Source organism: Loxodonta africana, chromosome 22, assembly GCF_030014295.1.
Source record: "Loxodonta africana isolate mLoxAfr1 chromosome 22, mLoxAfr1.hap2, whole genome shotgun sequence".
In the NCBI taxonomy this organism is placed as follows: Eukaryota; Metazoa; Chordata; class Mammalia; order Proboscidea; family Elephantidae; genus Loxodonta; species Loxodonta africana.
Genome location: NC_087363.1, coordinates 28542425 through 28830782, shown reverse-complemented (window position 1 = coordinate 28830782; position 288358 = coordinate 28542425). Strand labels below are relative to the sequence as shown.

The 288358-nt window shown below is 44.6% G+C and overlaps 2 long non-coding RNA genes and 1 pseudogene across 7 annotated transcripts; 1 reads left to right on the top strand and 2 right to left on the bottom strand.

Annotated features, from left to right (window-relative positions):
- The first annotated feature begins 85465 nt into the window (after positions 1-85465).
- Positions 85466-226366, top strand: LOC111750595 (uncharacterized). 3 transcript variants are annotated; one of them, XR_002785701.2, is made up of 6 exons: positions 85466-85617; positions 89716-89777; positions 211767-211828; positions 221929-221977; positions 225020-225172; positions 226314-226365. It is a non-coding gene; the product is annotated as an uncharacterized LOC111750595 (long non-coding RNA). The 3 variants fall into 3 exon arrangements; XR_002785702.2 differs by lacking the exon at positions 225020-225172 and having other exon boundaries at positions 226314-226366; XR_010319020.1 differs by lacking the exon at positions 226314-226365 and having other exon boundaries at positions 225020-226307.
- On the bottom strand, positions 132144-154624 carry LOC111750594 (uncharacterized). Of its 4 annotated transcripts, none has more exons than XR_010319022.1 (6): positions 152943-154624; positions 139985-140140; positions 138069-138183; positions 137439-137749; positions 136715-137060; positions 132144-134839 (listed from the first exon to the last, which is right to left on the bottom strand). It is a non-coding gene; the product is annotated as an uncharacterized LOC111750594 (long non-coding RNA). The 4 variants fall into 4 exon arrangements; XR_010319023.1 differs by having other exon boundaries at positions 136715-137507; positions 137630-137749; XR_010319021.1 differs by having other exon boundaries at positions 136715-137749.
- Positions 226367-266306: 39940 nt separating the features above from the next.
- On the bottom strand, positions 266307-267850 carry LOC100663884 (E3 ubiquitin-protein ligase SIAH1A-like; annotated as a pseudogene).
- Positions 267851-288358: the final 20508 nt, after the last annotated feature.

The following is a 288358-nucleotide window of genomic DNA, read 5'->3' as shown; positions in this document are numbered from 1 at the left end:
TTTTTTACAAAAAACCACACCAAACTACAGCAGCAGGTCCCCAGGTATAGCCATTTTAGTCCAGGTGTAGCACTTTGTTTTGGTAAGGGGACCTGGTGCCACAACAGTCAAGTGCTTGACTGCTAACCAAAAACTTGGTGGTTTGAACCCACCAGCTGCTCCACGGGAGAAAAACCTGGCGACCTGATTCCCTAAAGATTACAGTCTAGGAAACCCTATGAAGCAGCTCTATTCTGTCACATGAGGTCGCTATGAGTCGGAATCTACTCGATGGCATACATCAAGAAAAAGAACAGCGCTCGGGAAGGAAATGTGAAGGGCTGGCAGGTACGTAAGGTCATCTAATTCTGAAAAATACCCTTAGAGCTAGCAAGGATAGAAATAGGGTAACTGGTGTCCAGAAAAGCCCTCTTAAAGTAAATCCACTTCTGATGGGGACCAAAATGTCATTTCAAGTAGTGAGAAATAATTTGAATAGGGTCTTTTTAAGTTTGAAAAAAACGAAACTGAAAATTATGGACATAGGTTTTGTCTCGTATTTTGCACAATGATATTTTCACTGCAACCCTGATCACTGCTGTATTTGTAGTGTGCACAGCCAGTCACTGTGAGATGGTTATTTCTTGAATGAATAGATGAATGAATGAATGATGACCAGCTCTTAGAAAGAACAAAGATTGAATCATGTGTTAATTTTCCCTCATAACTGTCTACTATTTTTTTTTTTTAAACTGGTTTAACTCTGCTGAATTTTTCTTTAGTTTTTGCTGACTTTGCATCTGACTTTAGCAATTTCCCAACTTATCGAAGTCCTGCGTCTTGGCAGATTGTTGTGATTTCTCTTTGCAATTTATTTGCGTGGTGTTTGCATTGCAGGCAAAGACAGGGACGTGGAAACGGGAGCCAGTTTTGTAAGAGATCGTTCGGAGGTGAGTGCGTGATTCTTGTGTTCACTTTGGCTTTCCATGCAATCCTGATCCTCTGAAGACTCAGACACAGAATACCCAGACCAGAAAGATACTCTGTACTACCCCCACTTCGAAGACAGGAAAACTGAGAGGGTAAGTGGCTTGTCCAAAGTCACATGGCTTCAAAGTGGCAAACCACAGAAAGCACACTGAGAAGGAGACCAAAAGAGACCGGTCATATCTAATGAACTGCAAATGATATACAAGAATGGAGGTGAAGGTGGCAGGTGGAGTGTTGGCTCTTTGCTCACCATTATTAATAATAACAGTTTGTAATTATAGCTCTGAGAGGAGCCGTACTGGTTCAACAGTTAGCACTCGACACTAACTGGAAGGTTGACAGTTCAAACCCACCCAGGGGCTCCACGGTAAAAAGACCTGGCAATCTGCTTCTGTAAAGATTAACCAAAAACCAAAACCAAACCCATTGCTGTTGAGTGGATCCAGACTCATAGCAGCCCTCCAGGACAGAGTAGAACTGCCACCATGGGGTTTCCAAGGCTGTAATCTTTACAGAAGCAGACTGCCTCATCTTTCTCCCGTGGAGTGGCTGGTGGGTTCGAACTGCCAACCTTTCAGTTAGCAGCCACGTGCTTTAACCATCACCAGGGCTCCTCTCCATAAAGATTATGCCTGGAAAAACCTATGGGGGCAGTTCTACTCTGTCACATGGGGTCACCATGAGTCGGGATCAACTTGGCGGCTCCCAACAACAACAACACAATAATAGTTTTGGCCTTGTGCCCTAGTCAGAGTTCCCTAGAGAAAGAGAACCAGTAAGATGAGGAAATAAACAGACTTAATTTAAGGAATTGGCTCATATGGTTGTGTGGGCTGGTAAGTCCGAAACCTGTAGGTCAGGCGATAGGCTAGAGATTCCATTAGTCCTTTGTCCCAGAATCTGTAGGTCAGGCAGCAGCAGCTGACCCCAAAACCATTAAACAAATCTGGGTCTTGCCCTATGGAAGCTTGATAGCAGTCATCATAAATTGCCATTATTTTTGAGCTCCTCAATGGGCCCAGGTAAAAGGATGCTCATGAAAAGGAAAGGTGGCAAATTAAAGGCAACCGACATAATTTCTCAAGTCATGATGAGAACAGACATACGCTGAGGACATATTGGTCACTGTACAAAATCCTGCACAGTTTTGTAAGTGACAATCGGAGCCTGACAGCTGACTTCTGGTCCACTGCCCTCAGCCTTGCACGTCTGACACCTGCAGGGATGCTGTCAGATCCCGGAAGGCATCAACATTCCACTCGCCACTGTCTAAGTGCAGCACAGAAAACGCCTAGTCACCAGGGAGGGACTGCTTCCAGGTCTTTTTCTCCCAAGTTGCTGAGAGGAGCCATAATCAGAGGAAGCAAAAATGCGACTCTCCACATTGCCAAGGTAACGCTGCCAGAAGACGCAAAGTGGCTCCAGGGGGAAGATTATACTGAGCTGAGACTTGAACACAGAGGAAGGGGTAAGAACAGCATCACTGAACTCAGAAGAGGCCACCTGGGCCTTGACATTCCCAGGGTGCTCTATAGAGTTTTTGTTTGTTTTTTAAGCACTCTTTCAAGTTATTCAGCAGCTTATTTAAATAGGAGATGAAAAACCCGAAGAGAAGAAAACAGCAGATTAGAAATTCCAACAGGGAGTATAGGAATTTGCTCTTATTCTCCTGACAAAGAACAAATGACGAGGAATGATCATAACAGCAATGAAGAAGATAATCCCAGGAAATAGAGTGGAAAAGTTGACTGCACCAAGAAGGTATTGAAGGCGCTTTAGAAGAACTAATATATATTCAGGGCACTTAGTCACTTGAGTGTGGGCCAGCGGCCCCTCCCTATGAATACTGATGAAGTCAGGAGGTCTGTGAATCCAAAGACGCTCCAAATTATATCTGGGGAAGGAGTCACTTAGTAAGACAAAAAAAGTGAATAATTGCAGAGGGGCAGGCAAAACACCCAGTGGCATCATGGATTCTGTTCATTTGGCAGAAAATCAAGTAGCATGGAATTTCAACCACTTCTTCCGAAAGGAAATTAAACTAACAGTTTCCAGGAGAAGGACTTTTTGCCGACCTCTGAGTACCTGACTTGGCAAAGGTATGACTCAAAATTTCTCACAGCACAGTTAGTGAGGGTGGAAGCTTCTGGCAAAGTAGGCATTAAGTCTAATAAAGTCAGGTAAACCAAAAACCAGACCTGTTGCTGTTAAGTCAATTCTGACTCATAGTGACCCTATAGGACAGAGTAGAACTGACTCATGGGATTTCCAAGGAGAGGGGCTGGTGGATTGCAACTGCTCACCTTTTGGTGGGCAGCCAAGCTCTTAACAACTGTACCACCAGGGCCCCCAGCACTAAAGTAAAGCGTCATTAAGAATTACCAGATCATCCAGGAAGAAAAAGGCAAAATCATGTGGTTCCCACGTCACTGCCAATGAGCTGCAGCCTATTCTCCAACTTACCTAAATGGGAGAGGCTTTGATTGGATCAGTCAGCAATAGCCTCACTACCTGATCCTCCTTAATTGAAGGAAATTGACCTGCTCTAAATTCCCATTGGAACCTCTGTTGGCATAGTGGTGAAGTGCTACAGCTGCTGACCAAAAAGTCGGCAGTTCAAATCCACCAGACGCTCCTTGGAAACTCAATGGGGTGGTTCTACTCTGTCCTACAGGGTCACTATGAGTTGGAATTGACTCAACGGCAACAGGTTTGGTTTGGTTTTTGTTTTTTGGTTAAATTCCCATTAATAACCAGTTGCTGTTGAGTCCGTTTCAACTCATGGTGCCCTCTTGTGTGTCAGAGTAAAACTGTGCTCCATAGGGTTTTCAGTGGTTGATTTTTTGGAAGTAGATCACCAGCCCTTTCTTCTGAAGTGCCTCTAGGTAGACTCAAACTTCCAACCTTTCAATTGGCAGTCGAGGATGTTAATCATTAGCACCACCTAGGGTCTCCAAGAAAACCCTGGTGACTTAGTGGTTAAGTGCTACAGCTGCTAACCAAGAGGTCGGCAGTTCAAATCCAACAGGCGCTCCTTGGAACCTCTATGGGGGCAGTGCTACTTTGTCCTATAGGGTTGCTATGAGTTGGAATCGACTCAATGGCAGTGGGTTTAGGGTCTCCAAATTCCCACTCTCTTGTGACTGTGCTGTGCTTGGTGCATAGCATGTCCTTAGGACCTATTGGCCAAATGAGTAAAGGGAAGTGGAAGTTGTTAATGGGAACACTCAACCTTCATCATTCTCCCTCTTCCTTCTCATCTTTCCTCATCCTACTTCCTACCCACAAAGGAGGCAGGGAGCTTGTTTCTCAAGATTATATTGGCTTCTATTGAGATTTGGTTCTGGCTTGGATTTTCCAAATAATCATAGCCAAGAGATCTCCAAACTAAAAGGTTCGCAGGAAGAAAAGATTAGAAGTCAATGGCACTGATACTCCAACAGAAGCAATCCTAAGCAATTAGAGTAAAAATTCAGGAGGCAAGGCCGGGGGTTGGGGGGGTATGGAACAGAGGAGACTCACTAATACCGGTTTTCTAAAATTTAATAAAACATGTAATTGACCCTCATTAGATTTATTCACATTACAAAAAGAAAGCTGTTTGCTAATGAGAAAAGCTTTATTCCCCAAATTTCAGATCACGAATTCATTTTCCCTCTTCCTTGCTAGTTTGGCACATTTTTAAATGGCTTGGTTAAAACAACTATTAATCCTAAATTAAATATCCATGACAATTAATCTCCCAGGAGCCAAGGAACGTTGCTACTGCCCCTTACCTCATTTTCTCGATGATCAAATTGCTATTTCCTCTCTCTAATGAGGAATACTACCTATGAGCTAAAGCAGAAGAATGAGTTAAAGGGAAGAAAGGCAACAAAAATAAAATAAGAGACAATGGAAACAATTCTGCATTGGGACACAGACTGGCATTTTTAGCTTTGTTACTCTGGACTTCTCATTAAGGGTTACATTTTAAAATTGAAAGTTGAACATAGAATTAACGTGTTGTTATTGTTGTCAGGTGCTGTCAAGTTGATTTCTACTCATAGCCACACCATGTGACAGAGTGGAACTGCCCCACAAGGCTTTCTAAGCTGTAATCTTTATGGGAGCACATCGCCAGGGAGTAAATTGCCAGACCTTTCTCCAGTGAAGCCACTGAAGGGGGACTTGAACCATCACCCTTTCTGTTAGCAGCTGAGCACTTAACAAATGCACCAATGACCCAGCAATTCCTCTCCTAGGTATATACTCAAAAGACTTAACAGCAGGGACTCAAACAGGTACATGTTCACCAACATTCATTACAGCATTCTTCACAATTGCCAAAAGGTGAAAACAACCCAAATGTCCATCAACATATGAATGGATAACCAAAATGTGTTATATACACACAGTGGAATAGCATTCAGCCATAAAGAGAGATTAAGTTCCGATACATGCTACAACATAGATGAATCTTGAAGACATTATACTAAGTAAAATAAATCAGACACAAAAGGATAAGTATTGTATGATTCCACTTATATGAAATATCTAGAATAGGCAAAAGTGCATAGAGACCAAAGTTCATTAGTGGTTACAGGGGTGGCTGGAGGGGAAAACTGGAAACTGATGGTGGTGATGGTGATACGACACGATGAGAATAATTAATGTCACTGAATTGTATGTGTAAAAAATGTTGAAATGGCAAAAGTTTTATTACATTTTTTTTTTTCAAATCTCTAATTGCTTGCCAAGGACTAAAACAATAAAAAAAAAAAATTAATGTACTTTAGATGAGGGTTTACAGAACAAACTAGTTCCTCATGAAACAGTCAGTACACATATTGTTTTATGACATTGGTTAACAACCCCATGACATGTCAACACTCTCCCTTCTCCACTTTGGGTTCCCAATCACCAGCTTTCCTGTCCCCTCCCGCATTCTAGTCCTTGCCCCTGGGCTGGTGCGCCCTTTAGTCTTGTTTTGTTTTATGGGCCTGTCTAATCTTTGGCTGAAGGGTGAACCTCGTGAGTGAGTGACTTCATTACCGAGGTAAAAGGGTGTTTGGGGCCATACTCTTACAGTTTCTTCAGTCTCTGTCAGACCAATAAGTCTGGTCTTTTGTGTGTGTGTGAGAGAGATAGAATTTTGTTCTACAGTTTCCTCCAGCTCTGTCTGGGGCCCTCTGTTTCGATCCCTGTCAGCGTAGTTCATGGTGGTATCCGGGCACCATCTAGTTTTACTGGATTCAGGCCGTGGTAGATGTGGTCTAATCTTTCCCTTGCATCTTTAGTTTTCTTCATTCTCCCTTGCTTCTGAAGGGGTGAAACCAGTGTTGTATCTTATATGGCGGCTCACAGACTTTTAAAACCCCAGATGCTACTCACCAAAGTACAATGTAGAACTTTTTCTTTATAAACTATGTAAAACAATAAAACTAAAAAAAAAAAGAAAGAGCAAGACTCTTTCATTACTAGCTGTGTGCCTCATCTGTAAAATATGAATAAAAACATGAATAATAATTATGCGATTTACTATATAAATTAAGGAGCTGTGGTGGCACAGTGGTTAAGAGCTCGGCTGCTAACCAAAAGATCAGTCGGTTGGAACCCACCAGCTACTCCGGTGTACAGGAGAAAGGTATGGCAATCTGCTTCCATAAAGATTACAGCCTTGGAAAGTCTGTTGGGGCAGTTCTACTGGGTCCTATAGGGTTGCTATGAGTTCGAATCCATTTGAGAGCAACCGCAAAAAACGGTGTAAATTGTTGTGAAACTTACACGCATTAACCTAAGCAAAGTGCTCAGAACAGTGCGGAGCACCGTGGGAAGGCTGGGACCCAGTCAGCTGTTGACATTCTTCTTTCCAGTGAGTTCTCATGCGGCACTTAGGCTGCTGCCAGATGATATTTTTAAAAAATATCTGTTCAACATTTAATTTGTAGGGGATCTGAGGAACTAATTTCCTGTTAATAAATGTATAATTTTTTTCTATGCTTGATATGAAAGTAATTATATGCACTGGTTACATGCAATTTTCTGGACCAGAGAAACTGGGCAGCATTTTAAATGGTTTAAGTATTCAAATAATAAACCACTTTTTCCATTATATGTTTTTCTGTTGCAAAATTTCAGCAACAGTAGCTGCTAAATTCAGCGATGGCCAGCTGGCTAGATTTGCAGCCAATGGTCTTGCTGGTAATGTGTTCACTTCTCATAAGTAAGTGGCAAAAAAATACACAACAGACCATGGCTGGTCTTGACAATGTATTTCCGATTAGCAGGAATGAGGCCAATGTATGTTTTGTCAATTATAACTAAACCTTAACAAAGATACACTGGAGAGAGAGAGGGTATTTTCTTTCCATTGGTGGACAGTGTTTATTTATTTAATTTTCAGAAGTAAGCCTAATTTAATTTAATGGGCCTGAATGGAGCAACAGTTAAGCACTTGGCTGCTAACTGAAAGGTTGGCAGTTTGAACCTACCCAGCAGCTCCACAGGAGAAAGACCTGGCAATCTGCTCCCATAAAGATCACAGGCTAGAAAACCTATGGGACAGTTCTACTCTGTCATAGGGGGTCACTATGAGTCAAAATCGAATCAACAACAAGCTTAATTTACGTTTTACCAGCCACACAGAATCATGTCTGGAAACCTGAGTTAAAAGGTGGCACATTTTCCAGGGGGTGTTGTTTAAGCATTCCTTACTGAATGCACCTCTAATCAGGTGCCTGCTGGGTGGCCCCCAAGTCAACCCCTATCTCATTAGCACATTTTTTCAAGTAGCAGCCCAGTGCTGGCACAGCTGCTTGAGGAATCATCAGGAACCCAGGATCCTGTTAACACCATCCCTGAGCATGTGGCTCCCATCCTCCTGGCCGCAAGATGGCTGCCCCTTCTCTAAGAACAGCATTTGTGCCACTGGCAAGACGAAAGGGAAGGGCAGAGAGTAAAAGGCATGTGCCAGCTTAGCCTGTCCCTATTTATGAGAAAAGTGATAGCTTTCCTAGAAGCTACCCCAGTAGGCCTCTGGTCACATCTCATTGGCAGGGACTGGCCATAGGCTCACCCCTGAATGCAAGGGAGTCTAGGAAGGGGAGCACTATAACTGGAATCATTGACACCCCAGACAAGACCAGGCTTCCACTGGTAGGAACCAATGGGAGAGTAGATGTAGAGAGGGACAGAGCAGTGTCTGCGATGATACCCTCATTCCTGTTTTACTGATGAGGAAATGGATTTGGAGAGGTTTTGAGGTCAGTGACAGAACGAGAATTCACATCCAGGACCCCTATCCACACAAACAACATAATCAGCATCTCTCTGGGATGAGACACAGCCTAGATATAAATACAAATGGCAGGAATCATTTTCTTTTGTGTTCCTGGGCCACCTCTTTTATTTATTTGCCAATGACGTGGATGTAATGTATGCTTTCACCTATTTTACCTGTGCAATAAAAGTTCAAGCAATTTAATCCTCAATCCAACTATTACTTAGTCAGTGGTGGCATGGGGAACAGTGACAGACTTCTGATGAGTTGAAGAGGAATGAGCAATCCACCCTGCGGGAGACACAACTCTACTCCATGACCAAAATCTTAGAAAAACCCAAGAAGTTGAAAGCCTCTGGGTTAAATAAATAAGTGGATGGATGGATGGATGGATGTACGGATGGATGGTTGGACGGACGGACAGACGGATGGATGGATCGGTGAGTGGATAGATGGTTGGATGGGTGAGTGGATGGATGGATGGATATGATAGACAGATAGATAGACAGACAGACAGATAGACAGGTATGTAGGTAGGTAGATAAAGTAGTATAAGGTGACAGGAAGACTTTGCAATGAGCTAGGTAAACTGGTAAGTGTAGATGGCCAAACTGGGCAATAAAGTAGAGTTAGTGATGATCAGGCTAAGCAGATTAAAAGAGTAAAAAACTTGAAAGCTCAGGCGTGAGGCTTGTTCTTCTTTAAATGAAGTTGACCCAAGAATTAAAAATTATTTCCAAGGGCTGCTGGGCTTGAGCCTGTAACCCTTTGGGTGGAGGGGAGGTTGTCCTGGCAGAATGGACTGGAATGTGGTTTGGTTTTTTCCTCAGGGGTTTGGTGTACAACATACTGGTTGAAAGGAGAATATTGCAATTATCTGTCTAATTTCACAAACACGTGGGCTGCATAGTGACTAAATCAGCCCCAGTATAAGCCTCAGGCCTGGGTTTTCTGGTTTTTTCTCTCTTCTAATCTACCTACCCTGATCATCACTATCTCTCCTTCACTTCATCGCCCTGTTTAGCCTTCTACATTCACCAGTTTACCCAGCTTATTGCAAAGTCTGTCTGTCTGTCTGTCTATCATCTATCTATCCATCCATCCATCCATCCATCCATCCATCCATCCATCCATCCATCCATCCATCCATCCATCTATCTATCTATCATCTATCTACCTATCTTCTATCTACCTATCTTCTATCTACCTATCTATCTCCTAGTAGCCTTGGACCCTAGTTCAGGCCAGAAGGATCATAAAATCTAAACGCAAGTCTACAGTGGTCATTGGCACATAAAGGTAGATTCAGGACACAAAATACTACTCTCCTCTGACTTAGCTACTTCCCACTCCATGCCTTCAGTGACTTGAGTGTAGGAGCCACCTCTAGGCTCTTGCCTGTGTGAGTCCCTCTGCTGGATCTGACATTTCTTCTCACCACGACTTCCACCAGATTAACCCCTGCCATCCTTCCAGTCTCAGCTTAGCTATCCCAGGTTTTCTAGAACAGGGTTAGGATTCCCTCCAAAGAGATCCCCACAGTGCTCAGTTGTGTCCAGAGTCAGAATAAGCCATGCTGTATTGTTAGTGGATTTCTAGGGTGGTCCACACCAGAACACTTGCAGATGAAAGGTAGAGTTATTAATAATTACAAAAGGACAATAAGTGTAAACCAGGACATAGGCTCACCCCGCTGATATCAGAGATGCTAAAATATGAAGAAAAAAAAAAAAGGTGCATCTTAGAATTGGTGAAATATGACATTTCACTTCTCAGATTATTTGGAAAACCGAAAAATATACATTTACACGCCTTTGTGAGTATTTTGTTTTTTGTTTGTTTTGTTTTTTCTTAAGTCCGGTAACCTAGAGTGGGCAAGAGCTGGGGAAACATCCAATTTGGTGTACTGCCTAAAAGAGTGGAAATGGGTTCAACGTCTCTGGACAATCTTTTCTTGTGTGGGTGTGGTAAATATGTAACAAAACATTTGCCATCTCAACATTTTTCACACGTATAATTTAGAGACATTAATTGCATTTGTCATGTTGTGCGACTATCACCATTATCCATTTCCAACTTTTTCCATCACACTTAACAGAAGCTCAGTGTATCTGGATGATCTTTGACACTCCATCAAAGGCCTTAAAATCATTCCTTTCCTTTAACTCTGCCATTCTATCTCTGGGAATTTATCCTATCGAAATAACCAAAGTTGTGCAAAAAGATTTGTGTAAAAGAGCTTCCAGTCAATACGATGCCTTAGATACATGCACTGTAATGACCCCCTGACAACAAAGACTACAGAAACTGGGTTAAATAGATACAAAAAATGACCTTGGACCCCGGAGCATCAAACAGAGTTGAAGATACAGATTGAGCACCGACTGGAAGGAGAGACAGAATGAGCCCAGCAGGAAAACAGATTTGCAGATCAACCATATCCTGCTTGCTGGGGCAAAGAAAGCAGCATGATCATTTTGGGATAGCATCAAACAACGGCCTGGAGTGAGGAACCCAGAAAAACAACCACAAAGAGAGCACAGCCAGTGGCAGAGAGCCTGTGTGAACAACCCTGGAAAGTAATGACAAGGTGGGCAGGAAGTGGGAAGGGATGGGGCACCCCCGGGGGGAGGCATGGGAGTGGTATAGCTCTGAAACTAAGGAACCATGGGGAAGTGTCTCTAGAGCAAAGGAAACAGACTGAGTCATTGAAGCCTTAGAGAAGGAGAAAGTGTAGACAGGGAGTGTATGGTTTTGGAGGAGTGAAGGGGAGAAACATAGGGGTAGGGAAGAGCTCCAGCCCCTCTGGTGAGTGCGAAAAGGGAGGGAGCCAGATATTAGCACAGGAATTGCTTGCTGGTGGAGAAATCCAGCCATTTATAAGGCAGCCACCCAGTGAAGAGTCAACTCACAGAGTAACAACTAATGCCCCACACCCCACAAACCAGCCCTGTGCAAGCAGTAACTCCACCTGCCATCTGCATTAGCATGTGCCCTGAGACACAGGTAGACAGAACCAAGGTGCACAAGCCTGGCACCACCCACCACCCGCTTCAGGAGGCATAGGGAGGCCTGCATTGATGTGCAAGCCTGGCCACCCCCGCCACCCCCTCCTGGAGGCACAGGCTGCTCACACTCACACAGTCCCGGGCGTGTTCCCCAACCTTCCCTAAGACACAGAAGGCCCTAGCTGATGTGTGCAACCCCAGTCATGCATATCACTTCTCCCTGAGGTGCAGGAGGCCCACGCTGAAGTGTACAAGCCCAGCCACACCCACCACCCCCTCCCTAAGGTGCAGATAGCTTGCACTTGCACACTCAAGTGTGGCCACATCCACCATCCTCTCCCACTCACTATCCCCTCCCTGAGGTGCAAGCAACTTTCACTTTCATGTGCAAGCCTGGCCCACTCACCCATTAACTGGTGAAACATGCACCCTCATCTTGACCACCTATCAACCGGCAGGCATGCACACAGCTTCCAATCCAGTGATCAGTGAGAATGTGCCCTGCACTCATGCCCCAGTGACCAGCCAGACAGACACATTACCTCACCAGCGACACCAGTCACATCCTGACAGACACCCTTTGCACCTCTGCCAGTGATGAACAGGGGATCCTAGTGCCTACATCCAACATCCATCTGGCTGCACCATCACACATCCCACATCCAAACAGTTCCTGCAGGCCATCTGCATTCACAAAGGAACCCCTTGATATCCTACCACCTACAGAGATGCCAATCCATGCACGAATAGTAGGCCTACCCCATCTATTTGGGTAGCATACCCTCACAACAGATACAAAGATGTCCTGACCTGACTTCCAGAGAACACACTAACTGCTAGCACCAACATGGAAGGACCCCACAGTCCAACAAGGGTTGTGGAGGGACCCTGACCACCCAACACCTATCACTCGATATCAAGGAACAAACCTGCTCTCCCGCCTCCATTCAATCTAGTAAGGAAAGGCATACAAGCCTAACCACAGAGGACTCACATGTAGATGATACCCACAGTACTCACTAGGAGGGGAAATCACACCCAGCCAACAGATGTCACCAAAGTCACACCTAGACCAGGACCACAAAACAACAATTAAAATAATGTAAAGGAAGAAAGGTATTCGAAAGAGAAGGAGAATAAAAAATCTCCAGATACATAACCTAATAATAATAATGTTTTTAAAGCACAAAAAACATACATACAATTAATAAAGAAACATATAAATAAATTAACACCTTAATGTCTTGGAGAAGGTAGACAATAACAAATCATATGAACAAACAAGGTGCTTCAAACAAGTGAGCAAAATAAAGGGTCAGAAAATCTCCCTGAAGAAGAAATGGTAATAGAACTACCTGATAAGGAATTCAAAATACTTATACATAGGATCCTCAAAGAGATCAAGGAAAATGCAGACAAAACCTTAGAAGAATTCAGGAAAACAATACAAGAACAAATAACAATAGAAGAACAAAAATAGTCAGAAACCATACAAAAACATCAACTAGAAATCCAGAAGATTAACAATAAAATATTGGAAATAGGTAACTCAATGGAAGGACATAGAAGTAGAGTTGCAGCAATGGAGGAAAGACTCATTGAGATAGAGGACAAATCGCTTGATACTATCTGTTTGAGGAACAATCAGAAAACGAAATGAAGAAAGCCTAAGAATTATAGGGGACACTATCAAGAGGAAGAATTTACACACAATTGGAATTCCAGAAAAAGAAGAGACAGGAAAAAAACACAGGTAGATTTTTGGAAGATTTTTTGAAGATTTATTGACAGAAAACTTCCCTAATATCATGAAAGATGAGAAAGTTGCCATCCAAAAAGCTTAGTGAACCCCATATAGGATAGACCCCCAAAGAAACTCACCAAGACATGTCATAATCAAACATTCCAAAATCAAAGACAAATAAACAATTCTGAGCACAGCTCAGGAAAAACGAAATATCACTTACGAAGGGGAACCAATAAGACTAAACTCTGACTTCTCTGCAGAAACCATGCAGGTAAGAAGGCAGTGGAATGACATATATAAAACCCCAAAGAAAAGAGTTGCCAAGAATCATATATTCAACAAAATTGTCTGTCAAATACCATAGTGAAACTAGGGCTTTCTCAGAAAAGCAGAAATTAAGGGAATTTGTAAAATCCAGACCAACGTTACAAGAAATATTAAAAAGAGTCCTTCAGATAGAGAATCAACATCAGAAAACAACCTGAGATTAAGACACATGACAACATCACCCAGATACCAATCCAGACAGAAACCAAAAAACCCGTTGCCATCAAGTTGATTCCAACTCATAGTGACTCTACAGGACAGGGTAGAACTGCCCCATAGAGTTTCCAAGGAGCATCTGGTGGATTTGAACTGCCAACCTTCTGGTTAGTAGCCATAGCTCTTAACCACTACGCCATTAGGATTTCCAGTCCAGACAAAGAACCCTCAAACATAAAATAAAATAAAACTGAAAACAAGGAACCAGAGATGTCAATCTGTAAATTACAACTACTTAAAAACAAAAGGAGAGAATAAATGGTATAGTTATAGAATTTCCGTATGGAGATGAAGTCAAGGTGATAGCAAGATATAAAAGACTGTTTTAAACTTAGGAAGAGAAAGGAAATTTTCAGAGTAAAAATGAAAAAAATTAATAAATCTACAAAATAAAGAAAATAAAAAAGACTCAGCAAACATAAAATCAACAAAAGCAAAGGAAACACAAAGACAATCCATGAACAAAAAGAACTCGGCACAGAAAATTAAGTGGAACGAAGAAACTGTAAATACCACAATAAAAAGCATAACAAATTAGCAGCAGTAAATTCATACCTATCGATAATCATAATGAATACAAATGGTTTAAATGTACCAGTCAAGACACAGAGAGTGGCAGAATGGATTAAAAAACATGAACCATCGATGTGTTGCCTACAGGAGACACATCTTCTTCACAAAGACATGAATAAGCTAAAAATCAAAGGGTGGGAAAAAATATATATCATGTGAGCAGTAACTAAAAGAGAGCAAGAGTGGCAATAATAATCGATGATAAAAGACTTTAGGTCAAAATCCATTATTAGAGACAAGGAAGGGCATTATATAATGATTAAAGGACAACCCACAAAGCAGACATAACTATAATAAATAATCATGCACCCATTGACAGAGCTCCAAAATACATAAAATGAATTAACAGAATTGAAAAAAGAAATAGACAATGCTACAATAATAGTAGGAGACTTTCACACTCCATTTTTAAAGATGAACAGAACAACTAGAAATAAACTCAGCAAAGATACAGAAGATCTAAATAACACAATCAACCAACTTGACCTCACAAACGTATAGAGAACATGCCACCCAACAGCGGCACAGTACACATTCTTCTCCAGTGCACATGGACAATATATTAGGAATAGACCATATATTAGGACACAAAGCAAGCCTCAATAAATTCAAAAACATTGAAATAATATGAAGCATCTTCTCTGATCATAACACTATAAAACTAGAAATCAATAACAGAAAGAACAAGGAAAAAATACTTGGAAATGGAATAACACCTTACTTAAAAACTATTGTATAATAGAAGAAATTAAAAATAAAATAAAAAAATTCTTAGAATCAAATGAGAATGAGTACAACATATCAAAACCTTTGGGACATAGCAAAAGCAGTGCTCAGAGGAGAATTTAGAGCAATAAATGCACATATCAAAAAAGAAAAAAGGGCCAAAATCAATAGCTTATCCCTACAACAAGAACAAATAGAAAATGAGCAGCTAAAGGAATCCACGGTCGCCAGAAAAAAGGAAATAATAAAAATCAGAGCAGAAATAAATGAAATAGAAAACAGAAATACAATAGACAGAATCAACAAAACTAGAAGTTGGTTCTTTGATAGGATCAATAAAATTGGCAAACCACCGGCCAAATTGACAAAGGAAAACAATGAGAAGGTGCCAATAACCAAAATAAGAAATGAGATGAGTGACATTACAACAGAACCAGCTGAGATAAAAAGGATCCTAACGGAATATTATGAAAAATTGTACTCCAACAAACTTGAAAGCCTAGAGGAAATGGACAGATGTCTAGAAACACACTGCCTACCTAAACTAACACAAATTAAAGAGTTGGAAAATTTGAACAGATTCATAACGATAGAAGTTGGAGATGCCATTAAAAAAAAAAAACTCCCAACCAAAAAAAAAGCCCCGGCCCAGGCTGCTTCACTGGGAAATTCTACCAAACAGAGAAGAGTTGACACCAATCCTACTCGAAGTGTTTCAGAACGTAGAAAAGGTAGGAATACTCCCTAATTCATAATATGAAACCATCATAACCCTGATACCAAAGCCAGGCAAAGACACCACTAAAAAAAGAAAATTACAAACCAATATCCTCATGAATACAGACACAAAATTTCTCAGCAAAATTCTAGCCAGTGGAATTCAACAGCGTATCAAATAATAATAATAATAATAATACATCATGACCACGTGGGATTCATACCAGGGATGCAAGGGTGGTTCAAACTAGAAAATCAATCAGCGTAATTCGCCACATAAATAAAACAAAAGAAAACAATCACACTATCATCTCAATCAAAGCAGAAAAGGCGTTTGATAAAACCCAACACCCTTTCCTGATAAAAACTCTCAGCAAAACAGGAATAGAGGTGAAATTCCTCAACATAATTAAGGAGATATACGCAAAACCAACAGGCAACATTATTCTCAACAGAGAAAGATTGACAGCATTTCCGGTAAGAACAGGAACAACCCAAGGATGCCCTTAATTACCATTCTGGAAGTTCTAACTACAGCAATAAGGCAAGAAAGGGAAATAAAGGGGAAAAAATGTAGAATAAAATTCATATTCCTAAAAAAGGCTAGAACCTACTGGTTTGATAGAGACTAGAGGAACCCCCAAAACTCTCGCCCTAATATAGCCTTTGAACTTGGAACTGAAGCCACTCCCAAGGTTCACCTTTCAGCTTAATAATAGATTGGCTTATAAAATAAATAATATCACCTGCGAGTAATGTGCTCCCTTAAGCAATCAACTAAAAACCCATTGCTTTCTAGTCGATTCTGACTCATAGCAACCCTATAGGACAGAGTAGAACTGCCCTGTATGGTTTCCAAGGAGTGACTGGGGGGTTCGAACTGCTGACCTTTTGGTTAGCAACCTTAGCTCTTAACCACTATGCCACCAGGGTTTCGAAGCAATCAACTATATGAGACTAAATGGTCAACATTTACCCTTAAACAAATATGAGAAGCTAAGGAGGGGCAGGGAAGGTAGCTTAATGGAAATAGATTAAAAAGAATGAAAATAATGAGAATGTTAACACACTGAAAATTTTAACAGATGTCAAGGAACAAGTTGTATAAAAATTGTTAAATGGGAGCCTAATTTGCTATGCAAACTTTCATCTAAAACACGCACAAAAAAAATTAAAAAAAAAAAAGATTTGCGTATGTGGACAGTCATCACACCATTAGTGAAAAGCTGGAAATAATTTAAGTACATATTCAACAGAGAATCACTCCACCTTACAGCCACAACAGTAGGATGTGTCGGTACAACCCTTTGATAGGATACTAAGAGCTATTCAAAAATTATGTTGTAAAAGTTGATTTAACAGTATGTTGTTAAACAGAAAAAAAAAAAATTTTACAAAATGGTTCAAACATAATATCTTGGTTATTTGTAAAATGTTTGTAAAAAGAGGAATGTAGATATGTTTTCTATATGATTGAAAAGACTTGAAGGATATATACATACCCACAGTGTTTACGATCATTGGTTTTCTCCTTTTTGCTTTTCAGTATTTTCCAATGGTGAACGTAAGTAACTTCTAAAATTATAAAAAACAAATTCAGTAAGTACTTTTTACGTCTTATATTGTGCTTCTTTGTGTCTGTATCTCATCTGACTCAGAAGACAAGTATTTTCAAAACACATTTCCCTCTAGGCTAGGGATATGGGGTAAAAAAGTCTACTGTTTTGTGTTGCCAAACATGTTTCTTTTTTGCTTGCAAAGATTCAATTTTTTTATACTGTTTCTCTAAATTTTTTTTCTTAAAGGAAAGAATAAGCTTTTCTATGTGTCTTTTTTATGGAACTGTACTAAATTGTCTTTAGAGCCACATTTAATAAATGTACAGAACACATATGTATGCCTTCCAGTAGAAAATCTGAGTTCCTCCAAGCCTTAAGGAAACCCTGGTGGCGTAGTGGTTAAGAGCTACGGCTGCGAACCAAAGGGTTGGCAGTTCGAATCCGCTAGGCGCTCCTTGGAAACGCTATAGGGCGGTTCTACTCTGTCCTATAGGGTAGCTATGAGTCGGAATCGCCTCAACGGCACTGGGTTTGGTTTTACTGGATTTCCAGGCCTTAAAGCCCAAGATTCCAAATGCTCTATAGGATGCTGCTGTCACACCGCAGGCAGTGGCTGCAACGAGGTCAATTTTCCAACGTAGGTCCCAATGTCTTAGGCACCAAGCTTCCCGAACACTAGAGAATCTTTTCTGAACAGCACAGATCAAAATTTAGGGTGCCTGTTTCTACGTGCTGGTTACTTCCTGTTTTCTTTCAGCCCTACCTTTCCATATACTGCTCTGTAAGTCCAGGGCTGGAAGACTTCAAACTATATTCCCAGGCTCTCTTGCTGGCAGGCTCTTTGTTAGGTTCAGCCAATGGAGGCACTGGCTAGAGATCAGAAAGGAGGAGGAAGAAAGAAGCTATTTGCTTTCAACTCCTGTATCGTGTGTTGTAGAAGAAGAATGGGATTATTCTGGATTCAGCAGTAGAACCAAGGCAGCCCATTTTTACAGTTCCAGCCCTGGTTCAGGGCACAAATTTTCTGCAACAGCATCTTCCCAGTTCAGCAGCAGGTGCAGGGTCATGGGTTCCAGCCTAAAAAGGGTATGACTAGTTTCTCACATCTGGGTATTACTCCTTCTTCTCCCCATTGCTCTTCCAGCCCTTTCAACACCTTAGTAATCAATTTCCTGTGTTAAATTCTCTCTGTTTGAAATACCTAGAGTGTTTTCTGTTTTCTTGATTGGACCCTAACTGATATTCCATAATAGTTTAGATGACCAAATTCAGGACTTTTATATTTTAACATTCTAGAAAATGTCACTTTAACTCCAACATCCTTCCAAGAAGTTGGAAAGCCAAATTGGAGACTTTCTCACCTCCCCCATACTTTGAATGCTCTTTACCTTTGAGAAGGGAGTAAAACCATGTTGTGGCAACTGCTGACCACATAAGGACCTGTGGGCCTTAAGGGGTCTGAGTAGCTGTGTCTAGGCTGCAGCCATCCACACGAAGGTCCCCTACCTCCTCATCCCTAAGACCCAGAAAAAGCCTGGACAGAACCAACACCATTGATACAGAACTGAAATGTGCCTGACTATAGCTGGTGGCTGCCACTGGGACTTCGTATTGGATGAGGAGGGGTGGCATGCCCTGGGGGAGAGGTGAGGGAAATGGCTTAAAGAGAAAAACATAGAAGTTGAGGAGGTTTGAGCAGTGAGAATGTGAGAACGAGGGAGTATCAGGTGGGACACTATCAAGGCCCGAGCTCTGAGCTCTGGTCCCCCTAACAAGGAAGGTTAGCTAAACTAATCCTGAGCCTGTATGATTTGGGGGAAGGGGGCTGTCATGGATTGAATTATTTCCCCCCAAAAATGTGGTTATCAAGTTGGTTAGGCCATGGTTCTCAGTATCCTGTCGTTGTCCTCCATTTTGTGATTGTAATTTTACATTCAGAGGATTAGGGTGGGATTGTAACACCACCCTTACTCAGGTCACCTCCCTGATCCAAGATAAAGGGAGCTTCCCTGGGGTGTGGCCTGCACCACCTTTTATCTCTCAAGACAGAAAAGAAAAGAGAAGCAGGCAGAGTTGGGAAGCTCATACCACCAAGAAAGCAGTGCTGGGAGCAGAGCACATCCTTCAGACCTGAGTGGAGGTTCCTGCGCTGAGATGCTCCCAGACCAAGGGAAGGCTGATGACAAGGACTTTCCTCCAGAGCTGACAGGAAGAAAAGCCTTCCCCTGGAGCTGATGTCTTGAATTTGGACTTTTAGCCTACTAGATTGTGAAAAAATAAATTTCTCTTTGTTAAAGCCATCCACTTGTGGTATTTCTGTCACAGCAGCACTAGAGGACTAAGACAGGGGCTCAGGGGCATTGTTTAAAAATGCCATCAGGGGTCGCTTTATATTTTGGATGCAGAAAACCAGCAGAAGGGATAACTGCTCCCTACTCTGCCAAACACACCCACACACATACTCCAGCCCTCTGGTGAATTCTATCCCATTGCTTTCAGACTAACAAAAGAAACTCCAAGCTGGAGAGACTGACCAGTTCCCTCCATTTTTCCCTTCCGTCCAAAAGGTAGCATGGCTGTCCTCCCTTCCTGTGGGGCTGAAAGGAGGGGTCTGGGACAAGAGTTATAATCAAAACCATGAGTTAACCAAAGGCCAGTCCCAGGTCTCATTCATTTCAGTATACTCGGAGAACAGCATATGATCGGCGCTCAATACACGTTTATTAAATTGAATTCAGTCTGCAATTCCGTGCGTGCCATCCCCTCTGCGTTTTCTCTGCAAACCCACCCACTGGAAAGCACTTTCAAATTCTGTTTCCAGGCCAATATACACACCATAATTTTTTTTTAGAAACCTTCTGGGAGTTGGAACTAGCTTTTAGAAACCCACTAGCATTAGGGAGCCCTATGAAAGGGTGTGAGGGTAAAGAAAAGACAGTCAGTGGTGATCAATACATTTCTGCTGACTGGTATGCAGCTCAGATGTTAACCAGTACCAAGTGAGCGAGCAGGTCTCATCTGTCTTGTAATAGCAATGAAGGGGCTCCCTTCTTGTGCAAGGCTAACTTGAAATCTCTAGAGAGAAAAGAGGGTATGAGACGACCTTCCCCTTCCGAGAAGTAAATTGGCAGGGCTGGCTGACTAATGCAAGTTAAGAGCAAATGTCTGAGTCACACTTCCTGGCGTTTTGGCTTCTCCTTCTGGTCTCCCACTTCTTTCTGAAACATGTGCTGCTCCACTGGAAAACACGGCAGATAACACATTTGACGCACATGTAGACACTAATGATTCTAAGTTTCTCCAACCAAATCTGAGGATTTGTCTGTGATACAAATAAATATGTGCTTTGGGCCGTGATTTTTTTTTTTTTTTCAGTTAAGCTATTTGCAGTTTCACACACTTGTTTTCTCCTTTTTTCTTCTTAAAGCACGAAGGTTTTCACAAATGATGAGTGAGTATGTTGGGGGAGGGGATGATGAGGGGTTTAGGGAACTCCAGGTTGACAGAATTCCATGGGACTACGAACGTCACTGCCACTTTTCTTGCAGGTAAATGCAGTGAAAACTCAATTCTTGGTTTCACAGCACCTGCTCAAAAGAAGCCTCCTCATCCTTTTGTAATTGGTTTTCAAAACTTTTAAATGAAATAATACTGTAAGTCTGACAATAAAAAGTACAGGCTTCTTCCCCTATCCGTTGCCACCCCAGGTCCACTCTCACTTACTCTCTTTCAGTTCTCTAGCAGGGCAAACCGTCCTATTTCTAAATAACATGCCCAGGCTGTAGTTTCTTGATGGATTAATGTTATGAATTGAATTGTGTCCCCCAAAAAGTTATGTTGAAGTCTTAGCCTTTGTACCTATAAATATGACCCTGGTGGGAAATAGGTTTTTTGTTATGTTAATGAGGTCATACTGAGTAACATAAGTCCTAAACCTAATCCCTTCTGAGTGAAAAAAACAAAATCAAAGTCTATTTCGACTCATAGCAACACTATAGGACAGAGTAGAACTGCCCCATAGGGTTTCCAAGGGCACCTGGTGGATTCGAACTGCCAACCTTTTGGTTAGCAGCCATAGCTCTTAACCACTACACCACCAGGGTTTCTCCCTTCTGAGTGATATCTTATAAAAAGAGCAGAACATAGACATGCCCGGGAGGAAGAGATCACATGAGGAACCCACTGAAAAACCAAAATCAAACCCATCATGGAGTCAATTCCAACTCACAGTGACTCCACAGGACAGAATAGAACTGTCCCATAGGGCTTCCAAGGAGCAGCTGGTGGATTCAAACTGCTAACTTTCTGTTTAGCGGCCAAACGCTTAACCGCTGCACCACCAGAGCTCCAAGGAACCAGAAACCATCCACAGTCAGGAACGTCAAGGAATGCCTTGGGCTGTACTGACAAGGAAGGCCCCTCCGCTAGAGCTGATGCCCTGCTTTGGACTTCTAGCCTCCAAAACTGAGATGATAAATTTCCGATCTTTAAAGCCACCCACTTTGTGGTATTTTGTTATAGAATTAGACAGTGGTAAAGGCTGCGCAATATCGTGAATATACTAAAAACCATTGGATTTTCCAGTTAAAAATGGTTAAAACAGTGACTATCCCCCTTCTCACAAGCCTGCATTGTAAATATTCGCTCCACTTCACAGATGAAGAAAGTGAGGCTCAAACAAGTGCCAGCAAATGCCAGAGACGAGATGGACACATGTGTAATTCCCAGGCTAGCAGCTGCCTATGGACACAGAAATTACTTAGGGAACCTGTTACGCTGGAGTCCACATTTTGACAAACTTCCTCTGGAAATGGGTCATTAGGAAGTGTCCTTTCAAAGGCATTTGCCTGCGAATCAGCATAAAGTGTTGCATACTCTCCTATTGGTAGATGAAGTATAGAGGTAAGTGGTTTCCGGGCTGAGTAACCCATCAGCTCAACCAAGGCTTTGGGTTAGCTCCTCCATGCTAGATTCCCTTGGCCTTCTCTCATAGTTGCAAAGTGGCTGCCACAGCTCCAAACATCACATTCTCACCCAATCTGGTCCAAACAGGGAACAGGTGTGCCTCCAGCTCTGGGGAGTCAAAGTCCATACACTTTGTCCCATCTGACCAACACTTGACTGACCTTTCATAAGACCTCAGTATTGATGCTAGAAGGAAGATTCTGGAAACTCAGCAATGTCTCCAGTCATGAGATTGTGAACTCAGCCACCTGCCTGACCTAGAGCCAAAAAACTCCAACCAGCCCATCCTACTCTATAAAGAAGTAATATGTTTCAGGGACTCGACAACGGGCTGGGAAGATATCTTAAGGCCCCGTTCCAAAGGCTCCATTCTTGGTAAACTGTGGCTCCTTTCCTTGACCTCCTAATAATTGTGAAGTAAGTAGAGCCATTATTACAACTTTTCAGGTGAGTAAACTGAGGCTCCCAGAAGTTTCAGCCTGTCCAGAATATCAATGTGAGAATTTGGCTGAGTTCCACTGACCCCAAAATGGAACTGTCCTTGATGGTATGGAAGACGGAACTTGCCTGGTGTATAGTTTTGACATTTGGAAATCTCCCCCCACCACCGCTGCCTCTAACCAAGCCTGGAGATATAAAACCATCCATACTATCACGGATGTCAGTGTCCCAGCCCCTAGGACCCTCCTTGTGTGGTCCCTGAAACTGACCTGTTTGAGGGACGCCTCAGAGAGCCAGAGCAAATCCAGAATCACAGCAGACTTTCCACCTTATTCTTGTTATTCTCGCCTCTCGTGGGAGTCCTTCTAGAGGGAGGCTTCAAGAAAAAGCTCAATCTTATTCTCCCTACCCTGGAACTCTTCCTTGAAGATCACAGAAAAGCATCTTTCTGTTTATCTGCTTATATGTCCTCCAGGGCTGCTTCCTCTTCCTTGGAGTTTTTCTGATTTTTCCCTCAGGGGGAAAAAGAGAATCTAAACTCTGACTATTTTTTTCATCTATCCACCTACTCAGTTATACCTTCATTCATTCGAAAGGTGTCTATTCACATGGTGAACATAATTAATTTCACTGAATTTTACACATAAAAATGATTGAATTGGCAAATGTTTCATGATAATATTGTACCACAATAAAAATTAAAAAAAAAAAAAAGCAACTAACCTGAAGCAGTATCTCTTAGGACACATGGTAACAAGAATTAGAAACTGTCCACAAGGAACAATTAAAAATAAACAAAAATGTTTAAAAGGTGTTTATTGAGCACCTACTATTTGTCGGGCACTGGGATTTAGTTGGAGTCTCTGGGTGGTACAAACAGTTAATGTGCTCAGCTGCTATCCAGAAGGTTGGAGGTTTGAGCCCACCCAGGGACACCTCTGAATGAAGGCCTGATGATCTACTTCCAAAATATTAGCCATTGAAAATCCTATGACTCAGACACACATGGGGTCACCATACGTCCAAATCTACTCCAAGGTAACTGGTTGGTTGGTTTTTAGATACTACTGGGAATTCAGTTGGGAGCAAAAACAGACCTGGTTCCTGTCAAGACGGGGAGACAGGCACTAACCAAGTAGGTGCACACATATACAATTATAGCTGCGCTAAGTGCTGAAGACAAAATCACCATGTTTTGACAGAAAAGTCTCATAAGAGGGCCTGACTGCGCTTTGTGGGGCCTGGAAAGGCTTTCCCGAGAAAGGGAGCTTCAAACTGAGATGTGAAGTTTGAGTAGGAGTTTGAGGAGGTGATGAGGGAATGGACTGGAGGAGAGAATTCTCAAGTCTGAAGACTGGGAGGAAGGAGTTCACATGGTGTGTTTGAGGAACTCAGGCGGGCCACGGGGGGTGGCTCCTTGAGAGCAAAGCTTAGAGGGCATAAGCTGAGGCTGAAGGGGTAAACCAGGGCCAGAAAGGTCCTTGAGGCCACAGCCGTGATTTGGCCTTTATCTGGAAGGTAATAGCAGGTCATGGAATGGTTTTAAGCAAGGAGAGGTAGATTCCAAATTTCTTGTTTTGTTTATTTAGAAAACTACCTTGGGCTTCAGAATGAAGAAGAGGTTGGCAGGGACCAAGCTTCAAGATGAGGTAACTATTAGAGTGGTCCATGTGAGAAAAACCAGTGGGTGAACCAAAGGTCAAAGTAGAGATGGAGAGAAGTGATATCTAGGTTGTAAGTGGTAATAGGATTTGGCAGTGGATTGGATGCAAGGGGTGAGGAGAAGGGAGGTGTCCAGGGTTAAGTGTTGGCCCCATTTGCTACAATGGGGAAGTCTGGAAGAAGGTTTGTCGGGGAGGGCAGGGGAACTTGAGCTTGGTCCTTGACATGTTGCGTTTGCAGTGTTATTAAACTGTAGAGCAGAGATACCCAAGGCCAAGGGGCAGTTGGCTATAGGGCCAGAATTTGAGATGAGGCCTGGACTGGGGGTATACATTTGGAAGTCAGGTGTGGCCACCATTAGCATTTGATTCTTGTGCCACTGTCAAACAGCTTAATAAAAGCAAGGTAGCAATGGCCTAAGTGAGGGCCAAGAGGGCAGGCAGAGATGTCAGCTTGAATCTACTTTCCTCAGATGAAATCAGCAAGCATGCTGACAGCTCACTGTGGGCAAGGCTCCGTCCTGGAGGCTGAGAGGGAATCAGGGAGTGCAGGAATTGGTCCCTGGCCCCACAGAGCTGACGCCTAGCTAGAAAAAACAGATAAGAGAAACAAGAGGAAACAAGAATATGAAAGCTAAAGAACAGAGCAGCACCAGATGCCTTAAGTCAGCACACTGCAATGGCCAAGCAAGGAGTAGAGAGCTCAAGTCACCTGCTTGTTCTGACTGGCTATGGAAATCATCACACCCCAGTGTCCACCCTCCTGCCTCTTGGGGAGCTCCACCATCATGTTTCTATTACCTCATCCTCTTGACTGCACACAACAGCAAACGCCGTTATCTCTCTTCTGTCCTGGTGCCCCCGCAACCCACTATCCCTTCTTCCTTTCATGCCCCTTTCCTTCCTCCCTTCTTCCCCCTTTCTCTCTCTTTCTTAGATGTCATCAGACATCTAGAAGCAGAGTCTTCATTCACTTTCTGTGTCCAGTAGGGAGTATGAACTCATAAAACCAAAAACCCAAACCCATTGCTGTCAAGTCAATTCCTACTCATAGCAACCCTACAGGACGGGGTAGAACTGCCCCACAGGGTTTTCAAGCCTATAAATCTTTATGGACGCAGATTGCCACATCTTTCTCCTGTGGAGCAGCTAACTGACGGGTTTGAACTATCAACTTTTTTGGTTAGCAGCCAAGCACTCCATCACTGCGCCACCAGGGCTCCTCATGGAGTCGTAGAATGTGAAAATCAAAACACACACTGCAGAGAATCTAATCCAGCTTCTTCATTAAAGTGGGGGAAGGGGAGCCTTAGGGTGGGTACACTAAGCCTTCTGCTCAACGCACACATTCATACCTCCCGGTCCTCTGGCATCCACACACCTCCTGGTCCTCTGGCATCCACACGCTGGCTTTCTACAACTCCTCTCTAGAGTCAGCAATGTCCTCGTAGCCTCCTCACGGTTCCTCCTGGGTTCCATGACAGTGGGTTCCTCTGATTACCCTCCTACCTCCTTGACTACTCCTCTGTTGCATTTAGGATAACTCATATATCTTTCAAGCCAATATACAAGATGCTGGCCTTGGTCCTGTCTCTGTTCCCACATGGGCCTTCCCTGGGCAACATGCTGGAGGGGTAGAGCATGGCTGTTCCAGCCCACTGAGCCTCTCCTCAGGCAAAGTCTCTGTTTCCTTATCTGAGCTCATGAGCTTGGATTTAGGTTTAAATGCGATCAGCTGTGTTAAGGCAACGTGATAATGAATTTAACATCTCTTAAATTAATTATCTTTCCTCCCTCTCCAGATACTACTGGAAACAACAAATTACAGTAGTTTTAGATTTCATCTGCCTTGGGGATGTCTCTCAAAGATACACATTAGGGAAGTTTTCAGAATATCAGAACCAATCCCATTGCCTTCAAGTCAGTCCTGACTCATCCTAATTTATAGGGGGGCTTATTAAATTTATAGGGGGGCTTATCAGATACTACTAATTTTTTCCTTGCATAACAATATCAGAGGTGGATCAGAGGTGGGTGTTGTAGTAGTTGATTCAGCTGTTCAGTAAGACCATTGTGGACCCAGGTTCTGTCTTTCTGCTCTGCCATCCTTACTGTGTTGAACTTTTCCCCTCAGATTATTGCCTCCTGGGCACCTCATGGCTGCCACAGCTCCAGGCATCATATCTGTATACAAGGCAAGGTAGAAGAAGAAAGGGGCAGTGCAAGCAGCATCTGTCCTTTCATCAAAGAAATCAAAACTTTTCCTAATAGCCCCTAAGAAGCTCCTGCTTGTATATCATTGGCCAGGATTTTGTCATATGACATTCTACAGGCATGACGGAGGCTGTTATTTAAATTCTACCACCTGTGTACTGAAGACTAGCATGGAAGAAGATGATGGGGATTGGTATTAGGTTATCCAAACAGGAGCGTCTCTTACTTCCCTTCTTTCTATATCTCTATAATACAAATACAAAGTCAGGAAGTCATACTTATAAATAGATGACAGACTGATTGGGAGATAAATATATATATCATGTATACACAAATCTATATCCTATATACGTATTTATGTAAAATCTCTAAACTCAAAAACAAAGTGCAAGGTGTGATCCTGAATGGGATCCTGAACTGGGGGGAATAAGCATTGCTATAAATGATAGTATTGAAGCAACTAGCAAAGTCTGAATGTGGACTCTATATTAGATAATAATATTGTGGCTACACTAAATTTTCTGGATTTTTATCCTTAAATTGTAGTTACATAAGACAATATCTTTGTTCTTGGGAGATAAATGTGAAGTGTTTAGGAGTTTAGGGTCTTGGTCTCTGCAACTTACTCTCACCTGTCTGTGAGTTTGTCATACTGTGGTGGCTTGCCTGTTGCTATGATGCTAGATGCTACGCAAATACCAGCAGAGTCTCCATGGCAGAGAGGTTTCAGCAGAACTTCCAGACTAAGACAGACTAGGAAGAAAGGCCCAGTGATCTACTTCTGAAAATTGATCAAGGAAAATCCTCTGGATGGCAACAGAATATTACTCAATATAATGCTGGAAGATGAGCCCCCTAGGTTGGAAGGCACTCACAATAGAGTTGCCAAAATAATGGACTCAGGCCCACTAACAATCGTGAAGATGATGCAGGACCAGGCAACATTTTATTCTGTTGTACATAAGGTCACCACAAATCAGAGCCAACTCACTGCAACTAACAACAACATATTTCATATGGGTCAATCTTACATATTGAAAGAGAGAGACAGAGAAGTAAAGCAAACATAGCACAACGTTAACAATGGGTGACTCTAACTAAAAGATATGCTGGAGTCCACTGAAATATCCTTACAACTTTTCAGCAGGTCTGAGATGTTTTCAAAGTAAAAGGTTCAATTTTAAAAAGGTTCTAAGGTGGAATGAGCATGTTGGTCTGATGAAGTAGGCATTCTGGAATATGCAGCAGAAGGAGGATGAAGTGGTAGCAATTTTAAAGCTCTGCATAGTGTTGCTTCCCCTTTCCAGCAAAGCAGGTCGCCAAACAGATAACTTGGATCCTGCCCAGATAACTTCACAACCACCCACAAAGTTCTCCAAGGCTGCAGGTCTCAGAAGTATTGCTAATGGGTTCATCCCATAGAAGCTACGTTGACATTTGACTTAAGAGTTTCTCTCTTTCTTAGTTGCCTTTGAAAGATTCTAAGTGGTTTTCCAAGCTTGGCAGAGGCCAACCGACCTTTCAAGGCAGAGTCTGTAACGTAGAGTTCACGGTTTTGCACTTTGCATCTGAAAGTTCTATTATGTTTTCCCAAGCTTCATCCTTAGGAGTTGCCCCACCTACTACTACCATTAATAGTAAATAGCTTGGCAAAGGACCTCAGAGTAAGTGCTTCTAGAAACTGGCATATTTGAGTGGATCTTCCCTCAGGCCTTCCTGTGCCTGCTGAACCCACTCAGGAGGGGTTCAATGAAAGCTCTAAGACCCATCAGCCCACCTGGAGAGAAGCCAGAAGCAAGGCTGAAGCCTAATTCCCATCTTGGTACAGGGGCAAATGCCTGCCCACTAGGCTGAGACATAAATGGAAGATGGTTGTCTTTTAAAATATTTCAGGGAAACTTGGGCTAACAAAGGGTCATGCTGAATGAAAACGTTTACCTAAGGCTAGAAAAGTCATTTCCTTCTGCCATGTCATCCACACTGATCTACACAGAAAAAAAAGCCCAAGGGTTTACAAGGAGAGTGAGCAGCCCACTCCGACTCCAGTAGTTATTCTCCGTTTGTCCCCCACCCTGACCAGTTCTCAGTCCTTGCTGAGCCTGGATGCTGACCTCTATGGACCCCATCATCCAGGTCCCTTGGTTTCAGCCAAATGGGAGGCCCTGGCAGGAGATCAGAGTGAGACAAACAGGGTTAACTGTGCAGGCGGAACAAAAGAGCTGTTAAAAGATTACCATCTAGAATTTGGATAAACAGGAACCACATCCTGTCAACATGAGATAAGGTTGAAACAACCTGTGAATTACTATCTCCTTCTTAGTGTTTTTCTAGTCCCTTCCCCCTTTACAGGCTCCCACATGCACAGAAGAACAAAGTGTGACCACTGTTTAACCTTCCGTAGCCCTCTGAAAATGGAGATGTAGTACCAAAGATCAGTGCACTTGCACTATATCCCATAATAAGCGATGCCAAGGGCTGCAGAAAGGATTCCATGTTGAATATCAACAGGTTCCATCCTGGATTTCAGATGCTCATGCAACCTAATTAGCATGCATCACCATTCTGAGAAGTACCCGCCCCTTGAAAGAAGCCCGCTAAATATTCATTACTTTTTTGTCTCCACCGAACCCATATAAGCCCTAGCCTTGCTTCCCTTTTGGAGTCAGGCTTCTGAAAAGGCTTAGTCCCCCGCTGACTCCTTTTACTTGACTCAAGCAAAATAAAGCTTGCTGAAGATAAAGTTTGTCTTTCATGTATATTCTTACTCAGGAAAAAACAAGGACCCTTTGTGTCTGTTTGTGATTGGTAACAAGAGGGCAAGAGGAGAGAGAGAATGGGATATTTATCCCCCATCCCACCCCAACTGAGGTGGTTCTGACAGCAGCTGCAACTCTCTAGACTACAGCCTCTGTGGTGGACATTCCCCACTGTTTCCATTCTCAGTGGGCTTCAGTCATACCACTCCTCCTTTGCCCCTTCAGCCCTTGAGGGTAGCAGTTGTTTCCTGCTGTTGCTAGTCCCTGGGTGCCTCACTGTCTTAGTTTCCTAGTGCTGCCATAACAAAATGGCAACTTTGAAGAACAGAAATTTATTGTCTCAAAGTGCTGGAGGCTAGAAGCCCAAATCAGAGTATCAGTTGTGTCAGTTCCTCCTAGGGCTCTGAGAAGAAACTGCTCCATGTCACTCCCCTAGCTTCTAGTGGCTGCCAGCAATCCTTGGTGCTCCTTTGCTGCTTGTAGATGTATCTTCACATGGCGCCTCCTCCCTGTGTGTGACTCTCTCCCTGTCTCTTCTCTCCTATTATAAGACACCATTCAGAAGGGATTAGGACCCACCCAACTGCAGTATGACCTTGCTAACTTAACTGATAACATCTTCAAAGAAAGACTCTGTGTCCAAACGAGGTCACACTCACTGCTACGGAGGTTAAGACTTCAACATACCTTTTGGAGGAACACAATTCAATCTATAATACTCGCTGTCTTTTCTTGGTTTCCTCATCCCCACCCACACCTCTGTAAATAATTCCTTCTTTAAAATCTCTTCAAATCCCACTTAAGGATGCCTCTGTTTCCTGCCAGGATTCCAAACTCACCCAGTGGGTCTGGCCAGGCACCGGGTTTCTGACATGCTTGTATTGTTCCACTTTCTGATGCCTAAAGATAGACACACGCGTGGGCCTTGCAGGGCAAGGATCCAGTAACCAGTTGCTGTTGAGTTGACCTTGACTCATGGCGACCCCATGTGTGTCAAGAGTAGAACTGTGCCCCATAGGGTTTTCAGTGACTGATTTGTTGGAGGTAGATCACCAGCTTGTCTTCTAGGTGCGCTTGAACTTCCAACCTTTAGGTTAGCAGCCGAGAGCGTTAACTGTTTGTGCCACCCAGGGACATTGGAAGGGGTGTGGATTTTATTCTGAGTGCAAAGGGAAACCACTAAAAGGCCATTCATTCATTTAAAAAAATCATGTATTGCCTGCCTACTCCTGCTCCACACAATATAAGCAGGGAGGAAGGAGCAATTCCAACTTTTCCAAAATGGCAGCCTGCACTTAGAACAAACAGGCAAGTCAGGCCATAGCGGGCAGCAGTGATTTTAAGAGAAAAGAATGCCAAAAGCAGCAGCTCTTCCCTCCCCCAAACAAGGTGGAGGGTAGAAAAGGCTAGTAATATCCTTGAAGAAAGTACACAAATGTTCTAATTTGTGCCAGCTAGGAAACTTCTCTTAAAATCAGGCACCCTTCTCCTTCATCCTTATACACTTGGCAGCTCCTGGCACGTGTAACTGTGATGCTTTGTTTAATTGAATTTTCTGACATTGGGAACCCCAAGATATACTTTGGGCCCCTGTGTTAGTTTCCTAGGACTGCCATGACAAATCACTACGAACTGGGTGGCTTAAAAGAACAGAAATTTGTTGTCTCACAGTTCTGAGGCTGGAAGTCTGAAATCAATGTGCTGGCTGGACTCTAGGGGAGAGTCTTTCCCTGCCTCTTCCAGCTCCTGGTGGTTGCCGGCAATCTTGGGGCGTTCCTTAGCTTGTAGACACATCACTCCAACCTCTGTCTGCATCATCACATGGTGTCTCCCTGTGTCTGTGTCTCTGTCTCTGTTTTCTCCTCTTATATGGACACCAGTCATGGGGTTTACGGCTCACTCTAAAGCAATGTGACCTTATATGAGCTAACTATACTCACAAAGGCCCACTTCCAAATAAGGTCATATTTTGATGTTCTGGGTGGACACAAATTTGTGTGTGTGGGGGGCAATATTCAACCCAGGACAATGCCAGTGTCACCCTCAAATTGATGAAGAATAGGATTCATGCTATTCTCTGTGGCTACGATTTCAAAATAAAGGAACTCTAACCTTAGCCCAGGAGCCCTAGTGGCTCAGTGGTTAAGGGCTCGGCTGCTAATCAAAAGGTCAGCAGTACAAATCTACCAGCTGCTCCTTGAAACCCTATGGGGCAGTTCTACTCTGTCCTATAGGGTCACAATGAGTTGGAATCGATTCAACAGCACCTAACAACAACAACAATCTTAGTCCATGCTGGGAAAACATACAGACGATAAAGAAAAACAAATTACCCTCTCCAGGTTCAAAAATATTTTTAATGGCTATCTCACAACTGGTGGAAGATCACAAGACTTTTTATTTATTTATTTTTTGTTGTTTTCATTGAGAATATACACAGCCGAACGTACACCAATTCAACAATTTCTCCCTGTATAATTCAGTGACATTAATTACACTCTTCAAGTTGTGCAACCATTCTCACCCTATTTTTCCAAATTGTTCCTCCCACATTAACATAAACTCTAAAGACGCACACCCATTGCCATCAAGTCAATATCAACTCACAGCAACTCTGCAGGACAGGGTAGAACTGCCCCAAGGAGTTTCCAAGGCTATGATTTTTACACAAGTAGATTGCCACATCTTTCTGCCTCAGAGCAGCTGATGGGTTCGAGCTGCCAACTTTTCAATTGGCAGTCAAGCACCTAACCACTGTGCCATCAGGGCTCTAACCTAACTCACTGCCCCACTAAATTTCCTGTCTGATCTTTCTAGTTGCAGTTGTCAATTTGATCCAATGTTTAAAAGTGTTAATTTTTACGTACGATGTTGCAAAAACAGAGACTTGGTGAAATCTACCTCTGCATGAAGATATAACTGAAAAGACCAGTCAGAGATGGCTGAAGTTTCCCATGGGGCACACTTAAAGGGGACCTGATGTCATGTAATCCCCTCAATCTCCAATTGCAGAGCCCAAAGAGGTTCCTTCTCCTTGTCTCGAGTTAGGCTAACACCCGTACTTTAAAGAAGCTCTGTCCCACCCAGCTCCAAATGGGGGCTCTTGCACCTGTAATCCTGTGTCCTCCTGGAGATGTGCCCCCTGCATCCACAAGAAGCCACACTTTCTGAGGCTGAACTTCAGAGCATCCTCACAGCTTTTCTTGGGGCCTCCCTGCTTGTAGCACCGTCACATCAGCTGACTGAGGCAGAGTGGTAGGGGTCCTGCTGGCCCTTATTCCCTGCCCAGCCCAGGGAGGGGGTGCTGTGATGGGCATTACAGCAGAGCTTGCTGGCAGTCAGCCTGAATGCTTATGACGGTTGTTATTAGTTGCCATCGAGTTGATTCTGATTCAAATGACCCCATATGACAGAGCACAACCTCCGCATAAGGCTGCCCAGGCTGTAATCTTTATGGGTACAGATCTTGATAGTCTTTCTCCTGTTGGGCTGCTGAGTGTGTTTGAACTGCCAACTTTTCAGTTAGCAGCCAACACTTAACCATTTGCACCACAGGGGGCTCCTTCAGGTGACTGTTGCCCCTTTGGAAATCTGGTTAAAACTGGCCCCAACCCCAATCCCACAACTTTATGAGGTCTGGTTCCTGCCAATTCATGTCAACTTCCTTCTCCTGGCTTCTCTTCCACATTCCACCCATCAGTTAGGAGCATGGGCTTAGCTACTTCGAGAAACTCAGAAATAAACCTCCTATTTTCTGTAAGGCACTGCATTTTGTCTTGCATAAAAGTATAAGCTAGGAGGTGGTCAAAAGATTTTTTTCCATGCAGTCATCCATGGGTGTGGATTCCTTCTATCCTGTGGTTCCTACCCGCTGGGTTCTTGTCCTAACCTATGTGGTCAAAGCAGGCTCACCAGAACCATGACTCCACATCCTCACCAACATTGTTATTGTCCATCTTGTTGTTTTTTTTTTTTCTTTCGTTTATTGTGGTCATAGTATACACAAGACATTTACCGATTCAACAATTTCTACATGTATAATTCAGTGACACTGATTTCATTCTTCATGTTGTGCAATCATTCTCACCTTCCTTTTCCAAATTACTCCAACATGATTAATAGAAGTTTCACTGCCCCCTAAGGAAAAACTTCCTCTTTCCCTCCCCTCCTACTCCTGATAACTGCTTCTATATATTTGCTTATTTCATATAAGTGAGATCATACAGTATTCGTCCTTTCACAACCAACTTATTTCACTCAGCGTGTTCTCAAGCTTCATCCTTGTTGTAGCACATATCAGGCCTTCATTTCTCTTTGTGGCTAAGTAGTATTCCACTGTGTGTATATACCACATTTTGTTTATTCCTTCAGCGGTCGATGGACATTCCAATTGTTTCCATATTTTAGCTATTGTGAGAAGTGCTGCAATGAACATGGGTGTAGAGGCTTCTGTTTGTGTTCCCGCTTTCTTTTCTTCTGGGTACATTATCTAGGATTGGGATTGCTGGGTCATATAGTAATTCTATCTTCAACTTTTTGAAGAACTGCTAAATTGTGTTCCACAGTTGGCTGTCCCATTTTATATACCCATCAGCAATGGATGAATTTTCCAGTTTCTTCACAAACTTGCCAAGACCTGTTGTTTTCCATTTTATTTATTTATTTATTACAATTGCCATTCAAATGGGGGTGAGGTGGTACCTCATTATAGTTTTGACCTCTCTAATGGCTAATGCTGATGTCAGATAGACCTTGGCTGGAAGCGGAGAATACCAGAAAAATGTTTACCTGTGTTGTATTGACTATGCAAAGGCATTCAGTTTTGTGGATCATAACAAATTATGGATAACATCATGAAGAATGGGAATGCCAGAACGCTTAACTGTGCCCATGAGGGATCTGTACATAGACCAAGAAGCAGTCGTTTGAACAGATCAAGGGGATGCTGCATGGTTTAAAGTCAGGAAGGTATGTGTCAGGGTTGTATCCTTTCACCATACCTATTCAATCTGTATGCTGAGCAAATAATCCAAGAAACTGGACTATATGAAGAAGAATGTCGCATCAGAATGGAGGAAGCCTCATTAACAACCTGTGATATGCAGGTGACACAACCTTTGATGAAGATCAAACACTACAGCCTTCAATATGGATGCACCTCAACATAAAGAAAACAAAAATCCTCACAACTTGAACAATAAGCAACATTAGGATAAATGAAGAAAATATTGAAGTGGTCAAGGATTTCATTTTACTTGAATCCACAGTAATACCCATGGAAACAGCAGTCAAGAAATCAAATGACACACTGCATTGTCCAAATCTGCTGCAAAGGACTGCTTTCAAGTGTTAAAAAGCAAAGATATCATTTTGAGGACTAAGGTGCACCGGACCCAAGCCATGGTAATTTCAATCACCTTATACGTATGTAAAAGCTGGACAACGAATAAGGAAGAGGAATTGATGCCTTTGAATTATGGTGTTGGAGAAGAATATTGCATATACCATGGAGTGCCAGGAGAATAAACAAATCTGTCTTGGAAGAGTGCTCCTTGGAAGCGAGGATGGCAAGATTTCATCTCATGTACTTTGGACATGTTATCAGGAGGGACCCATCTCTGGAGAAGGACATCATGCTTGGTAAGGTAGAGGGTCATCAAAAAAGAAGAAGACCTTCAACGAAATGAACTGACACAGTGACTGCAACAACGGGTTCAAACATAGCAACAATTGTGAGGCTGGCACAGGATTGGGCACTGTTTCATTTTTTTGTACAGTCACTATGAGTCTGAACCAACTTGATAGCACTTAACAACAACAACAAGAGTTAATGACCTTGAACATCTTTTCACATGCTTCTTGGCCATTTGAATATCCTCTTTGGTGAAATGTCTGTTCAAGTCCTTTGCCCTTTTTTTGACTGGGTTATTTGTCTTCGTGTTGTGAAGTTGTAGTTTTTTTTAATATATATTTTGAATATTAGACCCTTATCAGATATATGGTGCCCAAAATTTTCTTCAAATCTGTAGGTTGTCTTTTCACTTTATCAATAAAGTCCTTTGATGAACAAAAGTACTTAATTTTTATGAAGCCTCATTTATCTATTTTTCTTTTGCTGCTCCTGCTTTTGTTGTCATATGTGGTAACCTATTGTTAAAAACTAGGTCCCATAGCCACACCTGTATGTCTTCTTCTAAAAAGTTTATGGTTTTAGTTTTCACTTTTAGGTCCTTGATCCATTTTGAACTGTTTTTTTATAGCCCTCGGATGATAGTAGTTTTTTTTTTTTAACTTATCAAAATGGCTTACAAATAATAACAGCATTATTTCTCATCTCAGATATATTCTGTAAGGACAGTGAGGGGAGTGGGGAGGTGCTGATTTAACTCAACATCATGGTGACTACCAAAAACTACCAGAAACCCACCCACAACATTCTCATGGAAACTCTAGCACTCAGTAGCAAAGTAATTACTACAGATCGTCAGTAAAAATCTGGGCATTTCCAGCCTCTGCTAGATTATAAATAAATGAACACCACAAGATTTTCAATGCAGAAAACAATGCCAGAATATAAATAAATGCACCAAGAAACCCAAGAGCAATTAAAGAGGAAGAATCCAATACACCCTACAGGAATCCTCTAACCCCGAATTCTCGTGGCAGAAAGATTCCCGAACGATCAACATTGGAGAGAATTTAAACCTCCATCCTGTAATTTTAAATGCAAAAACTCAGGCCGTCCTGGCTTTCATCATGTACTAGGCTCAGTGAACTTGGCATTTTTCAACGTTTGTATTTTGTTTCACCATTAAATACACACACCGGAAGCAACCCCACCACCCTCTTTCATTTTCTTCCTGCTCCCTCCCTTCTTTCCCTTTCCCTCTCCCGCTCTCAGACAGTGATGGGTTGGGTGGATCTGGCTCTCATCCAAGTTTCACTGAACATCTGGAACAATTTTCCTATTGTTCTTGATCTGAGTTTGAAAAACCACTAATAACTTTGCCAAGCACCATTTCCCTTTGGTTTTTCAACCTACCTAGATTGCGGATGTATTTATTTCTCATGGTTCGGACTCATGTATACCTCACTCCTCAAAGTGCTTCTCTCTCTCTCTCTGCAGTTTTTTTTTTTTTTTTTTTTTTCTTATGAGCCATTTGCTACCCAGGATGCTTGGGCAATCTTTGCAGTTGTCGTCAGCATCTTTCAATCTTTTTCCAGGAAGGCAGATCATTGACAGAATAACGGAATGGCACCAGGAATTCACAGCTTCCGCTCCCCACCACCCAAGGAAAGCTGATTATCAGCTCAAACTCCTGAAACCACATGGTGCATGGATGTTCCCACTTGGCAAAGTGCCTCTCCTAGCCACACAACAGGGGATCCCTAATGCTCTGCAGTAATGTATGCAGAGAAACTAGAGTGATTAAGTACAAGAATTTCTACAAATACAGTGAAAATATACATTGAAAGCACTCTCACTGAATGTTCCTTTTAACTGTCTAGATCATTAATTCCAAGGCAACCCACCCAACAAGAATATAAGGGGACAATCTTTTTGATCAGAAGAAAGGACAGGGCCAAGGTGATTACTGCATCTCCCTGTTAAGCAGGACGTCCATTATTAAAGAAATAGCCCTATACATGAAAACAGGATTTGATGCTTCGAAAAGCTGCAAAGAAACTAAGGAACACATTAAACTCTCAGCAAATATGAATTTACAGGTACCCACAACCTTCTTTCTACTATAGTCGGCTGTCAGGCATTCATTGTAAAATACAGATGTGTTCTAGCTAGATTGCCTTGTATTTTTATTCTATTTGTATATCTGGTAATCATATCAAAGTCAAGGGTGGCACAAATGGTTGGCAATGGACTACTAACCTAAAGATTGGCAGTTGCCATGGAAGGAAGGCCTGGCAATCTACAAGATTACAGCCAAGACAACCCTATAGAACAGTTCTGACATGGTCTCTGATGGGGACTCTCCTCTAGGGAACCAGCTGACACGTGGAAGGAGTGTAACAAATTTCCTGGTCAAGCTTCACTGGGGTTTGCTGAGCACAGGCCCACACAAAGGCTAGGCTTTACGAAGGCATCTCAGTGTCTGGCCCCCTGGGTCCCTGCATCATCACCACTGATACTGTCTTGAACTTTCACCTCCAGTCAGCCAGGCCCAGGAACAAACTCTTGTCTGATTGAGAGTGTGTAGGAAGTATCCTGTGTCAGAGAGAGCCCGCGGGAGGGTCCCAGCAGAATCAAATGGTGTGTGAATCAGGGACAAGCTCAGTCACCACCCCTGATATCAGAGTGTCTCTGATTCACATAACACCCAACTGTGCTGGGACCCTCCCCGGGCCTGTCAACAATATGATCGATTAGCCTACTCGGGAATGTTGAGTCCTAGTTTGATTAGTTTTTTTTCAGGGGGAGGGGGTAGGTTTGTAACCATAGACAGATGAGCCTTACAGGCTACAACCGGGGCCAGGGTGGTCCATTTCAAAGGAATGTAGGGTGGGGGGTGGCAAGAAAACAAAGAGGCAGTTTCCTACAGCCACATCACAGAAATGTCGGGCAGGTTGCCTCTAAACGATAGCAAAGGGCTTGGAAAACTGCAGGCCACAGGCAAACCACAGTCACAAGTAATTACATTCCCACAGGCTGGGGTGGGGGTGGGGTTTCCTACCACACAGTGTTCTCAGGGTCTCAGACAAGAGATCCCAGCTCAGCGTGTGGTCCTCAGAAAGCGGAGGGGAGTGAGAAACTAGACTGAACCCTGGGAGATGGGGGACAGTCTAGTCAGAGATTAAATACCATCAGAAGTATCTGAAGATGCTGGGAACCAGGCAACGGGCAGAGACACCGGGGAGACGCGGTCAGGGCTATGTGTGGTACATCGGGAAAAGCATCATTTTAGGGCCAGCCAGATGTAAGTTCAAATTTCAGCTCTGCTACTGTCTTGTTTTGGGATCCCCCAGACACAGACTATGAGACAAGAATGTGGGGGCAGGCAGTTGATTTGGGAGACAATCCCAAGAAGCATCAGTCGTGGGTGGGTGGGGGTGAAGTGAGAATGGGTTATCAAGCAGTAGCACTGTGAGAAATGAGGTGCAAAGTTGTTCTCAGCCAGAGGTGAGGGGGTGGGGGTAGGTGCTTCCATTGTCAGCGGAGGGCATTAGCTCTCTGGCATTTCAGCTTAAAACCATGAGGCAGGAAGCTCAGGGGCACCATAAGCAGTTTTCCGTGTGGACAGGTGAATGTTGAGGGGATATAGGTGGGCCCTGATAGCACCTGCTACACGTCCATACTAAGGCTTGTGACCTTGGGCAACTCACAGCACATCTCTAAGCCCTGATCCCCTAATGTGTAAAGTGTAGATAAAAACCTCCTTCTTCTAAGGAAAATGGGTCCTGTTCGGTGGAGAGTCCTTGCTCTGCCAATGATGCTTTTATCTGAGTTCAATGTTTGGCTCCACAGGTCTGGAGAAGGCAGCAGTGTCCAGAGATGAACTGCCCTGCAGGGTAGAGGGAGGAGAATTGAGGGCTCCTAGAAACCATCCGGAGTCCCTGCAAACAGTTAACACACTCGTCTGCTAACAGAAATGTTGGAGGTTCAAGTCCACCCAGAGATGTCTGGGAAGGAAGGCCTGACGATCTACTTCTGAAAAATCAGCCACTGAAAACCTTACAGAGCACAGTTCTGCTCTGACCACATGAGGTCTCCATGAGTCAGAGCTGACTTGTCAGCAACTGATTTTGTTTTGAGGGGCCATCTGGAAGGGAGAGGGTCTGAGGAGTGAAGATAATAGGAAGAGAAAGAGGAAGCCAGAGAAAGGACAAAGGCCCATGATCCTATAACGCAGAAGTCTTCAGTCAAGCACAAACCCAAGAAGAGCTTGGTGGGAGTGGGTCTCTTTGGAAACCCATGAGGGCTGTGTTCTGCGAGCAAACAGGGACAGCAAGTCTGGACGATTGAGCCGAGGACAGAGGAAACCTGGTTGCTCCTGGGAATTCGTGGTGACTGTGGGGAGGGCCTTCTACCTCTCTTGGCTGTGGAGTTGATGGAAGTCCAATTCCCCCAAAAGCAGCCTCTGAGGCAAAGACTTAGATGCAGGTGGTTTAAGTCTCTCTGCCTGGGACTTTTCCCCTGCACCACAGGCTCGTACTCTGCCACAAGCAGACACAGCTAACTAAAGGTTAGGTGAGTTAGTATCTCTGGGGCAACCCTCAAAGAAGGGGGCTGAGAGTGAATGGATGCAAGCCCCAGCTCCCAGCCTCCAGTGGGACAACTCTGAGGGGCGCACAGTGTGGTGTCTCAGAGAAGCCCCAGCAGGACTGAACCTCAGTTGCCCATGGCTATCACACCCTGTTATGGGTTGAATTGTGTCCCCCAAAAATGTGTGTCAACTTGGCTAGGCCATGACTCCCAGTATTCTGTGACTGTCCACCATTTTGTGATCTGATGTGATTTTCCTGTGTGTTGTAAATCCTACCACTATGATGTTAATGAGGCAGGATTAGAGGCAGTTATGTTAATGACGTAGGATTCGATCAACAAGATTAGGTTATATCTTAAATCAATCTATTTTGAGATATAAAAGAGAGAAGTAAGCAGAGAGACAGGGTACCTCATGCTACCAAGAATGAAGAACGAGGAGAGGAGCATGTCCTCCGGATCTAGGGTCCCTGCTCCAAGAAACTCCTAGACCGGGGAAAACTGATGTCAAGGACCTTCCCCCCAGAGCTGACACAGAAGGAGAGCCTTACCCAGGAGCTGGCACCCCTGAATTCAGACTTCTAGCCCCGTAGACTGTGAAAGAATAAAATTCCCTTTGTTAAAGCCGTCCACTTGTGGTGTTTCTGTTTTAGCAGCACTAGATGACTAAGACACACCCATTACTGTATTTTCTCCATCCCCCTCAAGCTCCCTACTCCATTACCCAGATAAACTTCCTGCACCCAGTTCTTTAACTAAGACACCCTTGGATGCCTTCCCTATGACCGCTCATTGTTAGTAGCTAAATCAGAATTCAAACTCAGATCTCTAGACTTTCATACCAAACGTTCTTCCTGCTGTGCCCAAACAAGAAGAACACAGGAGCATTTTTAAAGCCCAGCACTTTGCCAACAAATTAAGTCCTGAAATTGTTGACCTGATTTCTGAATCAAATCCTGGCCCCCCAAAGAGTGAAGAGAGTATATTAAAATGCAATAAAGCGGAGTCCACATATTAAAGAGACTAGCCAGGACTGGCTTTGTTAATTGATGGAGCCTGCAGCTCCTCCTGCCCCAGCAATGCTGGGAATGGTTATTTGGTTTGGTTTATTGGGTTTTTTTTCTTTCCTGTATTAGGATGCTGTGCACAAGTGGCAGAAGCCGCTATGCTGAGAGGGCAAAAGCTCCACCCTGGTAAGTGTAAGAGACTACACACACTAACAAGACCAAGACAGAGAGAGACACTGTAAGGGATGGCTAAAGGTCACCTACGACTTCAAGGTCATCAGTTAACCCTGTGGTACAGGGGGTGGAGCACAGCCAGCCTCCCACAGCTGAATGCCATACATAAGGAGCCCTGGTGACACAGTGGTTAAATGCTCAGCTGCTAACCAAAAGGTCGGCTGTTCAAACCCACCAGTGGCTCCACAGGAGAAAGATGTGGCAGTCTGATTCCATGGGGATTACAGCCTTGGAAGCCCTATGGAGTAGTTCTACTCTGTCCCGTAGGGTTGCTGGGAATCAAAATCAACTCCACAGCAATGCGGAGTCTTTGTCAAAAACATGTGCAGCTACAACTTGACCAAGCAAAATCATATAAGCTTCATAGCTGAGGGCTGGGGACCACGGTCTTGGAGGACATCTAGCTCAACTGGCATAACATACTTCCTTCATAAAGTATTCTATATCCTACTTTGGTGAGTAGCGTCTAGGGTCTTAAAAGCTTGTGAATGGCCATCTAAGATACTTCACTGGTCCCACCCAGTTTGGAGCAAGGGAGAATGAAGAAAACCAAAGATACAAGGGAAAGATTAGTCCAAAGAACTAATGGAACACAACTAGCACAGCCTCCACCAGGCTGAGTCCAGCACAACTAGATGGTGCCCAGCTACCACTGATTGCTCTGACAGGAATCACCATAGAATGTTCCAGACAGAGCTGGAGAAAATGTAGAACAAAATTCAAACTCACAAAAAAAGACCAAACTTACTGGTCTGACAGACTGGAGAAACCTGAGGGTATGTCTCCCAGACACCGTTTTAACTCAATACTAAAATCACTTCTGAGGTTCACCCTTCAGCCAAAGATTAGACAGGTCCGTAAAACAAACAATACTACAAGTAGCTCAACAATGTATACGAGACCAAATGGGCACACCAGCCCAGGGGTAAGGACTAGAAGGCAGGAGGGGACAGGAAAGCTGGACAAATGGAAATGGGGAACCCAAGGTGAAGAATGGGATAGTGTTGACATGTCGCAGGACTGGCAGCCAGTGTCACAAAACCCTACGTGTATTGGTTAATGAGAAACTAATTTGCTCTATAAACCTTCACCTAAAGCACGATGATAATACTAACAAAACACGCTAGCTAAACTGAGGCAGATGACCGGCCAGGAATCTGGAGGTGGGGCCCCCCACATGGGAAAGAGCCCAAAGCGATGACAGAATGAGGCTGGGTCAGATGGAGAGCCTGGTAAACCATGTCCGTGAGCCCCTGCCCCTGCGTTGGGGCAATGTGTGGCCAGGGAACCAAAGCTGTGAGGCAGAAAATTCAGGGGTGCCATGAGCAGTTTTCAGTGTGGACAGGTGAATATCAAGGGGATATAGGTGGGCCCTGATAGCATCTGCTACACCCCCTTACTAAGCCTTGTGACCTTGGGCAGTTCATATCACATCCCATGAAGGCAGCCATTCATGCTCCTCAAATGGGAAAGGTGGGCTTGGCACCTGAGCAGGTATCCCTGTTCTAGCTCAGGAGCACGCTCGGCAGTACGGCTGCACCCTGCCTACAGCTTTCTTTCAGAGTATGTTCCAGAAATAAGCCACCTCAGTGGAATAAAGGCTGATGAGGGAGAAGAAAGAACAAAAGTGGGGGAGGAAGTATTAAAAAATGATATGGGATTCATTTCTTTGAGACAGCAGACTCCTTAAATTTTTATACATGGCCATGTGGTGATTAAGTGCTGCTGGTGCCAGAGGCTTACGGGAATGAGACAGCATTGGGAGCAGGAAGGTGGTGGTCTGACTGAATATGAGGGATGGAGGCTGCACCCGGTGAGTGGCCTCTCATGAGCCCAAGACTGGCTTCCACCCGGTCTAAACTCCAAGGACGTCTCGGAGCTCCTTTGGGCTACCTCTTGAATTCCAAATCACCAGTCATAAATCTTCTGGCTCCTGCCAACCTTCTATTTAAAGTGTGCTTGTGGTGGGGGGAAGGCGGAAGTGTGCCGTAACTTGGCTGTTTCTTAAAAAAATGGGTGGGTTGGTGAGTGTTCCCAAATAGGAAGGAGCAGGGCAGTGACTGGAGCCAAGGTTTTCCTAATGCTGTTAACAGGCCAGCGGATGGACGGCTGTCGGCTGGCAGCGTCCAGGATATGGACACAGTAGTTAATGAGCCTGTGATTGGTGGGAGTGACGCACTGGCAGCTAGATTGCAGCCCCAACAGGGCCAGTGGGTACAAGATGGGCCTTTGCTATAAGAGCAACAGGTACAATCCTCCCAGACCACAGTCTAGAACATGAAAGAACATGCAATAGTCCAGCTTTCTTTGTTTCTTTGTAACAGAACCAAGCTTGTCTCTCAACAGAGATGACATTCAGCTTTTGTGCGGCAGCAACAAGAAGCCGGGCATCCCCAGGCAGTGCAAACGGTTATAGGTGCTCAGCTGCTAACCGAAAGATTGGGGTTCAAGTTCCCCCAGAGGTGCCTCAGAAGAAAGGTCTGGCAATCTACTTCAGAAAAATCAGCCATTGAAAACCTTATGGGGCGCAGTTCTACTGTGATATACACGGGGTCACCATGAGTCAGAACCAACTGGATGGCAACTGGCTTGATTTGGTGTTTTGGTTTCACCGGAAGCGAAGCCCCCATGCACAAGCACTTTTAACATCCTCGCTTGTGGCACTTTTGCTAATGTCCCATTGATGAAAGCAAGTCACACAGCCAAGTCCATATTCCAGAGGTGGAGAAATGTCACCTCTTTCTTGATGGAAGGAGAAGTTCTACTGTGATATACACGGGGTCACCATGAGTCAGAACCAACTGGATGGCAACTGGCTTGATTTGGTGTTTTGGTTTCACCGGAAGCGAAGCCCCCATGCACAAGCACTTTTAACATCCTCGCTTGTGGCACTTTTGCTAATGTCCCATTGATGAAAGCAAGTCACACAGCCAAGTCCATATTCCAGAGGTGGAGAAATGTCACCTCTTTCTTGATGGAAGGAGAAGCAAAGTTATATTGCAAAGGCGCATGGTACAGGGATGTGTAAAATTATTTTGGACATCATTGCAAACAATCTACAACATACCAGCATTGCCTTCTAGATTCCATAGGCCTTCCAGGTTATTTTCACCTCACTCCACTCCCAAGCACATTCCAGCATCAGACACAGCGTTTTCATGGCAGAATGGCCAACAATGATTTATTTATTGGGTATCTGAGGAGCCTTACTCAGCTCACGGCATGGTTAGAGTGGAAGTCAACGCCCCACCCCACCTCTAGGAATCAGTGCGTATCTCACTCTGACCCAATTGGCTAAGCCACCAATGGTTTTCTGGTGGACTTCCATGCTCCTGTATTATTACAGGATTCTTCTTTTTTTTTTCTCTACAGAGCATATCGAGATTGTGGTCACGATGGTCTTGAGGTCTTTCCCATCCAAAAAGAGAATGGAGTGCCCAACAGGGACTCATGCTATAAGCATCACGAAACAAATGCCAAAAACATGAACTCCGAGAAGGAAGAGCCATTTTGTTGCAACAAAGCTGTCTGGTTTTGCTGATTTTTCTCCTAGATTCAATGGTTTTCCCAGCTGTGTGGAACAGTATGAAGGGGAGAGAAAGAGCAATTTTGGGGTGGGGGAGGGAGAATGGGCACTCTAAGAGCTGATAATAGAATTGCTGGGTTGAGGCATTTTCTATTGTTTTGTTTTTCTTTTGCATTTTAGGATACAAGAGAAGGGGGTAGGAAGTGTTACTTGCAAAGGAATTCTTTTTAGCTCAGAAAGAAATCCATTGTCTCATTGACTTTGCATTGTTCTTGCTAGTAACTGGAAAACCCTACTCACTTGGAGGCCTGTACACAGAGAAGATCTGCCCATGTTGGGCTCACAGTCACCAATCCCAGGGAACAGGGTCAGTCTGCTAAACCAAAACACTTCTCAGGTCACTGGAACATAATATTAAGATATCAGACAGGACTTCTGCAGAGCACACCTGAACTTGGTAAGACTGCCTTCAGAAGGCAGTTGACATCCTTAGCTAAAAAAAAAAAGTACTCAGAATGAAACAAAGCCTGAAGCAGGGATTCTTGCTCAGGAGTGCTGTCAGGGAAAGAGGGAAGCAGGATGGGGTAGGGGAAGGAGCTGAGCAAGGATGTGGTCTTGGCTGGAGTCTCGCTTCCTGGAACTCATGAACACGAACTATATCCCAGAGTTGGTCCTTCCTTGAGGCAAAGGGATCAGGCTTGTAACCCTATGCCAGCCAGTCACTGGCTTGTGGAGGTTAGGGTGACTTATAACCCCCAAGAAGGAGGCAGCTCCTATTCCTTAGGGGGGTAGTGCTGGGGAGGGGGCAGCTATGGGCTGTGTGTAAGCAGCCAACACCCACAGCAGCTGGAGTGGGCGCACTTGCCCTACAGAGGGATCTGAGTGGGGGACCCACAGCGTCCACCACAGAAGAAATAGCAGACTTCAGATTGTCCTCAACCACATTAGTATCCTCAACCAAAATACACGTCTAAAATCACAGCAAAGGAAGATTTATTGTGTGATCCTTGGCGTTAACACTACTGACTCCCAGCTTGTTGTGAAAGACAGACTCCTAAAGTGCCTTATCTCAGTTCCATGTGGGGAGAGAAAAGCTTGTTTATGTACTTCCCCGTCTATCAGATTCTGAAATTTTAATCTTTCCAATCAGTAATGAGACTATTCGGCTCCATTGAGCTTTGCTATTTGAAATGTGTGTTTCTGAGCTAGTGCTTATGGGCGTGTGGGTCTTAAACTTAATCCAATTGACAGCCAAACCCAGAAAAAAAAAAAAAAAGACTAGTTTGCTAAATCCAAATGGAACCCGATCCAAATTCTTTTAACTAAAATGTGAATCAGAAATTTAAGTTACAAACAAACGTATATGTTTTCTGGAATTACTGAAACAAAGAAAAGCCTGAATGTCAAAACAGTCTCAGAACTGAAACTGATTTCTGGTGCAATTTTGTTTGGTTTGAGTCACTTGTAGACATCTGTCCCCAACGAGCAGATGACTCAGTTCTGCCATAAGTTCTCAACTCAGTTCTATTCATTCAGTAGTCATTCAAACTCTCATTTACCTTTGCGAGCTGCCCCTTAAGGTCAGGGAAGAAGAAAAGTGAGGGCAGCTAAGGCTAGAATCTGAGTCCCTAGGTAACTCAAACAGCTAAGCACTCAACTACTAACTGAAAAGTCAACGTTTGAATCCACTCAGAGGCCCCTCGGAAGAAAGGCCTGGCAATCTGCTTCTGAAAGGTCGTAGCCATTGAAAGCCCTATGGAGCAGTTCTACCCTGCACACTTGGGGTTGCCATGAGTCGCCTAGGCAGCAATGGGTTTGGTTTTGGCTTTTAACACGTGAACAGGAAAGGAATTGACCAGAAGAAATAACTCTTGTTTACTTGCAAACTTTCCTAGTTGTTTTTCCTGTGTATTAAAGCACAAAATTAACTCCTCAGTTTTATGGTTCCCCTTCCTGTCTCTCTCATGATCATTCCTGGAAGTAATATCCTTGAGTTTAAAAAAAAAAAAAAAATCACCCTGAAGTGCAGTTTGGGCTTGCCATAAAAACCCTCAGTTGCAGACATCATCCTAGAAGGCTGCAGTGGAATCTCGCACGTCTTTTTCAGCTTGGACCCAGGGCGGCCTCTGGGTCTAACTGATCATTTCCAAGCAAGTGAGAAGGGACTCAAGACTGGCTTAATTTTCCTGCAACTTCCAGGCTGCACTGCAGCTGAAACTGGCAATAATTAGTGTCTGCCTGGGCTACAAAGGGACACGGGGCCTGCTGCTCATTTGGGGATCTGGCAGGATTGCATTGATTATTTTATAATGCTGTTTAAAGACGCGCTTCCCCCTCTTTTCTTTGAAATATTTGCTTACATACACTTTCTCACTTTTCTCTCTGTCTTCCCACCCATCCCACATATGCACACAGAAATAGCTCCCTTCTCTGGAGTGGGAGGCGGGGGCTCCGAGCTCTCTGGGTGGAGCTGCAACAAGCCTGTGGTCTCTTCCCCAAGCTGGCAAGCAGCCGGCTAGGCAGAGGGGGCTCTGGCCGAGGACCAAGGACGTAATTATCGACATGCTTAGCATCCATCGACTCTTCCCCTGCCAGGGCTCCACTAATTAGATAATCCACCACACAGGTCTTTTGCTGTGTTCATTTTGCAAAGAGAGAGAGCGAATGGGGCCAAGGAGTCAACGTCACAGGAATGGACTTGGACTTGGATAGCCCTTGGGAAGGTTGCTGACAAGAGCAAACCACGTGTAAGCCCCTTGACCCAGCATGAAGTTGGTAAGGAGCAAGTTGATTTCTGAAGCCAGCCTTAGGTGCACACACTCACAGAACAGATTTATGTCCAAAAATCTCCCATACAAAGAAAGATAGAATACTTGACTCTGAAATTATAACAAATTCGGCCATAAAGAGAAAAGAAGTCCTGATGCATGCCACTACATGGGTGAATGCTGAGAACATGCAGAGCAAAATAAGTGGTTCGTAGAAGGACAAATATTGTACGACCTCACTTATGTGAAATAAGAAAATACATAGAAGCCAAAGATTATTTGTGGTTACCAGGGGTGAGAGGAAGGAGGAAAGGGGAGTTTTTGTTTAGAGGGTACTGAGCTTATGTTAATATTTAGGGGGCACTGAGTTTATGTTAAGGGTGGCAGAATGATTTGGAAAAGGCTAGCAAGAATGGTTGCACAGCTTGAAGGATGTCGTCAGTGTCACTGAATGGTACATGTACAAATTGCCGAGATGATGCGTATTTTGTTTATATATATTTCCACACACATACACACACACAAAAATTAAGCAAACTCAGCTCTGAAGCCCTGGCCAAAGACCCAGGCTCAGAGTTGAGGGGTGCTGAATAACACCCGAGACCCAAAAACACCCTGGAAAACTTTGGGGGTGCCAGGTGTGTCATTGGCATGTCCCCAGTGCATATGCACAGGGCTCAGGCATGTGGTAATGTGAGTGATATCATACAGGCTGGGTGGGAACTAGAGAGAATGAAGAACCCGGGCCAGCTACAATTGGCACCTGCTATGCCACTCCAGGTGACTTTAGCTGCATGTGGCAAGGGGCTGCCAAAAGCTGGCACTTTTTACAAGAAAAGCCAGAAATCCAAAATTTCCTATGAAAGCTCTGATTTTGAAATAACTGTGTGGAAGTATTTTTAAACACCATACAGGCCATGTAACACACCAGCTATGAGCTGTATCTGGCTTGAAGCCTTTGGGGGCAATTTTCTACAAGTGAATAAAAGCTTCGTAGAGAAATTTCTGATGTTCACGAACCTTGCAAGCCTTCACCATTATTGTCCATACCACCCTGAGAGGGGCTAGGGAATAGATTTACATCATCCGCATTGAAATTCTCCAAAGGCGCTGCCTTGCTCACAGGAAAGAAAAAAATAAAGACCTGTTACAGGAGGCTGTGTTTCTCCATTGTTGTTGTTGGGTGCCATTGAGTCAATTTTGACTCACAGTGACCCCATGTGACAAACTAAAATTGCCCCATGGGGTTTTCTAGGCTAGCTGCTATCTAGTCAGAATCGACTAGATGGCAACAGGTTTGGTTTTGGAAACCATGGTGGTGTAGTGTTTAAGTGCTACGGCTGCTAACCAAAGGGTCGGAAGTTTGAATCTGCCAGGCTCTCCTTGGAAACTCTATGGGGCAGTTCTACTCTGTCCTATCGGGTCGCTATGAGTCAGAATCAACTCGACAGCACTGGGTTTGGTTTTGGTTTGGGTAATCTTTATAGCAATAGATGGCCAGGTCTCTCTCCCAAAGGGCACTGGGTAGGTTCAAACCGCCAACCTTTTGGTTAGCAGCCGAGTGCTTAATCATTGTGCCACCAGGGTTCCTTATCCCCAAGGCCATTTCATGGACATTTGACATGTGCTCTCCCCGAGGACCCCACACTTAAAAAGGCCCTACACTTGGCTTCATGCTCTGCTGTTGCCATCTTGAAACTCTTACTGCTTTTTGAATAAGGGGCTCCACATGTTCGTTTGCATCGAGCCCCCAAAATTGTGTAGCCAGCCCCGGGTAAACTTCTTTAAACAACACAATACACAAAAAGGAACTCTGTCCACTGCCACACATCTCTCCAGGCCTCAGGGTCTTAACTCATAAAACGGTAATATCAATCTCGAAGAGATAGTTGCAAGGATCGCTGATATCACAAGTAGGAGAGGGGTTGGCACAGGCCCAGGCCCAGAGTAGGAGGGCATAGCCACTAATTCCCTGTACCCTGAGGGCATGGCAGAAAGGAGTTCTGATGGAGAAGACAATGTGGGTGCAGGGACCACATGCAACTGATCTACTGCACAGAGGGAGGGCTCTGAGCTGCAGAACTTTGGAAGAGGTTCCCTATTAATAAAAATGCAATTTATTGAAAATGTATCAGGTATTAGGCACTTTTCATTCATGATAGTTCACCCTTACAGCATCCTGAAAAATATGCATCATGCAATATTCCCATTTTACAGAGGGGAAACTGAGTGGCAGAGGGTTTACGCAACTTGGCCCGGGCCGGGAAGCTGAGTGGCAGAACAAGACTTTGAATCCTGTTCTCTCTATCAACCCCCTGCTCTTTCTGCTCCATCCTGCATCTGGAGTGAAAGTGCAGGCCCTTGTTCTCTCCAAGCCTAGGAAACCACGCTACTAACCTTGGTATGAATAAGCTCAGAGCCTTGGCTCCACGCTGCTAACCCTGGTATGAATAAGCTCAGAGCCTTGGCCCAGCAGGTCCACAGCAAATATTTGATCAAAGAATGACAAGAGGAATCAGAAGAGGAGACGAAGCATGGTGTATTGGTTTCCTGGGGCTACCATAACAAAAAACCACAAACTGAGTGGCTTATGAGAATGGAAACTTATTCTTTCACAATTTTGGATGCTAGAAGTCCAAACTGAAGGTGTCAGCAGGGCCATGTTCTTTCTGAAGGCCCTAGGGAAAGATCTTGTCTTGTCTCTCCCCGGCTTATAGGAGCCCCAGAGTTCCTTGGCTTGCTGATGCAGCATAACTACTTTTACAGCCTTCCTCTGTGTGTCTCTCTGTGCCTCTTCTCTTGGTGCTATAAGGACACCACTCTGATGGGATTAGTATATTCTCATGTAACTTAACTGATAACATCTTCAAAGACCCTATTTCCAAATAAAGTCATGTTCACCGGTACCAAAGGTGTCTTAGGCTGGGTTCTCTAGAGAAGCAAAACTAGTGAAGTATAGAGAGATAGATATATATAAAGAGATTCATCTCAAGGAACTGGCTTACACGGTCATGGAGGCTGGCAAGTCCCAAGGTCTGTGGGTCATGTGTCGGCTGGAGCCTTTTTCCGACTCACGTGGTTGTAGGGGCAGGCGAACCCAGAATCGGCAGGTCAGACGGTAGGCCCACAGGGCTGCAGAGCTGACAAATCCCAAAGTCGGCAGGTCAGACAACAAGCTGCTGGCTCAATTCCCAAAACCAGAGGTCAGATAATGACAACCTGGACACAGGATCCAGAGCAAGCAAGCAAGCTTTTCCAGACCATCCATATATACATTGGGTGCAGGACACACCCATGGGGAAACTCCCCTTACAACTGATTGGCTGATCACACCAAATCACATCATGGAGGTGATTACATTGTATCACAAAGTGGAGGATAATTACATCAGATCACGAAATGGAGGATAATTACATAATACCAAGAATCATGGCCTAGCCAAGGTGACACATAATATTAACTATCACAAGGGGTTAGAACATCAACATAACTTTTTGGGGGGTGCACAAATCTATTTATAACATAGGGTGACTATATAATGAAGCATCTAAACCAGGATGCTTCTGAAATTGGACATGAGGAGTCAACAAGGACTGTCCCAGGTACACCAGGGCATGTGGTCGCTCTAGGGAGAAATGAGCCAACTGTCATTTTCATCGTTCCCCATAGATTCATTTCTGCGTTGCTGAAAGATCCTAAGAAGACGTTCAATATGCCATTTTGTTGAAAACACTTTTTTGAAATCCTTCCCTGGGCTAGCCTCTTCTCTGGTCAATTCCTGCATTCTGCGCCTGCCACTCACTGCAGAGGGTTTTCTCCCACTGGGACAGTTCTGTGTCTACCTGGCCCTCACCCAGCCCACGCACAGAGCATCCTATGACAAACAAGACAGGCCATGCTGGGCTCTGTGGCTTGCTGTTGGAACATTTTGGTGTTGGATGGTGCTCCTGGCACCTTCTACACTAAGCCTTATACAAGCTGGTGTGTTGCTACAGTATAAAACACTCCGTCCATCCTCCTTCGTAGAAGCCAAGTAATTTATTTGTCTTGTATTCTCCACCACCCTGGAGAAGAGGTGAGTGAGACTGGTAGCCTGGTCAGAATTCAGGGATCCAAAGGCCCATCGCAGGCAGGCAAGAGGCCATAGGGGCAATCCACTGCCCTGGGCCAGTTGTCCTGCTGATGGCTGTCCCTCAGGCATCCTCAGAGACAGTGGTACTCAGATAAGTCCCCAGTTTCTTTTTTTGTTTTGTTTTTCTTCCCACAAATATTGTTTTTTTTTTTAATTTCAAATATTGAGAAAAGCTACAAGACTAGGACAATGAACACTATGTACTCTATTCAGATTCACCAATTGTTAACATTTAGAAAATTTTGTCACTTTAGTCTTCTTTCTTTCTCTCTGACTTCGTGTGTGTGCGTGTGCCTGTGTGTATGTCTATGTGTGTATGGAGATAGATTTAGGAGTGCAAGAGGTTTATGGGGAGGTAATAGCTGAGAACAGGAGCTCTGGCTGGCACAAATGATTAATGCTCTTGGTGGCTAACTGAAAGGTTGGAGGTTCGAGCCACCCAGAGGTGCTCTGGAAGAAAGGCATGGCAATCTACTGCTGAAAGATCAGCCCAGGGCTTCCAGCCAGTTCGTTTTGGTTAAAACCCCTGCGGAGAATTTGCATTTCCACTGGATATACTGAATTAGAATCTGAACTTTAACAAGATCCACAAGTGATTCCTAGGTATAATAAATTTTGAGAAACACTGCCCTACTAACGGTTCTCAGAACCGGCTTCTAACCAGCAGCATTAGCATCAGCTGGGACCTTTAGAAATGCAAATTCTCAGCAGGGGTTCAAACTGGACCGAACTGGTTCAGTTTCAGATCAGCCACTGAAAACCCTTTGGAGCACAGTTCTACTCTGATACATATGAGTTGGAGTGGACTCCACAGCCAGTGGTACTGGTAACACCTGAGAACAATAAAAGAAGGAGGAAGCAGGATCCGGCAGGGAGAACCTCGGCTCGGGGTGGGAGTGTCGCACAGGTGTGGCCAACCCAAGGAGGGGCACCAAAGCAAAGATCATCCTTTAGAAGAGTTCTATGTTAGTCAAAAATGGCCAGGTTAGGTCACAGGCTGGGGGCCACCTGAGAAGCACGAGGCCTTGACTTTAAGCTGAGGCCCATCCTAGGGCACTAACCACTGGAGGTCTTCAGCTCACTGCACTCCTCGAAGCTGCATGATAAGCCCTTTCTTGAAGGGAGAGCCAAGCAGCTCACCTCCGTGGCTGCCACAAAGGGTACATTTTCCCCTTTGTAATTAAAAGCGTTCAGTTTCTTGAGGACAGTTGTGAACAGGGGAAGAAGAGAGGGATGCAGTCCTCCCACTGCCATGGCTGCCACGTGGGTGGGGCAGAGACAAAGACAGCACGTGCTTTTCTTCTCTTGCACAGTCTCAGCATAGAAGGAATGGGACTGGGCTCCGCTAGAATGCCTCCATGCTGGGGCTCAATGGGAATCAGGAGGTGATTCCCTCCTTCACGCTGGTCCTCACAGAACCACCCTGGCAACGCCTACAGTATGTCCTATTTTACTGCAGCCCAAATGTGATGGGTGCCCCATCCAGACCACATGGGGCTCACCATTGTGAGCCAGGTTGCTCACCCAACTCTTGCAACTCTGCCTGAGGGCATTTTTCTGTGCTGGGGAGCATGCTCTGTGCATGCACAGGGAAAGCTAGAAATGTTAGAGAGTCCAAATCCTTGGAAGCAGTCCTCAACTAATGACAGAGGGGAAGTTGGTGGATAACTATCACAGCTTCCTTATCAGTTAGGGTGGGACAGCTATGAGGTCCCAGAGGGATTGAGCCCCAGTGGCCCTCAGAGATGACCTGCCCAAAAGAACACCCCATATTGACTTCCTTCCCTTCCCTGAGGCACTTCCCCACTTTCCTAGAGATGCTCTCTGGGGTCTCCTCCCAAAAAACCCACTTGCACTTGAATTCTTGTCTCAGGGTCTGTGGGAACCCAGCTTAAACCAACATGTATGCATTTGCCATTTTGCTGCCGGACAAACATGAATTGTCACACAGAGGTTAACCATCTGGTCACCTCATCTCACTGAGGCTTTATCATTCTTATTTAAGAGTTTGGAGGACTCACTTACATTTGCCAATTTTACTCTATTGCATCCTATTGTTGTTGTTATTAGGTATCATCGAGTCAATTTTTAATTTGTAACGATCCCATGTGAAAGAGTAGAACTGCCTCATGGGATCTTCTTTTTTTTTTTTAATCTTTACAGGAGCAGATCGGCAGGTCTTTCTCCTGAGGAGTGGCTGGGTGGGTTCAAACACCAGCCTTTCGGTTAGCAACTGAGCACTTAATCCAGTTATTTGCCACAGTGGGATATGCACATTTGATGGTTCTCAACAGTCATGTCTCTAGAGTCATATGTCTCTAGAATGTCAGCTCTTCTGTGAGCCACCATCATTTTCCTCCACGTTGTTATTTCAGCAAAACCATTCATGGGGCGCCTCCTGGTGCCAGACTCTGCCCTATGAACTGCAGACGTAACAGTGAGTGAGATCCAGTCCCTGTTCTGATGGAGCTTCCAAGTCCAGGTCGACCTGCACCCCTGCTCGTAAACAATGTTAATAGTTCTTTTCTTTCTTTCGAAGTCGAGGGTTCAGTGATTAGGATTTTAGACTGAAGCTGTAGGGTAGGAGACACTTTCTGACTTGACTTGTGCATCGCTTCATGCAGCCAGATTGGCAAAACTTGCTTTGGCCCCATGAATCCATGAAATCTGAGAGCTGGATCTTCATGCCAGGCTTGATCCAGGAGACAAGACCACAAGAAGATGATGGCACGGCTCTTCAGACAGTGCCACGGCTGGGGGATGACTATAGTGTCATCTCCAGGTACACCTGGTCTTACTCAATGTAGACCTGAAGGATTCAGCAGGCAGGGACCCAGTTGCTTGGGGGTGGCAAGTGTCTTTGTCTCAGTTGGGAACCCCTTCTATGTGGGCTAGGAACTCTGTCGGACAGAAGGAGGCCCCCAGGTCCTTGACCATATACTTCTCCATCAATTTCATATCACCTATTTTTTTTTTTTTTTATCTGTATACTGTAGATATGACATGGTTTGCACGCATAGTCTCTTTAAAACTGCCTGTATGCTTTGGGGAAATGGATCTGTGGGCAGCAGAACTGTATAGCTGTTGAGAGCATGGGCTCTGGAGCTAGGTGACCCCAAATCAAATTCTTGTTACTTACCAGTGAGGTGACCTCCGACAAGTTACTTAACATCTCTGCGTCTCAGTGTCCTCAGCTCTAAAGGAGTAATAACCTCTGTCATGTCATCATCATACTGTTGTCACAGAGGAGGATTAAATGACATAATGCCCTGAAGGTAGAACCAATAGGATTTGCTGACAGATTGAATGGAGTGTGAGAGGAAAGGAGGACAAGAAGATTATAACAAGGATGATACAAGCTGACACCTACTGGTGTGCCTGGCATTGTTACATGCATTACCATGTTGTGGGCAGTACCTCATTGGATCCTCACAACATCCTTAGGACGTAAACACCCAGATTACTCCTGTGGTAGGCTCTGTCCAAGAAGGCCACGTGCAGACTGTCCCTAGACATGCAGACCGATAGGTCAACGAGCTGGGGTATTTACCCCCACACTCTCTCATAGGGTCCCCAGTGGAAGTTAACCCCAGTTGCCCTCAGCTTTGGCCCTCCCAGGGTCTGTTTTGGCTTCTTTCTCTTCCCTGTTTTACTCTTCCAGCTCATGTTTCCTGGGATCACCTCCTAAATAAACTGTGGTTGTTGTTGTTGGGTGCCATCAAATCGATTCCGACTCAAAGCACGCCATGTGACACAGTAAAACTGCCCTATAGGGGTGGCACAGTGGTTAAGAGCTTGGCTGCTAACCAAAATGTAGGCAGTTCAAATCTACCAGCTGCTCCTTAGAAACTCCATGGGGCAGTTCCACTCCTATAGGGCCACTATGAGTTGGGATTGACTCGAAGGCAACAGGTTTGAGTTTTGTTTTTTCATCTTTATGAGAGTAGGCTGTCACATCTTTCTCCTGTAGAGCCACTGTGTGGGTTCAAATTGCCAACCTTTCAGATAGCAACTGTGTGCTTAACCATTGCACCACCAGCACTCCTTCAAAATAAACTATTTTTGCCCATATCTTTGTCTCAGTGTCTGCTTTGGGAGGGGAGACCCAAAGGAAAGCCTCCCCATTTTTCAGATGAGGAAACTGAGGCACGGAGGCATTGAGAAACCTACTCAAGGTCAAACAGCTGGGATTAGAGCCCAGGCAGTCTGGCTCCAGAGCCTGAGCTCCTAATCTCCAATACAAGGGTTCTCAAACCTTATTGTGGTCTAGAACCACCCGGAGGATGCGTTAAAACCCAGATTGCTAGGATCACCCCCTCTCCCCAGAATATCTGATTCAGCAGGTCTGGGTAGAACCCAAGAATCTGCATTTCCAACAAGTTCCTAGTGATGCTCCTGGTGCTGATCCAGGGACCCCACTTTGAGAACCACTCTTCTAGCACTTAGTCAGAGCTCAGTAACTGCAGCCCAATCATCATGCTATTGAGATGCTTGTTAGAACAGATTCAGCTTATCAGAACGGTAGGGTCTGTCCCTGTGCAGTCTCATGCCCCACGGAGCTGACTTGGTGTGCCTGCTACTCAATGTACTCCAGCCTGTATTTTCTGAGGGTCCACCATGTCAGGTTTTGGGCAAGATACACATGGACCAAATGTCTACCCTTGAAGAATGTGGGTCCAGGCTAGGAGAATTCAAGATCAGGGCCAAGCCACAATACCAGGCGGCTAATTTTAAAAACATTGGAGGGTTTAATAGCTAAAATAGTAGCTCAGGATGGAGAGGCCACAGCCCAGAAACTCGGCCACCAAATCAGTCATTGGAGGAAGTGGGAAGTCGAGCCTTGGCATGGCGGCTTCAAGGGCAGAACTGGGCTGTGGACACTACTTTTGAGTGTTTGACTCCGGCTTTATCTGCAGTCAGTTAATGCAGCTCGTGGGGCTGCATCGGAATGAGACTCCCATCAGAAAGCCTGAGTCGACTGCAGTTTTGATCCCTGGCAATGGAACTTGTTACTCTGCAGTCTTTATTGTGCTGGCAAAAAGGAGATTAATTCATGTGATGAAAAAACCATATTAATGGAGGGGACAATATAAATTTGTATTCACTGAGGCAAATCAGCAGTGCTCTACGACTCCAGGAATGGGAGGCAAAGAATGGCATGTTAAATGACTCCTGTCTTGGGCTGTCAATTTCCAACACCTTTGGTGCATTCTTTTCTTTGACCAAATACATGTGCATTTCACGCACGGTGTGAAGACACCCCGCGCTAACCTGCAGCGTGAGCCCTCCCCCTCCTCCCCCAGATATAAGGGTTCAATAGCAAAAGGCTTGTAAGTTTAACTGGAGAAATCGCCTTTTTGGAAACATTTTTGGAGGGTAAATACAAGGTAGCTATTATTGTGAGTGTGTCTGTGTGTGTACGTGACTTAGTTGTGGTTTAGAAAATAAAGACTGCAGTGGTTTGAATCATAATGATTTGCAACTAAAAATCCATGAGCCCTGTCTATGGATGATGCTAAATATACCGAATGTCAGGATGTGGTGGACGGGAAGGACAGCCTTAAAATAGAACCTTTGAAAATAGCCCCTCCGGATGGCTTTTCTCCACAGATCTATCTCCTTGACATGTATTCCTGGTGAAATACAGTGAATGAGCAGGGCGCAGGGCAGATTCTGGGGAGGGAGAGACACACTTGATGGTTTCACAGTGTAAAACTTCAGGTATCCCAGGTCACAGATCCTGAGGTCATAGGTCCCCACACCCTGTTCGGAATTGTTCTCCAGCCCCTGGTCATAGGACACTTGGAGTGTGTCTACCCTCGCCCTGGGGAGCGGCAGCTGGCCTCTCTGTCAGGTGTGTACTTGGAGCAACCCTTGCCTGAAGCAGTTAATCAAACCAAAAACCAAACCCAGTGCAGTTAATACGTAGCTTTCTAACTCGAGGATCAGGGAAAGGAAGAATAAGCAGGCTTCGGACGCTGATCTGAGGGCTGTCCTCTGAGGAGTTGTTCACAATGGTTGGAGGCTGTGGCCTGATGTCCAACTGCCAGGTGCTTGCACTGCTGCTAGGGTCTACCTTTGCTGCCCCTGTGGCAGTGCCAGGGAAGTCACTCACCCTCGTAGCAACCACAAAACCCTATGAATCGTAACAGTTCAATCCTGCTGTGCATGGGGTTGCCATGAGTCGGGCGCTGACCTGACCACAACCAGCAACAACAAAGAGCAATGCCAGGAGACCCTGCGTGGTTCAAATGGTGAACACACCCGACTACTAACCAAAAAGTTAGAGATTCGTGTCTACCCGGAGGCACACTGAAAGAAAGCCATAACATCTGCTTCGGAAAAATCAGCCACCGAAAACCCTACAAAGCCCAGTTCCACTCTGACGTACATGGGGCTGCCATGAGTCAGAATAGACTCAACAGCAACTGCTCAGGTGCAACCCTTACCTAAAGAGTTGTTACATACATACAGCAGCTCCTTCACCCTCAGGTGGGAGAGATCTGAGCTGAATATTTTACACTTATTCCTGGAATTGCTCAAAGGGATTAAGTTCCAAGTGGACACAGCAGTAATGTGCTTTATTACACGTCCTTTACTGGCTGCCTTCCCTTTCCTGTCTCACCTCACCACGCTTCTCCTGGTACTTCCTGGGATCACCTCCCAGATAGACTATTTGCACTTAATTCCTTATCTCAGGGTCTGCTCGTGGGGAAACCCAAAGACAAATGCATGACTTCTCTTACAGCTATTCAGAGTCCTTATTTACATACTTTTCCAGAATAAAGAGGAAAACCAAAAAGGGAGAATGCCAAATATTTGAATTTTTGGTATGCTGTGTATTACTAGTACCATGGCCTAATGGTGGAAGCAGGAACTAGACTGATGGAGAGGAAAGAGATTTAGTGGGTGCAAGAGAGCCATAGCATATACCTGCTTTCCTTCAGTTACACGGGTTTCCTTGGAGCTCACCTGGTATCTAGGGAACTTTAGTAAGTCAAACCAGGCCACCAGGAAGACTTTTGCATAAGGATTTTTTGCCAGGGGTAAAAGAAAATGAAAAAGACTCTGGGTCTGTTGGTCAAGCCCTTGGACTCTGACATTAAGACTTTTGTTGTTGTTGAGAACACATACAATAGAACATACACCAATTCAACTATTTCTACATTTACAATTCAGTAACGTTGATTACGCCCTTCACATTGTGCAACCATTCTGGCCCTTCTTTACTGAATTGTTCCTCCCCCATTAACATAAGCTCACTGCCCACTATATTTCCTATCTAATTTTTCTAGTTGCCCTTGTCAATCTGATGCACATAGATAGTTCTTAAAAGAGCACAATGCTCAAGGCAGACATTCTTTACTAGTTAAACTATGGTTTAAAGAAGGCTCCAAGGAATATTTTTGATTTAAAGTTTAAAAATTATCTCAGGGCAATATTTTCAGGGTTTCATCCAGCCTCCATGGCTCCAGAATGTCTGGAGCCCATGAGAATTGAAATTCTGATCTACATTTTTTCCCCTTTTGATCAGAATTCTTCTATAGAGTCTTTGATCAAAACATTCAGTAATGGTAACTAGGCATATGGGATTAAGAATTTAGAGCCAAAAAAAGATAAATTAAAAAAGCAAAAATTTTAGAGCCAAGAAAGATGAAAGGGGTCCCAAGAAGCACAAAACTGGGCTGAGGTATGGACCGTGGAAGAATGCCATGTGTTGGAACTGAGGGTTGCTTTTTAAGACTAAGAGTATGGTGTCCAGGCAAATGAGCCTTCATTCCCCAAGGGTTGGGACCTGACACTGAAAATAATGCCCCTGAAGACCCACAAAATTTAAGCCCCCAACCTATTTACCCATGGTGAGTAAAACCTGGGAGCTCTTTCCTTCAAGGATCCTGGGATGCAAGCAGCAGAAACTGACCCTGCTGACCCAAGAGGAAAAAGTGTTAGTGGGAAGGAAGGATAATGAATTCAGCTTGGGAAGGACAGAGGTTGCCCTACTCACCCTCCCTGTTGTTCTGGCCCAGTCCTGGAGGCAGGACTCAGGCTTCGCTTTCCTTGTCTAGAAACTCAGGACCCAATGGAACTAAAATTCTTCTTCAGAACCCAAGCACATATGACTGGCGCCCATTTGCCAGCTCCCAACACTTTCCCACTCAGTGTGGTCCAGGGTCTAGCAACATCAGCATCACCCAGTGACTGCTTCTTAGAAATGTGGATTGTCCAGCTCCACCCATAGACCTGCTAACCATGATTTTCACTTTGACAGGTCCCCAGGTGATTCATGATTCTTATGCACATTAAAATTTGAGAAGCACTGGCCCAGCCCATTCCCCTGGCATTTAAAAGTGGTTCCTTCTGAGAAAAGGAGCCCAGGTGGCTCAATAGTTAAACACTCAGCTGCTAACCAAAAGGTGGGCTGTTCAAACCCACCTAATGGCTCTGTGGGAGAAAGACCTGGCAATCTGCTTCCCAAAGATTATAGACAAAAAAAACCCTATGGTGCAGTTCTACTCTACCACGTGGTATTGCCGTGAGCTGGAATCCACTCAACAGTACCCGACAACAATAGCCTCTGGGAAAGGGATTCACAGGGGAATGGAAAGGATGGATTATTGCTTTAAATTGTGTGGACTTATGACTTTGATAAAAATGTAAAAGCCACTATAAATGAAGAAAATAGAAGCTTTCGAATATTATTTAAAGCTATAACATATAGAAACAGAAGAATTAAAAATTAGCAAAAAAAACTTTAAACACAGAATTTGTGAAAAGGCAAAATGAGGGCAGACGGGTAGAAGACATTAGCTAAATGCCCTATCTTTCAGACAGGAAAGCCAAAGGATACAAGTCAAGAAACAGAGGTATAAACATATTATTTAGAAAAATGTAGATAACTCCAGAAAAAGTAGAAGGAAAATCAGTTTAAGGCTATTGGCCCCAGGAAACAGTGCTAGTGAAGAGGGGGTGGGGAGGGAGAATGCTTTTCTTTTTTATTTCAGACTTTCTGTACCGTTTGAATTTTATTGGCGTGCACATGCATTAATTATTTGTTACAAAATAAGGGACAGTCACGCGTTGCTTAACATCCACGATACATTCTGTGAAATAGGATGTTATATGGTTTGGACATTGTGCAAACATGATATTACACACTTAGCAAACACACATGCCTGAATCGCAAGCCATAGCATTAACTGATTTTCCACCTACTTGTTGTTTGATAACCATTTGTTTCACTCCAAATTGATACTTCTCCTTGGCCTCTTGCTGCTGCTAAAAACTAGCGCTGGTTTTGCTGAGTTTGGAAGCCATGATGAGCTTCACGGTAATATTTTTTGAAAGAAAATTAAACAGATAACGCTACTATGCTCAAGACCAAGATACATGAGATTGGATGCTGCTGCCTACGAGTTGAAGCATACACTGTTATATGGTAAACTTCTTATTTGTAAGTAGGGACAGTTCACGTTAAAATAAGGAAAGTATAGTACGTACATAAGCCAGTAATATAGGCATTTATTATGACTATCAAGACGTATGTATTATAGGCCCTAAATGTACTGCACCATTATACACCTGGCAGGGCAATTGCTTTGTATACAAGAGACATGAGATACACATGTGATGTGTGGGAAACTGTTGTGTTCAGTAAGTCCAGTTCTCTAACCAGGATTTCTGAACTCTATTATAACTTTACAAGACCCTGGTGGTGAAGTGGTTAAGCTTTTGGTTGCTAACCAAAAGGTCGGCAGTTCAAATCCACCAGCTACTTCTTAGAAACCCTAGAGGGCAGTTCTACTCTGTCCTATGTGGTCACTATGAGTCAGAATCAACTTGATGACGGTTTTTTTTTTTTTTTAAATTACTATAACCTTAGGGGACCATGGACGTATATGTGGTTGGATGTCGCCAGAACGAGTGCTAGGCTGCTCACGGCTGCATCAAAAAAGAAATGTTAGATTAAAGCTAAACAAAGCTACAAGGGCAAGAGATGATTTTTTTTTTTTTTTATAATACAAAAGACTTAGACATATTTATAGGCAGAAGATAAAGGAAAAATATTGTTGTTAGCTGCCATCAAGTCAGCTCAAATTTTGTCTTATTTATTTAGTGCTGCTATAACAGAAATATCATAAGTGTATGGTTTCAAAAACAGAAATTTATTCTCTCACAGTCTAGAAGAATAGAAGCCCGAATTCAGGGCGTCAGCTCCAGGGGAAGGTTTTCTCTCTCTGTTGGCTCTGGGGGAAGGTCCTTGTCATCAATCTTCTGCTGGTCTAGAAGCTTCTCATCACAGGGACCCTGGGTTCAAAGGATGAGCTCTGCTCCTGGTGCTTCTTTCTTGGTGACATGAGGTCCTTATCCCTCTGCTCACTTCCTTCTCCTTTTTATCTCTTGTAAGATAAAAGATGATGCAAGCCATACCCCAGGGAATCACCCCTTACATCAGATCAGGGCTGTGACCTGAGTAAGGGTGTTACATCCCACCATAATTCTCTTTAACATAACCTAATCTTGCCTCTTTAATCACAGGCAGAGCTTAGGATTTACAACACATAGGAAAATTACATCAGATCACAAAATGGAGGACAATCACACAATACTGGAAATCATGGCCTAGCCAAGTTGACACATATTTTGAGGGGACACAATTCAATCCATGACATTCCACCCTTTGGCCTCCCCGAATTCATGTCCTTGCCACATGTAAAACACTTTCACTCTATGTCCTCCCATAAAGATTACAGTCTAGAAAACCCTATGGGGCAGTCCTACTGTCACATGGGGGCACTATGAGTCTAAATTGACTCTACTGCACACAACAACAACAACATGGCTGTTTTCACACTGCAATGGCAGAGCTGAATAGTTGCAACAGAAGCCATATGCCTTGCAAAGCCTAAAATATCTACTATCTGGCCCTTTGTAGAAAAATTTGCCAACTTCTGTTCTAAACCCTTTTATAAGCATTTACATACATGTATATTTATATAGGGAGCCCTGGTGGCGCAGTGATTAAACACTTAGTTACTAACTGAAAGTTCTGTGGTTCTCCCACGGAAGAAAGATGTGGCAGTCTGCTGCCGTAAAGGTTACAGCCTTGGAAACCCTACAGAGAAGTTCTACTCTGTCCTATAGGGTTGCTATGAGTTGGAACCAACTCGACAGCAATGGGTTTGGTTATATTCATATAGAAAAAGACCCGGTGGCACAAATGGTTAAGTGTTTGGCTGCTAAACTGAAAGGTCAGTGGTTCAAACCCACCCAGCCACTCTGCTGGAGAAGGACCTAGCAATATACTGCTGTAAAGATTACCACTCGGAAAACCCTGTGGGGCAGTTCTCCTCTGTCACATGGGATCACTATGAGTTGGAACCGACTTGATGGTTCCCAACAGCATATATATATATATATATCATGTTAACTGTTGATTTAATTTTTTTTTTACATAAAGAGGAATGCATTATACATATTATTCTATAATTTGCTTTTTCTACTTTAAAATATACGCTGGAGAGCTCTCTCTTGGAGAGCTTTCTACGTGAGTACATATAGATCCACCCCATTCTTTTTTAACTTTTGCATAAGTTTTCCATTGAATGGATACACCACCGTACATTTAACCATAAGAATTCATGTGACTCCCCTCCCCCACTTTTATTTTGTGTTTTCTGCTATTACAACCAATGCTAGCCTTATACGTACCTCCTGGTGCACACACGAGTATATATATATATCTCTAGGGTAAATAACTACACACTACTATATATGAAAACACACTGCCATCGAGTCGATTCTGACTCATAGCGACCCTATAGGACAGGGTAGAACTGCCCCACAGAGTTTCCAAGGAGCGGCTGGTGGATTCAAACTGCCGACCTCTTGGTTAGCAGCCATAGCACTTAACCGCTACACCACCATTGATACATTATTCTTTTAATATAATGTTAGACCTAATTTGCTAATATTTTACTGGAATTTTTTTTTCTTTTTATTGTGCTTTAGGTGAAAGTTTACAGCTCAAGTTAATTTCTCATACAAAAATTTATACACATATTGTTATGTGACACTAGTTGCAATCCCTATGATGTGATAGCACACTCCCCCTTCCCACCCAGGTTTTCTGTCCAGTCAAACAGCTCCTAACCCTTTCTACCTTCTCATCCCGCCTCTGGACAGGAGTTGCCCATTTAGCCTCGTGCATCTACCTGAACTACAAAGCACACTCTTCTTGAGTATTATTTTATGTTTATAGTCCAATCTAATCTTTGTCTGAAGAATTGGCATAAGGAATGGTTTTAGTTCTGGGTTAACAGAGAGTCCAGGGGTCATATCTTCCAGGGTTCCTCTAGTTTCAGTCAGATTATTAAGTCTCGTCTTTTTATGTGAAGTTGCGTTCTACACCACACTTTTCTCCTGCTCTGTCAGGAACACTCTGTTGTGTTCCTTGTCAAGGTGGTCATTGGTGGTAGCCAGGCACCATCTAGTTCTGATCTCAGGCTGATGGAAACTCTGGTTTATGTGGTCCTTTTGCCTCTTGGGCTAATATTTTCCTTGCATCTTTGGTATTCTTCATTCTCCTTTGCTCCAGGTGGGTTGGGGCCAATTAATACATCTTAGATAGCCACTTACAACCTTTTAAGACCCCAGATGCCACTCACCAAAGTGGGATGCAGAACATTTTCTTAATAAAGTTTGTTATGCCAAATGACCTTGATGTCCCCTGAAACTATGGTCCCCAGACCCTCACCCCTGCTACTCTGTCCCTCGAAGTGTTTGGTATGTTCAGGAAACTTCTTAGCTTTTGGTTTAGTCCAGTTGTGCTGACCTCCCATGTATTGTGTATTGTCCTTCCCTTCACTTAAGATAATCCTTGTCTACTATCTAGTTGGTGAATTCCCCACTCCCTCCCTACCTTGCAACCATGAACAAATGTTTTCTTCTGTATATAAACCTTTTCTTGAGTTCTTGTAATAGTGGTCTCATACAATATTTGTCCTTTCGTGACTAATTTCACTCAGCATAATGCCTTTCAGATTCATGTTGTGAGATGTTCCATGGATTCATCATTGTTCTTTCTTTGTTGTGGAGTATTCCATTGTGTGTATATACCATAATTTGTTTATCCATTCATCTGTTGATGGGCGCCTAGGACGTTTCCATCCTTTTTATATTGTGAACAGTGCTGCAATGAACATGGGTGTGCATATATCTATTCAAGTGACACCTCTTATTTCTCTAGGGTCTATTTCAAGGAGTAGGATTGCTGAATCCTATGGTATTTCTATTTCTAGCTTTTTAAGAAAGCACCAAAATCAATTTCCAAAGTAGTTGTACCATGTTACATTCTCACCAGCAGTGTATAAGTGTTCCAGCCTCTCCACAACCTCTCCAACATTTATTATTTTGTGTTTTTTAGATTAATGCTAGGTTTGTTGGGGTGAGATGGTATCTCATTGTAGTTTTGATTTGAATTTCTCTAATGGCTAATGATCGTGAGCATTTCCTCATGTATCTGTTAGCCGCCTAAATGTCTCCTTTGGTGAAGTGCCAGTTCATATCCTTTGCCCATTTTTTAATTGGGTTATTTGTCTTTTCATTGTGGAGGCTTTGCAGTATCTTGTAGATTTTAGAGATTAGAACCTGATCAAATATGTCATAGTCAAAAATTTTTTTCCCAGTCCGTAGGCTGTCTTTTTACTCTTTTGGTGAAATGTTTGATTTTTAGGAGCTCCCAGTTATCTAGCTTCTCTTCTGGTGTTTGTGCATTGTTAGTAATGTTTTGTATTCTTTTTATGCCATGTATTAGGGCTCCTAGCCTTGTCCCTATTTTTTCTTCCATCATCTTTATCATTTTAGATTTTATATTTAAGTCTTTGACCCATTTTGAGTTAGTTTTTGTACATGGTGTGAGGTATGGGTCTTGTTTCATTTTTTTGCAGATGGATATCCAGTTATGCCAGAACCATTTGTTAAAGAGACTGTCTTTTCCCCATTTAACTGACTTTGGGCCTTTGTCAAATATCAGCTGCTTACAGGTGGATGAATTTACATCTGGATTCTCAATTCTGTTCCATTGGTCTATGTATCTGTTGTTGTACCAGTACCAGGCTGTTTTGACTACTGTGGAAGGATAATAGGTTCTAAAATCAGGTAGTGTGAGGCCTCCCGCTTTGTTCTTCTTCAGTAATGCTTTACTTATCCGGGGCCTCTTCCCTTTCCATAATGAAGTTGGTGAATTTTTTCTCCACTTCGTTAAAAAATGTCAGAGGCATTTAGATTGGGATTGCATTGTATCTGTAGAGGGCTCCAGGTAAAATTGACATTTTCACAATGTTGCGTCTTCCTATCTATGAGCGAGGTATGTTTTTTCCACTTATGTAGGTCTCTTTTGGTTTCTTGCAGTAGTGTCTTGTAGTTTTCTTTGTATAGGTCTTTTATGTATCTGGCTAGATTTACTCTTAAGTATTTTATCTTCTTGGGGACTATTGTAAATGGTATTGATTTGGTGATTTCCTCTTCAACATTCTCTTTGTTGGTGTAGAGGAATCCAACTGATTTTTGTATGTTTATCTTATATCCTGATACTTTGCTGAAATCTATTAGTTCCAGTAGTTTTCTTGTGGATTCTTTGGGGTTTTCGGTGTATAAGATCATATCATCTGCAAATAAGGATGCTTTTACTTCTTCCTTACCAATTTGGATGTGCTCTATTTCTTTTTCTTATCTTATTGTTCTGGCTAGGACCTCCAGCACAATGTTGAATTCTTGAAAGAGTTTGTGTAAGATTGGTGCTATTTTTTACTTAAACGTTTGATGGAACTCACCAGTGAAAACATCATGGCCTAGGATTTTATGTGTGGGAAGTTTTTCTTTTTTGTTTTTTCATGATGAATTCAATTTCTTTATCAATTTTCAATTTCATCTTACATGCATTTTGGAAAATTATATTATTCAAGGAATTTGAAGTAATCTGTCTATTCCATCTAATTTAACACATATGTTGCCATAAAATTATTCATAATACTCTTTTTTATCCTTGTAATATTCCTAGGATATGTAAAAATAATCCCTTCTTTCATGCCTGACATTAGTAACTTGTGTTCTCTCTCTCTAGAGCTCTCTCTTTTTTTCCCCCTTGATCTGTCTATTTGGTTGATCTCTTCAAATAACCAATTTTTAGCATTGTTAATTTACTCTACTGTTTGTCAGCTTCTACTTTACTGATTTCTGCTCTTTTAACTTTTAAAACATCACCTAATAAGACCAGACTTAATAGTCTAACTGAGACTGAAGGGACCCCAGAGGACATGGCCCCCAGACTCTCTGTTAGCCCAGAACTAAAACCATTCCTTGACCATTCCTGAAGCCAACTCTTCAGACAAAGATTAGACTGGACTATAAGACATAAAAGGATACTGGTGAGGAGCGTGCTTCTTAGCTTAAGTAGACATGTGAGACTATGTGGCCAGCTCCCGTCTGGAGGCAAGATAAGAAGGCAGGGGGGAACAGGAGCTGGTTGAATGGACAACGGAAATACAGGGTGGAGAGGAGGAGTGTGCTGTCACATTGTAGGGAGAGCAGCTAGGGTGGCATGGCAATGTGTGTATAAGTTTTTGTATGAGAAACTGAATTCTAAACCTTCACTTAGAGCACAATTAAAAAAAAAAAAAGCTACCAATATACATTCCTAACAACAGTGTAGAAGAGTGCACAACTCCCCAGTACCTTTTTCATTCAGGATGCTGGTCAACATACAACATTTTAAATAATCAAGTGGGTTAAAATGATACTTCATTGTTCTAGTTTTCATTTTCCTAATTATTTTTGAGATCAAGCATTATTTCACATGTTTATTGGCCACTTGTCTTTCCTTTTCTGTGAATTGTGTATTCATATTTTTCCCTTTTTTTATTGAGCTGTGTTGATTGTTCTTTTTATTGGATTTGTAAATTTGTATATATTTTTTACATCAATTCTTTGTTATATATGTCACAAATATTTTTTCAGGTCAATAGCATGCAGTACAATTTTCTTTATAGCATCTTTTATCATGCTTTTTTTTTAATGTGGACAATTTCTCAACAGTTTGCATTTTGTGTCTTACTTAGTAATGCTAAATTTACTCCAAAGCTATAAACATTCTAATTCATAGCTCCTTGTTTATCTAATACCAAAAAAAAAAAAAAAAAAAAACCTGTTGCCATCCAGTCGATTCTGACTCATAGCGACCCTACGGGACAAAGTAGAACTGCCCCACAGAGTTTTCAAGGAGCACCTGGTGGATTCAAACTACCGACCTTTTGGTTAGCAGCCATAGCACTTAACCACTACACCACCAGGGTTTCCTGTGTATCTAATACTTACTTCTTAATCCATTTGGAATATTTTGGCTGTGACAAAAGATAAAACCTAAGTTTATTTCTTTCCAAATGAAGAGCAAATTATCTTAACCATGTTCACTGAGTAGTCCATGCCTTCTTCAGTGAATTAAATATGCTGCCTTTCTCTTACACAAAATTCATATAACTCCCTTTTCTGTTCCATTAATTTATTCCTGGACCAATACCACACTTTTAATTATTATTAAAGCATTACAGTATCTTTGGTATTCTCAATGCTTCGTTGACTTTTTTTTTTTCAAAGATATGTCTGGGCTGGGTTTTATTCCTTGAATATTGTCATTCATCTTACATTCCAGATGAAATTTAGAAACGGCTTGTCAACTTTCAAGGCAAATCCTGTAGGGATTTTGTTTGGGCTTATATGCAATTTACAAACTAATTCATGAAAAACAAACATGTCTTTTATATACTAAGGCTCCCTCTCCAGAAACACAGCATGTCTCTTTATTAATTCATATCTTTTAAAAATATTTCAGTAAAGTTTTATGATCTTCTGCATATACATTTTATACATCTCTTGTTGGATTTATTTTGAGTATTTGATTGTTTATTTTGCTATTGTAACTGGGATAGATCTTTTTCTGGCTCATTTTTAATTTGTTATTCCTGGTACAGTGGAAAACGATTGCTTATGTTTGCTGTTATTCTCTTTGGCAAATTTGCTGGACTGGCTTATTGATTCAAATAAGTTTTGGAAGAAGACAGTTGTTAGTTAAATGACTGAAAAATGAACTTTTAGTATACATAAATATAATCTTAGTTGTTTGTGGTAAAAATAGCAAAGTAATCAGTAATTTTATTTCAATTCCTTGGTATCTCTATCAGTGTTCACTAGATTACAGCACAAAGATATACACATTTAGCATCCATATCTGTGGGTTCAACTTTTCTGATCTCATTTATGAATTAAATTTAGGATTAGGAGACTTCAGTTATCAAATCATTTTTGTTCTAACAATGACTCTCTTCTGAATTAACTGAATGATGATGGTGAAATTCCTGAAGATGGAGGGACCAGGTTCTCTTTGGACCTGACTTACTGGTCACTCTGACACACCAGTCTGGAGTGCCTGTGTGCTTCAAGACAGTTCTCTCTTAATTTATTCCAGAGGTGGCCCAGGCATGGCCTCAGTTATCTGCTCAAAGGGGATATTGGTTGATGCATTTTGGGTAGAAGGCTACAGAAAGTAAACCAGTGCTCACAAAAGAATGCAGGCCTCAGTAGGTTCATCCCTGTCTTGGTGGTGTCTGTAATTCAAACACCCCTCCTCCCTTCTCTTTTTCCTTCTAAAAACCGGTTGTTGTGAAGTCATTTCCAATCCAGGGTGACCCATGTGTGTCAGAGTAAAACTGTGCTCCACAGGGTTTTCAAAGTCTGGTTTTTCAGAAGTATAATATTGTCAGGCTTTTCTTCTGCAGTGCCTCTGGGTGGACTCAACCAACTTCTGGTTAGCAGCCAAGTATATTAACCATTTGCTTCACTCAGGGACCCCTTTTTCATTCTGCTGTTGTTTTTAGGTGCTATCGAGTCAGTTTTCAATCATAGCTACCCTATGTAAAACAGAACAAAACTGCCCAGTCTTGCACCATCCTCACAATCCTTGCTATGTTTGAACCCATTGTTGCAGCCGCTGTGTCGATCCATCTCGTTGAGGGTCTTCCTCTTTTTTGCAGACCCTCTCTACCTTACTAAGCATGATGACCTTCTCCAGGGACTGAACCCTCCTGATAACACGTCCAAAATGCGTGAGGCAAAGTCTCACCATCCTTGCTTCCAAGGAGTACTTTGGCTGTACTTCTGCACAGATTTGTTCTTTCTTCTGGCAATCCATGGTATATTCAATATTGTTCTACAACATCATAATTCAAAGGTATCAATTCTTCTTCAGTCCTCCTTTTTCATTGCCCAGCTTTCACACGCATATGAGGTGACTGAAAACATCATGGCTCAGGTCAGGCACACCTCAGTCCTCATAGTGTCGTCTTTGCTTTTTTTAACACTTCAATGAGGTCTTTTGCAAAGATTTGCCCAATGCAATATGTCGTTTGATATCCTAACTGCTGATTCCACGGGCAATGATGGTGAATTCAAACAAAACGAAATCCTTAACCACTTCAATCTTTTCTCCATTTATCATAATGTTGCTTATTGGTCCAGTTGTAAGGATTTTTGTTTTCTTTATGTTGTGGTATTATCCTTATCGAAGGGTATAGTCTTCGATCGTCATCAGTAAGTGCTTCAAGTCCTCTTCACTTTCAGCAAGCAAGATTCTGTCATCTGCATATCATAGGTTGTTAACGAATCTTCCTCCAATCCTGATGCCCCATTCTTATTCGTATAGTCCAGCTTCTTGGATTATTTGCTCAGCATACCGATTGAATAGGTATGGTGAAAGGATACAACCCTGATGCACACTTTTCCTGATTTTAAACCACGTAGTATCCCCTCGTTCTGTTCAAACAACTGCCTCTTGATCTATGTACAGGTTCCTCATGAGCACAATTAAGTGTTCTGGAATTCTCAATCTTCACAACGTTATCTATAATTTATTGTGATCCACACAGTCGAATGTCTTTGCATAGTCAATAAAACACAGGTAAAATCTTTCTGATATTGACTGCTCTCAGTTGAGATACATCTGACATCAGCAATGACTTCCCTCATTTCATGTCCTCTTCTGAATCCAGCCTTCGCTTCTGGAAGTTCCCTGTTGATGTACTTACTGTTACAACCATTTTTGAATTGTCTTCAGCAAAATTTTACTTGCTTGTGATATTAATGATATTATTTGATAACTTCTACATTCTGTTGGATCACCTTTCTTCGGAATGGGTACAAATATGGATTTCTACCAGTTGGTTGGCTAGGTAGCTGTCTTCCAAATTTCTTGGCATAGACAAATGAGCATCTCCAGAGCTACATCCATTTGTTGAAATATCTCAGTTAGCATTCTGCCAATTTTCCTGGAGCCTTGTTTTTCACCAATGCCTTCAGTGCAGCTTGGGCTTCTTCCTTCAATACCATCAGTTCTTGATCATATGTTGCCTCCTGAAATGGTTGAACGTTGACCGGTTATTTTTGGTATAGCGACTCTGTGTATTCCTTCCATCTTCTTTTGATGCTTCCTGTGTAATTCAGTGTTTTCCCCATAGAATCCTTCGCTATCGCAACTCAAGTCTTGAATTTTTTCTTCAGTTCTTTCATGTTGTTCCTCTTTCGGTTTTCTAACTCCAGGTCTTTGCACATTTCATTATAATACTTTACTTTGTCTTCTCGAGCCACCATTTAGAATTTCCTGTTCAGCACTTTTACTTCATTTCTTCTGTTCGCTTTAGCTACTCTACATTCAAGAGCAAGTTTTAGTCTCTTCTGACATTGTTCTGGTCTTTTCTTTCTTCCTGTCTTAAACATGACCTTTTTTCTTTCTTCATGTATGATGTCCTTGATGTCACCCCACAACGCATCTGAACTTCAGTCATTAATGTTCAATACACCAAATCTATTCTTGAGATGATCTCCATGTTCAGGTGAGACATACTCAAAATCGTATTTTGGCCCTTGTGGATTTGTTTTAGTTTTCTTCAGCTTCAACTTGAACTTGCATATGAGCAGTTGATGGTTTGTTCCACAGTCTGCTCCTGGCTGTGTTCTGACCAATGATATCGAGCTTTTCCATTGTCTCTTTCCACAGATGTAGTCAATTTGATTCCTGTGTATTCCATCCGGTGAGGTCCATCTGCATAGTCACCATTTATATTGTTGAAAAAAGGTATATGCTATGAAGAAGTCAGGGCGGTCTCACAAAATTTTATAATGTGATCTCCAGCATGGTTTCTATCACCGAGGTCATATTTTCCAACTACCAATTCATCTTCATTTCCAACTTTTGCATTGCAATGACCAGTAATTATCAGTGCATCTTGATTGTACGTCTGATCAATTTCAGACTACAAAAGTTAGTAAAAATCTTCAATTTCTTCATCTTTGGCATTAGTGGTTGGTATACAAATTTGAAATAATAGTCGTATTAACTGGTCTTCCTTATAGGTGTATGAATATTATCCTATCACTGACAGGATAGACTTTGAAGTGTTCTTTTTGATGATGAATGTGATGCCATTCCTCTTCAATTTGTTACTCCGGGCACAGTAGACCATGCGATCATCTGATTCAAAATGGCCAATTCCAGTCCATTTCAGTTCACTAAAGCCTAGGATATTGAGCTTTATGCATTCCGTTTCATTTTTGACCACTTTCAATTTTCCTAGATTCATATTTTGTGCTTTCCATTTTCTGATTATTAATGGATATTTGCAGACATTTCTTCTCATTTTGAGTCGTGCCACATCAGCAAATGAAGGTCTCAAAAGCTCGACTCCATCCACGTCATCAAGGTGGACTCTACTTTGAAGAGGCAGCTCTTCCCCAGTCATATATTGAGTGTCTTCCAACCTGATGGGCGGATCTTCCAGCACTATATCAGACAACTTCCCATTGCTGTTCATTAGGTTTTCACTGGCCAATTTTTTAGAAGTAGACCTCCAGGTCCTTCTTCCTAGCCTGTCTTAGTCTGGAAGCTCCTCTGAAACCTGTCCACCATCAGTGACTCCACTACTATTTGAAATACCAGTGGTATAGCTTGCAGCATCACAGCAACACACACACCAACACAGTACCACAAACTGCCAGACAAGGGGAGGTTTTTCATTCTAAGATTCCATTATTCCAAACAGAAGAATCTCACAGGTAACCTAATGTATTTGTTTTCTATTGCTCAACACCAAATTACCACCAACTTTGTGGCATGAATCAACACAAACTTATCATCTCAGTTTCCGTGGATCTGGAGTCCAGGCCTAGCTTTACTGGGTCCTCTGCTCAGGGCTGTGGTTCCATCTGAGGCTTGCTATTATCTCCCAGGTTTGTTCAGGTTGTTGGCAGAACTCAGTTCCCTGCCGCTGAAGAACTCTAGGCAGCTTCCATCTTCTTTGAGACTACCAGGAAAACATCTGCTGTAGCTTTGAATCTCTGTCTTCTTCCTTCTCTGAATTCTAGACCCAGATTTAAAGGGCTCAATAGAATCTCCCTTTTGATTAACCAAAGTCGACTGATTAGGGACCTTAACTGCACATTTCTTTTACAATGGAACCAACGAACAGAAGTGAGATGATTTTCGTAAGACCTGCTCTCATTCAAGGGGAGAGAAATCATACAACCAGGGGACAAGAATCATATTCACAGTCTCTATTCTTTCTCCTCATTCACTCAGTCTGATTCCCACTCCCTTCCCTTCCAAAGCTTCTCCGCCACAGGAAGGCATCAAGTCAATTCTGACTCATGGTGACATCATGTGACAAAGTAGAACTTCCCCACAGGGTTTTCTTGGCTGATCATCAGGTCTTTCTCCCAAGGAGCCACTGGGAGTGTTTGAACTGCCAACCTTTGGGTTAGTAGCCCAGTGCTTAGCCATTGTGCCCCCAGGACTCCTTAGCATCCGTTTATTGGGAGAGAAATACGGCTTTTGTCTCTGATCTGGGTTGTTGTTGTTTTCCTTGTGTTAGCTTTTTTTTTTTTGCCTTGAATTTCACTTTTTTTCTGTTTCTTTTTTGTAAGCTTTGTATTTTGAATCTTTACCGTCAACTTTCCCACATTGTTTTGTTTTAGGTGTGTCTCTTACAAACAATATGTATCTGTTGTTGATTTTTTTTAACCAATTAATCTTTAAATAGCTGAATTTAAGCCATTCAAAATTGTTTTGATTACTGATGTGTTTGGATTCATTTTATCTTATTTTGTTTTGTCTTTACTATACTTTTTTTTAATGTTTCCCACTTCTTTTTTTGGCTTGATTGTATTTTCTTTGTTCTGTCTTTTCTAATAGTCTTAAAAATATACTTTGTTTTTCTAGTTATTACTCTTAAATTGTAACACACACATTTAAACTTGTCTTAAATTTTCTCACACCCTTAAACTTGTATTTGTCTAATGATTTTTAGAGAGATCCACTTCCTACATCCTCACCCCAAGAAGCCAAAAATTTTGGCATATTTTCACTTTTTGACCTTCTTCCTCATCTCCTGGTTTACCTCGTCTATTGTTATCACCCAGCGGTCTACCTCCAGATAATTATTATTATTATTTACAGTCAATAGTTATTTAGACCTAATAATAAATTTTACTAAGGGTTTTAACTCATCATTGCTTTTTGTATCCTACTTGTTTCTTTTAGGTTCATTTTCTTCTCATGTAAGATTACAGTTTTCAGAACTTCTTTTAGAGAGTGCTTGAGGCTGGTAAACTGAGTCCTTGAATCTCTGAAAATTTCAGTTGCACACTTGTTTGAGAGTTTGGCATTCTATGTTTAGAACTTCAAAGATGTTGCTCCACTGTCTTCTTGTGACCCCAGTGGCCAGTGAGAAGTCTGATGTCAATATGATTTTTGTTCCTTTGTAAATAAGACTTCTGGAAGCGTTAGGGTTTTATTTTTCTCTTTAGTGTTCTGAAATTTCATTATAACATGTCTAGGTTTGTGTAACTGTCTGTATTTGTGTGTATATTTCATTAATCCTGCTTCACACTTGATGGGCCCTTTTATTATATAGGAAGACTCATGTCTTTTTGCAGTTTTGGGCAATTTTTTTTCTTTTATTTCGTTTTCTCTTTTTAGAAATTCTATTGAATGAATGTTGAAATTTTTGGATTTACCTTCCCTATCTTATCTGTCCTTTCATACTTTCAATTTCTTAGCTTTGTGTTGTGCTCAGGGAGAATTCCTTGATTTCACCTTTCAACTTAATTTCTGGACTATGTCTATTCTGTTGCTCAGTCTAATACTGTTCATTTTTTAATTTCAACAGTTGATGTATTTTTGTTTCCAACATTCTACTTGTTTCTGCTTTATGGATGTAATAACCATTACAGACTTATTCTGTTTATTAATTCTGTTTGTTTGAGCATAAGTTGTTTGATTGGTTAACTTTTAGGCACCATTTCTTCTTTGATCCTTCTTCACTTGCCTTTTACATTTCGGGGACTCCTTACAGTTTCTGATTCATCAAGAATGCTCCTTCTTATTATCCAGTGCAGTTATGGATTTAATTTTCCCATCAATTTTCTTTCATATATAATTATTCAGGGCAGTAAGAAGAGGATACAATAGGAATTCAGTCCACAGGTCATGCTAAGATGTTAGCATTTTATGCTTCATAAAACCCAGTCCCAGCCTTCCTTCCTATCTCCTATCTTACCTCATCATTTGGTCTCTCTGCACTGGAGCCATGCCAAATTGTTGGAGATTCTCATTTCTTGTATATATTTTCAGGTCTTCATGCCTTTGCACTTCTAGGTCCTCTGCCTTAAAACTCCTCTTTTTCCCTCCGCACACCCCAATTTTCTACTCACCTCTTGAGACCTAGCACAAAGCCTACCTCCTCGGGAAAGCACTCACAGTCTCCCCATCAGGGTAGTTACCCTTTTACCCTCAGACTCCCTATTTTACACCTGTGTCATGACACCTAGTACATTGCATTGCAGGGTAAACATTTAAAATGTAAATATATTAATGTGCTTTTCTTCTTTGCTTGCTAATCTTTGACATAGGGCAGGGGTTGGTAAACTTTTTCTGCAAAGGGCCCAACCTCCCATTGCCGTCAAGTCGATTCCGACTACAATGACCCTATAGGACAGAGTAGAACTGCCCCATAGAGTTTCCAAGGGGTGCCTGGTGGACTTGAGCTGCCGACCTTTTGGTTAGCAGCTGTAGCTCTTAATCACTACGCCACCAGGGTTTCCCTGCAAAAGGGCCAGATAGCAAATATTTTAGGCTTTACTAACCATACAGTCTCTGTTGCAACTACTCAACGCTAGCATTGTAGTGTGAAAGGAGTCACAAATAACACATAAATGGGTGTGCTGTGTTCCTATAAAACTTTATTTATAACAATAGGCAGTGAGCTGGATTTGGTTCCTGGGTCTTGGTTTGCTGACCCCTGTCCCAGGGGGTCAAAGACATCCACATGACCAGAGAAGAGATTAGAAATGTATAGCAGATGCTCTTAGCGTCTCATTCATATCCCCATACCCTTTTCCTTTCAGTACCTGCCACCCAACTTCTAATGGCCAACGTGGACATTCCTTGGCTGTGGGCTTTCTCTGACCTAGAGCCTATTTTGCCACCCATGCAGCAGACCAGTAAAAAAACAAAACCAACCAGTTGCCTTCCAGTTAATTCTGACTCATGGCCATCCCATGTGTATAGGTCTAGAACTGCACTTCATAGGGTTTTCATTTCTGTGACCTTTTGGAAACAAATCACCAGGCCTTTCTTCTGAGGTGCTTCTGGGTGGGTTCAAATCACCAACCTTTTGGTTGGTAGTAGAGCACTTGACTCTATCACCTAGGGACTCTTATTGTTTCATTAAACACACACATAGACCAGTGAACAGAAAAAGTCATTACCATCAATCAGTTCTGAATCATAGCAACCCCATAGGACAGGGTGGAACTGGTAGATTCGAACTGCCAACGTTTGGTTAGCGGCCAAGCACTTAACTACTGCACTACCAGGGCTCCACACAGAACAGTAGTGCCAGGAGTTAATGACCCTTAGAAGAGGGCCAATGTATAAATCCCGCAACTCACTTTCTCCTTAATGGGACAATTCTGAGGTGTGAGCTCTACACTGGCTCTCACCGTTCCCAGAGGGTTAAGCTCCAATTGCCCACAGTAGTCTCTTCTTGGTCACTGTTGCTGGGTGTCATCGAGTTGATTCCAACTCATAGTGACCCCATGTGACAAAGTAGACCTGCCCCACAGGGTTTTCTAGGCTGTAATTTTTACAGGAGGAGACTGCCACATCTTTCTCCCATGGATCCACTGGTGGGTTTGAACCACCAACCTTTCAGTTAGCAGCTGAGTGCTTAACCACTGCACCACCAAGGTTCCTTGCTTAACCATTACATCCCTTTATTGCCTGCCTTCCTCTCCCCAACACATACTTATGCCCCATTCCTGTGCTGGTGCTTCCTGGGATCACCCCCCAAATAAACTACATACAATTGAGTCCTTATCCCTCAGTCTGTTTCTGAAGGAACCACAGTTCAATACTTGAACTTTGTGTGTTTCGTTTTGTTCTAAGGCTATGGCCTTGAGAGAGTATTTGCCAAATTCCTTTAGTTCCCATTTATGTAATCGTTGTCCCAGGCCTGAGGGTCAATGTTCATAGAGTTCTCTACTATTGTAACAAGATACTTCTGTCAGCCATTAAGGCTTAGGTGGAGCCATAAAGAAGAGGAAGGTGTGAGGGAGGTCCTCCCAGAAAAAGAAAAGGAAAAGCCCAACCCTCTGAGATCACAGGAGACTGTGGGAAGAAGTCTATGAGCCAAGCAGGAAAACGACACAAGAAGGTACCTATCTCTCTCTGTCTCTCTCACACACACACTGGCCACACTTTAACATTATAAGGGAAGGTAGCATCAAGAACAGAGGACCAGCTCTAACAACCTCCTAATCTCTCAGCTCCCTGTTTAGGCCTGTTGGAAGGAATTTTGTTTTAGGCTTGTAGGTCAGTGGTTCCCAAATCTGACTGGGGATTGAAACCCAGATCACTTAGGATGGAAATCACACTGACTTATCAGTTGCTTCTGATGGCAGGGTCTAAGAATCTGTTTTTCTTCCCAGACTGTTCCAGTTTGAAAGCCACCAGCTAGATGTCCTGTGAACCCCCACACAACCGCACCTCACCCACCCACCCCCCGAATAAAACCTAAACAGTTTCTGTCCAGTCGATTCTGACTCACAGTGACCCTATGTGTGCAGAAGAGAAGTGTGCTCATAGGGTTGTCAATGGCTGTGATTCTTCCAAGGTGTAGAATCAAACTGCCAACCTTTTGGTTAGAAGCAGAGTATAACAGCTTGTGCCCACCCAGGGGCTCCTCACCTCACCCCCAAGCCAAACCAAACCAGACCAAACCCACTGCCGTCAAGTTGATTTCGACTCACAGTGACCCTATAGTACAGAGTAGAGTTGCCCCATTGGGTCTTCAAGGCTTGTAGATCATTATGGAAGAAGACTGCCACATCTTTCTCCCACGGAGTGGCTGGTGGTTTCAAACAGCCAGCCTTTCAGTTAGCAACCAAGCACTTTAACCACTGTGCCACCAGGGCTTGTTCACCTTGCCCCAGCTGACTAAAATTCTGCAAGTTTAAAGTTATTGTTACTTTTCGGAAAAGCGTTCACAGTGCCACAGCAGTGTTGATCCCATCAAAGGCTCTGAGTCCTATTGTCTTTCTTTGCTTAGGGAAAAACTTTTCATTCAGGTAGGAGTCATGACCGTTCACAAAGAATACTGACATCCTCCCACCCTTCCTACCTTCCACCTGTACTTTCTCAGGGCTGAAAAGGAAGAGAAGGAGCCATTGTGCAGTCTGTGGGCTCCTATTCATACAGTCACAAAACTCTATGTGCTCAAGCACCAAGTTTTCACATCAGGCAAATTAGAAGTAATTTTTTTTTTTATAAAAATTATTTTTTGTTGTACAAAAGGATTCAGTGCAAGTTTCTTTTTAACATCCAAATTCTTTAGTGCATGCAAATTATGAGTCAGTTTCCAACAACTCAGTTGACTTTTCTTTTTTAAGGAATATATCAATTGTGTAAAACCAAGTACACTGGAAAGTTCCTCATTACTGGTTGTTATGCCTTTGAAGATTCTGGATAAAATTCTGTATCAGGGTACCTGGTTATGGTTTCTGGACACGGAATCGCCCGCTGAGTTGTTCAGACATTTAGACATTGTCATTGGAATTTTGCAAAACAATAACTGGTATTTTAACTTGAACTTCTGGAGCCATTTTACTTTCTAAAGGTTTTCAAGTGAGCAATACGATTGTTCCCATCTAACAATCCAGGGCACTGAGGGACTGGAGACTTTAATTGAACTGCCCACGGTGACAGATCTACAAAAACCTACAGCTAACATCTTAATGCTGAAAGACTAAATGTTTTCTCCCTAAGATCGGGAACAAGGCAAGGATGTCTGCTCTCACCACTCTTATTCAACATAGTACTAGAATTTCTAGCCACTGACAAGAAAAATAAACAAAAGGCATACAAATTAAAAAAGAAAAAATAAATAAAATGGTCCCTATTTGCAGATGACATGATTGTCTAGATTAAAAATACCAACGAAGCTACAAAAAACTCCTAGCACTAATAAGTGAGTTCAGCAGGGCCACAGGATTTAAGATCAACAACAAAAAAAAATTAATTGCATTTCTATATATTAATGATCATGTGCAGACAGAAATTAAAAATACAGTATCATTTACAATTACTCCAAAGAAAATGAAATGCTTAGGTATAACTCTAACAAACATGTAGAGAATATGCATGCTGAAAATTGTAACATGCAAATAAAAAAAAAATCAATGAAGACCTAAATAAATGGAGAGACATACTATGTTCATGGATTTGAACGACTCAATGCAGTAAAGACGGCAACTTTCCCCAAATTGATTTATAGGTTTAATGCAATCAAATCCCAGCAAAGTTTTTTGTAGGCTTATACAAACTTATTCTAACATTCACATGTGACGGTATAAGCCGTAGCATAGCTAAAACAATCTTGAAAAAGAGAATAAACTGACACGAATCACTCTGCCTAAGGCTTACTACAGAGCTACAATAATCAAGACAGTGTGACACTGGTGAAGGAATAGACAAAAGGTCAGTGTAACAGAATAGAGAACACAGAAACAGACTCACACAAATATGACAACTGATTTTTAATGGAGATACAAAAGCAAGTCAATGGAGTAAAGACAGACTTTTCAACAAATGGCTCTGAAACAACTGGACATCCGTAGTCAAAAAAAAATGAACCTCAATGTAAACCTCACACTTTTTATAAAAAGTAACTCAAAATGGATCACAGACTTAATGTAAGAGTATAACACTTTCAGAAAAAATAGGAGAAAATCATCAGAATCTAAGGCTAGGCAAAATTCTCAAACTTGACACCAAAAGCAAGATCCAACAAAAGAAAAGATGAATTAGACCTCATCAAAATTAAAAACCTTTCCTCTGCAAAAGACCCTGTTAAGAAAATGAAAAGAAAAGTTACAGGCTGGGACAAATATTTGCAAACCACATATCTGACAAAGAAGTAGTGTCTAGAATATATACAGAATTCTCAAAACTCAACAGAAAAAAAAATCCAATTAGAAAACAAGTAAAAGACATGAACAGACATTTCACGAAACAGGGCAGACAACAAATAAGTACATGAAAAAATATTCCACATCATTAACCATCAGGGAAATGCAAACTAGAACTATGAGATACTACCATAACTACCAAAATGGCTAAAATAAAAAATAGTGACAACACCAAATGCTGACAAGGATGACGAGAAACTGGATCACCCATACACTGCTGGAGGGAATGTAAAATCATACAGCCGCTCTGGAAAACAGTTTTGACAGTTCCTTATAAACTAAACATGCAATTACCATAGGACCCAGCAACTGGACTCCTGGGCATTTATCCCAGAGATGTGCAAACTTATGTTCACACAAAAACCTGTACACAAATGTTCGTATCAGCTTTATCTGTAATAGCCCCAAACTGGAAACAACCCAGATGTCCTTTAATGAGTGAACAGTTAAACAAACTGTGGTACATACACACCATGGAATACAACTCATACAACTCAATAATGAACTACTGATAGGCACAACGACTTGGATGAATCTCAAGGGAATGACGCTGAGTGAATAAAGCCAATCCAAAAAGACTACATTACAGTACAATTCCATCTATATAACATTCTTGAAATGATCAAATCATAGAAATGAAAGATTAGTGTTGTCAGGGGTTTGTTTAGGTGTGGGAAGGAGGTGGGCATGGTTGTAACAAGGCAACATGAGGGATTCTTGTGATGTGGTGATGGAACTGCTCTGTATCTTGACCGTGGTGGTGGATATGTGGACCTACACGTGATAAAATTGCATAGAACTAAATACACACACACGGAAATGAATACAAGTAGATCTTGGGAAATCTGAGTAAGATCAGTGGATTGTATCAATGCCAACATCCTCGTCGTCATATTGTACTACAGCTTTGGGAATTGTGAACATTGAAGAAATTGGGTAAAGGGTACAATGGCTCTATTATTTCCTACAACTGCATTTGAATGAATATACAATTAACTCAAAATAAATACTTTATTATTATTTTTTTAATGTCTGAATGCTCTTTGGCTATATTAAAAAAAAAAAAGTGCAATCCTCTTAACACAATGACCAACGGCAGAAGGCTATTTCTCCAATTTTAAGAAACCACCTAACGCATAAGTGCCACCCCTCATCTTGCTGTCAAGAGACTTGTGCGCTGCACAGTGCTGGAATTAGGAATTCAAGGGGGAGACACTGGCCCTGGCCTCGCAGTGTTCAGGGTGTGTGTGTGTGTGTGTGTGTGTGTGTGTGTGTGTGTGTGTGTGTGTGTGTGTGTGTGTGTGTGTGTGTGTGTAGGCAGGCGGGCGCTGATGTGAGCGAGAAAGCAGAGGGAGCGAGAACTATACCCTAACCTTCTGTCAAGGAAGGTGGCGACCTGGTAAAGGTGCTGTGCTGAAAGCCGGGAAGGGTCTGAGGGAAAGGAGGGTGCTGGCGCCTCGGGCACTTCCTCCCGCTGCACCCTCCAGGAGGCCGCGGGCTGTGGCTGAGCAGCCCCGGTGCTGCGAGTGAACCTCACTGTCCACAAGAAAAGGTGAGCGCGGGACGAGGACGGGGGTACAGCCTCAGGCAGCGAGCCGCGTGCTCGGCAGCCTGGCTCACAGAACGGTCTCCGGGCTTGATGCTGCAGCAAAGACGCCAAGGAGACTCCAAATGCTGGGAGCTAGGCGCAGTGGCCGGGGAGGGTGGGTCCGCCCGGAAATCCCGGTGGCGCCAGCCGGGTAGCATCTGCAGGCCGGGGGCGCGCACACTAGGGGCACGTGGTTGTGGAGGAACCGGCGCCCCGGGGCCTCCTCCCTGCAGCGCCGCGGCGGCCGGTGCCTGCGCTCGGCCGACCCAGCCCGAGCTGGAAGGACAGCAGGCGGGGTGCCTGCCCCGCTAGCCAGTACGCCCAGCCCCAGCCTGGCACCCAGCTGGCGGGGGCGGGGACAGTGGCGAGGCCCGGCGCCTGGAGGCGCTCTCCGCTTGCGTCTCCTCCCGGGTTCCGGGGCCTCCTTCCCACTCCGGTGTGGGAAGCCAGAGGGCTTTGTCAGGGGTGGCTGGGGATGCATGCGGGGGACGAAGAGGCTCCCCGACTGGCCGAACGCTGGCACAAGGAAAAGACTGGAATGGACAAAGATCACTGGGTACGCCGTGGCGCCTCGAGGGAGTTACGCCCGCAGCCAAGCCCCGGACGCCGGCGCTGGGGACCCGGTGGGGACGGCGGGTTCCACGTAGGTGGGCCCCGAGCTCGGTGCAGCAGTAGGGTCGCGGGTAGCTGGCGTGTGCACTCCCTCGTGCCAGCACTCGGACTCGACTTCCACCCGCCCGGGGAGGAGTAGGCGGCGGGAGCGCGCCGGAAAGAACAGGCGGCCAAGTGTGGGGAGGGGCGGGACAGGGGGTGCTGAAGGTGTGGCCGCAGGAGAGAGGAGAAGGGGGGCGGGGGGGGTGCCCGCCAGTCGCACTGCAGTCCCTGCTGGCGTTAACCTGTTATCGGAATGAAAGTAAGAGGGGCCAAGTAAAGGGGCGAGAGCAAGCAAAGACTTCTGCGCGTTCCAACCGGCGCGGAGGGATTTGGCCGCGGGGGCGTGGGAATCGCTGCGCAAGGCTTAGTGTCTTAATGCCGACAGGTGACCGCGAGCGCAGCGGCGCCCCCACTGGAATAGAGTTCCCGAGGGCGCAGAGATTCCTTAAATTGGGCATTTCCAGTAGGTGCTCTAAGCCCAGCTTCAGTTCCATCTCCTTCCTCCCCGACCCCCCCGCTCCACATTCCTCCAAGTTCATAGCAAAGATTCAGCGTTGATTACTACCAGCTTCATTGTATGTAAAAAACAGTACAAATTCCTCACTTTGTTAACCATCCCGACTTCCAGTCACCGCGGGGGCAGCTTTTCACAGTCCTAAGGCGTGGTCACTCCAAACCCACAGCGAGTTGCTGGTGCCTTCTGCTCCTGCTCCGCAAACCCCGGATGGTGCCACGGCCAGACGCTGAAGGCAAGGGCTCGGTAGCCGCGCCGCGCCGGGAAGCGGTGGGTGGCCTGTCGGCTGCTGGGCTGCAGCGCGAGCGGTCCCGGCCCAGCCGAATGTGTCCGCGTCTCGCTCCCCCTCCCTTGGAGGGCGGATGGCCCGGTGCCGACGCTTGGTCAGCGTCTCTCTCCTCCCGGATATAGCGCCTTTTCTTAACAGAGCGTGAACCAGTAGAGAGATGAACTCGGAGTCCGAAGAACCTTCCCGCCCTCCTGTCGCCCCTGTCTCCTGACCCCTCTGCCCTTCACCAGGACCAGAGATATGGGTGCCTCTGCCCGCACTGGAACCTCTGCCCTCAGCTCCTCACTCTCAGAGCAGCTGCGGGAGGGCATTTCCGATTTACCTGTCTCACAACAGCAGCCACACCGCTCTGCTTCCCAAGGACAGAGTCCATAAAAGTCTGAAACCCTGCCCGCCCCACCCCGTGTAGGGCGACCCCCTGTGTGCGTGTGTGTGCGCGCTCGGCACGCATTTAACTGCAATGAGCAATTCCCAGACGAGCAAGACAAAGCGTTTCATGCAAAGATGGTTCAGAGCTCTAGTAAAAAGAACACTTTCTCTAGGCACAGAGTAGGTGCTCGCTGTCTGCCGGCTTCTAGGGCGCCCGCTTCTCGGAAAGGGATCTTAACTTCGGATTCCCGCCAGATCGGCTAGGAGATTACCTCCCCTAACAGTCCCGCAACGAGTGGCCCCCCCGCCCCCGCGGGGGCGCAGGGCGAATCTGCAGTCTCCCGCCCTCCCCGCCCCCCAATTCCTGCCTAGGTAGCCGTATGTGGTGTGGGGCGGGGGGGGGGGCTTTATTTTTAAGCGTGAAAATTCTGTCTGCGTCCTGTGCGCGAAGATTCTCTTGTCACAATAAACCCCCAATTTTTATCTGGTGGTCATCATCAAGATTAACACTTGTAAATGAAAAGGTACCCTACCTTGCCTATTAACGAGGTTTTTTTTTTTTTTTTTTTAAACTGAGCTTTGGCATTCTCCCTGCCCCGCCTCCCCCCATGGACTTCCATGTTATTGATGCGATTTCCCCAACCTCTGTGGTTTGGAGAAAAGGAGCGGGCGGGGGGGAGGGGACGGTATCGAGGCGTCCACCTGGAGAAAAAAAAAATGCTCCTTATTAATTTAATTGATTTAGATATGTTACTTCTCCCAGCTCTCCTCCCCTCAATTTACAATTGTTAGTCTCAGCTTCCTGAAGAGTTCCCTGTGTAGCGTTTGTACCAGCTTTCCAAATCTTTCCCTGTAAAACTGGCCGTCGCTTGTCGCACGCCCAGCGACGCCCAGGTACGAATGGGTCAATGTTCCGGTTTCAAGACCAAGGATCATATTCTGGTTGGAAGGGCCCTCAGGGGCGGAAACGTGTTGCCCTGCTGGCCGAGGTGGAGAGTGGAAGCTAGAGCACTCGAAGACCAAGGGTCTTTCTCCCACCCTTCCCGAAGTGCCCGAGACTCAGCTGAGGGCGGTGGCGGCCTCGACTGGAAACCACGTCCCCACCCAAAGGGAGTACAAAACTCCCTTGGACTGAAGTTTGAAAGAATCCAGTGTAAAGACAGACTTCTTCCTCCAATCTGGTTAGAATAAATAATCATATAAACATAACCACCCAAGTGAAGAGCCGACGCCCAGATTCGCCGTCCCCACGTGTTGCTGGAGTTGGCGTGGACGCGTCCGCAGGCACAGCGGCTGACGTGACACCGCATTTTTTCCGGATTCCTGCCTCCTAGGGTGGTGCAGCCTGGAGAGTGGGGTACAGGGAGGTGGGGGAGGCGGCTGCGGAATCCACCGGCTCTGAAGGAGCACTGGGGCTTAGAATAGCACCCTACTCTGGGGGGCCCTCGCAGAAGCCCGTTACCCCCGATAAGAAAAGCAGTGTTCGTTATGGATGTTTAATAGCGGCCTTCCCGCAACCAAGCGGCGCGTTCCTGCAGGCACTACTAGCTTGGTTGTTTTAATCTGACCTTTTTTAGCAACCTGCTCCCAGAAGCTGCGAACTGGATTCGCACTCCGAAGAGCCCCCCCCGCCCCGCGTCCTGGGGAGGACTGGAGACTGCCGCTCCCGCGGCGCCCTCTCCCCCTCCCCCCCGAGGGAGCAAACCGCCGTCCCTCTGCGTCCTGACCCGGGAGCCGTCAGGCATTCCGGGGCGTGGTCGGGGGTCTCCTGGCCCGCGGATCCGGGCGATGTCTGCAATGCACCGCTGTGGGGTTCCTCTCTGGTAAAACGTGCCGGTGTGCAGGCAGTTTTTTTTTTTTTTTTTTCTAAGTAGCGCTGGCATCTACGGAGCGGCGGTGGTCTGCACGGACAGTGCCTGTATCTAGAGGTGTGGGGGGAGGGTACTGCGGCCAGAGGACAGGAGGACAGTGCAGGCCGGCTGGCCTGTGGGAACCGGTTCTCCCCGGATTCAGCGGCCAGGAGCACCCCGGGCTGAGGCTAAAGGGGCTGGTAGGCTCTTCTGCACCCCCGTGTGTTCCCCCATCTCCCTTGTGTCCCCCGGCTTTTCCAGCAGGAATATGGGGTGCCCAGCGGGGGTGGGGCGCTCCGGGCGGCGGGGCCGGACGGTCACGTGTCCCCCTCCCTCGCCTCTGCGGCGGGAGTTCCAATCAGAGCGCGCCAGGGGGCTCCTCCTGGGCAGGAACCACCCGGCTCGGCGGCGGAGGGTGGGCCGCCGTCACCTGACCGCCCGCCCCCGCCCCCCGCAAGTAGGGGCGGTGGTAGCGTCTGCTCGGTTACAAATGGCCCCTCCCGCCCCGCTCTCTCCGGCTCGGCGCGGACCCGCCCGGGCGCGCTCCTCCGGCCGGCTACCGGCGTCCAGCCGCCTTGCCTGTACCGGCCGGTTGTGCCCGCCACCCGTGAGAGCGCTCCCGGCACAGAGCGCGGAGGCTCGCTGGTGGAGGTAGCGACCGGAGGCTGGACAGCCGAGTCGCGTGGGTCGCTTACCGGCAGGTGAGTGTGCAGATCCGGCTTGGGATGCCGCGGAGACAGTGCGGGGTTGGGGCGCAGGTTAAGTTTGCAAAGCGAGCCGGAGGTCTCTCGTCTCCTCCGCCTCCTGCTTGCAGCGTCCGCGGATCGGGGGCTCGGGCAAAAGCCTCGATTTGGGGGGAGGGTTTCGGCAAATTCTGAAAGACACATCGGGTGCGAACGTGTAGCTATAGCTGATGGGGGTTAGACAGGTGCACACGAGTGTGGCTGCGTGTGTGTGGCTCCCGGGTGAGGCTCAGCCCAAGATGGGGCGAAGCCCCTACTGCCGGTCATTCTGTCCCCAAAAGCCACTTAGATGCCAGAGAGAGAAATTGCGCTGCTCTGAGGTGGTCACGGGATGTACCGCAGTAAATCAGCGACCCCAGTATTTCTGATAAGCCCCTGTGGAAGCAGGAGTGCAGTGGCTCAAGAAAGTGTGTGGTATTTTAAGGTATCCAGAAAGTATTCCTTTTACCTTTTAACTTCTTGGTCGAAATTAGTATAAAAAGTGCTGAATCATGCAAAAAAAGACCTGGAAAATAAGGTACTTCATTTTTGGTAAAGTTTTTCAAAGCTAATAATACCTCCATTTTTGGATGAATGCTTGAAATTTAAGGTGTAGACCTTAGTTGTATTTTATTACTGTGCCTTGGCTTTATGACTACGGGTTGCTTTTCTTCTTTCTTAATGGTGAATTGTAGCCATTCATTATCTCTTACCCTCACCGTCCTCTTGCCCCCTCCCCCAAAAAAACCCAAAAATACCAAGAATTTGTGTGTGTGTGTGTGTGTGTGTCCACGATTGTAAAAGGAGCGGAGGAAACAGTCCTTGGAAATAGAAAACATCCTCCTTTGATGAGTGCAATGATGGCCAATTTGATTTGTCACATGCCACTGAAAGGAATGTCAAGCTGATAACATGCAGACTGGAGAGAAAAAAAAAAAAAAACAGGAGTTGTCCATTGAAGAAGAAATAAGCCCTAATCCAATTGCACTCAGTAAGACAGCCAAAAGGTACTGCTTCCACATTGGGGGCCTGAGTCCTCTTTGGTGAAGATGGAGGGGTGCAATTTTTTATGCAAGTTTTGAGGTCAGACACCAAGTAGCAAAAATGATTAAAAAAAAAAAAAAAAAGAATCAAAGAGTCAGAATTAGTGAAATGGGTGTGTCCAAAGACAGCTCCTGCTCGTTTTACCCTGGGTTGCACCGTCTGAACTGTTCAGCGGCCTGCTGACTCATAAAGGAACCAGCATGTAAGCTAAGCAGGGTTGAATTTTACTCGTAGACTCTAAAGAATATTTACCTGTAAAAAAGAGAAAGAAACTTCATCAGAAGCATCCTTAGACAGAGAAGCCTGTCTCCTCCTCACATCTCTTCTTCAGGGGGTGTTTCCCGGTTCCTTGACTTGTCACCTTCATTTCAGTACCTGTCATCCATGCTTGCGCACAGTACATTTGATCGGATGCAAAGATTTTAATCTAAACCTTAACCTTAGAAGCAGCGGCACTCTTAACCACATGGTTATTTCAAAGGTATTTGGGGAGGAAAATGAAAAACTGGAATGTAAACGATTAATCGAGCTTTCTTTGCAGCACAGATTCGCTTAACATTGCTTGCCAGGCCAGGGAGCCCCACCCTGTTTGTGTGCATCTGCATGAAAGACCAGGAAAGGAATTGGACAGTTGCAGTGGTGCAAAGCCAGGCAGTCCCAATGCTTGGGTGTTAGGTTTATTTAAATAATGACTAATCCTAGGTAAGTCTGGAAAAGCACAGTTTCACTTGTCAGTTTGTTATAATGCCTGTTTAACTTGGGGAGATTTATTTTGCTGGAAAAAGGATACCAAGTTGGAGTTGCTTCCAAGTTTTAAGATGCTGGGGCTGAAATACACGATTGGATGGACAAATACCAAAGCATCTATAGTGAAGCCAAAAAGAATTCTTTTTGCTCTGTAATCCTTAAGAAAATTTCCTTACATTAAGTAAGTTTTTTTTTTTTTTTTTGGTGAGGGGGGGCTCATTTTCAGGCGAGGCATGGAATAAACCAGCTTGTGGGATAGACAGGCACCTGGCCTGTGAGTCAGAACAGAGATGCATAATTGCAGCAGGAAATAGATGAATGAGCTTACCTTTCACTGTCTGGCCCTTCAAACAGAACCCAGCCGTGTCACATCAGATCCCAGGAAGGCCGTTTCTGTAACATGGCGAGGAGCTGTCTAATCTTATTTCGAATCAATGAGAAAGAAAATGTTTTCAGCTGCTCCGAAGAAAAGGGCATTATAGATTCACACTAATTCTTAGTATCATGGCCATGCTTACCTGCATTGTCTGCTGCAAATTGCGGGTCTGACCCTGAGGAAGAGTGATATGAAGGCTTTTGTCTTTCCTTTTTTTTTTTTTAGTTAGAAAAAAGGAGGCCCATTGGATATTACCGTTCCTTTTTTAAAGCAAATAAATCATTTAAAGAAGAAAAAAATGACACTCTTCCTCTGACGGCTAGAGTGAATTAGTGCGTTTCTAAGCCCAGATGTGGTGACCGCTTAGCAGCATCTGAACATTTATTCCATTCGAAAGTGATGCTCCAGGTGAAAATTGTGTGTTCGGTTCTGAGCTAATGTGAGTTCAAAGCTGTTGAAACCACCTCTTCTTTTGTCCTTCTTCCTTGTATTTCCCCCCTCTTTTAAATCCGCAAACCACACTTACAAATTCTAGAGCACCTAGAAGTCTTTGAGATTTCACCAGGAACACACCATCAGGGAAATTGCCTATGATTGCAGGTCTTTCTAAAATCAAAATAGATTTCAGAATTGGCTTTAAGAATCAAAGTGGTAGGGTGTCGCTGGTGCTTCGCGCAGTCACGGGCGCTCTGGCAGCTTGGTTTCAAAGAGGGTCTTTTTCCAAGATTTAGAGTGATTATTTTGTGGAACTTATCTCTGCCTGTTTGCACAGTAATTGCAGTGGGAGAAGGTTCCAGAACGGCACCTCCTTAAGTTCAATTGGTAAATACGCACACAACATTGTGTGAAGAACATTCCAGAACACCCACCTCCCGTGAAGTGAATGTGCTGGCAGAATAACACCTAGGCTTCTTTAACCCACCAGCAAATCTCATTTTTCACCACAGGAGATGATGCTAATGTACACTGAGCTTTTGGGGGGACACTGGAAAGCCTTGGAGGATGGAGAGGGGCATCTGATGTCTGACCTGTTAGAACTGGGTTGCAAGAATCTTGTCTTTTTCATCTGAGTATGTCAGGTTATGCATGTTTTGCAGAGAAATTGAAGAAGGCACATTTTGCTAAACCATTTAATATAGGGATTTGTAGGGTTAGTAATGGAGCCCTGTTAGTAATGGCGTGATGGTTAAGAACGAGGCCGCTAACCAAAAGGTTGGCATTTCGAATCCACCAGCTGCTCCTTGGAAATGCTCTGGGGCAATTCTACTCTGGCCTGAAACGGTCACTATGAGTTGGAGTTGACAGCAACGGATTTTTTTTTTTTTTGGTAGGGTTAGTAATACCCGGTTTCATTGGCTCTGGGTATTTAAAAATTAATACATTCATAGGTTTTTTGGGTGTATGAGCGTTGGGTTGGGGTAGTGGGGAGTGGCCTTTAAAATAACCGTTTGGAAGTTGCTGATTGTTTGAAGTTATATGACATTGAACTCTTGCACATACATCTCTGCAAAATCAAAGAATGCGCTTTGGTGTGCACATATTGCCACAGACACGTGTATTTTACACAGATTAGAGCTGTAGTTCAAGATTATTCAACTCTTTATTTTAAGGAGGGTTTTTATTTGTTTCTATTGTGGTAGATATTGAACTCTGGTTCTGCTATGCTTGGGTATCTTGTGCAGCGACAAAAAATTATTATGATTAAGTACATTTATTTTTGCAGCATGTCTTCATTTGGATTGCTGGGGTAAAAGTAGTTGAGCTCTAGGTTTTAGAACCAGAAATACCATGAGAAATAGCTTCTGTCCAGAGGTAGCTCACGACGCATCTCCTTTGGTTAAATTACTGTAAATCATGGAATTTGGAAACTCTCCAGACTGCTAACAATCAAAATATTTTTGGTCTTACAGGTGCTGTTCCTTTGACACAGTGGATGGTGATTGTGTGCTCCTGCCTGAGAATGGTCCAAAACGTAAGTTCAGCAAAACAAGTAATTAAATATCAATAATGCTGGAGCTGTATGCAGAACAGTAATTCCCATTTTCCTTCCTTCTGCCCAAGATTCTAGCCTCATAAATACAGGTCTAGAGGGAGATGAAGGAGTCCTGGTGGCGCAGTGGTTAAGCACTCAGCTGCTAACTGAAAGTTTGGCAGTTCGAACCCACCAGCTGCTTTACAGGAGAAAGATGTGGCAGTCTGTTTCCGTAAAGATTATGAAAAGCCTTGGAAACCCTATGGGATACTTTTACCCTGTCCGTAGGGTTGCTATGAGTCAGAACCCACTCCATAGCAACTGATTTGGTTTTAGAAGGGGGCAATGCCATCTTTTGTGGGGAGAAAGTGCCTTAGACCAACGTTTTTTCATAACACAGCAGTGCAACTTCCAGTGACCACCATCACAGCCATTGATTGGTGTTCTTGTCTATACCACCTCCCCAACGTTACTTATCATCGGGGTAGACTGTATACCTTTGGTGTCTGGGTAATGTTGACTTGACACTTTCCCAAAAGTCATGTCTTTCTGGGTGGCCCTGCCTGTCCTAATCTCCTGGTTCAAGCAGACAGATTCCAGCACGTAGACATATGCAGCCTCAGGAGCAGAAATCCTCTGGCTACTCTAGAGCTACCTTTTCGCCCATGTCCGTTGACTGAAATGCCCCTTTAGGCCAGCTGATGAAGGGCAAGCTCTGTTAGGATCGGGTAACTTTCAGTTATAAAACATAAAGTGTCAACAGTATGCAGGAGGGCCGTTGCTGTGTCAACACAAAGACGTTCGATGGGGCGGGGTTTTACAGATTTTCACAGGAAGAGCCCCCGTCTCCATTTTGTGAATATCAAGAACTTCCGGGATGGCTCTTTAAGGAAAGAACTGTCTGTTCTCTGAAAGGGACCCAGTGCTTCTTTCAACCAGTTGCCGTCGAGTCGATTCAGACTCACAGGAACCCCATGTGTGTCAGTGTAAAACTGTGCTCCATAGGGTTTTCAATGGCTGATTTTTGGGAAGCAGATTGCCAGGACTCTCTTCCGAGGTGCCTCTGGGTGGACTTGAACTTCTAACCCTTCAGTTAGCAGCTAAGCTCTTTAACTATCTGCACCACCCAGGGCCTCCCCCTGTTTCGTTAGAGATCTCAAGAGGTAATTTAAGACATTTTTTGAAAAATTCCTGGCATTTAATACATTTTATCATTGGACAGACTCTAGAAAGCTGATTTTTATTAAGAAAACCATCTCACACCCCTCGCTTTTTTTCCCCTTCTGTCCACCTACCCGCATCCCCTAAAACATGGATTTCCATGTAATTCCGTTCGCTGACTATCACTCCATTTTTGTTTCTCTGCAGAGTTTATTCCTAGAACTGCTAATAGACCTTCAGCACAAATAGTATATTGATCACTTGAAATCTCGTTTGAGCATGACTGAATATACATAATGGGGTGTCAGTCGGGGAGAAACCTCATAATAAATTGCAGATGGCTTATATTCCTGAGAAAAAATGTCTGGGGCAGCACACAGAATATCATGTTTACTGTAGCATGACCGGCTGATTTCGCTGGTCTCCATCACGTTCATCGGGGTGAAAGTTTAATAGCAAAGGCAAGGGTAGAATACCAAGATCCTGGAGTCTTTCTTTGTTTATATGGAGAAGCACGTTCTATACAGCAGAAACACCTTGTAGAACCACTGCCAGGGAGAAAGATCTTTTCTACCTGAGGAATTCAAAAACTGCAAACAAATCTGTTTAAGTTGGTGCCTATTTAAAACCAGCTGATTTATGTACTGATTTATGCAGTCCATGTTTTTTAAGTTTTTACCATGTGTGTATCAGCGCATACACTCGGTGTATGCAAATATCATTTGCTGTGTGTATATGGGAAAGTACGGTATATTTAGAGAAAAGCCTTGTACGGTATATTTAGAGAAAAGTCTGCTTTACATAATTTATTTTTAAGAACAACCGAGCAGAGGAGTAGCCATGCGTTAGGAAAGCAAAATCTTTTTTTTTTTTTCTGTTTTAAATTTTCCATTGAATGATAAGTGAAGGAATCTCACTTTTAAAATTTTACATGGAATTCTTTAAAATCAATTTTCTTGATAGAGCTGTGACTCTGATGGCAGTTATCCCTGGAGAAGTGATTTTTTGGTTTATTGACGTGATCGCTTTCCTGTGTTCCTGGTTGTCTGTGTGGAATTAGGCCACAGAGGGAATGTGGGGTATCATGTAAACTGTAATTCTGCTTCACCCCAGGACGATGTGGGGTCCATTATGCTTTTCCCAGTCCTCTGACTGGGGTATGACCAACTTCCATCTTGAATTCTTTGTCTCTTGTACGTGAATTAAGTCAATGGACTCTTTGCTAATCGGCTTTTAATTTGCCTTTTTATGGCCTCTCCTAGCCCTCCCCCCCCCCAAAAAAAAAACCACACCATGGGCAAACGTCTCCTCCAGTTCCTGTGCCGTATTCAAGATTTTTTTAAAAAATGCATTATGACAGAATTTTCCTTTTTTAGCCTCAAGTCGTATTCGATAACCAGAAGAGTCTTCTTACCACAAAGACTGTGTGAAACAAGCAAGGCTATTATGATACAGAGGACATGACATCAGGCTGTTATCATGGCTATGGCTTTTCCATAGGGTTTCGGGAACTTTTATCTGTTTCCATCTTCGGCACTGAAATGCTTCTGATTCCTTCTGTAAGATTTCTGATTAGCAGTAAGAGTGAATGCAGTTTGCTAAGGATATGAGGTTATCTGAGAACTAGCCAGTTGCAGAGGTTTCACAATGTATGATTATAGTAGAGCTACATACAAAACCCAAGCCAAACCCATTGCTGTCGATTCGGCTTGCAGATTCGAGCTACCAGCCTCTTTGGTTAGCAACCGAGCTCTTAACCACTACGCCACCAGGGCTCCAGAGCTACATAGTAAGATATTTTATAAGCAGAATCTATGAGATGTTTTGTTTGCATAGTCCCTTTCAGACACATATAGTTTTGTAGCAGCTGGAAAACCAATTAGTTATTTTGCACAAAAGAAAAGCACCCACATTAGGGATTGGGGAATTGTGCTGTTGAGAATTATGAATTATGCTGTTGAGATTTTAGCAAAAACTAGCTTATACTACAACTTTAAACTCGGGAATCAGTTGTTTGAGTGAGTTATCTTAACCTGCAGAGAAGCGGATGTCTGCAAATGTTAAAAGTGGGATTTATTGGATGTAACTAATAAAAGGGAAAAATTAAATCCCGGGACAAAGAAAATTGGAAAGAAAAAAATCTCCAGAAGAAAATTGAGCCTGAAACCTGCGTTTATAGGCTTTGTTGTCATATTAAATTTTCAATATTTTTAATTATTTATTTTAATAAAGGTAGAAAGACTAATACAAACTAAGTAGACGTTACGCAAATTGCTGATTCAAAGATATTCAAGATAATATTTTGATCAGGCGTATACTACGAATTTGGTAATATAAAGACCCAGTTTTTATAGATTGTTTTCTTACCAGTCTTTAACTAAAATATTACAGCAAGAATACTTAAAGATGGATAGAACAGGTTTGACTACATATCTTTCTAGATCTTGTCAGTGTTACTAAAAACAGTGTTATTAGCACCAGGTTCTTGGTACAGCTTTTAAATTGTTTTTTAAAAATCTTTATTGTACACAGATTTTGAAAACTGGAGTTGAATTAGCACCTGTTTCACAGAAATGGACATTATGAATTTCTCAGGTTTGATTTTTATACATGCAAATTGAGACTAGGAGAAAACTGAAACTGTGGTATTTTTGTATTCTTCCAATTGCTGCATTTTCAGAAACCAGAGTCAGAGGTCTCTCTCGTTAAATGGAAGCGTATTTAAAGTTACATCCATTTCATAGAAGAATAGACGTGGGACAGCTTTTTCCTTCAACAGTGATTTAAATAATAACTACAGGGTCACTATGAGTTGGAAGCGACTTGACAGCAATGGGTTTCGTTTTTTTTTTTTTTTTTAGTTTGATGAAATGGGTTAAAGATAATATGCTTTAAAAAAAATTGTATGTGTTTTTCACTTTAATAAAAAACACATTCAGGCAAAGTAAAGAAAAATTACCTTGTGCTAATTCCATTATCAGCGAAGTAGTAGTTTGGTGTATATTACTTTTAATAAATCTAGCTTTACATTTAATAAAAGGTTTTATTTTCATGTTTAATTGCTCGCACTAAGGGAAAAATCAACAGATAATTTGCTTACAGCATGTAACTCCAAGCGTTCTGTAAGTTTCATAAAGAGAAATACTGTAATGCAGAAGAAATCTTCAGCGCACCCTCTTGTTCTGTGAAGAATCTATATCCTCCATATAAAAAAAAATGTAAGAGGGGAATAATTTGGGGTCACTATCAGGTGGGTGACTGACTGTCTGCATCTGTCCTGCTGGTGACTTTATTAATAGTTAAAGGTACACACCTTTTAAAATGAGCTTCCACCATTCCAGTTTCATTGGAAACCTAACACTAAGAAATTGTGGTTAGGTGCCGTCAAGTCAGCTTCGACTCATAGCAACCCCACGTAACAGAATAACACTGCCCCCATAGGGTTTTCTAAGCTGGGATCTTTATAGGAGCAGATTGCCAGGTGTTTCTCCCACGGAGCCACTGGGTGGGTTCAAACCGCCAACCTTTCAGTTAGCAGCTGAGCGCTTAACCGTTGCATTGCCAGGGCTCCTGTGTGACCAAACGTCCCAGAACATTGAAGAAAATAATCTTGACTATTTCCCCTGCCTAGTTTTTATTAGAGGTACGCGTGACTCCAAAAATGATTTTCCTATTATGTAAGAATTTGGGGAAAAGGGAATGCATGGTATTTTGGGGATGTTTTGTTTTTGTTTTTTGCTTTTTTTGGGGGGTTAGCTTTACATAAAGGAGTGAGGGTCTCATAAGAAAAACTCAGGTTAAAACAGTTGATAACCACCTTCAGATTGACTGTCTTTCTCATCTTGCTGTAACCTCATCCCCTTCAGACTGTGCTTTGAGTACACTGACAGGCGTGGTTGTAAACACCCAACTCCGATTGACTTGGTTTTGTCGCAGCCATGCAGAGGGGTTGCCCAGCCTATGAATTCGATCCCCAGGGATTTGAAAATTCAGCATCATCGCCAATGTTACTGCCTCCGCAAGGGGGCCACACCCTCTTCTTAATCAATGTTTTCTATTTCTGCAAACCCTTGTACCTTTTCACAAGTTCTTGAAAATCACCTTTCTCCCTTATTGTTAAAAATAAAAGCCTACAGAGTTCAACATAAGACTTAAAATTTTGAAAAACCTGCTAAGGACCCACATTATCAAGCTCTTCTCTTCTAATATCATCCCTGAATATAATTTTGGGGGCCTGGACATTAAGCATGGAGGAAGCTCTAGCTACAGGCCTTCCTGAATGTCTTCAGGAGACACAAGTTAGCCCAGTATTTGTGGAGCTGGGTTGCTGGGTTAAAGCAGACAGATCAACAATCACCCTCTAAAGGCAAGGATTAAAATTTACAGTTGGAAAAAAAAAACAGCACAAGGTGAACATTTATAGAGATGACAACTGCTGCTGTTTCTTTGGAGATGTTAGTAAGTACAAGAAAATCAGCCAAATAGCAGGGTGTCTCTCTTGGTAATAGCTCAGGAGTGCTGCTGCTGGTGGCCATGATGACTAAACATTCTTAATTTTTTTTTTAGATCTAAAAGTGAAGCTAACTGGCTTTATCTTAGAGCCTGTTCTTTAGAGCAATGCTGTCCAGTGGAACTTTCTGCAGTGATGGAAATTTCTGGATTTGTTCTAATACAGAGCCGCCAGCCACATGTACCTGCTGAGCACTTGACATATGGCTAATACAACTGGAGAAAACAAGATTTTTTAATTTATTTAATCAAAATTTAAATTTAAAAAGTCACATGTGGCTGGTGGCTACACATTGAACAGCACGTTGTTGTTGTTAGGTGCTGCTGAGCCCTTTCTGACTCCTAGCGACCCAGGTACAATAGAATGAAACACTGCTCAGTCCTACACCATCCTCACAGTCATTGTTATGTTTGAGCTGATTGTTGTAGCCACTGTGTCAGTCCATCTCATTGAGCGTTGTCGTCTTTTTCGCTGGCTCTCTACCTTACCAAGCATAGTGCCCTTCTCCAGGGACTGGTCCCTCCTGATAATATGTCCAAAGTGCGTGAGACGAAGTCTCGCCATCCTTGCATCTGATGAACACTCTGGCAGTACTTTTTCCAAGACGTATGTGATTGTTCTTCTGGTAGTCCATGGTCCATGAACACCGTAGCCTTAGAGAGTTGGGGATTTGAGTTAGGTTTGCCATAATGTTGTCTTGGTAGACTATGTCGACTAAGGGCAGTGCCCGCCTCAGAAATTAGAGACTGGGCAGTGCTTATGGTGCATTCGCAACGTGGCCAGTGGTAGGCAGCTGCATGGCAAATCATGGTGGTTCTTCTTGGGCTTTTGTTTTTGCGTTTAAAAGTGGAACTGAATCCTAATTGGGGCACGATGTGAGATACTGTTTCTGCTCTGAGACCCAGTCCCCAAGTAGCTAGTCTCGGCTGCCCCCAAGCCCTTCCAGGTCTTGGCTAGCCTGGATTTGCCCTTCCAGGTCCTTCCACCATTGCTTCTTCCTTCTTTTTGTCATTTACCCAGTGTTGCACATGGTTAGACTTCACCATCTGACTTACATTTGGACCCCTGTGTCTGAAAGAATTTTACCTCAAGTGTGCCTCAAAAAATAAGTAATGATAACCTCAGTAGAGACAATACCGACTAAGAAGTTGCAACAACCCGTTCCCCCCACAGACCATAGGTTTCTTTCTAAGACCAGCTAAATCCTTCCACATAAATGTAGGATCTCTCCTGGCTTTGAGTTGACTGTGAAGCTGTCAGAGCCTGTTCAGGGAGAGAAGGTTAGAGAATCCTTGGGTGAGTGAACTTATTCCTGATGGGGCATAATTTCTTCTATCCCACATCCCAAGACTCCAAACAGGTATGTAGAAGGAAAAGCACACCTCCCGTCAGGAACTACACCTTCGTTCCTGCTCCTGGTGATCCCTTGACGTCCAGCATGCACAGGAGGCATCTGTCCTGTGCTGGAGGGCAGGGCACAGCCTATACCCCAGCATGTCTCCCAGGACCCGAGATCATCCAAACTGGCTGTGCCTCAGAATCAGCAAGGAGAACCTTTTAAGAATACTAATAAACAAATTCCTGGACCCCACCCTTCATTCCGTCTTCACCATTAGAATTATCTGGAGCCTTTTCAAGCATGCTGATGCCAGGGTTCCACCCCAGACTGGTTAAATTAGAATCTCTGGGTGTGGTCTGTGGATGCTGGTGATTTTTAAAGCCCCCAGGTACTTCTGGTACAGCTCAGCCGAGTCTGGGGAACACTCTCCATTGGTTTTACCAACAGAGGAATTTTAGGATGTCCAGTAAGTGTTTTGGCTGTCCACCCTCCTTGTTTTTCGTTGCCATCGAGTTGGCTTCGACTCGTGGTAACCTTATATATGTAATAGACCAAAACATTGCCCAGGCTTGCACATCTTCCTGGTATGTTTGAGTCCCGTGTTGTGACTATTGTGTCACTTCATCTCATTCAGAGTCTTCCTCTTTTTTGCCAACCCTCCACTTTACCAAACATGCTGTCCTTGTCTAGGGATCCATCTTTCCTGATGTCGTGTCCAAAGTAAGCGAGTGAAAGGCTCACCATCCTAGCTTCTAAGGAGCATTCTGGTTGTATGTCTTCTAAGACTCATGTGTTCATTCTTCTGGAAGCCCATGCGTGGCATATTCAGTATTTTTTGCCAGCACCACAATTCAAACACATCAAATCTTCTGCCTTCTTTTTTCGCCCCCCATTGTTTGTATTCCTTAATTCAGCCACTTGCTCAACAAGCATTTGTCAAGCACCTACAGCGAGCCTGTCAGCCCTCCTGGGCATAATGCTGGGTTCAGTGTCCCGGGCTTGTCCCCCTTTTCTGCCTTCTTTGCCGTCTCTTCACTCCTGCTTTCCCCACTGGAAAATGACCCCTAGGTCTGCCCCAGCAGAGGCCTTTCTAGACTCGCCGTCTCCGCTGCTGCTGGATGTCCCCTTCAGCATGGGCGACATGGATCCAGTCCCCTTCTCTGGAAGGGACTGCCCTCTCTGTTTGAGGCATCTCCTTTTCCCTGGGAATCTGGGTGCAAACCTCAGAGTCCTCCTCATCCAGCTTGGTCCCCAAATCCTACCACATCACCCCAATGGCCCCTCTGCCATGTCCTGTTTCTCAGATCACATTGATATTGACCTTGTTCAGGCCTGAACCCTCTCAAGCCCAGGCTGCTTAAAAATGCCGTGAGGTGGTGTGTGTTTCCTTGGTTTGCTTTCTCTCTGGCCACACCCTTTCCCCGACTGCTAAAACGTAGGTCAACTCATAGAACTCATACCACTGAAAGCTCAGAGGGGCTTCTAGGAGGGGCCAGCAAGGAGTCTGGGTCTCTATCATCTTCCCAAACCTTCCTTCTCAGTTGTCCTCTCCCCCTCGTGCTCTGCGATACTTGCTGGCCCCCACCTTGCAGTCCAGGCCTCAGCGCTGGGCCCAGACCTCCCTCCCTGTGGAGAACTATTTCTGCCTCGAGGTCTGCCTCACTCCCAGTCACCCTGCAAGCTTTCTCCGATGCCTTTGGCCAGACTCCTCATTCCCAGGGCCCTGTACTTTCTTTGGAGCTCCTCCCTCACCTGCCCTAGCTCATGTGCAGGCGCTTATGGGATCCCACCCCCTCACCCCCAAACTCTACCCTGCAGGCTGGAACCACGGACTCCCCAGCTCCCAGGGCAGGACTTTGCAAAGGTGTGAATGGCATCGCACACTCAGACCTGGCCACCTGAGGGCTGCCTGCAGCTTCGCTTTTAAGTGCAGTTGTCTAGATGCACCAGGCGGGTGGCCGAGGCCTTCTGTTGTCCCCGGAGTGTGGATGAGCTGGGCCTTCATCTTGTATCTGCCAGCCTGCCCTCAGCGCTTCTCACTGCCCTATCCCAGCACAAGGCAACGAACGGCCTCCCCAAACAAACTCTGTGCCTGTCCTGCCTCCTCCCTCGGTATCCTCCATGCGCCCCCTCCCTCTGCCTCCTCCGTCCGCCCCCTCCCTCTGCCCCCTTTCCTTGCCCCCTCAAAGCTGCTCACTTGGACCTGTGCTCTGGGAACAGCCTCCAGTACCTGGGGGTACTTTCGAAATACACTTCCCTCCACCTCATCTTATATGAAGGCAGGAGAATTTTTGAGACCCAGATGGAGAGTATTTGTAGTGGAAGGGGAGAAGGATGCCAGGAACCCTCCCACCCTGGCTTCTCCCTCCCTGTCTCCCCCACATCTGCAGCTTGTCTGCAGCTTAGCCATCCTGTCTGGAGAACCAGTGAAGTGCAGTCCAGCTAGTTCAGCCAGCTTCATCTCAAGCCAGTGCTGCCTGCACCCATGAGTTTCCACCCCGGGTGCTGCTTCGAGGCAGGGCTCCTGGGGATAGCTTCAGGCAGCTGAGCCAAAGCCTGAAAGCCAGCGCTTTTCCTCCCAGGCGGTCCCTCAGGGAAAGTCAGATGGAGCAGGCTCTGCCTGGACCAGCGTGTGGAGATGGAGGGCACTGGTCTGTGGGGAGGAGGGGTGGAATCGTTTCAGTACAGGTAGACATGTTGAAGGGAGTGGAGCCAGCCTGCAGAGGGCCAGAGCTCTATCATGGTGAGAGTAGGAGGACGGCGTTGGAGGCTGAGAGACTTCAGTGTGGACACGCGCAGAGGCCTGAGGGAGGGAGAAAAGGCAGGGCTTAGTTAAAGAACTACAAGTATGCCAAGCATTTGAGTGTAGGGTGGAAATGGAGGCGGGGCAGGCAGAAACCAGAGCCCCCCCTCCTTTGGCCTGCTTTGCCCAGCAGACACTGAGGCTCTGGAATTCTATCATGAGGGCGGAGGGGGGAGCCCTGATTGTCAGGGCTCCCCAGACCCCCAGGGGCCACTTTCCGTCATCGTCTGGACCTGGGAATGCCGATGCTTCAGGCTGATTGTCTGGGGCCGCGGCTCCCGTGGGTGTGTTGCACCCTGCACCTGAGCCACGCCGGCCACCACACAGAGACCCCATGCTGAAGTGCCCTTCATCAGGTGAGGGCAGTGCTGAGGCGCGCCCCACAGGGCTGGGGTGGGCATTCTCGCCTTCCGTCGTTGATATTTGACACACTGACAGGTTTCCCATTTGCCCTCAGCTTCAGGTGGGAAAAGAGAGCTAACCCCTGAAGGGACAGAGCAGCAAAGGCCCCAGGCGCTGTCGCTGTGGAGACATGCAGATAAGCAGGAGCACATTCCAAACTTGTTCCTCAGCCAGGAGGCCCTTGGGCAACTTTTGGGGGGGGAAAGCATGGGTGGATCTCCCCCTCCTCCCAGGTTTTTCCAGCGCCAGGGGTACACCAGGCTTTGCCTGTGGCACACCACTTTCCCAGGCCTGATGCTTGGCCGGAGCCCTGGTAGTACAGTGGTTAAGAGCTCGGCTGCTAACCAAAAGTTCAGCAGTTGGCATCCACCAGCCACTCCTTGGAAACCCGATGGGGCAGTTCTACTCAGTCCTATAGGGTTGCTATGAGTTGGACTTGACAGCCCCGGGTTTTGGTTTTGGCTTGGACCCTTGGCCACCCCACAACCTAAAAACTCTGGGTTTCCCCGCTGTGTGCCCCGCCCCTTGGGCACGGCCAGTGCCTCTGGGAAGAAGAGCGGTTCGTCTCCGCTTTGCTCTCAGTCCCAAGCTGACAATTAAGCCACTGAGAAGGGACAATTCACAACAGGCCTACACAGAGAAGTCCTTTATGCACAAGAATGGCCGGTCGTCCACATTAGCACCCTTTATGTCTTTATTTATAGGAGGTACTGTACTTGAGAATGATCAAATGGCATTGATCTAGGAAGGGTGTTGGGTCACCCTGATTTAAAGCACACTGAGTGGGTTCATTGTCACCAGGCGGCACAGCAGCCCTGGCCGGCAGCTGAGGTGCAGTTTGCCGAGTAGGCCGGGGCGTGCACACTGGCACGGGCTGCAGGGTCCCTCTGACGGGCAGAGCCTTTGTCATTGAGTCTGGTGTGCTGGGAGTGGGAGGAGCTGCCTCATGGATGCAGGCTTGTGACAGACCCCAAGACCCCAGGCCCAGCCCTGCACAGGATCCTCTCTACAGAATGGTACATGAGCCCACGTGGGCAGTGGGGAGCCATCCTTGCCAACCCACGCAAACCTGAGAAGCTCGGGCTTGTTAATGATTTACAGTTACAATATTGAAAACTAGAGCCTCGCATGGAAAGGGCAACAGTTACTTGTAATCCTGGTTGTTAGCACCAGCACTCCCTCAGCTCCAGAGAAGGTCACACACCCCCCTGAACTTCTCATGCAGACCCAGTGGCTGAAGGAGTTGTCTTCATGATATGGGTGCGGTGTTAGAAACACGCCAATCTGCGGAAAGATCCACAGAACCCAGAAGGCCTCCCCAGCCTCATCTACCCTCAGCCCCACCTACCACCACCAATCAGCCTACCTCTTCCCAGCCTCCCAGGTCTGAAGCACCTGCTCTGCCGCCAGGGTCCATGGTCAGGGTCTGGGATCCCATTCAGTCCAGGGTCACATCTAGAGACATCATTTGAATTGGGACTGTCCAGGTGTGTGTTCTGCTTCGCTCAGGGCTGGGCCTGAGTTGGCTACCTGATCCCCAAGCATTGTGAGCCAGGCCATAGGGGATTGGTTGGCCCCTTCCTCTTTAGCTGTTATTGTTACTGCTGCTGCTGTTCACGCCCACTTTGTAGTGTTTCCTGAGCTCAGCGCTTGGTGTGGATGTTCTGATTTGATCTTCATACCTCATGCAGTAGGTGCCATTTTACTAACGAGGAAATAGGCTCAGAGAGGACAGGACAATGGCTCAAGGTCACACAGCCAGAAAGAAGGAGGTCAAGCCACACTGACATGCTGCCTCTTCCCTTGGCTTCGATGCTTAGACTCTGTGCTGCCTCAGCTCAGGGATCCCAGGTCTTCTCACCAACTACCCCAGGTGTTCCTATGTCATAAGCAGTGGAAGAAGAAAAAGGAGGAGCAAGTTGGAGACTGGCGTGTCCTCCAGGGGCCTCATTTCCAGCCTCCTCCTCCTCCCAACTGGGCCCCGGCAGCCTTGGTAATCCACCCAGCTGGCTCCCAGTAGCCCACTCTCCCTTTCACTCACCTTCTTATGTGTCATTTCCTCAACCGTTTTCCTATGGGTTTTATTCCTATCATAAGAAAGTTTCCCTCACAGTGATTCATGTCTGTCTCTGCAGATAATTTTTTAAAGTGTTTCAAGACTTGCAGAATTATTTTTTGTTTGAGTAATAGATTTCTCTGCGCGAACTATATGACCCTATGCTATCAACTTGGGATCTTGGATTTGGTGGAGGATCCACGCAGAGTTTTTCATCCCGGATAATCATCAAGCATTCTGTCTTAGAGAAATGTAAGCTGGGGAAGTGCAGAGAGACTGGGGAAACGAGTTTGTGCTCAGCAGTACACGTTACCTGTCATACCTGAGCGGGTCCTGAGATCCCTGAGTACACACATTAACGAGAGGGGAAACCAAGGCAGAGGGGTATAGGCTTCAGGGAGAGAAGGGGGGCAAATGAGTGGCTGGAAGCCCCCATGCAGGGTTGAGATCACAAGGCTTGTCATTTATGAGTGCAATGGAGGAAGCACAGTGGTTAGGAACTCAGGCCTGACTCAGATAGCCTGGGTTCAAATTCTGGCTATACCACTTGCTTGCTGCTGTGTGTCTTTGGGCAAGTTACTTAACCTCTCTGTGGATCAGTTTCTGAATCTGTAAAATGGTGATACTGCCTCATAGGTTGTTGTGAGGACTGAATGAGGGTGTGTGTGTGTGTGTGTGTGGTGCACTGAAAAACGTGCCTGGTGTATGGTACGTGCTCAGTGTCGTTCATGGCTAGAACAGACTGGGTTCTGGGAAGGGCTATTTGGAATGAATGGCTGGGAATATTCTCCATCCAGCAAATAATAGTAGTAATCACTGTTTTAGGCAGACAGAGACAGTTGACAGCCTCAATGAGGCTCCCACCTAAAATCAGACAGGATTCAGGGAAGTTATGTGATTTATTGTTGATTTGATTTGTTTACACCACACTGAGCTCCATGTAGGCTCTGAGCTGTCTTCGTCAGCTTCCTGTCTGTGTGCCGTTGCTTCTTGATGTGAATGCGATTAGTTCAGGTATTGCCTCAGTTCTGAAAGGGGACTGGCTCTATCAGAGCGACTCCATTCTTTGGATGCTTATTTCCACTTGATGCATTGTTTTTGCCTTTGACTCCCTGCGCCTGGTGGTGGGGGTGTTTGTCTACCTGCCGTATGTACCCATTGCCGTCGAGTTCACTCCATCTCATAGCGACCCTATGGGACAGGGTAGAACTGCACCATAGGGTTTCCAAGGCAGTAATCATTACATCAGAAGACAAACAACAGTGAAACACATGGACTTCACCGGATGGAATACACAGGAATGAAACTGACTACATCTGTGGAAAGAGACAATGGAGAAGCTCAATATCATCAGTCAGAACAAGACTAGGGGCCAGCTGCAGAACAGACTATCAATTGCTCATATGCAAGTTCAAGTTGAAGCTGAAGAAAATTAAAACAAGTCCAGGAGAGCCAATGTATGACCTTGAATAAATCCCACCTAAATTTAGAAACCATCTTAAGGGTAGATTTGACACATTGAACACTAATAGACCAAAGACCAGACAAGTTGTGGAATGACATCAAGGGCATCGTACATGAAGAAAGCAAAAGATCATTAAAAAGACAGGAGAGAAAGAAAAGACCAAAATGGAAGTCAGAAGAGACTTGGAAACTTGCTGTTGAAGATAGAGTAACTAAAGTGAACGAAAGATATGAAGTAAAAGAGCTGAACAGAAGATTTCAAAGGGCAGCTCAGGAAGACAAAGCCAAGAATTATAATGAAATATGCAGAGATCTGGAGTTAGAAAACCAAAAAGGAAGAGCTCACTCATCATTTCTCAAGCTGAAAACTGAAGAAGAAATCTGAGCCTCGAGTTGCAATGTTGAAGGATTCCATGGACAAAGTATGGAATGACACAGGAAGCATCAAAAGAAGATGGAAAGAATTGGTCCATGTCCAACCATTTCAGGAGGTAGCATATGATCAAAAACCAGTGGTGCTGAAAGAAGAGGTCCAAGCTGCACCGAAGGCACTGGTGAAAAACAAGGCTCCAGGAATTGACAAAATACCAGTTGAGACGTTTTAATAAACGGTTGCAACACTAGAAGTGCTCATTTGTCTATGCCAAGAAATTTGGAAGACAGCCACCTGGCCAGCTGACTGGAAGAGATCCATATACATGCCCATTCCAAAGAAACATGATTCAACAGAATACGAAAATTATAAAACAGTATCATCAATATCACATGCAAGCAAAATCTTGCTAAAAATCATTAAAAAACTGTTGTAGCGGTAAATTGACACGGAACTGCCAGAAATTCAAGTCAGATTCAGAAGAAAACAGGGAACAAGGGACGTCATTGCTAATGTCAGATGGATCTTGCCTGAAAGCAGAGCATACCAGAAGAATGTTTAACTGTGTTTTATTGGCTATGCAAAGGCATTTGACAATGTGGATCATAATAAATTATGGATAACATTGTGAAGAATGGGAATTCCAGAACACTTAATTGTGCTCATGAGGAACCTGTACATGGACCAGAGGCAGTCATTCAGACACAACAGGGGGATACTGCGTGGTTTATAGTCAGGAAGGGTGTGCATCAAGATTGTATCCCTTCACCATATCTCTTCAGTCTGTGTGCGAAGCAAATAATCTGAGAAGCTGGACTACATGAAGAAGAACGGCATCGGGATCCTTAGCAGCCTGTGATATGCAGATGACACAACCTTGTTTGCTGAAAGTCAAGAGGACTTGAAGCACTTGCTGATGAAGGTCAAAGAATGAAGCCTTCAGTATGGATTACACCTAAACATAAAGAAACCAAAAATACAACTGGACCAATAAGCACCATTATGATAAACAGAGAAAAGATTGAATTTGCCAAGGATTTCCTTTTATTTGGATCCTCCAGTCAACGCCCATGTAAGCAGCAATCAAGAAATCAAATGATATATTGCATTGGGCAAATCTGCTACAAAAGACCTCTTCAAAGTGTTAAAAAGCAAAGATGTCACTTTGAGGACTAAAGTCCGCTTGACCAAGTGATGGTTTATTTTTAGTCACCTCATATGCGTGCAAAAGCTGGACAATGAATAAGGAAGATCAGAGAAGAATTGATGCCTCTGAATTATAGTATTGTCAAAGAATATGTAATATACCATGGCCAGAAGAACAAACAAATCTATCTTGGAAGAAGCACAGCCAGAATGTGTCGTAGAAGCGAGAATGGCAAGACATCATCTCACTTACTAGGACCAGTCCCTGGAGAAGAACATCATGCTTGGTAAAGTAGAGGGTCAGCAAAACAGAGGAAGATCCTTAAGGAGATGGATTGACATAGTGGCTGCAACAGTGGGCTCAAGCATAGCAATGGTTGTGAGGTTGGTCTAGGACCGGCATTGTTTCATTCTGTTGTGCATGGGGTCACTATGAGTCAGAACTGACTTGACAGCACCTAACAACAACAGCAAGAATCTTTATGAAAGCAGACTGTCTTTCACCTGTAGAGTAGCTGGTGTGTATATCCCTGTATTTTCAAAAGGCACCGGGATAACATGGCTAGTGTGCTTTCAAACCCAGTCTTCATCCAGTAGTGCAGGTCCTTTGAGGCCGGCTGGGTAGGTGGGGAGTGGGTCAAGTTTCTCACAAGCACTGCTGCCGCCTCCAAATACTAAAAAGCAGACTTTGGATGGTAGCCAGAGGGGTCACCCTGTATACAACAAGCAGTGTGGTTCAGGGACCTCACCCCAGCTGTTCCCTTATGAGGCACTATTGGCCTCATGACCAGGACGTGTATGCATTTTAGGGGAACGAAAATCTCCCCTGTAGTTGCCAGGTACCAGACACCCTAGCAAAGCCAAATGTGCAAGCTCTAACACTGGTGTCATCCCTAGCACCTTCGTCACTGTCACACCCGCATCCACCCCATCCATGGTTGCCACCCAAGTAAAAGTTACGTCCTCCTTCCTCAGGCCCCACTCTAGCATCCATCTGGTCTGCGTGCATCCAGGGGTCTGTCCCCAGCCACACAGCAGCTAAGGTGGTCTCTAGAAACACAAATCCAATCATGTTACACCCCCTGTCTCCCCTTCTCTCCATGGGCTCCGGCTTCCTCTGTGCTCCTTTGTAACATTCTCCCACTTCAGTCGTGTACTTCGGTGGGTCTGTTTTGTGCCTGTCTCCCCCATTTAGACTGTAAGGGCTATGAGGGCAGGGCTGTGCCTCCGTCACTCACCTCTGTATCCCTGCACCTAGGTAGGCATTACAGTCATCGCTCATGGCTGGATAGAAGGATAAGCCAAGAGGATATAAAGACAGATAAATGTTTGTGAACCTATCCGCTAAGAAACCAGGAGGACCTGCTGGAGGTAACTGGGCTGGTGCAAGCAGGTGGAGGAAAGAAACCCCCCACCTTTCCCACCTGCCACTTCTGCCTCTGAGAGCCAGCCAGAGGCTCACCAGCCAGGTAGCGGGGCTTCTAGGAGAAGGTTCTCCTCTCATCAAGAACAAGATGACGATCTTGCCCAAGGTCATTTGTGTACTAGAGCTGTTGCTCACCCCTGGGTCTCCTGGTGAGTGAGGCACTGAGTGCATTAGAGAAGATTAGGAGTCCCTGGGTGGTGTAAACAGTTACCTTGCTTGGCTATTAGCCAAAAGGTTGGAGGTCTGAACCTTCCAACCAGAAGCACCTCAGAAGGACGATCTGGCGATCTACTTCTGAAAAATCCGCCATTGAAAACACATTTCTATTCTGATACATATGGGGTCACCATGAGTTGGAATTGACTTGATGGCAGCTGGCTTTTTATTTTTTAAGTAGATTAACAAAGATTTGTTGAGTACTTTTGGTGCCAGATTTCACACATATTATCTCAGTTTATCTCTACCAAAACTTTGTGAGGTTGGTTGTATGATTCCTGTTTAACCGATAAGGACAATAAGTCTCAGAGAAGCTAGACACTATCTTCTCCACTCCCAGTCTGTCAGCGAAACCTGAGCCAGACCAACCTACTAGGAAGATGCAAGCTCTCAAGCCCTGTCTGCCTATCTTAATCTGATCAACCCACTTTATCTCCTGGCTACAGTCAAGTTGGGAACCCACAGTGAGGATTGCTCAAATAAGATGGCTGTCTGTTGAGCCAGTCGGACAGTTCGTACCTCAAGAATTCAGGAACTGTCTGGATCTATGCAGAAAGGGCCGCTCAGTTTCAGCAGTGTGTTACTAGGATAAGGTCTGTAGCTCTTGAGATCTGACGAGGTCAGCAATCATCCATCTCCAGGTGGAGTGGTGCACTGGCCGTGTCAGGAGACCAATGGTAGTCAGAGGGGAGGAATAACAGGACCCACTCTCTCCCGACAGGGTATGGCCCCTGCCCGGGTCTACAAGGGCAGCTGAGGGTGTTGAGAAAAGAGTTAACAGCTAATGACAAATGGGGCAGAAAGGGGTAGCTGCAAGAGCCAGGATGTGATAGGTTGTAAATGGTGGTGGAACTCAGAAAACAACAGAATTGATGAGAGTATTTGGACATGAGACCAGTGGCGTGATATCTCAATTCTTGCTCCTGGGCAGGCCTCAGTTCGAGATGCTGGTGTTGGTCAGACAGACTTGAGCTCCACTCTCTCCACACAGGTGGAATTCCAGAGGGAAGGTGGTATCACACTGGGGTCACCTTAATCTGCTCTTATGTAAAAAAGTAACTGAGCTCAAACTGCAGCGCCACCTGTGCCAACAGCACCCACCGAGCAGGGAATGGCTGTGGCCTCTAGAGTAAGGGTGGGGGGGGATTAGGGTTGACAGTTGGTGGAGAACCAGGAGGTTCCTTGCTCTCCAGAAGGAACCTCAGGACAGTCCCATCCTGCTGTCAGCTGGGCATTCAGAGCCTGAAACGCCTGATGTGAGGAAGAGCTTCTTCAGGCCTCATGGAACATCCTGAGATTAGTAGACATAACCCTGGACAGGGATATTAGCTCTGTCACCTCATCCCTGTCACTTTACTTCTTCTGCAAACTAGAGCTGCCACCCACCGTCCCATGCTGTAGTGCTACAAATGTCAAGTTTGTAGAAATGCAGATCACACTCAGGACTACTGTGTTTTCCTGTAATACTCTGATACTTTAGTGGCTTAGGCCACTGCAACTCTGTAGTCATGGTTTGGATAATTATGACTCATCTTGTGATTCCTCCTGAGAAGTTCACAAAGCACTCATGATCCATCTAGGACAGCCTCCATAATAATGTGAGGATCTCACACAGCCATAATGATTAGCTCCAAAGCCAAAGAAATGGACATCCAAGGGACACTGGACCAGGAGGGAAACGTGGGGCATTGGGCTGTGAGATGAGCTGTCCCGAGTGACCACAACCCTTCCAGGATGCCCCTGGTTGACAGCCATGGGCCTACCCCCGTGCGGTCGATGGCCCTCACCCTCCATCCTTAAGTCCCTGGCCAAGTTGGTCATAGTCAGTTGACTGGCCCTTCTCCATACTGAGGTGATTCTGCCTTAGTCTGTTTGTTTTGGGGCTATGGACCAATGCCCTAATAACTTTGTGTCAGATACTGTTGGGTGGAAAATGAAGAGGGGAGATCTAGCTCCGGGATCATTAGCAAGCGCCAAGATGGGAAGCTGGGCTTTTTCCTGCAATCAGGTGTCTGAGTAGAGCCAGGTGCAGTTGAGAGAAGAAGCTCACAATACTTACACAGCTCTAAATCCTGTGAGCAGTGGAAATGTCCCCAGCATCCTAAGAGATTTTTGAAAACTCTAATCACTACGATAAACACATATTTCTATAAAAAAAAAAATTTTTTTTTTTTAATATAGGATATAAAAAATGCTAAATTTGAACACTGTGTGATGGCTGAGAGAATGATGGGGTTTTTATTTTCCCTTTAGAAATTTTAAGTGGAATATAAAATGGAATTTTATATTCCACTTAAAATTTTTTTAAATACTGAAGAGGAAATTGTTTATAATTAATATTTGTTCTCCCGTTGCAGATTCACTTAGTATAAATTATTCGATTTGTGCCAATAACACAGTTTCTTAGAATGAGATGTGGTGTAGTGAGTTTTTGGTTTTTTTCCCCTTCTGACATGTATTTTTTCATATTTTAAGTAGCATCCACAAGACAGTTTGGGCAGTGGTTTTTATACTGGAAGTAGGCATGACCTCATAGCCCCACCTGGTTAAATTTATACTCTCTGCAAAATTCTAATAATTCTTCTATTAATACTTTATTCTGTGGAATACTTGATGTGCTTCGGTGGTGTCTAATAAGAAGCTCTCTATAGACTTTTAGCAAATTTATACTAGTTACTTTTTAAATAATGAGTTTATTGAGCCCCTTCCCTTGAACATAGAAGCTGTAATATGGATGCACGCGTTTCATGATAGAAATTTGATGAATATCTTAGAAATCCCAGTTAAACATGTTGAACGTTAGGAATAAAATTCCACAGCTTCTCAAGCTCTTAGAATGTCAGTTGCCAAAAAAAAAAAAACAAACCGGAATTTGAAAAAAGATAAATTAGTTGTTTTTTAAATCTGCAAGCTAACCAACCATAGCAGATTTTTAATTCCAGGCCTGACCAGGAAGCAGGGAAAAGAATCCTCAGACGTCCTATTAAGAGGTGGCTGGATATGTGGAGAATACAAATTAATTTTAATGTTAGAATAAACACAACATAATTTGAAATGCTAACCCCAAATACATCTGTTGTCTCTCTAAACCTATTGCCGTGTTTGTTGGATGAACCTTGTCGTTCATTGTGCCTTCCAAAGAGTGCAGGTAAACAGGGGGCAGTGATGTGTGTGCCTCGCCCACGCGTTCACCACGGGTGCTCACTGGCGGCCATGTTCGTCGTCTGTGCATGGGGAAAATATACAGGAATCTCAAGGTGATTCGTCCTGTCGTGGGCTCGGTACATTAAAAATATGCCTGTCTGTGACACTAGTTTTACAGCCCTATGAAAGCAGATAGGAAGGTGGAAAGCATTTAAGTCAAGTGTTGCTTCTAACAAAATAGATGAATATAAACCATATTGATTGATTTAAATTGATTGATTTTCTTTTTAATCTTTATTCTGTGGAGAGAGGGGGCTGATGGCTCTTTTGGGGGACCAGGTGAGCTGGCTGTCAGGAGTACTGGTGGGTTTTCTGTTTTTTTAAGTACCCGAGCATACGAGAGCATCAGTGTTGCCAGCACGTTTTCTGTTTTCAGGAGACCTGCAGAAGAAAACAGCACCCGTAAGTGGGAACAATGGAGCAGTCGCCTTTGTCTGCATATAGGGACTTTAAAAGGATGCTCCAGCTATAAAATACCAACAGTCTCAGCATGCCTCCTTGCCTCATTTCATAAAATTAATTTTAAGAAGAATGTCTTCTGGGAGGCTCAATCTTTGTATATTCCCTGCACCGCAGATAGGCTTTTCTTACCTAATGTTCTTAAACTGACTGATACTGTTCCAGGAACAAATAAAGAGAATGGTGTGGCCGTGGGTATTTATTTCAGGACACTGACCGCAAGGGCACACTGGCCTGTAGGCTCAATGCCAGCCACCAGCCCATCATTTCTCCGTGAAAAGAACCTTTCAGCTCGGTTACCTCCTGGAGAGAGCTGATTTTCCAGCAGTCAGGCTTGATCTGGGTAAATAATTAGAGAGCGAGAGAGCGAAGACGATCACCCTGGTGCTGTCTGTGATTCTGTTAATGTAGCCAGACTCTGATTCCATCGCTGCTATAGTCTTGCTGCTGCCTTTCTCTAAAGCTGCAGAGAGGGAGAGGAGGGAGGGAGGGAGAGAGAGAGAGAGAAACAACAACAAAGCCAGTTGCTTTCATTTGTTTTGAAAGAATTAATGGCATTTTTTCCATTCTTTTCGTGAAAAGCTCTGTATCTACAGGCAAGAAGGTAACTCTCTCAGAGTGCCTGGCTCTCCCACCACCCTCACCTACCAGGATGCACACGCCCCAATGCAGTTGCTTCGCCATATCGCTTTCTTTTTAAAACTGTACTGCCCAGAGTTTACTGGAATTCACAGGGTTCTGGGTTGTGCAAGCATTTCTCATAGAGCAGACCCTGAAGTATAGATGGTTGTTGAACTTTTGCAGCTGTTCATTAAAAGTCAATTAAAAAAACCAAACAAAACAAAAAGAAAAAAAAAACTGGCTGTTTTAAAGTATATGTGTATCTTTACAAATACCCATTATTCTGAAACTTTATCACGTTTCATCCCATCATTCTGTGTGGTGCTAGATGGAGAAGGGAAGAAGAAGAAGGAATTGGACAAAATATTCTAAGGTTCTAGTGAAATCCCCAGTTTTCTTCTCACTCAGGTTTTCGGTTACAGTATCTATTCCGGTTTCTGTGCTCATCAAGTTGATTTTAACTCCTAGCAACCCTATAGGACAGAGTAGAACTGCCCCATAGAGTCTCCAGGGAGCACCTGGTGGATTTGAACTGCAGACCTTTTGGTTAGGAGACATAGCTCTTAACGACTATGTCACCAGGGTTTCCACAGTATCTATAGTTATGTTCAGTTAATTCTCATTGATAGGGAATCATGGTGAGAAAGCCAAACTGATTTCTGGGAAAATTGTAATTGTACTAAGGGTTTTATATTACTTTTGAGAAAAATACATAGTTATGAATGAATACTAAGAAGAAAAAGGTCAATTAAAATAATTAAAATTCACTACAGGCAAATTTAGCTAAACTACAAAGGTCCCTTAACAGACAATTCCCGGATCAAGAACTGGAAGATACATTTAGAAACAAAGGCCATTAGTTTAGATGCCTTTCCTGACAAGTGTGGAAGACTCCGAGGATGGAGAAAGCTGAAGTCCACTACTCCCTGACCCAGGGCCAGCCTGCACAGATTTATCACTCACAGATTCCAAGATCATCGAGCTCTTAACAGAGTTGCAGTGCATAGTAGCCAGGTCTTACGTAAAGCTGTGGTACATGGGTTGTGTCAGCCACCAACACAGCTGACTTTGAGGATATTTGATGTGTGACAAACCTAGATGGCCTGGGCCCGTCTGGAGGGTTAAATGCATGGCACAGTTATGCTTTGTAGTTCTGCTAAAGTGTATTCACACCAAATCTCCTTCCTCAAGACTTTTTTTGCCCCACCCATTCAGTAAAACAGTTTGGGGCTAAAAGCAGCATGAACAGTCAGTTGATATTAACCACAGTACCTTGGAATGGACTAAACCTAGCCTTCCTTCCATTCGCCCACCTATCCATCCATCCTTCTCCAAACCAGGGGGCTTTTGAAGGCTGTTCTGGGCCTGGACTGAGAAAGGTCTTTCGGGACTGGCCATCAGCAGGGTAGGTGTGTTGGGAAAGAATGAGGCGTGGGGGCCAGGAGAGGCCAGGCACTTTTGGGTGCTGTACAGGGAGGAGTATTGGGAATGTTTTTTGGAAAGTCATCATATCAAGGGGGGCGGGGGGGCCTGACTTAAGTCAGAACTTAAGTATTTTGGGATGCTATAAAGGAATCCTCCAGAGAAAATGTGTAAGAACTTTTTCTCCTGATGCCACATGCAGGTTAGGGCTTTCAAAGCGGAGCCAGACTCCGGCCCTGCCCGGGTAGGAAGTCTTTGTCTGCCTGCGCGCCCGATCGCTCGCGGCATCAGATTGATTTTAGGCCCCCGCTGCAGGAAGTTGGGGGCTGGCAGGAGCGTGGAGGTGGCGGGGGACGGAGAGGGTACTCACAGCCACTGTACCAGCACTGCTGCTTCGGGATTTTTTTTTTTTTTTTTAACTTGGGATTTCCATATAACAAAAAGAAAGAGGCTTCTCCTTGATCTAGCGGAGCCATTAGCATCTATTAATAACGCAGACGGGGTAAGTAGCAGAGTCACGCTCCGAAGGGCCCTCCCGCAGCTGCCGGGCTGCCTGGTCCTCCGTCCAGACTCCGGCAGCGGGACGCCCCTGTGCGCTCCCGGACGGGTGCGCACCGGCTGGGCGCGGGGCATGGGGCACACGGTGCGAGAGTGATGGCCCTGCTCGGAGCTGCTGGCTGCCCACCGCTTGCTCTCGCCCTTCCCCAAGGTAAGGGATCTTCCTCACACTCACCAGAGCTTCTGCGGACTGAGCTCGCCCCCTCCCCCGACTTCTTTGCATGACATTTCTTTTGCAGGTAAATTGCATGTCATTTCACACCTGGTGGTTGCTGGGCCACCTTCCTGGGACTGTCCTTTCAGATTTTGTGATCCGGCCCAGTCACAGAGACTCTCCTAGGAGGTGGTGTCCATGCATATTCATTTTGTCTAGTAACCAGCTGTCTGTCTTGCCATTGCAGGCAGATTTATTGATTTATGAATAAAGTGTGTTTCATTTTAGTAATTAGGCAATCCAGAATTCATGGGAGCAGGCTGCACTTCCTAGGCATGTTCATTGCTGGGGATAAAAAACGATGGTCATGTTCTCCTCACCCGTTTCGCTTTCTAGCTAGTGGTCATTGACTTTCATTTTATGGGAAGCTAATGAGGAGTGGCATTTTTTTTTTCCCCAGAGGAATCAATGAATTAAATATTCGTGCTTATAAAACGTGCAGCTATTTAAAAACCAATGTGTGACAAGTAACTACTCCTGGGGTGTGTTGTAAAGATTGGACAGTGTGGTGTGTCTGCTTCAGTTCAGGGATGACTCTAGGATTGATGGTACTTCTGTACACCGGTCACTGGCAAATTCCTATCAAGGTGCCTGAAAATGAATGCTGCCTTTTCATTACAAAGGATACTGCAGAGAATAGGGAAACATGGTTTCAAGTGTATTTTGTCTGTCTTTGTTTTATTCAACTTTGGTTTTCATCTTCCCATGCTCCCCACTCCCCTATGCAACCATCCACAACCCCATCATTTAAAAAAGAAAAAAAAACTGTCCCCACAGAGCCACTTACATTTTTCAGGAACTCTATCATGTCTATAAACTTGACCTGGATCATGTTACTAATTTGGAAGGTTGTTCTGTCCTGCAGGAAATCACAGCCTGTGGGTCGATATTTGCATAAGAACCCCTCAGCCAAATTATCTAAATTGTTTTTAGAAGATATTTTTAGGCCAGTGAACACTGAACAAAACTGTCTTTGCAGATCCTGATAGATCTATTTTTAGGTTCAGTACTTAAAAAGCTTTTTCAACCCAACCCGTTCTAATCGCTGTAAAATGTGCTGCTAAATAGCATTCTTTACAGATGATAGCTGATCTAACAACAGTAGAAATTTCACCATATAAATTATTATGCTGAATTTCAACTTTAGAAATGAGTATACATTTGTTATATTTTTAGGGGGAATAAATGCGTAACTCAAGTACAGCCACATTTGTTTTGGGTTTATATTTTCTGTAAACTTTTTGTGTATTCTATTTGAAATGCCTCTATCGCTTTTTAAAAATGATCCACTGAATTTTTAATATACTGTCATTTTAGATGTGTGTATAAAATAGATGAACATGATCTGCGTAGATACATAGGTGATTTAATTTTTTTATATACTCCATGGGTAGAAAATGACAGCCATTAGGGTGAGAATTATGTAGCATCTGCCTTTATGAGAAAAAGCAGAGAGAAAACCCGTCCTAGATCAATAACTTGTAAGTAACCAGCATGAAAAGGGACCAAAAAGCTTTTCTTCTGCTTTGATTCTTAAACAAGCTTTTCCTGGGGGGCATCACATTTATGTTGGAGTGACCAAGTAAAAACACCAAGACAGAACATTGACTAGGCAATATGTTGTTTTTATTTTATGTGTTTACTACAAATATTTTTGAAATGCCTATATCATCTGCTAAAAAGTGATCATGGAATTGACCTTCTGAAAATGGTGGGAGGATAGGTTTTAAAAGCAGTAATAGTAGGTCAGAATTGGAAGGTGATTGTTTAAAAAATCTGTTGTGGCGAAGTGGTGTTTGGCGTGTTTTTGTGCCTGTTTTATAGGAGACACATTACCTTTGTCTGCTATCCACAGCGCTGTTATAGCCACAGCGCTGATGCAGCCACAGCGCTGATGCAGCCACAGCGCTGATGTATCCACAGTGTTGATGTGTCTACAGCGCTGATGTATCCACAGCACTGATGTACCCACAGCACTGATGTATGTATCCACGGCGTTGATGTACCCACGGCGTTGATGTATCCACAGCGTTGGTGTATCCATAGCGTTGATGTATCCACAGCATTGATGTGTCTACAGCGCTGATGTATCCACAGCGCTGATGTATCCACAGCATTGATGTATCCACAGCGTTGATGTGTCTACAGCACTGATGTATGGCACACACAAGGAATGTGTAACCAGTTAACACAGCAATAATACATTTAGCATAGTAAGCAGTACATAGATCTTCCTAAGGTCTTGTGGAAAGCAGAAACTTAACCACAGAGAATGGAAAGGAGGAAAGAATTCCAAGTGATCCCTCACCCCCCCCCCACCCCAGCACAGGGATTTTATGCCTTGAAATGTGCATTTTTGAGCGAGGAGACAGTAAAAGCACCCCCCTCTCTTAGTGGCACTGTCTCTATGTGGCCTTTTGTTTACTGTAGAAGGAGTTGGCACTAAATCCCTGGGGAGGGTTATGGTGTATATGGTCTTTTACTGAGAGTCTGAATTCTATTGTGTGCCCACAAAATACACACACACACACACACACACACACATTCATTAAATAGTGACCCGTGTGAGTGTGTGTTCATGCGGTCCTCTTTAAATTTATTTGAAAGACTGTGGAGGAATTTTTTAAAACACGACCCCAAACCATGACCCTTCAGATGGCTATTATGATTTTTTTTAACCCCTAAGAAGGATTTTCATTTGTTTGTTTGATCGATTGCTTCAGTTTCTGTCCTGAAAAAGAATAGCAAAGTGGAGTATCCCTCAGTATCAGAAACATTTTAGACAAAAACCCTATTTCATTGGTACAATGATTCACTAAAAACAAAACAAAATAATATTTTCCTCATTTTGATGAATACTTGAAAGGGAACTATTTAATATAAAAGCCCATACCTGGGCAAAGTTATATTGTCTCTTGGTCTGTTGTGGATGAATCAAGCAGGGAAAAGCCCTGTCCACTTTGTAGCTACTATTAATCATCTTTTTTTTTTTTTTTTATCAAGGGTGATGTTGGGGATGAAATTACTAGGGAGGATTAGAAAGTATCTGTGTAGACACTCACCGACATACAAAGCTATTGTTTGCTTTTTCAAATGTGGCTTAAAATAAGATGGTAATCTTTGTGTGGCTTGTGTTGACCTGCTGTGCATTGGAAACAGAGACATGCCAGTTGCCCTGCTGTGATGCCTCGAATTTCCCTGAGAAACCCATGGAATGAAAAGACCTGCCACACAGGTGGACTTGGCCTCAGTAGGTGACCAGCATTTGGCTTCTAGCCACCTTTCAGTCACTAGCTGCCTCTGGGCTTACTTTAAACATGATCGTTTTGGGGTTGGAATGATTTTCCCCCCAAAAGCACTACATTCTCTATGTACTTGAAAAGGACTTGGTTTTGGTGTAGTTCTGCAGAACTCAGTTCCGGGGAGACAGTAGAACACCCTAGTGATTTCATTTTTATATAATTTATATATTTTAAGCACTTGATTTCAGGCCAGTGGCCTATTTTACCACTGTAGCTGATTGACCAATGTTAACGAACCTGCCAGTAGCTTAGAAAGTATAAATTAAGAACAGCTCTCAGGAGCCCCAAAGGCCCTCAGTAGCTAGTTTCTAATAGATTGAACCCGAGAAAGGCTCTCACCCTTTGTCTTCAAATTTTATCCCAAATTCAGTGCTCTACTGGCTGATAATCAATAACCATTCATGTGGGATTTGATTTAGAAGGAAGTTTCATTGTCTCTACCCCTGGTAGGATTGCTCCCAGCCTCCAGGGTGGCTGAGGGGTTAAACAGGCACTTTGCCTCTGTGCTTCACGGATCATGGCATGAAAGCCAAAGTATATAGTAGTGCCGAGGTACTACTTCATTATTAGACAGTTTATGGCTTTTGGAATTAAGAGTGCTAATAGTTGGGGAAGACCCTCAACAAGATGGATTGACACGGTAGCTGCAACAGTCAGTTCAAACATAACGATTGTGAGGACAGTGCAGGACCAGGCAGTGTTTCGTTCTGTTGTACATAGGGTCACCATGAGTCAGAACCAACTCGAGGGCATCTAACAACAACAGTAATTGAGGAGTTATTACTTAAGTGGTACTGAGTTTCTGTTTGGAGTGATGAAAAACTTTTGGAAATAGCGGTGACAATTGTATAACATGATGAATGTAATTTATGTCTGGTTAAAGTGGCATATCTTTTGTTACATATATTTTACCACAATAAAATTATTTTTTTTTAAAGGGGGAGGGAACAGTAACCCTGGGGAATGTCTAAGATTGTATGGCAAACACTGGGGGCTGGATGTGGTTGCGCAGCCCAAAGATCAACTTTTGTGACATATTTTCACACGAGGTTTAAAGTATAACCTTTATACCATTGTGGAACTGAGCATGTAAGTGAAATGTGTGTGGGTAAAAAAATATGAATTTGTGCTAATCTGGTCTGAGTGCTACATTAGGCGTGGCATTTGACCATTTTGCTTAACCACAACGTCCTTAAGACAGGATCTGCCATGATCCAGATGGGGGCTCATCGCTGTATGGAGCAGACGCACTGACCAAACACTGGTGCTCACTTCTTACAAAGACCCCTCTCCTCTGCCCTGAAGATTGTCCCTTCTTCCAAGGGAGCTAGAGGGAGTAGGAGAAATGAGAGCAAGGGAGGAAAATGGCACTGCTGACGCCTCTCCTCCATTGTGTCTGGTAAAGCAGAAAGGCGCGGTGTTGTCAGGGGTGTGGATGGTGGGAATTTGCAGCGTGTTGGCAAAGCATGAGTAATCCAGCGCCTCCCGTCCAGGAAGGTGGTGGAAGGGAAACATTACTGAGATGTCATTTCCTGGGGGGCATAGGGGTCAGTGAGGCACCTCCCACCACGCCTCCATCCAGGGGGCTCGAGTCTTCCTGTAGTTCAGCAATTACTATGTGTGTGTCTCTCTTTGAAGACGCCATAGTGGTTGCAGACACCACAGCCATTATGAAGACATTACTTTTATTCTAAAGTTGCTGGCAGTACAACAGGACAGGAATCTGGTCGAACCATATGAAATTGTCAGTGTTCAACCATTTCTGACCTATAAAAGCAACACTCATCTCCCTATTTCTAATCTTGCTCTACTTCTTTACACAACAGCCAGATCGTGTAATTCCCCTGCCTAAAAATGTTCCACTGGCTTCTCAGTGCACTTAGAATAAAATCCAGTCTCTTTGCCTCGGCCTCCTTGGAAGCCCTTCAGGACCTGGCCCCTGTCTGCCCTGCTTCCCATCTCCCTGCTCTCCTATAGCTCATTCTGCTCCGCCCACACTGGCCTCCCAGCCATTCCTAGGACTCACCAGCTCATTTGTGCCTCCGAATCTTTGCACTTGTCCCGTGCATTCACTGGCTCTTTCTCGTTATGCTAGGCTCAACTCGACTCCACCTTCTCAGAGACCTTCCCTTGTCCTTCTATCTAAAGGAGGTCTTTTCCATAACCCCATTAATCCAAAACCAAACCCGTTGCCATCGAGTCATTTCCAACTCATAGCAGCCCTGTAAGACAGAGTAGAACTGCCCACATAGGGTTTCCAAGGGTGCAAATCTTGACGGAAGCAGATTGTCACATCGTTCTCCCACAGAACGGCTGATAGGTTTGAACCGCCAACCTTTGGGTTTGCAGTGGAGCACTTGGCCATTGCACTATCAGGGCTCCTTATAGCCCCATTAGCCTTTTTATTTTCTTCCAAGTGTTTTGTTCCTGTCTATATTTTATACTTACTTCTTAATTGCCATCTCCTTAATAAGAGTGGAAGAGAGAGCAAGGCCCTTGCCTGTCTTGTTCTCTGCTGTTTCCCCACTGCCTGGTGCACGGCAGGTGCTTAGTAAGCACTTGCAAGTGAACATATTGAATACCTCTCAGCCTGCAGCCACTGCGGAGATCTATCACAAGCAGCTTCAGGCAGCTTCCTGCAGGCACCTCCCACTTCTCACTTCCCACCCCGAGCTTGTCATCACTCTAGGGTAGGACCCCCTCACCAGTGGAGGGTAGAAGCTGGTAGAGATCTGCTTCCCCCATTTGTCAGAGGACCACTGTTCTGAGACCCATTTCATGAGATTCTTCAGATTGCTCTTGCAAGACCCCCCCAGCCCTCACCCCAGTCATCTCCAGTGCCTCATCCTGTACTGGTTTGCCCACCCCCTCCCACTCCTGCTAAACCTGCCTGCCTTCAAGCCCCTGTCACAGGCTCCATCCTTGGGGGAACCCAGGCTAATGCATAAGGTAAACACTGTTGTAAAGGCAAAGAAGACGCAGTAGGTTTCATGATCTTTGTCTAAAAACTTTACTTTCAATACGTTGCTGTCCTGCCCAATCAATTTGGTAACAGCTAATAGTTAATAAGAATTTAGGTCTTCAAGCTTTTCCATTTAATCCTCACAGCAACCTTATGCAGTGTCATCCTCATTTAATAGAGGAGAAAACCAAGGCTCAGTGACATTGAGTAACTGGCTCAAGGTCACCAGCAGCCAGTGGCAGAGCTGAGTGCAGGTGAACTGCATCCAGAGCTGGCTGTCCTAACCTCTCTGTGTGGCCATGCTTTCCTGACTCTTCACTGGGCCTTTGCAGACCGCCTGTCCCCGCTCTGAGTCCATCTCGCCCTGTTTTTTCCTTTCCCTAAGTCCTTAGATCTTCCAAAGTGTCACAGACACCCAAGGCTGCAAGGAGCCTGTGACCAGGTGCTAATGATAATTTATTTTGTTCTGTTTATTGCTGGTATTAATCTTTGAAGGAACGGGCAGGGACCCACCCAGCTGATTACAGCATTCAGACCAGCTGTGTGGAGATTGTTGTTGTTGTAGTGTACTGTCAAGTCAATTTCAACTCCTAGTGACCCTGTGGGACGGAGTAGAACTGCCCCCATAGGATTTCCAAGGCTATCATCTTTACGAAAGCAGAGTGCCACATCTTTCTCCCCTGGAGCAGCTGGTGGGCTTGAACCACCAACCTTTCAGTTAGCAGCCAAACGCTTTAACCATTGTGCAGCTAGGGCTCTGTGAGTGTTAAGGTTGTGCGTCCTTTTGGCTGGACCATGATTCTCAGTGGTTTGATATTATGTAATAATGGAATCACCTTCATGATGAGATCTGCTGTGAGCAGCCAATCAGTTGAAAAGAAGTTTACTTGGGGGTGTGGCCTGCATCCAATATATATGAACTTTCTGGCAAAGCTCACTGGCTTTTGCTTTGCTGCGGATCCTGAATTTGGCTCATCATCTGACCTCTGGTTCTTGGGTTCTTGGGACTTGAGCCAGCAGCCTGCCGTCAGATGTGCTGATCTTGGGCTCATCAGCCCCTGCAACTACATGAGTCAGAAGAAGCCTCTAGCCTGACTCCTGACCTAACACTTTGGGCTTTCTGGCCTCTACAACTGCATGAGCCATTTCCTTGTTATAAATCTGTCTTTCTCTGTCAGTACGTATACATGTTTCACTGATCTTGCTTCTCTGAAGAACCCAGCCTGAGACAGGTTCCCTGAAGATCCTTTAGTCCTTAGAATTTTGCTGTTGCACTTTAGTGTAGCTGCAAGGACTTTGAGGGGTCCCTTGAACTGCTCTACCCCATCCAGCCCTGGGAGTTGGGACCAGCATCACTATCCCTCTCTCAGCCCCTTTCCTCATCTGTCATCACAGTACACCTCTCTCAGGGATGTTTTAAGGATTATATAAGACATTTGTAAAGTGCTGAGAACAGCTGGCTCCAGTGAGCACTCGGTAGATGTCAGCTGTGATTGTTCCTTTTATAGTTGTTACTATGAGTGAGGACAGGACTTGAGGTTGGACTGATGCAGGGCAGGGCCAGGTCTTTGCACTTTACCTTTGAGTGGAGGAATAGCACCATTCTGGTTTCTTCTCACCTCTCAAAGTCAGAGAAGATGAATGCCCAAGAGGGAAGGAGATTGGAGGAGCCCTTGTCTTTCCTTTCTTTAGCCTTAACCCCGGCACCCCTCCCCCCAAGAAGTCCTGGTGATCTACTTCTGAACAATCAGCCTTTGAAAACCCTGTGGAGCTCAGTTCTACTCTGACTCACAGGGGATTGCAGTGAGTCAGAATCAACCCTATGGCAACTTTTTTTTTTTATCCCCGCCCCCCCCCCCCCCCCGACCAGCCACTGCCACACCAAGGCCTACAATGGATTTCCTTTTATTTGGGGTATGAGCCTGTCTCTTCTTACAGGATGGTGGTCCTGACGAGGGGAAGCATGAATGGTATGTATAGTGGGCAGCCATGTGCCTGGTCCCTGGAAGAAGGCCAGGGCGAAGGGGTGCACTGAGCTGGGTGCCACATTCCTCAGTCAGTAAAGGCAGAGTCCAGGGAGCCCTCCAGAGCCTCCATCACTGGGCAGAAGGGAGACGGCAGGGCGTGGCCGGGCTGGACAGCCCTCCCAGAGCATCTCCAGGCCTTCCGACTCCTCTGCAGGGACCTCAACACCCATGGCCAGCAGGCTTCCCAGCCCAAGAGTTAGACCCTCTCCTTCTGCATCTGTAGGGGTGAAAATCAGCACCGAGTGCTGACAAAGCACACTTCAGTGTTTCCCTTCTGGCCCGTGTGTGCACGGGTATGTGTTTTCCGCACTCTTCATAATTAGAGGTGATACGGTATTGGACTGTTTCTTTGGTTTTTCTGCCGAGGGTGTTGTCCACCCGGGGTCATATGAGGAAGCAGAAGGTGCATATTAGCTCCAAGTAGCTTCTCTTGCCCTGGGCACTGTGCGTAGCAGGTGAGCTGATCAGCAGTGGCTCTGAGAGACTGGCACACCTCAGTGTTTCCCTTATGCGGACTGCCAGTTCCTTGCATGCATAGAACCCCAAGCTTGACGGATAATGCTCTTCCTGTCTACACACAGAGCACTGACGTTTCGGTTGGAGAAGTAAAGAGCCTTTCTGATGCAGCTTTAAATCATATGCTGTTCGTGGTATTTACAAAACCAAGGAGTAAGAAACATCAGGCAAAAACAAGTGATGCTGAATATAAAGTATCTTTTCTTGCCAAACCCTTACTATGGAAAAGGTAGAACCTTTCAATAGGCAATGGGTAAAATAGGCCTTGGTATCTCATATTACTTTGGATTTCTAATGCAGAACAAAGTCAGACTTGCAGAAACCGATCTTCCAGTTTTCTTTGTTGAACATAAGCGACCAGAATGGCCATTTTTCTTTTCTTCTTCTAGGTATACTGTTGTGCCCAGGAAAGAGTAGAATAACATTCTGGTTTTTTTATTTGAGCCTCATTAAGTCCTATAGATCTAAATAGCCTGTTACCCAGTATCGTAGAGGAATTTCTTTACTGTGTTCTGAAGTTTTTTTGTTTTTGTTTAATATTATCTTTAAAATCTTTTGTATTATTCCTTTATACTGTCACTCATTAGCACATCAAGTAGGGTTTTCAGATGTGAGGTTTTCTTTTGTTTTCCATCTTCTTCCTGCAAAAGCACGCATGTCAGTGTATGGTGCTGTATGAGTTTCTGCTGACAGCTAGAGGACAAAGGGGTCAACATCTGAGACACAGATCTGCATGTAATCTGAAGGTATTTTGTAGATCTGGCCAACTCCTTATCACTCCAAGGCTTTATAAAAACCAAAAAAAAAAAAAAACAAACCCACTGCCATTGAGTCAATTCCGACTCAAAGCAACCCTATAGGACAGAGTAGAACTGCCCAATAGAGTTTCCAAGGAGCACCTGGCGGATTCGAACTGCTGACCTTTTGGGTAGCAGCCATAGCACTTAACCACTACACCACCAGGCTTTATAGTTCCAGTTTATTTGTGACTCCATTCTCCATTTTATGAGAAGAAATGTCCCTGTGTTTTCAGTCCCCAAGGGAGAACTAAATCAAATGTCTTAGATCTTTTGCTTTATTTATTTATTTATTTTTTCTAAAACCATATTTTCATGTTTCTGAAAACCTGGAAGTGAGAAGGAGAAGCAGGAATGTGGAAAAGCGAAACCATGAATTCATCATCAGATTGGAAGTGCAAAATCACTAATAACATAAAAAAAAAAAAAAAAAAATAACATAATATGTACGCGTAAATACAGAGAACAATGACTGCCACGCATAGCTTATCAAACGCCTTCTCCTTCATGATGCCTTGTTCACTTTCAGCCGGAGGTGAATTGATTGTACACTGTGGAGAGGCACTTTATACATGGAATGGTTGACTTCCTTGCCTGTCTTCCATTTACTTCTTTGTCTATGCACAGTACCATTCTGGAATCCATCCGTTCCTCTTGGCCATGTTTTTAGAATTCATATCGATGTCACTGTAATGTGCATGAAATACCTTCCCAGTTTCCATTACCATGGGAAGACACAAAGCAGGCTGGCTCTGTTTGCCTGTTACATATTCTGTGAGTACATCTGGCTGAGTGGGCTTCCAGGGCGGTGGTTTAAACCTGGCCCAGGTAGAGAGTTACCAGATGGAGAAGAGTTTGTGGTCAATCAAGGGACAGGTCATGGGGAGATAAATGAACAAACAAGGAGAGATTTAAACACAAGGAGAGTAGGAGAGGCCTCCCGGCACCCAGGAACCAAGTGGTTCCTACAGGTAGGGGCACTGGGATCACCTGGGGACAATTATTATAAATTCAGATCCTTAGGCCACCCCTCCCCAAATGGGAGACTCTAATTCAGCAGGTATGAAAGTGGGGCTTGGGATTCTGGCTTTCAACAGCCAGTCTAGTGATTGTGGTAGCAGCCTGGTTTGGATGCTTCTGCTAGCTTCAGTTTCCACATCCCTTAAAAGGGGTAATAACATTTATTTCACAGAGTTGATGGTAGGAACTGAAAGAATGTGTGGGAAAGGGCCCTGGGAACTATGAAGTGAGACAGACTAGGACTTGCTGAATTACTAGGTTTTTAATTCTCAGCATTCTTCTGAAGGAGTTTCTGCCCCTCATCCCAGAGTGGGGGTAGGCCTTACCCGTGGGCCCCAGGAATGCCAAAAAATATTTGGTTCCCAGTAGGATCCCTGAGGAAACCCTGGTGGCATAGTGGTTAAGTGCTATGGCTGCTAACCAAGAGATCGGCAGTTCAAATCCACCAGGCGCTCCTTGGAAACTCTATGGGGGCGGTTCTACTCTGTCCTGTAGGGTCGCTATGACTCGGAACCGAATCAACAGCAGTGGGTTTTGGGTTTAGTAGGATCCCATTCCCAGTCTTCATCTGCCCACAACAAAATGCCAAGAAAGGCCTTTCAACCCCCTAACACACACTCCTTTTCCTTCCTCCTTCCTTCCCTCTTTCCCTTCCTTCAACAAATATATACTGAAGGCCCAGTGCTTGGGACACATGAGAGACATGTTTTCCTGTCTTTCTTCATCTAGGTGGGGATGCACTGTGGTTTGGTCCAAGGATAGAATAATGTCTGATTTTTGTCATTTGTCAGGTAATCCTTAGGATAGTATTGGCCAGAAAAGTCTACAGTTGGTTTTGAAAACACTTCATAAGAGTTAACGGGTGGCTTGGAGCCCATGTAAGCCAGCAAGTAGCAAGGATGTGCTTTCCCTGACTGCACGGTGTAGCACCTGCTTGTCCTGGCCTCCACACAGGCCAGGAGGCTCCTGCCGTGTGGCACCCACAGCTGAGCTCATGGATGGAGATCTCGTCCTGCCTCCCTCCTCCAGTCTCCAAAACGCTCACCAAGACCAGCATCAGTCCCTGGTAAAAAAATCCCAAATTGTTTTGACTTACTGGAAACTGTACTTAGAATGTTGTTATTGTTAGTTGCCATCAAGCTGATTCTGATTCATGGCAACCACGTGTGTTGAAGAATAGAACTGCCCCATCGGATTTTCTTGGCTATAATCTTAGTGGAGGAGCCTTGGTGACACAACAGCTAAGTGCTCGGCTGCTAACTGAAAGGTTGGCAGTTCGAACCCACCCAGCAACTCCATGGGAGAAAGACCTGGCGATCTGCTCCCGTAAAGATAACAGCCTAGAAAACCCTATGGGGAAGCTTTACTCTTTAACATGGGGTCACTGTAAGTCAAAAATCAACTCAATGGTACCTAACAATTGTTAACAGAAACAGATTGCCAGTCCTTTTCTTCCACAGTACTGCTAGGTGTGTGTCTTTGTCATCTAGTGCTGCTATAACAGAAATACCACAAGTGGATGGCTATAACAAAGAAAACATTATTTTCTCACAACCTAGTAGGCTAGAAGTCCAAATTCAGGGCGTCAGCTCCAGGGGAAGGTTTTCTCTCTGTCGGCTCTGGAGAAAGGTCATTCTTGTCATTCTTCCCCTGGACTGGAGCTTCTTCATGCAGGAATCCCAGGTCCAAAGGACTAGCTCTGCTCCTGGTGCTTGCCTCTTGGTGGCATGGGGTCCCCACTCTGCTTGTTTTCCTTCCCTTTTACCTCTTGTAATATAAAAGGTGGTGCAGGCCACACCCTAGGGAAACTGCTTTACATTGGATCAGGGATATGACCTTAGTAAGGGTGTTAATATCCCACCCTAATCCTCTTTAACCACGGGCAGAGATTATGATTTATAACACATAGGAAAATCAGGAAATGAAGGACAACCACACAATAATGGGAATCATGGCCTAACCAAGTTGGCACATATTTTGGGGGAACACAATTCAATCTATGACAGTGGGTTTAAACTGCCAACCTTTAGGTTAGCAGTCAAGTGCAAACCATTTGTACCTCCTAGGGACCTTATAACAAGAACAGGATAAGGAAGACTATGAACTAGATACATGCTTTAATGTGGTAACTTCTCTACAATTATGCAAGATGAGAGCGTAATTCCAGTCTAATGATGTGAGAAGTCCTTCCTCAAATACTATTTGGTAGTAATAATATAGCAGTAGATGCTTAGTCAGCAGAAGCAAACATATGCCAAGCCCCTTATATGAATTATCTCGTGGCGTTTGTTGAAAAAGTAATGGAGATAAGTATTGAGAAACCTGAGATATAGAGGTTAAATAGCTTGCCCAGCTGGTAAGTGGTGAAGTTGGAATTTCACCCCTAGTGTATGTAACCACAAGGCTATTCTGCCTCCCCAGTATGGATGGTGGAGCTTTGTATTAAGCAGATTAGGCCTCAGGCCCCTGAATGGGGTGTATAGTTACTAAAATAACACAGTCTGACCCAGCCTTTCTCAGCCAGTTCTGTGAGAGAACTAAACTCCAGGGCATCTCTCATCTCATGAACTGACCGTTCTCCAGTGTATGTAGGATGGTACCAGTTATGAACTGTCCCTAGGAAAATTGAGCGAATAGTCTCTTCAGAGTTTCCTGATGCCTTTAAAGTGAAAACCAAAATCCTTCACTGAGCCTTGCACCATCAGCCCCCTGCCCACCTCTCCAGTCACTCTCAGGCTACATCAGCCTTCTTTCATTTTCTTGAGTGAGCCATGCTTCCCCCTGCTCAGGGCTGTTGTCTTGAATCCCCTCCCCCCATTCTCATTCTTCAGATCTCAGCTCAAAAGGTACTTTGCAAGGGAGTCTTCTTATGTCATTATTTGAGGTAGTCCAGTGAGGAATACAAAGTTTTGTGAGGTCAAGATGTCATCTATTTGCTGTTGTATACGCAACACCCTTAACAGTGCCTGGCACATAGTAAGTGCCCAAAATGTGGTGGATGGGTAGATGGATGGATGGATGGGAAGAAGGAAGGGAAAACACAGCCAGGAACCTTAAATAGGTCTCAGGCAACCCTTTTGTGACTTGTCAACAATAATGCATTATTGTTATTATTAAGGAACCTCACCATGTATTGGAAACCCTGGTGGCTTAGTGGTTAAGTGCTATGGCTGCTAACCAAAGGGTCAGCAGTTCGAATCTGCCAGGCGCTCCTTGGAAACTCTATGGGGTAGTTCTACTCTGTCCTATAGGGTCCCTATGAGTCGGAATCAACTCGAGGGCCCTGGGTTTGGTTTTTTTGTGGCACCACATATTTCCCACCTAAGCTTTAGCTTTTCTAATGCTGAACTCATTATCTGCTCCTCAGATCCACTCCCCTTTGCCTCTCCTGCATCTCTGAAAAGCAGTCATCCTGCTGTCTGAGTCACAAATCTTAGCATCATCCGACTCCCTGCACCTGCCCCCCCCCCCCCCCCCCGCCTGGAACCAATCCTGCTGTCACCTCTCCAGCATCTGTCTCTCAGGCCATCCCCTCATCCCTGCACTGGCTTGGGCCCTTGTCGTCACATTACTGGCCTCAGCTTCCTACCTGTAGACCTTAGGTCCAGTGATCCTCGCTCCTAAGTTGCATCCTTTTAATGCAGCGATTCTCAAATGCAGGGTAAGGGTGGCCTTCTTTAATATTATGCCCTTAGGAATGTAAGACATTTTGAGATAAAAACCAAAAAAAAAAAAAAAAAAAATCACGGATAATATTCTATTTCAGACCTCTTCTAAAAGAGGAAGGGTATGAGCGTCAAAATCCCACACAGTAAAAGGACTCATAACTGCGGGGACTTCTATTCTTTTTCCTTGGAGATAAACTCCAGTTTCCTTTTGTTTTAATTCAGAAATCTAAGGCCACCCACACATTTCATACAATTTATTGTTTTACAAAATAAAATTATGGTAATGATAATAATGAGAGTGAAAACAACAGCAACAAAGCTCAGGCAGTCCCTGAATGATTCAATCCTTGTGGGTCACATAAAAATAATTGTCTAGAAACAAGGTCTTTCTAATTGAGAAACTCTTGTGTGTTTTAAGGACTGAAATTTTAAAGTAAATTCTAAGGGCTTGGCTTTTTTCCCTGTTCCCCCCATTTCTCAATCAGATTGCCAAAGCAATTCCATGGGCTTTTTGTCAGTGATTTTTTTTTTTTTAATTGTTGTTGTTGAAAATATGCACAGCAAAACATACAGCAGTTCAACAATTTCTACATACACAATTCTTTGACATTGATTACATTCTTCAAGTTGTGTAACCACGCTCATTCTCCTTTTCTGAATTGTCCTCCCCGCCGTCAATATAAACTCACTGCCCCCTTTAAGCTCCCTACCTAACTTTTCAAGTTGCTGTTGTCAATTTGGCCCCATATACGTAGTTCCTTAAAAGAGCACAATGCTCAAAGCAGACATTCTTTACTAATTAAGTTAAACTGCTATTTGGTTTAAAGAAGACTTCAGGGGATATTTTTGGTTTAAGCTTTAAATGTGATCTCAGGGCAGTAGTTTCAGGGGTTCATCTAGTCTCCATGGCTCCAGAAAGTCTGGATTCCATGAGAATTTGAAATTGTGTTCTGAATTTTTCCCCTTTTGACCAGGATTCTTCTACAGAATCTTTGATCAAAATATTCAGTAATGGTAGCCAGGCATTTTGATAGTCTTTAAACATGATTTCCAGTTTTTCTGCTTGGGGGTTGGGTTCAAAGGCCCTGCTTTCTCTGGTGATGAGTTGTGAGAAGTTTCCTGTTCTGTAACCCCCACATCATTTTGGGAGTGCCATCCCTAGTGCGTACTTCATTTCCATAATACCACCACTTCTTGTAAGTGTTACACGGCATGCCTTTATTTTTTTACTGTGTGTTTCTCTCTAATTTTAAACCTAATATATGCTCATTTTAGACAATTTGGAAAATACAGGAAGTATTTTTTTATAAAGGAAAAATAAACAACACCCACAGTCACAGACCTCAGAGATACCAACTGATAGCACCTTCATCTCGTTCTTGGTCTGTGCAGCTAGGAGCTTCTAAATTGGAATTCTTTACACACAGCTTCATACCCTGTTTTATCCCTACTTCTCATTTTATTTTGAGCCTAATGTCATGACGTTAAATGTTCTCTAGAAATATAATTTAACAGCTAAACAATATTCTACTATGTGGAAGCATCTAAATTTATTTATTCACCTAACTGCTAGATGTTTAAGTTGCTTTGGGTTTCCACTGGAATGAGTAGTGGTTCTGTAAATGTCACTGTTAATAAACCTTCGTGTATATTTCAGACCTCTGTTTCTACTCCTGTAACTTTTTTTTTTCAATTCATTCAGCAGATATTTATTGATCACCTAGAGTGTGCGTTTATTCAGAGTGGTAAAGTACTTGGAAACATATTGAAAAATTTAAAAGCAAGTTATTAAAATTCATATTAAGTTTAAATATTTTGTTTATGCCCAAACCAAATTTTATTGCAACTTTACTTTCCTGGTTTTAATGGAAGCTAACATATCGGTGGAGGCCATGGATGGGGCAGTGCTTAACATACTCAGCTGTTAACCAAAACGTTGGAGGTTTGAGTCCACCCAGAGGCTCCTCAGAATAAAGGCCTGGCAAACTACTTCTGAAAAGTCAGGCATTGGAAATCCTGCAGTACACAACTCTACTCTGACACTCATGGGGTCACCGCGAGTTGGAATCAACTCGACAGCAACTGGTTTTTTTGTTTGTTATGTTTTTAACTCATCCATAGTATTTTCAAAATTGGCTTCTGAAAAAAATTAACCATTAAAAAATACTCAAAAAGACACACATTGGGGTACACATTTTTCCCTTTGTCCTAATCTCCGTTATGACCTGACACAGCACTATGCAATCCGGGTATTTAAAATTTGGGTATTTTGTTGATTGTGGGTTTTCTTGCATACTCTTGTAACTTTGTAAATTGAGATACATTATACATGCAATAAAACACACAGATCTTTCATAGACTTTTTTACACATGGATACGTCCTTGTGTCCTGTCACGTTTAAAGGCTCCTTTTATATTTCCCAATGAATTAATTTTGCTTTTGGCTGTGGGCAAGTATTCAAACACACATACCCATGACTTTTCGTACATGGTCTCATTGAATGCTTATGGGCACCCTGTGATGGAGATGATGCTATTCTGATTTCCCAGTTGAGAAAATTGAGACTCCAAGCATGTAACGTAGGTTCCCCAAGGGCCCCTAGCAAGTAAGGGTGGAGTCAGAATTGGAATCCAGCTTTGCCTGCATCCAGAGCCTTGGCTGTGTATAGTGTTGTCTCTTACTTACTTAAAAATAAAAGCTGTCAGCATCTTTGATAGAACAGGACACCACTGGATTTTGTTTTGTTTTTCCCTTTAAAACTAACTTTGGGAATCAGTAATTGGCCTCACTCACTCTCCTGGTTATTGCTTACTTTTAAAATCGACAGAGGTCTGTTGCTTCTCTGTGTGTTTGGTTGCATTTTTTGTACATTTTGCTCAGGGCTGGAAAGCTCTGTGCCTGTCATCTGAGTTAAAGCCTTTCCCTTTGCTGACGCCCCTCCCACTGACTTGGGCTTTCTCCAGCCTTTTCCTCAGCACAGGAGCAGTTCTGAGGACAGAAGCTTTGTGACAGCCAGTTAACAAGTTGTCTCGGGTTTGGTTGCCAAGGCGTGGAGAGAGAAACCTCAGTTAAGGTGCACAGTTTAGATTTGAGAAACCAGAGAAACTTCCAGTCCATTTTGTCTAACCTGCCCAGTTTACGAAATGACACTGAGCCCCAAGAGTTGTCCCAGCATGGGGCATATCTCCTCAGGGTCAGTGGACATGTGTGGGGTGGGCGGTGAGGACAAAGATCACTGCTTCCTCTTGAGGACGCAGTCAGATGAAGGGTGACTAGGTTGGGCGGGGGAGGTGTCCCAAGTCCATTCCCACCGTTGGGAAATTTAACAAGATGGAGACATTTGTCTTTTCCAGAACTCCTCACTGTATGTAGTTGGAAGGAATTCTTGGATAAGCCATTTGGGGTAGGATGGGGTGAGGCACCTTCCCACCCCATCAAGGAACAAACTAGAGTTATAATATGTCATTGATGAACTGCCGTCTGAGGTGGTCCAGTTAACTCCAGGACTCTGGCTTACTAAGTGGGCATGTGAGTTTGGGGCCAAGCTGCATGGTCACAGGGCCATGGACTGTACTTTCAGACAGAGCAGCTAGGTGTGAGTCCTGATTCTGCCGGTTGCAGGTACATAATCCTGGGCAAGTTGCTTCACCTTGGGGCCTTGTCTATAATGTAGGAATGATAACAGTACTCACGTCCAGGAGTGATAAGTGGGTGAGTGAGAAGTGCTCCTAACGGCACAGTAAGAGTGCTGAGTCCCGTAAGGATCGCTGCTGATACTGATGGCAAGACTGCTGCCGCCTCCTGGGTCCTGGAGCTGATGCTGAGCCCCTCTGCCAACACCCTCCCTAAAATCCCCTCCATGCAGCCAGGAACCTTGCCGCTAAGGTAAAGCTAAGCAGTATGTAAAGCCTCGGTTTAAACATGTAGCAGATCATGAACTTGCCCAGGTCCCCAGCATGCCTGGACATTCCTTTGTGTTTCTCCTTCTGCACCAGCCCTGTCCTTCCGACCTAACGGCCACGTGTGCCCAGGAGGATGTCGCATTCTCAGGGTTCTTTGGTCCTTTCTGGGGCAGTAGAACGGAGAGTTGAGAGGCTGGGCTCTGGCCGGCCACTGAGTCCCTGTGCCTCTTGTCTTCTCTGGGAGCTAATGGGGATGATGATAACGATATGACCTTAGAAGGTGGTGAGAATTAGGAACTTAATGGACCTAAAGCATTTGTAATCATGGTTCCCATCACAATGGATGATAACTATTGCTTTTCTCCCTCTCTTCCTGACCATTGCTGACCCTTCATTTTTCTACAGCCTGCTTTTATTCCTTCTTTCTTTCTCCCTGATACCTTCCACAATATTAGGCTTCTATGCTAATGTTCTTGGCAGAAGACTTAAACCATGTTGCTCTGTGAAATTCATATTGTTTTATCTTATTTAGAAATAAGCTTTCTCCTTTTTCCTCTGTGTTTTTCCATATGCATTTTTCTGTTGTTGTTGTTGTGTGCCATCAAGTTGATTTGGGCTCCTAGTGACCCCATGTGACAAAGTAGAACTGCCCCACAGAGTTTCTTGGCTGTAATCTTTATGGGAGCAGGTCGCCAGGTCTTTTAAGGAGCTACTGGGTGGGTAGATTCAAGCTGCTGACCTCTTGGTTAGCAGCTGAGTGCTTAACCTTTGTGCTACCAGGACAAAATCTGGTTTAAATGTTGGAATCTCTCATTATACTCCTGGAAGGTAGGGGTCACCAGATCCCCAGTGTTTAGCCAAGAGTCTGGCACAGAGCAGGTGCTAGCAAATGTTTGCTGAGTAACAGTTTTCCTTACAAAGAGAATCCTTAGAAAAGGTGATTGTCTTAGTCATCTAGTGCTACTGTAACAGAAATACCACAAGTGGATGGCTTTAACAAAGAGAAGTTTATTTTCTCACACTCTAGTAGGCTACAAGTCCAAATTTAGGGCATCAGCTCCAGGGGATGTCTTTCTCTCTCTGTCAACTCTGGAGGAAGGTCCTTGTCATCAATCTTCCCTTGGTCTGGAAGCATCTCAGTACCGGAACCTCTGGTTCAAAGGATGCGCTGTGCTCCTGGCATTGCTGTCTTGGTGGTTTGAGGTCCCCCTGTCTTTCTGCTCATTTCTCTGTTTTATATCTCAAAAGAGATTGGCTCAAGACACAATCCAATCTTGTAGATTGAGCCCTGCCTCGTTCAGGTAACTGCTGCCTATCCCATCTCATTAACATCATAGAGGTAGGATTTACAACACAAAGGAAAATCACATCAGGTGACAAAATAGTGAACAATCACACAATACTGGGAATCATGGCCTAGCCAAATCGATACACGTGTTTTGGGGGGACACAATTCAGTTCCTGACAGTGGTGGATGGACGTTCCTGGGGTAATCCACAAAAACCTACTTGGCCGCATCATGGCTTCACTCCCAGCAGTAGTCTTCTCTCACCTGGATTACATTACCTGTGATGTCCTTTTCTTAGGAGAAGTCATTTTCTTCTGGTGCAGAAGAAAAAAAAAATAACGTTCTTTTACATTTTTCTTCTTCTGGCTCCTCTGTTCATTTGCTGTAAAGGCAAGGAGAGGATGCCAGGAGCAAAACAGTCCCTGAAGGACATCTGTTTTCTTTTTCTGCCTGGGGCTTGGAGGTGGTGAGAAACCAGCCTCGTGGTTTTTCCCCATTTGTTTTGTGGCCTCTCTGAGAAGTGGACAGAACTTCAGCATTTCTTGTTTGTTGAACAGGCTGCTGGAATAAGGGATCTGGGGGTATGGTGGTGTCAATCCGGACTCTGCAGCCACTGAAAAAAGGATGAATCAGGGTTAGCTACAGTCTAATCTAACCTGTGGCTCAGTGGTAGAATCTTTGCCTTCCATATGAGACACCCAGGTTCAATTCCCGGCCAGTGCACCTCGTGCACAGCCACCATTCGTCTGTCGGTGGAGGCTTGTGTGTTGTTGTGATAAACTGAACAGGCTTTAGGTGGAGCTTCCAAACTTAACGTGAACCAGGAAGAAAGGTCTGACGATCTACTTCGGAAAATCAGCCAGTGAAAACCCCACGGTTCCCAACTGTCGGATCCTGTTGTGCGTGGAGTCGACATGAGTCGGGGGCCAACTCACTGGCAGCTAACAATAACAATCTAGTCTGTGGTGTGGAGGTACCACAGTGTATTCAGCATGCTGTCTTTGAGGGCGTTCCCTTCATTTCCCATTTTATCACCAAAGCAAACCTTGCGGTGGCAGCCACACATGAGCCCACATATTCTAGAAGTTGCCTTTGTTTCAACAGGCTTGTGCTAGTTAGAATCCTTTCTGCTGCAAGTGAAAGAGAAGATCCAACTCAAACCGGCTTTAAAGTAAGGGCTTCGTAAATAGTTAAACAGTGAGATAAAAAATCCTGAATAAAATATAGTTAAAATGAATCAAAATGAATCCAGCACTGTATTCGTGAAGATTGTGCCATGATGAGGAAATGGAGGGATAGGTAGCCTCGCACTAGAAACTGAGTGGAGCTGACCACCACTACAGATAAAGGAGACAAAGTGCATAATCATCCCAATAAATGGATAAAAAGCTTTTAATAAAAAATGTACATGCATTCTGGGTTTTCTCAAAAATGTGAATAGAGGGCACAATCAAGGGCATCCCCAGCACCTGCAGTAAACATCCATTCTGCCTAATGATAAAACGTGACATGTAGAAATAAAGAAGCCCGGTTCCACCACTTCTCCAACATCGGGTACAGGCAGTCCTAGCCACTGAAGTTACGGGAAGGAAAAGAAATAAAGAGGTGTGAGAATTGAAAGAGGAAGAAATTTATCATTTTTTGAAACCCATATGGTAGTCACCTTAAAAAATCCAAGATAATATGCGCTATTAAACAATTAAGCAATTTCAGAAAGTTTGCTGGATACAAGTTCAATGGCATTCCCAAGCACTTGCAGCTTCTAAGTAGAAAAATGAAATTTTAAAAATTCTATTAACATTAACTGCAGAAACAAAGAAACCCCAAAATAAATCTGATTTTTATACAGCGTGAGATACGTATGGAGGTAATTTTAAAATTTCATTGGAGGAGAAGAAAGAATATCTAAATGGAGAGATAAACCAGTACTCTCAGTTGGCAGATGAATACAATAACTAAGTATAATTTCAATAAAAGCTCTGATAATGTTGTCTACAGAATTTAATAAGCTGATCCTGAAATGCATATGGGAGAGTAAAGGGCCAAGGGATAGAGAAGGTGGCATTTTGCTGTAAGCTTTTTCATAAAGATACAGTCAATAAGTTAACAAGGTATTTGCAGAGATCGACATGTTGTATTTGGGTTCTCTCGTCTTCCCTTTGGCCTCCATATATCAGAGTTATATTGCAGAGGTGATGTTGAAATCTGGAAGAAAAGGGGTCCAAGTCAATATACGGTGCTGGGACGGCTGTTTTTTCATATAAACCAGTTGCCGTTGAGTCAGTCCTGACTCATGACCACCCCATGTGTATAGAACTGTGCTCCATAGGGTTTTCAGTGGCTGATTTTTCAGAAGCAGATCACCAGGCCTTTCTTCTGACGTGCCTCTGCAGTTAGTAACCAAGCACGGTAACCGTTTGCACCACCCAGGGAGTCTATAGTTGCTAAATTACACGTACAATGATACCATTTATGAAAAAAATTTGTGTACATGTATAAAAAAAATGTATACACACACACAAATGTATATACACATATAAATATTGTATTAGGTAAAACTATACAAAATTACTGTTACAGGTAAAAAGTGGATAATATTGGCCAGTTGGCCAATTTATATGGCTCATTGTAATAGATATATAACAAAAGTATTAAAAGGAGATTGGGAAGGAAAGCTGCCAACTTCAGGGTAGTGATTGCATTTGGAACGAGAGGGAAAGAATGGTCAAAAAAACCTACAAAGGGAGCTTCAAATGTGTCTGTCAAGTTTGATTTAACACACAGAACTGAAGCATATGGCAAAAGGTTAACATTTGTGAAATCTGACTTGTGGGCACTTGGATGTTTTCTCCCTTAATGTCTGTACTTTTCTCTTTGTTTAAAATACTGCTTGATAAATAACAAAGAAACCCAGCAAAACGGGTTCGTTGGCAAGAAAGGTCAGTGGTAGAGTGGTGTGCAGTGGGGATCAAGCAGGACGCTGCTCTCCATAATTGTGCTTCATTCTCCAACTGAAAGCACGATGGGTACAGAGCTAAGGGAAGAAAGAGGCTTCCAATGTTTCTCATAAGAATGAGGAACTGTCTTTCCCAGAACCTCCTAGAGAACTTTCGCTTCAGTCCCACTGGTCCAGAGTAGGTTCCAGGTCCAGTCCTGGGCCAATCACAGGCAAGGGAAGTGAGATTTTTCTTAGACCAACTAGACCCTTGAAGGGAGCTGTATGAGGGATACCCGAGGAGAACTAGGGTTCCATTAGAAAGAGGAAGGAGCAAGTCAGTGCTGAGGAGGAAGCCAACCCAACAGTGTCTACCAAAGAAAAGATTGCCAAGAGTGAGATTTGAGTGCAAGGAAATGTGTACTCTCAATTGAAGTCTGTATTGTCAGATTGCTTTCTGAAAAGATTGTATTAATTTACATTTCCACCAGTGATGTTGAGCCTGACCCACCAGCAGTAGAATTTCTCACCATCAGATTGGTAAAAATTAAAAAGAGTGATAAGCGATAGCTCATTGTTACTGTGATTTGCGTTTCCCTGGCAACCCCTAAGGTTGGGCATCTTTCCTTGTGTTGATTGGCCATTTGAATGTTCTCTTCTATGAACTGTCTATTCATATCTCTTGCCAAAATAAGAGTTCTTGTCATGAAGCTTTTTGACTGCATAAGATTTGAATCTATTTTAAAGGCAATCTCTGAGCTAGGAGGTGGAAAAAAAAGTGATTATCCTTATCTGGAAGCAGCTTGGTGGGTTGGTAATAAGAAGTACTCAACAAGCAGGACCCCCAAGATTCTTGTCCCTGCTGCTCCTCCCCAGTCGCCTGTTTGTGGTGTCATATTAGGGAAACTGAGCTTCTAAGAAGAAAGGCAGCTTGCTTATCTGTAAAATGAAACAGCTGCACAATTCTTTGTAAGAGGCTTTTCAGTTGTGGTACTTTGTGCTACTGTTGTGGCCAGGACTGGAGAACCATGGTCTGACCTTAACTCACCAGAAGTTCAAGTCTCCCCTTCTCCTCCCTTCTATCTCCCCTCCCACGCCCCTCCTACCCCTCCCTTCTATCCCTGCCTCCTACCTGTTGTTCCTACCTGGTGATCACTGGAGGAGGCCATCTCTGTGACTTGAGTCCACCTCTCTGGGGCACATTTGCTTCACTGCTGAGGATAGTACTGGATCTTTTCTTTCTCCCATCTTGGATTCCCCAGTAGGAGGCAAAACCACTGCCCACTGCAACCCTCCCTCCCTGCTCTGAGTTGCCCCTTATAGGGTACAGACTGGAGCTTCTTGTTCTGGAGGTAGATTAGACTTTATTTCTTTTCAAAGGAGCCCCAAAAGCAAAGCCTAACTTCAGGGCCAGCGTTCTATGTCAAAGCAGCAAGTCATTTATCCATATCACAAGCAAAAGTTGAAGAAAGCCGGAAAAGTTGAAGAAAGCTGGAAAAGTTGAAGAAAGCCAGATATGTCAACCAAGAAGGGAAAGAAGCAGGTTGTTCTCAGCCCCGTGACCTCTGCTCATTCAGATCAGCACTGCTTGCTCAAAGAGCACTTTTTATTATGAACACAATCACAGTAATAACAATGACTGTGTTAGTGATCAAAGACATACAGAGGAAGTAGGGCCTTGTGCAGTTGCAGGTCAGCCCCAGAACCTTTGGTGTGGAGGAGGGCAGGTCCTGAGATGTAGTCAAGAGGGGATGAGGAATTCTGGTGGACTGTGTCCATCCCCACCCTCCCCTGATGGTGCCAGGGGTGCTCCTTTGGTGAACAAAGGCTGTGAGGTATCCCATATGGGGGTGCCATGATTGTTCTCACCTTGTCGAGTTGTCTTCACAGCCGTTTGTAGAAAGAGGCACCACACACTCCACAAGTGCTACCACGCGTCTGTCATTTAATGGCATCAGTATAAACTTTGATTCTCCTGACCGAAGGGGTTGGGCAACCCAAAGAGGTTTTGGTTTCATAAACAGAAAAAAGAGTCAACTTGTGACACCTGATATGCCCACCTTGGTTTTCTTTCAGCAACAGACTTTCATCAGTTGGCCTCTCATGGTTTCAGATTCTGGAAGAAACCTCTTGGTGTGTGATGATTATAAAAATCCACGTGGCGTCTTCCTCATTAACGTCTAGACAGGCAACATGCAGGTTATGAAAGTCAGACTTGTGGCATGTTGGGGGTGGTGGGAAGGGAACTTCCCCAGGCTGGGAAGCCAACGCCAATGCTCCTGAGTACCCAGATGGGGGCAGTGGAGAGAAGAGCCCAGCTGCCCCCTTCCCTCCTCCTTAGCCTTGTGCCCACAGCACATTAAATGATCTAGGTCAGATGATCTCTGGTTTCTTTGCCAAGGGCAGTCCCTACCTCCTTGCCTCTCTCACATGATGTCCTCCTCTTCAGAGACTAGAGCATGTAGGGAATTCCAGTTAGGCCCCACCTGTGAACCTCACCTGCCCAACAGCCAAAACAAATGTCCTCTCTTGGTGTCACCAAAGCAGATGGCAGTTCATTCCAACTCACAGGCTGAGGCATTTCTGTACCAAACAGACTCTCCTCTGAGGAACTCTGTTGGTTAGGGACAGAAGCAACCAGAGAAGGCATTTTTATGGTATATCATGGAGGTACATGGTTCTCTTTATTATTTTCCTGATTTTAACATTGCAAGACTTGTCCCGTTATCATGCATCCTTCTTGAGAAATCTCGGTCAATATTCGCATTCATTCATTTCCACTGATACATTCTGCAGCACACACTTCTAGGCAGCCATAGTTTCTCATGGTGGGGTTCAGTTACAACACTTACAAAAAGCAGAGCCTCTTCAACTTGTTGCTTCTTAAATCTTAAGCTCATTGTGCTCAACCCCATAAACACCAGGAAGTGGGCCTCATGTACCAGTTGCTTGCGCCAAACAGTGCTTTATGGAGCAGACCCCTTCCTAATCAGTCAGAAAGTGACTCTGCCCTCTTATTAAAGACTTGGAATTTGGAATCTTAATCGAGAACTAAGATGATTTTTTAACATATCTTAGCTGGTAAATTATTTTTGGATGTTCCCTATTTTCACATTGTTAGAGTTTTGTTTTTTGTGTTTTTTTTTTAATCTTAAAAAACATACAGAAGAAGAAGTCTGTGTCCTACTTAAAATCAACTTCTGTTTTCTCGTCACCTGCCTGATAAAGTGAAAATGGCTTGGCCTGCAAGGGGCTTCCCAGGCAGTCAGCCTGCTCCTCCAGGCCAGAGCATTTTTAACTTGTCACTAAGCATTTTGCACTTGTCACCCTTCCCCAGTCACACTCTGCTCTGTGCCCCACAAGCTGCTTCCTGAGCTGCGGTTGCCCCTCCACCACCCTCACTCTCATAAGCTGGCCAACTCCCCCTCACCCATCACCACCGCCCAGGCCCAGATGAAGGTGGGGCTCCAAACCGGTTCATTCCGGTTCCAGCCCAGATAGACTGAATGAGAATCTGCATTTTAACAAGATCCCCAGGTGATTCTTATGTATAACTTCCTGGGAACTTGTTAGAAAATTCTCAGCAGGGGTTCGAACAGAAACAAACTGATTGGAAGCCCTGGTTGAAGTGCTTCACCTCGACCTCTTACAGCTAGTTCAGACCCTCATGGGAGCACCTAGAACTGACATTCTTTGCCCCCCTTTCTTCCTCACTGCTCTACAAGCTCTTTGAGGGCAGGAATCTTTTTTCATCTGTGTTCTTAGCATGTATTTAAAAAAAAAAAAAAAAAACTAGCTCCTGGGCAAAAAGGAAACCAAAGACCCAGAGACTAACAGTCTACACGAACCATGGCCTCATCTACTCAACCCAGCTACCCAGCTACCACTAGCTGCTGTTCTGATTAGGGCCATGATAGATGGATCCTGATAGAAGGAGAGAAAAATGTGGAACAAAGAACCTCAGATTCTTAAGAAGTCCAGGCTACTGGACTGGGTGAGACTAGAGGACTCCCTGAGTCTATTGCTCTGAGTTAAATTACTCCTTAAACCTGGAACCAAAACTACCTCCTGAGGTTACCTGTTAGCCAAATAATAGATGAGCTTACAAAATAAAGAGTAGTGCCCACGAGTAACTATGCACCTTTGAAAATCATCTACATGAGAGCAGATGGCCAACAATTACTCGAAAGCAAAGATGAAAGGGTAAGGGGACAGGGAAACCAGATTACTGGAAACAAAGCATCCAGAATGGAATTAATGAGAATGTTGACCCTTTATGAAAAATGTAACCAATGTCACTGAACAATTTGTGTAGTATTTGTTAAACGGGACCATAATTTGCTGCATAAACTTTTCACCAAAAATATAATAAAATAAAATTTTTAAAAAAGCTCCAGGAGCATGCATGCCTATACCTGTGCCCCACTGAGATGCTTCAGGATATCAGGTGATTGTTCATTCATTCATTTGTTTGTTCATTCATTTATTCTTTTTTCCTGCTTTCTGCTAATACTTGGATGGTAGACCAGGTGCTAAGAATCCCAGAGTCTCTGCAGTGCCTCCTCCTCTTCCTGGTGAAGATAGAATTCAGAGTTAACAGACATTTTATGAGACTTGGCTTTTGGTTCACAATAGTGTATAGTTTGGGGTTGGGTTTTTTTCTGTTTTGTTTTGTTTTAAAGCTTACTCTCCATCCCCTCCAAGGTTTGAATGAGTTCTCCCACATCCCTCAGAACTTGTTTGGAGAAATTGAAAACCACACAGATTCTCCACGTTGCTTACAGACTGTTGTAAAGACAGATTTGGATGCAGCGTTACACCAAGGTGTTTTTTGACTTTCTTTGTTTTCCTAGTTGACAGATTTTTATAAAAAGCATTCGGAAATCTACGATATTACTAACCTGACAGCTGTCTATATAACATTTCTAGATTTCTGAGCAGAAGAAGAATCACTAAAGCTCTTCTACTGAATTGTCTTTTAGGTAAGCCATCTGAAAAAATAGGGAAGTGTTTCATTCTGAGGTTCCTTGGGCCTCAGCCAGCTTTGCTGAGGTCTCCAGTCATCTATCCCCGAGCCTAGCTGTGAGGAGGGACTTCCAGTCCAGCGAAGAATGTGTTCCTGCTGGTGATCTGCCAGGTGCAGTGGTTGAGTCCACCCTACTCCTCCAGCAGGGTGCTTGCTGGCTGACAAACTCTCCTGCCCTCATCTTGAGTGGGCTAGTGGCAGGGGTTTCTGGAGCCCCCTCCCAGGTAGCCAATTAATATCAGCTATGTCATGTCATGTTGACCACTTCCCCCTCTCAGCTATTTAAACTTTAACCCATTATAGTGCAGGGAAAATACAGATCATTCCAACACATTAGACTAGAACAGCTCTGTTCTCAGACATTTAATAATGTGCACGTATGTCAGTGTAGCAGTGCATACACCTAACTGATAGGTACCAGTTGCTGTTGGGTTGACCCTGATTCATGGCCACCCCATATGTGTCAGAGTAGAATTGTGCCCCATAGGTTTTCAGTGATGATTTTTCAGAAGTAAATCACCAGGCCTTTCTTCCTAGGTGCCTCTGGGTGGATTCAAACAGCCATCGTTTTAGTTAACAGCCAAGCATGTTCATCGTTTGCACTACCCAGAGGCTCATTTATAAATATGCGTATGTTGGTGGTTTGGCCACAGCTTTTCTTTTATTATTGGGATCGTGTGCTCACAGTTAAAGGCTACTGCCATTAATCTAGAATAGAGAAGGTCAGTTTTCAGTTGAATGGATGGAAATACTAAGAGACTTCAAAATGAGCATTGATCGTGTAAATCAAGTACGGTAATTTTCATCACTTAGGTTGGTGCAGACTTGATAGCACTTGCTTTAGTTCCTGCAGAAACCTACGGGTGTAGTAGCATTGTGCGTGCGTACATACATACATACATATATATAGCTAGTCTCTGTGCAAAACTGAATGAAGAACTTTCTAGAGAAGGCAATATAACACAACCAGTGCTACCATCTTATATAATATAAAAACCGCAGAGGCAGATGGTAAAGGGAATCACCATTAATATTTAGCTGTGTGTTTCTGTAATACTTTCTTCTGTAAATATGTGTATACATTTTTTGGTTTGCCAAATCATGATTATGTTGAACAGTGTTTCATAACCCCAGTTTTTCACTCAGTATATATTTTTCCTTTGTCATAAAGGGGGAGAACAGGATAATGAGGGTAGGTTAGTGATCTTGAAGGCCATTTTTGGTGGTTTGGCTCCTGGTTCTGAAAATCAGGCTTTGGAAAACCTGCTTTTGGTGCTTATACTTTTACTGTAAATCCTAAACCTCGCCCAGTGCTTTGCAGCGAGAAATACAGCCTCCACACGCCATGATTCAGGGAGACCAGGGAGTGCTTTCTCTTCCCAGTACTAAAAACACCTTAGAAAAACCATAGTGAGGTAAGAAGTCTTTGGAAGATGCATAGACTGGACCTGAACCTGGAGCTCCTCCCAGCTAGGTGGGCGCATTAGGCTCCCCATGCTGAGCTGTCGTCAGCTGCTCCAAGCAGTGACCCACATCTTCCAGTTACAAGTTCTCCATCAAAAGACTTAAAGGTTGACGTTTTATGAGACTTCGCTTCTGACTCCTTCAGAGAGTATTCTCGTCCGTCCACCCCCATCCTAGACACAGGCATTAGGTAATACTGACACGTGAAATCTTCCATGAGTATCCTTAACCAAATGTAGCCAACTGCCATCACGTCAACTTCAACTCATGGCCACCCCTTGTATGTCAGAGTAGAACTGTGCTCCACAGAGTTGTCAGTGGCTGATTTTTCTGAAGTAGATCACCAGGTGCCTCTGAGTGGACTCGAACTTCCAACCTTTCAGTTAGCAGCCAAACACATAACCATTTGCACTACCCAGGGACTCCTCGTGGTTACCCTCAGTTTCCAACAAAACTAACAACAACAAAAATCTTTGGCACGGAAGTAAAGCACCAAAGTTCTTAGTAATTGCCACCACTATTAGCAGGACAAGATGAGTGAGTACTCACTGAAGACCATGGCATAGACAAAACAGGCTGCCAGCTATGAGCAGTTCCCTGGCAGTCACCAAAAGTACCCTCTTTTCTCCCACTCCAGCAAGCTCGTCAGAATGCAAGGGATGTGAGTATACGGATAGACCTGACAATACTATTTTTAAAAGCTTTTTTTTTTTTTTTAAATCTTATTCTTATAATTTAAACACTGTGTCTGACTCTTATTAGTTTTAAGTTACTGCGTGATCCGCACCACACGAGAAATTTGGTTGTGGATAATCCCTTCTGGTCACCCGTCTCCACTGCTTATTATCTCAAACCAGGAAACCTGTCCCACCTATACAGGTAGGAGGGCTTAGGAATCGGATGAACCTTGTTGGATTTTTGCAACGCAATCAGCGTCCAAAATTGTCTTCAGCACCCACATTTCCAATGCACCATTCAGTTCAGAGTATAGGCATGATTGTCAAAAGCCATGTATTCCTATTCCTCCCTTAAGCATCACATTCCTGGGATTAAAGGAGCAGGGGATTAGGCAGTCTGGGTTTGGCCTTTGTTAACCAATAGAGGCTTGTGATGGGTGTTGAGGGGGTGATTTGGCCAACATACAAGTAATTATAGACACCTCTGATTTCAGGCTTCAGCCACGTCTAAAGGTAGCACCCTACGTGACTTCTTGGGTTATCTGTGGAATGAAGTTTGACAGGAAGGTTCTGGCTTGCAAATAATTCAAGTTTTATCAGCCCTATCTAGTGGTCAGCCCTCCATTGCTAATCAGCTCAGAGCTACGAAAGAGGCCTTTGGTGAATGGTCATTTCAGCCCTTTGTAAATACTTCTGAATTGGAACAATTCTCTGTGAACAGCCCCGTAAACAAAGGGCTCAGTGTATTGAGTTGAGTTGGTATTTTTACCAAGTTGCGTTGAGCCGGTCGTCTTCATACCAGCCCATTCTTGGAATTCTAACTATGACCGCGGGTAGATATCCGAATGCTACCTTTAAACACAAAGCTTTTGTAATCCATTTCCTTTAGCAGAGGCTCAAGGCTTGTGGTCCAAAAACAATAGATGAAGCAATTGCTTTCTAGGTTTGAACTGGGGAATTTTCCTTGTCACAGTAGGGGGACTTCACTGAGGTGTGCCAAAATGGGTGGCTGCCTGGGTTGGTGTTAGGTGTGAGGTTACATCTGATTGATTAGTAATGTCTGCCATGGGCACAGGCATGGGAGTGATAGCCTACTGTCAATCTGTCACCCCAAAGCCAACCTACCAGTATAAAGTCTTATCCCACCAACCCTTGAAACCAGCTGTTGGAGGTTTCATGCTTCAATGAGAGCTCTTGTTAGTGAAGAACTTAAGATCACTTGAAGCCAGCCTCCAAATTCTGAGCAGTGTCTGATCAAAGCATTTTCTTCTTTCCCAAATGAAAGATGAGTTTTCTACTGTGAGTCTTGTTCACCCTGCAATTTCAAGATATTTTCTGTAGTGCAAAGACTGTGGTTTTGTGAAGTACCTTCCAGATACAGGCGTTTGAGTTACTAATTTCTGTTCTGGAGGCAGAGCTGTTGCATTTAATTTAGGCTTCCCCCACAAATCTCTCTCTTTCGGAGATAAGAATTGTTAATGCAGATTGAACCCCACAGCAGCAAACTCCAGGAGACTGTCTAGGTTCTTTACTTATACTAGAACACGATGGCATCAAAATTTTGACTGGGGCTTAGAGATATTAAACACAGATCTTCTGGTAATAGATTTTAGAAGAGGATTTGATTTGGGGATAAAATTATTCATTTATGATTTTGGCTCACTTGTGCCTTTGCACAATTTTTTTAGTTTTTTTAAGCTAGAGCTTTGGGGTCCTTTAGTTAACTAAGTAGGTATTTTTATTTTACTTCTTTGCCAAGGGTATTTTTATACCTCATCCTATAAAGACCCTCTTGGCTCATGTAAGAAAGATTTTCCCTCCTTTTAAAGGAATTTTATCTGCAAACTCATTAGATATCATTTTTCAGCCTTCACGTTTTAAGGATGATTTAACTCCCAAGTGTTGGAATGCATAATCCATTTTCAAAAAAATCAACTTTAGTTTCACTCTGAAATCAACATATCGTTACACCAGCGAGATTAACTTGTGAAAATACAAGGGTTGATGATAAAAGGAGGTTGCATGGGTGTACTCTGTGGATGGTGGTAGGCAGACATGACCAGAGCCCCAGGAACTCAGAAGCCCAATATGGAAGAGAAGAGAGCATTTGGGGGAGACGTTGTCACCCTTTGGGGTCCGGTATATTTCTGTGGCAACCACGTCCAGTCACCGTAAGATGGTGCACAACAGGCCATCCTGAGCAGAAAGTAAAAGTATGTCCATCTGTTCCTCAGTAACTCTCAAAGTCCACAGTTCTTCCGACCCAGGAGTGCCCAGAGTTCGACCCACAGGGACAATGGTGTGCAAAGAAGCCCACTGTTCCCTCAGAGCAGCGTGATGCCAGGGCCTCGGCTGACTCAGGCCCTGTTGAGCTGCAGCCCTGACACCACTGACTCTCGTCTGTCCCTTTCTAGGCGCCTTGCACCTGGTGGGACCTCAATACGTTTTTGTTGGGTTGAAATGGGTCCTTCATCCCTGGTCCTTCTATCCCTGCTCCAGGGGATGGGACCATCACAAAGAGCTTTCCATTGAGCCACAGCCGGCTCTGAATCAGTCATTAAGACGTCCTCAGACATCTCCAGTACTGACGGGGCTGCTCCCCCCACTCTCGCCAGTCAGCACATCTGCCCTGTCACTGGCACAAAGGACAATCCCCAGGAGGCCCTAGTCGGAGTCTGATAGAGCTTTCCCCAACAGACCCCCCACTGTCTGAGATGCCGAGGAGCTCACGCATCCTGCAGCTGTAGATGCTGCCTTAGTCCTGAGCTTTAGGTTCACTTCCATACATTTGTGTTAATAAACCTCTGCAGTGTGAGGTCTAAAGTCAGTTTTAAAACTGTATCTTCTAGACTTGCCTGGCAGATCCCTAGCCTTGCTTTACAAAGAAGCCAACAGAAGTGTAATCCAAATTAAAATTAGGGTTTGGTTGGGTTGGATTTAGTTTTTTAGGGTAAAGATCTTGTGTTTTCTGAGTTTCAAAGAAATCGAGAACATGCAAACCGGACCCTACTGATAACGCATTTAAAATCCCTCATCAGGTGATTTTTTTTTTTTTTTTTTTTTTTTTGCTTTGGGGACTAAGGAGGAAGGGGAACCATCAGGTTTGGGGGGTGCCAGGCCATGTTGAGGTTGGGAGAAGTCGAGTGTCTTGGGTTCCCTGCACTGGTACAAGAAGAGGTTGCAGGGATGGAGAGAGGAGGGGCAGGGACTAGAGAAAGCCCGCACGGGGACACAGTGGCCTCCCCTTCCCCAGAACCCCACTGATGGGAACCCTCGGGGTTAATTTATCAGTGAGTTCCTAATGCCCTGGAGAGCAGGGGAAATGGTGACCACAGAACACCCAGGGAGGGAGAAACTGGAGACATCTGTTTATCCTAACGAGTTTAGTCTGTGATTAAATGCTTTTAGGCTAAAACTTTTGCATTTGTGGTTTAGGGTGATTGGGGCCCAGTGAGAGCTCCCAGTTTAGGGTGGGCTCCCAGAAGCCACCCCTCCAGCCTCCATTCCCGCACCCAGAGCAGTGTGTGCCCAGCAAGGAAGGGCTTCTCCATGCCCAAGTGCTCCAGACAGACTACAAAATTGTACAGAGCAACCTCCATGCCAGCCTCGTCCGCCATGGGGAAAACACCTTCCCTCTGCTGCCACCCCTGCCCCGTTTGACCAGGCAGTTTGCAGACTCATCCTGCCTGGTTTGTGCTGATTCTCCGCTCTGATCCCGCCTGTTGCTGGCTCCTCTCCCACGAGGCCAGGACCACCAGCCTCCCCGGCAGTGATGCCACTGCCGCTCAGGGGCCAGCAGGGAGGACAGAGGCTGACTGGTCTAGCATTACACAGACCCCATTCCCTGGCACAGTGGAGACCAGCCTGCCACTCTAAAACCCAGGTCAGCGGGGCAGTTGTTTAAAAGAAGTGACTTGTAACTGAGACAGAAAAGTGGACGCTGGATGCAGGTCCAGTGCCTCCACAGGCAGCACCCCAGAGCCCCCCTTCCTAGCACCTGTCCTCCCAAGGGGTCAGGCATGTCTTTTTTCCTCATCTGGAGAGGTGACCAGCCTCTGGAGGGGCAAACCTCCCCCTCCTTAAGACCTACCCTTGGGTCCTCACTTTCTGCACCCAGCTCAGACAGTGGGAAATTGTACTCCTGCCAAGGAAAACCCCATGGTTACCCCAGGGCTGGTCTGGTCCTCTCTCCGTCCCCAGATGGTGCCATCAGCCCACAGCTCCTTGTTGCAGGAAAGACCTTTTAGCACCAGAGCTCTCCCACCAGCCTCACTGACTGTCCCTTCCCAACCCTCCCCTTTTAAGGGTGATTTCTGTCTTAGGGGAGCCCTGGTGGTGCAGTGGTTAAGAGCTTGTCTGGTAACCAAAAGGCCTGCAGTTCGAATCCACCAGCTGCTCCTTGGAAACCCTATGGGGCAGTTCTGCTCTGTTCTGTAGGGTCAGTATGAGTCAGAATCAACTCGACAGTGATGGGTTTGGCTTTGGGGGGTTTTCCCTCTTGGGTAGCCAGTACACTTCCTGAGTGTCTAGTAGAACACAGATGTGGGCAGCTTCTGGGGCCCAGTCCTCCTGTAAAGGACTACAGCCAGGGCAAGGCTTGGGTCACCACCCTTCCTGGGGCTCTTAGGGTCTTCACCCTCACTCCTGTGGGCAGCTGCTTGACCACAGCCGTATACCCCCTCCACACACAGATGCACCCCTGCAGTGGAGCCAGCAACAGTATTATTTCATGTAATCTCTACATTTCTAAAAAGGAAATAAATACAATTTCACTTGTGACACAGAAAGGATCCTAAATTAATAAGAAAAACAGTTGCCATCAAGTCAGTCCAATTCATGGTGACCCCATTGTGTGTCAGATTAGAACTGTAGGGTTTTCCATGGCTGGTTTTTCAGAAGTAGATCACCAGGCCTTTCTTCCAAAGCATCTCTAAATGGATTTCAGCCTCAAACCTTTCAGTTAGCTGTGAGCACATTAACCATGTGCACCTCCCAGGGACTCCAAATTATAAAAAGGCAGCGGTTATTATAGGCTTATTTTAATCACATAGATAAAAATATTCCTAATTCCAGCAGCCTTTTCTTTATAAGTATTTATTATGTTCCATAGCCTAGCCTGAGGCTCTTCCTCCTCCTGGCAGCTCTAGAGGTGAGTTTTCTTCTTCCTGCCGTACTGATGAGAAACCCCTTCCAAGAGGTCAAGTCTCTGTTACAGAGAGTGGGAGCAGAAATCAGGATTGATTGCAGGGCATGGATTCCAAAGGCCCTTCTGATTCATAGACCCCTTCCACGCAGGCAGGCGTGCTTCAGAATGAGGAAACTCTGCCCCGAAGACCTTCTACCAACATCCAACCTCATAGTCACCGAGAAGCTGTAGTGAGCTAGAAAAGAGAAGCCCAGAGCCCAGATGAGCCGGATTTGCAGCCTGCCTCTAGGTTCTACTGCCCTCGGGGGCAAGTTTTTTTTTTTTTTTTTAACATCTTTGAGCCCATTTCCTTATCTGTCAAACGGGGCAGTAGTACCTCTGCCCAGGATCCTGGCAATTAGAATGAATATAAGGCACCTGGCAATGCTTGGCACATACTAGGTATTCAAGAATGGCAGCCACCTCCCCCCAGCCCTGTATTTTAATATCAGGACTTGTACTTATAAGAATACTTCAATTCGTTTTAATCAATAAATCAGTACTGTTCTGTGAGCAAAAAACACACATGAAATAAGAAGTCATTACTGAGAGAACCTAGGCCAGAAGTAGGGTGTCTGAAAACCAAGAGGCCCGAACTTGTCTTCGCACAGAAGCCTGCCTCCCCTAACATGCCCGACTGGGGCATTCTAGCCCCACCACCGCCTTCCCCTCTCAACCTCACTTGCAGTAAAACCTCAGAGCCCTGTTCGTTTGTTGTTCACTTTCTTGGACCAAGCTCACGTTTGCTCTGTGATGCTTGTGTGTGCGAAATCCATTATGTTTTTCTAAATTAAACACATGGGTGTTTGTTTATTATTAAATAATATAATAAAGAGGGCCTTTTTTTTTCAATGAGAGGGCCCACAAAAGATCATGAATGGCCAATTAGAAAAACAAAAGTTTCACTTTGTGCCCCTGCGTAGGTCATTGGGGAAGGGTTCTCCCTTGACTGAGTCCTCGGAGTCCTGGAGAGCAGGCCAGACAGTTTCAGGAGGGGCTGGTTATGGTCACTGCTGTGATACATACCATCTTGAGCTGGCAGTCCAAAGATGCACATAGCATCCACCACTGCCGTCCTCTCCCTCCACACCTGGCCAAGTCCCCAGACCAGCCCTGTAGTTCCCATAGAAACAGCCCCTAGAGTTCAGTCGCCACTCCCCAGGGCTCCTCTGTCAGCACTAGGGGACAGAACCCATGCCGCCTCCAGTTACAGAGTCCTCCTCCCAGCACCACTTAGCTTGTTCAAGCCTTAGAGTACCTCCCTGTCCCATCTAGCTCTTTCCTTCTTGGTTCTGAAAATGTAAACAATCAAAAAGATCTCCAAACTTTCTCCAGAGGCCAAGGAAGCCTTAGGCCTTCACTCTCCACCTTGCCCCCATGAGAGGGGAAGGAGGACACCCTCTCATGCTTTTGTGATCAAGGTGGCCAAGTTAATGCTTTAGTTGTGTCGTCTTGCTGCGTGGGCATGCCTCATATGTCCCAGGAGATGATAGACCTCTTGAGGGCAGGGACAGGGTCTTGTTATTATTCATTCGTATTTACTCATCACTCATAAGGGGCCTGACAGCTCCTACATTTTCATCTTCCTCATGCACTGGCAACTTCCATACCTGAGGGAAACAGCCCAGGAAGCTTCAGACTGTGTCCCTATAAGAATCACTCCCAATTTGCCTGGGGAGGGCTCACCTCCAGCCGAGAAACGGGGATAGAGGCAGCACTGGGGAGTGACTGTTGCCATGGCAACGGCCCAGGGTCTAGATGAGAACCTCTGACACCACCAAATCCTGGAATAAATGAAGAGGGACGAGATGCCAAGGATGGATCAAGCCTGGGGTGCTTTACTCCGAGCTCTAAGGGCAAACTGGAATTTGTGTAGACTGAAGCTATCAGAGGGAGCCAAGGAGACAATCCAGCATCTCACTGTGAAGCACAGCTCCCGACTGTCGGGACGCTGCCAGACGTGGGATGTGGTGGCCACCTGTGTAAGGTCCCATGTGGAGGGGGGCGTGTGCACCATGCAGAAGCAAAGGATTTCCACAGGAAAGTCGAGAGATTATCAGACACCGTTCCATTTAAACAGGATGAAGTGGAACGCCGAGAAAAAAAAAAAAATCAGTGCAGGAAGGGAGGGTTTAAAAATAAAAGAGGTGACATTAAAATAAGAGAAATAACCCGGCTTTCTTTTTTTCAGTAATGTGTTGCTTTTAAAATCTGGATTTAACACAGAGAAGGTAAATAGATCCTTCTCTGCATAGCAGTAATAAATACATACGTATATATATATTACTGTTGATGGCATGGGCTTGGCATCTGAGATGAAATCTGAGACCTAATCATGCTTCAGCAAGAATCCTGTAATTGATTATTAATGTCTGTCAAGGGCACGGAAAGAGCAGGACTGGCTCAAGTGCCAGGCATTTGCCATCGTTCCTGAGCAATCTCTTCCAAACCCTCTCATCCACCCCCACCCCGGCCCCAAAAGATGGTCATGAATGTACAAAAGGGAGAGGCATAGCTGTTTCTCCTAACACTGTAGTAAGCGAACTTGGCCGTTGATTGAATCATTTGTTTATTCATTCAGAGAGTGACTGTGCACTGCCTGTAGAAAAGACACCAGGCCGAGGATGTTGGAGAATGTGGAAAAGAGAAAGACTCACTTAATGCAGCAAATCTCTTACCATCTAATTCCAGAGACAGAACGTGAAATAGAATTAACTGCAGCGCAAGGAAACCCTAGTTGTAAACCAGGCAATCTACTGTGAAACCAGAATGGGGTTCAGTTTCTCAGTGTGAACTTTTGCTTAGGACCTGATGAGTACTTTATACATTGGTGAAGTGTTGTTTTTCTGTTTCTATTTTTTTGTTTGGTTCATGGTTTGGTCAAGTTTTGAAACCAGCTAGACTTTTCCCTCAAAATCATAAAAAGTACTGGTAATGTTTTTTGGTAAACAAAAGAAACACAGAGAAGTCCCTGAAGGGTCAACAAAGCTTAAGCTAAATATCTTAACCTTCAACAAAGGCTTCAAATAGACCCATAGAACACGTAATTTCTTTCTTTGAATGACACTTCATTCTCACTTTTGACATATGGGTAATTTTCCTGAAACTGCTAGGCTTTGAAACAACAATATTCGAAGAGCTGTAGCCTTGGGATGGAGTCTCCGCATTCTTTCAGCTAATCATTCCATTTTTTAAAAAACAAGTGGTATTTACCCAGTTACAGTAGCCTAAGATAGAATACCCTATAGTTGTTGTGGAATTGATGAGATGGGCTAAACATTCTTCTTACAAGTACACATTTGTATAAGAAAACCAAGTCTCTTTATATAAAGGGAAATTGTGGCCTGTTATCCCTTTTCCTCGCTGTACTTTCTGGAAAAGAGGACAAGCAGATTGAGTCCACTGACAGCTCAACCAGTGCCAGGAATAGCATATTTGGAATATTTCTTGTGTTTTCCCCTTTTTTAAAGTACGATTTATAACTTGAGGTAAAAAGGTTGATCCCTTTATTTTGTATAGATCACCTACCTTCGTAGCTGTGTGGTTTCTTTCAGGGAGGGTTGTACACCACGGTGCACAGAGCACCCTGTGGAGATTCTGTAGACTCACTTCATGGGGCAAGGCGAGTGGCAGGAAAGACCAGGCCTCGCGGCCCAGGGTCTCTCCGGTGTGACCCTCTGAATCCCCACAGGATTTCTCTGAGCTGCAGCTTTAAAATGGACTCAGGACCGTGTCTGGGAGTTAGCAAGGGGTGGGTAGAGGGGTATACATGGCTGAGGCGAGAGAACAGACGGTGAACATGCCTGATTTCCAAAGTGCCTTTCTTGCTGAGGACCCAGGATATTAATAGCGTCATCATATTAATCTAGAAACAAGGTCGGTAAAGTACTTGCTGCTCCCTGCAGACAGACCCTGCTTTCCTCCCCCTCCCTGCGTCTTCCAGAGGACCCAAGCAGCAGGCAGCAATTCTTCTCCCTGGTGATGAGAAAACCAGTTTCCCCGGACTGCGGGGACAATCCTTCCATCTGGCTGTAAAACACTGGGGCTCTGAGTCAGGAAGCTGACAGGGCTCTTGGCTTTGTTTTGCTTTTAGAATTGTCTCTCTGTGCCCCCATTTCATTTTCAACTCCCACAGATGCCTGTGTTTCAAGCTCACTTTTGGACCATGTTTTTAAGCCCCACAGCGTTGTGAGGATGCTGGATTGTCTGTCATGTGGGACTTTGGCCTCTGTTATCAGATGGGCCCTCACCTCGTCCTGAGGTGTACTGGGCAGGCACAGAAGCCAGCTGCCATGGGGCCCAGTGGCCCCAGACACGGGAAGACACACTTCTGCACCAGGATGTTTTCTCTGTGCCTCCTGCCCTGGTTCTACCCTACCTCTCCCCACAATCCACCACACCATGACCCTTCCCTAACAGACACACCTTTGTGCCTCTTTCTTCTCTCCGGTCCCGTAGCCTATGAACTCTGCCCTCAAAATGTCTGTCATTTCTGACCATCCTTTTCTTCCTCACTGGCTTCTCCTAGGAGTCCCTGGGTGGTGCAGATGATTAAGTGTCAGAAAGGTTAGAGGTTCAAGTCTACTAAGAGGCACCTTGGAAGAAAGGGCTGGCAGTCTACTTCCAAGAAATCAGCCATTGAAAACCCTGTGGAGCGCAGTGGGAGTCGGTGTTGACTGAACAGCAGTTGGTGCTGATGTCCTCCCCCCTAGTATCCCTTCTCCTCCAGAGGAAGTCTCAGGAAGGTGTGCCAGCCTCTCCATACTGTGGCCACCACCTCTCTTCCCGACCTGAGGTGACCAGCCCCATTGCACAGGTGATGGTCATCAGATGTGCCCCACACCTGCCAGTCCTAGGCCTCCACTGCAGTTCCAGAGGCCTGGAGGCCCTCCCCAGCACTTGCCCTTCCTTCCATCTCTGCCCAGCCATGCTCTAAGACCCAGGTGCCCCCTCCACCAGGCAGCTCTCCCTGACTCTTCATTCTCATTGTGTTTCCTCAGCATGACCGTCACATCAGTTACCTTATTCTGCAGATTCATATTCTTGCCTCTCTCCCTGCCTTCCCATGGGGAGTAGCCTTTCCTCGCTGGTCTTCGAATATGTGTGGAGTGGAGTAGAGTCTGTCCAGTTGTGTTGGAGGCCACACCTCTGAGCTAGGAAAATGAATAACTGAGATTCTTAGATCAGGGTGACTTCACTGAGGGTTTTATGACTAGAAAATTCAGGAAACAACTTTATGTCATCAGTTGTTATTGTCCAATCACATCATGTTTTTCACTCCCTTTTTCTTCTTGTGCCGCGTTCACCCCGCATGGCCCTGCCACAGGCTTCCCTCCCCCACTGCCCGCCCAGTGCCCAGGGATGGCAGCACTGCCAGGATCTGAGCACATCCAAGCACATTTGTGGTTCCATCCTAATGTCTGTCTGCTTGTCCTAGCTTTCCTCCTGCCGCCAGCATGTCTGCCACCAAGGGACTGTTGATCCAGGTACAAGGTTCTGCTTTCCTTTGGGGAAAACAATCCCTGTCTGTGGACAGGCAGTGTGCTGGGAGCTCCAACGTCAGAGGCAGGCTGTTAGTTCCGGGGGCAGTACTTTAAAGCAGGAAGGTGTGTTGTTTTTGTTTGTTTTTGAGTGAGACAAATGTGCTTTTCAAAAGATGGTGTATGTATGTGCTCACACCTCCTGAGTCTGCTTGAACATCTAACACCCACCAGCTCCCTGACAAGAACATTTGTGGCAGATAAAAGGCATTAAAGAGTCCTGGGAGTGAGGCGGCTGAGTCACCGGAGAACGTGCCTGCCGGAGCCTTTGAGAGCAGCGGGCTGCAGAGCTTGGCACCTGGGTCCTCACTAGCTCGCACCTCGGGCCAAGCAGGGGCTCGAGGGGTGGGTGTGATTTTCCTTCTGCAGGTCCCCCGCTGCCCACAGAGCCCCCAGCCCACTGCGCCCGCTGGGCTCCTCTGATGCCTGAGGGTTTTATTTGCCGGGTGGGACCGTGTGAACTGTGGGCCGTGAACTGCTGTTTCTCGCCCGCCATATTTATCAGCACAGGCAGGCAGCAGGGGGGGATGGCTCCACAGAGGCTGGAGAGAACAGAAAAATGCCTGCAAAATGCCTGAGAAGATGTACAATGGAGGATCTGAGGGGAGAGTGGGCCCCAGACGCCAGCCCTGTAGACAGAGCCTGTTCTCATTGCTCCCTACCCAGTGCAGCCCTTCCCTCCGGAATCCAGTTGGCACCTCATTCACCACGCCCTCTTTGGGTTCAGGGCCTGATGTCTGCACCAGGAGGAAGGAGAAGGAGACACAGGCACAGTCCTCTGTGGAGCTGGGGATGAGGACATAATTGTGGCAAAAACCAGTGGTTTTTGCAGAGCCGGCTGCTTTTTTGAGATCTTTCGGGAATGCTCAGAGCTGATGCAGGAAATATGGTATCCACTAGTGAAGTCGGAAGGAGAAGGGGAGACCATTGTCGTGTGGTGGGGGAGGTGCGGAGATATTTGGTGGGAGACTTGTTTGGGGAGTCATGAAAACGTGACTGGCTTGATGAGGAACTGGGAGTGTGAGTGGTTGGGGAGAGCTCTCGGAACTCCCCAGAGGTGCCTGGGAGAGCTGCTGACCAAGCCAGTTGTCTGTGTCTACCGCATCTCTTTATAAACCACCCCCAGTTCAAGAGGATTGACTGAAAGGGGATTCCAGGGCTCTAGGGTGGGCCTCCCATCCCACAGGCCGCAGCCACGTGGACACACCTGTGGCCGTCTAGAGGCCCAAGAAGACATGGTGCTGGCACAGGCAGGACAGAAACTTCACAGACCTTCCATTAAGCATGACCCTGTCATTTTACTGAAGTCCCTGGGGGTACAACAATTAATATACTCAGCTACAACTGAAAGGTTGAACTTTCGAGTCCACCCGGTGGTACCTTGGAAGAAAGCTTGGTGATCTACTTTCTAAATGTCGGCCATTAAAGATCCTATGGAGCACAGTTCTTCTCTGACACACACAGGGGCTCTCTGAGTCGTTATCAGCTCAGCAGCGCCTGGTTTGGTTACTCATTTCTTACTTTGAGTTAAGGTGATAGAATGGGTGCTGCCTTGATATAAAACTTCCCTTGGGGTACAGCCTGCCTATGTTCAGCGGCACATGTCGGGGTACCAGGTATAGCCAATGCCACACATAATATTTTGTATTGAGGTCAATCTTGCCTGTCTGGAGAACCACTAAGTGCCTCTGGAAAGATTTTAGAACACTCAGCAATGGGGAGACTATCGAGCCTCCCGCAGTTACGGGATCTCTAGGGTGGGCCTCCCATGCCTGTCAAGTTGTGTTTTGGAAGTTCAATCAAATATGATAAGCAAGTTCCTGCACCTCTCTGGACCACAGTGCTGACTATTGTAAAGAAATATGCAAATAAAAATGTGTTCTCATTTTTAGTTATGTAGGAGACAGGAAGTTTTAAACCCCATTTTAAAAAGTTATTTTATTGGTAAATATATACACGCCAAAACATACAGCAGTTCATCAATTTCTACTATACAATTCAGTGACACTGATTACATTCTTCAAGTCGTGCAGCTATTCTGTCCTTTTCGAAATTATTCTACTGTCATTAACATAAACTCACTGCCCCCTAAGTTTGCTAGCTGACCTTTCCACTTGCTTTGTCAGTCTGATCACATATAGACAAGTTTTTAAAAGAGCACAGTGCTCAAGGCAGACATTCTTTTCTAATTAAGCTTTTTATTGTTTGGTTTAAAGATGACTTCAGGGATTAGTTTTGGTTTCAGGTTTACAGATTATCTCAGGGCAGATAATTTTGGGGGTTGGGGTGGAGTCATTCAGCCTCAGTGGCTCCAGAAAGTCTGGGGTCCATGAGAATTTGAAATTCTGTTTCTCATTCTTCTTCCCTTTGATCAGGATTCTTCTGTCGAATCTTTGATCAACACATTCACTAATAGCCAGGCACCATCCAGCAATTCTGGTCTCATGGCAAAGGATGCAGTTTTCAACCTCATTTTTAATCAAATGCGAAAAAAAAAATGTTACAATTTGAGCAACTAGCTGGCACCCTGCCTCTCTCCTTTTGTTTAGTTTCCCTGCAGGTCTCTTTCTTCATAATTACTAGACTCAGTGACAAAACAGCAATGGACTTAGTCAGTGCATAAAGCTTGCATTATTTGTTAGACCACAGTGGCCCTTCTGGAAATTCAGAAAATGGAATTTGTTTTATTAGGAAACCTGGAAGAAGGTATCAAAAAGGGAGGAAAAGAAAGGAAAGCAAAGCAAAGAAACTAGCCACAGATCTGCCTCATAAAACAGCCAATTCGTGTGCCCAGCAGCCTAAAAACAGCACATTCCTGTAGCCAGCTGGCAAGAGGAGGGAAAAGCAAACTCCCCTACCTTGTTGTTCATTTGATGGGAGCCTGGGGAACTGCATTCATCATTTGGTCTTCAATAAGGGATGTCATTAGTGGAAAGGGTTTTACTTTTTAACCACTTTTTCAGGTTTTTTTTTTTTACCACTATGCTGCAATTTGCCTAGGAAGTTAATAGCTCTATTCTTTTACATTGACCTTGAGGGTATTTCATATCTGAGAAAAGTGATGTTTGAGTTTTCTAATTTAGGACCACAAAGAAAGTTGAGAGAAAGAGTGTATGTGTGACCCTGATTCACACTTCGGGGAAAGGTACTCAGGTGAAATTATAAACTTGTGGAACTGGGAGCAAAGATAACATTATTAGACTTCTGGATTAAGTCTGATTAATGGGATAACATCGATACCCCTTCGTGTGTACAACTATGGCTTGCATTTCGGCCCTGGAAACGTGCAGGCTGGAGGGTGTGAGAACATACCAGGAAGGGTTCGTGTTGACTTAAAACTCTTACTTCCCTGACAGGAACAAGCAGTGCTAGAAACCCTTTGCCTACAGTTTCATAGGATGTGGTTTTAGGGCTGGGGCGCTTTCCCTCAGAAACACACTAGTAGAAATGGCAGCCCTGTGACAGAGAGTCATTGTGAAATGATTTAATGAAAAGAAAAATGCAAAATATCAATCTTTGGCAGCTTGGGAGACAAGATGTTTAAACTTGCCTGAATCAATCAGCATGTTTTTTGACTTTTTAAAAATTATTTTATTGTGGTAAAAATATAACAGAATATTTGCCAATTTAGTATTTTTTACATGTATGACTCAGTGACATTGGTTTCGTTGGTGTTGTGCAACCGTCAACACTATCCACTTCCAAATTATTCCACCACCTTTAACAGAAACTCAGTGCCCCCAAAGCTAAGACTCCCCATTTTCACCTCCATCCCACCCCTGGTAAATACCAGTGAACTTTGGTCTGTACACATTTGCCTGTTTTAGGTATTTCATTTAAGTGGATCGTACGCTATTTGTCCTTTTGTGATGGACTTAATTTCACTCTGCATAGTGTGTGAAGGTTCATCATGTTGTAGCATGTATCAGGGCTTCATTTCTCTTTGTGGCGTAGTTCTTTGACCATATTTGACCGTTTTAAAGGCTGGTTGGTTTGGTTTTGCATGTGAAGTGAAAGGGTTAGCTCCTATTGGATCCCATTCACCTGAGGGCTGGGGTGACGGCTCCTGAGCTTTGGGCTAGCTTCATCTCTCGATGGGAAGAACCGGAGTTCTTACTCAGCTGACATAGAAAGCCACATTTAAAACACAATCATTTCAGGATGATAATGATGGAGGGGCCAGGGCAAAATATAACTGTCACCTTCTGCTCCTCTGGGGGACATACGATGTCTTAGTCTCAAAGACACAGGTGGACAGCAGCTGGACTTTTCCTGAATGTTAGTGTGGTGGTAGACCAGGCTCCATACACCCTTTAAATTTTCTAGGGGCTTTGCAGCAACATGAAAGCCAAAAACAAGCTTGAAATTTTTTATTTTCTTCCCCATATCAAGATCAGAGTAACTTTTTTTGTGTGTGGTTTTATACACTTGAAATAAAAATTAGAAATGTTAGTTAATTAACCCTATTGGGAAATTGTAATGCTTCCATTTAAAAAAAAAAAAAAAAAAGCTTTCTTTATCCTTTTCTTTGAAAAGCACCACAAATTACTGTTTCTCTTCAGATTTTCTTCTGGATTTTAACTTAGCTTCCAACCATTAAAGTATAGGAATATTTTGAATATTCACCCAATTAAAAAAAATTAAATTTACTGGCTTAACCTTCATTTTTTTTTTTTTTTGTATTATTGTTGTTGTTATTATTGCCAGAATCCATTGCTCATTCACTGTGGTGTGAGAGACAAAACTGACCAAAATTCATTTTTCTCGTCATATTCAGATCTACCATGTCTGTTTGCCGGTTCCGTCAGCTAAAACACTTTCCATACATCTTGTTTGTGTTGGTTTTAATCCTTTCAAACTGTTGGTTCCTGCCCAGTAACTCCCGAGCTGTCTCTCAGGTACTTGTTTGTCAAAATATGTTGACTGCATCCTTGTGAAAATCATGCGTTAAGAGTTGCCAGGCTCTTCAGTTGGGTTTGGGGCCAGGTGAGCCCAAACCACTAGCTGTGTGGCTCCCAGTCCACATCACGGCCAGTGCAGAGGGGAAATTCATACTGTGTTATGAATTGAATTGTGTCCACCCAGAAAAGTTATGTTGAAGCCCTAACCCTGTTTGGAAATAGGGGTTTTCTTTTATTATGTTAATGAGCTCATACCAGAGTAGGGTGGGTCCCAAACCTAATCATTTCTGAAAGGTGTCTTATATGAACAGCAGAGTAGATCCAGAGACACATACAGGGAGAAGACAGATGCCATGTGAGAACTCATCTACAAGGATGTGGCAAACACTAGAAACTAGGAAAGAGGCCCACGGAAGGAACCATCAACATGACCAAGACCCTGATTTGGACTTCTAGCCTCCAGAGCTGTAAGAAACTAAATTCCTGTTCTTTAAAGCCACCCACTTGAGCTGTTTGTGTCACAGCAGCACTAGGAAACTAAGGCAGACAGCTGTGGTCTACACTGGGGCTGTCCACTTGGACAAGATGCCCAGCTTTGCTGGGAGGATGAGAACAGAGGCCCAGGACAGGGGAGGTATGCCCAGGAGGCAGTAGAAGAATGAGAAGGAACAGGAATGGAGGTGTGTCTCAGTCATCTAGTGCTGCTGTAACAGAAATACCACAAGTAGATGGCTTTAACAAAGAGAAATTTATTTTCTTACGGTGAAGGCCAAATTCGAGGCATCAGCTCCAGAGGAAGGCTTTCTCTCTCTGTTGGATCTGGAGAAAGGTCCTTGTCATCAATCTTCCCTTGGTCTGGGAGCATCTCAGTGCAGAAACCTCAGGTCCAAAGGATGTGCTCTGCTCCCGGCACTGCTTTCTTGATGGTATGAGGTACCCCCTCTCTGCCTGCTTCCTTTTCCTTTTATCTCTTGAGAGAGAAAGGGTGGTGCAGGCCACACCCCAGGGAAACTCCCTTTACATTGGATCAGGGAGGTGACCTGAGTAGGGGTGTTAAAATCTCACCCTAATCCTCTCAACATAAAATTACGATCACAAAATGGAGGACAACCACAGCATACTGGGAATCGTGGCCTAACCAAGTTAATACACACATTTTCAGGGGGACATAATTCAATCCATGACAAGGTGCATAAGGGGACATGAGCCCCTGACACAGAGGAGATGAGTGGAAACTGGAAAAAAAAAAGAGACAACAAGATGGCTCTTAGGATGCTGACCAACAGGAAGGTTTTTAAAGCCCTGTTTTCAAAGAGTGAATGTGGAGGAAACTAAGACAAGTTCTATCCGCAGCCACTGCCGTCTGAGAAGAGAGGGCCAGTTCTGTGAGGCGTAGAAGGCAAGTGGGAAGAAGGGGGCAAAATATTCCACCGAGGATCAGGGTGACAGCCGCAGAAGGCTGCCCATTCACTCAGCCCGGTCTGCTGCTTACCTGGCCCGCAGAGCACCGGCAGCCAGCTCCCGAAGAGACACCTTCGCACTCTCTGTAGCCCACACTCTCACAGTGCTCTCCCTGCCTCTGGCCCTCCAGAAGCTCACTTGCTTCCAGGGAGACAGAGGGGGAAGGAGGCGGTTCCAGCTCTCCGTGGTGAGTGACGGGGATTCCTGGGGTCTGGAGGAGGAAATCCTGGCCGTGCAGTAGTTAAGAGCTATGGCTGCTAACCAGAAGGTCGGCAGTTCGAATCCACCAGGTGCTCCTTGGAAACCCTATGGGGCAGTTCTCCTCTGTCCTGTAGGGTCGCTATGAGTCAGAATCAACTCAACAGCAGCGGGTTGAGTTTGATTTTATGTGTGGTTTGGAGGAGCACTCAGGGAGAGGCAAAAATTCAGCCTTCCAGGTCGGGGATATCTGCTCAAGACAGGACTCGGGGTGGCGGTGCGGAAGGACTGGATGAAAAGAGGAAGCTGTGGCTGTAAAAAACTGGTCAAGACTGAAAGGGGTTACACCAAACCACCTGTGGACCCTCAGAGTCTGAGAGACTTCAGAGGCAGGTAGTGCTGTTGCTGGGTGCCCTCCAGGTGATTCGGACTCAGGGCGACCACATGCGGCAGAGTAGAACTGCCCCGTGGGGTTTTCTCAGCTGTGATCTTTACGGAAGCCGATCACCACATCTTTCTCCTGTGGAGCCACTGGGTAAGTTTGAACCACCAATCTTTTGATTAGCAGCTGAGCGCTTAACCATTGTGCCACCAGGGCTCCATCTTTTCAGAGTGACATAGTCTGGGTGTTTTTTTTTTTTAACTTTTTTAGCATGTACAATACTGGGCATGTTGTACCTTCCTGGCCCAAAAAGGAGGCAGCCAGACAGAGGCACAAGGAATCATGGAGCCCTTTTAATTCCAGCAACGCCTCACCTGCAAATATCATTTGGCCTCCATTATTACATCAGGCTAGAAGAGCTTGTGGGAAGGGCAGGGGTCTGTGGCTGAGGGCTCCTTTGGGCACCGACTGTGACCCCTCTCACATACATACCACTGGCCTCCCCACGTGACCGCTGCTTTTAACTCTAAAATGGGGGTTATCAAGTCCCAGGTTGTAGTAGGATAAAATGAAAGCACCAAGGAAAGCAGAAGGCACTCTGCCATTCTGAGGGAACAGCCAGCAAATGGTGCCCCCTTGGTACACAGTGCAGAGATGGGTCTCGGCAAACATGAGCTGTGTTATCACTGCTGTTGACACACCCACAGTGACTAAGGGATACTGAGCACCTGTGTGTCGGGCCCTGTCTCATGCTTTACGCAGTGAACTCGCCCCAGCCCCGCAATGCAGGTTACTATGGTTGTCCCAGTTTACAGAGGGGGCAACTTGGGTACATGATAAGTCACTTGCCCAAAGTCGTCAAGTGGGGGAACCACAGTGGAGCACAGATGCTCTGGCCTTGGAGCCTGTGCTCCTAACAGCACACAGTTCTGTCTTTGCAGAGCTTACAGTCTCCTCAGGACCTGAGCACAGGGTCTGGCATGAAGGGGGCACCCCAGAAACACTGGATGGAAGCACAGATGGGTAGAGGACTTGGAGGAGGGAAGGAAGCTTGGAAGGAAGAATGCACAGAAGGAGGAGGGAAGGATGTGTTCATCCTGGTCTTGCAGGAAGCACTCAGGATTAAACATGGAAGAAATTCATTAGGAGAAACACTGTGGGAGAAAAGGGAGGGAGCCAGGAGTGGCTGGGAGAGCCATCAGACACATGTTTCTGATCCTGAGGGAAGGAAGCAAGGTTGGACAGAAGGGTGGTGGACTGAAGTGCTGTTCTACGGGAAGTTTGGCCGGGCTGTCAGGGAGTCCTCGCCTTAGTATGCCTGCTGTGCCTGGTCACTGGTTGGGAGCAGCCTGTGGGAAGTGTGGCCTCGGGTCCAACACAGAGGTGGTTTAAGAGCGCAGCAGCTGGGGCTGTCAGTCAGTGAGCTCCTGCAGTCGGAGAACTGAGGCGCAGTTTCACAGCCACCAGAAAAGAGGACGCATGGATGGTGTATCAGCTTCCTAGGCCTGCTGTGACAAAATACCACAAACTGGGTGGCTTATAAGATCAGAAACGTATTGTTTTACAGTTCCAGAGACTGGGAGTCTGAAATCTGGGTGTTGGCTGTGTTGATTCCTTCTGAGGGCGAATCTGTTCCATGCCTCTCTCCTAGCCTCTAGTGATGGCTGATGTTCTTGGTGTTCCTTGGCTGGTAGACGTATCTTCACATGGCTGTCATTTCTCCACCACTGTGTGTCTCCTCTTTTATAAGGGCACCAGTCATCTAGGATTAGGGCCCTCCCTACTCCAGTATGACCTTGTGTTAGCCTTACTGATAACATCTCCAGAGACCCTGTATCCAAACAGGGTCACATTCACACATACAGGGGTTAGGACTTGAACATATCTTTTGGGGAGACACGATTCAATCCATAACAGATGGAAAGACGGTAGGATGCATGGATGGAAGGACGTATGATGGAAGGAAGGAAGGAAGAAAATGTTACAGCCACATTCCAACCTCTTCTTGTCAAGCCTTTGCTCTTCCTCCCTGTGAAGAGTGTAGAGAATCAGTAAGACTTCCATTCTTATTCTTTTTTTAATTCACTCACAACTTGTTGACCACCTGCTACCTCCCTGGTACATATTTCTACCCTCAAGGAACTCGCTACTGAAAAGGAAAGATGAGACTAGTCTATTAATTACTTGAATGCCCAGAAGGAGTGGTAGAGTCCTATGCAAGGGATGTAGAAAGTAGACCAGAAGTCCCAAGGAAGGCGTAATGCTGCCAGCTGGGGGCCGATCTTAAAAGAATGAGAGGAACTGAGAATGCACAGATGGTCCTCCATTGAAATACCGCCTCTGTGTTTCGGGACGCTGCAAAATGGTTGTTTGGTTTGGGTATAGATTCCATGGAGGTGGAGGGGGAAACAAACTGGGAAAGAAAGTAGAAAACATAGGTTGAGACCTGATTATGAGCAGCCTTAAATATCCATCCAAGAAACAAGGACATTTTTCTGTTAAACGTGAAATAATTGTCTCTGTCTTTTGGAATAATGTGCCGTGGTTACCATATGCACCTTGCATGGATTCCCAAGTCCTGTTATTTAATGAAAAATGTGAGTTGCAGAAAAATATGCCCAGTGTGATATCATCAATGGAAAAATAGTATACACAACAATTGTGTGTGTTTTCTGGGGGTGGAAGGACCCCTGCCCTGACCAGACTGCTCACAGCAGTTACCTTTGAGATGAGAAGAAAGATGGAGGGCTTAGGGGTGGAAGTATTGAAGGGTGATGTCAGCATTTTTGGTAATCTTTCAGTTTTGTTTTAACAAGGAAAATGTTATCTTGCCATTAAAATGCAATTTTAAAATTCAAACGATAATGGAATCATTGGCTTATTTCCTAGCTCTAAAATCTTCTATTAGAGCCCAAAAATTCTGAGAACTGGGAAGATAAATTCTCTGAAACCAAACAAAATCCAGAGAGGGGAAGCCACCATTCCTCCAATCCTGCAAAGAGAAGGGACTCTTCAGGCCACACATGGATCGCAGTCCTGCAAGGCCATTTGTGGGCATGTCCATTACCAGTTGCAGGTTGTAAAGGTTGCCTTTGACCTTCTCTGACCTTGTAGAATCATCCACCTTCCTGCCTATGCCTGGGGTCCCCCCTGTGGCGGTAGCTGGCTCCGGGCAGCGGGGGTGAGTATGTTTTTCTCTTTCCTGGCACCAGGATCATTTTCTTGGAGAGTCTCTGTGGACGTTGGCAAATAGTTTTGGCCTTCTTCCAAGAGATTGGGTTTATACCAGTCTAAATGAGGCAGGCATTTAATCAGTCACCCGGGGAACAGGCTCAAGGCCCTCTGGTGTCTTCTTTATAATTAATTTTTAACATTTGTTTTCAGTATAAAATTTGGGCCTTTATCCTCTTTGAAATAAAAACATAGCATGCGTATTAGACTGTATTGGCACTCAACTTCACACACCATTCTTTTATTCGCGTCCAACTATTAACTCCTATTAAGCAAGACAGAGGGATAATAAGATCCCCCTGCGCTCCCCTGGCTCGCTGGCTCGTGGCAGTGCCTCATCCTCCGTAATTGCCTCTGGTGGCTGGCTCTTTCCTGTCATCAGTGTGCGGCGGGGCTACTTGTCAGAGACCCAGGCACCTACTGAACCGCCTCTTCTGCCCTGTGCCCCCTTTCCTGCCCTAGCCACTGGGAGGCCCCAGTCAACTGAAGCTCTTGTTAACAAGACACAGCGGGTATTTCTGGGTTTGTAACCTTGGGATTTAAACTTAAACTGTTATTATTTCTGGTTTGTTCATTGGTTTGTTTGTTTGACCTGCTGTTGGTTCCAGAGAGCACAGACCTGGGCCAAGGAGACTGGGACATCACAGAGGTTCTCCATCCTTGGTGTGTGCAAGCCACACCTGGGATGGTGATTAAAAGTACAGAGGCTGAGGCCTTCGAATCTTAGACCCACTGAATCAGAATCTCCAGGCTGAAGGGAAAACTAACTGGCTTGTTTTGTTTTGTTTTAAGCTGTGCAATTATTTGCAGGAGTCCCTGGGTGGTGCAGATGCTTAATGTACTCAGCTGCTAACCAAAAGGTTACAGGTTTGAGTCCACCCAGAGGCGCCTTGGAAAAAAGGCTTGGTGATCTACTTCTGAAAAATCAGCCATTGAAAACCCTATGGAGCACAGTTCTACTCTGACACACATGGGGTCTCTCTGAGTCAGTGTTCGTGGCAACTGGTTTTAATTATTTGCAAGTCTCTGAGTTCAGTGATCATTTTTTCACTTTCTCTCAAAGACTTTTCAGCGCAAATATCTGGGCTTGCCCTCAGGGCTGCCATATCCCCCTTTGTGCAAATTAGAAACAGGGACCCTTCTCTCTGGGCAACTACAGGCCACACAGGAGGTAAGGCTTGGCTTGTGGAGCCCAGGATGGGTTTCAGCTCCACGCAACCCCTTGGTGCAGTTAACAACTTACACGCTCACACATGGCAACTTTGTATTTTTACTTACACAGTAATTATCTATAACCATGACAACAACCCTTAAGGTTTTATGTTGAGGAAACTGAGGCTCAAGGAGTTTGATTTCCTTGAGATAACAAAGCCAGAAGGAGGCTCAGTGTCAAGCCAGGCCCTGACATGGCAAGTAGTTGGATTGATAGGAAATTACAGCCGGTGCCTCGCTTCTTCAACAAAGCCATGGGTAATTCCTTGTCCCCCTCCCCTGTGAGGAAACTATTAACTCAGGAGCCTATGGAAGGTCCCCCAGGCCAGAAGTTAGCTGCCTGTCTTTGCTGCCGAGTGAGCAGAAGCCTGGAGCCTCCAAATGGTGAATGAGGAAGTGTTTATGAAGCAAAAGGGACCTGCGCGAAAGGCACGTGACATGGTAAAGCCTTAGATGGTGTGTTTATGAAAGGGTCACTTTTCCAGTCAAGCATCGCGATTTGAAGTCCAGATTCTCTTTTCCTTGTGTGTCAGAGTATGAGCAAAGGACTGAAATTCAGAAGAGGAGATCCCAAAATTTTGGAGTCCATGATGATGAGCCTCTACCAAAGTTATTTGTTCTTTCAGTGAGCAGCTGAGTTGTCTCTCTTCTGGAGTGAAGAGTTGCCCTCAACAGAATACCAAGTGGGGCTAATACTAGTTGCCTCATCTCTAACGCTCCTGCACTGGTTGGCGATGGCTGCTATCACCAACCACTCCAGAGCTTGGTGACTTAACTAGTACTTATGTATTGTCTGTACCTACAGGTCTGCAAGGGTTCAGCTGATCAGGCTGGGCTCAGCCGGGTCCCCTGCTTCAGATTGTAGTGCCTGGGTGGCTGTGCTCCTCCAGGCAGGTCTGCAGGTCAGCTGGGTGCTTCTGTTCTATCTCATCCTGTCTCTCTCAGCGAGATAGACAGGCATGCTGTGCTCGTGGTGACGGCCGAGGAGCAAGAGGACAAGCGAAACACATCAGGCCTCTTGAGACCTAGGCTCAGAATTGGCACACCATCATTGTGCCTCATTCCATTGGCCAAAGCAAGTTCGCAGCCAAACCCAAAGTCGCTGGGCAGAGAAGTACACTTCACTCCCCTCTTTAGTGGGAGGAACTGCAAATTCACATGGCAGAGAGCAGGGATGGGAGGTAAGAACTGAGCTAATAATGGCTCCCCTCAGCCCTCCAGCTTTGGTGGCTCATCTGGTGGAACCCCTTCATCACCCTCCCCTCCCTGCAGAAGCCCAGAGCCACCCCTCCTGCAGACAGTGTCCTCCTAGACATGCTGTCACCCAGCACAGAATTCACACAGCAAGCTGTTCACATTTTCAGAGAAAAGCTGTCCCACATCAAATGTTTTTCATTCGATTGTTAAGAGCTCTTAAAAGTTTCTTTTTTTTTTTTCCCCAGACAATTCTCCATCCACACTCTGAGGGCATCACCTCACTTTTGCTTACTCTCTTCGTTTCATAAATTCTGAAATATCCAGACCATCTTTCTTACAGGGCAGTAGCTTATCACTGGCCCTTTCTCAAGTTGAATGCCTTTGGTCTTTTGCAAACAGAGGCAGGGGCGGGGTCCCCAGCCAGGCTTGTTAACTGTGAAAAGGGACCCCTGGTTTCACACTCCTTCGATGCTGCCTTATCCACCTGGCCACCAGGTGGCACATGAGCCAGGTGGTCTCCGTCCTTGTTTCATGTGGGTGCACCCTCACAGGCTGAAAGGCAATTTGAGAGTTCAGCTAGTCTGTCCCTAAAACTGCCTGGGCGTTAGAATCGGCTGGGGCATTGAATACAAGTTTAGATTCCTGGGCTACTGGCAGGGGAGCTGGAGGACAAGCTCCCTGGGGAACCACTGGTCTGAGCCACTTCACCAACCTTCCATCTCCACTTGGAATGCCACTCAGACTGTTGCAGATTCTGATACCTGCTGACCCTCTTATTGTCACCCAGATTCGTAAAACACAGTGGCATTGAAGAGTGTTGTACACGTGTCCTCTCCTTGTGATGAAGGTGGGAAGTTCCCATTCCTGCAGAATCTGAACCCTTCTTGTTGTGTGACCACAGGTAACAGAAGACGACTTCTCTCTTACACTAAGAGCAGTATACTCAATAGTATCAGCTGCCTTTGGTTCCTTCAAGAGCCCCAATTTAAAAAAAAATAAAACTGGTTCAGCATGGTGAAACTAGTTATTCTGAACTCTAACTAACTGCTTCAGACTTTAGATTCTTCATGTTATTTGTTGTTGTTGTTGTTGGGTACCATCAAGTTGATTCCCACTCATAATGACCCCATGTGACAGGGTAGAACTGCCCACATAGGGTTTTCTTAACTGTAATCTTTATGGGAGCAGATCACCAGGTCTGTCTTCCGAGGAGCTGCTGGGTGGGTTTGAACCGGCAATCTTTCTGTTGGCAGCTGAGTGCTAAGCTTTGTGCAGCCGGGTCTCCTTGCATGTCACTTACTGGAGTTCAAAACTGGGCGACATCTCCATGTAAAATCCTATTCAAACCTGACTATGAGGGGCTGGTGAGCCCTTTACCCCTATAGTTTCTTTAGCTATTTATTTTTTTGAAAGGGTCCTGGGCCAGGAATCACAGACCCAGATTTTAGACTCTAAACCCGTTTCTGACTCTGACCTACTTCCCCATCATTTCCCCACTCTGACCTCAGTGTCTTCATCTGAAAATGAAACGGTTGAATTAGGTTTTCTGCAATCCTGTCACTCAAAGTGTGGTCCATGAGCTGGCAGGGCTGACATCACCAGGAGCTTGTCAGAAATGCAGAATTTGAGACTCCACCCCAGACCTGCTGAATCAGAACCTCCATGTGATCCATGTGCACATTAAATTTTGAGAAGCACTATTCTATAAGCTTCCTTCTAGGAGCCTCAAACCCTGTGCCTTTGAAACCGTTGCTATTCTACTGGACCTTCCCTGTCATTGTCTCCCCAGTGGCTTTGGTGAAAGTCTGTCTTAAAGATGTTCTGGTCCTTTTATGGTCAGTATTGCTACTGATTCTTTGGAGTTGCTAGGGTTGCTATGAATTGGAATTGACTCAACGGCAAACAACTCACAGCGACCCCATAGGGTAGAGTAGAGCTGCCCTATAGGGTTTCCTAGGCTGTAATCTTTACAAAAGCAGACTGTCGAGGCTTTTCTCCCACGGAGTGACTGGCGGGTTCAAACTGCTGACCTTTTGGTTAACTGCCAAGTCGTTTACCTCTGTGCCACCAGGGTTCCTGATTCCTGGTGCTGCATTCTAGGGAAAGAGGCCTCACCTCCTTTCCTGCCAAGGATGAGGGCCCAGGGAAACTGGAGAAACTTGTAATCTATGAAAAGTCAAGAAGAGAAATGTAGTTAAAATTCTAAGCAAGCCTCATGCAAGCCTGGGTCACTAGACATGTCAGGATCACAAAATAGATTGAATGCTACCAGAGTAGGGAAGGGCAGAAAGCCAGTTCAAGAACAACAGCAGGGAAAATAAAAGCATACCGGAAACCTATTTTCCATTACTGCTTGTCAAAAATAGAGACTGATATATGCCCAGGAAAAAGAGATTATTAAATTTCCCTTGCTCCTTTACTTCGCTGTTTTGAAGAGGATCTTACCGTGGAGTTGAAGCTGTGTTGATTGGCAGTTTGTTTGCGAATCGTTTTCTGAAACTGGGGCTTGTGTTTCTTGGCTCTCTGTGAACTGTCCATGTGGTGGAAATTTCCTTTCTCCCTCAAGTTAAACTCCCCATCCCACCACACCTTGTCTCCTTGAAAGGATGTGACCATTTAAATAACTGGCCCATAAAGCTAATGGAACAACCCTGGTGGTCCAGTGGTTAAGCGCTCACCTGCCAACCGAAAGGTCCATGAGTTCGAACCCACCTGCACCTCTGTGGAAGAAGACCTAGCCATCTGCTTCCTGAAGAGTCAAAAAGAAAATCGTAGGAGGCAGTTATATTGTCACAGAGTCTCTATGAGTCAGAAATGACCCGACAGCACCGAACAACATCAAAGCTAAGGGAAGGTGTGCTTTTCCAGTGTTCCCTGGGAGCTTTCTGAGTTTTACCTGTCACTTCATGGCAGCACATCAGCTAGTTCATATTCTTCTATATTATTCCACTAGGAAGCATGATCAGTTTATGTGTAAAAACCAAAGGGTCATCTTCCATTCTTATCTCAAGGCCTAGCTCAGGAGCCCAGGACCCTGCGGAATTGAAACGTTGTATTGGAGCACTTCCCAGTCTTTTCTACCAAACTGACATAGTCAAAGTAGAAAGTAAGCCAAATGTCTGCTCTGCCATGAACCATTTTAATAAGCATTTTATTGAACAGGCACTGGGTGGGTTAAGCTTTTGTGTGTTGTTGGTAGCTGCCCTAAAGTTGGCACCTAACTCATGATGACTACATGTGCAGTAGAGCATAACCTTGCCAGGTCCTGCACCATCCACGTGATTGGTTTGGGTGTTCTGACCATTGTGATCCAGGAAGCTTTCATTGGCTGATTTTTGGAAGTAGATTGCCAGGCCTTTCTTCCTAGCCCATCTTAGTCTGGCAGCTCTGCTAAAACCTGTTCAGCATCAGAGCAACATGCAAGCCCTCCACTGACAGATGGGTGGTGGCTGCACATGAGGGGCACTGGCTGGGAATGAACCTGGGTCTCCCATGTGGAAGGGAGAATTCTACCACTGAGCCACTAATACCCCCAAGCTCTTTGTAGCATGGGTTAAATGAGATCATGCTTGCAATCACCATTCTACTGGTGAGAAGACTGAGGTTCTGAGATGAAGTAATTGCTTCATGTCACAGGGCCAACCAGTGGGAGCAAGGGTTCAAATCTAGGCCCTCTAGTTCAGAAGCCCACACCGAGCCCATCTCAGTCTTTCCAGCTAGGAAATCCCCCTCCCCACATACCCTTTTCTTTGTATGCTTTCTTTTTTTATTCTTCTGCAAATTCTTCTTACATAGTGTTCAAGACCCAGCTAACAGGCTCCTCTTCTGGGGAGCCTTTCTGACTCCTAGTCCACTCACCATGCTGTTGGTAGGTAGATGGCTCCTCTCACTATGTAATGAGTGCACCTATGACGGACTGAATTCTCTGGTGGGCGTTCTTTCTCCTTAGACTTCGAAGGATCCATGGCAGAGCCCGGGCCTGACTCTCTGTTGTATCCTTCCTCATACCCTGCAGAGTGCCTGGCACGCCGCCCCGTGCCTTTCCTCAGTAAGATAGGGAGGGGCGGTTCTTTATGTTTAAACAAGCCAATGGAAGGAATGTGTGTGCGTGCAGGCATACACGGATATTTCTGTACATAATGTGCCATATTCTATCATGATCATCACTCCTGAAAATATTTATACCTGAGCAAAGGAGACAGGGGAAAGGTGAGCCCAGTGACTCATGAAAGCAAGATGGCAGGGCCTTGCCAAGGGCTGCCCTCGGTGGCAGGGAAAGCCTCTGTCAAAAATCAGAGCTCTCTGACACCTTGATTAACGTTTCATGAGATGTTTGTGGTTTGTTTCTCTCCATCAAAACCCTGACTTTAACCATTATTCATGCACAACTGCTCTGAACAGGGTTCAGCGGAGCTTGCCATGTTCGGAAAGGTGAGCTGACGTTCATTTCCCTGAGTGGATTCCCCGTGACAGTGAGACAGCTCAGCTCTGAGGCTCGAGAAGGGAGACAATGGATGCCAGGCACAGTGACCATGCGAAAGGCAAAGATGGCCCCTCGGGTGGGCAGCATGGTTAAGAGTGTGAGTGTTGGAGCCTGGCCAGCCTGGTGGAATCTTGGCCTATCATTTGATAGTCTAGTGGCTTTGGGTGAATTGGGGCAGTGGAATTCAGTCGTACTCTCATTCCATAATATGGGGATAATAATAATTCTTTCCTCAAAGGGCTGTTGAGAAGATTAAACAATTTAATACGTGTGAGGCATTTAGAGGAGCTGCTGACACGTTGTCAGTGCTTGTGGTTGTCGCTGAGTTTTTTCTGGTCTACCGATTACTAGATTGGAGGCTCCCAGTGGGCAGGTCGCTATCTTTAGCTTCTTTGTGTCTCCACGGCCCCCAGCACAATACCTCAGACAGAGGCTAGGTTTTCAATGAGCATTTGAATAAACGGGTATCAGTCCTGGCCTGGGTGGGCAGGTTGGAAGAAGCCGTGAGCTGACAGGTAGAGGTGTGCGTTAGTTTTGTGGAGTTGGTTGTTGTTAGTTGCCGTTGAGTCTGCCCCGACTTGTGGAGACCTCATGTACAACAGAAGGAAACGTTGCCTGGTCCTGTAATCCTCAAAATCTGTGATATGTTCGAGCCCATTGTGGCAGCCATTGTGGCAGCCCATCTCATGGAGGGTTCCCCTTATCTTGCTGACCCTCTACTTGGCCAACCATGATTTCCTTTTCTATCCATTGGTCTTTCCTGATAATGTGTCCAAAGTAAGCGAGATGAAGTCTTGCCACCCTCACTTCTGGTTGAATTTAGTAGGCTCCATTTTGCCATCAATGGTTCAGTTTCTTAAATAAAACAGACCGCTCGCCCTGTAACCACAGCAGGTCACAGCTGAGCATTTGCGGCCAAATCAGTGCAGAGCAGTCATCCTCTAAACACCAGACCCTGAATCAGGGTGGAGGATAACATGATCCATGACCCCATTAACTGCACAAAATCAGCTTATGCTAGTAATGGCCACTCTGCAGATGGGCGTTAAGGACATTTGCTCTTTTAAAAGTACCGCTGTCTTGCTTATGCTGTTCTGATATTACCAGAGCTAATGTGTGGCGAAGTCATTGACTCTTGTGCAATTTGCAGGGAGGGGTCAGTGGAGCAGAACAAGCCTTGCCATGGAAATAAGAAAGGAAGCCAGCCGGAAGAGGCTGGGGCTCAGCAATGGGAAGTAAGCCAGGGCCCTCTGCACGAGTCCTGTGAGCAGTCACGTCCCTGTGGTGGGCGAGGCAGGTGCCAGCCGGGCCCCGCCAGGTTGGTGTTTGGTCTGGACTGACATACTGCCCTGGTTTGCTTCTCCACCTGGATGCTTCAGTGTGGGTAGGACAGTGGAGTACCCTTGCGTTTGCACAGAAGGGGCTGATGCGTTTTTAGCATCCGCTTCTGGTACCACAAAAGGAAGGCGGGGAGAGTGTCTCTGCAGGACTCTAATTCCCTCTGCACCTGGATGTCCGTCAGATCTCTGCCAGAGGCCTTGGCCTTGGGACGGTGGTGGCTTCTCATGGGGGTGCAAACACTACTTGGTGGATTTGGTAGGCAAGGCCAGCACTAGCCAGAAGGATGACTTGGTTTGCTTTAGCAGGAACCCACTGTTGCCATCATAAGCCCAGAGTGGTCAGAAAGGGCCAGCTAGCACTTTTTCTAAGAGGATTTTTGCCAGGATCCGCATTCTGCTGCCCTGGAGGGTCCATCCCCACTTTGGGTCAATAATGGGGTTCCCATTCTGCAGAGCCCATGATTTGTGTCCCCATCTCCACCACTGCCCCCACCCACAGTGAGCCTGGTGCTGGCCCTTGTACAGCGCCAGTGTCTATGCTGGCTGGTGGGGGTCTGTGCATGTTTGGTTGGTTGGTTTTTCATGTCTTAGTTTGGACTCCTCCAGAGCAGACACTGAGACAAGGATTCAGGTGCAAGTGGTTTATCTGGGAGGTGGCTTCAGGCAACGCTGGCCAAGGGAGTGGTGGAGGGAGCCAGGTGGCTGGGGGAGGGGTGGGTGAGGAAATAGAAGGGGGTATTCATCCACCAGCTCCCTTTGTTCTTGGCTGGGGGTTGCTCCTGGGGCTGTTTCTGCACCAGCCCTGCCAGCCTGCCCCTTTGTAGGCACCCCCTCGGGCAGAGACTCCAGGCTGGTGACAAGAAGCCATGGGTGGCCCCAGCAAGTGCCAAGGGGTGTAGGGAGGGCAGCAGATGTGCCTGCTACAATTGGTTTGGGAAAGAGTTGTTTGGTCTTTTGAGGCAGGTTAAGATTAAACCCCATTGTACAGGAGAGGAAGCCAATGCCCAACATCTGATGACTTTATCCAAGGCTACGCAGTGGTTAGTTTCCCCAGTAAGGCCGGGGTCTGCTGCCTCTGCAGACATGGGGGCCCGCACTTGGCCTTGTTATCCCCTCCACAGCCCAGGGTTCCACATCAGGGATAGAGCAAGGCTGTCTTATAGGTCAGATTAATTGAGACAAAATGAAGCTTTTGGGCATGTCAGGGAATAAATCCCTTCAGCAATTCACTTAACTCTGAATTCCATCCTATTACAGTTAAAACTGAGTCCGAAGCCAAATAATAGATTGGCTTATAAAATAAACAGTATCACCAATGAGTAATATCCTCCCTCCAACAATCAACTAGATGAGACTAAACAGTCAACATTTACCCAGAAGCAAAGATGAGAAGCCAAGGAGGGAAAGGGACACTAGATCAATGGAAAGAGAGCAAACAGAATGGAAATAATGAGAATACTGACAGATTGTGAAAATTGTAACCGATGGCATGGAACAACTTGTATAAAAATGGTTAAACTGAAACCTAATTTGCTGTGTGCAGCTTAACCTAAAACACAAAAAAAAATTAAAAAAGAAAAACTGAATCCAACTCTTTGAGAACCTACTGTGTACGGAAACTACATTGTGCACCAGATGTAGCGTGAAGTCAGACCACAGTCTCAGCCTCTGACTTTATATCTGTGGGCAGGAGGGCATGTAGGCAGGTACTAAGTGATATTAGGGCAGAAACTTGAAGGATAGGGTAAGGAGGCTGCTAATGGAAGGGGACTGGAAAGGGGTACCGGGAGGCGTGAGCACCCCTGACCAAGGGGACAGCAAGTGGGGTGGCCTGAGAGGAACCAAAAGGGCAGGGTGGTAGAGAATGATATGATGGACTTTGCATTATTTTTTAGCCATTTAGCTGTTTTTTTTTTTTTTTTTTAGCTGCAGTGGGGAGAATGGATTAGACTAGGCGAGGCTATTGGGAAATGACTGTGACTTCCCAGGCAAGATGTGATGGGGTGACTTGCACCTGAGCAGGGGTAATGTCATTGGTCTCACACGAGAATCAGGATATAGAAACTCTTCAGCATCTTTGGAGAAAAACATCTGTAAGTTGTAACCTGTATTTAAATAGAACTTGGAACATATTTAATCAGTTGTCATGAGGCTGGACTTATATATAGAAAACAAGCTAGAAATTGGAAACCTGGTTTTAGATGGTTTGTGGACAACGGGGATTGTCCCTGCACTGTCCCTGTCCTTCTGTGGTTCACAGGGCACTCGGGGACTCCAAAAAGGCCTTTGCCATCTTGTACACATTGATGCCTCTTTTGCAAAATGAAGAGTCATACTCTGTGTTTCTGGTACCTTCTGTTTGTATCCCCACCTGATGCTGGGAGATACAGTGACATAAAAAATAAATAGTTGCAATTCCAGAGAGCTTCGGGTCTGGTTGGGGGCAGCTAGGCAGGGGCTGCTAAAGAGTTAAACATGTGACCTCAAGTAGCCGTTAAAGGCAGACAGAGCAGAGAAGTCGCAAAGTAGGACATGATTTGTGTAATGATAAATGGGACAGAAAATAGGGACTAGAAAATAAGAGAAAGGCAGAGCCCCTTAGGGTTTCCTGAGCTGGGTCTGGACTCTAAAAGGAAGCCAGGGATGGGGTGGGGGAAGGGAGGGAAGTGGGGCAAGATTCTCAACTCGTTCAACAGCTGAGACCAAAGCAGGGGTGGCCAAGGGTGTGGTGGGCTGAGAGGCAGCAAGTAGGCAAAAGAGAGGTGCAGGCTGCCACAGGGCTAGAAAGGTGGTGGGTACCAAAACTGCATGCCATGGTAAGGGGCTTGTGTAAACCAGAAAGCCACGAGCAGTTCTGAGCTGATAGGTGATTAAGCATGACTTAGGTGTCACACGCATAGGTGAGGAGACTGAGCAGCAGAGAGGCTAGAATGGAGAAGCCATCAGGGAGGCTTGAGATGGCCATGGGCCGTGGTTGTGGTGAGGAAGGGACAGGCGTGGGCATCCCTGAGCAGCACCATGTCAGGAACAGGACAGGTGGGATGGAAAGAGCATGCACTCTGAAGACCCACCAGGTGACTTTAGACAAGTGACTCACCCAGCTTCAGTGCTGTTGTCAGGTTGGACCAGGAAGCTGAAGGCCTCTCCCAGCTTGGCGATTCTGAGACTCTAACAAGGGGAGGGGTGGCGAGAGATGATGGCAAGGTGGAAGCCTGGGTAGGACAAGTGGTGATACCCTTGGGTGGGGGCGGGGAGACCATGTTAATTAATGTGTCTGGGCATCCAAGGGGAACTGTCTATCAGATGCAATAAAAAAGAATAAGAGAATAAAGGTGAAAGAAAAGGCTATCTTTTAAAAGACCACTGGGGACCTTCAAGAATGCAAGGCGTGTAGGGTAGAAGAGCTGTGTGTCAGTGCTCAGGGGCCCAGGAGGAAACAGGTGGCCCACTTGAATAAGGTAATTTGAGTTTAATAAAGCAGTCATGCACAAAGGTGGTGGCGGACCAAAGGTATGGGCCTCATGTAGGAAGCCACAGAATGGTCTGGTCTGGCAGCAGTGGCACCTGGCCTGGAGAGACCAGAGGAGGGAGCTGTAACCAGACCTGAGACAGAGGACTGTGTAAAGGGGGATGGCAGAGAGTGAACCCAGGAGATCAATAGCCCAACCTCACTTACCTCTCACCAGGAGGGAGGGAGCCATTGACGAAATCCCCACCAAGTGTCAGCCTCCTGGAGCCCAGAGCTGTGTGACAAAAGAGGAGACATGTTGGGGGTGGGGGAACAAGCAAAAGGCACATGCATACCAGCAGCCACCACAGGCTGAGGGACACAGATGCTGCTGCAGATGCAGGGCCAGGTTAGCGGAGATGGTTAGTGACAGCAGCCGGGTGGGCTGTGGACAGCCTGAGCAGGTGATGGTTGGGGGTGAGGAGCACAGCTGGGACACCTGTGGTCCAGGGAGAGGAAGATGGCAGATGGAGGTGGGGACAATGGCTGGAGAGCAACCAAGATGGGAAGGGGTGGATCTGAGCCCAATGACCAGGCACACCGATGTATCACCAGTTAGTCCTCCCTCCAGAAAAAAAGCATAATTAAAGAGAAAAGAAATACACACCTTAGTAGCCCATGAAAACAGTCAGAATAAGGAAGAACATGAAGTGAGCGCCCAGAAGTTTCTGAGCTTTTCTGTCCTAGGACTTGATTTCAAGAAATTAACAGAAACCAGAATTTTCAAACTCCTTACCTTCCTTTTAGTTCTATTTCCTGAAAGCCTGGCCCACCTGGTGCTTGAGAACAATTTTCTCAAAATAAGTAACATGGTAGGAAACCAGTTGCCGTTGGGTTGACTCCAACTTATGGCGCCCCCACGTGTGTCAGAGTAAAACTGTGCTGCATAGGGTTTTCAGTGGCTGATTTTTTCCAAGTAAATCTCCAGGCCTTTCTTCTGAGGTGCCTCTGGGTAGACTTGAACCTCCAAACAAATGCACCAGGAATTCCAACCTGTATGAAGCAGCCCCTTTCTCACTTCTCTTCAATTAATCAGAATCTGCATCTTAGCAAGGTTTGCCCCAGAGCAGGGCCCCCGAGGCTTCATGTGCTCCTGATGGACCTGGGGGTCTGGTTCAAGTACAGATTCCAGATCCAGCAAGTCTGGGGTGGAGACAAGGATCTGAATTTTGAATCAACTCCGCAGTGAGGTGCTGTTGGTCTCTGGAGCCACGGTGAGTAGCAAGGTGCTGGGGGTCCTTTTCTAATGATTAGGGGAAGATCACAGGTATGAGAACCGGATGGTGAACATCTCCATGGAAAGCATAGCACGTAGCCCTGAGCCCGCCTCTGCCCTACCACCGTAAGCCCCGCATGTCCAGATGTTCTCCGCTGGTAGACACAGTGTGGTGAAACACAGATGCTGCTGGAGGCTGACCTTCCGTGCACGCCGTAAATTACCTGTTACTGGCAGTGGCGTGGGAAGCAGATGAGCCTCAGTCATCTGAAGGCACCTCCTGACCTCGCAGCCCTATGGTTTGCTGATTTCCATCTTCCTGAAAGACTTTTCTAGTTCATACCAGATACACTGCCCCCCTCACCTTCCCCAAACACACACACACAAATGTTTTTCTTCAGCTTCTTAGGGTGCTTTGAGTCCAGGGATGGAGGCAGCTATCTCGTCAGCTCTTGCAAACGTCTCCTCAGCACCACTCACCACAAAGGCTGGCCTCCCTGCACCTCAGACTGTTGCCAGTACATTTTAGGAAAGGCCAGTCTCCGGTGTCCATTTCACTCATTAACTGCAGAGGGCTGTGACAGTGCTACTGGGTTTGAAAAGCACTGGGCATCTGAGGCTGATGAGTTCTCAGTCCCCCACTTCAGGCCTCCTTGGCTAAGGGCAAGCCAGTGGGAGGACGATGAGTTTTCTCTGGCTGGTCAACTCCTGGGGCTTGTAAGCTGGGGCCTCCTTTCACTTGTTATCTTACCTCAGTAGAACTGTGCTCCATAGGGTTTTCAGTGGTGGGTTTTTCAGAAGTAGATCACCAGGCATTTCTTCCAAGGCACGCACCTCTGGGCAGACTTGAACCTCCAACTTTTCGCTTAGCAGCCAATCATGTGAACTGTTCACACCACCCAGGGACTTCCTTTTCACTTGTTACCTATTATTTAACTTCTAACCAGGGTGACAAGCTGAGAGCCAGAGACGTAGTTACTGTCAGGAGACAGTTTATTTTTGAAAATTAAGGTTTATGAGGTGGGAGAATACCGTCTGATCTCTTCCCTCCAGCCCCCCATCCCATTCCCCTACTCCTTCTTAAACTTTCTCTTTTAAAAGCAGGTTGGGGCATTTATTAGCCCACATGGCCTCGATATGCCCAGATCCAGTGTCATTTTCTTCTCTCTTCCCGCATTGTTTTCCTCTCACCCACTCGAACTTACCAAGTTAAATCAGTTCACCAGTAATTTTTTTTACTAGGTTATAGAGACTTGAATTAAATTGGAATCAGAGAAAACTCACCACCCCTCCTCACCCCCTGCAGAGAGCCTGGCGTGAAAGCATCCATAAAAAAAAAAAAAAAGCAGCATTCTAACCAAAAACCAAGTCCGTTGTCATCGAGTCTGACTCGTGGCAACCCCGTTTATTACAGAGTAGAACTGCTGCATAGGGTTTTCTTGGCTGTCATCTTTATGGAAGCAGATGGTTTGGCCTTTCTTCCGTGGTGCTGCTGGATGGGTTCAAACTGCCAACCTTTAGTGTACTAGTTCACGCTTAACTGTTTATACCACCAAGGGACCTCATTCTAACAATCATGGGAATCATTGAGCAGTCACTGTATGCCAAGGACTGTACCAAACAGACTACATAGCTGTGCCAGCGCCTCTGTGAGGCGGTCACTCTCTGTGTCACAGGAAGGAGACTGGGACACACGCAGATTAATGCAGGTCAGGCCAGCCCCTAAACCTGCAGCCTACGCAATGCAGGAGATGGAGGCGCCTTGCAGAGCTGTACGGGCCCCTACCTGGGGTAGCATGACCCTCAGGGCAGAAGAAGAGCTGCACCGTGGGGAGGGGGCACTAAGAATGTTCCAGCAGCTACAGAGAGGGCAGGCTACCTCTGGCCGGTGACGGCATGGTGGGTTTGGCTCACTTGCTGCAGCCCATGCTTACACCTGGCCACAGGCATGAGTGTGCAGAACCCCACCGCACAGGGAGCCCTGTCCCTTCAACAGCACCCCAAGTGAGGGGAAACAAGGCATACCAAATTAAAACAAAGTCCCGTTGCTTGTGCCTCAGTGAGGCAAGCCATAAATACATAAATACTCGGACATGCTACTCCGATTCCAGCTAATATGTTTAAACAGCGATCGGCAGGCCCTGGAAAGACTCTGGAAAGCAGCTGTGAGGAGCAAAGCAATAACTTGGATTGTAAAAGCACAAGATAGAAAAACGATTGCAGCATTTTTACAATTACCTGCTTTTCCTCAGCTCGCAGAGGAAAGAGGGCTTTTCTTTGTACTTCTGCAGTGGAAACGTATCCAGGTTAAGTCCATTTCATTATTATATCATCATCACAAGCTAGCATGTATTGATTGCTCACCGCTCGGGGGGACACACAGCATCATGTCTGGCTTCTCCCCCACCCCCTAGCTCCTCCTCCAGGCAGGCTCTACCTGTGTCTCCTATTTCTAGATGAGTCAGAGGAGGTGCTGAGAGGCCAAGCCGGTCACCATGGGAGCCAGGACCCCATCCCAGGGCATCAGACTCCAGAGCCCACTGCCAAGAGTGAAGGTTTTGCTTTTCTGTTACTTTCTCTGAAGGGAAGGGAAGCAGGTGAATTTTCATTTTTCAAGTTGCATTTTCTTTTCACACCCGAGGGATTCAAAGTGTCTCTGTGCCCCCCAAATTCAAGCCCACGCTCCCTCCCCCTGGAACAGCCAGGTGCCGCATTGGTACTGGCACCAGCCGTGCAAGCGCTTTGTGTTCAAGCATGTTGCTGTTTCCCTCTTCTCGCTGCGTGTTATTAAGACTTTCACAAAAGTGAACTCAGAGCCATTGTACCAAGTACAAGCCGCTTTCTATTTTTTGCTCATCTCCTTAAATTTGCAAAGACTCTAAAATAGCAGTTACCATTTTTTACCATGTTCTCTGCTGAAATATTTAATTCTTCCTTGGGCGGTTTAACATTGTGTTGCCCGAGGATTAACTCCCATTTTTGAAGAGAGTCTATTAGCCAAGAGAGGTGGAAAATGTCTTTCACCCCGTGGCAGAGCCCGGCCGGCAGGGCAAGCGATTTCCCTTTACGAGGTGGCCTGGCCATCAGCAAAGCCAAGACCAGCTCCCTTTATTAAACACAGGCTGAGTTTTTAAAAAGCAAAGTTTCCTGCAAAGACCAATTTTAAGGGGATTAATGCTCACTGAACAATGCATGGGGGAGGGGGACACAACAGTCATACTTAATTAGAAGAGGAAAAATCCGCTGTGGTGAAGGGTACAAGTCTCTTTCCTGATGCAAAACAAGTTTCAGAGGTCTTCATGGGGCTGAAGCCAGTGGGAACCTGAGGGTAGCTCCCAAGTCACCAGCTTGAATGGGGACAGTGAGGATCGTCACTGCCGCCATTTCTTTAATGGTCTGTTTCTTCACTGCCAGAGAAGAAGGGAGGGAAAAAAGCTGGAGAAAGATGAAAGCTTTGGTTATTTCTGCCTTCTTAAAGGTCCTCATCAACGCTGAATTTCTCCCTTGTAGGTCACTGAGTCAGATCATGTTGGTCTCAGGTGATGCCACAAAGCGCTTGCTAGGGGCTGTCTCTGGCCTCCACCTCTCGCTCCCCTTGGGCCAGTGCTGAAAAGTTTGAGGTTTAGCTCGTCTTGGTTTTCCACTGCTGCTGTAACAGAAATACCACATGTGGGTGACTTTACCACACGCGGGTGGCTTTAATGAACAGAAATTGGTTTTTTCATAGTCAGGAGACTGGAAGTCTGAACTCAGAGCACCAGATGGAGGGGAAGGCTCACGCTGTCTCCCTCTTTTTCTGTCTGCTCTGGGGGAAGATCATTGTCTCTTCAGCAGTCCCCAGTTCCTTGGCCATCTTCATGAGGCACCTCTCTTCCCCCGTTTGTGCTTTCTTGTCTCTATGTCTGTGCTGCTCTTTATAACTCAGAAGTGATTACATTTAGGACACACCCTACACCATTATGGTTTTGTTAACGTGACAAAGAAAACCCCATTCCTCCACAGGTATGTTGTTGTTCGGTGCAGTTGAGTTGATTCTGATTCACAGTGACCCCATGTGACAGGTAACTGCCCCACAAGGTTTCCTACGCTGTAATCTTCACAGGAACAAACTGCCAGGTCTTCCTCCCACAGAGCCACTGGGTGAGTTGGAACCTCCAACCTTTCAGTTAGCAGCAGAACATTTAATCTTTGCACCAATCCACAGGTATAGGGGTTAGGATTCTAACATATATTTTTGGGGTACAGAATTCAGTCCATAACGTCCACCCTCCAGGGGCAGCTTTTTCCAATAGCCTTTTGTGATAGCTATGACAGTCCCCGGAGAAGGACATCATGTTTGGTAAAGTAGAGGGTCAGCAAAAAAGAGGAAGACCCTCAATGAGATGGATTGACGCAGCGGCTGCAACAATGGGCTCAAGCGTAAACAAGGATTGTAAGGATGGCGCAGGACCAGGCAGTGTTTCATTCTGTGGTACATGGGATTGCTATGAGTCGGAACCGACTTGACAGCATCTAACAACAACATGATAGTTTTACTGCCTTCCTCCAAGTCTCTTTGCCTTCTTTCCTGCTCCGTTTAGCAAACTGTGCCTTTTTTGGTTATGAGGTGTGCAATATTTTGCTTCTTTGACCAGCGGGTCAGAATTCATTCACCGTGGTAGCAGGAGAAAGGATGCCTTCCTCCCTTCATCCTGATACCTTGGTTTTTAAAAGAAAGGTTTCTAAGTGGCAATGTTGGAGATGTTTTTGCCAGGTCAACGTGGAAAAATGTCGTTCTTGGCTGATGAACCATAAGACTGATTTGCCCAAATCCAAACGGGGTGATGATGAATTGCTAACCCTAACCCTTAGCGGCAATGATTTCTTTTTTGCTTGAAAAATTAAATCAAAAGAGACCTCTAAAATTTTAAAACAGATAAGAAGGATCCCCCTTTTAGCACCTTCCACACCCCACTGCCGGCCCTGCGAGGAACGGGGTCACCTCCTGTCTTGCGCTGTCCCTCAGGATTATTGATTTATACCCCAGAGATGCAGGAGGCACACCGAACCCCTGGGAGCTGCGAGTGTGCAGAGCCCTTCCCACCCCATACCTTACAAGGGTTTTTACCTGCAAAGCTGGGAGGGCTAGCCCCCCTCCTACCAGGCATTCAAATATCCACAGTCCCCCAGTTGGCGGTAACCTGGAGGCCAGACACAGGGTGGAGAGATAGATGTGGAGGGTGGGGCGGCAGGAAGTGGGGAGAGCATCCCCAGTTCTATAGTATCTAGGGCTCAGAGGGCTTCAAACCTTGCTGCCTGTTAGAATCACCTGACGAGCTTTTAAAAACCTTCTTCCCAGGCTCACCCCAAACCACTTACATTAACTCCCTGGCCGTGAGACGCAGACATCAGTTGTTTTTTTTTTTAAACAACCCACATGGTTGCATTATTTGTTCAGCCAAGTTTGAGAGCCACTGATCCAGAGGCCCTTCCAAGACAGCAGTAGAGAAGGTTTTATTCAGGATAATACCTGCCGGAATCCTAAAAAAAAAAATTAAAAAAAAAAAAAAAAAAAGAATCCTAGTCCCCTTTTATTTCATAGGGTCTCCTGGTCACTGTTTTCATACTTGAACGATAGACTTTTTTTTTAAATACATTTCGTTTTGCGGCTCCGCTGCCCGCCACAGCCATCCAGGCACAACTTTTCGTACAGTCTTGTTTCTGGCCAGGAAGGTGGTTTGAAGTTTGGGGCTGCACTTCAGCTTCTGCTCTTTGTCTGACTTAGTAAATCTGTTGCCTTTTAAAAATGGTAACAAAACTTCACAATTTCATTGTAGTTACTTTGTTGTACTTCACCAGGCATATTTCTAAAAGCAAAGGTATATTTTAGTTTTGCTTTTTTAGAAGATTGTTACAATTTTATTTTTAAAACATAAGGATGACTTCTGCCCTTGGGGCCAGAGGAGTGCTGTATTCTGGAATTCTCCCAGCAGTGTTTCTTTAGAAAGTGTGTTAAGCCCTTTCACAACTAGAATGTTGGGGTCTCTGAATTATTAGGATAGATCTTGAATGTTTTTAAATTTTCTTTTCACAAGTACAGCTGTAAAGTTGGCATACTATGTGAAGCAGGAAGAACAAAATGAAATAACCGTCATTGCCATTAACCACTCCCTTATTGTAAGGTTCAAGTTCACCTAGAGGTGCCTCGGAAGAAAGGCCTGAAGACCTACTTCCAAAAGGTCAGCCATTGACCAGTGTCACAATATGTATATTAATCATTTAATGAGAAACTAATTTGCTCTGTAAACCTTCATGTAAAGCACAAAAAAAAGATTAGCCATTGAAAACCCTTGGAGTGCAGTTCTACTCTGACACACATGGGGTCACACAAATCGGAAGCTACTCCAGGGCAACTGGTTAACTGTAGGACTGTAACAAAATAATGTGTTTATTTTCCCACCCAGTATACTTTGTACAAGGAGCCCTGGTGGTGCAATGGTTAAACACTCGGCTGCTAAGCAAAAGGTTGGTGATTCGAACCCGCCCAGTAGCTCCATGGAAGAAAGATCTGGAGATCTGTTCCCATAGAGACTACAACCAAGAAAACCCTATGGGGCAGTTTTGCTCAGTCACATGGAGTCGCTATGAGTTGAATCAATTCAAGGGCACCCAACAACGACAACAATGTGCCTTGCAGAGTGCATAAGCATGCTGCAGTGGGGGGCAGAAATCTCAGACTCTGACTCATCCACTCTCTAAATGCAAAACCAAAACATTGGGTATAATATTTCATTTCTGTAGATTGTTTTTCTTCTGCCTACCTCACAGGGCTGTTATGTGGTTTCAAAGAGATGTAGGTGAAGGCGTCCTGAAAAGCGAAAAGCACTACGTGATAGAATATAAATTTAAAATGTTATTAATAAAGGTTTTACTGTCTGCTGTGGCCTTTTTGTACATGGTTACAAGGCTGCCCTCAAATAGGCACATTCAAGACATGGTCTACTGGAAGAGCAGAGAGGTTAAAGGGGAAATTAGTAACATTTAACATAAGGTTTCAGCCTTTTTCCCTAGTGGCAAGGAAGATTTACATCACCACCTGCAGAGAGCAGCTAATTGGTTGAAACATCTCGCTTCATCCAATGCTCTAAAAGCATCCTGCACTGTGACATTGTAAGAGATCAGCAAGGGGCTGGGGAGAGAGAGAGATTCTCAAATAGGTGGATATTATTTCTAGAAGAATAGTGTCTGTTTGAATTTTTTAAGTTATTTTGAAGTTAACTGGACTTGTATTATATGTAAGATGCATTTTCCACCCTGAGGTTGATCATCCCATTTTTTTTTTTCATATACAGTCTAAAAAGTAGGGAGGTATTAGAGCCGCAGAGTGCTGTGGGGCATCACTGTTCATGTGTTTATGCTACAAGACTCCTCCACTTGCCATCTTTCAGGACAGTAGAAGGAAGTTATAGAGGATATTCCTTCATATGCATATATATCTTTTTTTTTTTTTAGGATAAGTATGTACTGGAAAAAAAAAAAAATACCCCATTGCCATCCAGTAGATTCCGACTCATAGCCACAGAGTAGAACTGGCCCATAGGGTTTCCAAGGAGCACCTGGTGGATTCCAACTGCTGACCTCTTGGCTAGCAGCCATAGCACTTAACCATTGTGCCACCAGGGTTTCCAAAGTATGTACTAGATTTTAAAAATCATTAAGGCAAGAAAGATCATCTTTTGGAATTTTCCTTTGTATTTCTGTATTATTTATAACATCTCCATCTCTTCACCTCCTCCAACTTTGTTTCCTCCTCAACTATGTCCTATCCCTGGAAGTAACCGTCGTTAACCATGTAGTGTTTGCAGCTGTAGACATTTGCCACTTACAGTCATCTGCCTTTAAGAACAGAAACCAAAAATGGGACTATATGTATGTATTCATCTAATTACCAAATGTTAAAGCACCTACTATGTGCCAGTACTATTTCGGTACTAAGGATCTAACACTGAAGGACAGGCAAGGTTCCTGGTCTCAGATAGCTTGTCTTCCAAAGTTTAGTAACTTCCAAAAAAAAACTTGATTTTGAAATACAGATTCACTCAAAGTTGCAAAGATAGTACAGAGAGGTCCCATGCATCCTTTATCCAGTTACCCCAACCGGTTACATCTTACATGATGACAGTACAATATCCAAACCAGCAAATTGACATTGGTACAATGTAATTTTATCCCACGCATGTAGGTTCCTGTAACCAGAAGTGCAATCAAGATACAGAACTATTCTATCACCACAAAGTTCGCCTTCGTGCTACCCTTTTATAGCCACACACCCCGCTTTGTCACCATCCCTAACCCTGGAAACTACTAACTTCTCTGTGTATTGTCATTTATTAGCTGTATTTTTTTCTTTTCTAGAATGTTGTATCATTGGAATCATACAGCATGTGACCTTTTTTTGTTGTCGAGAAAATAAACAGCAGAATGTACACTAATTAAACAATTTTTACATCAGTTGTGTGATGTTGACTATATTCTCCAAGTTGTGCAACCATTCTCACCCTTCTTTTCTGAATTGTTCCTCCCCCATTAATATAAACTCAGTGCCCCTAAGAGTCATATCTAATCTTATGATCTTATGATTGCATATAGATAGTTCTTAAAAGAGCATAATGCTCAAGTCAGACATACTTTTACTAGTTAAGCTGAGCTATTGTTTAGTTTTAAGAAGACTTCAGGGGATATTTTGGGTTTAAGGTTCAAAGATTACCTCAGGGCAGTTTTGGGGGTTCATCCAGCCTTGATGACTCCAGAAATTCTGAATTTCATAAGAATTTGAAATTCTTTTCTTTTCCCCCTTTTGATCAGGGTTCTTTTATAGAAACTTTTATCAAAATATTCAGTAATGGTGGCTGTGCACCATCCAGTTCTTCTGGTCTCATGGCAAAGAAGGCAGTTGTTCATGGAGGCAATTAGCCGTGCATTCCATTTCTTCCTCCTGTTCTTGACTCTCCTTTTATCTCTGTTGCTCCAGGTGAGTAGAGGAGACCAATTGTTGTGCCTTGGATGGCCGCTTGCAAGCTTTTCCTAAGACCTCAGGCACTATGCAACAAATTAGGTAGAACTAAGTACAACATTAGGCCAATTAACTGGGATGTCCCTCGAAACCATGACCCTAAACTGCCAAACCAAAAAACCAAATTCCATGAGGTTTTTGGCTGTACCTGAGCAGCCTCAGCAGCTCCTCTTCTTGTTGTTGATACCTTATCTGTCACACAGCTTTTGCCAATTCACCTTTTTACAAGTGTACAACTTACTGACGTCAATTACATTACAGAACGTGACCTTTTGAGATTGGCTTTTTTCCCTCACCTTATGCCTTTGAGATATATCCAGGTCGCCCTGTGTATCAATAGTCTGTACCTTTTTATTTCTGAGTGGCATTCTGTAGTATGGATGCACTGAGTTTGCTTCGTTCATCTACAGGGGGACATTTTGGTTGTTTCTAGTTTGCTGCTATGCACATTGTGTACAGGTTTTTGTGTGAACCTAAGTTAATTTTTCTGGGACAAATGCCTAGGAGTACAATTTTAAGTTGTAAGAGTACAAACTGTAAGTGTATATTTAGTTTTTGCCAAACTGTCTCCTAGAGTGACTGTACCATTTTACATTCCCACCAGACATGTATGAGAAATGCAGTTTCTCCACATCCTCGCTAGCATTTGGTATTGTCATTTTTTATTTTAGCTACACTAATAGGTGGAGCCCTGGTGGCATAGTTTTTAAGAGCTCGCTGCTAGCCAGAAGGTCAACAGTTCAAATCTACCAGCTGCTCCTTGGAAGCCCTATGGGGCAGTTCTGCTCTGTCCTGTAGGGTTGCTATGAGTCAGAACTGACTTGATGGCACCTAATAACAACAACATACTAATAGGTGTGTGTTGACATCTCAATTTACCTAGTGGATAATGTTAAACACCTTTTCATGTGCTTATTTACCTTTCGTATGTTCTCTTCAGTAAAGTGTCTGTTCATGTCTTTTGCCCGTTTTTCTGCTGGGTTGTTATTTTACGGTCAAGGTTTGAGAGTTTTAAGATATAGTCGTTTGTCAGGTATCTAGTTTGCAAATTTGTTCTTCTATTCTGTAGCTTCTGTATTCATCCTTTTAACAGGGTATTTCACAGAAGAAAAGGCTTTATTTTTTTGAAATCCAATTTATCAGTTTTTTTCTTCTATCATGTTATGTCTTATCTAAGAACTCTTTGCCTAGCCCCAGGTTCTCCTGTTTCTAAAAGTTTTATGGTTTTGCATTTTACATTTAAGTCTGTCATCAATTTTGAGTGAATTTTTGTATATGTAGGTTGTAAAGTTTAAGTTAAGGTTCAATTTTGTTTTTGTTTTTAAGCTCTGCTGTTGTTAGATGCTGTCGACTCGGTTCTGACTTACAGCAACCCTGTGTACAACAGAAAGAAACACTGCCCAGTCCTGCACCATCCTAACAGTCATTGCTACATTTGAGCCCATTGTTACAGCTATTGTGTCAATCCATCTCATCGAGGGTCTTCCTCTTTTTCGATGACCCTCTGCCTTACCAAGCATGTTGTCCTTCTCCAGGGACTGGTCTCTCCTGAGAACATGTCCAAAGTACAAGTAAGGCAGAATCTCGCCATCCTTGCTTCCAAGGAACATTCTGGTTGTGCTTCTTTCAAGACAGATTTGTTTGTTCTTCTGGCGGTCCATGGTATATTCAATATTCTTTGCCAACACCATAATTCAAAGGCATCAATTCTTCAGTCTTCCTTATTCATTTATATGAGGTTATTGAAAATACCATGACTTGGGTCAGGCACACTATAGTCTTCAAAGTGACATCTTTACTTTTTGACACTTTAGAGGTCTTTTGCAGCAGATTTGCCCGATGCAATACATTGTTTGATTTCTTGATTGCTGCTTCCATGTGTGTTGATTGTGGATCCAAGTAAAATGAAATCCTTGACAACTTCAATATTTTCTCCATTTATCATGATGTTGATTGGTCCAGTTGTAAGAATTTTTGTTTTCTTTATGTTGAGGTGTTATCCATTCTGAAGGCTGAAGTCTTTGATATTCATCAGTAAGTGCTTCAAGTCCTCTTCATCTTCAGTGAGCAAGGTTGTGTCATCTACATCACAGATTGTTAATGAGCCTTCCTTTAATCCTTATGCTGCATTCTTCTTCCTGTAGTCCAGCTTCTCAGATTATTTGCTCAGCATACGGGTTGAATAAGTATGGCGAAAGGATCCAACCCTGATGCACACCTTTCTTGATTTTCAACCACGCAGTATCCCCTTGTTCTGTTCAAACAACTGCCTCTTGGCCTATGTATAGGTTCCACCTGAGCACAGGTAAGTGTTCTAAGTTTTTTAGTCTGCAGATGTCTCATTGTTCCAGTACCATTTATTAAACAGTCTAACAGTCTGTCCTTCCTACATTGAACTGCTTTTGCATTTTTTTCAAATATCAGTTGGATATATTTTTTAACACCAAAAAAATTTTATTAGACTATTTTTAGGACAATTTTAGGTTTACAGAAAAATTGTACAGAAATACTGAGATTTCCCATATATTCTTCTCCTTCTATGCACTGTTGGGCATATTTTTGTGGATTTATTTCTCCATTTTCTATTCTGCCCTGTTGATCTGTGTGTCTGTCCCTTTACCAGTACCACACTGTCTGGATTACTGTAGCTATATCGTAAGCCTCAACATTTGGTAAAATGATTTCTCCCGTTTTATTATTCTTTTTCAAAATCGTTTTAGCTATTCTAATTTATTTGCATATAAATTTTAGAATAATCTTGTCTATTTAAAATATCTCATTGAAATTTTAATAAAAATTCCTTTAAACCAGCGGTATATCAATTTGGGGAACGCTGGCGTCTTCACTATGTTGAGCCTTCCAAACCATGAACATGGTATGCTCTATCTATTTAGATCTTTGATTTCTTTCATCAACATTTTATAGTTTTAATCATCCAAGTTCTGTGCAAATTTTGTTAGGTTTACAGCTAAATATTTTTGAGCAACTGTGAATTGTATTATATTTTTTAATTTTATGTCCACATGTTCATTGCTAGCATATAGAAAAATAATTTGATTTTTGTATGTTTAGCTTGTATCCTGCAGTCTTGATGAACTCACCAGTTCTAGGAGTTTTTTGTTTGTTTGTTTGTTTGTTGTAGAGTCCTTAAGATTTTCTGCATAGAAAACTATGTCATCTGCAGATAACCCATTGCTTTCAAGTTGATTCCAACTTAGTGGAGACAGGGTGTTTTATTTCTTTCTTTCTGATCTATATCCCTTTTATTTCTTTTTTTTTTTTTTTTTTGCCTTATTGCAGTGGCTAGAACTTCCTGTACTATGTCAAGTAAGAGTGGTGAATGCAGACATCCTTCTCTTGTCCCAGTCTTAGGGAGAAGGCATTCAGTCTTTCACCATAGAGCATAATGTTAACTGTAGAACAGTTTCAGATGCTTTTTTGTTTCTTAATCAAATTGAGAAAGTTCTTCCTCTATTATTTTTCTGAATGTATATTATAAATGAGCATTTAATTTTGTCAGACATTTTCTCTGCAGCATGTAATTTTTCTAATTTAGCCTATTAATATGGTAGGTTACATTGATTTTTTAATACTGAACCTGCCATGCTGCAGTAAAACCTCACTTGGTCATGATGTATAATTCTTTCTATATATTGCCGAATTTTCTTTGTTAACAATTTGGTATGGCTTTTTGTGCTTATTTTCATGAGAGAGATGGGTGTATAGTTTTTTGGGGGGGGAGGAGGAGGGGGTAATGTCTTTGTCCGTTTTGGGTCTTAGAGTAATGTTGGCTTCATTAAGTAATTGAGAAGTCTTCTACTCACTGAAAGAGAATGTGTAGAATTGGTATTAATTCTTTGGTAGAATTGTAGGAAACTATTTGGTCTGGGAGATTTTTTTTTAGAGTTTTTAAATTAAAAACTCGATTTCCTTAATAGTTATAGGGTTATTCAAATTAACTATGTCATAGTGGGTGAATTGTGGTCATTAGTGCTTTTTGAGGAATTGGTCCATTTAATCTAAGTGGTCAAATTTATATGTGTAGAGTTGTCCATAGTATTCCCTTGTTATGCTTTTAATCTGTAGGGCCTGTGGTGATATTCTCTGTTTAATTCCTGATATTGGTAATTTGTGTCATTTCTCTCTCTCTCTTTTCCCCTGTTTGTCTACCTGGCTAGAGAACTGTCAATTTTCTTGATCTTTGTTCAAAGAATCATTTTTTCTTTTATTTGTCTTTCTGTTCTCAATTTTAGTGGTTTCTGCTGTTTATTATTTCCTTCCTCTGCCTGCCTTAGGTTTATTTTGCTCTTGTTTTTCTAGGTTCTTGAGGCGAGAGCTTAGGTTATTGACTTAAGACTTCTTCTCTTTTCTACTGTAAGCATTTAGAGGTATAAATTTCCCTCTTAGCGTTGCTTTGTGTCTCACAAATTTTGATGTATTTTCTTCTGTTTCTGTATATTCTTACTTCCCTTGAGAATTTCTCTTTGACCTGTGGATTACTTAGAGATCCATTGTTTAGTTTCCAAGTCTTTGGAGAATTTTCTATTATGGTTCTGTTATTGATTTCTAGTTTGATTCCACTGTGGCCAAACAACACATTCTGTATGGTTTCAGTTCTTTTCAGTGTGTTGAGATTTATTTTATGGCTCAGGATATTGTCTTTCTTGATCTATGTTCCAAGTGCACTTGTAAGAATGTGTGCTCTACTATTGTTGGTGGAGTGTTCAGTAAATGTCAGTTAGATCTTGTTGATTGATCAGATTGTTGAGTTCTTCTATATCTGTGCTGATTTTCTATCTAGTTCTATCAAGTTTTGAGACAGGGGCGTTGATGTCTCCAACTGTAATTATGGATTTGTTTGTTCTTTCAGTTTTATCAGTTTTGGGGTCATATATTTTTCTAGCTCTTATGTTTGGTGCATACACATTTAGGATTCCTGTGTGTTTATGGTGGATTGACCTTTCTGTTACTGTGTAATGTCCCCACTTTGTCTCTAGTAATGTTTTTTACTATGCAGTCTACTTTATTTAATATCAATAGAACCATCCCTACTATGTTTTGATTAATTGGTTGTATGGTATATCTCTTTTCATTTCTTTACTTTCAATGTACCTTTATAGTTATATTTGATGTGAGTTTCTTTTAGACAGCATACACTTGGGTCATGATTTTTTTATCCACTTGACCAATCTGTCTTTTAATTGATGTAGTTAGACCATTTACATTTAATGTAATTATTGACATGTTAAAGACTAAGTCTGCCATAGGAGTCCCTGAGTAGTACAAATGGTTAATATACTCAATGCTTACAAAAAAAAGTTGGTGGTTCGAGCCTACCGAGAAGCAGCTCAGAAGAAAGACCTGGTGATCTATTTCCAAAAAATCAGCCATTGAAAGCCCTGTGCGGCACTGTTCTATTCTGACTCACATAGGGTGACCATGAGTCAGAGTCAACTGGACAACAAAAGATCTGTTTTTTTGGCAACTCTGACTTTTTTGTTGTTGTTGTTCTCTGTTCTCTCTCTTTCTCTGTTTCTTTGTTTTCTTTTTTCTACCTTCTTGTGGGTTACTTGAATATAGAATGCCATCTGGATTCATCTATAGTGTTTTTGAGTGCATTTCTTTGTATAGATTTTTCTGGGTGGGTTCTCTAGGATATTACATTATATTTATATAACTTATCAGTCTACTGGTATTAACACATTACCAATCTGAGTGAAGTTTAGAAACTTTACCTCCCTTTACTCCATTCATCCTCCCCTGTTTTTAATTGTTGTAAACATTTCCTCTACATGCATTTTGCATTTCGTCAGACAGTGTTATGATTTCTGCTTCAACAAACACAAATTAGAAAATTCAAGAGGAGATATAAATGTATATACCTATATTTTTACTCTTTCCATTGTTCATTCTTCCTTCCTGATGTTCTATGGTTACTTCTTTATTCATTTCCTTTGTGTAAAGAAATCCTTAGAAATAGGCCTGCTGGCAACAAATTATCTTAGTTTTCCTTCATGCAAGAATGCTTTGATTTTTTTTTTTTCCCTTTATTCCCGAAGAATATGTGCAACGGGTGTAGAATTTTGAATTGACAGTTCTTTTCTTTGAAAAGCACTTGAAAAATGTGACATTTCCTTTTGGCCTCTGTTATTTCTGATGAGAAATCCACTGTCATTCTAATTGTTTCTCCCCGCCCAAAAGGTGTTATTTCTCTCTTGCAGCTTTTGAGATTTTTTTATTTGTCTTAAGTTTTCAGAAGTTTGACTGTAATGTGTCTTGGCATGGATTACATTGGGTTTATCATATTTCGGGTTCCCTCAGCCTCTTGAATCTGTGAGTTTAAATCATTCACCAAATTTGAGAAAGTTTTCAGCCATTATTTCTTTAAGTGCTTTTTCATCCCTATCCTCTTTCTCCTCTCCTTCCAGAACTCTGATGACATGAATGTTAGACCTTTTGTTGTAATCCTACAGATCATTAAAGCCATATTAATTTTTTTTCAGTCTGTTTTCTCTCTGTTGTTCATACTGGGTTATGTCTGTTGCTCTGCCTTCAAGTTCATTGATTCTTTCCTCTGTCCCCTCTATTCTGCTGTTGAGCCCATCCACTGAATATTTTATTTCAATTAATTTGTATTTCTGATGTTTACATTTGGTTCCTTTTTATATCTTCTGTTCCTTTGCTGAGATTTTCTATATTTTTTATTTGTTTTAAGCATGTTTAATAGCTTGTTGAAGCATTTTTTTGGTGGCTGCTTTAAAATCTTTGTCAGATAATTCTAACATCTCTATCATCTTGATATTGACATCTATTGATTGTCTTTATTAATTCATGGTGAAATTCTTCCTGGTTCTTGGTATGACAAGTGATTTTCATTTGAAACCTGGCATTTTAGGTGTTATGTTTTGAGACTCTGAATCTTATTTAATGCATTTGTCTCTTTTGCCTGGCTTCTCTAACACTACCCTGGCAGGGGTTGGGAGTTGGGGTGGGTACCAACTCATCACTGCCAGGTGGCAGAAGAAATTCAGGTTTTCTGCTCAGCTTCTGTTGACACGTGCTATACACCAAACTGGTAACTTCCTTCAGATGGGCATATGCTCTTTGCTCCGCCCTCTGGCCACTCTATTAAATTAATATTAAATTTCCTATTAAATATTTAATTTCTTATTTCTTCCTATTAAATGTCCTCCCTGACTTTTGTAGACATTTTGAGTTGCTTAATTCTAGTTTGATATTTAAGTGCCATCCTATTTTTGGAATCAAGGTTATATTAGCTTTATAAAATGAATTGAGTTTTACATATTTTCTATGTTCTGTAACAGTCTAGCACAGGAATTATATATACTTTAAACTTTAAAGGTTGCTAAAAGTAAAAAAAAAAAGTGGTAAGTAGTGAAACCATCTGGGCCTGGGACCTGGTTGTTTGCAGGGTGTGGGTAGTAAAGCCAGGATCTGTGAATACCTTTGAAATTTTTTTTTTCTTTATAGTTACTGGTCTTTTTAGGTTTTCTGCCTCTTCTTGAGTCATTTTAATTAATTTATATGTTTCTAGAAAGTTATTTTATTTCTTTTTTCAAATTTATTGATATTTGCATGTATATTCTCTAATAACTTTGAAATTTAACCTGTATCTATAATTAGATCCTCTTTATAATTCATAATGTTGTTTTGATTTTTTTTTGTTGATTTTTTTTTTTTATCAGACTGGTCTCTTTTATTGGTCTTTTAAACATGTTTTGGTTTTAACTATCAGACCGACTTTTTGTTGTCATTTTCTATTTCATCAGTTCCTGTTTTTAATCTTTGATTTCCTCCTACTTTCTATGAATCTTGTTCTTTTTTAATTTTTTTAATTTTTTAAGTTGATTGTTTAGTGGATTTTCAATCATTCTTGTTTTTCAAATGCATTCCAAACTCTGAGTCCCTCTTTGATGCATGCTGCAGGTTTTGAGTTGAGTGCTCTCATTATCATTCATTGCTCTACAGTCCCTAATTTCAGCTTTGATTTTCTTTTATGAATAACTCTTGGGTTAGCGTTTACGAGAGGCCTATACCATTTCTCCTTTGGGGATTTTATTGAGAATTTATATGTGGCCCAATACTTGGTCAGTTTTTATAAGTATTCCATGAACATTTAAATATGTTTGTTTTCTGTTAGTTGGAAGCTGTGTTTAAATATAAAGTTCATCTAGCCTGATGACTTTGTGTTCAAAGCATTTATATTCTTAACTTTTTTGTTCTGTCAATTTCTGAGAAAGATGTACCAAAGTTTCCCACCATGATTGTGAATTTATCAGTTTCTCCTTGCACTTCTAACACCTCTTACATAGTTCCATGCTCTGTTGTTCTATGGTTATGAAAAAATTATCTTCTGAATTATATCTTTAGTCAATATAAAATATTCCTTTGTTTTGGGCCCGAATTCTATTGTTGCCTGATGTTAATGCTGCATTTTTGCTTTTTGACAACATTTAAATATGTTTCCATCCATTCTCTTTTGTATCATTATATTTTAAGTCTTTTTACAAATACCAAACCCATTTCCCCTCTGAACATCTTATCTTTCAACAGGAGAATTTAGACCATTTGTATTTATTACAAATACTGATATGTTTGGACTTATCCCTGCCACTCGTTTTCTACTTACCATGTGTCTTGTTGTTTCTCTCCCTGCTCTCTTTTTCTTTACTGCTAGACTCAAAATGTCTTTTCTTTCTTTCTTTAATTTCCTTTGGTGCTTTGGAAATTCTGCATCCTATTCTTCTTCTAGTGGTTTAGAGCAGACTATTTAATTCTCATCATTGGTAGGAAAATATAATTTTAATTGGAATCTGTAACCTATCTTCCCCACAGGACAAAGTCTTTAGCACATTTTTGCATGTTTTTCACTTCCAAGGACCCTTTCTTGCCTTCCTACTGCTCCCTTTTCACAAGAGCCTATTCTTGTTTTACCAGTGCAATATCTCCCTGAAGATTGCAATTGTGTGTGTGTCAGTTCTGTTCTCTGCATTGTCTCTTTCCTTGGAATCCAGTTCTGATTCTTTTCATCTTTATTGTGCAAATGATTTCCTCAAATGTCTGATAATTCTTGTTTGTCCATTCATATTTTAAAATACAGAGCTACATAGGTTGGTGTTGGTAACTGTCATGCATTTCCTTAGTTTTCACTAAGTGTCCCTTGGTTTCCACTGCAGATCTTGCCTCTGAATGGGAGAGATGACTAAGAGCCATATGTCAGTTGGTGGGTGGTGTGACAGCAGATTTCCCTTTAGGGTGCCCAGACAAACAGCAGCCAGGCCAGCTGGGGACCCTCATGGTGGCTTCATAGGGAAGCTTGGCCCTGGGGTGGAGCAATTTCCCTTACCTCGCTTGTGGGCATGGCTGTGTTTCTCTTTTCCTCCCCTTTACCCTCAACTCTTTCTGCTGAGGTACTTTGTACTCTCCTCTGACTAGTGTTCTAGAGTTAGCATCCAGAAGGGAGCTCTTACCCCATCTTAGAACAATTCCCAGCCATTTTAACAACCACTCTCACGGACCAGGCCAGGAGCACACACTGCATACAGCATCTGCATAGCCGAGGGAAGGGAAGGGTTGGCCCAGGTGTCTATAGACTAATTTCCCTGACAAATGCTACCATGGTCTGCCTTCTGTCCAAATTTGGAGTTTTTCTAGCATACCGTCGGAAAGACTCTCTTACCTCCTCTGAACCTACTGCTGGGCTTCTTTTAGAAAGCTGTGTTTCCATTCTAATTATTCTATCAGCTTGGCCCACCTTCTTTCTGTCTTCCAGAAATTCATCAATGTATCTGGTGTACTGATGGTACCCTTTCAATGCTATTAAGGATTTATTTTCTTTCTTGAGGAGGGGAAAAAACATATGTGCTTGGTCTACCATCTTGAACCAGAAATCTAAAAGAAGGTTTAAGATATTACAAAGATGTAGCTTTTGAGTAAGGAAAACAAACCATGAAAATACTTTCTCTATAAATAATTCCAAAAGAGGCATCTTTTTCCTGTAAGTGTAAGTCAAATAAATACAAGATAATGATGTGAGCAGTGTTGGTCTGCAATTAGAATGGTGTAGTGAGCCCTACTGCCCACCAGAAGCTGAGTGTCAGGGCTATGTTTTCATTGGCAGTGTTGGTCACACACACTAGCTGCCTCTATTGAAATGTAACTATTAGCAAATGAAATTAAATACTTCCGTTGCCTAGTAACTAATCCAATCTGAGAAAGAAGCAAAAATAGAATACGCAAATTTAGAACTTTTAGGCCACATGCCAAGCAAAATATTCTTGCTTACATCCTTTTAATCATCTGCAACGTGAATGGAAGACAGAGTATTTTAAAATGTCAAGTAGGCAACATTGAATGTTGACATTTCTTGTAAAAAGTAAATACTCCTTGATGGATGAACATCTTATGAGAGACAGGCAGGCTTCCCAGGGACCTCCAGCCACCTTAGTTCCCAAATTCACCAAGTGGGGGCAAGAGAGGGAAGAACCTCCGATTAACTTCTAGGAATTTTTTTCTGATTTAATTAAAAAGCCGAAGGGCATTGTGTAATTTAAGCCACATTATACTGTTGGAAGAAAAGCTTAAACCATCTGTTTTACCCATTTTCATATAAAATTAAAATATTGTTTTTCCACCCAAGCAGCTTTTCAACAAGACACAGAAATTTTTTAAATGTTTAAGATTATAGGGAAAAGATTATATGGTACGTGAAATAATTCCTGGGATCATATAATATTGACATCTTAAGAAATAGCATGATAAATAAATTGACATTAATGTCAGTTAGTTCAAATTACTTTTTTCTCCCTCTTTGAAAAAGAATGGGAGAGGGGGGAGGGTTGCATATATTGATGAATGACGTATTTCCAAATGGAAAGTAAAAAAGAAAAAGAGAATTTATTTAAAATAAAATAATTCTAAATTTATAGAAGAGTTGAAGTAGTACGATGATGTCTCGTGTACTGTTTACTCAGATTGTTTTTAATACTTCTCTCTCCCCCCTACAAACTCACACTGTATTTACCTACTGCTGTGTAACAGATTACCCCCCAAATTACTTTGCGGCTTAAAACAACAAACATTTGTCATTCCACGGTGTCGGTGCCCGTAGGTCAGGAATCTGGGCATGACTTAGCTGGGTCCTCAGCTCAGGGTCTGTCACAAACTGCAATCAAAGTGTTAGCAGGGCTGTCGTCATCTTAAGGCTCAACTGGGGGAGATCCACTTCTTAACTCACATGACCTCTGGCAGACCTCAAGCACTTGCTTGCTATAGGCTGAAGTCCATCTTCTTTGCCCCATGGACCTCTGCATAGATCAGCTCACAGCATGAATGCTGGCTTCTCTCTGAACAAGACAGCAAGCAAGATGGAAGCCAATCTCTTTGTAACGTAGTCTCAGTAGTGACAGCTTATCAGTTTGCTGGATTCTGCTGGTTAGAGGCAAGTAACTTGATCTAGCCTACACAAGGTCATAAACACCAGGATGTGGGGATCATTAGCAATCATCTTAGTAATCATCTTACCAACAAACCAAACCCGGTGCCATCGAGGTGATTCCAACTCATAGCGACCCTATAGGACAGAGTAGAACTGCCCCATAGAGTTTCCAAGGAGCGCTTGGTGGATTCGAACTGCTGACCCTTTGGTTAGCAGCCGTAGCACTTAACCACTACGCCACCAGGGTTTCCTGTAATCATCTTAGAAGCTACCTAATACACACTCGTGTGCATATATATGTATATATATATATATATAAACCCAGTGCCATCGAGTCGATTCTGACTCATAGTGACCCTACAGGACAGGATAGAACTGCCCCACAGTTTCCAAGGAGCGCCTGGCAGATTCAAACTGCCGACCCTTTTATATATAAAAAATATATATATCTTTTATATATACATGTAGTTAATTGCTATGGAGTCAATTCCAAATCATGGCGACCCCACGTGTACAGAGTAGAACTGTTCCATAGGGTTTTCAAGGCTGTGAATTCTCTGAAGTACATCGACAGGCATGTCTTCCGAGGTGCCTCTGGGTGGGTTCGAACTGCCAACCTTTCAGCTAGTGGTCAAGCATTTAATCGTTTCCACCCCCTAAAAAAAAAACCAAACCCACTGCCGTCGAGTCGATTCCGACTCATAGCGACCCTATAGGACAGAGTAGAACTGCCCCATAGGGTTTCCAAGGAGTGCCTGGTGGACTTGAACTGCTGACCTTTTGGTTAACAGAGACAGCACTTCACCACTAGGCCACCAGGGTTTCCTTCCACCCCCCTAGGGACCACCATATACACACATACATTTTTTTCCCTGAACCATTTGAGAGTTAGCTTACCTGTAAATATTTCAGCATGTATTTCCTGGGAACATAACCAAGTACAATGATGAAATACTGAAAATTTAACATTGATACAATATTAGCGTCTAACAGACAATCCATATCCAGATGTTGCCAGTTGTCTCAATAAGGTCTTTTCACCAGGAGTACACATTGCTTTTGGCCGTCACACCTCTTTGATCTTCTTTAATCTGGAACAGCTCCTCAGCCTTTCTTGTCTTTCATGACATTGATGTTTTTCAAGAAAACCGAGAGTGTCTCTCATTTTGGGTTGTTCTGATGTTTCCTCATGATTGGATGGAAGACACATTTTAGCTCATTCATTGCAGTCTTTGGGATAATCGAAGTCCTTGAGGAGTTCATTGAATAGAAGATGGCTAGCAAACCTCAGAGTACCTTTACCCCCAAAGTGTGGCTGGATCAGACACAGCTCCTGGTTGGGTGTGGCTGGCAGCCCTGCCAGGCCAGGCACCGCATGCCAAGGTCTCAGGCCTCAGCTCACTGGTGTGACTCCATGTGGCATACAGCAGGCATTTTCTAACCCAAGTAGCCAGGGACTCGCTCCAAAATAGGAAAGCAATCATTTGAGTCTGAAACCTTTTGTTTTTTTTTTCCCTTTTGCAAGTGTTTCAGAGATGTAAAAGCTCATAAAAGAGAAGGCCACATACATCAGCAAAAACACTTTGATTATCTATATGTTCTTCGATTGCTTAATAACAAGCTAGCAAGTTAATTTTTTTATTGACTGATACCAACTTCACCTGCCAATAAAGAGAGATTGGCCAGTACATTGAAGGGTGGATAATTACAAGAAAACTTCACTGGCAATGCAAAGAAGTTAGTGAATGAGATTTGAAGAGAAATCTGTTCAGTGTAGTAAATGAAATATCTAGCCTGCTCAGTTTCAGCTCAGATCTTACCCCAAGGTTTTCAGTTATGGGTTCAGGTAGGGAAGGTTTCTTTGGGAAATGTGTTTGTGTGTGTGTGTGTGTGTGTGTGTGTGTGTGTAAGTTTATGTTTGCCCATCTAGCTATTGGATTTAGAAGAAGGAATATCCTAATAAATGTTTCTTGTCCTTAAACTGAGGAGGCTCACGTCTGAGTCTTGCACGGCCACAGGTTTTTTGCTGGCCTGGACCATTTCCATCCCAGCCACAAACATGAGCGCGCTATTAATTCTGGACAGCGCCACACAGTTCTCCTTCTCAGCCTCTCTGTACAACCTCTTTGCTTAGTGCACAACTTTGCCCTTTAAGTATTAATGAAAGTTTGTCATTCCTTCTCCTCCTCCCCTTCCTATCTTCCTGAAAGTTACTTCCAGTCTTAAAAATGCAAACCAGAAAAATCATAGGAATTGTCTCTGGGCTGTGATACCAGGACCAGGTCCTTGGGGCTTTTTGACCACGATATTCAGTGCATACTTCTGATTTGTAGCTCTGACCTCTGCCGTGATTCTGAGCTTAGGTCTTCACCTGCCTTCCTTCAGCTTCCACGAGAACCTCTGCAACTGCTTGTTCACTCTCTTGCTCTCTGCAAAGCCAGGGACAGTGCACGGTCCAAGGTTGGAGGTGGAGGAGAGTGGGCGGTTCTATGAACCAAAGATATTGCTTCTCATTCATTCATTCGTCAAGCATCTCCTATTTTCCAGGCGCTGTCTTTGTTGCTAGAGATACAGAGGTGAACAGGATAGATACAATTCCCCCACTCATGGAGCTTATGTCCAGCGGGAGCCCTATCATAGACTAGTATGTAAATCCAGGAAGAACGTAACTCTAGGTAGTAATAGTGCTGGCATAAGAAACCAAATAGGCGAACACGAAAGGCAGTGGGTAACGATCAGGGTAGTCACCCTGGCTTCCCCAGTTTCTTGTCTCAGCTAGACACCCTCTCTGACTGGGTTTTGCTTTGGTGCTTCTCTGCCCAGCTGCCTGCCTGGCCCCTCTTTTTCGTGAGCTGGATCCAGGGTAAGTGTGTGGGGAGATGCCAGCAGAGTCCCAGGAGCTAAGTTATTTGGGGCTTCTTGGGGGATAAAACAGGGTTGTATGCATCTTATGGGCAGAACCTGTGGTCAAAGAACTGAGCAGGATCCATCTGATAACCTGAAAAGTTACTTCCCAAAGAAAAAGACTTCTCGTTTGTTCCTGGGAAAACTAATAGAGTATTATTATTTGCTGGACCTGATTTTCGTGTGGAAAAGAATCAGAACTGCACACAACAAATTTAGAATAAATGTCCTGTAGCACATGCTTTCTAGACATGACGTGACTAGATTTTCTGTGACTCTTAGCAAGTAACTGCCATTCCATTCACACCAGCCCTTATAGCCAGGCGGTAGGCAAGTCTCTCTCACACTGTTTATCTTACAGATCAAAAGATAACAGACTGAAATTATGACTTCAGACAGTGTAGGCAATTTTTTTTTTCACATCTTTTGCAAAGGTCACTTCCTTGGGCTACTATGGGGTGAATGCTTAGAGTGCCTCAGGGTAGCCCTGGATTAGGCATGAGAGAAAGGAATAGCTCTCTGTTCAGGGCTTAATTGGGGACAAGCCTCCAACCCACTGAAACAGGTTCTTCTCTTCGATGTCTGTCTGAGTAATTGCCTTATGGATTTAGCTGTGAGCAATTTTATATCTCGTATAATAGAAAATCACACACAAACCAAAAAAATCACACCAATTGCTGTCGAGTCGATTCCAACTCATGGCGACCCCATGCGTGCAGAGTAGAACAGTGCTGCATAGGATTTTCATGGCTGTGACCTTTTGGAAACCCTGGTGGCGTAGTGGTTAAGTGCTATGGCTGCTAACCGAAGGGCTAGCAATTTGAACGCACCAGGCATTCCTTGGAAACCCTATGGGGCAGTGCTACTCTGTACTAGAGGGTTGCTATGAGTCGGAACCGACTTGGCGGCAACGGGTTTGGTTTTTTGTTTTTGACCTTTTGGAAGGAGATCACCAGGCCTTTCTTCTCAGGTACCTCTGGGTGGGTTCAAACAGCCTGCCTTTCAGTTAGTAGCTGAGCACTTAACTGTTCATGCCACCCAGGGACTCCTAAAAAAAATCACACACACCTCCTCTGAAAAACGTATATGCTTTTACCAAAACTTGACCTAAGGCACTCATCTGAGGGCTGAGGGGAAGGTGGGCCTGATGTCTTTGGTGGGACAGAACCACAGCATCCAGACAGGCCAGGAGCCCACGAGCTTTCTGAGGCTGGTTAGCCTCACTGACTGTGAGGTTTCTCCATCGCTCTGAAGAGGGCTCCTCTGGTCCCTCTTCCCACAAAGCTCGGGATTCCTGTGGCTTCACCCTGTCATAAGAACCATGGGCTTTGTGGGCAACCGCTGCCAGCACCCTCCAGGAATTCCAGTTTGAAGGGTGGAAGAGCCCTCTCTAGATGGGCGCTGGCAGGAGAACTTAGGTGCCTGCACCTTGCTTGGAGGAGGGCATGAAGGCAGCTCTTCTTGTCCTTTCTTCTGCTTTCATTTCCTGATCCCGGAAATGGAAGTGCCAAGTGAGTACCTCTTTTGTATTTCCAGCCCAGGTGACCACCCCCCGGCCCCCGAGAGAGTGTGGTCCACGTAAGTCTCACCAAGGCCAAACAGGCAGGGCCAGAGGGTCCAACTTACTGCCTTCAGAGGCTTGTGGTGCTTCCAGACCAAAATCAAACCCGTTACTGTCAAGTCGATTCCGACTCATAGGGACCCTATAGGACAGAGTAGAACTGCCCTTATAGGGTTTCCAAGGAGTGCCTGGTGGATTCGAACTGCCAACGTTTTTGGTTAGCAGCTGAACTCTTAACCACTACACCACCAGGGTTTCCTCATGGTGCTTAGAAGGTTGGAACCGGAAAGCTCACCCGGAAGCAGAACCCTTGACAGGCCTAGGTACAGATTAAACCAGCTTCTCTACCCGACACACTAGGACGGCGACATCAGACTTCACACGCAGTCTCTGAGCCCAGAAATCGTAGCTCTGACCAAACCTGAGTGCACTTGGGGTGTCCTGCTGCCCTTCAGTAGTTCTCCCTTGACCCCACCCCGCATCCCATAGGTCTATCACTGTTTCTCCTCCTCCTAGATCCCCGTTCCTAAACTTGGCAAGCTCGGTGGACAGTGTGTGGGCCACTGACAGGATGCTTTATCCCAAGAAAGCCAAAACCAAACCAGTTGCTACTGAGTCAACCCTGACTCCATGTGTGTCAGAGTAGAACGTACTCCGTAGGGTGTTTTAATGGCTAATTTTTCAGAAGTAGATCACCACGCCTTTCTTCCTAGGTACCTCTGGGCGAATTCGAACCTCCAACCTTTCAGTTAACAGCCGAGCACGTCAACCTCTTGCACCTCCCCCCCCAGGAACCCCCAAGAGCAGCCTCCTAATCCTCAAAAAAGCAAAAATAATCTTCCATCTCTGAGAGCCTTGAATTATTTATTTCTGTATTTATTTTTTGGTACCATGAGAAAGTAACCTGAAAGATAAAAGTGGAAATGTTGAGGAATCCAAAGAAGATGAACTGCCTTAGCAAGCACAGGGTGGCACTGAGGGCTCTCAGGATCCAGCAGGGAGAATCACGGGCCCCTTGGTAATTATGCGCAACCGTTAGCATGGCATCCATTCTTTGTCAGAAGCCATTGGTGACAGCGTTTCTGGTGACAGTGTTTCTCCAAAGAAGCGGGCAGCTCCTGTGGGCTGCAGTTAGCCGGCCATGGCACATGTCTCCTGAGGGAGATTCCTCCCATAACACCATCATAAAGGCAGTTTGTTGGGTTGGTTTTTTGTTGTGTTTTTTAAATCTCAGACACTGGAGCAGAAGCACGAGATGTTTGTTATAATATCGTAGACCCTGCTGACAAAAGCTTCACTCACCAAGGAAAATTAAATGTTCAGGTTCTGTGGATGATGAGGGTGGGGCTACAGATGGTGAGCTGAAGAAGGTTGGGAAGGTTAGGGGAAGTGTCATTTCCTTTCCTTTAGGAAAGAAAAATACGGGGTAAGCCATAAACATAGCTTTATTCCCAAGCCAGTGATTTTTCCACTTAATGTGTTTTGTCAGGCAAGTCTTCAATACAAATTAAAATGAAATGCCAAGTAATTTCCACCTCTCGGCTGGCCGCTCGTGCCTGAGAACAATAGTGTTTTGATGAATGTCTGTTAAATGGCACCTGCACTCTTAGAGATTCCGTCTTAAGCAGCAAGGACTAAGAGACAGTGGTGTGGGAGGCTGTGTGTGTGGGGAGGAGAGGGTGGGGAAGATTGTTCCATCATTCCTTTGTGACTGATTTGGTTCATGATAATCCAAACTGAAAGTGAACCATAAACAAAATCAAGGTGCCAAGACTAAGTGACTCTCTGTTCTTAATTAGAACGTCCCTGAGTGGCGCAAACAGTTTGCACTCATCTACCAACCAAAACGTTGGTGATTCAAATCCACCCAGCAGTGCCACCACAGAAAGGCCTGGCAATCTGCTGCATAAAAGATGACAGCCAGGACAACCCTATGGAGTCCAGTTCTACTCTCTAACCCAGGAGGTCGCCATGAGTTAGAGTCAACTCCACGGCAACAGGTTTGGTTTCGGTTGTTAATTAGGCTCAAAGCATAAAATGTGATTTTCAAAAGCTGAGTCCAATCAGTGGAGGATTTCTTTGAACTTGGGACTCTTTCAGCGGAAGGAAAGGGCAGCTGCCTTGCTGGGGTCTAAACCTCGGCTCTGGGATTTTGCAGCAGATCTCTCAACAGTTGGGCTTTTGAGTCTGTCCCCTTCCCACTGGGTTCCATGCTGACAGAAACCAGACACTGCAAACCCACAGGCAGAGCTGTGTTACCTCATCGCCCTGCACACCACTGTTTTTGCAGTTTCTGCATTCTGAACTCCAGAGTGGGGCAATTTTGATGAGTAGGATAAATACAGAAGCACCTGCAGAATTCTGTCACCCAAGGGTTTAAGTCCTCACCTTGTTCATGACTGTTGATGTGCCATGTGCTTACGTCCTTGTCCTGTTCCTCAGCTGGATTAAGAGGGTTTGCTTTTTGCATATTCTCTTACTGTATGGCACAGGAGCTTTAACTGAAATTGCTGGCTGATTTTATGGTTGTGCAGGTACAGCCAGGAAGCGAGGATGATGAGACTTTGTCTCACTTGCTTTGGACATGTTATCAGGAGGGATCAGTCCCTGGAGAAGGACATCATGCTTGGTAAAGTAGAGGGTCAGGGAAAAAGAGGAAGACCCTCAATGAGATGGACCGACACAGTGGCTGCAACAATGGGCTGAAACATAGCAACGATTGTGAGGATGGCACAGGACCAGGCAGCGTTTTGTTCTGTTGTACGTAGGGTTGCTATGCGTCGAAACTGATTCCACCACACCTAAACAACAACAGGTAACTGTTCACACTCTGTCCAGTAATCACTGTAAACCCCGTCGCAGTGTTCAAAGTCCAGGAGATTACATTGGTCTTCCCTTCACAGTAGTAGGACCAGCCTCTTAGCTTGACATTGGTGCTTACACGTTTTCCATGTGTTCATTCCTTTGCTTGTTTGTTGAATCACTGTTAACAAAATTTATAGACTCTAGCCCAATTTTTGGAGGTGTTGAATCCGAAAGTAACTCTTGCAGGGATTCTTGGAACCTGTGCAAAAACTATCTTCCTGTGATCAGACTGGTAGTCTCCCAAAGTCAAGGGGAATAAAAGTGTTGTTGGGATAAACTGTTCTCAGTGTTAGTTAACATTTGTACTCTATGCTGGTTCCTCCTCCCACTTCATCTTGTTTGAGCTTCACAACAACCCTCAGTGGGAGTCCCCCCACCACCCCCCAAAAAAAACTGTTGCCGTGGAGCTGATTCTGACTCGTTGCGACCCCGTGTCTGTCAGAGGAGAACTGTGCTCCATAAGGTTTTCAATGGCTGATTTTTCAGAACAAGATCACCAGGCCTTTCTTCTGTGGAACCTCTGGGTGGATTCGAATTCCAAGCTCCTTCCCTTTGATCAGCAGCTGAGCATGTTAGCCATTTGTACCACCCAGGGACTCCCAGAGGGACTTACCATCCGCCTTTTACTCGTGGAGAGACTGAGGATAAGAGGGCTTGCTCAACAGCCCATGCAGCTAGGAATGACCCAAAGCCCCATCTCTCTCACTGAACCTTTGTCTTTCTGTAATTTTCCAACTCTAACTCAGGATGGAGCTGACTTGTTAATAAATGGCTGGGGAGAGAAATAGTCCTCATTTTACTTGTATACTGCTGCTGAATTCGTGTTTTAAAACGCTTAACCTCGCACATTCTGGGTCAATAATTAGGCTCCAAGGTGTAAAACACGATTTCCAAGAGCTGCCTCCACTCAGCAAAAGACTGACTCGCATTCAGGAGTCATGCACTTTTTCAAGTACATTTCAGAAACGGCAAGATCGTTTATATTCCCAGATCATCTGAAAGGCTCATTTTGCTGCTAATTCCAGGCTTTTCTAAAGTAAGGTTTAAGCAGGTGCTTCCAAAGCAGGAGTAGAGTGGAATGGTTTGAGTTGGGCTGCCTTCTCCATGCAGGGAATTTAGAAACGCAGTAGAGAGTGGGACCCATGAGACAAGGAAGGGTGCCGAGGACTGTGGGGCTTGCTTCCTGACAAGGCTTGGGGGCCTGAGGACTGCAGCCAGAACACAAGCCATAACCCCCTGGGACTAAGCCTGTAGCTCGCCTCCCCTCCCCACTCCACACCCTGCATGACCCTGAGGCTCACTTTGTTGTCTCATTTCTTCTTGTTAGTTGCTGTCCAGTTGGCTCTGACTCATGGCACCCTTACGTATAGCAGAAGGAAACATTGCCTAGTCTTGCGCCATCCTCACAATCATTGCAGCCATTGTATCAATCCATCTCATGAAGGGTTTCCCCACATTTTCACTGACCCTCTACTTTTCCAAACATGATAGTCTAGCAATCGGACTTTCCTGATGACATGTCCAAAGTAAATGAGATGAAGTCTCACCATCCTTGCTTCTAAGGAGCATTCTGGCTATACTTCCTCCAAAAAGGATTTGTGTGGTCTTCTGGAAGTCCATGGTATATTCAGTATTTTTCGCCAACACCACAATTGAAATACATTGGCTCTCCTTCGATCTTGCTTTTTTGTTGTCCAGCATTGGCAGGCATATGAGGTGATTGAAAAGATAGGTTGGGTCAGGGGCACCTTAGTCGTCAAAGTGACATCTTTTTTCATTGTCTGGAGAATGCAAAACCAACATCCTGGGTCTCATCATCACTGGCATTGCGAGCATATGTGGGTGTGGGCAGAGCATGGATGTGAGGCCAAGACTCTGATTCCTATAAAATAGGGGCAAAGGTACCTAACTCATATGTCAACATGTGACATGGAAGGGAGGTGGGTAGACCACCTAGCACACGTGCAGCCAGGATTGGTGAACAAGAATTATATCACAGCCATCAGCTCAACCAGGCATCTCTCTCCCTTCGCAGCAGATCTGAACTCAGTTACCTGTTTTTCCACAGTCTGGCTTTACGTCTGATAACAACTCAAGGTCTTCTGGCCTTTGGACAGACAATAAACATGGGAGTTTAAGGGATCGGGGAGGCGAATATTGCTTGAGAGGCAATTTAAAAAAGCAACACCATCAGGTCAAAGAATCGCAGGTGTTTCCTCCATCTCATTCCTCTGAGATCCTCTCATGGTCAGATGATTCTTCAATTTCAAAGTTAAAGTAAGATAAATCTCTGGCGAAGCACAAAAATAGAGCTGAGCATCTCTGTAGGCAAATTTGGGTTTCTGAAAGTCTGTCTCCACAGGTAGAAACACCCATGGTCACCAGAGTAGCAGAAAGATTTGGGGCCCAGGGGGAGTCTTGTTGTGGATGGGGCATAAGGCAAGAGTCATCTCTGCTTAGCCTGTGTACAAGATGATGATGTTAGTTGCCATTCAGTCTTGTGACCCTATGAACATAAAGAAAGGTTGTCCAGTCCTGTGTCAACTTCACGATCATTGGCATGTTTGAGCCCATTGTTGCAGCCATTGTGTAGTGTCTTCCAACCTAGAGGCTCATCTTCCAGCATTATATCAGACAGTATTCTGCTGCGATGCATAGGGTTTTCAGCGGACCAGATAGATGTTCATTTATGGGGGAAATCTGGGATGGAGACCACGGTGATGTGCACAGTGGAATAGAACTTTGGAATTGCTCTGATCTTTTGGCACATGGGGAAAATGCTTGGGTAAGACTTCAGACTGAGTCTCAAGGAGACAAATTGATTCAATAGATTTTTACATGTACAAATACATAGCTTGCATTTCCTCAAACCTAAGAGGCAAGAATTCTTTGTTTCACCTTTTAACTTTTTCAGAATCAGAAGACAACACAGAAATGACTGCTAGCAAGTTTCATTTGGCATTTGTAGTTGGTAACACTCTTTCCACCAGCACCCCAAAAAGGAGGCTATTAACTCATTGAGTTCCTTGGGATAAACTCCTAAGGGTTTGATTATTGGGTCAAAGGGTGTGTGACCATTTTTATGTTTCTACATGATGTAGCAACACGATTCCTTCAATTGGATTACCCCAGTTCACTGTTTCCACCATGACTGAAGGTACTGTTTCCCTTAAAATTGTATCAACCTTAGTTTGTTTTTTTTTTTTCCTAGTCAGATAGGAACAAAATGATACCCACTACTGTTTTTGTTTACTTAGCTTACTTAGTAAGGTTGAAATTCCCCCCCCCCCTTTTCTGTAATTCTTATTGCCTTCCTGTCATGAATAATCTGTGTCTTTTACCCAGTTGCACATGAAGCCTTGATGGTGATTTTAACATATTTGTAAACCTTTATGTTTTTATATGTTTTAGTCCTTTGCTGACTCTCTAGGCAGAGTGGGGTCATAGTGAAGAGCACACAGCCTCTGGAGCAGACACATTCAGGTTGAAAGCCTGGCTCCCCACTAACTCACAGTAAAGTCTTAGGCAATCGGCCTTTTAGGATCAGAAGGTCCCTGTCCTTGAAATGGGGATGATTACTGTATTGATCTGCATTCTTAATTGAAGAGCAGAGGATGCACTTTAGGGGGTTGAAGGAGTAAACAGACCATAGACTGAGCCTCCAGGAGCAGTTGGCCCTCCCGTGGAGGTGCGTCCACCATGATCAGGAAGCCACCGCTGCAGTCACCATTTCCAGAACCATGCCAGCCCAGTAGAAGCCCCATAACTCAATTCTGAATCAAAGTCTTGCACAGGCCCTTGATGGTGGGACCTAACACATGACCACACCCCAGCAGCAAACCAAATTTATTGTTTAGTAGCTGGCTTGTCGCTAGGTTCTGCCAGTAGAGTAAGCGGTGCTAGGGGAAGACTGGAGGAGAGAGGGGTCTTATTTCTGTTGTCATGATGAATCCAGCAACCACACTTTGCCCCAGCAGCAGCAGTAGGTTCCAGCCTCCACCTTCCTTTAGGTGCTTCTAATACCAGCCTTATCGTGGCCTGAAAGAGCTACCATCACCAGCCAGGTGGTACTCTCTCCCCAGATGTCTAAGCCCCAGCTATTCAAGGTCCCTCCCCTGAGCTTCCAGCTTCTGGAAACCCAGTCTCTTCCCTTTGTTCCCCTAGCCCTAGAAGTGGAAGCTGCTTCCTGCAGTTACTCACTTATTCTGGGCTATCTCGATATAGCCTTTTTACTTTGTCAGCCCACCCAATTTAATTCCTTATGTTAAATTCTTTCTGTTAAAATACCTAATACTTGTTCTTGGTACAAGTTGCCCCGGTAAACAAACCCCCAAAGGTGATATTCTGGGATTAGGTTGGTTATCCTTGGCATTGAACACAGTGCTGAGCTCCTTGCCAATAGGAAACTAGTGACACTAGTAATCCAGGCTATGCAGTGGCATCGTGGTTACTGAAATTATCACCTGTGGCTGGTCATGCAAGACCAGGTGGCTACTGCATATGTTAGTAGTATGCTCAGAAAGAGTGTGTGGTAGAGTGGTACTTGGACTCACTAGAAGAATTATAGACAGGAAGATGAACTGAGTCTAACCTCCAAGCTTAAGTCACAGTCGGAGAATCAAGGAGCACCTCTTACCTCATTTCTTGTAGCCATAGGGCTGGACTAACTGGAAATCAAACCAAAAATTCATTGTGTAGGTTGCAGGACAGTGCATAGGTTGAATCTGCAGACTCTCCAAGTCTCTTTTGTGGTAGCTGGCACAATGGTAAGTGCTATGGCTGTTAACCAAAAGGTCAGCAGTTCAAATCCACCAGCCACTCCTTGGAAACCCTATGGGGCAGTTCTCCTCTATCCTGTAGGGTCGCTATGAGCTGGAATCAACTTGGCGGCAACGGGTTAAGACAATGAAAAGGTGGGATCCTGAGAACTGGAATGGAGACATCTAGGAGGACTAGAAAAAATCTGAAAATATTGAACGCCCAAGTCTCTTTGAGCCTCCCTTAAGAACTCTCCTGGGCCAACCACCCTCAAAGTAGATGCCTATCCATCTTAGACCCTCTCCCACCAGCTCTTCTTACACTGAGACCCATCTCAGCCAGAGTCACATCTCAGCCAGCTCCAGGTAGGCAAGGGCAAGGTCTGATCCGAGAGAAGATGACTCATACTCCAAAAGGATTGCAATGTTTTGTTAGATAAGCAAAATCCTGAGGAATGTGTGTAGGAATGGATTCAGGCTATTACCTTAAAGAGGATGGAACAGAGAGATTCTGAATTTAATGCATTAGCCTGAGTAGCTAGAAGTGGCTTTAAGAGTTTGCTTGGTTGGTGACTGTCATGGATTGAATTGCGTCCCCCAAAAATATCTGTCAACTTGGCTAAGTCACGATTCCCAGTATTGTGTGATTGTTCACCGTTTTCTCATCTGGTGTGATTTTCTTATGTGTTGTAAATTCTACCTCTATGATGTTAATGAGGTGGAATAGGTGGCAGTTGTGTTAATTAAACTCTGTAGGCTGGACAAAGATGCCGCCATGGAGGTGGACTCTGATTTCAGAAGGAATGATGGGATCACAGCGTGGCCAGGTGCAAGCATTTAACCACCAAGGAGAAGTTACTTTAATGGCCTTCAGAATCTTTTTATCAGTATTGCCTTCCAGCTTTCCTGCCAATGTTCATTGTATAATATATCCTTTCTCCATTATTTTTCTTTGCTTGTACTGTAAGTGCCTAAACACTGTGTAGCCAGTCTTGGCTATGAATCAACTGGATGCCTCCACTTTGATCCTTTTTTTTTTTTTTTTTTCTCTGACTTTTAATATTAGAGAAAACTACTTCTGAAAACATACTGTGTTCCATGAACATGTTATCCTTTGATGTGATGGGCACTGCTCCCAGAGGCATTGTTTAGAATGAAGTTTCCAAATGGACCCTGCTTCTCCAGGGCTCCCCAAGACTGAGAGCTGGAGGAACGCCCCACTTCTGTATTTGGGCTTATTTCTGTGGTGCTAGGATCCCACCGGGGTAACTGATGATAAGCCTCGCCTTCTGACTCCAGGGCCTCTCCTTGAAGAAGCAAAGTCATAACCTCACATACTTCCATAAGCTGCCCAGGGTCCATTAAACAGGCGACCCAGATTCCAACTGAGAAAGACAACAGCATTTGGGAATGTCTGCCAGGGCTCTGGGTGTTGCTGTGATGCACCTTCTCTCCAAGTCCTCATGGGTGTAGGCGTTCATCTGAACATCCTTGCCTGCTGACCTGAACTCAACTCTGTGAGGAAGCTGTCTCATTCTTCATTATCTCCTCACTGTGCCAATCTGAACTCATGACAGGAATAAAGAAAATAAAAGGCATTAGCTATGAAACAATGTTTGCTTCAAAGGAAAGTTAAAGACTTTAACAGGATATGTACGGTCCCTGCCAACCTGTGGTTTTCATAATGGTTAATAAGCTGTCCCCAGCCATGTTTTCTTTAAGCTCCATGGCCTCAGTTTCTCCCCTCTGCAAAATGGAGGCAAAACCATGACCCATTCCCCATCTCCTCAAATCCCATTTTATTGCCTCCTGAGGACAAGGGGAGTTAAGGTCAGGTATATCCTAAGCTGAGAAATCAAGCTTTGCAGAGGGTTTTCTCATTCTACTCTTCCCTATGGCTACCCTTGAAAGTCTTCTCTTCTCCTGGCCCCACCTCCTTCCCTGGTCTACAGCTTGTTGCCTGAGCTTCTGGGGGTGAGGGGACAAAGGGGTAACATCAGCTAGGTTGTGGGCTCTGTCCTTTGTCTAAAGAGTATTGAATCATCCCTCCCACCCCCACACACCCTGCCCATTGTTTTCTTCCTAGGGCTGTGGGATGGGGGTGGGGAAGAAATAGATGGTGTCATGAACACAAACCATCTGAGAGCACCCCAGCCGTAAAACAGGAAACTCTTCATCTTCTCTCACCACCTATGCCTAAAAGAGCCATAAAAGCATGTCACTAGAAGCATTGCGTCAAGAGCTAAGGGGCATTTACAGGTGCTGTGATAATGTTAGCTGTGGTCTGTCACTTTGTCAAAGAATATGCAAATGCAGGGAAGAATCCAGCCGTGGGTGCCCAGGCTGGCAGTATTCACCACCTCCCATCCCACCCTCCCTGTGACCACCCACCCACACCTATAGTTTTCCATCCAGCCCAGAGTTGAGAGAACAGGTCCATGATAAGGTGGGCCTTCTTTGGGCCAGGATGTCTCCCATAAAATTCAGCTGGGACCTAGGTTGCTATTACTGAGTCTGAAGGACTTCCACCGAAGTCGATATGACAACGAGGGTGACCAATCTCTGGAAATGTCTTGCAGGATGAAGACTGAGGCTGCACTTCCTGTTTTGTGCCCTTGAAGAGGCTCAGCAGAACTGAAAGGTCAGAAGGTATTTTTCTTTCCTATGTCATAGGGCTGTAAGTTGGCTGGTCAACTGTTAGCTGTGAGCAAACCAAACCAAACCCAGTCCCAGCATTTTGTGACCTTGGGCAAGGCCCAAGTTGTCTGATTTTGACACTCAAGGGTGCTGTTACGCCCATTTTAGCGATAAGGAAACTGAGGCACAGAGTGAGGTGGACCTGTGGGCAGCATAATAAATCTGTGGAAGGCTGCAAGTTAGATGGAGCATCCTTCTTGGGTGTTTATATCCACGCTGATCCCTGCCTCTCTCCAAGGTGTCCACATTCTCATGGGGAAAAGGTCTGTAATCTTTTCTATATTGTGGACCCTTCCTCAGAATACTGTTTTTAAATGTTTACATTAAAATACCTAGGATTACAAAAGTGTATTACTTTGAGCAAAAGCTCAGGGATATTTGTCCTAAGCATCTCTCATTCCATTACATCAATAGATAGTGACAGAGTTTTGTTTTTTTTTAATTAATTTTTATTGTGCTTTAAGTGAAAGTTTACAAATCAAGTCAGTCTCTCATACAGAAATTTATACACGGCTTGCTGTACACTCCTAGTTGCTTTCCCCCTAATGAGACAGCACACTCCTTCTCGCCAATCTCTCTCCTCGTGTCCATTCGGGCACCTTCTGGTCCCCTCTGCCCTCTCATCTCCCCTCCAGACGGGAAATGCCAACACAGTCTCATGCGTCTACTTGATCCAAGATGCCCGTTCTTCACAAGTATCATTTTCCATCCCATATTCCAGACCAATCCCTGTCTGAAGAGTTGGCCCCAGGAATGGTTCCTGTCTTGGGCTGACAGAAAGTCTGGGGACCATGACCTCCAAGGTCCTTCTAGTCCCAGTCTGACCGTTAAGTCTGGTCTTTTTATGAGAATTTGGGGTCTATCCCACTGCTTTCCTGCTCCCTCAGGGGCTCTCAATTACAGAGTGTTTTAAATACAAGGTGTCACCAAGGAAACCATATCGACCACTGAGTGCTACCCCCCGCCTTGATCTGCCCACCTTTCTGTTCCTTCCATTCACGCCTCCTGGTAACCCGCCATTCCAGGCATGGGCGCACCTCCGTTTGCAGGAATGCTGCTCCCCACCCCCACTGTACCTCCCAGAACTCTGCAGCACTTTCACTGTGTGGCACACAGGGCCTGGTGTCCACAGGAAACCACCAGCCCCCGCTAACCTGGGTCTCCTTTAGCGGCTATCAATGGTGGATCCTTGAGCTGCTACAATGATAACATTCTAGAAGAGGCATGTCAGTGTATGTGCCCAGGTCTGGAGTTTGGGGGAAAGGACCCTCAGGATGCGACTGCTCCCAGCCCCCAAGAAGCTGGCTGATAAACACAGAAAGATTTGGACTCGTGATTTAGCTCTTGACTCTGGTAGTGTTTTCTCTAAGTAATGGCCAGGCACTCCCCTAAGAAACCATGAAAAGGAGACTGAAGCTAGTGGTTGTGGGCACAGGAACACATGGCTGAGTGTGTGCACCGGTGTCTCCCCAGAGCGGGCGGCGGGGTGTGAAGAGGTGACTCATTCATTCTCAGAGCCTGTGCGTTGTTATGTCTCCTGGCTGCTTTGTGTTGTTCTAGAGACACTCATTCTAGTCAGAAGCAGAGCCTCCCTTTGCTACTCTGTTAAACCATGTTCCATTAAAGGGTTTTCTTCCCCCAAGATGACATTCGTTGCTGCATTTTTTAAAAAAGAGCATTTCCTGGGAGAAATGCTAGAGAGAGGAGAATGCAAACCATTTGCAGAGACCAGACAGAGGCCTTAAGAGGCTTGCCCTGGAAATTCCACAGGGCTTCGAGACCAGTAATTATGGGAGGGAGCAGGGCTTTTAAAAAGAAAAATTACGTTGATGCTGATACCAGGAATGCTAAGCCAGGCCTCTGAGGTCTCAGTGCTGGTCACGTTTTTCAAACAACACCTTACCCCCTTCTATGAGAAAAACTGCATGGTCAAGTCCCCTAAACGTACGTTTTGTCTGACAAGAAAGCAGTTTGACCTCTGACAGAGGAAATGCCAAGAGCCAAGGCAAGAGAGGCCTCGTGCCAGGAGGAACAGAGCTCACCAGGTCTGCGCCTCTCCCTCCCCTCTGCATCTGGTCTGGCCAGGGAGTCTCAGGCTGCCCCAGAGAATCCCCCAAAAGGCCCTGGGTGTGCAGCAGGAAGTCAAGGTCAGTAACCCATGGGCATCCCAGCCCCATCAGGGCTTTGTGCTTGAGAGAAAATAAGACAGGCTGTTTTGTTCATTTATTAATGGGCTTTTGTCATACCCCAGGTTAGGAAATAATCCTTCTATTGTCAATATGTCTTAATCCCCATCGTTAATATGTCTTCAGAGGCTTGGGGGGGAGGACGTGTTTTCAGCAGAAATCCCCTCTCAGGCATAAACGCAGATGTGCCTCTCTTTACGCCACAGGCATTCTCCGAGATGGAACGTGTCTCACGTGTGAGATTCAAGGCAGCAAGGAAGCCTTACCTCCTCGTGTAAATCCCTCTCAGAAGTCATCCCTTAGATGGATTTTGTGAAAATATAGGCTTCTGCACATTGAGTTTCCTTAAAGCGAGGTTTCCTGCATTTTGTTTGGTTCCTAAAATAATAACAGGAATGTCAAGAAGCCGACAGCCCTTTTGGAAGCGCCACATGACTTTCAGTCTCTGATGAATGGAGGTGGGATTTTCACTTCCCTGTACTCTCCCCTCCCCCGCAATAAGCCACAATGAAGGGGGAAAAAAAGGAGAACGCAGCCACCTTCAAGCATTTTTAAATTCAACGAAGAATTAGAGAAAGCTGAGCCTCTGAAAGTGGAGTCAAAAGCAGGTCTCTTTCAGTTCTGTGAAATTGCCCCCGTTAAATCCTAGGAGTAGGGAAACCCAAACATTCCAGTCTTCTAGCAGGACATGAGGGCTGAGCACATCCCTGGAACCACGAAAGGGATTTAGGATTGAGCCACCTTTGGTTTGGCTAAAAAACAGCAGAAACACCAAAAACAAAACACACAACTAAGGCACCCCATCCACACAGCAGAAAAGAAGAAATCAGAAACTTGCTCCCTGATGCTAAGTAGCATTCACAGCAAAATCAGATTTTCTGACAGTGAATCAACCACTAAAAAAAGCTTCCTGTGGCACATGGCGCAGCCTTCTGGAAACGTCGGTGCTTATTATTCTGCTCCCAGCCTTGATTCTCCACCCCCCTCCCCCCAGAGGGCTGCAGTCAGATCTGCAATCCCTCCAAGGAGCTCCCCCTTTCCAAGACTAATTACGTGCAGGGGCCTGGGATGTGTGACTGATCCTGCAGGAGGAAATGCAGTGGGAAGCTCATGCTGCCTTTTACGCGGTAAGCAAAGTTCAGAGATGTTTACATTCTGCTGGGTAAGCATGGCGCTCTCAAGACATGAGATGGATGGACTGTCCGATCAGCATGAAATCTCGCCAAGGCAACACACTAGGTGTGCCTCAGTGGACTTCGCCTGAGCCTTGGAGGCCAGAGGGTCAGCACTGCTAGTTTTGCAAATTGCTTGATTCTATCATGTTTTACTTAGCACAAAGTATCGCAAACTGAGCCCATTCGAGAAATCAGCAAATAAAAGCTGGATTAAGATCTGTAGAGTGGACTTTGGGATACAGGGTTTTTCTAATCACTGGAGCCTGTTAGGTTAGATGCTGGAAGTTCCTAAGTTTTGCAGAGAAGTCTTGTTTTTGTTTTGTTTTGATTTGTTTTTTGCCATGTGGGAAAAAAATAAGTACAAGATTCATTAAAAATAAAATGAAAAAGGAAATACTGCATTTGGCATAGCTATAACTTGGAAAAAAAAAACTTTTTTAGTTTTTTTATAACTTGGAGCAAGTAAATGCTGAAGGGAGCTGGTAATTCAGAAGGTCCGTCCTTGACTCAGATGTCCAGCAGAAGAAATGGTACCACACCAAAGACGTGTTGTGTAGCCTAGTGGCCTGGAGAGACAGCAGCTCTGGGCTAAAGCACGACTCTTCAGCCACTCTCTAGCTGCAACTTTGGGTAAGCTAATTGTCATTTCCAAGCTTCTGTTTCCCTAAGTGGGAAATGGGTAGTAACAGTGCTGTCTCACCTCAATTCAAATTAGATACCATGCATAAAGTGTCCAACCTGGTAGACTGATACAATGAGGTGTAACATGTGCTCAGCTAGTGATGATGTTGTTGTTAGTTGCTGTCGAGTCAGGTCCAACTCATGACAACCTTGCGTATTGCAGAACAAAACTTTGCCTGGTCCTCTGTCATCGTCATGATTATCGGTATGTTTGAGTCCACCATTGTGGCTCAAGTGTCAGTCCATCTCCTTGAGGGTTTCCCTAATTTTCGCTGACCCTCTACTGTACCAAATATGATGTTCTAATGACAGGACTTCAGTTATTAGAAGATGTAACAGGACCCAGGGAAAGTCGGGGGGCAAGGGTAGGTGTTCAGTGGCTGAGTAGCTCTTGCATGTAACTAAATACTCTTTACAACGAGAACAAAAGATTATGCCCTGACACATCCAACACTAAATATGTTTAATCTTCCACCCTTAAGGTTATCATAAAAATATCTAAGTGCTTCATCAGCTGTGTCCAAACACAAATCCACACGTGCACATTATCATTTAAAGCCACTCACCAGTCTTAACAGGGCTCAGCCTAGAGAAACACAAAAAGGACTCAATGGAGCTGAGGACGCTTTGAGCAAGAAACAAGCCTGGGTGAACTGGAACTTAACAGCGGTAAGAGCAGATTCATCTTTTGTGTTAGAGTCTGTGGTAGAAGCCAGGCCCTGTGCTGTGGGCTCTCCCTACACAATCCCATGTGGCTGTCAATGCCTCCATGAAGGCTGTCGGGAGAGTGAGGAGGCACATGGTTGGAGAGCTGGGGAGCAAAGCCCTGGTGCCTTGGAAGAGCCCCATGGTCAAGACAGCCACAATTTAGGGGCATTCACTGTGTTTCCAAAGGAGCCCTTGTGGTACAATGGTTAAGCACTCGGTTGTTAAGTAAAAGGTCTGCTGTTAGAATCCATCAGCTGCTCTGCGGGGGTGAGGGGGAGAAGAGACCTGGTGATCTGCTCCTATAAAAATTTATAGCTTGGGAAACTCTGTGGAGAAGTTCTGTTCTGTCATATTGGATCACTGTGAGTCAGAATCGACCTGATGGCACATACCAACAATATCAACACTGTGTTCCCAAGGAGTCCCTGAGCAGCACAAACAGCTAAGTGCTCTAACTGAAAGGTTGGCAGCTGCCACTCAGAAGAAAGGCCTGGAGATCTGCTTCCGAAAGGTCACAGCTTTGAAAACTGTACAGAACGCAGTTCTCTCTGCAGCACAGGGGGTCGCCGTGAGACGGAATCGACGCTGCTGCAGCTGTTTGGTTTTTTGGTCTTGGTCCTGTGTTCCCAGCGGCACGCTGAGCACCATACATGTGCTTTTACATTTCATCTTCACAATAACTGCCATGTAGAACCAGTTCTGCCCTTTCTGACCTGCGGGTTGTCAGAGTCTTAAAGGCTGAGTAACTTGCTCAAAGTCACACAGTAGGAGGCCCAGGACTCAGGGCCCCCCTCCCTTCACCTGGGGGTCTGGTCTTATCTACCCTCTGCACTTATCCACCCTGGAATGCTGCCTTACTCACCAAAGGCGGCCAGAGGTGACACAGAGAGATCAGTGGTAGGGAGACTAGAAAGGGCTGCTCATCTCCAAAAACCAAACCCATTGCCGTCGTGTCAATTCCAACTCATAGTAACCCTATAGGACAGAGTAGAACTGCCCCACAGGGTTTCCAAGGAGCAGCTCATGGATTCGAACTGCCAGCCTTCTGGTTAGCAGCCAAACGCTTAACCACTGCACCACCAGGGCTTCTGCTCATCTGCAGATTTCTGTGATTAGCAAGTGAGATAGTAGAGTTTACATCTGAAGGCCTAAAAGATGTGCCTTATGGAATTTTACCCTGCACTGGAGTCATCTGCAGACAGTAGTGAGTTAAATTCTATAATCTATGCTGATATTAGCTTACATTTACCCAGTGCCAGCAGCATTCTGAGTAATTGACATTATCTGCTTGCTGAATTCTCTTAGCCATCCTGTGAGGCAGGTGTTATGGTTTTGTCCATTTTACAGATGAGGAGAGTGAGGCCAGAGAGGTGAAGCAACTGGCCCCTGAGATTGTAGAAGTGTAGTAAGTGGCCCAGCCAGGATTCGAACCTGAGCAAGTGTGGCTACAAGGCCCAGGCTCTTAACCCCCCGGGCCATGGAGTGAAGGAACAACTCACTGCAGGGCCTCTAGACGGTTCTCCTCCCTGTGTACCAGCAGACAAAGGTGACTGCAGGAGGGACTGCATCTCTTCTAGTAATTCATGCTAATGACTCCACCAAACCAAGAAGAAGATGGCACCAAAGATAATGGGTGACGCAGGAGTCCTCCATTCAGCCTTCTCCAAGCCCTTAAAGTCCAAAGAGCCTTGGAAAAGAGCTGCTTAGATGATTTTCCTGTTTTAACCCTTCCCATTAGGCATATTCAGCTGACAGCTGGATGGGACACTGCCGGAAAGAGTCTGGGGGCTGCTGAGTGCCTTGACATTCTTGTCTGGAGGACATTGGCAGATGTCCAAACACTGTGGTCAATTTTTAAAAGGTTTAATTGACACCGTGTTTTTTTTTTTTTAAAGAAGGGAGTAGGTGCCAGAATAGGAGAAAGATCTTGGCAAAAACCTTACACACGGTTTTTCCACCATTGGATTGACCAGACAAGGCCACTAAGCTGATACAACAGGATTAGCAAAACCGCATTGTCGGACATAGTCACAGCGTGACATGTGCGACAGCAGAGGAATCTGGCAGGATTAACCTGCCAAGGATAAAGATGTAACAGACAAGGGGCTGAATTAATGGACTGCCATGACCGAAGCGGGAAATCTATTTGCATGCGACATTAACTGTGCGAATAAACCCTGGGCTGGACTTGGCAGGCTGGCAAGCTCTTTTTGAATCAGGAGGTTTTATTTTTAAGCCCACCTAGAAGGCTTCTGCCAAGATGGGCTAAAGCAAGCCGACTCTCGAGATTGCCCTTTGGTGTATTTTCACCATCATCTTAAAGTGGAAAGACTGCCTGAAATGCCTATAACACATGCGTGACTTACGGACCGTGTGGAACAATCCCGATATTTCAGAACCATGGAGCCAAGAGGTTCCCATTTAGAGTGGTGCTGTCTGTGAAAAAGCAACGAAGAAACAGAGTCACAACACGTAATAAGCTCGCACTCTAGAAAATGCCAACTTGGAATAGGTTGTTTTGCCTGATTTGTGTATTCTGGTTCCTGAAAGTCAGGTGGTACTAGGGTGAAGGAAGTGAGACACCTAGGATGCAAAGTCTCAAGAGGCACCCGTGGTCCAGCCTGGGCTCCAGCAGGGGCAGCCCCCGAGAGGCAGTGCCTCCCTCCCTTCACCCTGGTCCTGGCCTGCTGAAAGCTACCCACGTACAGTACACCCATTCAAAAACATGGGTGCACTTAAATACACTTACTGCAGACATTTGACTGAACAGCTGAGTGTGGATACCCCCCAAGCAGACCCTAAGAAAATCAGTTAAGTGTGGGTAGTTTATGTGGAAGGAAGCCTGGTGCACAGTGGTTAAGTGCTTGACTGCTCACCTAAAGGTCAGCGGTTGGAACCCACCAGCAGCCCCACAGGAGAAAAACACCTGGCAATCTGTTCCCATAAAGATTTACAGCCTTGAAAATCCCATGGGGCAGTTCTGCCCTGCCTTACAGGGCTGCTATGAGTCAGAATCTACAGGAGAGCACGCAACAACAGTTTATTTGGAAGGTATTCCCAGGAAGCAGGGACTGGGGCAGTGAGATGGACAAGCGGGCCAATAAAGAGTATGCTAGTAATTAGGATCCAGCCAGGGGAAAGTGGGGTCCCCTGGGAGCCATTTTAGTACATGTCCCAGGGTTACTTCCCCAGGGGCCAGAGAGCCAGGATATTTGTCCACCAACTCCCGTCCCTCATGGGTTGGGATGCTAACTCCCTGGCACTCCGCCATGCAGGCTGAGCACACTCCTGCTCCTACTCCTGACCAGAGGAAGCCTCCAGGCCGAGAGTCAAACCCTGTGTGTCAGAACCGAGGTGCCAGGTACCAATAGCGCCCGCCACATGGGCAAGATTCAATTTCCTTTGGAAGATGTTGAAGCTGTATCAGATTCCCGTGTGCTGCAGCTCATTCAGGTTTTAACAGAGCCGTAGACTTAAAAGAGCAGTGCCCAAACCTGGTCTATCAGAATCCCGGGAGGGCGGGGCACTTTACTCCCAGACTGACTGACCCAGGCCCTTAGAGTCAAGGTGGAGCCCTGAGTCTGTGCATTCCAGAACCCCACCCCCACCCGCCACTGGGAGGTCCTGAGCCAGCAGATTCCACGTCTCGGATGTCAAACACCAAATGGAGACTGTCTGGACCCATGATGAACTTGGGAGGTGGTGGGTGAGGGAACACACCCTGCGTTTCTGCTGGGAGTCATCTTTTTCCAGAAGTAACAGGCAGAATAATGTTCCTAGATTTGAGAGGCCGGATGTTAGAAGGTTAAGATAAATGTCATGTCCGTGGTATTGCCTCCAACAAGTGATAATTATGTCGTTAAAAAATAAAATCAGAATTAGCTGCCTTGGCCCTGCAGAGCCAGCAGTGAGCAAGGACTAACGTAAGCGGGCCAGCATGGGAAATAAGAGAGAAAGGGCTTTGGTGAAAATGGGTGCAGAATTCTAGAACATCTGCCATCTTGCATTCTCTTGAGATGTCCGTGGGTTGGCTGAGGTCCTTCAGGAGGAAATAGCAGGTGCAAAGGCCCTGAGGTGGGGGGAGCAGGGTGTGTTCAGCAGGTCCCCTCCGCGTGGCTGTACGAGGACATGCTGCCCAGGGCTGATGCAGAAGATTCAGCGGTAAGCTCAGAGTTAGAAGGAGCCTTCACTTACGCTGCGTGATGCTTTGAAGGAAGAGCACAGGATGCCTGGAGAGCATGTTACAGAGGAATCTGATCCTGCCTGGCCTTGGAAACTCGGGGTCCAGGAAGTTACTTTGCTGCTGAGGTCTGAAGGAGGAGTTGGTATTAGACTATACAAAATAGGGAGGGGAAGAAGGGAAAGCATTTCAGGTAGAGGCAGCAGCTTGTGCAAAGGCCCCGCGGTAAGAATGAACATGGCACGCTTGAGAAGTTTTAAAAGCACAGAGAGCAAGAAGGAGAGAAATGAAGGATAAGAGGGAAGAAAGGGATGGGACCAGGTTTGGCCCTTGTGGGATGCCATCTTCTTGCAAGTATTTAAAGTTAAAACATGAAGGTCATTTGTAACTCTTGAAACAGTCATTTTGTGATCTCTCTTTGACACCCTGGGCCCTGGTGGATTCCAGGGCGAACCAAGGAGCAGAGTTGGCTGCTGATAGGTCTGTTTGTGATCCTGGCTTCTCACCTACTCCTGGGTCTCCTTTTGCCACTTGAATGCAAGCATACCACCAGTACGTGGGTATGTGGTGTGTCAGCTCCCTTGGATCTGTGCAGGTTTAACCTGACGCCGACACGACCTTCCTGTGTACACAATCTTGGTCGAAAGAACACAGTCACTTTGCTGAAGGCTCCGGCCGGCCACTCAGCAGTGCCAGTTCATAGTCCCCCTGCTAAATCTGCTTTCTGGAACTTGCTCATTCTCAAGTTGAGAATCTTCAATTTGTTGGTTCTCAAGGCAGTGGAAAAAAGAATTTTGAGGTCTCTGTCTACCTGATACGTACCCTGGTGGCATAGTGGTTAAGTGCTACGGCTGCTAACCAAAAGGTCGGCAGTTTGAATCCACCAGGCAGGCACTCCTTGGAAACTCTATGGGGCAGTTCTACTCTGTCCTATAGAGTTGCTGTGAGTTGGAATGGACTCGATGGTAGCAGGTTTGGTTTTTTGGTTTTGGTCTACCTGATGCTCAGAAAGCCAGCTGCATTAACTCAGTCATGGTCAGCACTCATCAGGTACTCATATTTCTAAGCATCTGCTGTCGGCCAAGTGTTCTGATATTATTACTCTGTTTTGCAGGTGCTGACCCTGAGACCCAGAGGTTCAATAACTTGACCTAGGAACACAGGTAGGACAGGACTTGGAATGCAAACCCAGTCCCATCTGTTTCCAGAGCCCCCATACTTAACTCCAGTGCCACACACCACCCACTAGTCCAGGTTGCATGTCCAGAGAGCAGGCTGCCAGCCTACTGAGCTGGGAAGAGCCTCAGAGAGTGTCCGCTCAAGGCCCTAGTTCAGTAGGTGAGGAATCTGAATGGCAAGAGGCCCTGGGCTGGGCCCTGTCCACCCAGGGAAGTTGGCAGCCAGCTGGAGCTAAAGCAGGCTCCTCTGCTGCTTCTTGACCTCACACAAGTTCCTTCATCTCTCTGAACTTTCCATTCCTAATTAAGTGACCACAGTGATAGACAGGAGCCTCATGGGTGGGACAGGGATTCGAAGAGTTAAAGCACATGAAGTCTTAGCACAACGCCCAGCAGACATCAGCTAGCCTGTCGCCTTCTCACAGTGAACTGTTCATCTGGCTCCATGCCCGGGGAGTCTAGCGCAGGGCAGTCTGCACTTGGGTAGAAACCCCCAGCTTAGCAATTCTCTGCACCACAGGAGAGGCCCAATGTTGAGATTCTGACCTAACATGCCAGCAGGGATTCTTTTCTTGTAGATGTGGAAATCCAGACAGTTCTTGACTCTGAGGCACAATATTAACCTATGATTAATGAATTACTCAAAGTTTCTGCCTCCCCTGACACCTGCCAGAACCTTGGCAGAACTTCTGTGCCACATCCAGCACTCAGAACTTGCCAAATTTGCATCCTTAAAGCTGGTTCTGAGATAAATGGCAGAAAGAGGAAAATGTGATCTGGTCAGATAGCTAAGAACCACACAGCGGGCTGGAGCCATTTTGGGCCAAAGAACTATTCATTTAAAAGTGTATCAATACCTGGGGCCCCTGGTGGTGCAGCTGTTAAGAGCTTGGCTGCTAACCACAGGGTCAGCAGTTCAGATTCACCAGCCACTCCTTAGAGACCCTATGGGGCAGTTCTACTCTGTCCTGTAGCGTGTCGCTGTGAGTCACAATCAACTCAAAGCCATGAATTTGGTTTTGGTTTGGTTGTCAACACCTGGAAATAAGGATTAAACTCCAAATGCTATTTTCACATAAATTTGCATTACGTGTTTTCCTATTGGTGATAAAATCCAGGCAGATGCCAAGAGGAAATGCCCAAAGTCATTTTACTGCCGGATTTTGTTACTGGAGAGACTCACCTTCCTGGACCATCTGAACGTCAGGGAGGAAGAGCCAAGGGGGTCCTCTGCCAGTAGGAAGGCAGGGCTCAGTGCTGCTTGTTTTTATGTTGACTGCCTGAGTTCTTCCGGCCAGCTTCCCTTTTGTGGGCTTACATGAGTGGCCCCAGGTCCTCAGCGATTGCCCTTATTTGTGCCCAGGATGTGTTTCCACCCTATAGGGAACTGAGTCAGTGAGATTGTGTTCCATCCCTGGTCACGTTTGAAGTAGCCACATAACCTTCCCTTCCCTTTAAGTGTTAAGGGGATAATAGTGACGGCGGCAGCTTCCTGCCCCTTCAGGCACTCGGTGTGCACACATCATTCCATTTCTCAACCCCATCAAGCACTTCCATTTATGTAAGGGAGTTAATACACATGGCCCCCCTAGGTTACAAAAGGCTCTGGTATTAGTTACGTGCTGGGGTGGGACTTGAACCCAGATTCTGCCTAGCTCCAAGACCACCCTTACCACTCCATGGCTTCCTGCCCTCTTTTTCAAGCTTAAAGTCGTCAAACTGCGATTCTTTGGCCATCAAACCAAACCCATTGCCGTCAAGTCAATTTCAATTCATAGTGACCCTATAGAACAGAATAGAACTGCCCCATAGAGTTTCCAAGGAGCACCTGGTGGATTCGAACTGCTGACCTTTTTGGTTAGCAACCGTAGCACTTAACCACTATGGCACCAGGGTTCTGTGGAGTAGGCATAATTTAAACCTCCCTGTGATGCTTCTTGTAACGATGTGCGATAGAGCGTCACCTGTTTGCAGGTAGGAGGGGAGAGTTTATGCTACAAGGACAGCCACAGTGACCCTTCCCCTGCGCACTGCGCAGCATCAGGCATTTGATGCGTTCTCGGTGGAGCCCCACTAAGGAGAGTTAAAGGTTTCATGAGTCACATTGTGGCCTGTCTTAGAGTGAGCCAGGCAAGGAAGGCTTTGAGATGGGGTCTTTTTCTCCCCACTTGATGACTGTGTACCTGCTATGTGGGTGGCTGGTAAAGCATTTGGCTTAGGGCTCACCTCCTGCAAGTTTCTTGCCCTGACTGCTCCCTGGAGCACTGCCGGTAGGAGATGGGAACGGAAGCTTATGGTCAAAGGCCATCGCACTTTCTGCTCCAGCCACCTCAGAACCCCCTTCAGAGGCAGACGGAGTGCTTCGGACAGAGGTGGCAAAACATGGCTTTCAAGTCAGACTTGGGTTCTAGCCCCAGCCTTGCCACTTACTGGCTGTGAGACTGAGACAAGTCACCTAGATCCTAAGTGTCCCTCCCTGAGGTCAGCATGGTTGCCCCTATTTTATAGACAGGGAAACGGAGGCTGAGGGAGGTTCACTGGGACCAGGCATGGAAAGCACCTGGCACATAGTGACCTGCATTGGTAATGGTGGGGACAGGTGAACCACACGGAGCCCCCACAGGAAGACGGGACTGCCACTGTGCTCCTGCCCTGCACTGAGCAAAGGGGCACAGCTACTGCCCCCAGCACAGACATTGATCACCACAGTACCTGTTTTCTTACCTTCTCCACACCCCACCTCTGACCATGAGCTCCTCTGGGGGGCAACCGCTTCACATACTGCAGACACAGGAGGGTTGTAATGAGTGAAATGGGTAGGTGAGTGAACAAACTAAACAGGCCAAGAGAGCAGGGTTCCTCCCTCGTTCATGGGGCACCCTCCTTCCCCCAGAATTGCCCCTCTTGAGCTGGAGACTTGAATGTGTTTCTTCAGACAGACAGGGGGAAAGGTATAGAAATCTAGATAAGGCCTAGGAGCTAGAAGCAATCAGAGTTAACCCCTGGCTGGTTCTCTGCACTTGTCAGGCTGCCAAGGTCACACTCTCAAGCTTGAGTCACTTCTCTTTGCACCAAGAGGAGAGAACCAGAAGAAGAAGAAAAAACATTTTCCACTAAGCTGTCTCTTGGAAATGTCCCTGTCTTTGCTCACAGAGGACCACATGGAACAGGAAGCCAGAGGTGACGCCCCGCACACTCCTTGGCATCGACCACCTGCCAAGGATGGAACTTTTATTCTGTTTGACCCAGAATGTTTTTCTCCAAGAAAAGGATTCCATGTTGACCCTGAGTCATCCTCAGTAGGCATGGGAGCTACTCAGCATGTGGCCTTGGAGGTCTGGGACCCTGGACAGACATAAAAATCAAGAGGGTGGGATCTTGGCGGAGTTATGATTCAGAAAATGAGGTGGGAACAGTCTTCGATTTCTAAGTTTGGCAGCGGAGTCCTGGGAATTCCTGTCTTCCTACCAGACAAGTATCAGTAGAAAGAAAGCTAGTGAAAATGGGCCTTCAAAGTATTCGCTTACCGCTGCAGCTCCCAGGGCAGAGATGCTTAAGCTTTTGAGGGCTGTGTTTCCCTTTGAGGATTTGTTGAAGGCAGTAGACCCTTTTCCCAGTGGCGTGTCCGCACACAGATGATTTTGTGCCCAGGGGCCAGGGTTCCCTGGAGCCTCCAATGCCTACCCTACAGCCTTTGGGTGAGAAGGCTGGTAAAGAACAGAACAAAAAGGGAAACTCTAGTTGCAGCACTATGCGTAATAGTCAAGAGGTGGCAACAACCTGAATGCCCATCAGCAGATGTATGGTTAAACAAAATGTCCTACCTACATACGATGGAATGTTACCCAGCCATAAAGAGAAATGAGGTCCCAGTATGTGTTCCCAGTGTATGAACCTCGAAGATGTTATGCTGCGTGAAAGAAGTTAGTCACAGAAAGACAAATATTTTATGATCTCACTTATCTGAAGTAACAAGAATAGGCAAATGCCTAGAGATCAGAGTTTGTTAGTGGTTACCAGGAGTGGGAGGGAGGGGGAAGGGGGAGTCATCAATTAAGAAGCAGTGAGTTTCTGGTGATGCAAAATTCGTCAGTGATTTTGGGTGATGGCTGCACAATACGATGAAGGTAATTGATGTCACTAAATTGCACGCCTGACCGATAGCAAATTAACAAATGTTACATGTATTTTTACAACAGTTTTAAAAAGGGGTAAACTATTGGTTGGGGTAGAGAGGGAGATGGAATGGCTGAACGGTCTTGCACTCCAGTTCTAACCCTTGCCTGCTCTCTCTCTTCTCTCCGCCCCCTCGCTCCCCTAGAAGCAGCAGCCTGCAGAGGTGACCCACGACCTTCTGGCATGGTGCGGTGGGGCAGCTGGTGTTGTGAATCAGGCCGTTGCCAATGAGAGAACGGCTACTTCACAACACCAGGGTCGCACTCCACCACAGGCAGCGCTCCAGGCTCCAGAACCAGCGAGGACACACGCCTGCAAGGCAGCCAACCCTCCGCAGTGGGTCATTGCTGGATACCTCCCACATTTGGCTTTCCAGTTTCTAAGACAGTCCCAGGCTGCTGTTCATTTTCCACTCTTACCCTCAACACAAACAGCTCTAGTTTTAAAGAAAAAGCCACTCCTGACAACATAAGCTTCCTACTGAGGAAATTGTGTTACTGGCTTTTCACTGGGAAAATGGAGCTGCAGTCCCTCAGATGGGTTAAGTGCCACTAAACTAGACATTTCCTCCTAGGTGCCAGAAACACACAGTGGTGCCCTTTGCTTTGATACTCGGTAATGAATAGGATAAGGTGGAAGGAAAGGGAGTACCTAGTTATAAAGATGGTGGCTTCATGGAGCATTCCCTGAGAAATGAAGGCCCTTTGTAGCAACATATACGGGGAACACGTCAGCCTTAGTTATCTAGTGCTGCTATAACAGAAATACCACAGGTGGATGGCTTTAACAAACAAGTTTATTCTCTCACAGTCTAGGAGGCTAGAAGTCCGAATTCAGGGCGCCAGCTCCCGGGGAAGGCTTTATCTTCTCTGTCCGTTCTGGAGGCAGGTCCTTGTCATCGATCTTCCCCTGGTCTAGAAGCTTCTCAGCAAAGGGACCCCAGGTCCAAAGGACAGGCTCTGCTCGTGGCTCTTTCTTGGTGGTATGAGGTACCTCTCCTCTCTGCTCATTTCTCTCTCAAAAGTGATTGACTCAAAGTACAACCTAATCCTGTAGGTCGTGACCTGCCTCATTAACATAACTGCCTCTAATCCTGCCTCTTTAACATCATAGAGGTTAGGATTTACAACACATAGGATAATTCCATCACATTACAAAATGGTGGACCACCACACAATACTGGGAATCGTGGCCTAGCCAAGTTGACACACATGTTTCGGGGACATAATTTTCAATCCATAAAAATGTCTATTTCCTAGATGGTCCCACATTGCCTGAAGAGTAAACACCTTTCTTTGGGGGTGCTCGTCAGACATGTGTCCCAGCGATGTGAATGCCGGGTGTGAACCAGACACGAAAAGGTCACTCCTAGGGCATGGATCCTGCAGACACTCCCATTGGGGTAATACCTGCTGGTACCTGTGCTGACAGATGGGCTTTCCTTCCCCAGGTTCTCACAGCCAGGGGCCCAGCAATGTTGCAGAACTAACTGGGGTCTCCAGAGTTCCAGTGTTTTTAATGCCCAACTTAAATCTTACTCATGACACCACCATTTTTCAGAGCCAAGGTAGGAGTTTCCAAAACAGTGGCCAGGATGGCCAGGGTTCTTTCTGAAGCACTAAGAAAAAGGGAGATGTCCATCTCTGACTTTCTATGGGACAGAGACCTAGAGCTGCCCTGATGAATGCAAGCTCTGTCTATATGGCCTGAATCTGATGCAGTGTTTTCACGGGGCTTCTGCTGCTGCCCCACAGAATGCCAGAGAGGCAATCAAATCCAGCCCCGTGCAAACAGTGCTCGGAGTCCAGGTTACAGACACAGAGCCTCGGGTGATCAAAGCAGCCCCGGTCTCTGTCACCTTAGAGTTCTAATGCTTTTGTGAAGTTCAGCTTCTCACCCCATCCCCAAATCACTAAGGACATCTCTGAAATATGTTTGGAGACAAGTATCTTCAGAGTAAAGTTTTTTAGAGAGGTCCTCCTACCTTCTTACAAGGTATAAACTGCATGTTTCTAAGAACCCATCCGCATACCAACTCCTCTACCACCAGCACAGTTTAAGCTTGGGCCGCTCACATGTGGTCCTGTGCGGCAGCGTCAGCATGTTAGAAATTCAGAATGCCAGGCACCGCCGCACACCTGCTGAGTGGCTCTGGTGGGGAGAGGGAGCAAGAGCAGGCCCAGGACCTGTGTTTCAACAGACCTTCCAGGTATTTTTTATAAATCCCAGCCACCCCCTTTCTGGTCTCCCCACATGCTCCCCAGCTTCCGTTCTAACCCTGTCTCTTCTGCGTGCTGCATACAGAATAATCTTTCAAAATGCAAGTCTAAATAGTGTGAATTCCTTCACCCGCCTCCCCTTTACAGCTCCTTAAAGAGTTGGCCTCATCCTAATTGCCATGGGGCACCGTGAGTGTGACCAGCACAGCCTGTGGCATGACCCTCTGGAACTGCAGCCACAAGACCCCTCTCCCAGTTCCTGACGCCCACCAAACTCCCTCCTGCCCCAGGGCTTTTGTAAGTGCTCCCAGCCACCACCTGTCTTCCCTGCTCTTGATGCCTCACTGCTCTCTAGACCAGGTGGAGCGCAGCTTCCTGTGAGCAGACTTCTGTCACCGGAAGGCTAGGTCCAGTAACCCTTGTTCAGCACTCCCAGCAAGCTGAAGCCCTCAGAGCACACATCTCATACATATTCACTGGAGTGAGTCTTTGTTGGTTGTGTCTTCTCCACAGGCTGTAAGCTCCTCGAGGGCAGGGACATTGACTTCATTCACTGCTGCACTCCCAACCCAGCTCAGTGTCTGGCATTGACTGGACGCTCAGTAATACGTTTGCTCAGTAAATGGATGAGCACAGCCTGAGCCATGAGCGTCCTTCAAGGTCAACCTCTTGCTCTCTTGTGCTTCACTGGAGTCTTTGTTTCTTTTAAGTGGCATCATAATATAGCAGGTGTGCCAGGCACTGCACCATGCTCTTTACATTTAACTATTGCTCTGCACCTCAGTTTCCTCATTATGGGAAAATCGTGTAACCACCTTACAGTAGGTACCACGACCATACCACCCATGCTGTTGGTAGTTGGTGACCTCATAATTCAAACACCTGCAGCCTGGCCTCTGAACCCATTCCCTGAGCCACCACTGCTCCCTGCTGCTGGAGAGCCAAGGCAAAGGGGACAAACCTGATCATGGAAGGCCCCCAGGGGTGACTCCCCAGGGGTGACTCCTCAGGGTCAAGCAAGCCCTCTCCCTTCCCAGAGACATCCACTCTGATTTCTTAAACCTGGTAGACCTGGCAGTGTTGGCTTTCTCTTTGCCTTTCTAAAAGGTTGCATTCTGACCTTGTTTAAAGCACTTCGTAATAGAACCTGATTAAAAACTTAATATATAAAATGGGGTCACGTCTAGAGAGAGAGCCAATTTAAGAACCGGTAGCAGCTCCACTTCGTTTTGTTGTGAAGCTGGCGGGTTCGTTTGAGGTTTATACAGTACCTTCAGAGGTCTAAGTCTGCAGAGGCAGTCGTGCGCCCCTCAGAACTGGTGTTTCCGGAGCTCAGCCCAGGAGAGGGCAACCGGGGCACCTTCCAGCTCCTGAAACCTATAGTCATCAAGTCGATTCCAGTTCATAGCAACCCTATAGGACAGAGTAGAACTGCTCCATAGTGTTTTCAAGACTATGATCTTTACAGAACCAGACTGCCACATCTTTCTCCCACAGACCAGCTGGTGGGTTTGAACCACCAGCCTTTTGGTTAGCAGCTGGGTGCTTAGCCATTGCACCACCAGGGCTCCTTCCCAGCTCCTAGCACGAGCCAAAACCCCACCCACGCACCCCTGCCCTCAGTGTGGCTGCTTCTCCAAAATGTGTCTACCTGAGAACAGCCGCCTTTACTCCACAACATTGCATACCCTCCAGTTAGGTAGACTTGATACCACCGGGCTAGAAAGAAACTGGAGTATTTACTGCCACTTCCCCCACCCCCACCCCGCTGCCAATCCTATTCTGAGCCCTTCATTTAGTGACCTGTATGCGGAAACCCTGGTGGCCTAGTGGTTAAGTGCTATGGCTGCTAACCAAAGGGTCAGCAGTTCAAATCCACCAGGTGCTCCTTGGAAACTCTATGGGGCAGTTCCACTCTGTCCTATAGGGTCGCTATGAGTCAGAATCGACTCCTGAAAATAACTGGGTTTGGAAAGGAAGTTCCTTGAGTAAATATTTGCCGTCTAATGGAGCAGTTCTCAGAGCGTGGTCCCAGGACCAGCAGCACCATCAGCAGCATCTGGGAATTGTTTAGAGAAGCAAATCCTCCAGCTCCACCAAAATAAAAAGGCACCGTCAAGTCAATTCCAACTCATGGGAACCCCGTGTGTTACAGAGCAGAACTGTGCTCCTTCGGGCTTCAGTGGTTGAGTTTTCAGAAGCAGATTGCCAGGCCTTTCTACCCAGTGCTTCTGGGTAGATGCAAACCTCAGCCAAGCACATTAACCATTTGCATTACTCAGGGACTCTCCAGCCTCACCCAGTCCTGCTGAATCAGAAACTCTAGGGGTGGGGCTGGGTAATCAGTGTGTTAACAAGCCTTCCAGAGAATTCCAAAGTGCCCTCTAGTTTGAGGATCACTAAAAAGGAGTTCCTGGGTGACCCAAACAGTTAAGTGCTCAACTACTGGCCGAAAAGTTAGTGATCTGAGCCCACCCAGAGACACCTCGGAAGACAGGCCTGGGATCTGCTTCCAAAAGGTCACAGCATTGAAAACCCTATGGAGCAGTTCTCTGCACACACGGGGTCGCCATGAGTTGGAGTTAACTCGACAGCAACCAACAACAACAACAAAATAAACAGAGGAAAAAAAAACTTCAGTACCAAATGATAAAGGACTGAGGTAGGGGAGTGTCTCTGCTTGCCATCTGCTGCAATGTGAAAAGTTGTGTGCGTTTACTGTATGTTGACTACCAAATAAAAGGGTGGGGGGAGAACTTCTGAGTTGTAAATGTAAATCTCAAGTGTTCTGAGGCTGTGGGAACCTGACCCTCCCTATCTTCACCTAAATAAACGTGCCCGTGACGTCCTCCTCTTTTCACTTCACAACAGGACAGAAGGAAAGCTGACGTTATTTCCACCAATTTGAAAGCATAGATACATTTTTTCCACAATTTATTGAATTCTTAACACAGTGTGTGTCACATTTCTTTAATCTGAGCTCACGACAACCCCATTCTAAGATGAGGAACTAGAGCACCTGGCCCCAGGTGTGTGGCATCTCCTTGCTAAGGCAGAGATTTGAACCCGTGGTGCTCCCAGACCTGGGAACTGCTGCTGGTTTGGTGTCTCTGTAATGAACAATTAGGAGTCCCTGGATGGTACAGAGAAAACCCTGGTGGCATAGTGGCTAGGGTGCTATGGCTGTTAACCAAAGGGTCGCAGTTCAAATCTACCAGGCACTCCTTGGAAGCTCTATGGGGGCAATTCTACTCTGCGCTATAGGGTCACTACAAGTGGGAATCGACTGACGGCAACAGGTTTGGTTTTTTGGTTTGGTTGGGTGGTGCAAATAGTTGACGAGCTCAGCTGCTAACCCAAAGGTTGATGGTTTGAGTCCAACCACCCAGGGGTGCCTCGAAAGAAAGGCCTGGTGATCTACTTCCCAGAAATTGGCTATTGAAAATCTATGGAGCACAGTTCTACTCTGACACATGGGGTCGCCAGGGGTAGGAATCCACCAGCCACTCTGGAAACCCTATGGGGCAGTTCTGTTCTGTCCTATAGGGTCACTGAGTTGGAATCAACTCAATGGCAACAGGTTTGGTTTTCTGGTTTTATAGTAATTTGAGGGTTTCTATTTGTTGTGCTGGAAACCCTGGTGGCATAGTGGTCAAGTGCTACGGCTGATAACCAAAAGGTCAGCAGTTCAAATCTGCCGGGTGCTCCTTGGAAACTCTATGGGGCAGGTCTACTCTGTCCTACAGGGTCGCTATGAGTCTGAACCAACTCAATGGCAATGGGTTTGGGGGTTTTCTCTCTCTCTCTTTTTTTTTTTTTTTTGGTATTGTGCTGTAAAACAAGAATTCCCACATGTTGTTGGTAGGTGCCATAAAGTAAATTTCGACTCGGCAACGCCATGTGATAGAGTAGGATGGCCCCTAGGGTTTCCTAAAGTGTGATATTTACAGAGGTAGATCACCACATCTTTCTCCCCTGGAGCCTCTGAGTTTGAACTGCCAGCCTTTTGGCTAGTGGCCAAGTGCTTAACCATTGGGCCACCAGGGCTCCTTTCCCACATACTACATTTTACCAAATGCCGTGAGACGATTAGGAAAGTTGTGATGCCCTCCCCAGGAAACCTGCACAAACACACACACTCACAAAGCCGAAATTTCAGGAAGAGTTTACGGGCGAAGGTGCCAACACCTTACTGTAGATTTTTGATGGACTTTTAAACTTTAAGATGCGGAGGGAGGGGCAGAACAATTATCTGTCCCCCCATCCCATCTGTTCCCTAAGAAAACTCATTTAGAGCCTTACACAGACCAGAGAGTTTAAAATTGCTATTTTAAAGGGCATAGCAGAAAAGAAGAGTTTTCATAGAAAAAAGGATCAAAATAAATAGGCAGTAGAACCTCATTTCTTTATCCCGACATCCTTCAGCTGCCTGGCACACTGATTCAGTTTTGGGGACCTGGGCTGCTATTCCTCATTTCCAGCGGGTGGCACAGGGGCCAAAAGCAGGGAAGCCCAAGCTGAGAACAACAAGATGGTACCTGGGAGCGGCCTCAGATCTGAGGAGCCGCACCTTCCTGGCAGAGAAGATCCAGCTGTACAACCCAGGCTGTGCCCCTGCTGGCAGCCCACCAGTCAGGGTCACAGATGATTGCAGTTGGGGCTGAACCCCTGGGGCCAACGAGGGTGCTGCTGTGCGCACCACTCATGCGGCCTGTGGTGAGATGCTTGCTGCTCCATTTTACAGTTGAGGAAGCTGAGGCTCGAGAAGGCTAACTTGCTGTAGGCCACACAGCCTGACCCTTCATTTCCAAAGCCAGAGGTTCTTCTGTTTGAGAACAAAGACAACGACCACACCTACCCCACTGACGCTGGGTGCCAGGCACTTCACCTGTATCAACTCATTTAGGCTCACAGCAGCCTTGAGAGGCGTAGGCAGTGTCATCATTCCCATTTTTCAGATGAAGAAGCTGAGGCCCAGAAAGGTTGAGAGCCTTGCTCAAGGTCTCACAGCTGGTGAGTGGGTTGTCACTTCCAAAGGCATGTGCTGCTCGCCCTGCCCAAAGGGCTCCATCCTCCTCCCTCCATCCTGGGCACTCTGCCCTCCCACCTGCCGACAGGCTGTGCAGGTGTGACTGTCTTCTCGGGGAGACAAAGCACTGGAAGTGAGAAAAAGCCAGTGCCCTCCTGGAGGCAGCCCCCAAAGTTGTTCCTTGGGCCTCGCTCCTGACTAGAAAGAGGCTTAAGCATGAGCGGGCCTGCGTGTGCATGTGTGCACGTGTGTGTGTGCGTGTCTATGCATAATTGACTTTATGACCATGCAAAATGCATTTAAAACTCTTCTCCCTTTGCTTGTAATCTTTCTTCGTCTTTGCCTGTACATTGCCTAAAGTAATACCCGTCAATGTTTAAAGGCAAAAAAACCAAAAACCCTAACCAAGGACTAAATTTTACAAATAAAAAAGATGACAGGCAGACAGGATAGAAAGTGAAAGCCCCTTATCCTCCTGTCTCCAGAGAGAGCCACTTGTCTTCTTTTATTTGAAGTTTTTTATGATGACAAAATTAATACACATTTAAAGAAACACCAAAACTAAAAGTAAATAAACGCTTGGCAAGTGCAGGACCTGAGGCCACAGCCATCAACGCAACTGGCTGCATGGGTTATCAAGTCCCCCCACCAGTGACCCCTTGATTCTGACTCTGAGAATAAATAGAACAGGGACGGGTGGCCTGTCATCCTTTTAAAGCACAGGTGGAACCATATTGCTAACCTCCAGTACCCATGGCCCCTGCCCCAACCTCTCTCATCCACTCCCTGCCCCCGATCCCAGTGATCTTCCTACTCTTCCTCAAATGGGCCTGCCCCTAATCCCTTTGCAGAGGTTTCCAGGTCCACCCTGACATCCCTGTTGCATGTGCCCCACACCTCTGCAGCACAAGCCCCTCCTGCCTCCCTTACCCTGCTCTGCGTTTGACCCACAGTGCATATCACCTTCAGATTCCTACTTCATTTCCTTGTGATGGCCCTTCTCCCCTGACTGGACCGTAAGCTCCCGAGGGCAGAGATTAGCGTTTGCTTTGTTCACTGATACATCCCCAGCATAGTGCTTGGCACACAGTAGGTATTCAATAAATGCTTGTTGAATGAATGAACTTGGGACTGGTCTTTGCAAAGGCTGGGAAGTTAACAGTCCCCCCCCCACACACACACAAATGGCCCCAACTTCCAGCCCAGCCTGTGTCTGCACACTACCCCATGGGCAGCTCCTCTTAGGCGCTTTCATGTGTCATTTAAGACCTGGGAAGCTGATAGTGCATGTAGCCCAGTCCCCAGGCTTTACTGATACAGACAATAGAGCTCACTAGTGAGGGCTCTGGCCAAAGGAAAGGATGTCTTCTATGGGACGTTGTGACACGGAGGCTGTCACAAACAAGCCCGAGAATTGAGGACGCATCGTGCTGAGCTTAAAAACAGAGAAAAGGACTTCCAGAACACTTCAGGCTCCCCCACTCCACGCTTCCGCAGTACCCCGTGCTTCAAAACACTGCACAGTGAGAATCCAGCAAATACCTAACTATGATTTTGTGATACGATTTTTCGCCACCAAGCAGTAAGCTTCAGGAGCTCAGGATCTACGTCTGTTTAACTCCTTTGTCTCTTCAGCGGCTGGCACACAGTAGGTGTTTTGAGGGACGACTGACCCGCTGTCTCATGCAGTGCCTTCCTCTGCTCTGACACACAGGGATGCTTAACTCTACCCAACCTGTAAGACATGCGCAGTGCCCGCTCCTACAGAGCACCGCACATTCTGATGTTGTTAGGTGCCATCAAGTCAGTTCCAACTCATAGCGACGCTGTGTACAGCAGAACAAAACCTGCCCTGTCCTTCACCATCCTCACAGTCCTTGCTATGTTTGAGCCTATTGTTGCAGCCACTGTGTCAATCCCTCTCCACCCGGGTCTTCTTTTCACTCAGCCTCTCCTTTACCAAGCATGATGTCCTCTTTGAACTTGTCCCTCCTGATAACATGTCCAAAGTAAGTGAGATAATGCCTCACCATCCTAGCTTCTAGGGAGCATTCCGACTGTACTTCTTCCAAGACAGATTTGTTCATTTTTCTGGTAGTCCACGGTATATTTCATATTCTTTCCCAACATCATAATTCAAAGGCATTAATTCTTCAGTCCTCTTTATTCATTGTCTTGCTTTTGCATGCATATGAGGTGATTGAAAATACTGTGGCCTGGGTCAGGCGGACCTTAGTCCTCAAAGTGACATCTTTGCTTTTTAACACTTTAAAGAGGTCTTTTACCCAGATTTGCCCAACGCAATATGTCGTTTGATTTCTTGACTGCTGCTTCCATGGGCATTGATTGTGGATCCAAGTAAAATGAAATCCTTGACAGCTTCAATATTTTGCCTTATGATGTTGCTTATTGGTCCAGTTGTGAGGATTTTTGTTTTCTTTATGTTAAGGTGTAATTCACACTGAAGGCTGTGGTCTTTGATCTTCATCAGTTAAGTGCTTCAAGTCCTCTTCACTTTCAGCAAGCAAGGTTGTGTCATCTGTGTATCTCAGGTTGTTAATGAGTCTTCCTCCAATCTTGATGCTGCATTCTTCTGCATATAGTCCAGCTTCTTGGGTTATTTGCTTAGCATACAGATTGAATAAGAATGGAGAATGCACACAGCCCTGATGCATACCTTTCCTGATTTCAAACCACGCAGTATCCCCTTGTTCTGTTCCAACAACTGCCTCTTGATCTATGTACACATTCCACATGAGAACAATTAAACGTTCTGGAATTTCCATTCTTCGCAATGTTATCCATAATTCGTTATGATCCACACAGTCAAATGCCTTAGCATAATCAATAAAATACATGTAAACATCTTTCTGGTATTCTCTGCTTTCAGCCAGGACCCATCTGACATCAGAAATGACAACCCTCATTCAACATCCTCTTCTGAAGCTGGCTTGAATTTCTGGCAGCTCCTTGTCCATGTACTGCTGCAACCACTTTTGAATTGTCTTCAGCAAAATATTCAGATACTGATGCCAAATAGATGGCACCACCCAGTGGGGAAGAGGGTGTCTTGGCAAAGATGCCCCCATTTTTCTGTGTGGAGGCAGTGTGGGGTGATGCAGGTGATCTAGAACCTGGAGAAGAAACCTGAATTCTGTTACATGTAGCCAAAAGCATTCATAACCATTCTAACTAGAACCAATTTATCAGAATTATCACCTGTAACAAGAAGCCTGGAGGGAGCGGGGGGAAAGAGTCCAGGGTTGATGCAATGATTCAGGGATGTTCTTGCACTTTACTGTTTTGCTCCACCACCCTTGTCACCTCTTGGTCACAAGATGGCTGCTGCTCTTCAAGACATCACCTCCACATTCCAGGGAGGGAGAATGGGATAGCAGATGGGCCAATGACATCCTCTCCTTTGATCAGGGGACATAGCTTTCCCACACACCTCCACCCAACAGACACACATCTCCCTGACCAGAACTCCACTGCTTGGCCACCCCAGCTGTCAGGGAAGCCAGAAAAGTGAGGATCCCATTGTGAGAATGGAAAAATGGAAGCAGCAAGGGTGGAGGCGGTCTGTAATAGCTGTAGAGCTAGGCAGCCAGCGCATCTGCCAAAACTGTGTAGATTGTTTTTAATGTAACAACTGTTTGTGGGTTTTCTTATTACCAAAGCGATGAATACACATTGTCACTTTAGAAAATATTTTTTAACAACTACATGATGGTTGCTCTGTAATCAGCCTTTTCACTCGATATTGTGAAAAATCTTTCCAAATCATTAAACGTTCTTTTCAGAATCACTTTTTATGTCTGCGTGTTCCATTAAATAAGGTGATTTGTTTATTCGTTCCCTTGGTGTTGGGCATTTAGTTGTTTTGAAGAGAACATTGAGAGAAGCCAACACTAGTGACTCTGCTCGCAGCTAAATCTTTGGCCCAGCAGTCCCCCCACTAGGAATTTTCATAAAGGAATAATCTCGGATGGGCACATTTTCGGGGCTTTTGAAAGATTCTACCAAACTGCCTTCCCAGAGGGACTACTGCCATGTACAATCCCTCCGGCAGAAACAAGTGCCTGTTTCCCCCCAGATTTTCACCAACACTGGAAAAAAAGCACAGGCTGGGGGGACTGGAATGGTAGCCCAACCCAGACCCTCACTTCACAGAGGAGGGGGCAGAGAGGGGAGCACTTCCACAAGGCTGCACAAGGTTCACCCTAGAACTCAGACCTTGGGACTCAGCCTGGACCCCTCAGCACTGCATCGCGCCACCTCCCGGAGCCCTAACATGGCAGAGAGAAGCTCCAGGATGCCAGAGAGTCCAGGGGCCCCAGAAAGGCAGGAGCAGGTGCCAGGTGTTCTCAAGGACAGAGGGCCAAGGCCAGGAGACCTTGGGGGCTTGATGCCCAGTAGACCTGCATATAGCCAGTCCCTGGTCTGGGAGTCAGTCACCTGGGCAGACATTTGCTTCTGACTCGCCACTTGCAAGATCTGTGACCCTAGGCTTCTCACTTCCTGGTCTCTGTGGCCAGTGTCCTCATCTGTAAAACTAGGAAATGAGGCTCAGAGCCAGGCCTTCTTGCCAACCATTCATACCTCAGCAGGTGTAGGGATCCCTGTTGCTTTTCCTGAATCCGGAATTCTGAGCCACAAGTATTAGATACTCTGAGACCAGCCAGGTTCCCTATCACCTTGAGTGGGTAGTGTGGCAATGCTGTGGACCCATCATCTTGCCCACCTCTGACAGTTGAGGCTGAGGTGGACAGTTCCCTGCATGCTGACCGCATCCTGACTGCATCCCATCTCAAGCTCCGCCCTAGCCCAGTCAGTAGCTGTGCAAACTCTATCTGCCACAAAGTGCCAGGGAGCTAATGCCCTAAGGGCTGTGTTCCACCAATGACAGATGGGATTCAGAATTGCCCTGAATTCCACACAGCCCCTCGTAGAGGTCTCCAGCAGGATGGAGCCCTAGTGCCCATGTTGACCGATTCACTGATGCTCTTCGTTAACTTGTTCCCTTCCCTTCACTCCTCCGGTCCCACACTCCTGCTTCCTGGGATCTCCTCCCAAATAAACTACTTGTCTAAAGATCTACCTTTAAGGAAGCCTAACCTAAGGCACAGGGGGAAGAAAGCTGTGTTTCTAATCCAAGTCAGCGCCGGGGTGTAGACATACATACTACCCAGATCGACCACATGCTTTGGGGACATTGAGCAGCCACTGGAGCTGCAGAGCCCAAGTCTCTGTCACAGGGATGATGACAACTGAAGCAGTGGCTACTGCCACAGGACATTAAGGCAGCAGCATTTGAGCCAAACAGACTTGGGTTCAAATCCCAGCTCCACTACTCACTGATGGTGAACTCTGTGGACTTATATCACTTGTTAGGTCTCCCCTTCACCAGCTGTGAGAGTGGCACCTGAGTGGCACGAATGGCTTGCACTAGACTACTAACCTAAAGGTTGGTGGTACAAACTCACTCAGTGATGGTGAGGAAGAAAGCCCTGGAGATCTGTTTCCATAAGGACTGTAGCCAAGAAAACCCTATGGAGCAGTTCTACTCTATAGCACATGGGGTCACCATGAGTTGGAATTCACTTGACAGCAACAGGTTTGGTTTTGGGGGTTCTTACAGGATTGGTGAGAGACTTGAACAAGATGAAGTGGAGAAAGCCAAGCTGGCACACGGGGGGGGGGGACTCAGCAGAAGACAGTCCCCCTTTCTTTTTGAGGCAGCAATGGAGCTGTGCTGCTCAGATCTCCCTCCAAGAAATAACTTGCTGATCAGCTGCAAGGAGCACAGAGAGCTGACAGCCTCCAGCTGCAGAGCCTTCAGATCAGCCTGGGCTTTTGAGCCAAGGCCATGCTCTTTCCCGAGAAGCCCCCAGCTAATGACTGAGCACAGTGGAGTGCCAGGTCCTGGCAGCTTCCAACCAATACAGCACAAGCTTTGCTCAGGAGCTCCCCGTTGGGCTGGCTGAGGCTTCCTCAGACCCGTAGTGCAGCCTTAGGTTCTCACTGTCCAATCCTGCTTCCTCCCCTTTTTATCTTCACAGGCATCACCCCACTCCCACTCCGCTTCTTTCACTCCTACCTCCCTCTCACTTGGGTCCTCTGAAAAGATGATACTAACACATCTTCCCCTTCCTCCCTTGCTTCTGAACAGATATTCTGCATGGAAGGTTCTATCCTTTGGCAGCAATGTAGAGCTTTTCATGGGGCTTCATTTGAGGGTCTCTAGAATTTAATCCCAAGTGGAAACTCTCTAAAGGAATCAGAATCAGTCAAGACCTTTCCATTGCAAGCAACAGAAAAAGACTGTGCTTAATTTAACAAGAAAATGAACAAGGATTTATTGGAATGCTATGGGATACGCTAGGATACTTAGAACATTTAAAGTAAAGTTCAAGAACCAGGCTGAGAAAGGATTGTTGCTGTTAGCTGCCATCAAGTGGGCTCTGACTCCTGGTGAGCCCATGCCCAACTGAACGACATGCTGCCTGTCCTGCGCTGTCCTCGTGTTCAGTTGGGGATTGAACCATTGTCATCCATAGGGTTTTCATGGGCTGATTTTGGGAAGTGGGTTGCCAAGCCTTTCTTCCTGGTCCAGATTAGCCTGGGCGTGCCAATGAAACTAGGCAGTGGCTGCACATGAGGTGCATTGCCTGGGAATCAAACCCAGGTCTCTCACATGCAAGGCGTGAATTCTACCACTGAACGACCTCTGCCTCACTAGAAAGGATAAACAAAAAAACCAAACCTGTCGCCATCAAGTTGATTCCAAGTCATAGCAAATCTATAGGACAGAGTTGAACTGCCCCATAGGGTTTCCACAAAGAAACCTGGTGGTGCAGTGGTTAAGAGCTATGGCTGCTAACCAAAAGCAGTTCAGATCCACCAGCCGCTCCTTGGAAACCCTATGGGACAGTTCTACTCCGTCCTATAGACTCACCACGAGTCAGAATCGACTCAGTGGCAGTGGGTTTGGCTTGGGGGTTTTAATCTTTACAGAAGCAGGCTGCCACATCTTTCTCCCACAGAGCTGCTGACTCAAACTGCTGACCTTTCTGTTCGCAGCCGAATGCTTTAACCACTGCTCCACCAGGGCTCCTTCGTAGAAAGGATAAAAAACAAAACCCAAACCCATTGCTGTCTAGCAGATTCCAAATCATAGCTACCTTATAGGACAGAGTAGAACTACCACACAGAGTTTTCAAGGTGCTGCTGGTGGACTCGAAATACCAGCCTCTTAGTTAGCAGCCAAGTTCTTAACCACTGCCACCAGAGCACCATAGAAAGGATAGAAGCCCACAGTCTCCTGGAATCTGTGAACTCTTTTTTTCAGGGCACCACTGTTGAGACCAATAAGCTCCAGTGAATTTTGGTCCTTGTAGCAGCCCACTCAGGGTTCAAGTTCCAGGCAAGTATCTAATTGGCCCAGGAGGTGGTGGGGCACTTTGGGAAGCAGCTTCTCCTCCACTGAGGGATAAGCCCATCTTTAATCAATTAAGGTTTTTCTCTAGAAAGACTTAGAGAGCAGAAGACCCCTCCACTGCGGGCAGGAAGTCCTGGGGAGGAGGCTACAGGCAGAAGCCCTGGCCAGCGGGGGTAAGAAACCTATGCAAACCGCCCCCTACTCCCGGCCCTGACCCAGGAGCCCAGCCCTGTATACAGAGCAGCAGGTTCTGCCCTCCAGACCTGGGTGGCACCAGGACGAAGCTGCTGGGGACAGAAGGATGCAGCTGCCAACCGCCTTTCACTGCCTATGGGCACATTTCACACTGACATGCTACCGGGGGTGTAAGACTATTTTTATTTAAAACACTGGTTGCCATAGTAACATCCATGTGACCCAATACTTATTCTAAGTCACACGGAAAACCCCCTTGGGAAGGGAGCGAGAGAAGCCCGTGAGAGTGCAGTGCAGGGCTGGGAGTCAATCAGCAAGCGGGCGGCCTGGAAAAGGAGAGAAGGCTGCATCAGCCTGCACAGTGGCCAAGGCTGCCCTCCAACCCACCCAAATCTCCCAGCGGTCTCACTTCCATTGGTGAAATTAAAAGGTTCAAAGGTGCGTGGGAGGGCTGTGATCGGCCCGGATGGTCTGGGGAGCAGCAGCCTCTCTTGCCAGGCTAGAAATTTCCTTGGGAGTGACCTCAGCCCCAGCCGAAGACGTGGGTGCTGAGAACAACACTGGGCCCTGGCCACCGGTCGGTGAAGTGGCAGGAGGACCTGCTCACAGTGCAGCTTGCTGCAGCACGCTGGAGATGCCAGGAGTTTGCAGAGGCCTGACACCAGCCCACCTCCCCACAGTCCCACAGTGGAGGAACCAGGGCTCGGGAAGGCCAGGTAGGGGCCAAGTCACTAGAGAGCATTCCCCGCCCCCAGGAGATGGGAAAAAACCTAAAAGAAGCAGGCTTTTCAGAACAGAGAAAGATCATTCTTCAGGAGCTCTGCCCAAGTGTGCCCTCCCTGACCCTGGGCCAGATTGAGGTTTTGGCTTACCTTTAGTGGTTTCTTTACTTCCCTATTAGTGTAAAGCTGGGGCTGGCTGCCTTAACTTAAATCAGGCCTTCGGAGACTCTGAGGACGCCTGAGTGTCCCCAGGAGCGTACCTGTGGGGGTTTGGACAGTGGCCATGCAGCTATGTGGCTTAACAAGTTAAATGCAGCTTGGAACCAATCAGCCAGCGATGGGCAGGAGGTGGTGGATAGCTAGCCCAACTTATTTGTTCCTTGAGGGATGATTCTGACCTGTGCTCCATGCATTCTTTCAGAGGGTCTCCATGGGGACGGAGCCCCAGCTGCCCACAATGTAACATGCTCATTAATGTACCCTGTATCCACTATCCTTCCCCTCCCTCACTTCCCCTTACCATCACCAAGCTTCCTGGGATCACCTGCCCAGTAAATACCTGGGGTCTCTGTCTTGGGAATACCTGGGGTCTCTGTCTTGAGAATACCTGAGTCTCTGTCTTGGGGTGTGCTTTTGAGAGAAGCCAACCTAAGACACTACCTCATATGGCTTGGGGAAGACTGAATGAGGATGCACGTCAAGATCTCAATATCTTAATAACATCTAATATTGCTTGCTCTATATAACAATACATTCTTGCAGATGGATGGGAGTTAGCTGCGGGATTACTTTGCATATTTATGGGCTCGTTGGGTATTCTACACTTCCGGAGCCCGGTAGGCCTCTGGCCTAGATCAAATTTGTCTGTAGGTAATCCTCCACCAAATTCTTAATCCTCATGGATCACTAGAAAAACTCTACCTTCTAGATTAGTTTTTCCAATGAAGTTTCCCTCTAGCCACCAAGAGAAGTTGCTTGGAAAAGGTAAGTCCTTAGGCAAAAATATGCTGTAGGCACCCTCTTCCCCTCACCTTTCAAGATTACAGTGCCTTCCTAATACCCAAAGAGAGTCCTTCCCCCTGTGCAGGAGAGTCCCTGTACTCCTGTCTAACTTCCCTCAGCTATTAAAAACTATAGCTTGAACAAATTCATACTAAGGCGTGATTGACTGATAGTTTTCCATTACAGTATGAGACCTTGAATTGAAGAGCGAGCATGTACCTTGGCTATCTAGGGAATAGCTGGAAGGATGTCTTCCCTTCCCCCTCATACTTCTACCAGGCTTAACATCTTCTTTGAATATTCTATTTCAGCTGAAACGTTCATATGCTTTTTGAATCCTACACCACGATATATCCATGTTTTAGAAAAATAGAATTGAGACTACAAACTTATGAACATACTAAATGTGAATCACATTCCCTGACCTCTATTACAAAAAACTCCTTGATTTTATTTTAAGCTGTTGACTTTGTTCTCTAATTCCACAGGGCTGCTTTGTGTGTTTTCAGGAAAAAAAAAAAAAAAGGGTACATGCAACAGAATATTTGAATCAGAAAATTGAAAAGAAGCTTGCCTCCCCCACCCTTTCCTATTTAGAGCAGAGCTGCTCAAACTTCCGTGTCGATGAGTCATGGAGACTGAAGGGGCTTTTCAAAATGAGACTTCCCAGGTTCCACTCCAGGAGGCTGATTTCATCAGTCTGGGGTAGGATTTGAGATTCTTTTTCAAGCTCGGATGTTGGTCATTCAAACAAAGGTCATGTCTGGATTCTCACCTTGGTCCTTTAAATCAGTGTTTCCAAAGGAGGTGCCCCAAGAACACCCCTCTGCCCGCCTCTGCTGCGGTTCGACTCAACTCCCAGAGACATTCGAGCCGCTCAGAGGATGCGGTTTCTCTCCTGTCAAAGCGGAACAAACAGCTTGAAAACCTTATGCCTCACGAAAAATCATGCACCCTTATTATTAAAAACTCTCATATGAACCAGTCATTTGTATTGCATGAATATAATTTTTTTAAATCCATGGTTATTTATAGGTATTCTAGGACCAGGAGCTAGCTATAATGCATGCCTCCCCAGGAGAAAAATTATTCCCTCCATCAAACGGTAACAAGAAACACAACAGGCTGCCCTTAGAGGGGCTTGGCAGGGACAGGGCAGGTATACATTCTGCAGACAGGCTTCCTTGGGTGTTTCCCGACATCAGAAGGGGAACATCTCCACCTCCATACAATTGGTTAATTCTTCTCAGAAATATTCCACCTGCAGACTCCCCAGGCTTCTTTTTGACACACAAGAATCTTCATTTGGATCGAGATTCAGGCAAAAAAAAAAAAAAAAAAACCCAGCATCAATAGCTAATTGATCAAAGAAACGTTTCAAAAAGATTCACTGGAGCCCTAGTGGCGCAGTGTGTAAGAACTTGGCTGCTAACCAAAAGGTTGGCAGTTCGAATCCACCAGCCGCTCCTTGGAAATCCTACGGGGTAGTTCTACTTTGTCCTATAGGGTCACTATGAGTCGGAATTGACTCGAATGCAATAGGTTTTCAAAAATAATCACTGGGCGGATAGGCTCATGGTGCGCTTAGTGATCCCCTCTCACAATGGCCCACCCAGCACCACCACCCAGAGAATCAGCTCCCAGTGGGCACCTAAGCACAAGCATGCTCCTTTACAGTGGATGGAAGGGGAGATTTTCAGGAACGGTAGCCTCCTGGTCTGGACACATGTTTTAGACTAGTGTTTCAGATTCAGCTAATAGGAGGGGAAGGACCTGGAGTCAGGAAGCCCTGAACTTCAGTTAAACAGAGAGTTCTCTCTGTCCTCATCAGAACTTCCTTTTGCTCATTTGATTCTGTCACAAAAGTGGAGGGAGCCGTAAGACCCACACACAGGCACGGACAAGAACCTCTTATTAAGTCTCCTTGGTCTCAAAGAAGGGGAAGGTTTGACCCTTTCCAGGAAGAAATCATTCCTAAATTTAAAATATTTGAGCACATGGCATAATGCATCACCTTACTTTTCTACCACGTCTCCCATCAGTTCTCGTCAGATGGGTGTCCAGGAGTCTTGTATCACCACATTTCCTACCAGCTTCCTTCCTCCCTCCCTTCAGCTTCCCAGATTCTTATTTTGTTTCTCTTCTTCACTCCCCAGGTCCTGCCTCTAGCTGGAATGGGAGCATGGCATTGATGGAGGAAGTTCTTTGTATTCAAAAAACTTTCCCTTGGGAATATTCAACTTCCCTCAGAGCAGAGCTTGGACAAGCTACGTCTTAATTTGGGTTCTCTCAGAAGCAGATTCTGAGAGGATTCAAGTGCAAGAAATTTTACTTGGGAAGTAACCCCAGAAAATATTGGTAGGAGAGTGGAAACGTGGGACAGGAAAGGGTTTCTTATCAACCTAGTTACCCCTGGGGGCCACTGAAGCTTAATGCCATCATCACAATACTTTGAGAGCTAGTGTAGAGCAAACACTTCAAAGAACTGGGACATTCATTAGTTGAGGGCTGCTCCCAGAGACTGTCCGTTCCCTGGAGCTTCAGACCTGCCCCTAGTTAGCAAAAGTATCTTCTGGTGCTAGAACATGCCCTCCACTCATGAAATGCAGGTGCAGGCAGCTGGAAGTTGATGGCAGAGGGGCCAGGGAAGGGAATGTGGTCAGGGCACCAGAGCACAGAACTAGGAAAATTCTCTGCGTCTTTACTGTCTTATCAAAGACCACTTCCTATTGGTAGTGACAGTAAGGAAGTGAAGACAAAAGAAAATCCACTCTCTTCACCATATTTCAAATTGAAGGAAGAGGAAGATAGATCTCCAGGGGAAGTCAACTGGTGTGAAAACATTGTAATGCAATTTTATGGGGGGGGGGCAGAGTGTACTGTTATTTTTTAAATACAGATATACAAAGAAAAATTCAAGGAAATCTCACTGTTTTCCATACACAGAAAGCAGAGCAGTAATTCTCAAACTGGTGAACCCCAAGTAATAGACCCTTGGGACAGGTGGCAATCCGAGGTGTTTGATGGTAGCCTTGGTTTTAAAAGGTTGGGGGACACTGTCAGGGTGGGCGAGGCCAAGGGGCTAAACACTACATGACCAGGGACCCTGTGAACTGAATGAGTTACCTTGTGATTAAACAAGATGAGGCACTTTGAAATAGAGTGTGTTGGGCAAGCCAGCCTCCCTTAAGAAAATAATCTAGCACAATCCAAGTTTCACTCTTGAGGGAACCTCAGCCATGTACCCTGGAGTGTCACCTCCATCTTTGGGTTTTCTTACTTTGAGTATTTTCCACTGACAACGGGGGTGCTCAGCTTTTCAGTTATATTACTCTGAGCCCCTGCAATAGCAGATTCTGAGGTAAGAACTTGTGTGAGGGTATTATTTCTACAGGAATCCCAGGCAGCAGGAGTGAGAGTTGGAAATGGAGACAAGGACAACAAAGGGTGCATTGATGAGCAGGTTACTGCTGTGGGCAACTAGGGCTCAACCCTGCTGGAGACCTTCTGAGGAACCATATGCCTCAGAATTGAACTCTTGGAGGATGGGCAGCTGCACACTCATCTACAGACTCCATCTCCCAGAGGCATGAACTCCCTTGAATCTTCTGGGCTGAGTGTGCATGCAAGCCAAATGGGCCTCCTCAGCTTTGGAGAAAGCTCCAAGGCAGGAAAGCATAGAGAAGCTGTGGCATCTACTCCATGGCAACCATGGAGGTATGCTGCTCAGGTCTCCATCAATAGGATCTTTTCCAGGGAGTCTCCAGCTGCTGCATCCCTGGATCTGCCACAGCACTTCCACCAAGGCTACACTTCTTCCCCTGGCTGCTCCCAGCCAGTGACTCAGGACAACAGGCATACTGGGACCCGGCCATTGCTGCCCAATGCAGGACTCCTCTAAAAGATTTTTGCTCAGGGTCTCCCCATCAGCCTGGCCAAGACTGTCTCAGAATTATACTGTGATCCAAGGCTCTTCCTGCCCAATCTTTCCTTTCCCCCCTCTTTCACAAGTTGCAGTGCAGTGAATTGCTTTTATGTGGCCTTTCGAGCCATAGTCTTGTAACTTCCACAAAATGATTGGCTGGGGCTATGCAAATAAGGTGTGTAAAACCCTTGCAGAGATTGGACAGTTTACAGTGACTATGCAAATAAGGTGACCTTGGCCTACCAAGGGGATTGGTTGGTTTTGCCATCATGCTAGACTTAAAAGTGTTAATCCCACAGAGGTTCAGGGGGACCTCACTACTATCAAGAAGAGTCTGGAGCAGATTCATCCTTTCTCCTAAACCCAGAAGAAAGGGCAAACATTGAATACAGCAAGAGACAGTGGCAATGAGCCTGCCTGACCCGTGGAGTGAGGGCTGAGTGCCTTAGGGCAGGAGACTTACTGGCAGGGCTAAAAGAGCTGTAACACTTCCCCATGGAGGGAAGAGGCCTGAGTGTGCCCTGTGCAGGGGTTGCCTCTGAGGATCCTGTGCAGGGGTCTTCCTACAGCAGGGCAAAGCCAGGTGCCTCAGGGCAGGAGGCTTGCCAGTGGAGTTGAAAGAGCAGTGATACTTGTGCAAGGCAAGAGAGGCCTGAGTGTGCCCTGTGAAGGTGTTGCATGCCTCCCCCTGCCCCCTGCCTGGGCAACAGGGGCCTGCGTAATGTGGTGGCAAGAGAGCCCCACAGGCGCAGGTAGCGTGGCGGGAGCTGGCAGCAGAGGCTTAGAAGGGCCCAGTGGTAGAGGCCCAGGAGATCCTGTGCAGGGGTCTCCCAGCTGGCAGCATGGCCCAGTGAGGCCCAGTGGCAGAGCAGAAACCTCCGGAGCCATGCAAGCGCCCAAGCGTATGGTGGTAGCTGGAGGCAGTGATGACCTGAACACAATCTCTGACCTAAACCATGGCATGCCTGCCCAGTGACATAAGAATGTCTGAGGAAAGGTAAGCAGTTCTCCTTTGGAAATATGTTATTGTTTACTGTCTACTTTCTATAACTAATAATAATGGCTTTTACTTTGCCAGCACTGTGTGTCTCGTGTGTCCAGCTTGCTCACAGATAAACAAAGTGCCCACAGAATGATTGATGCCAGTGGGCATATGTGTCTCGTTCCCAGCAGTCTAGTGGCTGCCTGGAAGTTTGAGGCACAGCCTGTCTGCACGTACTATGCAGATAGACAGACATATACTTAAAAAATGTCAGGTCTGCACTGGGGTCTGAGGCTTCCCCTGCCTAGCTCTTCTCCCCCCACTTTATTTTTCACAGGTGTTTCACCTAATAAACGTCTGGCTCTCGTCTAATCCCATTTTATCCAGTTTTAGCTTCTTTGTAGGAGGACCTGAACTGACACAAAACTTGCAGGAAACCACCAGCTGGCTTGGAACTGTCCGCCGCCCTGGTGCTGAAATCAGAAATTGGCCAAAGAGATGTGATACAGGCACAAAATATATCTGTGTTTTCCCTCCATGACTGGGGAATTTATTTAATGGTGCAGCATAATCTTTTGGTTCTCCTTAGTAGGGTAAATACCTATCACTTTGAAAGGACTTGTTTAAATGCCAAAAAAAAACACAAACCAAACCCAGTGCCATCAAGTCGATTCTGACTCATAGCAACCCTATAGATAGAACAGAGTAGAACTGCCCCATAGAGTTTCCAAGGAGCACCTGGTAGATTCAAACTGCTGACCCTTTGGTTAGCAGCTGTAGCACTTAACCACTACGCCACCAGGGCTTCATACCAAGGAGAAAAAAAAAAAATAAAGAGGAAAGAGCCGTAAGACCACAAGGTGTGTAAAGAATGTTTTCAGGGGTGCTGCTCCTGGAAACACAGATGCTATTGAAGTTTGAAAAGCCACCCTTGGTCATTCAGAGCTCTGGAATCAGAAGCCAAGTGGCTTCTCCCACTCCTGCTTTCCAGCCTCTTACAAGTACCCCATATCAGCAAAGCCTGACAAGAACCCAATTGGTAAGATAACTGGAAATGCAGCCTTCACACTTCCATACTTCACAGCAGAAAGCACTGGAGGGTGGGAATGAGCTGGAGATGGACAGACATTTCCTGGGACAGACAGACAGTGCCCGGGACAGAAAGCAGTGTACCCTTTAGTGACATCAGATGATACTGTCTTATGTGGGGTCAGGTGTCTTTGTCCCATGGAGGCAGCGAAGAGAAAAAGGGAGAGAATTGAGCTTGGATCCTGCCAACAGGGCTTGAGTGCTGCCCCTGCCGGGGACTGGCTGTGTGACCTTGGACAAGTAATGTGACCTCTCTGAGCTTCAGCTATCTTATTTATAAAGCAGAGTGGGACTAGATCAGAAATGACCACAGTCCCTTCGGAGGTTACTGAGCAATTTGGGTGGGGGGAGAAGGCCAATTCCAGCTGAATTAGAGTAGCCTTGCCTTTGTTTGATTCACACTTCAGGGTTTTTCAGAGTTTTTTCTGAAGCATAACTCTTGGTTGCCCATGAGTAGGCACACGGCTGGTGCTATGTTGTCTGAAACGTCCACATCAACAGGAAAGCCTCAGAGCAGGAGGCGAGGGGTGTGCTGTGCATAAGAGAGGCCAAGCACTGCTCCCGTGCAGCATAGCCCTGGAAGAGCTGCCTGCCCCGGAAGCCACCGGAACAAGAGATAGGTGAGGCCAAGAGAATCTAAAGGTCTGCAAAAGGTGTGTCTGATACTGCAGGAGAAAAAAATAGCTGTCTATACTTTATAAACTGATGTATACTTAATAGGAAAAAAGAAAGCACTCTAGTGTATTTATTAAAAATTTAAATATTCTACTATATTCACCAGACTTTTGTTACACGGCTACATTTTTATACCCTTTGCATTAACTTTTTACTTTTTGATGATCACTAGGAATTCATGGTACAACAGACTAAAGTCGTTACAATTATTTTTTTACTATTATCCTTTTTTAATTCTCAAATAGCCACAACATGGCCAGTGGCGGGGGGGGAGGGGCCTTTAAGCTGATCTCTTCATCTTTGCAGTGCTAGCACAGATTTTTTTTTAAGGTATTCTTTCTTTTCAACAATAACAAGATGCCCCAGGCTCATACTGACTTTTCCCTAACCAAGGTTCCTTTGGTGGACGCTCCTTTCAGTGGAGACTGGTACTAGAAACCAAACCACGGAGCCCAGGCTCCTTTCAGTGCAGACCAGTACTAGAAACCAAACCAAGGAGCCCAGGCTCCTTTCAGTGGAGACCAGTACTAGAAACCAAACCAGGGGCACATCAGACTGTTCCACATAAATACTGGGGGAAGGTGGAGTGACACTGCTGCCGGGTCACTTTGGCAACAAAGCTAGAAGAACATTTATGTTTTTAACATCATGAGTTTTATGTTGATATTTTTAAGTTACCTCTTAGCCTCACTAAATTATTTATTTTAGACTTTTAACATTTAAATTCATTTGTTTCTGTAAAATCCCTATCTACATTTCAACCCTTATCCAGACTGTAATTGGATAATTCTTTTTGTCTGTTCTGGTTTTGTTTTAACTTTCTTTTGTAATCCTTTTATGTGTCATTACCACCATTCTATAGTCATTTTGACATAAAAAGATAAACCCACCAGGAGAAAAATTGGCAGAGGATATAAACAGGCATTCAACAAAAGAGGAAATACAGAGAGAAAATATAACTAAAAAATTAAATTTTATTATTAGTGAAATATATGTAAATTAACCAATATTTTGATAAGTAATGATGTTGTCAAACTTTCAAAGAAAAAATAGTATCTGAAGTGGAAGATGATTTGGCATCTCTGGCTGTCTCTGGTTTCTGAACCATTTCTTCTATGGCCGGCATCCTTTACTTTCTCATCGTTTTTGCTTCGGCTTTCGCACAGCCTACCATGACCTGTTTGGTTGGTTTAGACATTTGAGCTTCAGTTCCCACTGCTATCTGTCTCATTTTTATCTGAATTTCTTAACCCAGAGTTTCCAGACAAATCTAATTAGCCACACTTGTATTTACATGACAGAATGAGACTAGCTTATTGATTGGCTGGTCCCGCCTATCTCTGATCCAATCAGATTTGGCTATGATGTCATGTGGCACAAAACATGGCCACCTACTCCCACCCCTTGAACAATCAGGCATGTGAGAGACCTAGCCTGTCCTATGTACCCTGTGAAGTGAATTATTTTTGTTTATGTCATTTTCCAATTTTTTTTTACAATGACCATAAAATGAACATGATTTAAAAAACAACATAAGGGGGATCAAGGAAATATAATCAAGATTCAGGCTTATCATTGAGATATCCCATCCATAGTTTAATACATATTCAGCAATAGAATCCTCACTTATTTAGCTAAGTCATCCCCAAAATATATCCCTTCCTCCTTTTAATAAGAAGTATAACTGTTACTGAGAGCTTTTCACCCTGTACAAGTGTCACACAATGGGTGAGGACATGCTTGGCTCTGGAGCTAAATGACCTGGATTTGAATCCACTTCTCTATTTACTAGCTTTATGTTTTGGAGAAAGGTACGTATCTTCTTTGCCTCAGTTTAGTTCTCTGGAAAATGAGGATAATAAATGCTTCTATTTCATGGAGTCGTTGTGAGGATTGAATGAGGTAACACAGGTCTATCATCCTTTGTCATTTTAGTGGCAAATATACATGAGGCTGTTTATATTTTTTGATCCCAGTTAATGAGATTTTCATATACTTTCCTGCAGAAATATTACTGTGTGTGATTTCAGGAAGGATGACAACAAGCCCCACTGGGAGTGTAACCATGCAATCACTATCATGCATTACATTTCCAAAGCATCTGGCCCCAAGAGATCTGGATAAGGGATTTGTGAACCATCCCTAGCACACAGTTACTCAATAAATGCAAATTATTATTTTTATTTTCTACTCAGATAAACACAAATATAGCGAAAAAAAAAAAACACCCCTAAAAGCTATCAAGGCCAGTGATTTAATACCCTTTGGCAAAATTTTACCCCAACTTAAATTTTTACAAGAAAGTTCCAGGGGAATGTATGGTGAAAAATGGAAGCTAATAAATCTTGTAGAGTATTTATCTTGTTATCTTATTTCCAGAAATATTATGTATTTTGATATATTATAATAAGTCAACAATAAACATTGTCATGGGCTCAAGCACACTTAAGCAGAGATTGCTGAGAGTGTGGGAACAGAGATGGTACTGGGTCCTGGGGTTTGCATATGTTGACAACTCTGGTTGTATATTTAGTTCTCAACTTCCAGAAACTTGCTACCTGGAGAATTTTTTAGATCTTCCTACCAATTTTTAGACAATTCCATTTATGGCTTAATGAGCTCACCAGTTAAGTGTTTACATTCTTGTTTCCCCTTTGTCAGAAGTGTAGCTCTGTCTTCAATCAGGTCTTTTGAAGAAACCAAGATTAAAAATGTCAAAGAAGGAAGGAAAATTCACAAGAGTCTGCCCACCTCACAAGCAGAAAAGAAAACAGAACCCTTCAGGGCCAGCCTTTCCACATGCACTCCGGCCCCACCTTAAACCCTTCCTGGAACCAGCTGGGAAATGGATGGATGGACAGACACAGAGGTTATTCCTTCATAGGACCACAGCCTCTGGTTTCCAATCCCCAAACCTAAAAAGCTCTGAAACAGAAAGATGCATTTGTTACAAACCTCACCCTGGACTGATCGGAGGCTATTTTTAGCCTTTTTGCTACTCGCTGTGAATATTCATAGGTTTGGCTGCAGACATATTAATGTTTTTGATTACAGGGTGCTTCCTCAGACACCACTGGTGGTGTTAAATAATATATGATTTATACACTGAATTACTTTCCTAAAATCCAAGAAATTCTGAATTCCAAAACACATCAAGGTTTTTGGATAAGGGATTATAGACTTGCATTACTTGAAATCTCAAGAGATGGGTGTTATCTTCATTTTACAGATAATAAAACAGATTGAGACTCATCTTTTGTTAAGGATGACAGAAAAATGCATAATGGTGCTGGTTGCACGATATAATGAAGACACGTCAACTGTACACGTGAGGAATGTTGAAATGGTAAATGTTTCGTTATATACACATTTGTTGTTGTTAGCTGCTGTTGAGTCAATTCCAACTCATGGCAGCTCCATGTGTTTCAGAGTAGAACTGCTCCGTAGGGTTCCCCACACTGTGACCTTTCAGAAGCAGATCGCCAAGGCATGTCTTCTGAGGCGCCTGTGAGTGGGTTTGAAACGCCAACCTCTCAGCTAGCAGTTGAGCGCTTAACCGTTCGTGCCACCCAGGAACTCCCTACATATTTACCACAATTGAAAAAAACAAAACAGATTTAAGGATGTGAAGTAACTTGCCTGAGTATACACAATAAGCAGCAAAATATTATACATTTTGGTAGGACAAGTATGTTGATAGCGAATTCCAATGGACAAGACTTCACAGGGCAGAGTCAGGAAGCTGATACCTGAAGGTGGGCTGGTACTTTGTAATAGACTGAAAATTATGAAGAGAGATTTTGCCACTGGCAAACTTATGCTGGTAAGATTTCAGGCCAGCTCCCAGACAGGTCTTCCCACCTCCAATTTCAAGGAAACTGTGCCCTGACTTTAAGAGGATACATTTCTTCTCATCCCTTAAAAGCAGAGGAATTCGATAAAGAAGTTGCCTGGCAAAGAAAAAAAAGCCCACTAGACCAAAATCAAAACAAATCATTCTTTGCATATTAATCGGGCTCCTGATTGAAACTGTGCTAGCTGCTTAGAGAGAGGAATATTAAAAGTAAGGCACTGCTAATTTAAGCACAACTAATTTTTAAAAATGTACCTAGAAACAGCCACATGGGAGAATCACTTTAGCTGCATCAGCCACCCGCTTCGTCTGACGGGATGTGCCTGGGTTAGGAGCCCCAGTGTCATGACTTTTCCTTCATCCCTGTGGGCAGAGAATGAAGTCAGTCATTCTCTGTAACCTACAGGGGTTCAGGTTTTTACGGATGCATCCTGATTTATACCTGCCTCTCAAGTGAGCTACTACCTGTCTGTCAGTTTATCATACTGTGGTGGTTTGTGTATTGCTATGATGCTGTAAGCAATGCCACCAGTATTAGGAATATCAGCAGGGTCACCCATGGTGGACAGGTTTCAGCAAAGCTGCCAGACTAAGACAGACTAGGTCACTATGAGTCAGAACTGTCTTGATGGCAACTGACACCACCAACAACCCAAGTGAGCAAGAGGAGACACCAAGAGGGAAGACCCTGACCGTTCAGGACTGTCTGAGGAACTGCCACAAAGCTGGAGCCCCACTTCCACAGGAGCTGCCTTCCAAGAATGCAGTTCCATAAAAGCAGATGCTGGGGCTCACTGGTAAACCTCATCTGTAACATATACTGTTAGGCTCTTCCCAGACCCTCTCAGATCCAACACCCCCCCCCCCTTTTTTTTATTAACGGAACGATTGTTGAAGAATTGGAGACAATACTGCAATCTCCCACAGTCTTCCCTTTTGGATACAATTACTTCTTTCCCACTCCAAAATAGACTCATAACCGGCATCTCATGATCTACAATAGACCCAGCAGATCCTCTTGATTTAGGGTCCTATGAATTAAAAAGACAGATTATCTGCCCTTCACACATCTAACAGGAAGAGAATAATTACATTAAATGCTCCTGTTTAAAACGAGAGAAAAGGAAGTCACGTAGCAATCCTTGTTCCATGGCAATTTTCAAAATCCCACTGGGCAACTGTTCCTGGATTAGACCTCCATTCTAGTTGTCTTAGAAACCCTGGTGGCGTAGTGGTTAAGAGCCATGGCTGCTCATCAAAAGATCGGCAGTTCGAATTTACCAGGAGCTCCTTGGAAACCATATGGCGTGGTTCTACTCTGTCCTATAAGGTCGCTATGAGTCAGAATCGACTCGATGGCAATGGGTTTGGTTTTTCTTTCTTTTTTTTTTTTTTGGTCTAGTTGTGTCTGGGTACTTCCATCCCAGTCCATTTTTCTCCATGGCCACATTCTCCTCATCTATATCAGTACATTAAAGAACATGCCGCCTCTTTGACAACTGAGGATCAGCCTACTTACTGACCATAGAAAGTTGGGGATCCAAAGATATTGTACATCTCTAGAATCACCATTTCTTCTAATCCAGCCTGGCAGAACTTTTGACAAAACAGAACTCTCAAAAACTTGATTGGTTTTCTAGGGATTTGGTTACAATCAGTAATATGCATCCAAATCCACACTCACAATTGATTTTGAGACATGCCCTTATATCTCCAGATTTAAAAACAGATATTTGAGTACATAAGGCTTCCATGGAATTGTGTTCTTCAGAGTTCTTTTGTTAGATCCCTCTTACCGGTTTTATGCAACCCACCTCGAGCTTCTCAAGGCCTGTACCCACAGCTCTCGGAAGGATGGCACTGGGGCTACTGGCACAGTTTTGCCTGCTGGCACAGGTAGTTTGTCCCCTGAGGCAGCCCTTAGCCAGTGCTTGCTGTGCAACAGTAAGGAAGCCCAGCTACCCTGCCTCTAGTCTAATTTATGCCCCTGAGCCCCTCTGTGGGATCAGATTGAGGCTGTGACTGCCTGGAATTTTCCCCTTTCTGAGCCTCTTCCTCTTCTCTGTCCTGCTTTCCCCACTCCCTCTCTGGTTTCTCCTAGGAGCCTGTCCTTAAAAACATCACTGTTTCTGTTTACCCTACCTGACACCATCATATCCAAGCTTCCTGCCCAACCATCAAGGCTGTTTACAAGGTCTGAGATTTCGTTATAGAAGGTACATTGTCACACAGATTGAATTGTGTCCCCCGAAAAATGTGTGTCACCTTGGCTAGTCCATGATTCCCAGTACTGTGTGATTGTCCACCATTTTGTCACCTGATGTGATTTTCCTATGTGTTGTAAAGCCTTCCTCTGTGATGTTAATGAGGTGGGAATAGAGGCAGTTACATTAATGAGGCAGGACTCAAACTACAAGATTAGGTTGTGTGTTAAATCAACCTCTTTTGAGATATAAAAAAGAGAAGTTAGCAGAGAGACAGGGGGACCTCATACCACCAAGAAAGCAGTGCCAGGAGCAGAGAAGCTCCTAGACCAGGGAAAGATTGATGACAAGGACCTTCCCCCAGAGCTGACAGAGAGAGAAAGACTTCCAATGGTGCTGATGCCCTAAATTCAGACTTCTAGCTTCCTAGACTGTGAGAATAAATTTCTCTATATCAAAACCATTCACTTGTGGTACTCCTGTTATAGCAGCACTAGATAACTAATACAGTACATGGTATACTTTGAGGGGAATAATGAACCTCAACTAAATACTCTAGACTGGTAGGAAGAACCTACTTACTTGCATATCACCTATTCCACTGGTGAGCTCATCATTTGTCACCTGGGCTTGCAGGGGGACAGGGCAAAAGAGAATAAGCTATAATCAGAGCAGATAAAATGACCCAGGAATGGCCTGCCTTTCTCTCTCCAGAGCTACAGATAACACACAAGTATACCTGCGGCAGAGGCTATAAGCTCCCCCAAGATCTGTTTTCCTTTCTCTCTCACAGCCGTAGAGCCCCCAGTTATAAATGGGATACTTGTCCACCCAGCTAGCCTTCGCTCCAGGTAGATGTGGCCATAAAGCTGAGTTCTGGCCAATGGTACATAAGTGATGTGCTCATCTTCTGAGTCATGCCTCCCCTTCCCTACTGCCCTGAGTGGACATGGTGGGATCATAGACCATGTGGATGAGGGCCATGCCTGAGGAATGGAGGAAAACACAATATAGAAGGATCTGGGTCCTCAACATTATGGAGTTGGCCAGACCATTTCATGAGACAGAAAGAAACATCTATTTATGTAGGCCAAGTTATTTGGGGTTTCTGTTAGAGCAGTCAAACCAATGTTCTAAATCATATAATTCCTTAGAGTGCAGCAAGATTATAAATTTTGTAGTTGTGTCATGGATAAAGGGAAAAGAGGCTGTCTCAGGTTAGATTTTCTGTAAAAGATTCTGAGATGAAGGTCCATGTGATTTGTGGTATATAAGAAAACATTCCCAGGAAAAACTGGTAGTAGAGTGGGAAAGTAGGAGGGAAGGAGAGTAACTGGGGCTCAATTCCTCAGGAGAGTTCTGGGAACAGTGCAGGCCACACCACAGACTGTCCCCATCACAGGGAGGGAGCTGGAGAATTTACACTCCTGCACCATTAGTCATTAGTCTCATGCTGCCCCAGGAGGACATAAACCCCCTGACACTTCCAGCTAGGTGGGGTGCAGGTGAAGCAGGGCCTAGAAGCCCACGGGCAAGCCTACAACAGAGAGGCACAGGGACTGGCTCTTAGGTGGGAAGCACAACAATGCTAAGCGGGTCCAAGGGGATGTGGCGGGAGTACTGACAGTGTCTGCTCACAAAGGCCCTTCCCAAAGTTTTTGCTTGAAAGTCCCAAGTGATGGCTCCTCGTGCCACTGATTCCTGTGCTCCTTTGCATGGGAAGCAACTTTGACTCTCACCTTCACCTAGACATTTCTCTTGGATACATCGTATCTTCAAGGGCCTAAAATGGCATTCTCATGGCTGCCATAGTGATAGACAAAGTTATGATTCAGAGGTCTCTGCAAGCCCTAAGAGAAAGACTAACAATATTACCAAGAGTGCCTGCTAGTGCCAGTCACAGCTCAAAACATCCAGCAGAAACCATCTCCCCGATTCCTGAATATGGAATGACACTGTTATTACCAAATTTATTAAAAGCAAGCATAGGCAATTTGTAACATAAAAAGGCACTTGATCATACGGCTTGAGATGGATACATGCAACTCAAAAACAAAAACAAAAAAACCAAGGGCTGAAGATTCTTGCTACACACACATTTTCTTTTTAAAAGATTCCCCTTACATTTTCACCTATCAAATTGGAAAAGACAATAAAAAATGATAAAGCCCAGTAATGGTGAGTACGGATGCAGGAGACTAGGCACTGTCAGGTACTGCTGATGGGAAAATAAATTAGAACCTTTATCTTTTTTTAATTTGCCATATATTCTTTTAATGAGGATTATAAAAGATTGTCTTTTTTAAACAAATGAGTTGCTTTTAATTACAAATATTGTGTAAGACGATGCCTTCTTTTGCAAAACTGATAAATACAAGAACAAATTTTAGACATGTGATTCATCCAAGAGATTTGAAAAAGATTTTTTTTTATATTTTTTAAAATATCAGAATTTATTCTCTAACCTTTCAAAGAAACCTTTCAAAGAATGTAGTTTGAAGGTATGACTCAAACGGAAAAACAAGAGAGGCTGAACCACTTTATAGCTTCTTTAAATAGCTTTTGATAATTCTTCCAATGTTACCTTTCCTTTCTGGGATCATTATCTTCACAAAATAGCTGAATTTCAAATATTTCTAAAGAATTGATTAATGGGGGAAGAGAAAATACCAAAAACGTGTATAAACTTCCCCATAAATAACTACTTATATCAAGAAAGTCACATTTATTTATGTAATGAAAAACTAGCATTAATAAAAATTAGCAAACACACACACAAAATACACAGCAGCTCTATGCAGTGACTCACAAAGGGTGCAGAAAGCAGCAGTCAAGGACTACTCCACGTGGCTTGTCAGTTAAAGGGGGAGAAAAAAAACAAACACGCATGTGCACACACAAAAACAAAACAAAAATCCCCAATATTTTTCTCTCCACAACATATACAAATTCAGAAATATTTTGCAATGTTTCCTGCATAATCAATTTTCTTTTTCTTGGCTGTTATTCAATTTTTATTATTTTTTTTTATTTATTAACTTTTATTAAGCTTCAAGTGAACGTTTACAAATCCAATCAGTCTGTCACATATAAGTTTACATACATCTTACTCCGTACTCCCACTTGCTCTCCTCCTATTGAGTCAGCCCTTTCAGTCTCTCCTTTCTTGACAATTTTGCCAGCTTCCCTCTCTCTATCCTCCCATCCCCCCTCCAGACAAGAGTTGCCAACGCACTCTCAAGTGTCCACCTGATTTAATTAGCTCACTCTTCATCAGCATCTCTCTCCCACCCGCTGACCAGTCCCTTTCATGTCTGATGAGTTGTCTTCGGGGATGGTTCCCGTCCTGTGCCAGCAGAAGGTCTGGGGACCATGGCCGCCGGAATTCCTCTAGTCTCAGTCAGACCATTAACTATGGTCTTTTTATGAGAATTTGGGGTCTGCATCCCACTGATCCCCTGTTCCCTCAGGAGTTCTCTGTTGTGCTCCCTGACAGGGCAGTCATCGGTTGTGGCCGGGCACCAACTAGTTCTTCTGGTCTCAGGATGATGTAGGTCTCTGGTTCATGTGGCCCTTTCTGTCTCTTGGGCTCTTAGTTGTCGTGTGACCTTGGTGCTCTTCATTTTCCTTTGCTCCAGGTGGGTTGAGACCAATTGATGCATCTTAGATGGCCGCTTGTTAGCATTTAAGACCCCAGACGCCACATTTCAAAGTGGGATGCAGAATGATTTCATAGTAGAATTATTTTGCCAATTGACTTAGAAGTCCCCTCAAACCATGGTCCCCAGAACCCCGCCCTTGCTCCGCTGACCTCTGAAGCATTCATTTTATCCCAGAAACTTCTTTGCTTTTGGTCCAGTCCAATTGAGCTGACCTTCCATGTGTTGAGTGTTGTCCTTCTCTTCACCTAAAGCAGTTCTCATCTACTGATTAATCAATAAAAAACCCTCTCCCACCCTCCCTCCCTCCCCCCCTCGTAACCACAAAAGTATGTGTTCTTCTCAGTTTTTACTATTTCTCAAGATCTTATAATAGAGGTCTTATACAATATTTGTCCTTTTGCCTCTGACTAATTTCACTCAGCATAATGCCTTCCAGGTTCCTCCATGTTATGAAATGTTTCACAGATTCGTCACTGTACTTTATCGATGCGTAGTATTCCATTGTGTGAATATACCACAATTTATTTACCCATTCATCCGTTGATGCACGCCTTGGTTGCTTCCAGCTTTTTGCTATTGTAAACAGAGCTGCAATAAACATGGGTGTGCATATACCTGTTTGTGTAAAGGCTCTTGTTTCTCTAGGGTATATTCCGAGGAGTGGGATTTCTGGGTTGTATGGTAGTTCTAACTGTTTAAGATAACGCCAGATAGATTCCCAAAGTGGTTGTACCATTTTACATTCCCACCAGCAGTGTATAAGAGTTCCAATCTCTCCGCAGCCTCTCCAACATTTATTATTTTGTGTTTTTTGGATTAATGCCAGCCTTGTTGGTGTGAGATGGAATCTCATCGTAGTTTTAATTTGCATTTTTCTAACGGCTAATGATCGGGAGCATTTTCTCATGTATCTGTTGGCTGCCTGAATATCTTCTTTAGTGAAATGTGTGTTCATATCCTTTGCCCACTTCTTGATTGGCTTCTTTTTTTGTGGTTGAGTTTTGACAGAATCGTGTAAATTTTAGAGATCAGGCGCTGGTCGGAGATGTCACAGCTGAAAATTCTTTCCCAGTCTGTAGGTGGTCTTTTTACTCTTTTGGTGAAGTCTTTAGATGAGCATAGGTGTTTGATTTTTAGGAGCTCCCAGTTATCAGGTTTCTCTTCATCATTTTTGGTAATGTTTTGTATTCTGTTTATGCCTTGTATTAGGGCTCCTAGGGTTGTCCCAATTTTTTCTTCCATGATCTTTATCGTTTTAGTCTTTATGTTTAGGTCTTTGATCCACTTGGAGTTAGTTTTTGTGCATGGTGTGAGGTATGGGTCCTGTTTCATTTTTTTGCAAATGGATATCCAGTTATGCCAGCACCATTTGTTAAAAAGACTATCTTTTCCCCAATTAACTGACACTGGTCCTTTGTCAAATATCAGCTGCTCATACGTGGATGGATTTATATCTGGGTTCTCAATTCTGTTCCATTGGTCTATGTGCCTGTTGTTGTACCAGTACCAGGCTGTTTTGACTACTGTGGCTGTATAATAGCTTCTGAAATCAGGTAGAGTGAGGCCTCCCACTTTCTTCTTCTTTTCCAGTAATGCTTTGCTTATCCGGGGCTTCTTTCCTTTCCATATGAAATTGGTGATTCGTTTCTCTATCCCCTTAAAATATGACACTGGAATTTGGATCGGAAGTGCATCATATGTATAGATGGCTTTTGGTAGAATAGACATTTTTACTATGTTAAGTCTTCCTATCCATGAGCAAGGTATGTTTTTCCACTTAAGTATGTCCTTTTGAATTTCTTGTAGTAGAGCTTTGTAGTTTTCTTTGTATAGGTCTTTTACATCCTTGGTAAGATTTATTCCGAAGTATTTTATCTTCTTGGGGGCTACTGTGAATGGTATTGATTTGGTTATTTCCTCTTCGGTGTTCTTTTTGTTGATGTAGAGGAATCCAAGTGATTTTTGTATGTTTATTTTATAACCTAAGACTCTGCCAAACTCTTCTATTAGTTTCAGTAGTTTTCTGGAGGATTCCTTAGGGTTTTCTGTGTATAAGATCATGTCATCTGCAAATAGTGATAACTTTACTTCCTCCTTGCCAATCCGGATACCTTTTATTTCTTTGTCTAGCCTAATTGCCCTGGCTAGGACTTCCAGCACGATGTTGAATAAGAGCGGTGATAAAGGGCATCCTTGTCTGGTTCCCGTTCTCAAGGGAAATGCTTTCAGGTTCTCTCCATTTAGAGTGATACTGGCTGTTGGCTTTGCATAGATGCCCTTTATTATGTTGAGGAATTTTCCTTCAATTCCTATTTTGGTAAGAGTTTTTATCATAAATGGGTGTTGGACTTTGTCAAATGCCTTTTCTGCATCAATTGATAAGATCATGTGGTTTTTGTCTTTTGTTTTATTTATGTGATGGATTTCATTAATGGTTTTTCTGATATTAAACCAGCCTTGCATACCTGGTATAAATCCCACTTGATCATGGTGAATTATTTTTTTGATCTGTTGTTGGATTCTATTGGCTAGAATTTTGTTGAGGATTTTTGCATCTATGTTCATGAGGGATATAGGTCTATAATTTTCTTTTTTTGTAATGTCTTTACCTGGTTTTGGTATCAGGGAGATGGTGGCTTCATAGAATGAGTTGGGTAGTATTCCGTCATTTTCTATGCTTTGAAATACCTTCAGTAGTAGCGGTGTTAACTCTTCTCTGAAAGTTTGGTAGAACTCTGCAGTGAAGCCGTCCGGGCCAGGGCTTTTATTCGTTGGGAGTTTTTTGATTACCGTTTCAATCTCTTTTTTTGTTATGGGTCTATTTAGTTGTTCTACTTCTGAATGTGTTAGTTTAGGTAGGTAGTGTTTTTCCAGGAATTCATCCATTTCTTCTAGGTTTGCAAATTTGTTAGAGTACAATTTTTCATAATAATCTGAAATGATTCTTTTAATTTCATTTGGTTCTGTTGTGACGTGGTCCTTCTCGTTTCTTATTCGGGTTATTTGTTTCCTTTCCTGTATTTCTTTAGTCAGTCTAGCCAATGGTTTATCAATTTTGTTAATTTTTTCAAAGAACCAGCTTTTGGCTTTGTTAATTCTTTCAATTGTTTTTCTGTTCCCTAATTCATTTAGTTCAGCTCTGATTTTTATGATTTGTTTTCTTCTGGTGCCTGATGGATTCTTTTGTTGCTCACTTTCTATTTGTTCAAGTTGTAGGGACAGTTCTCTGATTTTGGCTCTTTCTTCTTTTTGTATGTGTGCATTTATCAATATAAATTGGCCTCTGAGCACTGCTTTTGCTGTGTCCCAGAGGTTTTGATAGGAAGTATTTTCATTCTCGTTGCTTTCTATGAATTTCCTTATTTCCTCCTTGATGTCTTCTATAACCCAGTCTTTTTTTAGGAGGGTATTGTTCATTTTCCAAGTATTTGATTTCTTTTCCCTAGTTTTTCTGTTATTGATTTCTAGTTTTATTGCCTTGTGGTCTGAGAAGATGCTTTGTAATATTTCAGTGTTTTGGACTCTGCAAAGGTTTGTTTTATGACCTAATATGTGGTCTATTCTAGAGAATGTTCCATGTGCGCTAGAAAAAAAAGTATACTTTGCAGCAGTTGGGTGGAGAGTTCTGTATAAGTCAATGAGGTCAAGTTGGTTGATTGTTGTAATTAGGTCTTCCGTGTCTCTATTGAGCTTCTTACTGGATGTCCTGTCCTTCTCTGAAAGTGGTGTGTTGAAGTCTCCTACTATAATTGTGGAGGTGTCTATCTCACTTTTCAATTCTGTTAAAATTTGATTTATGTATCTTGCAGCCCTGTCACTGGGTGCATAAATATTTAATATGGTTATGTCTTCCTGATCAATTGTCCCTTTTATCATTATATAGTGTCCTTCTTTATCCTTTGTGGTGGATTTAAGTCTAAAGTCTATTTTGTCAGAAATTAATATTGCTACTCTTCTTCTTTTTTGCTTATTGTTTGCTTGATATATTTTTTTCCATCCTTTGAGTTTTAGTTTGTTTGTGTCTCTAAGTCTAAGGTGTGTCTCTTGTAGGCAGCATGTAGATGGATCGTGTTTCTTTATCCAGTCTGTGACTCTCTGTCTCTTTATTGGTGCATTTAGTCCATTTACATTCAGCGTAATTATAGATAAATAAGTTTTTAGTGCTGTCATTTTGATGCCTTTTCGTGTGTGTTGTTGGCAATTTCGTTTTTCCACATACTTTCATGTGCTGAGACGTTTTTCTTAGTGAATTGTGCGATCCTCATTTTCATAGTGTTTGACTTTATGTTAGTTGAGTCGTTACGTTTTTCTTGGCTTTTATCTTGAGTTATGGAGTTGTTATACCTTTTTGTGGTGACCTTATTATTTACCCCTATTTTTCTAAGTAAAAACCTAACTTGTATCGTTCTATATCGCCTTGTATCACTCTCCATCTGGCAGTTCAATGCCTCCTGTATTTAGTCCCTCTTTTTGATTATTGTGATCTTTTACATATTGACTTCCATGATTCCCTGTTACGTGTATTTTTTTTTTTTAATTAATCTTAATTTGTTTGTTTTTGTGATTTCCCTATTTGAGTTGATATTAGGACGTTCTGTTTTGTGACCTTGTGTTGTGCTGGTATCTGATATTATTGGTTTTCTGACCAAACAATATCCTTTAGTATTTCTTGTAGCTTTGGTTTCGTTTTTGCAAATTCTCTAAACTTGTGTTTATCTGTAAATATCTTAATTTCGCCTTCATATTTCAGAGAGAGTTTTGCTGGATATATGATCCTTGGCTGGCAGTTTTTCTCCTTCAGTGCTCTGTATATGTCGTCCCATTCCCTTCTTGCCTGCATGGTTTCTGCTGAGTAGTCTGAACTTATTCTTATTGATTCTCCCTTGAAGGAAACCTTTCTTTTCTCCCTGGCTGCTTTTAAAATTTTCTCCTTATCTTTGGTTTTGGCGAGTTTGATGATAATATGTCTTGGTGTTTTTCTTTTTGGATCAATCTTCAATGGGGTTCGATGAGCATCTTGGATAGATATCCTTTCGTCTTTCATGATGTCAGGGAAGTTTTGTGTCAGGAGTTCTTCAACTATTTTCTCTGTGTTTTCTGTCCCCCCTCCCTGTTCTGGGACTCCAATCACCCGCAAGCTATCCTTCTTGATACAGTCCCACATGATTCTCAGGGTTTCTTCATTTTTTTTAATTCTTTTATCTGATTTTTTTTCAGCTATGTTGGTGTTGATTCCCTGGTCCTCCAGATGTCCCAGTCTGCATTCTAATTGCTCGAGTCTGTTCCTCTGACTTCCTATTGCGTTGTCTAATTCTGTAATTTTATTGTTAATCTTTTGGATTTCTACATGCTGTCTCTCTATGGATTCTTGCAACTTATTAATTTTTCCACTATGTTCTTGAATAATCTTTTGAGTTCTTCAACAGTTTTATCGGTGTGTTCCTTGGCTTTTTCTGCAGTTTGCCTTATTTCGTTTGTGATGTCTTGAAGCATTCTGTAAATTAGTTTTTTATATTCTGTATCTGATAATTCCAGGATTGTATCTTCATTTGAGAAAGATTTTCATTCTTTTGTTTGGGGGGTTGGAGAAGCTGTCATGGTCTGCTTCTTTATGTGGTTTGATATGGACTGCTGTCTCCGAGCCATCACTGGGAAACTAGTTTTTCCAGAAAATCCGCTAAAAAAAAATGCAGTCAGATCCCTATCAGAGTTCTCTCTCTGGCTCAGGCTATTCAGATGTTAATGAAGCCGCCTGGGGAGGGTGGGGGAGGAATCAGAGAGATAGGAGAGTAGCACCTCAGAATATAGCCAGAGTTGCTTGTCTTGCTTGGAATGACTATTATATCTGAGATTCCCGCGGGGTGCGTCGCCTATGTGTGCTGGCTGTGTGGAGATTGCCCCTGGGCGGTCTGGCCCAATGAAGTCACGGTCAGATCCTCCGCTGCCAGCCCCACGCCCAACGTCAAGGTTCCCCTGCTGGGACGGTGCACTCTCGACTCCAAAATCAGTCGCTGCCTCCCGGGGACTTCTCGTCCCGCCAGCGGCATCGCCGTGCCACCTCCAAGAACCGGCTGGGCCCCCTCCCGGGGTTAGTTCAGGTGAGTGGAGCAGCTCCCCGTGCTTGTGCCGTGACAGCGTGTCCCGGCTGGGATGCTGCTCTCCCTGCTCCAAGACCAGTCGCTGCCTCCCGGGGACTTCTCCCACCGGCTGCGTCACCATGCCGCCCGCGCGAACCAGCTGGGCCCCCTCCCGGGGTTAGTTCAGGGGGATTGAGCAGCTCTCCGTGCTCATGCTGTGCCTGCGCCCAGTCAAAATTCCGGCGGGACGGTTCCCCGGCTGGGACGCTGCTCTCCCCGCTCCAAGACCCGTCGCTGCCTCCCAGGGACTTCTCCCACCGGCTGTGTCGCCACGCCACCCGCATGAACGGGCTGGGCCCCCTCCCAGGGTTATTTCAGGGGAGTGGAGCAGCTCTCCGTGCTTATGCTGTGCCTGCGCCCAGTCAAAATCCCGGTGGGACGGTTCCCCGGCTGGAACGCTGCTCTCCCCGCTCCAAGATCAGTCACTGCCTCCCGGGGACTTCTCCCACTGGCTGCGTCGCCACGCCACCTGCGCGAACCAGCTGGGCCCCCTCCCGGGGTGAGTTCAGGGGCTAGGGCTGGGTCCCTTGTTTGTGCCGTCTGCTTTCCTGGGCTCTGTCCTAAGTCGGGCGCCAAAAGTTACCTGACTGGTACACTGGCTCCAGGCTCTGAAAACAATCGCTGCTTCCCCGTATTTGTTCGTTCTCCATCTCTAAATCTGTGTTTGTTGTTCAGGGTTCGTAGATTGTTATGTATGTGATCGATTCACTTGTTTTTCTGAGTCTTTGTTGCAAGAGGGATCCGAGGTAGTGTCTACCTAGTCCGCCATGTTAGCCCCGCCCCTCAATTTTCTTAATACAAAGATGCCCATCTTGTGAGTATATTTCCCCTCCCAGTGGTTTACTATTGACTTATTTTTGAATATATTAATGTGACTACATGCAACTGTTTCCTGTATTAACAGCTTTTCTTTTATTTACCTTCATGAATCTAGCTTCCACCTACCAGAACAGTTTCAGGTTGGCGGGCTGATGGGTGCCTTATTCGCTGTGAAATTGAATGCAGTGGTTTTAAACACTGGCCAGAAAATGTTTGATTGCCATTTCAAAACATGGAAATAGTTACATTGATGCCTGAACTGCCATTTTCTGCAAAAAGCTGTGCAATGCTGGTGTCAAAGACTAGGCAGCCACTATTCATAATAGCTGTTGCAATTCCCTCATAAATAGATCGAGGAGTCGTTTCCCAAGTCAGTGGCTGCCTGTGACCATTTAGCTCAAGTCGATGAGCAAAATTTTCAGTTTCCTTGTGTGTTCCTAACAGCTGTACATTGCGAAGAACTGCTGGTGGCCATCATATTTTTCCTGCTTCTCTAAGACTAACATGAAGTGAAGACCAAAACAGGACTGCATCATCACCCAGTCAACAGCACCAGGAAGATTAACGTCTGTAGCAAGGAAAACTATATCCTCTCCCTGTAGGGTTGCAATGGACTTACACTGATGCATCAGATGGGGCATTACAGCACCCAAGGCACCTTGCCATTTACAGGAAGCACCAGGGCATGGACAGGAATAAGGCCTAAACTCACAGAGCTTTTTCTGTGTGTGGCAGAGTTATTTCACATTCTGAAGAGGCATATTTACAAGGGAAAAGTACTGATGAACTGGCCACTTTCTCCAAAGCCAAGTTGCGAATGGATCCCAACAGGCCCCAGCAACTTGGACAATGTGTGAGCTAAAGAGCATTGTAACACTTGTTCAAGTAGGGCAGAGACCAGGCCAAGGCATATGGAAATATGTTTCAAAAGGCTTAAATATATCCACATACTTTAGCCAAAAAAATCCATGTTTAGAAAATTTGGGGAGTGATCCATATGGAAGGCTGTAGTCCTTGATCTTTATCAGGAAGTGCTTCGAGTCCTCTTCACCTTCAGCAAGCAAGGTTGTGTCATCTGCATAATGCAGATTGTTAATGAGTCTTCCTCCAATCCTGATGCCCTGTTCTTCTTCATATAGTCCAGCTTCTGGGATTATTTGCTTAGCATACAGATTGAATAGGTGAAAGAATGCAACCCTGACACACACCTTTCCTGACTTTAAACCACTCAGTGTCCCCTTGTTCTGTTTGAGTGACTGCCTCTTGATCTATGTACCAGTTCCTCATGAGCACAGTTAAGTGTTCTGGAATTCCCATTCTTCTCAATGTTATCCATAATTTGTTACAATCCACACAGTCGAATGCCACAGTCATTCCACGTCCTCTTCTGAATCCCAATTGAATTCCTGACAGTTCCCTGTTGATGTACTGCTGCAACTGTTTTTGAATGCTCTTCAGCAGAATTTTACTTGCATGTGATATTAATGATATCGTTAGATAATTTCCACATTTGTTTGGATCACCTTTCTTGGGAATAGGCATAAAAATGGATCTCTTCCAGTCACTTGGCCAGGTAGCTGTCTTCCAAGTTTCTTGGCATAGAAAAGTGAGCACCTACAGTACTGCATCCTTTAGTTGAAACATCTCAGTTGGTATTCCATCAATTCCTGGAGCCTTGTTTTTCACCGATGCCTTCAGTACAGCTTGGACTTCTTCCCTCAGAATCATCGGTTCTTGATGGTATGCTGCCTCTTGAAATGACTGAATGTGAACCAACTATTTTTGGTACTGTGACTCTGTGTATTCTTTCCATTTTCTTTTGATGCTTCCCACATCGTTCAGTATTTTGCCCAAAGAATCCTTTAATATTGCAACTCAAGGATTAAATATTTTCTTCAGTTCTTTCGGCTTGAGAAGTGCCGAGTGTGTTCTTCCATTTTGGTTTCTAACTCCAGGTTGTTGCACATGTCTCTATAATGGCCCACTTTGTCTTCTCGAGCCACCCTTTGAAATCTTCTGTTCAGCTCTTTTACTTCATCATTTTTCTTCCATTCACTTTAGCTACTCTATGGTCAAGGGCAACTTTCAGAGTCTCTTCTGACATTCATTCATGTATGATGTCCTTGATGTCATTCTATAACTCGTCTGATCTTCAGTCATTAGTGTTTGACATGTCAAATCTATTCTTGAGATGGTCTCTAAATTCAGGTGGGATATATTCATGGTCGTACTTTGGTTCTTGTGGGCTTGTTCTAATTTTCTTCAGCTTCAACTCGAACTTGCATATGAGCAATTGATGGTCTGTTCCACAGTCTGCCCCTCTGTTTTTCAGACTGAATGACTTCTATTGCTCTACCTTAAAGTTCACTGATGTTTTCCTCTGATATCTGTATTCTGCTATTAAACCCATTTAGTGAGTTTGTTTTTGTTTTTTTAATTTTGGCTGTTGTATTTTTCAATTCTAATACATCCACTTGAATTATTACATTTTCTTTTTTTTTTTTATGAGATTTCTAGCTTTAGCGTTTGTTTCAAGAGTTCATAATTACTTATTTGGGCATTTTTATAATGGCTCCTTAGAAGTCTTTGTCAAATAATTCCATCATCTGCATTATCTCTATGTTGGCATCTGTTGATTGCCTTTTTCCATGCAAGTTGAAATTTTCATGCCTCTTTATACATTAGATAATCTTGGATTGTACTCTGAACATTTTTAATTTTACATTATAAGAATCAGGGTCCTTGATTCGGTCCTAGGGAGAATGTTGATATTTTTGTTTTAGTAGGCAATGGGCCTGATTAGGTTCAGGCTGCAAGTTTCAACCTGGGGGCTATGTTTCCAATGAAGTTTAGTTTTCAAAATCTTTCCAATTCTCTTCAGATGTGTCCTGGATGTGTACCACCCAGCCTGGAATCACAGAGATACTCTACCCATTACTTCAGTTCTCAAAATCTCTAGTATGCCAATTGCAGTCAAATCCAAAACATGCATGGTTTAGGGGTAAGCTCTGGAGTTTACAAACAACTGTTCATAACAGACTTGTTCATAAAGAGGGTCACTTCCCCGAGACCTTCCCTCTCCACAATCTCTGTAGTACTTCCTGGGTTATTGAGGCTCTTTTTTGGTCTTCTGGACAGAAACCAGGAGCTATAGTTATTCTACTCTACCACATACTTCCATGATTGAGCCTGAATTTGGGCCCAGTGATGCAAAGACAACAGCAGTTGATCCCAACCTCTTGGGATCACAGATCCACCACTGCCCCATGCCACATGATTAACTGGGGTATAAGAGAACAAAGAAAAGTGAAGAATAAATTTGAGAGAATTTCCACACTGGCGCTGTGTGTTAGGATTCCCTGTCCAAGTCCTCAAGCCAGAACTAGGGGGATTCTCCCAGTGCTCCTCTGTGCCTCTGTGCTCATTTCCAAGTTTCTGGCTGCAGCAAGTTCAGGTTGGGAGATACTGGAGGAAAAATGGTAAACTCTCCGTCAGGTTGGTGGTACTTCGATTTCTGGTGTTCTACAATCTGCCTGCTGCTCTTTACTTTTCAAAGTCCTCAAATAAGCTACCCTATGCATTCTGTCCAGACTTTATAATCATGTTCAGTAGGAGTGATGGGTGAAGTGTGCTTATTCCATTTTACTCAGGACCTGAAAGCCAGGTTTAGGAATTTATCCTAGCGAAATAATAAAAAATGTGTGCAGAAAATGTGTATTCAAGATTGTCATCACAATATTGCTTATAATAGCTATATTAAAAAAAAAAACAACCCGGTGCCATCGACTTGATTCCGACTCATAGCAACCCTATAGCCTGTGCTATTCCTTACAAGCAACAAAATCTGGTAGTTTTAAATTCAACCTGGCTGATTTAAGCAGAAAATACATTTTTTAAGGGAATTTAGCAGCTTACAGGATGCTCAGAAGGGTGGGAAACTAGCCTGGGAGATTATGTAGCCCAAAACAATGTCCAAATTCATGTCACAGGTGTGATTTCCTGCCTACCTTGTAGCACTACTGTTCAGCTTTGGACACTATGAATTGCACTGGAGTAAAAAAAAAAAAATGGAAACCCTGGTGGTGTAGTGGTTAAGTGCAATGGCTGCTAACCAAAAGGTCAGCAGTTTGAATCCACCAGGTGCTTCTTGGAAACTCTATGGGGCAGTTCTACTCTGTCCTATTGGGTCTCTATGATTCAGAATTGACTCAGTGGCAACAGGTTGATAGGTGGTACAAACAGTTAACACGTTCACTGTTAAACAAAAGGTTGGAAGTTGGAGTCCACCCAGAGGCTCATCAGAAGAAAAGCTTAAATGAGACTAAAGGGGCACACTAGCCCTGTGGCAAGGTCTAGAAGGCAGGAGGGGACAGGAAAGCTGGTAATAGGGAACCCAAAGTTGAGAAGGGGAAGTGTTGACATGTCGTAGGTTTGTTAACCAGTGTCATAAAAGAATATGTGTACTAATTGTTTAATGAGAAGCTAATTCTGTAAACCTGCATCTAAAATACAATTTAAAAAAAAGAAGAAGAAGAAAAGCCTAACCATCTACTTCCGAAAAATTAGTTATTGAAAACCCTGTGGAGCACAGTTCTACTCTGACACACATAGGGTTGCCATGAGTCAGACTCAACGGTAACCAGAAAAAAAAAAAGATGGTCACCATTAATAAGACTGCTGCCATTGCTGACCTCAGAAAATGATTCCTTCTGCCTTTGCCACCATGATCAAGAAAAATTCTCTGTTGTTCCCACATAGCCCTCTGATCCATTCACAGTATCTCTTCTCTATAACACTCCTACTAGGCAATTAAATTTTTTTTGGTTTTGAATTTCTTTTTACTAACACGAGAGATCAACTTTAAGCACTAAATTATGCACCAAAGGTGGAAAAGTCAGTAGAATTTTAGAGGAGAGAAATGCCACTGAGAATATTAGTCCTAAGAGGAAGGTGTTTGCAGAGTGAGAGCAGAGCTGAGTCTTGAAGTATGATCTCAGGAGGAGGCTGCCTCAGTCAGCCATTGCTGTATAACCAATAGCTGTAACAAGCCATCCTAAAACAATATTTTTCACTCATGGATTTGGGGCTAACTGGGGCAACTCTGCTTCTGATTTTAATTTTTGCCCTTCTCATAGTCTCTGTCCCCCACAAGTCTGTCAGTTTGTCATACTGTGAGGGCTTTCGTGCTGCTATGATGGTGGAAGCTATGCTACTGGTATTCAGATACCAGAAGGGTCACCCATGGTGGACATGTTTCAGCTGAGCTTCCAGACTAAGACAGACTAGGAAGAAGGACCCAGCAATAAACTTCTGAAAAGAATTAGCCAGTGAAAGCCTTATGAATAACAGCAGAACACTGTCTGATTTAGTACCAGAAGACGAGTCCCCCCAGCTTGGAAGGCACTCAAAAGATGACTGGGGAAGAGCTGCCTCCTCAAAGTAGAGTTGACCTTAATGACATGGATGGAGTCAAGCTTTCAGGACCTTCATTTGCTGATGTGGCATGACTCAAAATGAGAAAAAAACAGCTGCAAACATCCATTAATAATCGGAACCTGGAAAATTGGAAATTGTCAGAAATGAAATGGAATGCATAAACGTCGATATCCTAGGCAGTAGTGAGCTGAAATGGACTGGTATTGGCCATTTTGAATCAGACAGTCATGTGGTCTACTATGCCAGAAATGACAACTTGAAGAGGAATGGCATTGCATTCATCGTCAAAAAGAACATTTTGAGATCTACCTTGAAGCATAATACTGTCAGTAATAGGATAATATCCATACACCTACAAGTAAGACCAGTTACTATGACTATTATTCAAATTTACACACCAATCACTAAGGCGAAAGATGAAGAAACTGAAGATTTTTACCAGCTTCTTCGATTTGAAATTGATCAAACATGCAATCAAGATGCATTGATAATTACTGGTGATTGGAATGTGAAAGTTGGAAACAAAGAAGAAGGATCCGTAGTTAGAAAATATGGCCTTAGTGACAGAAATGATGCTGGAGATCGCATGATAGAATTTTGCAAGACCAACAAATTCTTCATTGCAAATGCATTTTTCACCAACATAAATGGCGACTATACACATGGGCCTCACCAGATGGAATACACAGGGATCAAATCAACTACATTTGTGGGAGGAGATGACAGAAAAGCTCAATATTAAAAAAAAAAAAAAATGTTAGCAGTCAGAAAAACACCAGGGGCCAACTGTGGAACAGACCATCAATTGCTCATATGCAAGTTCAAGTTGAAACCGAAGAAAATTAGAACAAGTCGATGACAGCCGAAGTACAACCTTGAGTATACCCCACCTGAATTTAGAGACCACCTCAAGAATAGACTTGATGCACTGAACAACAATGACTGAAGACATCAAGGACATCCTACATGAAGCAAGAGGTTATTAAAAGGACAGAAAAGAAAAGACCAAAATGGATGTCAGAAGAGACTGCTCTTGAATGTCAATCAGCTAAAGCAAAAGGAAAAAATGATGAAGTAAAGGAACTGAACCGAAGATATCAAAGCGCGGCTCGAGAATACAAAGTAAAGTATTATAATGACATGTGCAAAGAGCTGGAGCTAGAAAACCAAAACGGGAGAACATGCTTGGCATTTCTCAAGCTGAAAGAACTGAAGAAAAAAATCAAGCCTCGAGTTGCAATAGTGAAAGATTCTACTGTGAAAATATTAAATGACACAGAAGTATCAAAAGAAGTTGGAAGGAACACACAGAGTCATTATACCAAAAAGAATTGATTGATGTTTAATCATTTCAAGAGGTAATATATGGTCAGGAACTGATGGTACTGAAGGAAGAAGTCCAAGCTGCTCTGAAGGCATTGGCAAAAAACAAGGTTCTGGGAATTGATGGGATATTAACTGAGATGTTTCAACAAATAGATGCAGCTCTGGAAGTGCTCCCTCATCTATGCCAAGAAATATGGAAGACAGCTTCCAGGCCAACCGACTGGAAGAGATCCATATTTATGCCTATTCCCGAGAAAGGTGATCCAATCAAATGCAGCAATTATCAAAAAACATCACTAGTATCACACAGAAGCAAAATTTTGTGAAGATCATTCAAAAGCAGCTGCAGCAGTATACCGACAGAGGACTGCCAGAAATTCAGGCCAGATTCAGAAGAGGACATGGAACCAGGGGTATCATTGCTGATGTCAGATGGATCCTGGCTGAAAGCAGAAAATACCAGAAAGATGCTTACCAGTGTTTTGTTGACTATGAAAAGGTATTTGACTATGTGCTTCATAACAAATTATGGGTAACATTGACAAGAATGGGAATTCCAGAACACTTAGTTGCACTCATAAGGAGCCTGTAACATAGATCAAGAGGCAGTTGCTCAGACAGAACAATGGGATACTGTGTGGTTTAAAGTCAGGAAAGGTGTGCGTCAGGGATGTATCCTTTCACCATACCTATTCAATCTGTATGCTAAGCAAATAATACAAGAAGCTGGACTATATGAAGAAGAACAGGGCATCAGAATTGGAGGAAGACTCGTTAACAACCTGTGTTATGCAGATGACACAACCTTGCTTGCTGAAAGTGAAGAGGACTTGAAGTTCTTACTGATGAAGATCAAAGACCACAGCCTTCAGTGTGGATTACACCTCAACAGAAAGAAAACAAAAATCCTCACAACTGGACCAATAAGCGACATCATGATAAACAGAGAAAAGACTGAAGTTGTCAAGGATTTCATTTTACTTGGATCCACAACCAACACTCATGGAAGCAGCAATCAAGAAATCAAAAGACATAATGCATTGGGCAAATCTGCTGTAAAGGACCTCGTTAAAGTGTTGAAAAACAAAGATGCGCCTGACCCAAACCATGATATTTTCAATTGCATCATATGCATGTGAAAGCTGGACAATGAATAAGGAAGACCAAAGAAGAACTGACGCCTTTGAATTGTGGTGCGGGCGACGAACATTGAATATACTATGGACTACCAAAAGAATGAACAAATCTGTCTTGGAAGAAGTACAACCAGAATCCTCCTTGGAAGCAAGGATGGCTAGACTGCATCTTAAATACTTGGGACGTGTTGTCAGGAGGGATCAGTCACTGGAGAAGGGCATCATGCCTGATAAAGTACAGGGTCAGTGGAAAAGAGGAAGACCCTCAACAAGGCGGACTGACACGGCGGCTGCAACAAGGGGCTCAAGCATAACAACAATTGTGAGCATAGCACAGGACCAAGCACTATTTCGTTCTGTGGTACATAGGGCCGCTATGAGTCGGAACAGGCTCCATGGCACCTAACACAACAACAACAACATAGTCTCTGTGAGTTCCTGTAGTTCACATCTTCTTATTTCTCATAGATTTCAGCCTGACAACACAAATTTTCTCAGGTTCGTCCTGTATTATGGATTGATTTTGTACCCCTAAAATATGTGTCAGGTTGCTGATCCCTATACCTGTGGATGTATTTGGAAATAGGATTTTCTTTGTTATGTTAATGATACCATATCAGTGTAGGTAGGGTGTGTTCTCAATCGAATCTCTTCTGAGTGAAATAAAGAGTAAAAAAAAAAAAAAAAATTTTTTTTTTTTTTTATAGACAAAGAGTAGGAAGCATGAATGGGAGAAAGATAGGTGCCAGTTGGAAATCGCCAAGGAACCAAGGAATGCCAGGATTCTAGAACCTGAGAAAAGAATTTTTCCCCAAAGTAGACATACAGAGCCTTCTCCTAGAGCTGGTGCCCTGAATTTGGACTTCTAGCCTCCTAAACTATGAGAAAATAAATTTCTGTTCTTTAAAACCACCCACTTGTAGTATTTCTGTTACAGTAAAAAAACCAACCCAGTAGCACAAGAAAACTAAGATACCTGTATCAACCTGGCTTCACCAGTTTCCACAAAAAACTACTCACATCAAGTATTTTGTGACTTGGCTACAATTCACCTATGACTTAAGAGATTATGCGAAAGGGCTGTATCTTGGGTGACATGACCTTCAGCCATTTTGCTGGCTATTCGCCTCCCTCTCTCTTCCTCTTCCTTTCATCTCCACCTCCTCATTTCCTCAATCCTAAATCAACCCACAAACCTCTTCTCCTGTCTTTCACAAACCATTCCATTTTCACCCAGGGTCTTATTTGCTACCTAATGGCTTAACAAAGGATTTCTTTCAAACACATCCAGTGTTCGCCCCAAGAGAGTATTTTATAAATAACACACTCTCTTAAAGTGACCATAGTTACTTGGTTTTCTTCTTGTGCCTCCAGTTTTTCAAGAATAACTGGACAAGCAACAAGCAAATGATCTGTGGAAGTTTTTGCTTACTTAAAAGGGGAAAAAAATGAGATGTGCCTACCGGTGTATTAGCCCTTGAAGAATCTTATAAAAGTGCAGCCCCAGTAGCCAAGTGCTTTGAGGAGAACCCCATTGGGGAGAACAATGGCTAAAAATAGTACCTGACCTTGGATATCCAAAAGGAAAATGATGAAAAATGTTGACCAAAGAGTTTAAAGTGTCTTTGAAGAAAAAAGAAAAATAAAAGCACACCCACTTTTTTTTAACTGCATAGAAGTCACCTTCTGCACTTTCTGGAAAGGAAAGGTATTCAGCCAAGGTGTGGGCTTTCAGACATGACCTTCGAGACAGACAAGGGACAGCCACTCCACACACCAAGCAAGGCAGGTAAAGGAGAATGACAGATGCCCCAAAACATTGCAGAAATCACAAAGTAAATGGCAGATCATAAGCAGAGCCACCATCATGGAATCAAGACTAACAAGGATTGCTTTTACTGTCAGCAAAAAGACAGATGGCCAGATGGGTTACAGACCAGGTTCTGGAATGGATGGTCTTCACGGGAACTGAAGGCAGCTGTCAATGTTTTAACCTGATGAGGAAAAAGGTAGAAGGGGCTATGGAAGGTGTGTTGCAGTAAGAGATAGGAGACCAGGATGCTAATTTATTCATTCATGTGCCGGGCAGAGTACAACATTGGACATTGACATTGGAGTACAACAGAGAACAAGACACAGAAGGTTCCTGCTCTGGTGGAGCTTACAGTCTAGTTGAAGAACAGATAGAAAATCAGTAAGTAAAAAACATAAATAACCCAAATAGTAAAAAGCACAATGAATGACACTAACATGGTGCCATGAGAGAGAATAGCCAGGGAAGGCCTCTCTGAGCAGGTAACATTTGAGTTGAAATCTGAAAAAAGAAGACAACCATGTGAAAAATGCATGCATAGGGGTCAGGAAATGCAAGGTCCTATTGCTGGAAAGAACTTCTTGGCAGGTCCTAGGATTTGATGACTCCTTTTTTTTTTTTTTTTCTTGTGACAGGAGAACAGTCCACAAGGCAGAGAACTAGGCTGGGACCAGATCTTACAGGCCTTGTAATTTCTGGTGAGAAATTGATCTTGAGAGCAATGGAAAAACACCAAAGTGTTATCAACAGAAGAGTGATATGATCCTGTCTGTATTTTTTATGGAGTCTCTTGGTGCAAATGATTAGTGTGCTTGGCTGCTAACCAAAAGGTTGAAGGTTGGAGACCACTTTGAGATGCCTCAGAAGAAAGGCCTGATGACCTACTTTTGAAAAAAATAGCCATTGAAAACCCTGTGGAGCACAGTTCTACTCTGACACCCATGGGGTCGCCATGAGTCAGAGTTGACTCCACACCAACCAGTTATTTTGTATTTCTCATTGTTGTTTTTAACTTTTTGTTTAGAAATAATTACAGATTTGCAGGAAGTTGCAAGATTATGTACAGGGAAGTCCTATGTAGTCTTCACCCAGTTTCCCCAATGAAAACATCTTACATAACTATAATGTAACTATAATACCCTGTCAAAACCAGGAAATTGACATTGGCACAATGCACAGAGCTTATTTAGATTCCATCAGTTTTACATATACTTATGGGAAACCCTGTGGCGTAGTGGTTAAGTGCTACAGCTGCTAACCAAAGGGTGGGCAGTTCGAATCTGCCAGGCGCTCCTTGGAAACTCTATGGGGCAGTTCTACTCTGTCCTATAGGGTCGCTATGAGTTGGAATCCACTCGACAGCACTGGGTTTGGTTTTGGTTTAAGGGTGTGTGTGTGTGTGTGTGTATGCATTGTGTGTGTAGAATTCTATGCAATTTTATCACACATGTAGATTCATGTAACCACCACCACAATCAAGATACAGACCTGTTCCACCACCACATAGCCCCCTTGTGCTGCCTTTTATGGCCTTATGCACTCCCATTTCCCACCTAACCTTTGGCAACCAATAATCTATTTCCATTCCTATAATATTATTACAAAAATGCTGGCTAAAGAATCCAATTTTTTTATATTGACTGTTTTCACTCAGCATAATCCCCTTGAGAGCCATCCAAGTTTTTGCATGTTTCAATAGTTTGCTCCTTTTTATTTCTAAATACACTTACTCGTCACTTATCAACTATCTCATCATCTGACATTTTGCATGTATGACCAATAGGAAAAAATTTACTGTTCGACTATTTTGCACATTAACAGCATATGTCTAGCAGTAATGAATGCTGAGGTGCAAGGTGAAAGTAACGCTGGCTGTGATGGTTAAGGATGTTATGTGTCAACTTAGCTGGGCTATGATTCTCAGTGGTTTGGCAGTTATGTAATGATGTAATTTGGCAGCTATGTAATGATGTAGTCATTCCCCATTTTGTGATCTGATGTGATCATCCTCCATTTTTGCATAATGCCAATTTTCACATAATGACCTGGTCTTTGAAGCCTAACATGTTGATAAGTGAGGAGTGGGTGTAGAATTGCATGATATGGATGCACACGGTGTATTTAACTATTCACCTTTGAAAGACATTTGGTTGTTTCGAGTTTTGGGTTATTATTAATAAAGCTGCTGTGAACCCTCACGTATAAGCTTTTATGTGAACACAAGTTTTCATTGCTCTGGGTTAAATGCCCAGGAGTACGATTCCTGGATCCTATGGTAGCTGTATGTTTAGTTTTTTAAGAAGCTGCCAAACATTTTCCAGAGGAGTGGTACCATCTTACATTCCCACCAGAAATGTATGAGTGATTCAGTTTCACTACATCTTCTCCAGCATTTGGTGTTATCACTATTTTTTATTTTAACTATTCTGATAGTTGTATACTGATATCTCATTGTGGATTTAACTTGCATTTCCCATGCCGCTGATGATATTGAATATATTTTCATGTGCTTATTTGCCATTTGCAGATCCTTTTTGGTGAAATATCTGTTCCTGTCTTTTGCCCATTATCTAATTGAATTGTTTGTTTTCTTACTGCTGAGTTTTGAGGGTGTTTTCTATAGTCCAGATAGTAGTCTTCTATTGGATATGCGACTTGAAAAAATTTTCTTCCAGTTCGTAACTTGTCTTTTCATTCTCTTAACAATGTCTTTCACAGAGCAAACAATCCCTCTCCTTTTCACCCTATTTTAAATTAGAAACCCCCCACCTCTCTGTCACTTCCATCTCCCTGCCCTGCTCTAATTTTGTTTTTTTTTTCCCCATAGCACTTACCATCTTTTAATGTAAGAAATAGGTAAATCTGATAATGTTTACTGTTTGTGTCCAATTAGAATGTCAACTCTTCCTCAGAGAGTCCCAAAAACCTAGATGAGTAGCTAGCACATAGTAGGTACTCCAATATTTTAATGAATAAATTTATTGGCACATTTTGAAATAATGCAAATCACCTCAAAATTTTAAGGGTTTTGAGGACTGCGGTCCAAAGCTGGTGGGTTGAGTTTCAGTGGTGTTTGCTATTGATACAAGGAATATTTCTGTTTATGAAAAAATAGCCCTGAATTATGCAAAACTTGAATTATGCAAGATTGTCAGGAATGTATCTCTCATGTACAATATAACCAGCTTATAATTTATTACATATTCATGCAATAAACTAATGTACAATCATTAAAAGAAAATTTTAAAAATATATTTAATTATGCATGGAAATGGTTAGGTTACAGTTTTAAGGTCAAATAAAGGTACATAAAACTACATGTACAGTATAATGATTGCACTTTTGAAAGGGGAAAAATAAATCAGAAACACACACACAAACAGCATACATACCAAAATAGTTACCTGAATGCTAGGATTAAATTTTTTTTTTTTTTTTTTTGCATTCTCTTTGTTGTTCTCTACTATTAACATGGGAAACTTGCACAATCAGAAAAGACAAAACACCAACGGAGAGTGCTTGGAAGACAATTTCCTCTGAGAGCCAAAGGCACTTTTAGGACCATCGGAGGAAGCGGCTGCTGAACTCAACCTGAGAGGGCCCAACCAGTACCAGTTGCCAGTAAGTTGATTCTAACTCATGACAACCATATGTGTCAGAGTAGAACTGTGCTCTGTAGGTTTTTAATGGCTGATTTTTTACCAGGACTTCCTTCCAAGACGTTTCTGGGTGAACTCGAACCTCCACCCTTTCAGTTAGCAACCAAGTGCATTAACCGTTTGTCCCACCCAGGGACTCCAAGAAGGCCCAAGGCCATGGAATGAGGGAGGAACCAACCACCACGGAAATCCACTAGTTTTGTCTGGGAGTATTTCTCACCTGGATTACTCCCTCCGCATTTTAAAGCTTTGAGATTGCCCCAAGGCCCTTCCAAAACACCAGAGATTTGCCCTCACCATCCCTCCCAGGTAGAACACCTAAAGCTGTAGGTAACTAAAAACCAACTTAACAGGCTTCAATTACATAGAAATTATCTCACATAAAAGAAGTCCAACAAGAGCTGGGCAGCTTCCAGTAGGCTCACAGATGATGGGACCACGGTCTGTCCACCTTTTCAATCAGCTCTAACTTGTTCAATCCAACACTCTAAATCTCTTGCTGCAGATGCTATGGCCATTTCAGGCATTATATGTAGGCCAATGGCCAGAGGCAGAAGGGATTCTGCCTCTTTCTTGTGACTGAAGCATGAGGACACCTTTCAAGGAACCCAGCAGCCACTTTCTCACATTCATTGTATCTTGTGCCCTTGACTAATCCATTCACAAGTAGGGAAACATGGGTTCCCTGGTTACACCGATCAAACTCACCCCTGGGGCAGAGTGGGTCAGGGTCTCCTGAAACCCAGGATGTGTGAACATCAGGAGATTATTGAGGACACAGGAAGAGTATGGGGGATGGGAGGGGTGAATGTCAGGCAGGGCAGCCAACAGCAACTGCTGTAGCTATGGGATCTCTCTACCAGCCAACGTGCTTTTTTATTCTCAATTAGAGAAAGCCACATGCAGATTCTCCTTGGGTCAGCCTTGTCTCAAAACATGAAGCGTCCCACAGAGCTGTTAGCAGCCGGGTGCTTAACCACTGCACCACCAGGGCTCCTGCCTTGGGAGAAGGACAGCCAGAATGCTCCTCAGAAGCAAGGATGCCGACACTTCCTCTCACTTACTTCAGGCATGTTATCAGGAGGGATCAATGCCTAGAGAAGGACATCAATCATGCCTGGTAAAGTAGAGGGTTGGCAAAAAAGAGGAAGGCTCTCAATGAGATGGACTGACACAGTGGCTGCAATAATGGGCTCAAACATAGCAACAATTGTAAGGATGGCACAGGACTGGGCAACGTCTTGTTCTGTTGTGCATGGGGCAGCTATGAGTCAGAACTGACTTGACAGCACCTAATTTAACAACAACATTGTTTATAGGATGTGCACTAGATACTAAATACTGTGGATAAGTTTTGCATGCATTATATCATTGCTTGTTCCAACAGTCCTGTGAGTTATTGTTACCCCCATTTTAGAAGTGGTAAAGCTGTGGGGTAAAGAGGTTGGGTGTTGTACTCATGAGTCAGCCCACAGAACGACATTATGACTGCATGTGAGGCAATCAAGGAGTGCCTTGTGAGCAGTTCTCCACTTAACGGACAGGCCTGTATCAGCTCTGTGGGCAGCTTTCTGAACACATAGGCCAGACTTCTAGCTGCCAGCACCTGAAAATCTTGGCCTGAGAGCTCCTCTAACCTTATGTGCAGCAGGCTGGAAGTGCTGGGAAATTAATGCCCACCAGGAGCAGCCCTCTACCAATGACTGACTGGGATAACTCTGAGGTGTGCAGTATGCATTGTCTCCCAGAGTTCCCCAGCAGGATTAAGCTCTAGGTACCCACAGTGGTAACTGGCTTGATGACACATCCTGGACTGACTTCCTCCCTTCTCTGCCTCACTTGCCTACCCCTGGAGTGGCGCTTCCTGGGCTCAACTCCCAGATAAACTACTCGCAGTCAAATTCTGGTCATGAGGTCTGATTCAGGGGGAACCCAAACTAAAACAAGATTCTTAGTACCTGGCCTGGAGTGCTCTTGGAAGACAGAAATGGACCAGACATGAAACCTGCCCCAAGGAGCTCAGCAGCATGAAGGAGACAGATGGGACCAAACCATCACAATCTGAGGACAATGTGCTATGCTTAAGAACCTGCCCTGATGAGAAAGTGAACAGCTTTGTTGGGTGGGTCAGGGAAGGCTTCACAGAGGAGGTGGAGTTGGAAGGGTTATTGTCATTCCCTGGTGTGGGGGCTAGGTAGAGGTCTGAAAGGCAGGAAGGATCATTCAACCAAAAGAAATGGCCCATGCAGAGACCCAGAAGCACAAAAGAACTTGCTGCCTTCTAGAAACTCCTAAAAGTGAGCAAATTCTCCTGGCTCTGTGGAAGATGGGAAGCAAGGCTAGGGGTGGGAGGTGAGCTGGGAAGCTCTTATCCCAGCCTAGAGGAGAAGCAGTGAGGACCTGAGCTAAGGTGGGAAAGCCAGAGGAGGAAAGTCCACAAAAGGCTGCAGTGGAGAAACACTTATGGAAAAACCTACAATTTCTACAGCTGCAATAGGAGTAAAAATTTGTATTTTCCAATGCTTCAGACCCAGGCTGGGAGTTGCAGTGTGGTGTATCATTAGAGAGCCATGCTGTCTGGGAGAGAACGGGACTTGTTTGCCCAGAAGGCCAAGCTCTAACGGGGCCAGACCCTTGGAACATCCCCACTGTTCCCCAGGAGAAGGCTGAGCTGGAGGTCTGCCTGTCTTAGTCCAGGCTCCCAATGAACGGGAAGTAACCTAGACGAACTGACTGACAAAAACAAACACAAGCAAGAACCAAACCCATCAGGTCAATTCCGAATCATGAAGAGGAACCCAAATCCAAAGTTAGGGAGCCTTGCCAACCCTATTCTTTTAGAAGATTTCTCACTAGCTACATGGCCTACTGGACTAACCCCTTTTTAGGAACCCCTTAGTAGTAGGTGTTTGGTCCTTAGCCAAGAGCTGCAGACACTAAAGCTCTTTGTTCTCAGTACGCTATGCATATTAATTAATACTATATTGTTCAATGCCCGTTTGTCCTCAAGTCAATCCCCACTTTGCCCCTGCCCTGCTCTATATCGGAAACCCTGGTGGCGTAGTGGTTAAATGCTACAGCTGCTAACCAAAGGGTCGGCAGTTTGAATCCACCAGGCGCTCCTTGGAAACTCTATGGGGCAGTTCTACTCTGTCTTATAGGGTCGCTATGAGTAAGAATCGACTCCACGGCACTGGGTTTGGTTTTGTTTTTGGTTTGCTCTTTTATACCACAGAGAACTACATTTCCCAGATTCCTTTGCCCTATGGCTTCTGGGGGTTTCAGTTAATGGGAGGCACTGTCAGAAGATTGGAGGATGGGAATAAGGGAAAGACTGGAGTACTTCTCCTCTCTCTGCTTCCTGTGGTACCACCACCACATCTCTGTTTCCTCCCCATTCTCTCTCCCTCCATATATCCCTTTCCTCTGTAGCCCAATACCCTCCAGGCTGCTTCCACAGAACTCCTAGCCCCATCCAATGGTCTCAGACACTAGGCTCTGGTGAAACTCTCTCTTCCATCTACCCCTTTGGCCCTAAAAGTGAAAGCAGCTTCCTGCTATTGATAACTTTGTGTGCCTTCTCATCCCTTTTGGCCTCCCCACTCCTTTAACACTTGAATTAATCCTGTGTATAAAATCCTCTCCATTTAAAAATTCTAGGGTGGTTTTGATTTTCTTGGCTGTACTTTGATTGATACCTGACTATATAATTTACTTAGTGACTACACTTACAGTTTGTCTGTCTACTCTGATTGTATGTCAGCTCCATGAGGGCAGGGATATTTGTTTCTTTTGTTTACTAATACATGGTAAGTAACTAGAATGATGCCTGGCACATAATAGGTGCTGAATAAATATCTACTTTCCCTGGTGGATACTGGGATATGACCCTTAGGTTCCCCCTCAGGACTTAAGAGTTAATTCCCCCCAACAACTGGGAGTTCTATTGGCAAGGCACATCATAGCTTTCAGCCTTCTCCAGAAATTGCCCTCACTAGAGAGAAGCCTCATCCCTTTCCTGGAGGCATCCTATACGGAATGACTTGTCCAAGTGAGATTATAAAGACCCAACCCATCATCAAAATGTGAGGCAACTCTGAAAGGCCATCCTACCTTCAGAGCTCCCCTTATGGTCAGCTGAGGCCTTAGCTAGTGCCCCACAGTGGTCCAACATTTCCCTTTGCCTAATCCTGCTTCTGTCCCTTCCCCCACAGGCACTGATCCCTAATAAAATTTCCATATGCTAATCTCGGTCTGAGTCTGCTTCCTAGTGAAAGTTTCCAACTTGAGTCTGCTTCCAACCTGAAAGTTTTATCAGGTATAAGGCTCTAAGTCAAAAGTTCCTTTCCTTTAGCACTTTGAAGCAACAGTTCTATTGTCTTATTTCTAGAGATACTGCTGAGAATCTTAATTAGATCTAATTCTAGCTCTTTCACAGGTATGACAGACATTCAGCTGCCTCCCCCTTTTCCTTGCTGATACAATCGAAGTGCTGTTCAGATTTCTGATGGCCAGTGTTCCATAGTTTTCTCTCTAGCCCCAGGGGGGTGAATGTGAATTTCGGTATGAATACCAAAGCCCACATAGGCTATGCTTCTTTTATAAAAACCAAGCCCACTGCTGTTGAGTTGATTCTTATATAGCATTTTTTAAATGCTTCCATTTATCCTGAGCAGTTGCTGGCCTGGGAGACCCCAGGCATCGCAGGGAACACCCAGGCTTCCCCTAGGATCAACAGGATCAAAGTCTCAGAGCTCTCATCCATTTGCAGCACTGGCCCGCTAACTAAGATTCTCTGGTCCAAGTCAGTTATTCAGTCATGGTAACTCCATTCCCTTCGCCATGATGGCTACAATTGTGGAAGAAAGAGTTGCCTTTTCTAACCTTTAGTCATTGTAGTGTAAATAAGCGATGCTTGTACTTGATGTAGACACCTTGCAACCATGAGATAATAAGCCTAGGAACAAAAAGCAAATCTTCTATGGGAGGGAAAGCTAAAAAATGGAAACACACTGCAGATCTGATGACATTGAGCCACTGAATTAATCCTGGAACCATCCTATAGGACTTAGGTATAAAAAATGTTCCTCATTTTTAATCTCCTTTTAGTAGGGCCTTGTGTTGTTTGGACCAAAAAGCATCCTATCTGATACAGTAGGTAATCTTGTTTATTTCCAGAAGCTTTTTGGATGGGATGTAAATAGAAGTCATTGATGAGGGCTTCAGGCAAACCCTTTTGCCATGTTCTTCCTGAGGCCAAGATGTATGCCTTGACTGAGGCTCTAGAGGCCATTTGTAACCATAAGGGAAGGGCCTAGAGAATGCAGAGACCCTGTTCGTGAATCACAGCCAGGAGCCTCCTCCCTTGGGATCTATTGCAAAAGCTAACAAACTCTCAAGTCTTTAAACTACTACAAGCATGTCTCTGTTACCAGTAGTCAGACACAATCCCTAACTGATGCAATATCCTTGCCTGTTTGTCTAGTGAGGTGTCGATTTCTTGTCAAATTTTAAGAGCTCTTTATAAATTATAGCTTTACCCTTACCTGCACTACAGATGGTTTTCTAACATGTCTCATCTGTCAATTTTATAGTAGTTTGCTATGCAAATATTTTATATTTGCATAAAGTCAAATATGTTTGCTTGTTTGTTTTATAGCTTCTGAGATTCTCCTGTTGGTTATCAGGGTGGTTTTAAGGATGTGTCCACAAATTCTTTTGATACTCCTCCCCTTCAGGGGGTGGGGCCTAATTCCGGGGCTGAACTTAATGACTGGTTTTCTAATGAACAGAATACGATGGAAGCGATGAGATTTCATTTCTAAGATTAGGTTAGAAAAACACTGCAGCTTCCTTCTTGGGAGCATTTGTTCTTTCGCTCTCTCTCTCTTGCTTTCTAGCTCTCTCTCTTTTTCCTATCTTTGGGGGAAGCAAGCTGCCATGATGTGAGCAATCCTAGAGAGAGAAAAACTCTGGAGATAATGTTTGCCATTTTAAACGGCTAAATTTGGGTTACAGCTTATATTGTGCAGGGAAAAATGTGATAGCATGCAAAATAAACAAAGGTAATAAGATGGAGATCCCTGGTTTATAGGGTGGAGGGTACCCATGGGGAGGGCAACATTAGATACAGTAGTCCAGGCAGACCCCTGAAGAGGTGACAATTGAGCTGGGGTTAAATTAATAACTTCTGTTACTTTGTAGAGTTTCATAACCTATGTTCAATGCTTCAAGTGCTTTTGGATGGTCTTGATTAGTGACAAAAAGAAGTCAATATCAGACGTCTAGAATTCTTGTATTTTGAGATAAAATCAACCGGCTTCTTTTTAGAACCTTCACGATTTTTTTCTAAAATGACAAACTTAGAAAGTTTTAGGCTGCTATTTGCAATCATTTCTCTACAAATAACACATTACAGATGTGGGTAGTCTTTATTCTCAATAAATAGAAAATGAATTTGGATATAATTTTCAATATAACTCTCTTTAACTCTGGTTGCTTAATTAAGAGAGAAATGCTGATCTGCTATATAAAAATCTTGACCAGATAAACGCAACTTACAGATCTGGGAAGAGCATCTTGAAGCGAATTTGAGGAATTATCATTTATCTTCCTTAACATATATTTCAGCACTAACGTTCATCATGTTTCTTACCTTCCACCAACTGTCCATTATGGCTATAAATTGAACACTAGGACTAAGAATAAAACTATTTAAAATATATAATGCTAAAGGCAGTTGCAATATCCACTTTGTTCTACTAGCCACAGTGAACCTGAATTCAGGTAGACAAACCTGTGAGACACAATGGGCTTCACCCAGCATCAAGTTTAAGCAGCTTTACTAAAAGATACAGAGTAGGGAATATCTTAGCAAGCAGAGCAATGGCACAGCAGAGGTCCTGTGACTCCAGGGCACGGCTTCTAATGTCCCAGTCATTCTGAACTCGGGACATGTGTGGTCATAAGAGAGAAGACCGAGTGAGTGCTATAACACAAATACCACAAGTGGATGGTTTTAACAAACAGAAGTTTAATCTCTCACAGTCTAGGAGGCTAGAAGTCCGGATTCAGGGTGCCAGCTCCAGGGGAAGACTTTCTTCCCCTGTCGGCTCTGGGGGAAGGTCCTTGTCATCAATCTTTCCCTGGTCTGGGAGCTTCTCAGCGCAGAGACTCCGGGTCCAAAGGACACACTATTCTCCTAGCTCTTGTTTCTTGGTGGTATGAGGTCCCCATGTCTCTCTGCTTACCTCTCTCTTTTATATCTCAAAAGAGAGTGACTTGAGATACAACCTAATCTTGCAGAATGAGTCCTGCTTTATTAATATAACTGCCACTAATTCTACCTCATTAACACCATAAAGGTAGAATTTACAGCACACAGAAAAATCACATCAGATGACAAAATGGTGGACAATCACATAGTACTGACAATCATGGACTAGCCAAATTGGCATACCCTTTTGGGTGGGACACAATTCAATCCCTAACAGAAGCCATCAGTTCTGGGTCCCCTTCAGCATTTATACCAGTTGGCCACATAGGCCCTCAGGCTATGTGATTTGCCTGATTCTTCAGAGCAGCTGCATCTCATCAATGTCAATTACTTACTACCCTTCAACAAACTTGGACAGTGTAGCATGTACACAGGCTAACCACCTGTACATCATCTTTGGCCAGATTCTGTTTCATCAATAGTATATCATCCTAACAATTCCTTGCATTAATGTCACAAGGAGAAAAGACAGTTAAGAGTGGGGGCACTGTTTTAGATAGAGTGATCCATGATGGCCTCCCTAAGGAGGTGATATTTGAGTTTAGAGCTGAGGGATGAGAATAAGGCAGACGTAAGAGATAGGAGACAGAAGGAACCGCGAATACCAAACCTTGAGGTAGGAAAGGAGTTGGCATGTTTATGAATAGAAAGAATACATGTGCGTCTGGAGCCCAGTGGTCATGGGGAGAAATGGCAAGAAGCAAGAGTCAAATTTGCATGGCCTGAGGATCCTGGTAAGACATTTTTTAATTTGGGAGCTATGGAGATCTTCAAATTAGGTAGTGCCATAATCTGAAGGAGATCATTCTGGCTGCGATGTGGAGAAAAGAGAGGAGATGGTCAAGAAAGAAAGCTTTAGTCCAAATGACAGGTGAAGATGGCTTGATTAGGAAGGAATAGAGAGATGGAAAAGAGTCCTGGTGCAATGATTAAGCGCTCAGCTGCTAACCAAAAGGTTGGTGGCTCTAATCCACCCTGTGGCTCCAAAGGAAAAAGACCTGGTGACCTGCTTCCATAAAGATTACAGCCTAGAAAACCCTATAAGGCAGTTTTACTCTGTCACATGTGGTCACCATGAGTTGAAAATCAACTTGACAGCTGCCAACAACAGAAAAATGGAAAAATGCAGATAGTCTCAGGATAATGTGGAGCGGGAATCAACAAGTCTTGCAGATGGATTGGTGGGAAGAGGCTCTGTGCTGGATATAAAGGGAGAATTAAGGGTGATGTCTAGGTTTTTGGCCTGAAGAAAAAACAAAGAAACCAGAGGTGGACAGATAGAAAACAAGGTTTGAGCAGCCAGGGGGGCATCACAAGAGCACTTTTAGAACAAAAGAAATCTAAATTGTGTATACACTTTGGAGTAATAGTATTTGGGGTATATCTAAAGTCATGGGACTGGACAAGATGATCCAGTGAATGAGAGAAAAGACCTGACCAAGACCACCAGTATGTGCAACAATTCTACCCCAAGAGTGAACATCATGATGCTTACCATAAGAGAACAAAACTGAGGGGGAAGTGCAGAGCAGAATTTCAAATTCTCATGGACTCCAGACTTTTTGGAGCCATGGAGGCTGGATGAACCCC